The following is a 288,358-nucleotide window of genomic DNA, read 5'->3' as shown; positions in this document are numbered from 1 at the left end:
GGTTTCACCATATTGGCCAAGCTGATCTCTAACTCCTGACATCAGATGATCCACCCTCCCTCGCCTCCCAAAGTGCTGGGATGACAGATGGGAGCCACTGTATCTGACCTGACAATGCTTTCTGACAATTCTTCCTCTATGGTTTTTATACCAAATAAGCCAAATGTCATTTATGTACTTTAGGGGATATAATATCTAAAAGATATGTATGTAAGAAAAACAAGTAATTTATAATTTGATTTTTACAAGTTTGTCAGATATCAAATCCCAGGTTATCTTAAGTCACTCATTAACCAAAGTGATAACTCAAAAATTGTAAAAAGGCAAAAAACTTTACTCATTAATAGAGGGATGACTTCACTTTCCAAATAATATATATTTTTCCCTTTCCTGTTGTTCCAGTTTATTCAAAAGGTCAGACAAAAATCTTTCATTTTTAAAATAATACATGAAAATCTTGTTCACAGGGAAAAGCTAAATCTCACCTTTGTATTAGAGCATTATTGATATCAAACCTAATTCTTTTTTTTTTTTTTTTTGAGACAGAGTTTCACTCTTGTTACCCAGGCTGGAGTGCAAGGGCATGATCTCAGCTCACGGCAACCTCTGCCTCCTGGGTTCAGGCAATTCTCCTGCCTCAGCGTCCTGAGTAGCTGGGACCACAGGCATGTGCCACCATGCCCAGCTAATTTTTTCGTATTTTTAGTAGAGACGGGGTTTCACCATGCTGACCAGGATGGTCTTGATCTCTTGACCTCATGATCCACCTACCTCGGCCTCCCAAAGTACTGGGATTACAGGCTTGAGCCACCGCGCCCAGCCTCAAACCTAATTCTTAATAAAAACTTATTGAACCTCCTTCATGACAAGAAACTGAAGCACTACAAAGAGGTTTTGAAACTTGGAGTGAATGACAGTACGTTTCAGTAACGCTTCATCTACCCAAGGGTAAACAATCAAATCTCTTCTCGACTGTTATCTAGAGAGGGCATCCAAGATGACCAATTAGGAGCAGCTCAGGATTGCAGCTCTCAGGAAAAGCATGGAGGGTGAGTGGATGCTGCATTTCCAGAGGTATTTTTATTGCCCACAGACCAGGAGATTCCCAAGCGGGGGAGCCCCATGGGTGGCCAGCATGCCTGTTTTGGCCCCCACAGTTGTTTTGGCCTGCATGGCTGTTTTTGCCAGTGCAACTGTTTTGCTGGTGCCCCAGCATGGCGGTTCTCCATACAAAATACACAGGTCCGGATGCCATTTTAGCTGGTGATTGGAGCTCTGGGAAGGCAAAGTCACCCATTCATCTGATTAAAAAGGGTACTGAAACAGGGAGCCAGACCAGGAGAGTCTCAGGCAAAAAAGCACCACGAATCTCAGTGCCGCGGTTTCAGCTGGCGCAGTGGGTCACCGCATGGGAAATCACACAGATCCCGGCGCCTTTTCAACAGGTGACTGGAACACCTGGGAGACAGTCTACCGTTAATGAAAGAAAAATAATTTATTTTAAGGGGCTCTGAGGCAGGGAGCCAGGTGATCAGTCTCAGCTGGTCCCACCTCCACAAAAAAAAAAAAAAAAAAGCAACCCGAAACACTCTGGATTGAGAGTTTCACAGCAAGCACAGCTGAACCTGGGAAGGTCCAGCTCTGTGGGGGAGGGGCATCTGCCATTACTGAGGCAGTCCACCACTACGGAGGTAGTTTGCCATTCCTGAGGCAGTCCACCATTACAGAGAGAGTCGGCCATTATAGAGGTGGGCCACCAATGCCAAGGAAGTTCTAACTACACCCATAGAAACAGGACTGCAGGGAAGTTCACACGGCAGCTGGGCAGAGCTCACAGCAGCTCAGCAAAGCCTCGGCAGGCAGACAGTGACAAGGCTGCCTCCTTCCTGAGTAGGGCAGCCCTGAAAAAAAGCCAGCAGCACAACAGAAACTCATAAATAAAGCCCTAACTGCTTGGGACAAAGAACCTGGGAAGAAAAAAAAAAGGGTGAGGTTTATGAGTTCTGCTTCAGCAGACTTAAATGTACCTGCCTAGCAGCTCTGAATGAACAGTGGAGCTCACAGCTCAGCATTTGAGTTTCTATAAAGGACAGACTGTCTCCTCAAGCAGCTCCCTGACCCCGGTATATGCCAAGAGTCACCTCACAAAGGAGAGATAAGACTGACATCTGGCAAGTATCCTTCTGGGACAAAGATAGCAGAAAAAGAAACTGGCAGCAACCCTTACTGTTCTGCAGCTGCTGAAGGTGACCCCCAGGCAAGCAGGGCCTGGAGTGGACCTCAGCAGTCCTACAGCAGAGAAGCCAGACTGTTAGAAGGAAAACTAAGAAACGGAAAGAAATAACTTCATTATCAACAAATGGGACATCCACTCAGAGACCGAATCTGAAAGTCAACAGCTACAAAGACAACAGGTGGATATATCCACAAAGATGGGAAGAAGCCAGTGCAAAAAGAATGAAAACACCCAAAACCAGAATGCCTCTCCTCCTTCAAAGGATCACAACTCCTCACCAGCAAGGGAACAAGGCTGGATGAGGAGAATACATATGATGAATTAACAGACTCAGGCTTCAGAAGGTGGGTAATTAGAAAGTTCTGTGAGCTAAAAGAACATGTTCTAACTCAATGCAAAGAAACTAAGAACTTTGAAAAAAGATTTGATGAAATGCTAACAAGAATAAACAACTTAGGAATATAAGTGAATAGATGGAGCTGAAAAACACAACAAGAGAATTTCATGAAGCATACACAAGTTTCAACAGCCGAATTGACCAAGCAGAAGAAAGGATATCAGATGTCGAAGATCAACTCAAAGAAATAAAATGAGAAGACAAGATTAGAGAAAAAAGGGTAGAAAGGAATGAACAAAGTCTCCAAAAAATATGGGACTATGTGAAAAGGCCTAATCTACATTTGATAGGTGTACCTGAATGTGATGGAGAGAATGAATCCAAGCTGGAAAATACTCTTCAGGATATTATCCAGGAAAACTTCCCCAACCTAGCAAGGCAGGCCAATATCCAAATCCAGGAAACATAGAACACCACAAAGATATTCCTCAAGAAGAGCAACCCCAAGGCACATAATCATCAGATTCACAAGGGCTGAAATGAAGGAGAAAATGCTAAGAGCAGCCAGAGAGAAAGGTCGGGTTTCCCACAAAGGGAAGCCCATCAAATTCACAGCAGATCTCTCAGCAGAAACCCTACAAGCCAGAAAAGAGTGGGGGCCAATATTCAACATCCTTAAAGAAAAGAACTTTCAACCCAGAATTTCATATCCAGCCAAACTAAGCTTCATAAGTGAAGAAAAAATAAAATCCTTTGTGAACAAGCAAGTACTCAGAGATTTCATCACCACCAGGCCTGCTTTACAAGAGGTCCTGAAGGAGGCACTGAACATAGAAAAGAACAACCAGTACCAGCCACTCCAAAAACATACCAAAGAGTAAAGAGCATCAACACAATAAAGAATCTGCATCAACTAACAGGCAAAACAGCCAGCTAGCATCAAAATGGCAGGATCAAATTCACACATAATAATATTAACCCTAAATGTAAATGGGCTAAATGCTCCAATCAAAAGACACAGACTGGTAAACCGGATAACAAGACAAAACCCATTGGTGTGCTGTATCCAGGAAACCAATCTCACATGTAATGATACACAAAGTCTCAAAATAAAGGGACAGCAGAATATTTACCAAGCAAATGGAGAGCAAAAAAAAAAGAGCAGGAGTTGCAATTCTCATCTCTGATAAAATAGGTTTTAAACCAACAAAAATCAAAAGAGACAAAGAAGGACATTACATAATGGTAAAAGGATCAATGCAACAAGAAGAGCTAGTGATCCTAAATATATATGCGCCCAATACAGGAGCACCCAGATACATAAGGCAAGTTGTTAAAGACTTACAAAGAGACTTAGACTTCCACACTATAATAGTGGGAGACTTTAAGACCCCATTGTCAATATTAGACAGATCAACGAGACAGAAAATTAATAAGGATATCCAGGACTTGAACTCAGACCTGGACCAAGCAAACCTAATAGACATTTACAGAATGCTCCACCCCAAATCAAAAAAATATACATTCTTCTCAGCACCACATTGCACCTACTCTAAAATTGACCAAATATTCGGAAGTAAATCACCCTCAGCAAATGCAAAAGAACGGAAATCATAACAAACAGTCTCTCAGATCACAGAGCAATCAAGTTAGAACCCAGAATGCAGAAACTAACAGAACCACACAGCTTCATGGAAACTGAACAACTGGCTCTTGAATGTTGACTGGATAAACAATGAAATGAAGGTAGAAATAAAGATGTTCTTTGAAACCAATGAGAACAAAGACACAACATACCAGAATCTCTGGGACACATTTAAAGCAGTCTCTAGAGGAAAATATATAGCAATAAGTGCCCATATGAGAAGCAAGGAGAGATCTAAAATTGACATCCTATAGTCAAAATTGAAAAAGCTAGAGGAGTGAGCTCAAAGAAAACCTCAAAACCTAGCAGAAGACAAGAAATGACTAAGATCAGAGCAGAACCGGAGATAGAGACACAAAAAACCTTTCATAAAATCAACAAATCTAGGAGTTGGTTTCTCGAAAACATCAGCAAAATAGACCACTAGCCAGATTAATAAAAAAGAAAAGAGAGAATAATCAAATAAATTCAATAACAAATGATAAAGGGGATATTATCACAGATTCCACAGAAATACAAGCCATCATCAGAGATTATTACAAACAACTCTATGCACAAAAACTAGTAAACCTGGAAGAAATGGATAAATTCCTGGACACTTGCATCCTCCCAAGCCTAAAGCAGGAATAAATCAAAACCCTGAAGAGACCAATAACAAGATCTGAAGTTGAAGCAGCAATTAAGAGCCTACAACCCAAAAAAAGTCCAGGTCCAGATGGATTCACAGATGAATTCTATCAGACATACAAAGAGGAGCTGGTATCATTCCTTCTGAAACTATTCCAAGCTATGCAAAAAGAGGGAATCCTTCCCAAATCGTTTTATGAGACCAACATCATCCTGATACCAAAACCCAGGAGAGACTCAGCAAGAAAAGAAAACTTCATGTAATTCCAGCACTTTGGGAGGCCGAGGCGGGTAGATCACAAGGTCAAGAGATCAAGACCATCCTGGTCAACATGGTGAAACCCCGTCTCTACTAAAAATACAAAAAATTAGCTGGGCATGGTGGCACATGCCTGTAATCCCAGCTACTCAGGAGGCTGAAGCAGGAGAATTGCCTAAACCCAGGAGGCAGAGGTTGCGGTGAGCCGAGATCATGCCATTGCACTCCAGCCTGGGTAACAAGAGCGAAACTCCGTCTCAAAAAAAAGAAAGAAAAGAAAGAAAACTTCAGGTCAATATCCATGATGAACATAGATGCAAAAATCTTCAATAAAATACTGGCAAACCAATTGCAACAGCACATCAAAAAGCTTATCCACCATGATCAAGTAGTATTCATCCTGGGGATGCAAGGCTGATTCAATATATGCAAGTCTATAAACATAATTTACCACATAAACAGAACCAAGACAAAAACCACGATTATCTCAATTGATGCAGAAAAAGCCTTTTAACAAAATTCAACAGGACTTTATGCTAAAAACTCTGAATAAACTAGGTATTGATGGAATGTATCTCAAAATAATAAAAGCTATTGATGACAAACCAACAGCCAATATCATACCAAATGGGCAAAAACTGGAAGCATTCCCTTTGAAATTTGGCACTAGACAAGGATGCCCTCTCTCACCACTCCTATTCAATATAGTATTGGAAGTTCTAGCCAGAGCAATCAGGCAAGAAAAAGAAATAAAGCGTGTTCAAATAGGAAAGGAGGAAGTCAAATTGTCTCTATTTGCAGACGACATGATTGTATATCTAGAAGACCCCATCGTCTCAGCCCAAAATCTCCTGAAACTGATAAGCAACTTCAGCAAAATCTCAGGAAACAAAATCAATGAGCATAAATCACAAGCATTCCTATACACCAATAACAGACTGAAAGAGAGCCAAATCAAGAACGAACTGCCACTGGGCGCGGTGGCTCAAGCCTGTAATCCCAGCACTTTGGGAGGCCGAGGCGGGTGGATCACGAGGTCGAGAGATAGAGACCATCCTGGTCAACGTGGTCCGTCTATACTAATAATACAAAAAACTAGCTGTGTGTGGTGGCGCGTGCCTGTAATCCCAGCTACTTAGGAGGCTGAGGCAGGAGAATTGCCTGAGCCCAGGAGACGGAGGTTGCGGTGAACCGAGATTGCGCCATTGCACTCCAGCCTGGGTAACAAGAGCAAAACTCCGTCTCATTAAAAAAATAAAAAATAAAAAAAAGAACAAACTGCCATTCACAATTGCTACAAAGAGAATAAAATACCTAGGAATATAACTAACGAGGAACATAAAGGACCTCTTCAAGGAGAACTACAAGCCACTGCTCAATGAAATAAGAGAGGACACAAACAGATGGAGAAACATTCCATATTCATGGTTAGGAAGAATCAACATCGTGAAAATGGCCATACTGCCCAAAGTAATTTATAGATTCAGTGCTATCCCCATCAAGCTACCAGTGACTCTCTTCATAGAACTGGAAAAAACCACCTTAAACTTCATATGGAACCAAAAGAGAGCCCGCATAGCCAAGTCAATTCTAAGCAAAAAGAACAAAGCAGGAGGCATCACAGTACCGGACTTCAAACTATACTACGAGGCTATAGTAATCAAAACAGCATGGTACTGGTACCAAAACAGAGATATAGACCAATGGAACAGAACAGAGGCCTCAGAGGCAACACAACATATCTACAACCATCCAATCTTTGACAAACCTGACAAAAACAAGCAATGGGGAAAAGATTCCCTGTTTAATAAATGGTATTGGGAAAACTAGCTAGCCATGTGCAGAAAGCCGAAACTGGAACCCTTTCTGACACCTTACACTAATATTAACTCCAGATGGATTAAAGACTTAAACAGAAGACCTCATACCATAAAAACCGTGGAAGAAAATCTAGGCAAAACCATCCAGGACATAGGCGTAGGCAAGGACTTCATGACAAAAACACCAAAAGCATTTGCAACAAAAGCCAAAACAGATAAATGGGACCCAATCAAACTCCACAGCTTCTGCACGGCAGAAGAAACAGTCTTTAGAGTGAATCGGCAACCAACAGAATGGGAAAAAATTTTTGCAATCTACCCATCTGACAAAGGGCTAATATCCAGAATCTACAAAGAACTAAAACAGATTCACAAGAAAAAAACAAGCCCATTCAAAAGTGGGTGAATGATATGAACAGACTCTTTTCAAAAGAAGACAAACAGGAGGCCAACAAAAAGATGAAAAAATGCTCATCATCACTGGTCATTAGAGAAATGCAAATCAAAACTACATTGAGATACCATCTCACGCCAGTTAGAATGGCGATCATTAAAAAATCTGGAGACAACAGATGCTGGAGAGGATGTTGAGAAATAGGAACACTTTTACACTGATGGTGGGAGTGTAAACTAGTTCAACCACTGTGGAAGACAGTGTGGCGATTCCTCAAGGACCTAGACATAGAAATTCCATTTGACCCAGCAATCCCATTGCTGGGTATATAGCGAAAGGATTATACATCATTCTACTATAAGGACACATGCACATGAATGTTCATTGCAGCACTGTTTACAATAGCAAAGACCTGGAACCAACCCAAATGCCCATCAATGATAGACTGGACAGGAAAAATATGGCACATATACACCATGGAATATTATGCAACCATCAAAAACGATGAGTTTGTGTCCTTTGTAGGGACATGGATGAACCTGGAAACCATCGTTCTCAGCAAACTGACACAAGAGCAGAAAGTCAAACACCGCAAGTTCTCACTCATAGGCAGGTGTTGAACAATGAGAACACATGGACACAGGGAGGGGAGCATTACACACTGGGGTCTGTTGGGGGGAAAAGGGGAGGGACAGCATGGGGTGGGGAATTGGGGAGAGATAGCATGGGGAGAAATGCCAGATATAGGTGATAGGGAGGAAGGCAGCAAATCACACTCCCACGTGTGTACCTATGCAACAATATTGCATGTTCTTCACATGTACCCCAAAACCTAAAATGTAATAAAAATTTTTTAAAAATCTGGAGACTACAGATGCTGGACAGGATGTGGAGAAATAGGAACACTTTTACACTGTTGGTGGGAGTGTCAATTAGTTCAACCATTGTGGAAGACAGTGTGGTGATTCCTCAAGGACCTAGAAATAGAAATTTCATTTCATTCAGCAATCCCATTACCAGGTATATATCCAAAGGATTATAAATCGTTCTACTATAAGAACACATGCACACCGATGTTCATTGCAGCACTGTTTACAATAACAAAGACCTGGAACCAACCCAAACACCCATCGATGATAAACTGAACAAAGAAAATGTGGCACATATACACCATGGAATACTATGCAGCCATTAAAAATGATGAGTTCGTGTCCTTTGCAGGGACATGGATGAACCTGGAAAACATAATTCTCAGCAAGCTGACACAAGAACAAAAAATCAAACACCACCTGTTCTCATTCATAGGCAGGTGTTGAACAATGAGAACACATGGACACAGGGAGGGAAGCATCACATATTGGGGTCTGTCAGCACAAATAGAGGAGGAACAGTGGGGATTGGGGAGTTGGGAGGGATAGCATGGGGAGAAATGCCAGATATAGGTGATGGGGAGGAAGGCAGCAAATCACACTGCCATGTGTGTACCTATGCAACAATATTGCATGTTCTTCACATGTACCCCAAAACATAAAATGCAATAAAAAAAAGGAAAAAATTTTTCTCTAAAAGTCCTACTAATAATAATGTCTAGTTTGTGGAGTTTATCAAAAAGGAAGACTAAAACATTGGATTCTCATCCACCTTAGAACAGAAGAGAACTTCTTCAACCTAATAAAGGGCATCTCAAAAAACCCTATATCAAACATCATATTTAATGATAAAAAAATCAAATGCTTTTCTCTTAATGCCAGAAACAAGACAGGCATTTCCACTGTCACCAGAATTTATAATTATACTGAAGAACTGAAGGTTCCACCTTGTATAATGAGGTCAATCATTCAATAAATAATCTTGGAAATGAAGAAATAAAACATTCTCTTCATAGATGACATGATTTGTACTTGGAAAATACCAAAGACTCTGCAAAAAATGAATGAAACTATTTGGTGAGTTTAGCAAAGTTTTAGAATGCAAGGTCAATATACAAAAATTAATTACAGTTCTATATACTATACTATAAAATTCTGTTCTATAAAATTAATTGTAGCTTTATATACTATAAAATCTGATTTCCAATTGTTCATAATTAGTACATTCATAATTAGTATGAGCAATTGGAAATCAAATTTTAACATGAAGCACTATTTACAATAGCACCAAAATATGAAATGCTTAAGTATAAATCAATCAAAACATGTACAAAATCTGTATGCTGAAAACTGCAAAACATTATCAGAAAATATCACAGATAACTAAATAAACAGAAAGATATACTGTGTTCATGGATTGGTGAACTCAATATTCTTAAGATGTCGGTTCTCTCCAATCAATATCTGAGCAAAATTTTTGTAGAAATTTATCAGCTGATTCCAAAATTAGGTGGAAAGACAATAGATTAAAACTAGCCAAAAGAATTTCGAGAAAGAATAATAATAGCAATGTTGAAGAATTCACAATATCCAATTTCAATAGTACTGTATTTAAGACAGTGTACTGCTGATAAAAAAAAAATGCAGACAGATAAATCAGAGGCAGTCCAGATGTAGACCCCAAAATTTTAATATAATGAAATGGAGAAAGAATAGTTTTTTTACAAATACTGCTGGGATAATTGTAAATCCATATTTCTTTTGTTTGTTTGTTTTGTTTCGTTTTGTTTGAGACGGAGTTTCGCTCTTGTTACCCAGGCTGGAGTGCAATGGCGCGATCTCGGCTCACAGCAACCTCTGCCTCCTGGGCTCAGGCAATTCTCCTGCCTCAGCCTCCTGAGTAGCTGGGATTACAGGCATGCGCCACCACGCCCAGCTAGTTTTTTATAGTAAATCCATATTTTTAAAAAGCTAATCTTGATCCATATATCACACCATATAGAAAGTAATTTGACACTTTCTAATAGGCATATACTTACAGTAAAACACAGCAATCCAGGTAATTACCCAAACAAATGGAAGACTGTGACAAACACAAAAGACCATATACTGTATTATTTCACTAATACTACATTCTGGAAAAGGTAAAACCATATTGACTGAAACTAAATAGATGGCTGCCTAGAACTGGGAATTGGAGGAAGGCACTCACTGCAAAGGGCCATACGGAACTTCTGGCAATGATTTATATCTTGATTATGGTCATGGATACATGACTGTGTGTAAACTCCAAAGCTTACTAAATGTTACATTTAAAATAGGTAAATTTTATTGCATGGAAATTATTCCTCAATCAAACTAGGGAAAAGTGAATTGGCTAAATTATTCCTCAACCTTCCTTGAATTCAGTTTGACTTACTTGAGTCATTTTTTGACTGAGTCATCCATGTCCACCCTTCTTCATACAGTAGTTTCCTGTATCATCAACTGTTGTTCAGCCTTTATTAAAAGTGCATCACTATTTTCTCCAGAATTTTCTTCCATGCCTCTAACACCCATTCTACAAGTTTTGATGTAAATGTTCAAGCAATGATGATATTACTTTTGCTGCTTACCTGACTATAAGATGCTTTCTGACTTCAGATATATTAAAATGTGAAAAAAAATGTACATCTAAGAAGGAAAATGTGATAGAAGGAAACAAGGTTTAAATGCTGGTGAAATGAACTTTTTAATTATTATGTAATAATCTCTTTATCTTTAGTAATGCTTTTTGGTTGTCAGTGCTACCTGACATAAATATAACTAACATGACAGTCTTTTAATTTTGTTGGTATATCTTTTCCCCACCTTTTTGCTTTGAGAGATCAACCTTGCGTTTACAATTAACGGGCTCTAGAGAGCTAGTGCTGGTGTTGAGCAGTGTCTATGATGTCTGGTGGAGGTAGATATTTGACATAGCAGTAACAGTACCTTTAAGATAAGACTTATTTATAAGTAAACAAGATACACCTCCAGAGATCCCTAGAAAAACTTGAGAAACATTGTAAAAGTAGCTAATGTCATCTGCAAGCACGTGGAGCAAAAGCCACTGACATCTGAGTATTAATGTAATAATGATTCCTGTCTCTGTTCTCAATTGACTTTATTTAGAATACATATACAACATATAAAAATGTACTTAAAAGCCAGGAAAAATTCTACTAACACCTTAGCCTGGATGATCACAAATCAACAAATCTGTATGTTCTATTTCACTGCAAATAACACATATTACCTTTGGAATATTTATAACACCAAAAGTAAAATGAGAGAAATGTAAGATAACCCTTCCAAAATATAATTAAATGATTGGGCAATAGGAAGACTGAAAAAAAAGGTCTCTTAAATTTGGCAAGAAAGAAGTCACTGATAAGCTCAGGAAAGACATTTACAGTAAAGTACAAGGACTAGGAGCCATATTAAAGAGAAATGAGTGAAAATCAATTACTGTCAACAATATGTTTGAGGAATTTGGGGTCAAAGGGTAGTTGCATATTTCTTTTGAATCAGTCCATATCCAAAAATCTAAGGTTTAGGCCTTCCCAACTAAATTGCCTCATGCTGATTTCTTTCTGCATATCACTTTAAATTTTATCTTGTCATCTCTTTTTACCAGATTGTTTTCACAATCTGATAAAAGGTCAAGAGAGTCCTGTCACACAACATGGTTCAGATACTCACTTTGACACCCACTGACCATGTGGCCTTAACTGCTCTGACCATCCATTTTCCCTGTCCTGCCTCCTGCCACCTCTCCAGCAACCTCAAAATCCCACTCTGAGTTCTTCCAGGAACATCATTCAGGCTATTCACTCACTCATTCATTTTTTCAATCAGTGAATATAATGGAGCACCTGCTGTGAACTTGAGGTTGCAAAAACAGGTGGAAGTTGCAGTGAGCCAAGAGCATGCCATTGCACCCCAGCCTGGGTGACAGAACAAGACTGTTTCCAAAAAAAAAAAAAAAAAAAAAAAAACCAAAACTGTTCTCCCAGACACCTGCACGGCTCACTGTCTTTCCTTATGATCTCAGCTTGAATGCCAAGCGTTCCCTCACTAGGCATGCCATCGTGCTCCGTCCCCTTGCCCTGGATTCCTGTTTGGGCCTCACCTCTACCAGCACATCACCCCAAGAGAGCAGGGCCTTTGTCTGTTTCTTTCACCCAATCCCCAGTACCTAGAACAGAGCATGGCCCAGAGCTAGTGCTCCATCAATGAAGTGACTGAGTGACAGCCAATGCAAATACTGCCCAGGACATATTCTCTCCCTTCTTATGGAGTTTCAGGCCTGGCTGAGATTTTTTGGCCACAAAGACCAAGCCATGGAATCGGGGGCTGTAGATGATAATGATCTGGGACTGATATATGTGGCACAGAATTGAGCAAAGCCGATTAAGCAAATGCCATTGTCCCCATCTGCAGGAAGTGCAGGTCTATGCTGTCCAGGTCCCCACCTGCAGGAGGTACAGGAGCATCCTGGGAACCTTCCTGGCAGAGGCCCAGCCCAACCTAACCTACCCTCCCATCCCAGGCTGGAAACCTGCACCACCCCTCAGGTGGAAGTCAGCTGGAGCCCTACACAGCTTCTCCCTAAAAACATGAGGCTGGTTTCCATGGGTGTCATTCTGTACCTGTGGAGGCAGGGAGGGCTTTCCTGGAACCAGGCAGAGGTGGCACCGTGTATCATGATGCAATCCTTCCTGGCAGCTGCGGGGCACAAGAGGCCAGTTACAGGAGCCCTCTGACCTGGCCAGCCTCTGCATCGGGGAGGCCAGAGGCAGAAGCGGCAACAGGAAATCTCTCCTACTGAACAAACCGTCCTGCTGCTCGCTGGCTCCTGTGTGACCCTGCAGGGGTATGGCGCGTGTCTCACGCCTGTAATCTCAGCACTTTGGGAAGCTGAGGTGGGTGGATCACTTGAGGCCAGGAGTTTCAGACGAGCCTGGCCAACTTGGCAAAACCCCATCTCTACCAAAAAGTATGAAAAGTAGCCAGGTGTGTTGGTGGGTGCCTGTAATCACAGCTACTCAAGAAGCTAAGGCAGGAGAATTGCTTGAACCTGGGAGGTTGCAGTGAGCCAAGATTGCACCGCACTCCAGCCTGGAAGACAGAGCGAGACTCTGCACTCCAGCCTGGAAGACAGAGCGAGACTCCATCTCAAATAATAGCAAGTAGTTATTAGAATATATATTATAAGACGGGCGCGGTGGCTCAAGCCTGTAATCCCAGCACTTTGGGAGGCCGAGGTGGGTGGATCACAAGGTCGAGAGATCGAGACCAACCTGGTCAACATGGTGAAACCCCATCTCTACTAAAAATACAAAAAATTAGCTGGGCATGGTGGCGCGTGCCTGTAATCCCAGCTACAAAGAAGGCTGAGGCAGGAGAATTGCCTGAACCCAGGAGGCAGAGGTTGCGGTGAGCGGATATCGCGCCATTGCACTCTAGCCTGGGTAACAAGAGGGAAACTCCGTCTCAAAAAAAAAAAAAAAAAAAAAATATATATATTTTAAATTACATAACTACAATAATTATCATAACCAGTATAATCAGTAATAAATATTTCACTGTGACAAGAGTAATTAGATTAGTGGTTCTTGATCCTTAACAAATAGAATCTCCTGAAAGATTTTCTAAAAATCGAAGCTCTCATGGCTCAGCCCAGATCCATTAAATCCATTCTCACAACCAGCTGCTGTGATGATCAATATGCCCATTTTGCAGATGGAAACACAGAGGCTGAGAGAGATGATCTACTTGTCAGGATCAATCAGCTAGTCAGTGCTGGGGCTGGGATTTGGACCTGGGCAGTCCAATGCCATCGGCTAGGTTTTTACCACTAGGTGAGTGTTTTTCAGGTACACAGTTTGCCCAGGTTCTTCAGTACAACAAGGGGGAGGGTGGCTTGGTCTGTGGGGTGACAAAAGGATGGGTTGGAGGGGCAAGCCCAAGTAACTTGAGTTTGGAGAGTCTCATCATGCAATAAGGCTTGCAATGATGCTATTTTCTTTTCTCCTTTCTTTCTTTCTTTTTTTTTTTTTCTGAGATGGAATCTCACTCTGTAGCACAGGCTGGAGTGCAGTGGCATGGTCTTGGCTTACTGCAACCTGCGCCTCCCGGCTTCAAGTGATTATTCTGCCTCAGCCTCCTGAGTAGCTGGGATTATAGTGCACACTATCACACCTGGCTAATACTTGTATTTTAGTTTGGCCAGGCTGGTCTCAAACTCCTGACCTCATGATCCACCCACCTCGGCCTCCCAAAGTGCTGGGATGACAAGCATGAGTCACCGTGCTGAGCTTGCAGTGATACTTTTTTCTAGCTTGACCAAAATGTTGCCATGCTTATCATCTTGGACTTTCTGCGTGAGGACAAGACCTGGTCTGTTCAAGGAGGAGTCCCCCCAACCCCCAGCTCACAGACTGGTACCAGTCTGCAGCCTCAGGAACTGGACCATACAGCAGGAGGTGAGAGGAGGAAAGGCGAGCATTGTGTCACCTGTGTTCATATCCATTCCACATCACATGCATCCCCACTTGATCTCCGCCTCCTGACAGATCAGCAGTGGCATTAGATTCTCATAGAAGCATGAACCCTATTGTGAACTGCACATGTGGGATATCTGGGCTGCATGCTCCTTATGAGAATCTCATGTCTCATGATCTGTCACTGTCTTCCATCACCCCCAGATGGGACCGTCCAGTTGCAAGAAGACAATCTGAAATCATTCATTACATGTTACAGTGTAATAAATGTACAATAAACATAATGTGTTTGAATCATCCCAAATCCATGCACCCCACCCTGGGCCATAGAAAATCTGTCTTCCAGAAAACCAGTCCCTGGTGCCAAAAAGCTTGCAGACCACTGTGTTAGCATGTTCCCAACAGTGCCTTAGGTATTCTACTCAACCATCAGTACCTCTAACTTTCACAGAGATGGGAGAGAGGCTGAAATTTCAAATCTTCTAATGGCAAGGTTGGTTTCTTTGGCAACCAGCCCCACTGAGGCTGTCCAGGTGCCCCCAGCCATCAGTCATCTCATTAGCATACAAAAGACACATCATTTCATACATTACACTCAGGACACTGGGGCAGAGACCACACACAAACTCTTATGTTCCAGTAACCCACGGAATGGAAGAAAAAATCTGCACAGTAGATTCTTCATAAGCGTCTGTTATCCAGAATGTATAAATAACTTTTACAATTCAAAAACAAAGACAATCCAATCTAAAAACTAATGAAGCACTTTAATACACACTTCACCAGCAAGCACTTGAGAGATGCTTAACATCATTAGTCCTAATTCAAACCAGAAAGAGATACCCCTTAACTCACACTAAAATAGTCATACTAAAAAAAAAAAAAGTGTTGACAAAGATGTGCGGAAACGTGAACTATTTAACACTGCTTGTGACAATATGAAATGGTGCAGCATATGTGTCAAATAATTTGGAGTTTCTTCAAACATTTGCAAGTAGATTTGCCATACGACTCAGTGATTCCATTCCTAGCTATATACCCCAAAGACCTGAAAACGGGTGTTCAAAAACTCGTATGCTCTTTAAATGTGTCAAGATCATAAATACGCAGGAAAGTCTTGGGAACACTGACGGGAAAACTGTATCAAAATGAAAAAACACATTATACTCCCAAGCGGGGCAGGAGGTAAAAGTGAAATGAGTTTGTGAACTGAATTATCACGTAGGAACCATGCTGATTTCCTGATCTAGGGGTTATGTGGTGGTAACCTAGGAGAGTTTCCATGCTATGGATAAAGTATACCGGAGTATTTTGTGGGACGCTGCAAATCTGGTACAGCAGTAACTGCTGGGGACTCTAAGAAAAGAAACAGGTTATATTTTGCACTGCTTCTGGAAGTTTCCTAGAAGTATGACATTATTAAAAAGTAAGTTACTGCCCGGCGTGGTGGCTCAAGCCTGTAATCCCAGCACTTTGGGAGGCCAAGGCGGGTGGATCATGAGGTCAAGAGATCGAGACCACCCTGTGGTCAACATGGCAAAACCCCATCTCTACTAAAAATACAAAGAATTAGCTGGGCATGGTGGCATGTGCCTGTAATCCCAGCTACTCAGGAGGCTGAGGCAGGAGAATTGCCTCAACCCAGGAGGCAGAGGTTGCGGTGAGCCGAGATCGCGCCATTGCACTCCAGCCTGGGTAACAAGAGCAAAACTCCATCTCAAAAAAAAAAAAAAAAAGTAAATTACTTTTTAAAACAACCATATCAATACTACGCCAGAAAAGCAGAGACATCACCAAAATCCACTCTAGAGGCTATGCTTCATCCAAAGCTGTGAACCCTTATAAAAGCCTCAATGTCAACAGACTCCACTTAGTAGATATTATTATACTTATTAGTATTAGAGGCTACTGTGTGGATACATTAGTGTTACGGCACAGTGTGGATATTAGTGTTAGGACATGGTGTACATATTATATTGGTGTTGGAGAACAGTCAGATATTACATTAACATCAGGGAACCATGTGGATAGTATTACATTAGTTATTAGAAGCAATGGTGTGGATATCAGATTAGTGTTAGAATATGGTGTGAATATATTGGTTTTAGGGCACGGTATGGATATCATAGTAATGTTAGGGCATGCTGTGATTATTATATTAGAGGTCACTGTGAGAACATATCTTAGCAGCCACTGCATCTGGATATTGACAATGATATTAGGGTGTAGTCTTAATGATGCGATTTGGGGATTTCATTTTTCTAGATGAATTTCTTCCTTTGCTGAGTACTCTAAAGACTCTCTTCTCTGCATTCAGGACCATGGAAAGGAAGCATTTTACTCATCAATGAGCAAGACTAAGTTGACACAACCCTCGTGCTGCCCTGGCACCTCAGAGGGAAGTTGGTCAGGGGTGGGTTCACGCACCCTCTGGTGGCGCCAGAGTTCAGGACAGACACTCTTACTCAGTTTCTCAGCAGATGTTCACCCCTGCCTGGCTGTCCTGAAATACCTATAAAATTCAATATTCAGTTTATTCAATGTAATAATTTTGGAAACTCAAGCCAAAATGAAGCCCACTGTAGCCCTATCCTTCCCAAAAATAGTGATGGAAGACTTTGGAAGCCATGTAGAAAGAAATGAACATATACACACACACACAAAAAAAAACCAAAAACCTACTCAAAATAGTCCAGAGGTGGTAATATAAAATGCAAAACTATAAAAAATCTAAAAGAAAATCTAGATGACACTGGGTTTGGTGTTGAGTTTTAACACACAACATCAAATGCCAATTCATGAAAATATTGATTACAGACTTTATAAAGCTAAATATTCTACTGTGGAAAATTGTATTCAGAGAATAAAAAGACAAGACAGATGTGAGAAGATATTTACACAATACATAGGTGATTTTAAAACTGGTTAAATATCTGAACAGATACTCAACCACAGCAAATATACCGATAGTAGGCTGGGCATGGTGGATGCCCATCTCTACTAAAAATACAAAAATTACCCAGGCATGGTGGTGCATGCCTGTAATCCTAGCTGCTCGGGAGGCTGAGGCAAGACAATTGCTTAAACCTGGGAGGCGGAGGTTGTGGTGGGCCAAGATCACACCATTCCTCTGCCCTACTGTGTATGTAAAAATGCAGATTCACTGAACCAGACTAAATTGTATTCACTGGAAGGATGATCAAGGATTCAAAAGAATGCAACCTTTTGTTTTATCTACTTCTGACCTAGAAGCACCCCCACTTCCTACTTCCAGTTGTTCCTCCTCACTGAATCAAATGGCTGTACATGTTACGCATATTGATTGGTGTCTCCTGTCTCTCTAAAATGTATGAGCAAGCTCTACCCTGACCACCTTGGGCCCATGTTGTCAGGACCTCCTGAGGCTGTCATGGGCGTGTCCTTAACCTTGGCGAAATAAGCTTTCTACTTGACTGGGACCTGACTCAGATATTTTGGGATCACAATCCACAGTCACCATGGTGTGACAGTTGACTACAGCATTCAGTACAGAGACGTGCTATACAGGTTTGTAGCATGGGAGCAATAGGCTATACCATATAACTTATGTGTGGAGTGGGCTATACCATCTAGGATTTAAAAAGACACTCTATGGTGTTCAGACAAGGATGAAATCACCAAGGACAAATTTCTCAGAAAGAATTCACATCAATAGAAGATGCTTGAGTGTATTTTAAATGGTTAAAGCCTAGAAGAAAAAAAAAAGAAACTCAACTCCTGTTTTGGTTTAATAACAAAGCTTAATAGAGTTAACATATTTCATGTAATCTAAGATGCTAATAATTAACAAACATTATTTTATGCACCATCACAAATAGGTTGCCAATTAAACTGACTTTCTGAATAACAACAAAAATGTGAATTTACTGCTATTCATACCAGTAAAGTAAAATGAAAATGAATTACGGTTTTGACATGTTAAAGCAAAACAGGAGGAAGCCGTTAGCCTGAGGTCTTGCAAAGCAAATGGAAACCGAATTGGAGGCATTAAAACTGACTTTAAAACATGAGCAAACCAAGCAGTCAATGACAATAAACCCAGCTGCTAGTTGGCTTTATGACTATTGATGCTGAAGGAACCATCCCCACAACAGGCAGTCGCCTAGGTGGAGCCAAGGAGAAACCTCACTTAGCTGCCACCACTAACAGCTCAAAGCCCCAAGCCCTGTTTTCCATTCTGGTGCTTCAGGTGTGATTGACGAATCATTCCTTTGCTTAAATAAACAAAATTTATTTTGCCTAAAATTCTCTAACCCCTAAATCCTAACAACTAACCGGTAACCCTAAACTCTAACCCTAACCCGTAGCCCTGATCCTCACCCGTAGCCCTGATCCTCACCCAAAGCCCTGAGCATACATTGGTTTCTGCGTTTGCACTGATATGTCACTGTTGATGATTCAAACTGCTGTATGGCGGCCGCAGGAGCAGCGCGGACTTTAGAGTAAGGCCGCGGACGGAGGCCTTGCATCAGCATCACAGCTGTTTTCTACACGAGCACTGCAGGTGTCGTATTCACATTCCGGATGTCACAGCTGCCTTAGGAACGTGCCACTGTGTTCCGAGGCTGCGGTGTGCACCTCGCACTGCCGCCACGTGGCCTTGGCTCGGGAGAACCTCGGCGCGCAGGACTCCGAGGGGCTTTTGGTGTCCAGGTTTCCACACCGAGATCTTCCTACTAGCCTCTGACCCAAAGCAGTCAGGCTGCAAACAGGAAGGATGTTACTCACTGTGGACGCAGCCCAGAGTCGTCCCCAGGTGAGGCTGTGCCCGCTAGGTCTGTGCTGTGGAGAACGCAGCTCCGCCCTCACGGGGCCCCGCAGGTCTGCACTGAGGACGACGGAACTCCGCAGGCCGCCATGACGCAAGGTACATAGGGTCCATGACGCCGTCCGAAAAGGCGGCTCGGGCGCCCCCTGCTGGCGGCCGCCGGGCAGTGCGGGGCCCTCTCGCTCCCGGTGATGTGCCCGCGCCCTCTTCCGGTGACGAGGGCCACGGCAGGGCCCTCCCACAGTGAGACCTGAGCCCCAGGGTCTGTGCTGAGGAGGTCGCAGCTCCACCTCCAAGTGCCCCCAGGTCAATGCTGAGGAGAACGCAACTCTGCAGACCACGTGGGCGGCGATGATGCTCCTCGGGGGGCGGAGCCTTGGCACTCTGAAAAGGCGGGCTTGGGCACCCTCTCCTGGCGGCAGACCAGTGCAGGGCCCTCTTGCTCACACTGCAGTGGCAACATGCTCCCTGCTGGCAACTAGGGCAATGCAGGATCCTCAGGCTCACTGAGCTAGGGGGCTGTGCATATGTACACAATGTGCGCCTATATGTACATGCATACATACTGTACATCTGTATGTAATGTAAACATGTAAATATGCACATACTGTACCTCTCTACCTAATGTGCACATTATGTACACGTGTATATAGTACATATGCACATGTGTATATTATGTATACGTGAACATGTGTACATTACATATATGTGTACATATTGTACATCCTTACATAATGTGCACATTATGTAAACGTGTATATTTTGTACAGCTGTACACAATGTACGTAATGTGCACACATATGTACACATGTACATATAGTACATATGTACATTATGTACACAGTTACATATTGTAATACCAAAATAAATTAAAAGTACATAATGTGTACAATCTGTATATTTACCATATTACATATTGTATATATATAATTGTAATTACATATATCATTGTGATATTACAATAATGTATATATCATACACATGTGCATATAAATGTACATATTGTATGGATTATGTACATTTATTGTACATATGTATTGTGTACACATATGTACATCACAGTAAAGGTACATATGGTACATATTATATACATTTATTGTAATATCCCAATAAATGTACACATTATGAGTATATTCTTGGATATTATTTTTAGTATATTAGATAAAAATTATTCCTAATATCAGGGTGGGTATACACCCCATGTGTGTATATCTTGTGATATTATCCATCATATCCTAAGTAGGTATTACTCTCATTGTGAAAGCAAGTGTACACTCTGTGACTGTTCCATTATCACAGGCGGTGTACAACGCTTCTGTGATGTAGTTACTAATATCCTGGGGAGAGTACCCTGAATATTGCAGGAAGTGTACACCACCACTTAATATTGTTTCTAACACATCCAAAAACGGAGAGAATATTACTCCAAGTATCTCAGGAAGCGCACAAACCCCCAGTGATATTGTTCCTAATAACTAAGGGATTACAGATAATAATACTCACAAAGTGACTGGGGCTGTACACCCGTCCTGTGATGTTGTTCCTAATATCCAGGGAAGGAGAGGATGATGTTACTGCCCATAGGGAAATACTCTCAGTATGGCAAGAGGTGTACATCAAGCTCTCATATGGTCACTAATGTACACACACACAAAAAAAATTATATTGAATTAAACATTGCAAGGGGTGAAAACCCCCTGTGCTTTCAATCCTAATGTCAAGGAAGGTAAGGATGACATTTTTGTCAATATCAAAGACATGTAACTAGAACTAGTGTTATTGTGCTTAATATAAAAAAAAAAACAGAATAACATTATGATCGCCCTATGATATGGTTCTAAGTATCATATTACACAACATTTTCAAAACAGATGGTCCCTAGGAGCCAGGGTGGGCCGGGGGGCTGCTACGGGCCCTCTACTGGGGTCTGTCAGCACAGCCCCATAGCCAGGGGGTCCTAGCAGCCAGGGTGAGCTGGGGGGCTGCTATAGGCACTCTGGATGGGGTTGTGTGCACAGCCCCCTAGCCAGGAGGTCCCTAATAGCCAGGATGGGCCGGGGGCTCCTATGGGCCCTCTGGTGAGGGGTGTGGGCACAGCCTCCTAGCCAGGGGTCCCTAGTAGCCAGGGTGGGCCAGGGGCTGTGTGTGGGCACAGCCTCCTAGCCAAGGAGTCCCTAGCAGCCAGGGTGGCCTGGGGGGCTGCTACGGTTTTAGCTGTGTATTTTGAAAAAGTTGTCTTTAAGTGCTATAGCTGATGAAATTAGAATGAGTGATCTGTGTCTACTTGAGTTGAGCTTTCTTTTAGTAGTAAAGGATTAAGTTCTATTTGAATTCTTTAGAACTGACTCTCATTCTTGTCAATCAACTGTGAATTTTCTGTGTTAATTTCTAGCAGAGGTAATATAGTTAATCCAAAACCATAGGTGTATTAAAGTCCAGATTGACAAGTATACTCAACAAACCAGGCACTGAGCTGGAAGAGGGATCTTTTCCCAGTGGGCCTTAAGGCCCACATAAATCCCTGTGCAGAAATCGAGAAACAGAGACAGAAAGGGAGTCGCCTAAGGCTTGTCACTTGAAAGTGAGTGGCTGACTGACTGGCAGAGGGCTGGAAATCAAATCCAAATCTCCTGACCTCTAATTTCAAAGGGTGCACTGCCTCCCCAAGGCCCAGTTTCACAGGTAAATAGCTTAACAAGGGCTTTACTGGATTGAAGTCAACATTAAAAGACATTGGAACAGTCTTTGGCCCCTTGTCTCTAACGAGAATTTGCTCAGGTAATATTTTAACAGTGGGTCTAACCTGAGAGATCTGGACTTTCAGCCTGAAACTCCTGAAAAGGACTGATTAACTTAGGAGTTCCTGCTACAAAGTAAGAGTCAAGAACCATTTTCAGCAAAGGTGAGCTGACCTCAGTGGTCAATAGGAAATGATCTGGTTTCAATCACCACCCTCTCACTAATCATCAAGATAAAATTTCTTAAAACATACATGTATTGTGTTTTTCGGAAGGCTGGAGGTTATCCAAGATTCTGAGTAACATGCTACCACAGGAAGGAGATGCTGTTCACGCCTGAAGACAGACACACAGACACACAGACACACAGACACACACACACACACACACACACACACACACACAGAGAGACAAACAGTCTAAACACATAACTGGTAGTGTCCAGCCAGATACTTATCAGTATGAGGAGGGCTTTGAAGTCATCCATGCTCCAAAGGAAAAGACACCTTTCCCTAATTCACACGTCCATTCTCCCTCCTTATCCCCCAATGCTGCCTTCTCCTCAAGCCCACGCATTACTAAGAAGAACAAAATTAGGCAGGGCTATCAGGTTAAAGCATTGTCAATGATGCTCTCATTAAAAATAACAGCACAGTCAAATGGAGAGCATGCTTGCATATAAGATGTGATTAATTCTTTCAGACATGGCTCATGATGACTGGGATCATGCCTCCAGGGAGAAGCTCTGCTCTGCAGCCATCCAAGCTGTGTGCCTGGCCACCTCCCAAAGTGCTTCACACTCTCATTTTACCCTTAGAGGCAGACAAGAGGACTGCAAAGGACTCATGTGTCTCCTGTGCTCTCTGAAAAAGACTCCCATTTCTCCTGGGGACCAAAAGGAACAAAAGTTGCTTTTTCTTTGTAGAGCACACAACTTTTTCAAAATACACAGCTAAAACTGTCCTTGATTTAAGTGCTATAGCCCTAGCCCTAGCGCTAAACCTAACCCTAATGCCGAACCCGAACCCTAACCCTAACCCTATTTTGAAATTGACTTTTCTGGAATCAACTTGCCTAGCCTTTTCTCAAATTGACTTTTCTGCAAACAACTTGTTTGGCCTTGTCTGTAGTCGACTTTTCTGGAATCGACTTACCTTGCCTTTTCTCAAATCGACATTTCTGAAATTGACTTGCCTAGCCTTATCTCAAATTGACTTTTCTGGAATCAACTTATTTGGCCTTTTTTGAAATCGATTTTTCTGAAATCAATTTGGCCTTGCCTAAAACATATTTTCCTGGATTTGACTTGCCTTTCCTTTTTTGGAATCGACCTGCTTTGTCTGCAATCGATTTTTCTGGAATCAACTTGTCAGGTCTGAAATCAACTTTTTTGGAATCCACTTTACTTGCCTGAAATCTATTTTTCTGGAATCGACTTGCCAGGCCGTGCCTTAAATCTTTTTTCCTGGATTTGACTTGTCTTGCCTTTTTTTTTTTGGGAATTTACTTTTCTAGAATCGACTTCCCTTGTCTGAAATAAAATTTTGAAATGGACTTGCCAGGCCTGTTTTCAAATTGACTTTTCTGGTCTGAAATCAATTTTTCTGAAATCCACTTGCCTGGCATTGCCCAAATCTATTTTTCTGGAGTCGACTTGTTTGGCCTTGCCTGAAATCAATTCCTCTGGAATTGATGTGCCTTGTCTGAAATCGACTTTTCTGAAATCGATGTGCCTGGCCTTGCCTGAAATCCATTTTGCTAAATCACTTAAAGCGAGGACCATTTTACCTATTTTAGCTGTGTATTCTTTTTTTTTTTTTTTTTTTTTTTTTTTTTTAGATGGAGTTTCGCTCTTGTTACCCAGGCTGGAGTGCAATGGCGCGATCTCGGCTCACCGCAACCTCCGCCTCCTGGGTTCAGGCAATTCTCCTGCCTCAGCCTCCTGAGTAGCTGGGATCACAGGCATGCGCCACCATGCCCAGCTAATTTTTTGTATTTTTAGTAGAGACGGGGTTTCACCATGTTGACCAGGTTGGTCTCGATCTCTCGACCTCGTGATCCACCCACCTCGGCCTCCCAAAGTGCTGGGATTACAGGCTTGAGCCACCGCGCCCGGCCCTAGCTGTGTATTCTTAAAAACAGCCGGGCGCGGTGGCTCAAGCCTGTAATCCCAGCACTTTGGGAGGCCGAGGCGGGTGGATCACGAGGTCGAGAGATCGAGACCATCCTGGTCAACATGGTGAAACCCCGTCTCTACTAAAAACACAAAAAATTAGCTGGGCATGTTGGTGCGTGCCTGTGATCCCCGCTACTCAGGAGGCTGAGGCAGGAGAATTGCCTGAACCCAGGGGGCAGAGGTTGCGGTGAGCCGAGATCGCGCCATTGCACTCCAGCCTGGGTAACAAGAGCGAAACTCCGTCTCAAAAAAAAAAAAAAAAAACTTGTCTAGCACTTAAAGCACGGACAGTTTAAGCTGTGTATTTTCAAAAATTTGTCTCTAAGTGCCATAGCTCATGAAGTCAAAATGAGTGATTTGTGTCCCCTTGAGTTGAGCATTCTTTTAGTAATAAAGGATTCAGTTATATTCAATTTTTTTTTTTTTTTTTTTTTTTTGAGACGGAGTTTCACTCGTTACCCAGGCTGGAGTGCAATAGCGCAATCTCGGCTCACCGCAACCTCCGCCTCCTGGGTTCAGGCAATTCTGCTGCCTCAGCCTCCTGAGTAGCTGGGATTACAGGCACGCGCCACCATGCCCAGCTAATTTTTTGTATTTTTAGTAGAGACGGGGTTTCACCATGTTGACCAGGATGGTCTCGATTTCTCGACCCCGCGATCCACTCGCCTCAGAAGCTGAGGCAGACAGATCACATGAGGTTAGGAGTTCTAGACCAGCTTGGCCAATATGACAAAACCCCATCTCTACTAAAAATAAAAAAATTACCTGGGCCTGCTAGCATGCACATGGAATCCTAGCTACTTGGGAGGCTGAGGCAGGAGAACTGCTTGAATCCAAAAGGTGGAGGCTGCAGTAAGCTGATATCGAGCCACTGCACACCAGCCTGGCTGAAACGGCAAGATTCCATCTGGAAAAGAAAAAAAGAAAGAAAACCAAATGTCTGGGAGTGGCAGGGTGTAGTGGCTCACTCCTGTAATCCCAGCAATTTGGGAGGCTGAGGCGAGCAGAGCACCTGACGTTAGCAGTTCAAGACCAGCCTGACCAACATGAAGAACACCTGTCTCTGTGGAAAATACAAAAATTAGCTGGGCATAGTGGCATGTGCCTGTAATCCCAGCTCCTCAGCTGGATGAGGTAGGAAGATAACTTCAACCTGGGAGGTGAAGTTTGCAGGGAGCCGAGGTGGTGCTACTGCACTCCAGCCTGGGTGACAGAGAAAGACTCTGTCTCAAAAAAAAAAAAAAAAAAAAAAAATTCAAATAATTTCACACTAGAATAGTTATACTAAAAAACAAACAAACAAAAAAGAGTTGACAAAGATGTGCAGAAACTTGAACCCATAAACACTGCTTCTGACAGTATTAAACGGTCCAGCCTATGTGTAAAATCATTTGGTGTTTCTTCAAACACGTGCAAATAGATTTGCCATATGACTCAATTATTCCATTCCTCGGCGTATACTGTAAAGAACTGAAGACAGGTGTTCAAACAAAAACTTGTATGCTCTTTAAGTGTGTCAAGGTGATAAATATGCAGGAAAGTCTGGGGAACAGTGCCAGGAAAAGAAAACTGGATCAGAACAATGAAAAAACACATCATACTCCAAGGTGGTGCAGAAGGTAAAAGTGAAATGAGTTTGTAGACTGAATTATCATGTAGTAACCGTGCTGATTTCCTGATCTAGGGGTTATGTGGTGGTTACCTGGGAGAGTGTACTTTGGGCAAAATATACTGAAGTATTTTCTGGGACATTGTAAATCTGGTACAGCAACAACTGCTGCAAATCTAAGAGAAGAAAGAGGTTATACTTTGTACTGCTATTGGAAGATTCTTAGAAGTATGACATTATTGGAAACAAACTACTTTTTAGAACAACCATATCAATACCATGCCAGGAAAGCAAAGACCTCATCAAAATCCATTATAGAGGCTATAGTTCAACCAAAGCTGTGAAATCCTTATAAAAGTCTCCATGTCAACAGAGTTCACTTAGTAGATACTACTGTATTTACTAGTATTAGAAGCTACTGTGTGGATATATTAGTGTTATGGCATGATATGGATATTAGTGTTAGGACATGGTGTGAATATTATATTGGTGTTAGGGCACAGTGTGATTACTATATTACAGACCACTGTGAGAATACTTATTAGCAGCCGCTGTGTCTTGGACACTGACAAGATCAGAGTGTAGTCAAAACAGTGGATGTGAGGGTTTCCTTTGTCTAGCTGAATTCCTTCCTCTGCTGAGTACTCTCTAAAGACTCTCTCCTCTGCACTCAGGGCTTTGGACAGGAAGTATGTTACTCACCAATGAACAACACCAAGTTGACACGACCTTCATGCTGCCCTGAGGAAGATAAAAGCTCCTTGCCGCTTCTGGCACCTCAGAGGGAAGTTGGTCAGGGGTGGGTTCGTGCACCCTCTGCTGATGCCAGAGCTCAGCACAGACACTCTTGCTCAGTTTCTAGGTGGACGTGCAACCCCGCCTGGCTGTCCTGAAATACCTATAAAATTCAATATTGAGTTTATGCAATGTAATAATTTTAGAAATTCAAACCAAAATGAAGCCCACTGTAGCCATTCCTTCCCGAAGATGGTGATGGAAGACTTTGGAAGCCATGTAGAATAAAATGAATAAATACAGAAATTAAGAAAAACAAAAACCTACTCAAAATAGTCCAGAGACGGTAATTTTAAATGCAAAATTATAAAAAATCTAAAAGAAAATCTATATGACGTTGAGTTTGGTGTTGACTTGTAACACAAAACATCAAATGCTAATTCATGAAAATATTGATAACACAGACTTTATAAAACTAAGTATTCTACTGTGCAAAACTGTATGCAGAGAACAAAAAGAAAAGAGAGATGTGAGAAGATAATTACAAAATACACACGTGATTTTAAAACTGGGTAAATATCTGAACAGATACCTAACCAAAGCAAATATACTGATAGTAGGCTGGGCATGGTGGCTCATGTCTGTCATCCCACAACTTTCGAAGGCTTAAGACGGGTAAATAATCTAGGTCAGGAGTTCCAGACCAGCCTGGCCAACATGGCGAAACCCCATCTCTACTAAAAATACAAAAATCAGCCAAGCATGCTGGTGGGCACCTGTGATCCCAGCTACTTGGGAGGCTGAAGCAGGAGAACCACTTAAACATGGGAGGTAGAGGGTGCAATGAGCCAGTATCGTGCCATTGCACTCCAACCTAGGTTACAGAGCAAGAAAGACTCCATCTCAAAAAAAAAACAAATTGTTAATAACATATCTGACACATGTTGATATGTTAATACGAGGGGAAACTAGTTTGGGTCTACACAGGAAATCTGCATTTTCCTCCCAATTTCAGTGTGAATCTAAAACCAATTTAAAATAAAACCTTTATTTAAAAATTATAAATTTTTAAAAATATCTGCTTATTTGTACTAATAAGTAGTAATTGACACTACTACTTTTCAAAACAAGGGCATTCATTATGCTGCAAAGTAATTTATGCAAACATATATAATTTCAATGAAATGCCTATTTTACAAGATTTATGTTAAAATAACACATCCATGTAAACATATTTATCATATCTTTTTTCTTGTGGTGTGGTTCACTCTCTAGGAAATCTGGTCACCTTAGAACCAAGGAAAGAATTCAGATTTTGGAGACGATTTCAATTTACAGCGGGACATTTTCAAAAATATAACTTTTTTAAAAAAATTAAAATAGCAATTGATTGTGACTGAATCACTTATTATAATGAATGCTTGTCTTTGTTTTGTTTCCCAGCATTCCTTTTAGCTACAATACAACAAAAGCAAATATTTGCCATTGGAAAAAATATTCAAAGGAAGACTGTAAAGGGAATTTGTGACCACAATTATTCAATGTTTCATGACGATGCTTTCTAATACTGAAAAGTTTAAAGGGATAGTCAAAGTTATTCCCCCAAAGATGCTTTGAAGAAATCGATGAAACTAGAGAAACAAAAGTGGCAGGACAATCAATGCGACTTTAGATGTCACTGTGTCTTGTGAGAAAAAGTAATTTACCTTTAGAGGATCGCCAAGAATTACTGGAAGCCCAGACTCTGCAATGTATCTAAATTTAGTTGTCAGTATCACTAGCAATGAATGTGATAAAAAGGGATCTCTGTTTTATTTGTGTAATACAATACCAACGCAGTATTTAATGCTCCAAGGAAAACAAGTTATACCTGAAATACAGTTGACAATATCAGAATCAAAATAAGCTTCCTGACCAGGCATGGTGGCTCATGTCTGTAATCCCAAGACTTTGAGAGGCCAAAGCAGGCGGATCACCAGAGGTCAGGAGCTCAAGACCCACCTGACAAACACGGAGAAACCCCATCTCTACTAAAAATGCAAAAATTACCCAGGCTTGGTGGTGCATGCCTGTAATCCCAGCTACTGGGGAGGATGCGACAAGACAATGGCTTAAACCAGGGCAGAGGCGAGTGTGCTGGGCCAAGATCACACCATTCCTTTGCCCTACTGTCTATGTAAAAATGCACGCTCGGGCGCCCCCTGCTGGTGGCCAGGCGGTGGGGGCCCTCTTGCTCATGGTCCTGTGTCTGCACCCACCTGATGGCAGCTGGGGCCACCGCAAGCCCCTCTTGCAGTAAGAACCCCGCCCCAAGGTGTGTGCTGAGGAGGACGCAGTTCCACCCTCACAATGCCCCCCAGTTCTGTAAGGAGGAGAACGCAACTCTGCAGACCGCTGTGACTCAATGCACGCTGGTGGTGTGACAGGATGCACATCGGTGGAGGAGCCTCAAAAATCTGAAAGGTGGGTGTGGGGGCCCCTACTGGGGGCCTGCACTGCAGGGCCCTCTTGCTCACGATGCTGTGCCCACGCCCCCTTCTGGCTAGGTCCACTGCAGGGCCCTCTGACAGTGTGGTGACCGGCACCACCTGCTGGCAGCTGGAGCACTGCAGGGCCCTCTTGCTCAGTGTAGTGGCAATATGCCCGCTGCTGGCAAACAGGGCAGTGCTACATCCTCTTGCTCACAGTGTGGTGCCTGTGCTGCTGGGCACTCTTACTCTCGGTGGAGTGGGGTCACGCCCCCGGCTGGCCGCTGGGGCACTGCAAGACCCTCTTGCCCATAGCGTCCTGGCAACGCTCCCGTGATGGCAACTAGAGCACTGCAGGGTTCTCTTGCTCATGGTGTGGTATTCGCTGGGATTACAAGTGTGTGCCACCATGCCTGGCTAATTTTGTATTTTTAGTACAGACAGGATTTCTCCACGTTGTCCAGGCTGGTCTCGAACTCCCAACCTCAGGTAATCTGCCCGCCTCAGCCTCCCAAAGTGTGGGGATTATAGGCATGAGCCACCTAGCTCGGCCTAATTTTTTGATTTGTCGTAGAGACGGGGTTTTGCCATGTTACCTATGCTGCGGGGTTTCCTTCTGATGAGATGAAAATATTCTGGAATTAGGTAGAGGAGATGGCTGTACAGCATTGTGGATGTACTAAAAATGAACTGTACACATTAAAATGGAAGAAATGGTGACTTATACAAATTTTATTTTGATTTATTTATTTATTTATTTATTTATTCTAGTCCGACATTACCCTAGGCTTGTCAGTCAATATTTTGATTTTTTTAAAAAGGACAATGATGAGTTGAAACGTTTAAGGGCCTATCAGTAGAAATGGTAAGAAGACAGCCCATGGCTGGGTGCGGTGGCTCACGCCTATAATCCTAGCACTTTGGGAGGCCAAGGTGGGTGGATCACCTGCAGTCAGGAATTCAAGACCAGCCTGGCCACCATGGTGAAACCCTATCTTTAAAAAGAAAAAAGACAGTGCAGAAGAGGGCAGGGCTGAGACTCAAGGGAGTCAAGGGAGACAGCACGTTCCCCGCGGCCTCCTGCTGTCTGTGGGGCGCCTGGAGCCCTGAGGCCCCGCTCCTGCCTGATCCCCCGCCTGCTGGCTGCTAACCATCTGGCTTCTGCGGTTTCTTCAGCTCCCACTGCCCTCAGAGTGAAGGCTGCGCGTCCACACCCACCTGGCCTCGGTGATGTCAGCAGCTTTTCCCCTGCACACGCTCTCCAGCTGCACATAGACCGAGCAGTTCACCCAGCTCCACTCGGGGTCACAGATGGCCAGGAAGTTGGGGTGCAGGTGGCCGATCGTGTACTTGGCCAGGTCCGTCAGAGACTGGCTCACAGCCGCCCCGAAGAGGAAGGTCCCCAGCACCTTGTACATGGCAGCCACGTAATTATTGAAGTCAGAGCAGGAATAGAGCCTGTCTGTGGGCACCAGGTAGGCTTCTCCTGCTGAGACGTGCGTGTGGGGCAGCCGCGGTGACCAGAGGGGGTCCTGGTCAGCCCATGGGCCCTTAGTGGGCCTCAGTCCTCCCCACGGGCCTCCCCAAGGCTGCTGGAGAGCTGGAGACTCTAAAGGTGCCCTAGCTGGGCTTGGTGGCTCACGCCTGCCAGCCCAGCACTGTGGGGGGCTGAGGCGGGAAGATCACCTGAGGTCGGGCATTCAAGACCAGCCTGACCAACATGGTGAAACCTGTCTCTACTAAAAATACAAAAATTAACATGCCTGTAATCCCAGCTACTGGGGAGACTGAGGCAAGAGAATCACTTGAACCCAGGAGGTGGAGGTTACAGTGAGCGGAGATCCTGCCATTGCACTCCAGCCTGGGCAACAAGAGCAAAACTCCATCTCAAAAGACAAAAGGGGGTTCCTATTTTGTTGTTGTTGTTTTTTGTGTTTTTTTTTAATTTATTTTTATTTTTATTTTTTTTGAGAGGGAGTTTCGATCTTGTTACCCAGACTGGAGTGCAATGGCACGATCTCGGCTCACCGCAACCTCCGCCTCCTGGGTTGAGGCAATTCTCCTGCCTCAGCCTCCTGAGTAGCTGGGCTTACAGGCACGCACCAACATGCCCAGCTAATTTTTTGTGTTTTTAGTAGAGACGGGGTTTCACCATGTGGACCAGGATGGTCTCGATCTCTTGACCTCGTGATCCACCCGCCTCGGCCTCCCAAAGTGCTGGGATTACAGGCTTGAGCCACCGTGCCCGGCCAAAAGGGGGTTCCTATTACCCACAAGTACCACTCGGGGCAAGGCTGTGTCCCCCAGCCCCCCACAGACCTCCAGGCCACCCCCATCAGGAACCCAGGGTTAGGCTGTACCCCATCCCGCCCCCTCCCTGTCCCTCTGAATCCCTCCTGTCTTACAAGAATGACGGTGGCTGTGATGGTGACCCCGGCCATGAGCCCAAGGGTGATGGTGTCTGGACGATAGGGGTACCGGATGGAGTCATCCCCACAGTCAAATCCTCGGTTATACGGGGTGTTCACCAGCGACAGGACAGCGAAGGACAGGGAGGCTGGAGGGGGAGAAGGCCTGGGAGCTGTGAGGTTCTCAAACCAGCTGGGCCATGGGGCCCCCACACCCGCCTTGGCCTCGAGGCCTCCCACCAACAAGAGCTTTTCTCACAGCACATTGGAGGCCCAAGCGACACTCCTTTCCCATCACCCTCAGATGAGCACGAACTCCCCAGGCCCTCTCCCCCTCACACCCTCCCTCTGCTCCTTGAAAAACCAGGCAAGGACGGGCACGGCGGCTCAAGCCTGTAATCCCAGCACTTTGGGAGGCCGAGGCGGGTGGATCACGAGGTCAAGAGATCGAGACCATCCTGGTCAACACGGTGAAACCCCGTCTCTACTAAAAACACAAAAAAATCAGCTGGGCATGGTGGTGCGTGCCTGTAATCCCAGCTACTCTGCAGGCTGAGGCAGAAGAATTGCCTGAACCGAGGAGGCGGAGGTTACAGTGAGCGGAGACCCTGCCATTGCACTCCAGCCTGGGTATCAAGAGCAAAACTCCGGCCCCCAAAAAAAACAAACAAAAAAAAAACGGGCAAACACTCACCTCTGGGCCTTTGCACAGGGAATTCTCTCTGCCCAGAATATCTTATTTTTATTTTTAAAAGTAGAGACTGCGGTCTGATGCTGACCAGGCCCGTCACAAACTCCCAGGCTAGAGCGACCCCCCAGCCTCAGCCTCCCAAAGTGCCGAGATTACAGGTGTGAGACAACGTGCCGGGCACCAAAGTGACTCTCACTTCCGCTCAGTTTCATCTCCCCTCCCGGCTGTCCCCACCAGCATCCCTCTCACAAAAGGAAAGGTCTGTTTAGCCATGCGTGGTGGCGTGTGCCTGTAATTCATCTACTCGGGAGGCTGAGGTAGAAAAATTGCTTGAAACCGGAAAATGGAAGTTGCAGTGAGCTGGTCGTGCCACTACACTCCAGCGTGGCAACAGGGCAAGACTCTGTCTCAATTTATTAAAAGAAAATAAATAAATAAATAAAAATAAAAGGGAAGGTCTGCTCTTTCTCCCTATTGCCCATGTGGAATTACGCAGTCACCTGTGGGACACTGGACTTAATCTCCCCGCCTCCACCCGCCAGCACCAGGAGGGGCCTATTGTATTCAGGACAGAGACCCTGGAGGCTGCTGAGAGCCTGGCCAGGGCAGATGTTTAATAAACATCTGTTAAAACAGGCAGGACTTATTTCAACCTAAGAGCTGGCCAGAGAAGTCAGGAAAAGGCAAAAGCAGGGGCACAGCGGAGGTGCCTTCCTGCTCGCCCCTGCCCGCCACTGACCCTTGTGCCAGGGCACATGCCAGCCACATGGTAACTCAGGGATGAAAAGCACATTCTTGTCAATTCCACACTTTCGGAAGGTGTCACACAGCACTGGGGCTCCCGGGGCCCTGCTGGGCTCAGGGTGGCCAGGGAAGCCGGAATCAGCTACAGAGGGCAGGGCCCGGGGCAGCTCCCTGTTCCACACGGCAGGTGCACAACAAAAGCGCAGGGTGTCTACCCCAGAGAATAACGAAGGCAGGGCGTCTTTGGCCCAGCAGGGCAAGGACAAAAAAGCGTGGCTTTTCTGAATTCTGAGAGCCTGAGGAGGGACAGGGAGCCTCACACTCCTCCCTGCATGCCAGCTGCAAGGGTCCTAGGACACGGCACGCCTTCGATGCTGGCTGAGTCTGGGGAAATAAAGCAGTGAAGACAGCAGAGGTCTGCCTCACAGGGCAGAAAAGGCGGAGGGAATGCAGAACAGAACGGGCAGTGCAGGGGCCCAGAGCCTAGACAGTGCCTGGAGAGGCGAGCACTGGGGCAGAGCGGGATGCCTTGTAAGAGCCCAGCTTCTGCTGGGGCGCAAGGGCGGCTGGCGCTGCTGTGAGTGACGGCAGAGACCAAGGAGGAGGCTCCTGCAATTGCCCCGCGGTGGAAGGTCAGGGTCACAGGACACCAGCCCCTCCCAGGGGCTCTCAGCAGGCGGAACCTCACACCGGTTGGCCTCCGTTTCCGACCTCCCTGCCCCAGTAACTCCAGCTAGAGACTCAGACACCCCCATGACAACCGGCCCCGGGCTTCCCTCTGCCTGGAAAGCTCACTCTGGGGTCCCTGGAACAGGCACCTTCTCTTCCTTTGACCCCCGGGAGCCTTCCCGCCCTCACGCTGCCCCCACAGCCCCGTCTGGAACCTGTGGACTGCACTGTGACGGGCCGCAGCTTCCAGATAGAGGTGCGCTCGGCCTGGCCGCCACCCCTGGCACGCAGCAGCCACACCCAACCCCACCCCGGCAGCACCTCCCGGCTGTGCGGACTCCAGCAGGCGACTCCGCGTGGCTGCCCCTCCCTCACAGGCCATTTACGGAACCCTTTCGGTTATCTGCATGCTGCTGAGTGCCTGGCTGCCAGAAAGTGCCACACACGTTTACTGACAGCACAGCTGCTCAGGACATGGCGCCCAGGGCTGGCAGACACCCCACGGGACATGGCACCCAGGGCTGGCAGACACCCCACAGGACATGGCGCCCAGGGCTGGCAGACACCCCACAGGACATGGCACCCAGGGCTGGCAGACTCCCCACAGGACATGGTGCCCAGGGCTGGCAGACACCCCACAGGACATGGCGCCCAGGGCTGGCAGACACCCCACTGGACATGGCGCCCAGGGCTGGCAGACACCCCACTGGACATGGCGCCCAGGGCTGGCAGACACCCCACTGGACATGGCACCCAGGGCTGGCAGACACCCCACTGGACATGACACCCAGGGCTGGCAGATACCCCACAGGACATGGCACCCAGGGCTGGCAGACACCCCACTGGACATGGCACCCAGGGCTGGCAGACACCCCACGGGGACCTCGTGCTGCCCCCTGGTCCCCCCAACAAGGGTCTACTTCGGAGTTCAGAGTGCTTGGCCAGAGAACCAGGAAACGCGCTGGGGAGGAGAGCACCCCTGCCCCCCCCCCCCCCGCGGTGACAGATCCGCGACGCCACTGTCCCTTCAGCCACAGAGCAAACACTTGGCCTTTGTTTCCGGGACCCTGGCGGGAGGCCTCCGGGCACTGCTTCCCCAACAGGTTTCAGTCTCCCGAGGTCCCGAAGCCTGGGACTCAGCTTTTCTCTCCAAGTGTCTCCCCCACCTGAGGCGCAGGGGTTCGAATCCCACCGACGCGCAGGGCCTATGCCTATCTAATTACTATTATTATTTTTGAAACAGAGTTTACTTCTCGTTGTCCATGCTGGAGTGCAATCTCAGCTCACTGCAACCTCTGCTTCCCAGGTTGAAGCAATTCTTCTGCCTCAGCCTCCCAAGTAGCTGCGATTACAGGCACATGCCACCATGCTTGTCTAATCTTGTATTTTTAGTAGAGGTGGGGTTTCTGCATGTTGGTCAGGCTGGTCTTGAACTCCTGACCTCAGGTGATCCATTCAACTCGGCCTCCCAAAGTGCTGAGATTACAGGGATGAGCCACCACACCGGGTTTTGGTTTTTGTTTGTTTTTTGAGATGGAGTCTTGCTCTGTCTCCCAGGCTGGAGTGCAGTGGGATGATCTCAGCTCACTACAACCTCCACCTCCCAGGTTCAAGCAATTCTCCTGCCTCAGCTTCCCGAGTAGCTGAGATTGTAGGCACATGCCACCACACTGGGCTAATTTTTGTAGTTTTAGTGGAGTGAGCGTTTCACCATGTTGGCCAGGCTGGTCTTGAAGTCCTGACCTCAGGAGATCCACCCGCCTCAGCCTCCCAAAGTGCTGGGATTACAGGCATGAACCACCTCAGCTGGCCACTATGCCTATCTCATTGTATTTCTAAAAGGAGAGGGAAAAAAAAATAATTGTATTTCCATCCTCACAGTAACTCCATGAAGGAGATAACATTTACCTTTTACAAATGTGAAACAAAAGCTCCAGCTTTTTTTTTCTGAGAGTGTCTCACTTTGAAGCCCAAGCTTGAGTGCAGTGGCATGACCTTGGCTCACTGCAGTCTTGACCTCCGGGACTCAAGTGACTCTCCCACTTTAGCCTCCTGAGTAGCTGGGACTACAGGGGGACACTGCCACATCTGGAAAAATTTTTGAAATTTTTTGTAGAGATGGGGTCTTGCTATGTTGCCCAGGCTGCTCTCAAACTCCTGGGCTCAAGCAATCCTCCCACATCAACCTCCCAAGGTGCTGGGATTACAGGCATGGCCGCTCCAACTTTTTTTTTTCCCCCCAAGGCCACATTAAGTTGTTAGTGGCTGAGTCAAAAGAGTCCTGGGGTCTGCTGACTCCTACTTCAGTGTTTCTTCAGCTAGACTACAGCCACTGTCATTCCTGGAAGTTGTCTTGACAGTGGACTGAGATGGATTATTTGGGTGTGTAGCACAAACAGAGGAACATCTCTTAGGAGACCGAATCCTGAAGTTCTGATGGGGCCAGCATGTATTCTGGGGAAAGGTTCCATAGCTCCCATCCATGACCAGTGAATAGGAATTAGGTACCAGGCGTGGTGGCTCAAGCCTGGAATCCCAGCACTTTGGGAGGCTGAGGTGGGTGGATCACTAGATCAGTTCAAGACCAGCCTGGCCAATATGGCAAAACCCCATCTCTACTAAAAATACAAAAATTAGCTGGGCCTGGTGGTGGGTGCTTGTAATTCTAGCTACTCAGGAGAATGAGGCAACAGAATCGCTTCAACCCAGGAGGTGGAGATTGCAGTGAGCCAAGATTGCGCCACTGCACTCCAGCCTGGGTGACAAAACAACACTCAGTCTAAAAAAAGAAAATGCTGGGCATTGGCCAGGTACAGTGCGATGGCACACATCTGTAATCCCAGCACTTGGGGAGGCTGTGGCAGGCAGATCACTTGAGGTCAGGAGTTCCAGACCAGCCTGACCTACATGGTGAAAGCCCATCTCTACTAAAAATATGAATATTAGCTGGGTGTGGTGGCGGTTGCCTATAATTCCACCTACTCAGAGTGCTGAGGCAGGAGAATTGCATTAACCTGGGAGGCGGAGTTTGCAATAAGCTGAGATCATGCCACTGTACTCCAGCCTGGGCGACAGAGCAAGACTTCATCTCAAAAAAGAAAAAAAGTTAGGTGTGGTGGTGTGTGGTCTCAGCTACTTAGGAGGCTGCAGTGTGCAGACCACTTGAGCCCAGAAATTTGAGGCTTCAGGGAGCTATGTTAGAGTCACTGCACTCCAGACAGTGACAAAATGAGACCCCTATTTCTAAAAAACTCATTTAAAAAATTAACAAAATAAGAGAGACAATAGGATAGTATTCATCACCAATAAGAGATCAATCACATCACCCACTGAATCTTGCCAACACGATCAAACTCTAATCTAATGGGGTGAGCATAAATCCAGCTGCAAATACGCCACAAATACAAAAGACAGAAATGGGTTCACCTGCACCAGGGAAATCCAGACTTTGAGAAATGCTACAGGCCCAACAGTGTGGAGTCTTCCAAAATTCATAGAAAAGAAAAGGGATAGGCCATGCAAGGAGGCTCACGCCTGTAATCCCAGCACATTGGGAGGCCGAGGTGGGCAGATCACAAGGTCAGGAGTTTGAGACCAGCCAGACAACATGGAGAAACCCCATCTCTACCAAATATACCAAAATTAGCCTGGTGTGGTAGCACATGCCTGTAATTCCAGCTATTCAGGAGGCTGAAGCAAGAGAATCACTTGAACCTGGGAGTCGGAGGTTGCAGTGAACTGAGATTGTGCCATTGCACTCTGGCCTGGGTGACAGAGCAAGACTGTCTACAAAAAAAAAAAAGGAAAAGGAATAGAGGAGAAACTTGAGATTTTTTCTTTTTTAAAATTTTAGTTTTTGGCCAAGCATGGTTGTTCACACCTGTGATCCCAATCTTTGCACTTTGAGAGACTGAGGTGGGCAGATCACCTGAGGTCAGGAGTTTGAGGACAGCCAGGCCAACATGGTGAAACCCCGGCTCTATTAAAAGTACAAAAATTAGCTGGGCATGGTTCCATGTGCCTGTAATCTCAGTTACTTGGGAGGATGAAACAGAAGAATGACTTGAACCCAGGAGGCGAAGGTTGCAGTGAGGTGAGATCACACCACTGCACTGCAGCCTGGGTAGGGTTAAAAAAAAAAAGAAGAAAATTAGGTTTTGTAGAGACAGAAGTCTCCCTGTGTTGTCCAGGTTGGTTTCAAACCTCTGAACTTAAATGATCCTATCACATCAGGATTACAGGTGTGAGGACTCACCCAGCCAACAAACTTGGGAGATTGAAAGAGGCTTAAAAGACATAACAATGCTGGGGAACAGTTATGTGCTAGAGATGCATACTAGGATGGCTCTACTCTAAAGAAACACAAAGACGCCAGGTGTGGTGGCTCACACCTGTAATGCCAAACATTTTGGGAGGCCGAGAAGGGAGGATCGCTTGTGCCCAGGAGTTTGGGACCAGCCTGGCAACATAGTAAGACCCTGTCTCTACAGGAAAAAAAAAAAAAGGTTTTTTTAAAATTAACCAGGAATGGTGGTGCACGCCTATAGTCCCGGCTACTCAGGAGTCTGAGGGGAGACAACCACTTGAGCCCAAGAGGTCAAGGCTGCAGTGAGCCATGATCACACCACTGCACTCCAGCCTGGGTGACTGAGCAAGAACCTGACTCAAAAAAAAGACGAACAGAAAGAAGCAATTACTGTGAATGTCAGGGTTGTGGAACACTTCTGGATAGAAGGGAGGGGCTGGCATTGTGCCCATCTCCAGCCCCTTCTGGAAGTACAGAGTCTAGTGGGGAAGACAGCAGCACAAGCAGAGATTCAGGCCGCAGCACCAGTAAGTTCCCTTCCACCTTCCCGCCTCCTTGCCCTTTCCTTTGGGGAACGGGAGCATGATTTTCTTTCTTCTTTGCCTTTCTAACTAGATAGAGCTGATGGGAGAATTCATATACAGGATGTATAGCATCAACATCCACAGCCAGCTGGAATTGACAGCTTTTTTGATACCCCAGTCAGGCACATCCGGATTCCTCTGCTAAGTACATCTGGATGTTGCAGCTGTTCAGGATTCTCAGCCACATGCTCAGTGCCCACTCTCAGATCCCGGAAATCCCCTGACATTGCCCCCAACAGGAGAGACACTCACTCACAATTCTGCATAGAAATTGAATCTAGCCGGGCGCGGTGGCTCAAGCCTGTAATCCCAGCACTTTGGGAGGCTGAGGCGGGTGGATCACGAGGTCAAGAGATCGAGACCTTCCTGGTCAACATGGTGAAACCGTCTCTACTAAAAATACAAAAAATTAGCTGGGCGTGGTGGCACGTGCCTGTAATCCCAGCTACTCAGGAGGCTGAGGCAGAATTGCCTGAACCTAGGAGGCGGAGGTTGCGGTGAGCCGAGATTGCGCCATTGCACTCCAGCCTGGGTAACAAGAGGGAAACTCCGTCTCAAAAATAAATAAATAAATAAATAAAATAACCTTTTTATTAAAAAGTCATGCATTTGCTTTTTTACTGTGCTTTAACATATGCTACTTTTTTTCATTCTTAAAAGTTCTCTGTGATGTTAGCAGGCTGTGATTATTTCCATTTGAGAAATGATGAAACCAAGGCTCAGAAATGGAAATAAATTTTCTAAGGTCAAACAGCAAATAGGTGCAATGAACTGACGGCAAGTTTAGTATCCCAGACCCAGATCCCAAATATAACTGACCTCCTTAGTAGGCTCTCCAGCTACCAAAAAAAAAGAAAAGAGGAAAAGAAAAAAGATCACACCAAAGCCCACTAGATAAGGAACAAATCTCTCCACTAAAGAATTCAGATCAGTTTTTAAGAAATGTAAGACACACAATCCCATGGTATTTAAGATGTCCCAGACTGGATGGGAAAAAAAAAAAAATAGCACACTTAGAAATCCTTTCTTCATTAGCCTAAAATCAGTAACAAAACTTAAAAACCCCAGAAAACTGAAAACCAGATTCATTTGATTCATTTAAGAGTACTGATGATCCAGGAGTGGCCAACTTGGAAGAAAAAAAAAAAAAAGAAGTATTATTGATGAAATTCCTTTTTTAAAATAAAGAAACTCCTGGCCAGGCATGTGGCTATAATCCCAGCACTTTGGGAGACCTAGGTGGGTGGTCATTTGAGGTCAGGAGATGGGCCAACCTGGCCAACCTGGTGAAACCCCGCCTCTACTAAAAATACAAAAGTTAGCCAGGCATGGCGGCAGGCGCCTATAATCCCAAGTACTTGGGAGGCTGAGGCAAGAGAATCGCTTGAGGCCGGGCGTGGTGGCTCATGCCTGTCATCCAAACACTTTGGAGGCCAAGGCGGGCGGATCATCTGAGGTCAGGAGTTCAAGACCAGCCTGGCTATCGTGGTGAAACCCCACCTTTAAAAAAAAGGGGGTGGGGGGAACCAGATGAAGGAATTTAAATGCCTCTTTAACTTTGCCTAACAGGAGAAAACACTGGGAGACAAGAATGCTCTGAAGGTGGGGCAAAGGGTCACTGCCCTCCACCAGCTCCAGGAGGATGTGCCCCCGACGCTGCTCCATCCCTCCACCCTCTGGGAGGCCACAGAAAAACCTACCCGCGAGTTTCTTCCCCAGAGCCCACGAGAGCAGGGCTGCAGCCGGCAAGGAATCCAACGCAGGAAACTCAAGCGCTCGGGGAGCCCGGCGCGCCCACCCCGCCGGCACAACGAAAGTTGTGGAGGCCCCCGGCGCGCACACTGACCCAGCTGGACGCCGCGGGTCTCGGACTCACCGTTTCCCGGCTTGGCGCGGCGCTCCCACCTCGGAAACGCTGCGTGGACGTCCGGGTAAACCTTAACTCAGCGCGCCGCCGACGCGCCAGCCCGCGCCTACCGCGATGCTGACGCCCAGTCACGCCGACGCGCCGACCACGTCGCGGACGTCCCCGACACTCCGCAGATGCCGCGGAAGCCGACCGAGCCGCGGACCCCGCGGACGCCCCGACGCGCGAACCTCAACGCCAACGCCGCCGACCCGCTGAACGCGCTGCGGCCGCCCACGACGAGCCTACCACGCCACTGACATCACCGACGTGCCGACTGCGCCGCCGGCGCCATCCGCGCCAGGGACGCCGCCGAAGCGCCTCGGAAGCCGCCGTCGCGCCGCAGACGCCGCGGACGTTCCCAACACGCTGCAGACGGCCCCGACGCAGAGCGCGCCGCGGACGCCGTCAGCGCCTCGAACGCCTACGACGCGCCGACTGCGCCGCCGACGCCACTCACGGTGTCAGCGCCTGGGCCGCTGCCGAACCGCTAACCGCGCCACGGATATCCCCGACGAGCCTACCGCGCTACCTACACTCCTGACCTGCTGACCGCGCCGCCGATGCTATCCGCGGACGCCGCCGTCGCGCCGCTGACGTCACAGATCCTGTGGACGCAGCCGACGCCGAACACGCCGTGAACGCCCCCACCCCGCCCCCGACGCGCGGACCTCGCGGCCGACGCCACTGACGCTGTCAGTGCCTGGACGCTACCAACGCACTGACCGCACCGCGGTCACCGCCGACCGCGCTGCCGGTGCCATCCGCGCCTGGGACTCCGCCGTCGCGCTTGGGACGCCGCGGACGGGCCAGCCGCGCAGCGGACGTCCCCAACACGCCACAGACCCCGCGGACGCCCACGACGCTCCGACAGCGCCGCCGACGCCACTGAAGCTGTCAGCGCTTGGGACGCCGCCGTCGCGCCGCTGACGTCACTGACGCGCCGACTCCGCTCCGGACGCCACTGACCCTCTGGACGCGCGGACCACGCCGCTGACGCCCTCGACGCGCCGACGCCCCGGGATGCCGTCGAACCGCTGACCGCGCCGCCGACGCCCTCGAGGAGACTACCTCGCCGCCGACACTCCTGACGCGCAGACCGCGCCGCCGATGCCATCCGCGCCCGGGACGCCGCCTTCGCGCCGCCTACGGGCCGAGCGCGGCATGAAGGCCGCAAACCCTCCGGACGCCGCTGACGCCGACCGCGCCGCGACGACCCTGACGCGCTGACCGTGAGTAATCGGTTTGGCTAAGATTCTTTTCTTTTTCTACCTTAATGAAAATAATAAGCTTGGAGTTTCTCTGAAAGGCTGAAGAACTGCCCTTACCTTATGTTGCGTTGAGGTCATTGCTTGGCGGTCCCGATGTGGCCCAGAGAAGGTCCGTCCTTACTCTCCTCCTCGGACGGTCTGCGGGGATTCGGACATGCAGGAGGTCGTGGTTCGATCCTGCACGGCGGGCCACGTGCCAACAGCGCTTCCCGGTGCCTTTCCGGTCGGGGCCCCTCGCTGGGACGACGTCACCTGCGCGGACCGTCAGGAAGGGCGGCCGCGGGCGCACAGTGACTCGCCACGCCGGGCCCGTGCGGGGGGTGGGTTAGATCAGTCTCACGAGCAGTCATTCTCTAGTTTGGAAACTTTATACTAATCGAAGAGTAAAATAATGTGGGGTTTGTTTTATTCATTCTTTATGTGCCTTTTTTAAAAAGTACTTTTGTCTAAGTTTTGTATTTTGGAAGTTTCAAACCTACAGAAAAGGGGCAAGAATAGTATAGTGAAGACTCATATACATTTTTATTCAGACCAGTTATTAACATTCTGCCACATTTGCCTTATTTCTTTGTATGTACAGAAACATACGTGTGGATGTATTTTCTGAACCGTTGGAGAATTTCTTACAGAAATCATGACACTTTATGCTGCACACGTCGGTGTTTCCTAAGAACAAGGGCACTCTCCCACATAGCTACAATATAATTATCGTACTCAGAAAATTTAACTTCGATATAGGCTTAGTATCTACTATGCAGTCCACAGTCAGAGTTCCTGTTGTACCAATAACGTTCTGTATAGCTACTTTGATTTCCCCCAATCCAGGGCTTATGCATTGTGCTCAGTTGTCATGTCTCTTAGTCTCTAATCTAAAACAGTTGTTTAGCTTTTATTTCTTTTTCTTTTTTTCTTTTTCTTTCTTTCTTTTTTTTTTTTTTTTTGAGACAGAGTCTTGCTCTGTCACCAGGCTGGAGTGCAGTGGTGCAATCTCGGCTCACTGCAACCTTTGCCTCCTGGGTTCAAGCGATTCTTCCACTTCAGCCTCCCGAGTAGCTGGGACTAAAGGCGCGTGCCACCACACCGGCTAATTTTTGTATTTTTAGTAGAGACGGGGTTTCATCATAGTCAGGATGGTCTCGATCTCTTGACCTCGTGATCCGCCCACCTCGGCCTCCCAAAGTGCTGGGATTACAGGCTTGAGCGACCACGCCTGGCCTAGCTTTTTCTTTTTAGCGAGACTGGCATTTTTGAAGAATTCAGGACGAATATTACTTTTTTTTTTTTTTCTTTTCTTTTTGAGTCAGAATCTGTCATTGCCCAGTCTGGATTGCAGTGGCGCCATCTCAGCTCACTGCAGTCTCTGCTTCCCGGGTTCAAGCGATCTTCTCACCTCAGCCTCCCAAAGTGGAGCTAGAACTACAGGCATGCGTCACCATGCTTGGCTAGTTTGTTTGTTTTGTTTTGTTTTGTTTTTTTAGAGATGGGGTTTCACTGTGTTGGCCAGGCTGGTCTAGAGCTCCTAGCCTCAAATGACCCACCTGCCTCAGCCTCCCAAAGTGCTGGGATTACAGGTGTGAGCCTGGATGACGTCTTTCTTAGTGCATCACATCAGTGCATGATAATCAGTTTGTATCATCCTTGGTGATATGAAATTTAGTCATTTGGTTAAAGTTGTAGCTGCCAAATCTCTCCATTGTAAAAGGTTCATTTCTTCTTTATATGTAAGTCATCTGCTGGCTGAATTTGAGATGTTGACAGTTCTGTTTTCCAACAATCATTCACTCAGTGGCTGTAGTATCATTTGAGCCTTGCTTGAACCAACTCTTACATTGGTAGCTTAAAAATAGTGATTTTTTCAGGGCTGAGAATGGTGGCTCATGCCTTTAATGCCAGCACTTTGGGAGGCCCAGGAAAGTGGATCACTTGAGCTCAGGAGTTTGAGGCCAGCCCGGCCAGTATGATGAAACTCCATCTCTACTAAAAATACAAAAATTAGTCGGGTGTGCTGGCACATGCCTGTAATCCCACCTATACAGGAGGCTGAGGCAGGAGAACCGCTTGAATTCGGGAGGCAGAAAGATTGCTCCACTGCATACCAGCCTTGTCGACAGAATGAGACTCAGTCTCAAAAAAAAAAATTACAACTTTCTGTTTGTAAAATTTCTTCTTTATTTCTTTGTGGATATTATTTTATAAAGAAGAGCTGTCCTTTCCCTGTCTCTGTACTCCATTTGCTTTTATCAATATGGATTTTCAAAAATCATTATATTATTGATTTTGGTCATTATTTCCTTGACTCCTTAAATTAACCCAGATTCGGTCAGTGGGAACCTCATCGAGCTGTTTCTCTGACCCTTTGCCATATCCCCATCAGTTTTTTTTGGTTTCTTTATTTTTTGTCCTTTCATAGTTTCTGGCACAGTAAGATGTTCTATGATTACCTTTTACTTTACCTGCCTCAGTCCCAGGATCAGCCATTATCCTAAAGAGCTCCCTGGTTCCTTTTGGTGGGTAATGGCATTGACAAACTGTAATCTGGGCACAAGATGTCTTCATTGCCACATGAATACCTTTTGCTTCTAGGCCCTTTTAAGTGAACAGAGCTAGCAGTGAGTATTTTTAAGTATATATGTATGTACTTGCATACATGTGAAGATTTGATACTGACTTCTCTAATTCGAATTTAACAGTATAGGTTCTTTTTTCCTTCATTTCACATTCGTATCTTCTTGAGAGCCCTGGTTACTTATAACGTCACTATATTTCAAAATATTTACACGTTTGCGGAGCAGTATACTATGCAAAAGTAGTTTCAGAATTACTACATAAATACCACTATCAACAGTAAATGTATTCTGTAATGTTTACCTTTTTTTGTAAATCTTTTTATTCTTAAGGTAGTTTTGTGATTCTTTTTATCCTTAGGGTATTTTGCACTGACAATGTTCAGTTAGTGAGTTCAAAAATTATTTGGATTAATTTGTTTTATCTTCTGGGTGGCTTTATTATCTGTTTACCATATAGATTCATTTGTTGATATTAGGATTGAATTTAGGTTTTTTATGTCCCATTAATTGACAAGCTGACTTACATATTAGAAATTAAACGTTAACACAGTTCAAAACTCCAGTATATAAAATGATACACTCAGATGTCCCATCTCTTTCCCTATTCCCTCTCTCCTGTTTCCACTCATCTCCTGAAGGTAATCGGTTTCATTTCTGGGTTATTCTTCCTGTGTATCTTTTTGCAAAAATCGGCAAATGAATCATCTGTGTATATATGATGTATATGTGTATATTCTTATTCCTCCTTTTCCTAATATAAAACCTATTACCTTACATGTATTCTTGAGCATGTAGCTTGTTTTCCTTAACATAGTCTCACGATTTCTAAATCACTCCATATGTTGATAAAAGATTGTCCTTACTCCTTTTTTATATCAGTATATAGTTCCATCTGTGAATATGCTATACTTTATTCAATCTTTTCTTTATAGACTGCAGGATGACTGTGGTATTTAGCTCTTAGAAATAATGCTACAAAGAATAACCTGTGTATATGTTTTACTTTTTTCTAATTATTGGAATGTGTCCTCAGTAAATTCCTCAAAGAAGGCAGCTGATACCACATTATATTCATAGCAGTTAAAACTAACACTCTATTTTCATTTTAGGAGACTTGAATACAGAGGCACGGCTGGAAAAAGAACTGAGTAATGCCAAAGAGGAACTTGAACTCATGGCTAAAAAAGAGAAAGTCAGGTGAGTTTTCTAGTCAAGTCTTAATTTTTAAATCCCTATTATTTTTACTTTCAAAATAGTTTATGTTTAAAAGTGTATAATTCTCCAAGTAGAATATCTGAGTCCAAATGCCAGGTATGACTTTTTTCTTTTTTGGGAAAAATATGTTATTTTTTATATACATTATCTTAACAAGATGCTCCTGTTTTTGTATTGGGACCATTAAAACTTACTAAGTGCTGGAAAAACACAACTCTCACTCCCCATTGCTAATTGGGCTAAAACAACTGTAAAGGACGGGTGTGGTGGCTCGCGCCTGTAATCCTGGCACTTTGGGAGGCTGATGTGGGCTAATCACTTGAGGTCAGAATTTGGAGACCAGCCTGGCCAATAAGGCAAAACCCGTCTCTACTAAAAATACAAAAATTAGCCGGATATGGTGGTGGGTGCTTGTAATCCCAGCTACTCAGGAGGCTGAGGCAGGAGAATCACTTGAACCTGGGAGGCAGAGGTTGCAGTGAGCTGAGATCATGCCATCGGACTCCAGCCTAGGAAAGGAGCAAAACTCCTCCTCTAAAAATAATAATAATAGTAAATAACTAGTATAAATAGGAAGGATTGTGTGATTGCTGCTTAGAGTTATGACATTAGACCCATGAAATTAGTTTTAGAAACATGAAAGGAGAAACTTGAGTATAGTCAATGTTTATTGAGTATTCATATGCAATGTACCGTGCTGGGTATTTAAATTAGCACTAATGCTTACAACTCTACATGAAGTAAATGATGTCGGCCCCGTTATTACAGATGAAGAAGCTGAAACACTGATTTCGCTTATAGAATGAGAGTGGAGAATAGTCATGTAACTAATAAATGCCAAAGCTTTGATTCAAACTCCTGTCTTTTGTGACTTCACATAATTCCTAAGATTTATTTTTCCCATCTTATGCTTTAACTCTCTCGAGCATAGACTTTTCGTCAGTTATTTTAGAAAAGGCCTTTCAGCCTTAGAGATTCGCATCCTCCTACCTTTCCTATATATATTTTCTTTTTCTGTTCCTAGAACAGAAAAAGTCTGGTGTACCTACAGAGTCATGAGTGAGGAGTAAAATGGCTGATATGCAAGTTGGAAAAGCAGGCAGGAACCAGATCACTAGGTTTGTTAAAAGAATTAAATAGACAGGAAATATGTATTTCCTAAATGTCTACACAGCTGGTTGCATATTCATCTGTGATGTTGAGGAAATAGGACCACCGTGCAGAGTTACAGACTAAAACTAAAAGCTTGTTTGTTACTCTGGCATCTCTTTTAGAAGATCAGTCAGTGTTGTGGCTTCCTAAATTAACTTTAGCTAGCTAGTCTAAATAGCTCCTTAGATTTTTTTTCTACCTTTTGTCATAGTTAGATCTATAATATGGAATCTGTGTTTGTATTTGTGATGGGATTAATGTATTTTATCTTTTGATTTTATTACCATATTTCTACTTACAAATAGACTCATGTTTTTGCCTCAGTTAGTTTTTAGGATATGAGAATGTGTGGCATTTAAGAGATACCAGATTTTAAATTCCCCTAGTCTGTTTTCCTTTTTGTGGTTCTACCTTAGCCGTTATCTGATTATTCATGTCAGGTATTTTAGTTTCCACTTGCTATTCCTGTTTTTCTCACATATACCAAATCCAGAGTAATGTTACTTTTTGGTTCTGTCCTGTTTTCAGGATCATGAAATTCTAGTGCCTATGAATGGGTATTTTGAGGGGCTGATACTTAGCTATTGCTAACTAGCTTTAGAGGGTTTATTTAAAATAACTTGCCCTTACCATAAAGACAGTATGGATATGCAACATCTATTGAGAAGACGTGATAGCCTAGTGGCTCTGAGTCAGCTTCCCTGAGTTCATATTCTAGATTTACCACTCACTAGCTAGCCCTGTGATTTGTGTGTTTTTTTTTTTGAGACGGAGTTTCGCTCTTGTTACCCAGGCTGGAGTGCAATGGAGCGATCTCGGCTCACCGCAACCTCCGCCTCCTGGGTTCAGGCAATTCTCCTGCCTCAGCCTCCTGAGTAGCTGGGATTACAGGCACGCGCCACCATGCCCAGCTAATTTTTTGTATTTTTAGTAGAGACGGGGTTTCACTATGTTGACCAGGTTGGTCTTGATCTCTCGACCTCGTGATCCACCCGCCTCGGCCTCCCAAAGTGCTGGGATTACAGGCTTGAGCCACCGCGCCCGGCCCTTGTTTTGTTTTTTTTTAAAGATGGGGTTTCACCATGTTGGTCAGGCTGGTCTTGAAATGCCGACCTCAGGTGATCCACCTGCCTTGGCCTCCAAAGTGCTTGGATTACAGGCGTGAGTCACCATGCCTGGTCTTTTCTTTTCTTTTCTTTTCTTTTTTTTTTTCTTTTTTTTTTTTTTGGTAGTCCTGTGATTTTTGAACAAGTTTCTTAGTTTCTCTCAGTCTCAATCACCTTGTCTGTAAATTGAAGAGTAGAAGTCACCTTATGTATAAATCAAAAAGGAGTTACCTCAAAGGATTGTTGTGAGGATTCACTCCTTCATTCGTTAGCTATGTGGGAACCTTCTCTCAGCTTGGGCTCGTGTTGGGGACGAGGTAGTGAATGAAATCTGCAAAGTCGCTGGCTCTATGTAGTTAATTTCCACTAGGGAGATACAGACAATAAACAGTTATAATTATAGATGATAATAAGTGATAGGAGGGAAATGATAGAAAGTAGCATGGATGGAGACCATCTTAAATAAGGGGGCCAAAGAAGGCTTCTCTGAGCAGATGACACGTAAACTGAAACCTGAGAATCAGAGACAGCCCTGGGAAAGATATTTCAGGCAAAGGGAGTAGTAGTTGTAAAGCCTTGAGTTAAGAGAACATCTGGTGTTCCTAGGACAGAAAAAATCTAGTATACCTACAGAGTCATGTGTGAGAAGTAAAATGGCAGATACTAAAGTGGGAAAAGTAGGCAGGAACCAGAGCACTAGGTTTGTTAAAAGAATTAACTATATATAAAGCATTTGTTAGAGAGCCACTGACATAGTAAACATTAGCAGGTATGGTTATTTGATTTTTTTTTTTTTGAGACAGTCTTGCTCTGTCACCCAGGCTAGAGTGCAATGGCATGATCTCCACTCACTGCAACCTCCACCTCCCAGGTTCAAGCAGTTCTGCCTCAGCCTCCTGAGTAGCTGGGATTACTGGCATTCACCACCATGCCTGGCTAATCTTCGTATTTTTAGTAGAGATGGTGTTTTACCATTTGGGTCAGGCTGCTCTTGAACTCCTGACCTCATGATCCGCCCGCCTGGTCTTCCCAAAGTGCTAGGATTACAGGCGTGAGCCATGGCACCCAGGCTATGATAAGTTTTAATGAACTTTGTCATAACCACGTATTTGTCATTTTCTGTTGAGAACACTGAAAGTTCAGGGCATGTAGCACTAGCTTTTGGCAGGATTCCTTCAGAGGTGGTGGCATGTTCTTCCATCTGGAGGCATGTAATGTTTGGTGATCTCTTGTGATGTTAGCAGCTTTTGTGGTTTGATGCTTAATCCATTAATTCATTAAGGGTTGCAAAATGGAGATACCCTAATGCTATCATTTTTTCCTCTATTAGCTGAAGTACTTATATTAAAAACTTCATCTCTTCTTGCTTCTACTAATGGTCACCATTCTTTTTAAGTAACATAATAAGCATGTTAAACAAATTTGGTGTGTTTTATGGTGCCAGTTAAGGTGGAAGATATCATTAAAAAGAACTATTACATCTTCCCGTAAAACATCCTTTGTTACCATACTACATGAATTTTTTATTTGATCCTGTAGAGCCCTATTCTTGTCTCATTTTCTCTTGCATTACTGGCTGATAGTGATATGATATGCAAAAGCATTTGCCTCCGTGTTAAAATGTAAACATGCCAGATATTGTTTCCTTTATTCACAGTTGGAACTTTCTGCTCTACAGGCCATGATGGCTGTGCAAGAAGAAGAGCTGCAGGTGCAGGAAGAAGAGCCCCAGGTGCGAGAAGAGCCCCAGGTGTAGGAAGAGCTTCAGGTGTGGGAAGAAGAGCTTTAGATGCGGGAATTAGAGCTGCAGGTGTGAGAAGAAGAGCCCCAGGTACGGGAAGAAGGGCGCAGGTGTGGGAAGAAGAGCTGCAGGTGCAGGCTGCTGATACAGAGCCTCTGACCAGGAAAATACAGATTAAAGAAGACCTCATTAAGGTCCTTCAAAACTTTTTACAGATCACTGGAAATGTTCACATCTCAGATTACCTGTAGGGCATCTTCAGACACTGTGCACACGTTGAATCCCTTGCCCAGTGCTTATCAGTATCCGACTTGAAAGTACAGGCAGACTGTCCCAAGAACATTTGTTCCTCTGCTCCTCAACTGAATAATACTTTTATTACTATTTTCATGTTTACACTTACTTTTTGACTTCCAGGACCTGCAAATACAACTGGTTATCCTGAAGACATACCAGCTGTAGAACGCCTGACCAAAAAGTATTACTTCTTTGGCAAAAAGTTGCTTCAGTAGAATCCCAGGATCAAGAAATTTCAGGAAAACAAAGACAACAGGTAAGTCATTGGAATACAGACTCTCTCTCTCTCTCTCTCTCTCTCTGTCTGTCTCTCTCTCTCTCTCAATGTCTCTCTCTCTCTACACACACACACATGTGGAGTCTCACTGTGTCACCCAAGCTTGAGTGCAGTGGTACGACCATGGCTCACTGCAGCCTCAAACTCAGGCTCAAGGCATCTTCCTGCCTCAGCCTCCTGAGTAGCTGGAGCTGCAGGTGCATACCACCACACCCAGCACAAACCTTGTTTTTCTACTGTGAAATAAACCGTGGTATTGGTTTTTCATAAATGTTATTTCATCGGGAAGCCTCTAAAGTTTCCTACTTTGATCAGTAGCAGCTGTAGATGCCTCTTTCTGATGTGTGGTTCTGTAAAGAGCAGTAGTTCTTCTGGACACATACCAATGGTTATCCCTCACACTCATGCATAAGTCATCTCCCTCTCAGCTGAATCTTTCTCCTCTCTGCATTTTACCATGTTAAAATCTCTCCCAGTTAAAAAAAGAGAAAGAAGCCCCTGCCTTTGCCCCAACTTTCTTCGTAGCTCCAGCCCTGTTTATCCTTTCTTTTCCAACAGACTTACTTGTTTGTACTTCCTGTCTCCATTAGCATCTCTCTCACTAACTACTCACCCCTCTCCATTCTGGCTCTCAACTCTGCCTTAAACAACTCTGTTGATTATACATGATCATAGCTCGTTATCTTTATAGCACTGTTACACTCACAATGACACACGTCTATGATTAATGAGTGTCTTTTTCCTCCACTAGATAGTAGGCTTTCCCTTAGAACATGGAACAGAGTCTTTCCCATAGAAGGTGCTCAATAAATATTGATTGAATGAATGAAGAATACTGGTAACCCCTATTATGTATGTTTCCCTCCTGCCTGTCCCGTTTCCCTCTTACTCCTTTCTCTCAGCTGCTTTCCTGTGCTTCTAGCTTCTCTCTCCTTTGTGTCCTTTTTGCTCCCATGTTTGAATTCCACCTTACAGGGTTTTAAAGATTTAAAAAATAGTGAATATGATATTGATTTGAAAACTGTACAATACTGTCAAAAGCTTAAGTACTAAGATAGCGGGCTTTTTATGTCATGGTATGTGCTGATGCATTTTCTTGTTTCTCAGGATGAACTGTGGCTTCCCGTCTCACTGTGCCATTTTTGTATTGCTTCTTCTCTCTTCTTCTCTCAGTTGCTGCTGATGCTAGAAGGACTAGTAGATGAACACAGTCAGTTCAGTGAGGACTTAGAAGCAGGGAGACAGCTCTCTAGCAGTCTGGTGAAGTTCCATGCCCATCCAGAGAGGTAAGAGAATGGCTATTTTTCCTTTTATTCTTTGTTGAAATTTTTGTTTATTTTACTGTTGTATTCTTTTTATGCCTTTTCTTTTTTCTGAAGTGTAGATGCTTATAATACTGAACAGGTTATAAAAAACAGGGACAATTACTGGGGCTACCCACGTTGTCGTTTTTTTTTTTTTTTTTTTGAGACGGAGTTTCGCTCTTGTTACCCAGGCTGGAGTGCAATGGCGCGATCTCGGCTCACCTCAACCTCCGCCTCCTGGGTTCAGGCAATTCTCCTGCCTCAGCCTCCTAAGTAGCTGGGATTACAGGCACGCGCCACCATGCCCAGCTATTTTTTTGTATTTTTAGTAGAGACGGGGTTTCACCATGTTGACCAAGATGGTCTCGATCTCTTGACCTTGTGATCCACCCGCCTCGGCCTCCCAAAGTGCTGGGATTACAGGCTTGAGCCACCGCGCCCGGCCTTGTCGTTTGTTTTATAGATTGCTCTGAGCCTCAGTGTCAAAATAAGTCAGGAATAGTGCCTGTTTCACACAGCGATTGCAGAGATTAAATGAGAAGACAGCTTTGGTGTCTAAAACAATGTCTTGCATATAGTCAGCACTCAATGTATGTTCCTTTCCTTTTGTGATCCATTTCCTGTTAAAGGCTGTTCTATTTTAAAAGTAAGGTTACACCCTGTCTCTACTGAAAATACAAAATTTCGCAGGGCATGGTAGTGTGTGCCTGTAGTCCCAGCTACTCGGGAGCCTGAGGCAGGATAATTGTTTGAAACCGGGAGGCAGATGTTGCAGTGAGCCAAGATCCCGCCACTGCACTCCAACCTAGTGCCTGGTGACAGAGCAAGACTCTGTCTCAAACAAACAAACAAACAAACAAAATGAAAATGATACCCTAGGAGTATTTCTGGGAGCATTTAGGTTACACCTGTTGCTTTGGAACCTAGGAAGGGGGCTATGAAGCCAGAACCAAAAAAACAAAAACAAAAACAGCTGTAGAGATCTGACTTGTTCCTGTTGTGTTTTAATAAAATAGAGATGAGAGGATGTGTGTCCATGGGCTTTATGGGCTGCATTTGTAACCATTGTTTCTTGCTCTGATATTTAATGATTACTTTTCCCAGGAGACCAGTTTTTCCTGACTGTATCACAGCAAACATCTAAGCCTTGCTTTTTGATTGGTTAATATCTTTTGGGAATTGGGAATGCAAGAGTATTATCAGGTTTTGGCATTGTCTAAGATGAAAGATAACTGGTGAGACTCCCTCATGGTACTCTTTGACCATAGTTGTTTCTCTGAGACCGTCTCAGAATCTTCAGTCCCACACTCCATATGCCACACCCAGCAAAGCTTCCTGAGTTACTCACAGTCTTCAGCCACCAGGGGACTGACTTTTATTCTGTCTCCCTCCAGCTCCTCCTGAGGATTTCAGGAGCACCACTTCTGAGGATGATGACGAGGTAAGAACCCCTTTTTCTGTCCTGTAAAGAATGCCGTGTCAGGTGGGGATCGGGGAGGGAGAGCATCAGGATAAATAGCTAATGGATGCAGGGCTTAAACCTAGATGATGGGTTGATACATGCAGCAAAGCACCATAGCACATGTTCACCGATGTAATAAACCTGCACAGTCCTGCACATACATCCTGAGACTTAAACTTCAAAAGAAAACAAAATTAAAAAAGAATTGTTTCTTTCCTGATTCCTTTCCTTCTGTTAATTGTGATAGTCTGAGAAGGCACATTATGTACCACATGTCCAATTCTCTTTGTGGGAGTGGAATTCAGTGGGAGTGTCTTCCCATTGGATACGCGATGTATCTGAATGTTTTTAAATGACAGCACCATTATCAACTGTAATGCAGAGGAAGTTTCCTCAACACCAGTTTTCCTCTTCGGTTTAGGCATTGTGTATTTGCCAATGTAAATAAACTTCATAGATAAATTCTGTGGGAAAGGGTCTTGTCTTTTCCACAGGTGTCCTCTGTACTACCATTTTTGATTCTTGGCCTTTGACTCAACCATTGTCTTACAACTAGTTTTCTGAAGTCATCAAGAGACTAACAGATCTGGGCGGGGGGCGGGGGTGCGCAGAAGAATTAATTTGATCCTCATGGCGTCTTCTTTTGTCTAATTGCAGAGTTCATAACTCCCTGGTTATGGTATGTACCCTGAAGTAGCTCACTTGCTGAGGAACAAACTTGTTCGTTGTAATATATAGAAACCTGATTCTGGGTTCCGGTTAAAGAATATTGGGAGTCTGGTGAGAGTTAATAATTGTGCAAGTGTATAACTCTGATCAGAGGGGCTGTATGACTGCATGTGAACCCAGAGGACCAGCCAGGGGATGTGTGAGCCAATGTGGCTTCAGCTGGAGTAGAAGTGAGTGCACCTCTCTCTGACTTACTCTGATGTTGGTGGTTCTAAAGAGTGGATTCTGGAAAATCTCAACAGTGAAGAAGATGCCTTTCCAGGTAGGCAACAAGATTACAGGTGGAATCAATAAAGCAGGTGCCCAGGAGTCTTCAGCTTCTGCCTGCTGCTTGGGAGGCTTAGTGAACATGTAGAAAGAGAAGAAAAAGAACACATGGATGAAGTTTGTTCTTGTCAGAGATTAATGTCATAGTGGTGAGAAGTGCGAGTACCCTGTCTGTGATCACCTCTTCTTGCTTTATTATTTAAAGATGGTCTTTCTGAGGACACCTCTTTTCTGCCTCTGCTTCTGCCACTGCAAAATGTTAAAGCCTTTGGTTTGGGACACAGTTCTGTAGTTACTTAATCCTGGAGACAACAGTTCTTCCACAGTGTGCCCAGATGCTTGGGAGAAACTGATCCTCACCTTCTGAACTGTTAGGTTTCATGGCAGCACATTCATTTGTCTGTCCTTGCTGTTTACGCCTGATATCAAGGACTTTCTCTGGGCATGGGGGACAGGATGAAGATTCGCTCTGGGCTCATTGCAAAGCTCCAGTGTCTTGTAAATGGAGGAAGAAGCACAATCTTGAGCACACTGCTCAGTTTGTTTATTCAAATGAGGATATGCAGTTTTACCGTCATTTGTTAAAGAGGCCTTCCTTTTCCCATTTCTCGGCACCTTTGTGGAAGATCAGTTAACTGTGTATGTGTGCATTGGATTTTGGGCTCTCTATTCCGTATCTCTGATACTTACGGGTGCCCCCATGCTAGGACCCTGCTGTCTGAATTTCTCTGTCTTTTCCTCTTGTAGATTTCAATCTCATGAATGCGTATCTTCCAACGCTATTCTTTTTCAACATTATTATGATTATTTGAAACATATGAGAATTCATAAAAAAATTTGGGTTATCTTTTCCGTTTCTGCACAGATGGCTGTTACCAGTTTGATAGTAGTTGTTGTGCGTCTTTGGATCATTTTGTAGTATTGCGTATTAGGTTTTGTCTTCCTGTCTATGAATACAGGATGCCTTTTCATTTATTTGTACCTTCTCTACTTCTTTTCAGTCACATTCTGTTCTTACCAGGTTATGAGTATTTCATCTCATTGGTTAGATTTATTTCTAAGTATTCAATGGTTTCAGAGGTTATTATCCATGGAATTACATTTGTAATCTTACTATTGGATTATTTATATTGAATGCATATTAACACAACTGCCGTTTGAGTGAGTGTTAACCTTGTACTCTGCAATTTTGATGAATTTATTAGCATGAATAGTATTCTTGTAGACTATCTCTGATTTTCCATATGCAGAATGTTAAAGAAGTTCTCAGCTTCATACCTCTCTTCGCAAGTATATCGTTACTGTGAAGGCCTTTGAAATGTGAAGGAAAATGCACAAGAAAGAAACCTAATGTTGCTATTCCCATGGCTTCCCTCCTTTCATCAACCTAAATGTATGTTTAGTTCACAGTATTTGAGAGTGTGTTGCTTCTACTCATATCACAAGTTTTCCCAAATACCTAATAATAATATGTGTGTCTAGGCCAGTTTACCTACCAAAGCATAGATTTAAACATACTTTTGAGGATTATTCAAAATTCCCTATGTACAGAGATATGAATAATATGCTTTCACCCAACCTATTACCCACCCTCCTTGGAAGGAAAGAATGCACAAATCAGGTCTCCCGTGACACTATCCAGAGCACTTTTCCAAGGCTAAGCTACAGTCATCTCCATAACTTGGCAACAGCCTCAAGTTTGAGCCACTTTTCATTTAAGAGAAAGAAATCATACAGGATTTGATATCACATGCTTAGAACCTTCCATTATGGTAGATAATTCTCCTCCCCAAGTAAACTGGTTACTATAGTGAAGTCAGTTAACATATCTATCATCTCATAGTTACCCATTTTTATTTGTTTTTGTGGCAAGAGCAGCTAAAATCTACTTATTTTGCAGGAATCCCAAATATAGTATAGTTTTATTAATTATAGTTGTCATGTACATCAGATCTCTGGAGTTGTTTATCCTATGTATCTGCTACTGTATAACTTCTAACATACATGTCTCCATCTCTACCTTTCCCATGTCCATGTTAACTCCTGTTTTATTCTTTCTGTATATTTGACTCTCTCTCTCTCTCTCTCTCTCTCTGGATTCTACCTACAAGTGAAGTGATGCAGTATTTGTCTTATGATGCAGTATTTGTCTTTCTGTGTCTGGGTTGCTTCACTTAGCAACATGTGCTCCATGCTCCTCCATGTTGTGGCAAATGGCAGGATGTCTCTTTTTATAAAGATTGGATAATATTCTATTTATCCATTATTTCTCTGTTGACAGACACCCAAGTTGTTTCCATATCTTGGCTACTGTGAATAGTGCTGCAATACACATGGTAGCACAGATATATTTATGGCATGGTGATTATATGTCCTTTGGATGTGTGCCTAGAAGAGGGATTACTGGGGTACAGGTAGTTTTGTTTTTAATATCTTTTTTTAAATACGGAGATGGAGTCCCATTATGTTGCCCAGGCTGGTCTTGAACTCCCAGCCTCAAGCAGTCTTCCCACCTCAGCCTCCCAAAGTGCTAGAATTATAGATGCAAACCAACTCACCTGGCTTATTTTAAACTTTATTTAGAACCTCCATATTCTGTTCATAATGGCTACACCAATCTACATTCCCACTAAAAAATATATATATATTGTTTTGCAATATATTTTTGGAGCAGAATAATATCTGCTTTTTGTGGCTTTGGGGAAACACAGCTGTTTTCTTTTTATTTTGCTGATGTTATTTTCAGCAGTATTAGGAGAGCAGTCTAGTTTCATTAACTAGCATCAAGAGTAAAAAGCTCAGTAATTACCATTTGCCATCTGTTAATCTCCTTCACTGAAGCATCTGTTTAGAACTATTTCTCATGTGCAGTTGGGAATGTAGGGGGTTTTTGTTTATAGGTAAATGTTCTTTGTTGAATGTGGGTTTTATGAGTAGTGTTTTTTTCCTTGGCTTGGCTTGCCTTTTTGTGTCTTTTGAAGAGCAAAAGTTTTACATTTTTGTGATGTCCAATTTATTTATTTATTTTTCCTTTTACAGTTCAGACTTTTAGTGCCCCATTTAAGAAATCTTTGCCAAATCCAGGGTCATTAAAATTTCTTCTTATAGTTGCTTTGAGCAGTTTGGTGATTTGTTAGATTCATGATGTTGAGTTAATTTCTGTATGTACAGCAAAGTAAGTGTCAAGGTGTTTTTGTTTTATTTTGTTTTATTTGTAGATGACTATTCCATTGTTCCAGCACATTTCATAAAAAGATTATTCTTTTCCTCATTTAGGGGATTTGTCATTTCAGCATTGCAGTTTTGTTGAAAATCAGTTGATTCTATATCTGTTGTGGCCTCTTTCTGGACGCTTTATTCTTTTCCATTGATCTAGATGTGTATTTGTACCAATACCATCAATACTGTAGTTACTGTAGCTTTGTTAACAAACCTTGAAACCCAGGTATTGGATATCCTCCACCTTTTTCTTTTTTAAAGTTGTTTTAGCTATTCTAGGTCTATTACATTTCCATATACATTTTTAAATTACTATGTCAATTTCTAAAAGCCCTGCTAGAATTTTTATCATAATTGCATTGAGTGTATCCATCAGTTTTGTGAAAATTGACTTATTAGCAATATTGAATCTTCAAATCCAGGAATGCAGTATATCTCCCCATTTACTTCTTTAGTTCCTCTGTTTAGTTTCTCTCATTTCTTTACTGATATTTGGTGGCTTTCATCCTGTACATTTTTTTCTCAAATTTATCCCTATTTTTTGGTGCTATTATAAATAGTATTTTAAATTAAGTACGTGGAAAGATGTTCATCATTAGCCACTGGAAAAGGTAAATTAAAATCACAGTTAGATACCACTCCACTAAGGTTTCCCAGCTTCAGCACTGTTGACATTTTGAGCCTCACAATATTTCCTTGGTTGCAGGAAGGTGGGGGTTGGGGTGCTTGTCTTGTACATTGTAGGGTGTTTAGCTGCATCCTTGGTCTACCCATCAAATGGCAGTATTATTTCTTCCCTTACTCAAGTTGTAAAAACCAATATGTCTCCAGACATTGCAAAATGTGCCCTAGGAGGCACCCATTCACTGCAGTGGTTAAAATTTTAAAAACTATTGACAAGACTATGGAACAACTGAAACTCACACAAGCTGCTTATGAGAATGTAAAATAGTTTCAACTACTTTGAAAACAGCTTGGCAGTTTCTTTTTTTAATTTTGCTTTCAATTGACACTTAATTGTACACATGTATGGGGGTACTCTGTGATGTTTTTATACATGTATGCATTGTGCAATGATGAAATGGTATTTAAAATATCACCTCACTTATTTCTTTGTTGTAAGAATATTCAGAATTCTTTCTTCTAGTTATTTTGAAATATACATTGTGATGTTATTACTGATGTCTTCCTACTTTTGTGCTAATCAAAGCAGTTTGAAACTCAGCTCTATGCCCTTGAGCATGGCATTTAATTTTTCAGAGCTTTCTTTTACCCAAGGATAAAATAAGGATAATAACACCCACTGCACAGGGTCGTTGTGTGAGGATTAAACATGCATGTAAAAGTGTCTGTGTCAGGACTTGAACATGAGATAACCTCCGTCTAGGGGTCCTGATGTTCTCTGGTTCAGCCTCACCCTCGACTTACTCTCTGACCTTGAACAAGTGTCTGGGTCTCTCTAGGCCCTGTTTTCTCATCTGTAAAATGAATGAGGTTGGAATAAAGGATCCACAAGGTCCCTCTAGCCCTCTTGAGCTGTATGCTTTGAATCAGTCCCTTAAATGAAATGGACAGGTTGGGACTGGCAGGAGGGATAGGAGGATCTGATTGCTGAAAAGGAGCCCGGGGAGAAGGGAGGGCTTGCAGAGGTTCTGGCTGAGTCTGCTGTGTGCTTCACTGGAGAACATCCTCACATGTCAGGCAGCTCACACCTCAGCCATCTTAATGTTCCCTGCACCTCCAGGTTGATGTTGCCCCTGGCAACACCGACACAGTCTCTGTTCCCTTTGATGTGCTCACTCCCAGCATGGCTTAGTTGACAAGAAGTAGCAGGAGCGGCATTTTCCTGCACACAGTGATCCAGACGAAAGGGGGCCTTAAATCTATCATGAAGGTTAGGTTTGCAAGCCATGGGGCCCGTGAGGGACCTGAATGCCTGAGCTTTGAGAATCTTCCTATTTTGGCTGGAATTATGAGTTTAAACCTGCTGGAACTCAGGAGGTGCTGAGATGCCTGCAGAGGCCAGTATTCCTGGGAAGCACTGCCGTCCATGGACTAAAACATGGGGCACTTTTGTTCAGCAGAGAAGGGTTCAAGGGTCTATTGTGCCACTTGCTAATTTATGCCAATTTCTTAGTTTCTCTGAGACTCAGTTTATTTATTTATAAAAGGAAATCATAATACCTCCTGCAGTTGGCATTTGGGCTGCTTTGGTTCATCCAGCATCTCTTTCCCCCTCTGTTTTTGGCACCTATCACTCCTGTCTCCCTTCCTTTGGGAAAGTAAGCTTCCTGCACTCAGGCCCTGATAGTCTGACCAGATAGTCAGTGACTATCCCACCTCTCTCCTCAGAGAGAGGTATCAGCTTAGACTAAACCAATCACAGCAATCCATTCTCCCCAGGAAATAGTGATTGGTCCAAGAAGAACATGTGACCAAAATCAGCCTAATAGAATCCTTGACTGAAACTTTATCTATGGCTATAAGAGAGCGGTTCTCTCTTCCCTCTGGAGTCAGTAGATGGGATGAGCTAAGCTTGGAGCTGCCAGTAGTTATGATTTCCCTTCCAGCTTCCCTTTCTTGCCTCATGAGTAAATCTCATAGCAAAGAGAAAGATGCTCCTGCACAGAATCAAAATGTTGAGAAACATAAGGAGTATGAGCGATCCAGTGATATCATTGGAGCCTGTGAGTCCAACTGTGCCTGAGGCTATTCCCTGGTGACTCTCCCAGCTCTACAAGCAACTACATTCCGTCTTAGGTGAAAGCAGCTGGACTCTTTTGGTTGAAAGTCAAAGGCCCAGGGAATTTGGTAGCTTAGTAAATATTGCTTTTACTCTGGTGGCAGTCACTGCATACCCTTCCACAGCTCTTTTCTCCCTAATCTCAGTTTCCTAGGGGAGTATCTGTCCCTCCCATTTGACCGAGAGCTCCTTTGGGGTGGTACAGGGTCTGACATGCCCAGCATTTACTTCCATCTCAGTGCCTGGGGCATAGAAGGTATAGGAAGTGCCCAGGACAAAAGAATCACTTGAACCTGGGAGGCGGAGTTTGCGTGAGCCGAGATTGTGCCACTGCAGTCCAGCCTGGCAACAGAACGAGACTCCGTCTCAAAAAATAACAAAAGAAAGTGCCCAGAGAATGTCTGATGATTGAGGGAGGGAGGAAGTGACTGAGTGTTGACCCAGGTCTGCCCCTTCCCATCCTGCATTCTGCTCAGGCCTCTCCTCCATGACTTCTCCCTAAACCACCCCTGCACCCATAGGATGGTTTACTGAGGGTTTGCCGTCCTCCTCCAGTATCCTCCAGCAGCATCCTCCAGGTTTGGATCTCTGCATTTGTCCCATCATCCTTAACACAGTTATTTATTAAGCACCTAGAAGTGCCGATCTAGGAACTTGGAGTACACTTGTGATCAAGGTAGACTCCAGCCTACCTTCATGGAATTTGCAATGTGGCTGGGGATACCTATGAAGAACAAAGAAATAGACAATGCCAGGTCCTGAAGAGTCCTCTGCAAAAGCTAATGCAGGGGAAGGGGAGGGAGGGTGGCATGTTGGGGAGAAGCTGAGGAGTGAAGGAGACATCGCCTCCCCTTACCATGACTACATGCTCCTTGCATAAGCCTGCACCTGCGAACATGAAGTTGAATCCAGGAAAAAACAGGAGGAAATACCCTGACCTTCTCTCCTCCTGTCTTCTAGTCTCCTGGCAGCACCTCCCATTGGCTGAACCTAACAGAAGCCAGCTGTCACGAGAGTCCCTGACATAGTACACACAGGGCAGCCTCCTTGGTGCAGAGCTGGACAGGAGGAGATGGGGAATGAACTAGGGTGTGAAGAACAACCAGCCAGGGATGATTAGCAGAATATTTTCTCCAAAGCTAGTGGCATTGCTTCAGCATGCTCATTACAGTCGGTTCCTTTGTATTTTGGTATGAATTGAATGTTTCACAAACGGTGTGAATCATTTATTTTATGAAACTATTTTAAAAAATAATCAGATGGCCTGGTGCTCAGGGGCAGAAAAAAGGTGACCTTGACATCATGACCCCACCTGGAAATTGGGTCTCAAAGCCACATTTGAGGCTAAGCAGGTGCAAGCTCCAGTGAAAGAGCAGAATCCAGGCACCCAAACACCCGAGTTCACGTTCTGCTTCAGCCACTCACCTGCGAGGTGACCTAGAGAAAGTCCCTCCTCTCCCAACCTCAGTTTCCCCAGCATACTTTAGTGATCGCTCATGGGCTTCTCAGCTCTGATGGGCCAAGGGCCCTCTGAGAAGTGAGAAGACACTAATACTGTCAGAAGCCCAGCGTTCACTGATTGTGGAAGACAGATGACTGAACGTACTTATACGGAGGAAGAAATTCAAATAAATGGCTCCTGCAGAGCACTTCAGGAGCATTTCCAAGATGATTAAAAGGCGATGATGAGCACTCTTATCAATGCCTGCCGGGACATGAGGGAAAACCAAGGGCAGGTGCTGCCACAGCAGTTTGTAGGGGGAAGGAAGGATCCCGGGAGTGGCAGCAAGTTGGGGAGGTGAGAGAGACTCAGCTGGCAGCTGGGCTGTGATACCAGCTGTAACCTTACTTCAGGATGTGACCTTTTGGCAAGCCCCTTTGCCTCTTAGGGCCTCAGTTTTCCCAGCTGTAAAATGAAGGGGTTGAACATGTCACTGCTGTGGCCCCTTTCAGCCCTGTGCCCATATGGGCCAATGGATCCAGCAGTAGGCAAAATGCTGGGGAACTGAAGTTTCCAGGTCTTTAGCCAGAGGGAAAGCTCCCCACTGGGTGAGGAGCACAGGCCCCCACAGGCTGAGCTGAAGGCCAGGCCCACTCCACATTTTCTCCGTAACTTTGGGCAGGCTCCTTTCCTTCTCTGGGTCTTTGTTTCCTTCCCTGGAAAAGGAGATCATCATGGCGATATGATTGGGTTTGGATTTAGATCTCGTTGTACTTCTGTTTGTCCTATCTGTTATTTGTATACCTTTGTCCCTTTCTCTGCCTTCTTTTAGACTGAATATGATTTGTGATTCCACTTTGTCTTCTGTGTTGGCTTGTTAATTATAACTACGTTTTGCATTTCAGTGGTTGCTTGAGTGTTTATAGTAGACATTGTTAGCACAGTCTGCCCAGGAGACATTATACTGTTTCTCACTTTAAGAACATTTACAGCAGTGTAATTCCACTTCTCCTTTCCCACCTTTGTACTATTGTTATATGTTTTACTTCTACGTAATTTGTAAATATTACACAACATTATTAATTTTGTTCAACAGGTCAGTATTTTTGTGTGTGTGCATGTGTGTGAATAAAAACTTGTTACTCTATATAGCTGAGCAGTATTGTATTACATGGCTATATTACCATTTGTATTCACCTATTGAAAGACATCTTGGTAGTTTCCAGTTTGGGGCAATTATGCATGTAGCTGCTATAAATATTTGTGTACAGCTCCGACTTTCAAGATGGCCGCCTAAGAACAGCTCAGGACTTCAGCTCCCAGTGAAAGTGCAGAGGGTGAGTGGACGCCGCATTTCCAGACGAACTCTTATTGCCCACAGACCAGGAGATACCCAGGCAGAGGGGTCGCCAGCGTCGCAGTCCCAGCCGGTGCGGCTGTTTTGGCCCCCGAGGGGCTGATTCCGCCCCCGCGGCTGCTGTGACCACTCCTTGTTGCTGCGGTTCTCCGTACAAAAGCCACTGGTCTGGGAGCCCTCTTAGCTGGCGAGCAGAGCCCATTCATCTGAAATAGCGAGTCAGGCCAGGAGATTCCTAGGCAAAAAATCCGCCAGGAGCCGGCGCCGCGGTTCGAGCCGACTCCGTGAGTCGCAGCACGGGAGATCCCGGCGCCTTTTCAACAAGCAACCGGAACGCGGGGTCGTTCAACTTAAAAGAAAAGACTCTGAGTCAGGGAGCCAGGTGATCAGGCTCGGTTGGTCCCACCCTTCCACCCCCAACAACAACGGAAACAAAAACAGTAATTGGAAACCCTCTGGGTTGAGCCCTTCAAACCAAGCACAGCTGAACCAGGACGGTCCGGCTCCGTGGGGGAGGGGCTTCCGCCATTACTGAGACTCTCCACCGCTACGGAGGCAGGCTGCCGTTGCCGAGGCAACCCGCCGTTGCCGAGGCAACCTGCCACAACAGAGAGAGTCCGCCATAACAGAGGCGGGGCCACCGTTGCCCAGACAGTTCTAACTATGCCCATATAAAAAGGACTACAGGGAAGAGCTCAGGGCAGCTGGGCGGAGCCCACAGCAGCTCAGCAAAGCCCCTGCGGGCAGGCAGAGGCTAGGCGTGCTGCTAGCTGGGCGGGTCCGACCTGAAAAAAAAAAAATCAAAAAAGGCAGTAGTGCAACGGAAACTCATAAAGCTCCAACTCCCTGGGACAGAGACAGACAACAGGTGGATAAACCCACAAAAATGGGTAGAAACCAGCGTAAAAAGGATGAAAACTCCCGAAACCAGAACACCTCTCCTCCTAAAAGTGATCACAACTCCTCACCAGCAAGGGAACCAGACCGGATGGAGAAGGAGGGTGATGAAATGACAGAATCAGACTTCAGAAGATGGGTAGTAAGAAACTACAATGAGCTAAAAGAACATGTTCTAACCCATCGCAAAGAAAATAGGAACCTTGAAAAAAGATTGGACGAACTGCTGACGAGAATGGACAGCATAGAGAGGAGAATAAGTGAATTGATGGAGCTGAAAAACGCAACACGAGAACTTCGTGAAGCATGCACAAGCTTCAACAGCCGAATTGACCAAGCAGAAGAAAGGATATCAGAGGTCGAAGACCAACTCAATGAAATAAAAAGAGAAGGCAAGAACAGAGAAAAAAGCGCAAAAAGGAATGAACAAAATCTTCAAGAAATGTGGGACTATGTGAAAAGACCTAATCTACGTCTGATAGGTGTACCTGAATGTGATGAAGAGAATGAATCCAAGCTGGAAAATACTCTTCAGGATATTATCCAGGAAAACTTCCCCAACCTAGCAAGGCAGACCAATATTCAAATCCAGGAAATACAGAGAACACCACAGAGATATTCCTCAAGAAGAGCAACCCCAAGGCACATAATCGTCAGATTCACCAGGGTTGAAATGAAAGAGAAAATGCTAAGGGCAGCCAGAGAGAAAGGTCAGGTTACCCACAAAGGGAAGCCCATTAGACTCACAGCAGATCTCTCAGCAGAAACCCTACAAGCCAGAAGAGATTGGGGGCCAATATTCAACATCCTCAAAGAAAAGAACTTTCAACCCAGAATCTCCTATCCAGCCAAACTCAGCTTCATAAGTGAAGGAAAAATAAAATCCTTTGTGAACAAGCAAGTACTCAGAGATTTCATCACCACCAAACCTGCTCTACAAGAACTCCTGAAAGAGGCTCTACACATATAAAGGAACAACCAGTACCAGCCACTCCAAAAACACACCAAATGGTAAAAAAGCAGCAACACAATCAAGAATCTGCATCAACTAACCAACAAAACAGCCAGGTAGCATCAAAATGACAGCATCAAATTCACACATAACAATACTATCCCTAAATGTCAATGGACTAAATGCCCCAATCAAAAGACACAGACTGGCAAATTGGATAAAAAGCCAAAACCCATCAGTGTGCTGTATCCAGGAAACCCATCTTACATGCAAGGATACACAAAGGCTCAAAATAAAGGGATGGAGGAAGATCTACCAAGCAAATGGAGAGCAAAAAAAGGCAGGAGTTGCAATTCTCATCTCTGATAAAATAGACTTTAAAGCAACAAAGATCAAAAGAGACAAAGAAGGACATTACATAATGGTAAAAGGATCACTGCAACAGAAGAGCTAACGATCCTAAATATATATGCACCCAATACAGGAGCACCCAGATACATAAGGCAAGTTCTTAATGACTTACAAAGAGACTTAGACTCCCACACAATAATAGTGGGAGACTTTAACACCCCATTGTCAATATTAGACAGATCAACTAGACAGAAAATCAACAAGGATATCCAGGACCTGAACACAGACCTGGAACGAGCAAACCTAATAGACATTTACAGAACTCTCCACCCCAAATCCACAGAATATACATTCTTCTCAGCACCACATCACACCTACTCTAAAATTGACCACATAATTGGCAATAAATCACTCCTCAGCAAATGCAAAAGAACAGAAATCATAACAAACAGTCTCTCAGACCACAGTGCAATCGAGTTAGAACTCAGAATGCAGAAACTAACTCAGAACCGCACAGCTTCATGGAAACTGAACAACTTGCTCTTGAATGTTGACTGGATAAACAATGAAATGAAGGCAGAAATAAAGATGTTCTTTGAAACCAATGAGAACGAAGACACAACATACCAGAATCTCTGGGACACATTTAAAGCAGTCTCTAGAGGAAAATATATAGCAATGAGTGCCCACATGAGAAGAAAGGAGAGATCTAAAATTGACACCCTATCATCAAAATTGAAAGAGCTAGAGGAGCAAGATCAAAAAAACTCAAAACCTAGCAGAAGACAGGAAATAACTAAGATCAGAGCAGAACTGAAGGAAATAGAGACACAAAAAACTCTTCAAAAAATCAATAAATCCAGGAGCTGGTTTTTTGAAAAGATCAACAAAATAGACAGACCACTAGCCAGATTAATAAAAAAGAAAAGAGAGAATAACCAAATTGATGCAATAAAAAACGATAAAGGGGATATCACCACAGATTCCACAGAAATCCAAACCATCATCAGAGATTATTACAAACAACTCTATGCACATAAACTAGTAAACCTGGAAGAAATGGATAAATTCCTGGACACCTGCAACCTCCCAAGCCTAAACCTGGAAGAAGCCGAAACCCTGAATAGACCAATAACATGGTCTGAAGTCGAGGCAGCAATAAAGAGCCTACCACCCAAAAAAAGCCCAGGTCCAGATGGGTTCACAGCTGAATTCTACCAGACATACAAGGAGGAGCTGATACCATTCCTTCTGAAACTATTCCAGACAATCCAAAAAGAGGGAATCCTTCCCAAATCATTTTACGAGACAAACATCATCCTGATACCAAAACCCGGCAGAGACTCAACAAGAAAAGAAAATTTCAGGCCAATATCCATGATGAACATAGATGCAAAAATCTTCAATAAAATACTGGCAAACCGATTGCAACAGCATATCAAAAAGCTCATCCACCATGATCAAGTAGGATTCATCCCGGGGATGCAAGGCTGGTTCAACATACGCAAGTCCATAAACGTAATTCACCACATAAACAGAACCAAAGACAAAAACCACATGATTATCTCGATTGATGCAGAGAAGGCTTTTGACAAAATTCAACAACCCTTTATGCTAAAAACCCTCAATAAACTAGGTATTGACGGAACGTATCTCAAAACAATAAAAGCTATTTACGACAAACCAACAGCCAATATCATACTGAATGGGCAAAAACTGGAAGCATTCCCTTTGAAATCTGGCACTAGACAAGGATGCCCTCTCTCACCACTCCTATTCAATATAGTACTGGAAGTTCTAGCCAGAGCAATCAGGCAAGAAAAAGAAATAAAGGGTATCCAAATTGGAAAGGAGGAAATCAAATTGTCTCTATTTGCAGATGACATGATTGTATATCTGGAAGACCCCATCATCTCAGCCCAAAATCTCCTGAAACTGATAAACAACTTCAGCAAAGTCTCAGGATACAAAATCAACGTGCAAAAATCACAAGCATTCCTATACACCAGTAATAGACTTCAAGAGAGCCAAATCAAGAACGAACTGCCATTCACAATTGCTACAAAGAGAATAAAGTACCTAGGAATACAACTAGCAAGGAACGTAAAGGACCTCTTCAAGGAGAACTACAAGCCATTGCTCAACGAAATAAGAGAGGATACAAACAGATGGAGAAACATTCCATGTTCATGGTTAGGAAGAATCAACATTGTGAAAATGGCCATACTGCCCAAAGTAATTTACAGATTCAATGCTATTCCCATCAAGCTACCAATGACCTTCTTCACAGAACTGGAAAAAAACACTTTAAACTTCATATGGAACCAAAAGAGAGCCCGCATAGCCAAGTCAATTCTAAGCAAAAAGAACAAAGCGGGAGGCATCACACTACCGGACTTCAAACAATACTACAAGGCTACAGTAATCAAAACAGCATGGTACTGGTACCAAAACAGAGATATAGACCAATGGAACAGAACAGAGGCCTCACAGGAAATACAACATACCCACAACCATCTGATCTTCGACAAACCTGACAAAAACAAGCAATGGGGAAAGGACTCCCTGTTTAATAAATGGTGTTGGGAAAACTGGCTAGCCATGTGCAGAAAGCAGAAACAGGACCCCTTCCTGACACCTTACACCAAAATTAACTCCAGATGGATTAAAGACTTAAACATCAGACCTAATACCATAAAAACCTTAGAAGAAAATCTAGGCAAAACCATTCAGGACATAGGTGTAGGCAAGGACTTCATGACCAAAACGCCAAAAGCAATGGCAACAAAAGCCAAAATAGACAAATGGGACCTAATCAAACTCCACAGCTTCTGCACGGCAAAAGAAACAGTCAGTAGAGTGAATCGGCAACCAACAGAATGGGAAAAAAATTTTGCAGTCTACCCATCTGACAAGGGGCTGATATCCAGAATTTACAAAGAACTAAAGCAGATCTACAAGAAAAAAACAAACAAGCCCATTCAAAAATGGGCAAAGGATATGAACAGATACTTTACAAAAGAAGACATACAGGAGGCCAACAAACATATGAAAAAATGCTCATCATCACTGGTCATCAGAGAAATGCAAATCAAAACCACATTGAGATACCATCTCACACCAGTTAGAATGGCGATCATTAAAAAATCGGGAAACAACAGATGCTGGAGAGGATGTGGAGAAATAGGAACACTTTTACACTGTTGGTGGGAATGTAAATTAATTCAACCATTGTGGAAGACAGTGTGGCGATTCCTCAAGGACCTAAAAATAGAAATCCCATTTGACCCAGCAATCCCATTACTGGGTATATATCCAAAGGATTATAAATCATTCTACTACAAGGACACGTGCACACGAATGTTCATTGCAGCACTGTTTACAATAGCAAAGACCTGGAACCAACCCAAATGCCCAACGATGATAGACTGGATAGGGAAAATGTGGTACATATACACCATGGAATATTATGCAGCCATCAAAAACGATGAGTTCACGTCCTTTATAGGGACATGGATGAACCTGGAAACCATCATTCTCAGCAAACTGACACAAGAGCAGAAAATCAAACACCGTATATTCTCGCTCATAGGCGGGTGTTGAACAATGAGAACACATGGACACAGGGAGGGGAGCACTACACACTGGGGTCTGTTGGGGGGAAATGGGGGAGGGGCGGGGTGTGGGGAGGTGGGAAGAGATAGCATGGGGAGAAATGACAGATACAGGTGAGGGGACGGAAGGCAGCAAAGCACACTGCCATGTGTGTACCTATGCAACAATCTTGCATGTTCATCACATGTACCCCAAAACCTAAAATGCAATAAAAAAAATAAATAAATAAATAAATAAATATTTGTGTACATATTATTGTGTGAACAGAAGTATTCAATTTACTTGGGTAAATATCTATAAGGAGGATTTCTGGATTACATGGGAAATGTATGTTTAATTTTATAAGCAACTTGAAGACCCTCTTTTGCACACAGCCTTTACAGGATTTCAAATTTATGTATAGACTATGATAACTTTTAAAAGAGATGGCCAATTTTGCTAAAATTCAACACAGAATACAAGGATACCTTGACGTACTTTAACTGAATTTGATTTGGGATTTCAGGATATCTCCATGAAACAAGTGTTATCTATTAAAATGTGCAAATGGCTATATTTTTGATATATAAATACACCTTTTTGTGAATGAATGAATGACAGTGGGAATGGAATGGACATGGTAATGAAGTTGAAGGAATGGATGTGAATAAGAACTGAAATAGACACCTAAGGCTCTTGTATTAACTGAAGTAAGGAATATAGTGATAAAAGTAGAGTGGAGACTGTAACATGTGCCACCTGTGTAGTTACCTGAGCGTACTCTTGATTTCATGTGGATTCAAGTCACTGTTTAGGGTCATTTTGTTTCAGTTTAAAGGAATCCCATTTTACAGTAGATCTGCTAAGAATAGATTCTCTTCATTCTTGTGTATCTGGGAATGTCTTTGATTCCTCTTCATTTTTGAAGGTTAGTTTTCCTGGACATAGAATTCTTGATTAACCTTCCTCTTCTGTTCTTTGTATATGTCATCCTATGTCTCCTGAAATTTGTAGTTTTTTATGAGAAGTTAGCTACTAATCTTGTTGAGGATACTTTTGGCATGATAAATCATTTTTCTCTTGTTTTGAAGATTTCTTCTTTGTCTTTAAGCAGTTTGACTATGCTGTGTCTGTGTGTGTAGCTCTTTGAGTTTATCCTGCTTGGAATTTGTTGGGCTTTATTTGATGTGTAGATTAACATTTTAAAATCAGATTTGAGAAGTTTGGGCCATTATTTCCATATATGTGTATGTGTATGTGTGTATATATATATATAGAGAGAGAGAGAGAGAGAAAGAGAGAGAAATATGTATAAAGATATATATAAAGAAATATGTATAAAGATGTATATAAAAAGAAGTAAAGATATATATAATATAAAGAAATATAAATATATATGAAGATATATAAACAAATTTATTCTTTATATAATGTATATATTTAATATATATTTTAAATATGTATATTTATATATATAAACAAAGATTTATATAAATATACATTATATATATAAGTACATATTTATGTATGGTGAAACCCCATGTCTATATATAGTGAAACCCCATCTCTACTAAAATTATAAAGATTAGCTGGCCATAATGGCATGCACTGGTAATTCCAGCTATTTGGGAGGCTGAGACAGGAGAATTGCTTCAGCCCAGGAGGGGGAGGTTGCAGTGAGTCGAGCTCATGCCACTGCACTCCATCCTGGGTGACAGAGCGAAATTCTATCTCAAAAAAACAAAACAAAACAAAACAAAAACAAGACCAAAAAACCATGAGCCATCATTTAAGGTGCTTTGTTTTTTGTGGTGTGTTGTGCAGAGATTTCAGATGAACATTGAACCAGTCAAGGTTTTTGTGACTGCATTGTCCTAGCATGAAGACCAGAGGGCCAGAGCAGCCTGCTGACATGTGCTGAGTATTAGTTGATGAGCCTCTTTGAGGGGGCAGATTGTGCTGACACATGATGGCAAGAGTGGGTGAGAAGTGGGTTAGGCCATGCTCACACTTGGGAGCAGGACAGATATCAAGTGTTTTGTGAAAATGGAATGTCTACGAACTGGATTCTTGAAAAGTGAGCAGAGACAGGAGGGTACTTCCAAGTGTGGGGCATGCAGAACACAGGGACACCTACACAGTGTGTGGGCAGGGAGATGCCATGGGGGCAGCAGGAATGACTGAGTCCAGCTGCAGGATGGCCTTTGGCAAGCAGAGAAGAAACCCCTGCTCCTCAGAACCTGCTACTCTCACCTCAGTGTGATCCCACAGCCCCTGAGGCCAGGTCTGCACTGACAGATGACCCAGGATAATCAGCCCAACCTTCTGTCCAAGGCTGGCCTTGGACTTCTTGCTTTTTAGGTGTAAGGAATGAGGGTGGGGGAATCTGGGGCCACCCCTCTGTCAATCATCTGCCCTCAGAGACCCTTTCTGAGTCCCCTGACACACTGGTACCCCAACTTGTTCTCCATTCTTCTTTTCATTAAACTGCTAATCCGGACTCTTCACAGAGCCTGTTCTAGGCTTCCAGGAAAAGGAGGCAATTGGTATGGTCCTTGCCTTTCAGGTCCTCTGAGATCAATGCAGGAGCCTTTGCAGAAGCAGACGGGCATCCACAGTGTGGCGTGAGCAGCCCAGCACCAGAAAGACTCTGGAGCACTCGCAAAGTACTAGGCAGTGTTCGCTGTGTGCGCATTATTTCACAGAACCCTCACCACAACATAGGTGCATCACAGAGCTTCCTGGGCCCATCCTCATTTGTAAATCGAGGTTATTTTATTTCTCCACATGGCCAGACTTTTTATCTTATACCTGCATGAGAATGCACTTCATCCATGAGAATATGCTCACAATGCAATACTTGGCCAATGCAAAAGGAAAGAAAAAGTGAGTGTATTAATGGTGTCTTCGAGTCCTGATTGACCAAAGCTCTTTGATTCTGGACTTTTCAGCAGTGGACAAAGTTGGGTCTGGGTCTGGGGAGAAGTGAGGCTCCTGTGGATGGCCCTAGAGCACATCTATCCAAGGAAACTGGAAGTTGTCTCGCTGAATACATTGAGTAATTTAGCTTCCACTTTGGTCGTCACCCCTTACCCAGCTTACAGCAAGGCTTCTTGGCCCCGAGTGTGATACACAGAGGCTCATCTCACCTGGTCCACCATGCTGCAGGCTTACTGCCATTATTTGGGGCTTTTGTGAATCTTCATTCCAGGTCTTCTCCTTTGGCCAAGAATGTGCTTTACTTGTTAGTACAGTTTCAGTTCCAGGGATGAAAATCTAACCCCTACAGGTTTAAACAAAAAGGAGAAGGAATGAGGCATATATTGGCCTATTTAACTCTAACGTACAAGGGTTGATGACTTTCAGCACAGCTGAATCCAGTGGCTTGAGGGATATCATCTTATAACCTTGTCTTCCCATGTCTTGACCAGTGCTTGTATGTTGAGTTATCCTCAGCCATGCTCTCCCCTCTGGTGAGAAATGCCATCCTATGGAAACCCCCACATTTATGCCACACTGGCTTCACCTTTCTCTTTCCCGATAATTTTATCAAAAGTTCTTGGTATGTGATATGGTCTGAGTGTGTGTCCCTTCCAAATCTCATGTTGAAATGTGATCCCCAGTTTTGGAGATGGGGCCTGGAGGGACCATGGAGGTGAATCTTCATGAATCACTTAGCTCCATCCCCATTACTGTGAGAGCTGATTGTTAAAAAGTCTGGGACCTCCTCCTCTTTCTCTTGCTTCCTCTCTCCATGTGACATATCTGCTCCCTCTTCACCATCTGTCATGAGTCAGAGCTTCCTGAGGCCTCACCAGAAGATGAGTAGATCGTGGGGCCATGCTTGTACAGCTTGCAGAACTGTGAGTCAAATAAACCTCACTTCTTTGTAAATTACCCATTTGCATTGCTCTTCCTTTATAGCAATGCAAAACAGATGAACAGAGTATGACTGTCCTGGCTTGGATCTTCTGCCTACTTCTCCATCCTTGCATTAGGCAGGGTGGTGGAATCACCAATAGGATGGGCAGGGGTGGTGAGCCCACTCTGGAGTCACAGGGTTGCATCAGCTCCACCTGGATGGATTGAGATCGGGAGTCATTTGTTTCACAAAGGAACATGAGAGTGATGTTCTACAGAGAAGGAGAATATATTGAGGATGCAAACAAACAAATCAAAAACAAATGCCCAAGGCATCTATTCCTTCTTTCTTCTTGACATCTGGATAAACCCTCGGGTCTCAAGTAGCTTTTGTCACCATTCCTTCTGCCCCTGACTGACCATGAGTTGTGGGAATGGTGGCAGGCTGTTCACACAGGCAAGTGCTCAGAGAGGGTGATTCATTAGTATTTGTCCACCTCAAAGTGGCAGGGGAGGGGGTAAGGTGACCAGCCATCCCAGTTAGGTCATATCTGAAGGGTTCTCTGGGATATGAAACTCTCAGTGTTAAAACCTGGACAGGTGGCCATCCTAGTTGGGGTGGCAGTGTAGTAACCTGTCTGGTGACAGGGCATGACCTGTGGGTGATGATGTTACAGGATCCTTGGGGTGTTGCTTTTTTGGGTGGAAACCTCTGTGGCTGATGGCACCTTTTCCCAAGTTTTGCTCAGGCCAGATGGACTCATTCCATCCATTCGGCCTGGCAGGCTGCACTTGGCTTATGCTATCAGCCTGGATCCCATGCCTGCCATCCCACTTGTCCCAGATACCTGCCAAGGGTGAGCCAGATGTGGAGCAGTGAGGAGTGTGTGAGCAACTGAGCATGGGGTCCAGCCGCTGCACAGAGTCAGGCATGCCAGCTGCTACAGTGAGGTGGGTAGCTCTAGGTGCCAGCACAGGTGCCTGCTCTTTACGAGGCTACAGCTGGACCAGGTGCTCCACAAGCAACTTCTACAGTTGCCACTGGGGAACATGGTGCTGTCCAAAAGTGTGGAGACTCCAGGAATGTCAGGGCCCCAAAGAGGGAGTCATAGCCCTTGCTCAGGGAGCTCCCAGATCTGGGCTCCCAAAAGGGCCAGCAATATGACAAGCAAGGAGTGTGTTTCCACCTTGTTTCTGTTAATAGCTCTTTCAGCTCTGCCATTTGGCAGGTCCTGAGTTCTTGTCCTGTGTCCAGGAAGAATGAGGTATGTGGACAGGTAGAGGGCGAGCAAGGAGAGAGGAGCTTTATTGAGTGGCAAAACAGCTCAGAGGAGGCCCTGGAATGGGTAGTCCCTCTCTGCAGGCAGGGTGGTCCTCATGTGTGTTCAGCTCTCAGTAGAGAGGAGGCCCTGGAGTGGGTAGCTTCTCTCTGCAGCTGGTCATTCCAACGTCTGCTCATCTCCAGCTGAGCCTGGGGCTTTTATGGGCCTCAAAGGGGAGAAAAGGCATGCTGATTGATCCATGGGTGACCATGGGTGGGCCTGAAAAAGGGACCACAAGTTTTTTTTCCAATCCATGTGACTGGCAGCCCATCTCTCAGCCTTCATGCCCTCATTGGCCTGAAGGTAGATCCTCACCAGGGACCTGTCCCCTTCCACCCAGGAACCTGTATGCCTTCTGAAATTGGAGCCCAGGCTGTAGGTACCAGGGGATGCCCTCAGGACAGTGTGAAGCTGCCCTCAGCCCCTCTCAGCTTCCCTCTTATGCTCTTTAGTGCCCAGAGTCTGGAAGGGGCCTAGTTGGCAGGGGTCTGGTGTGTCAGCACTGCCCTAAGCATGTGCACACCCAGTCAGGCTGTGACAGTGCCCAGGCTCAGGTTTGAACTTGCTCTGAGGTCAGAGTGGATGCTCACAGCAGGGAGAAGCCAGGCAGCAGGAGCAGGCACTTCTCAGTCTGCAAGAGCAGGGGACCTTCCCAGGCCCCCAAGAATGCAGAGATACCTGGGTCTACAACTGCGGTTTTGACATGGGCTCCTGCCTGCTTCATTGAGGCTTGGGTCTGCAGCTCTGACTTGGGAGGCCAGCTGCACCCAGGAGGGTGGGGCCTCTGCCAGCTTCCAGCCCCCTAAGAGCACAGGGAGGCCCAGGTCTGCAGCCATGACTTGGGTGGCTGCAGCTACACCTGGGGAGCTCCCACCCCACCAACTGTGAAGGGGTGGGGCTCCCACTTGTCCCAGGCTCTTGCCAACTCCACAGAGTGTGAAACCCCAGCCATGCCTCTGCCTCAGCCTCCTGAGCATCTGGGGTTACAGGTGTGCATCATAACAGCTAGCTATTTTTTTTTTTTTTTTTTTTTTTTTTTGTATTTTGAGTAGAGATGGGGTTTTACCATGTTGACCAGGGTGGTATCAAACTCCTGACTTCAAGTGATCCTCCTGCCTCTGCCTCCCAAAGTGCTGGGATTACAGGCATGAGCCATTGTGCCTGGCCACTTGTCTCAAAACAAAACAAAAATACTTCCTGGGCTTTTCTTCAGGGAAGGCAGGAGAAAACTGTAAATTTTAGTTTTGCTATAATGTTCAGCTAATTTTAAAAATAAAATCATGGAGCTAAAAAGATTGTTTTTGATGAATGCTGGTACAAAGCGGAATTAACAGTGTTAAATGTTTGATTTTAAAATATTAAGAGGCAAATAACCACACATTCTATCATTCCATTTGTTTATTTGTTTATTTTTGAAGTGGAGTCTCATTCTGTCACCTATGCTGGGGCACAGTGGCATGATATCAGCTCACTGCAACATCCAATTCCTGGGTTCAAGCAATTCTGCCTCAGCCTCCCAAGTAGCTGGGATTACAGGTGCCTGCCACCATGCTTGGCAATTTCAAACTTTAAAAATTTGTTAAGACTCATTTTATGGCCCAATGTATGATCTGTGTTGGAGAAAGTTCTTGTGCTCTTGAGAAGAATGTATTCTGCTGTTGAGTGAAATAATGCCTATTGGGTCTATTTGATCTATAGTTGATTCACATCTACTGTTTCCCTACTTAATTTCTGTTTGGATGGACTATCTAGTGTTGAAAGTGTAATATAATAGTCCCCTGCTGTTCCTATACTGCGGTAAGTTTCTATCATCAGTTTTGTTAATATTTGCTTTATATATTAGGTTCTTCAATGTTGTCATATATTTTACAATTGTGATAACCTCTTCATGAATTGCTCTCTTTATTATTATATAGTGATCTTGTCTCTTATGACAAAATCTGACCAAAATCTAATTGTCTGCAATAGGTATACCTGCCCTGTCCTCTTTTGCCTATAATTTGTGTGGAATATCTTTTCTTTTTCCTTTTTTTTTTGAGACAGTCTTACTCTGTTGCCTAGGCTACAGTACAGTGGCACAATCTCGGCTTGCTGCAATCTCTGCCTCCTGAACTCAAAGAGATTTTCCTGCCTCAGCCTCCTGAGTAGCTGAGACTACAGGTACCTACCACCATACCTGGCTAATATTTTTTGTATTTTTAGTAGAGACAAGGTTTCAGTGTGTCGGCCAGACTGATCTTGAACTCCTGACCTCAAGTGATCTGCTTGCATCAGCTCTCCAAAGTGTTGGGATTACATGTGAGAGCCACCGCACCAGACTATCGTTTTCTATTATTTCATTTTTAGTCTAAGTATGTCTTTAAGGCAAAAGTGAGTCTCTTGTAAGCCACATATTGTTGAGAATTGTTTCTTTCTTTATTCTGTTATTTTGTGTCTTTCGATTAGTGGGTTTAATCTATTTCCTTTTCCTTTTTCTTTTCTTTTTTTTTTTTTTTTCTTTTTTGAGACAGAGTTTCACTCTTCTTGTCCAGGCTGGAGTGCAATGGCATGATCTTGGCTCACCACAACCTCTGCCTCTCAGGTTCAAGCGATTTTCCTGCCCCAGCCTCCCAAGTAGCTGGGCCTACAGACATGTGCCACCACGCCAAGCTAATTTTTTGTATTTTTAGTAAAGTCAGGTTTTCATCGTGTTCGACAGGATGGTCTCAATCTCTTGACCTTGTGATCACCTGCCTCGACCTCCCAAAGTGCTGGGATTACAGGCATGAGCCACCATGCCCAGCTTATTCTATTTACTTTTAAAGTAATTTTTATAGATAAAGACTTACTATTATAAGTTCATTAATTGTTTTCTGACTGTTTTGTAGTTTCTTTGTTCCTCTCTTTGTCTTCCTTCGTGATTTGTTAGTATTTTTGTAGCGGTATGCTTTGATTTTTTTCTTTTTTGAGTTTTGCTCTTGTCATCCCTGCTGGAGTTCAATGATGCAATCTCAGTTCACTGCAACCTCTGCCTCCCTGGTTCAAGCAGTTCTTCTGCCTCAACCTCCCAAATAGCTGGGATTGCAGGCATGTGCCACCACTCTCAGCTGATTTTTTATTTTTTTGAGATGGAGTCTTATTCTGTTGCTCAGGCTGGAGTGCTGTGGTGAAATCTCACCTCACTGCAACCTCCACCTCATGGGTTCAAGTGATTCTCCTGCCTTAGACCCCTGAGTCCCTGGGATTACAGGGACCTGCCATAACTCCCGGTTAATATTTGCATTTTTAGTAGAGATGAGGTTTCATCATGTTGGTCAGTCTGGTCTCAGACTCTATCCTCAGATAATCCACCTACCTTGGCCTCCTAAAGTGCTGGGATTACATGTGTGAGCCACTGTGCCTGGCCAAAAATCCCTTTAACTTGAAAAATAGAAAAGTCCCATCAATTTAGGAGGCTAAGGTGGGAGGATCTGTTGAGTCTAAGAGGTTGAGGCTGCAGTAAGCTTTGATCACTCCATTGCATTCCAGCGTGGGTGACAGTGAGATCGTGTCTCAAAAATAACAAGGCTGGGCATGGTGACTCATACATATAATCCCAGCACTTTGGGTGGTTGACGCGGGTAGATCATTTGAGGTCAGGAGTTGGAGACCAGCTTTGTCAACATGGTGAAACCCTGTCTCTACTAACAATGCAAAAATTAGCCAGGCATAGTGGCAGGCACCTGCAATCCCAGCTACTCAGGAGGCTGAAACAGAATTGCTTGAACTCGGGAGGTGGAGGTTGCAGTGAGCAGAGATCATACCATTGCACTCCAGCCTAGGCAAGAGTGAGACCCTGTCTCTAATATATAGAATGCTAGTCAGCCTTAAAAAGAAATTTTGTCACATTCTATAAGGATAAGCCTTGAGAATATTATGTTAACTGAAAGAAGTGAGTAACCAACTAATACATATTTTCAGTAGTGAAACACACAGAAACAGAAAGTGGAAGCGTGTTTGTCCAGGACTAGAAAGAAAATAAAATGGGCAAATGTTGATGTGCTTGAGTTTTAGATTTGAAATACGTAAGTCTGAAGGTCTTTTTTATAATAATGTAAATATGCATACCACTAGTGAAACATATAGTTAAAAAAATTAAGATGGCAAATTTTGTTTTCACTGCAATTTTTTTTTTGGGGGGACAAAGTTTTGCTGTCACCCAGTTTGTGGTACAGTGGTGCAAGCATGATTCACTGCAACCTCAGGCTGTAGTACGGTGGTTTAATCACAGCTCATTGCAGCCTTGACTCTGCAGGTTCAAGCAATCCTCCCACCTCAGCCTCTAGAGTAACTGGGACTAGGCACACACCACCACAACTGGTGGGTTTTTGTATTTTATCTACATAAGTGGGGTTTCGCCATGTTGCCCAGGTAGGTCTCAAACTCCTGAGCTCAAGTCATCTGCCCACCTCTGCCTCCCAAAGTGCTGGGATTACAAGTGCAAGCCACCGTGCCCAGCTTTCCTTTCTTGTTTTAAAGGCTGAAGCTGGGCGTGGTGGCTCACACTTGTAATCTCAGCACTTTGGGAAGCTGAGCTGGGTGAGCACAGGAATTTGGGGTCAGCCTGGCCAACATGGTGAAATTCCATCTCTGCTAAAAATACAAAAATTAGCCAGGCATGCTACTTGGGAGGCTGAGGCAGAGTTGCCTGCACCTAGGAGCTGGAGATTGCGGTGAGCAGAGCAGGCACCACTGCACTCCAGACTGGATGACAAGAGCCAAACTGCATCTCAAAAACAAAGAAACAAACAAACAGAGCTAACAAAAGCCTTACATTTCCAAGTAAAGGAAAAAATACCAATGTCATAAAATGAGACTCTATACAAAATATTTTGGAATAAATCATATTATCATTTTGATATATGATGAAGAAAGTTGATGAAATTCTCATGACACCTTTTTACCTGCAATAAACTTGAAGTTGGAAATGATTTTTTTTTTTACTTTGAGGAAATTTATATTTTATTTAAAAATTAAATTATGTTAACATGTAATGGGTTTATTATTATTTTAAAGGAGTGAATAAAGTTTTTTTAATGTCTCAGTTTCAATTGCTTTTTCAAAAAATTATACTTTTAAGTTATGGAGTGCATGTGCAGGTCATGCAGGATTGTTACATAGGCATACACATGGCATGGTGGTTTGCTGCATCTGTCCCCCCGTCACCTATATTAGGTATCTCTCATGATGTTATATCCCCAGTCCCCCCCATCACCTGCTTTCCCTCCTCTAGCCCTCTCCATGCCCAAACAAGCCCCAGTGTATGATGTTTCCCTCCCTGTGTCCATGTGTTCCCATTGTTCAATACCCACTTATGAGTGAGAACATGTGGTGTTTGGTTTTCTGTTCTTGTGTCAGTTTGCAGAGAATGATGGTTTCCAGCTTCATCCGTGTCACTAGAAAAGATATGCACTCATCCTTTTTTATTGCTGCATAGTATTCCATGGCGTACATGTGCCACATTTTCTTTATCCAGTTTATCATTGATGGGCATTTGGGTTGGTTCCAAGTCTTTGCTGTTGTAAACAGTGCCACAGTGAACATATGTGTGCCTATGTCTTTATAATAGGATGATTTATAATCCTTTGGGTATACGCCAGTAATGGGATTGCTGGGTCAAATGTTGTTTCTATTTCTAGATCCTTGAGGAATCACCACACTGTCTTCCACAATGGTTGATCCAATTTACACTCCCACCAACAGTGTAAAAGTGTTTCTATTTTTCCACATCTTCTCCAGTGTCTGTTGTCTCCAGTTTTTTTTTTTTAATGATCGCCATTCTAACTGGTGTGAGATGGTATCTCAATGTGGTTTTGATTTGAATTTCTAATGACAAGTGATGATGAGCATTTTTTCATATGTTTGTTTGCTATATAAATGTCCGCTTTTGAAAAGCGTCTGTTCATATCCTTCGCCCACTTTTTGTGGGGTTGTTTTTCTTGTAAATTTGTTTTAGTTCTTTGTAGATTTTGTATATTAGCCCTTTGTCAGATGGGTAGATTACAACAATTTTTTCCCATTCTGTTTGTTACTGGTTCATTCTAAGGATTGTTTCTTTTGCTTTGCAGAAGCTCTTCAGTTTAATTTGATCCCATTTGTCTATTTGGCTTTTGTTGCCAATGCTTTTGGTGTTTTAGTCATGAAGTCCTTGCTTATGCCTGTGTCCTGAATGGTATTGCCTAGGTTTTCTTCTAGGGTTTTTATGGGATTTTTAGATTAAAATTTCCAAAATAAGATGGTAGGGGGAAAGTGTTTAGTAGATATAGTCTCCCAACACTGTATTCAAGGCATTGGCAATCATCAGTGTCTACATTTTATTTATTTAATTTTTTTGAGACAGAGTCTTTCTCTGTTGCCCAGGCTGGAGTGCAGCAGCACAATCTTGGCTCGCTACAAACTCTGCCTCCCTGGTTCAAGCAATTCTCCTGCCTCAGCCTCCCAAGGAGCTGGGATTACAGGCGCCCACCACCGTCCTCAACTAATTTTTTTATATTTTTAGTAGAGATGTGGTTTCACCATGTTGGCTAAGCTGGTCTTGAACTCCTGGACTTCAGGTAATCCACCTATCTTGGCCTCCCAAAGTGCCAGGATTACAGGCATGAACTGCCGTGCCCAGCCTGGTGTCTACATTTTAAAACAAATCTTCTGATTATAAAAGAAATGTGTGCTCATTTGCAAAACTGTAAACTCACTCTTAATGCCAACACCTTTGGACAAGCATTGTTAACATTTTTGGTCCATTTATTCCCATTGTTCTTCTGTACCATGTTTTTAGGCAAAACTGAAATCATACTATGATTGCAGTTTTGTTTGTATCTGCACTTAACTGGTACATTAGAAGTCACCAAATTAAGGTCACCAAAGCATTTTTTATCTGTTACCCTTAAACACTACATTTTATTTTACACTCTGATGGATAAAGACTTACTTTATTATACCAAGGTAGTAAAGGCAGAATGGGAGTGGAGACAGCATGATCTTTAGAAAATGTAGACTAAGTCACATCACTCACCTGTTTAAAACCCTTCAGTGGCTTCTATTAAATTCAGTATCAAACCCAAACTCCGCAGGGTGGCCCGTATGAGGTAGGCCCCAGCTCTCTGAACTCATCTCCTGCCACACCAGCCTCCTTCCTTCTCCAGTGAGCCCAGTTCATTCTGCTTTGGGGCTTTTGCACTGGCTGTTCCCATGCCCTGGCAGTTTTTCCACAGGTATTTCTCCATCTTATCACTTCATGTCATTCTGGTTCAGCCTAAATATAGCTCATCAGTGAGATCTTTCTCTGTTGGGCATGGTGGCTCATGCCTGTAATTCCAGCAGTTTGAGAAGCCAAGGCAGGTGAGTCACTTGAAGTCAGGGATTCGAGACCAGCCTGGCGAACATGGTGAAGTCCCATCCCTATTAAAAATACAAAAATGAGGCCAGGCTCAGTGGCTCACACCTGTAATCCCAGCACTTTTGGAGGCCAAGGTGGGCAGATCATCTGAGGTCAAGAGTTCAAGACCGGCCTGGTCAACATGGTGAAACCGTCTCTACTAAAAATGCAAATATTAGCTGGGCGTGGTGGCAGGTGCCTGTAATCCCAGACCTTTCAGCCTTGCGGTTCTGTCACCACGCCCAGTTTAGGATTAATTCCTGGGCTCCAGGAACTGCATAACTGCTGGTTCCTCAGGCATTGGTGGGGTCCCTGACCAAAGCCCCAATGATGCCCTGGGCTGTGTGTCTGCAGTGGCCTGCCCTGGTGGAAGCCCAGTGGAGGGGCTCTGTTTCTTCAGTTCACTGCAGACCTGGGTGTTTCATGGTAGATAAAAATCACGACTCCACATTCTTCTTCCAACACTTCCTCCTACCCCACAAAAATGAAATGAAACTACGAACAAGCCAAGGAGAGCTGGAATCTGGCATCTATGAAAGACACACCTTGTTCTAGCCTCAAGACAGTTTCACACCAAATGGCTTTAAATTCCTTTCCAAAGCTCTGATGTCCAAATTGAAAAATAATTTTCCTTTTTCATCAAAAGCCAGCAGTTAAAGATGCAGAACCTGAAACTCCTAGGAGCTCATGAGTTCTCACATGTGTGCAAATGTTGCATGTGTCTGAACACACGCAGAGCAGAAATCTACCCATTATTTCTGGGAAGGTCATCTCAACTCTGTTGCAGAGGTTACTGTGGGTCACTTTAGAATGTAGTTATTACCACTAAACAGACTTCCAGCCACACACATCTGGCGCTAAGCTGCTGGTCTCTGAGCCCAAGAAAGGCTCCTTTTTTTGCAGAAAACCGGCTCAGGGCCTGAGGGCGGCTGGTGCCCCAGTCTTGGCACAGAGGGAACTGCAGGCACTGCTTCACCCAGGAGCTAAGGGCTTCGACCCAAATGGAACAAAGGCACCTTCCTCACACAAGCCTCATCCAAGAAAAAAGAGCAGTGGGAAATGATGGTGGGGTGGTGGCCCTGGCGCATGTGGACGAAGGCTAGGACACAAGCCCCTGCTCTCAGTGCCCTAGCCCATCAGGTTGGGAAGTCCCACGCTCTCCCTCGCTCTGAGGCCAGCCCAGAACTACCTTTTGCTGCTTAGGCGCCTTCCGACCAAGTCTCCGATTTGCTCTAGTCGTGGGAGACCGCACCCAGGCAAACCCAGACTGTCCAGCGAAGACGGAGCCCACCCCTGCCTGGGCGCCAGACTCATCAGCTGCTTGGAGCTCAGGGACTAGGTCCCAGCCGGACTGCAGAGGCCTGTCGAGTTACACCTTGCATCCCAGCGCCCCAGGACCCCGGGTGGGTGGCAGCAAGGAGCAGGTGCCCAGGTAGGCTAGCACTCCGCGCTGAGGCCGAGATGGACAGAACCCAGGACTACCGCATGGAGGGCAAGATGGTCGGGGCGGCCCCCAAGGTGCCTGGTGCTGGAGCCAACAGGTACCGGAGTCGTCTGCCGATTGCCCTCTTGAGTCCGAACACCAACACCGGGGCCCGCAACACCCGGAATTTCGGGCACCCTGGAGAGGGGCGAGGACCTAAGGAAGAGGAGAGGCGAGGGAACAGCGGTAAGCGGGTGAGCGGACGACCCTGCGGCGGCACTCACCTTTCGCTGGGCCGACACCCCGCAGCCCCGCGGTGAGGCGCCTCCGCACCGCTCGGGGGGCTTCCTCCTATGCCCGCAGGGAGGGGGCGGCTTAGAATGGAGGCGCGGAGCTGGCAGCCCTCAGCCTCTTGCTCACACCCTCAGCCGGCAGCCGCTTTCCCGTGGTGGCATCCTGGCTGCCACGGCGCCCCCGGGCCGCTCCCCACGCGCCCTCCGGTACCAGCACGAGACCCCTCGTCCACTCAGAGCGCGATCTGGGCTCGGCCTTCCTGTCCTCGTTCTCTGCTTCCGTCTGGGGACGTGTGCCCAGCACCACCTGCACCCCGCGCTCCTCTACCTCCCCTGATCCCGCTGGCCGTTGGGGCTCAGCCCTTGTGCGCGGCTGCCTCGCTGAGCCCCGGAGCCCAATGGCCGAGGCCCACCGGAGTTGCCTGCTTAGAAACTCCCTGCAGCTCTGGTCTCCTCCCTGCAGCTCTGGCCCCGGGACCTTGCGACCGCCGCAATACCGTCCCCGCTCTGCCTGCGCCCGAGTTCAGGAGCCGGGCTTCTGGGCTCACCTGGGCCGCCTGCGGTGGAGCCCCCACCACCACCCTCCGCCACTCCAAGGGCTCCTTAGGTTTCCAAGCTGCACAACCTGAGGAACGCCTTGGCCGTGCGCACACACACAAGCACGCACGCACGCCCTTGCACAGCACACACAGGCAGACACGCGGGGGCGAGCAGACGGTGCTCCTTCCTTCCCTTCCCAAAGGAGCTGCCTACATTAACTCCAGTAAACTGCTCCTTGGCAGAGGACGACTCAATCCAGCGCCTGCCGCCTTCACTGCTTCGTCCCAGGAGCCCACACCCTAGGGCTGCTCTCAGAACCTGAGCCCAGGAGGGAAAGTGGGGAGCCGAGGTGGAGGAGTCAATGGTCAAAACTTTGTGGGGGGGGGGGGAGGATTCTGCGTGACCGCCCCTGGCGACATCCAGGAGGCACGGCTGCCGCAGGGCATCGTCCACCCACCATGGATCCCATTCCCCCAGGACCTGAGAAGATGTGGCGGGGCCCCCACGGATGGGAGGGAGAGGGCTCTTGGGCACAGGTGTGAGCTACAAATTCGCAGACTGTCAACAGCCAGTCCTTGTGCTGACCTCTGCTGAGTCTGCCCTGACAGACCTCTCTCTCCCCTGCCCCAGGTCTCAAGAGCAACACATTTGCTTGGAGTCAGCAGTCACCTTTCCTAGTCCTCACCTGTCTGTCTCCCAGGAGCTGATGGAATACACAGTGCAACCAAGGTCTGTCTTGGGAAGAAAAAGAAGCAAGCAGCAAGGTGGGTCTCAGACTATTCCGTAGGCAGGTTAGACGCTTGCCAGTCTTTATCTGCTGCTCCCAAAAGTGTGCCAATAAAGAAGGAACAACAAACGTGGCTGAAGCAGGCTAGCTCTTCCTTACAGCACCCTCCTTTCCCGGGTCCCCAGTTTCTTGTCCCCTCTTGTGACAGAGAGACTGCTTACCAGCTCAGAGGCCTCCAATTCCCAGAAGCAGAGAAAAGATACATGCGAAAATTCTCGCAGCAATCAGGAACAAAAGCAGGCAATGCTGCTCAAAACCTCTTATCCAAACAGCTCAGCAATCACCTCTCCACTGTTTGGTTCAACTGCCAGGGAAATTTGGGCATTTTTTTTTTTGCAAGCCCACAGCACAATCAGGATCGTGTGTGTGTGTGTGTGTGTGTGTGTGTGTGTGTGTGCGCGCGCCTTTTGGCTTGACTTGTCGCCTGGGGGTAGTTTCACAGTCCCTGAAGCACTTGTGAGTGCCATGCCTTTGGCATTTAGCATTTGCTAACATATATTATCACCATCTTGTATGGACCCTACTTCCCTAGTAATCTTTTCAAATGTTTTTTATTTGTTATTTTTGTAGGTACATGGTAGGTGTACCTACTTGTGGGGTACATGAGATGTTTTGATACAGGCATAAATTTGTATAGTCATAAATATATGTATATATTCATATATAAATTATATGGTATTATAAATATTTATGAAAATAATATATAATAGGACATATTACATAATATATATTATATTCTATTATGGCACATGTATAATATAGGTTATAGTATATGTACTATTTTTTTTTTTTTTTTGAGACAGAGTTTCGCTCTTGTTACCCAGGCTGGAGTGCAATGGCGTGATCTCAGCTCACCGCAACCTCTGCCTCCTGGGCTCAGGTAATTCTCCTGCCTCAGCCTCCTAAGTAGCTGGGATTACAGGCACGTGCCACCACGCCCAGCTAGTTTTTTTGTATTTTTAGTAGAGACAGGGTTTCACCATGTTGACCAGGATGGTCTCGATCTCTGGACCTCGTGATCCACCCGCCTTGGCCTCCCAAAGTACTGGGATTACAGGCTTGAGCCACCGCGCCCGGCCTGTACTATTAATATATTTATACATAATATATGTAATATACCTATATTGTATAATTATTATGATTATATAATTCATGCAAACTAAGGAATCAGAGGGAAAGCTCTTATGAAATAAGCTCATCATGGAGAACAGGATATCTATCCCCTCAAGTGTTTATTCTCTGAGTTACAAACAATCCAATTACACTCTTTAAGTTATTGTAAAATATATGGGTTATTACTGACTATAGCCACCCTGTTGTGCTACCAAATAGTAGGTCTTATGCATTCTTTTTAACTTTTTTTAACCTATTAACCATTCCTAGCTACCCAAGATCCTTGTCCCCCACCATACCCCACCTCCACCCTTCCAGCTTCTGGTAACCATATGTATGTCCATGAGTTCAATTGTTTTGATTTTTACATCCCATGAAGTGAAAACATGTGATGTTTGTCTTTCTGTGCCTGGCTTATTTTACTTAACATAATGATCTCCACTTCCATCCATGTAGTTACAAATGACTGGATCTCATTCTTTTTTATAGCTGAATAGTGCTCCATTGTGTGCATATACCACATTTTCTTTATCCATTCATCTGTTGATGGACACCTGGGTTGCTTCCAAATCTTAACTATTGTAAACAGTGCTGCAAACAAACATCAGAGTGAGATGCCTCTTTGACATGCTAATGTCTTTTCTTTGGAGTGTACATCAGCAGTGGGATTGCTGGGTCATATGTTCCCTAGCAATATTGTAACTGAGATGTATCAGGCACCACTCTTAGGGACTTGCTGAGTGTCACTCCCCTACCCCAGCATGAAAACAGAAAAAATCTTGAGTTCCTTCAAAGAAATTCCAGGTACCTAGCTAGCCCTGAGAAGTAAACCAGCAACTTTGCAAACAATAAGGTCATTATAGCTTAAAACAATAGCCAAGGAAGTTAGAGTCAAGAAATGTTTTTGTTCCCTGTATCATTCTGTTCTCATGCTACTAATAAAGACATACCCAAGAGTGGGTAATTTAAAAGAAAAGAGGTTTAATGGACTCACAGTTCCACATGGCTGTGGAGGCCTCACAATCATGGCAGAAGGTAAATGGGAAGCAAAGTCACATCTTACATGACGTCAGGCAAGAGAGCTTGTGCAGGGGAACTCGCATTGATAAAACCATCAGATCTCGTAGGACTTATTCACTACCATTGGGGACACCTGATTCAATTAGTATGATTCAATTATCTCTCACCAGATCCCTCCCATGATACATGGGAATTATGGGAGCTACAAGTCAAGAAGAGATTTGGGTGGGGACACAGTCAACCCAAATCACTCCCTATAGAATCTAAACATAACATCTTAGTGTGTGTCCTTGAGTTGTTTTTCAGAAACCTAGACTCCCATTAAACCGATCAACTATCACATAGACCTCCGATAAAAAGGAAATGAGGACTAAACTGTGATTGGAGTTCTTGTTCTAAATTTCTTCCTGAGGGATCTGGAGGAAGCCACACTCACAGGCCAGAGTGAACGTTCTTTTCTGCAGACCCCATATTTTTAGACAAAGCTTCACCTCCTTAACTAATCACAAATCAGAAAATCTTTTAACTCACCTGTGACATTTGTAGAGATGGGATCTCCTTATGTTTCCCAGGCTGGTCGCAAACTCCTGGCCTCAAGAAATCCTCCCTCCCCCACCTTCCAAAGTATTGGGATTACTAGTCCTAATGTGAGCCTAAGTGGGCCTCTGCTTCCAGATGTCTGCTTTTTTAGGTCAAACCAAATGTAGAGGCTTCATGTATTGATTTATGGCTTTGCCTGTCGCCTCTGCCTCCCACCTTTAAAAATCTTTCCCTGTAAGCCAACTGGGTGGTTGGAACTTGAGCATGAGCTGCCTGATTCTCCTTGCTTGGTGCCCTGCAAATAAATGCCTTCCTTTCTCCTCCTGCAAAACCTTGATGTGGATAGCTGGTCTTACTGTGCTGGGTGGGCAGCCCCAGTTCCTCTGAACAATGTGACATGCTTGAGCCACTGGTTAAGTTTTATGTACCTAGTTCAGAGATGTGCATAGAAGGTGATATGGTTTGGCTCTGTGTCCCCTCCCAAATCACATCTTGACTTGTACTCCCATAATTACCACATGTTGTGGGAGGGACCTGGTGGGAGATAATTAAATCATGGGGGTAGTTTCTCCCATACTGTTTTCATGGTAGTGAATAAGTCTCATGAGACCTGATGGTTTTATAAGAGGAAATCCCTTTCACTTGGCTCTCTCACTCTGTCTCTTGTCTGCCGCCATGTGAGATGTACCTTTCACCTTCCACCATGATTGTGAGGCCTCCTAGCCATGTGGAACTGTGAGTTCCAGGGCCCCAATTCCGGCACCTGATTTAGAAGTGGCCAGCAACCTGGGGTGCTACTTGGTGGAGGGGAGCTGGGGCGACTGCAGCTGCATCTCTGTCTTCCAGTGCTGCCTCCAGATCTTCATGCCACAAACAGTGACCTGGGCCAAGTCACTTTCCTGAATGGTGTCTTTAGGAGGGCATGTTCCTGAACTGTGAGGGGTGGTTGTACGGCAACTCTCCACAAACTTTTCCTAGGAATAGGGTAGAGTGCATTGTGCCCTTTCTGGGTAGACGTAAGGCCCCAAGTGAGAATCCAGGCCTCAGTCAATATTCATGACCCAAGTGGAGACCTGGGTTCCAGGCAGACATCAGGTCTTAAGTGGACAGTCCTAGGTGAATGTTGGATATTAAACACCATGTTGACACTATGTCTTAGGTGTATGCCAGTTCCCAGGTGGATTCCAGTTTCCAAATGGACATCAGGCACAAGGTGGACATCAGGTTCCCAGTTGACAAATAGGTTCCAGGTGGACACCAGGCTCCAGTTGAACATCAGGCCCAGGTGGATGCTCATGCCCCATGCTCATACCTGGGCATCAGGTATACATGAGGCCCCAGGTGAATACTTGTGTTCCTCCTGGTAAACATTAGACCCCAAGTGGACACCCTGGCTCCAGGTGGATATATGGCCTCAGGTGGCCATCAGGTCTCAGGTGCACCCTGGACTTGAAATATACATCAGGCACCAGGGTTTATACCCAGGCCTCAGTTGGACAGAATGTCCCAGATGGACTCAGGCACAAGGAGGATACCAAGGCTTCAGGGGTATACCCAGGCCTCATGTGGCTATAAGGCCTTAGGTGAAAATCAGGCCCTAGTTGGGTACCTGGTCTTCAAGTGGACATACTAATGCCCCAGGCAGACCCCAGGCTTTGGATGGATACCAGGATCCAGGTGAACACGAAGGCTCCAGGTGAACACCAAGCCCCAGGTGAACCCCAGACCCCAGGTGGACATTAGGCCTCTGGTGGAGACCTATACTACAGGTTGACATCAAGCCTCAAGTGACCACCAGACCCCTGGTGGTTATGTAGGTCCCAGGTGGATATCAGGCATCAGATTGATTCTCAGGGCTCAGGTGAATACCAGGCCACAGAATAATAATAGTCTCAAGGTGGATATAACCTCCCAGTGAACACCATATCCCAGGTGGATACCCAGTCTGATGTCCACCTGCAGACCAGAGTTCATCTAGGGACTGATTTCTCTTTGGGGCCTGGGTATCTTTCTGGGACCTATAATCTGCCTGGGGTCTGGTGTTTACCTGGGGATGAGTATTTATCTTGGGTCTGATGTCTACCTGGGGCCTGATGTTCACCTGGGGCCTTCTGTTTACCTAGGGCCTGATTTCCATCTTGAGATTGGGTGTCTACCTGGGGCCTGTGTGACTTGGTGTCAACTGGGATATGGTGCCTGATGTACACCTTGAGTCTAGTGTTCCCTTGGGGCCTGATAGCTACCTTAAGCCTGTTGTTCACCTGGGGCCAGGTGTTGTGCTTGGCCCTAATGTCTGCTTGGAGCCTGGTTTACCGGGGGGTTTTGATTCCCACCTGGGGCCTGAGTCTGTAACCCTGCTGTGGCTTTGGATTCAATCTGCAGCCTGTTGTTCACCAGGCACCTAGGTACCACATGAGGCCTGGTGTCACCCTGGGGCCTGATGTTCATCTGGGGCCTGGTGTCGACCTGGGGTGTGGGTTTTTACCTGGAGCCTAATAATTTAGATGTGCCCCGGTGTTTACCGAGTTCCTAGGTGTCAATTTTTGTGTTAATTTCCACCACGAGCCTGGTGTCCACCTGAAGCCTGGGTGTCACCTTAGGGACTGAAGTCTACCTGGGGTCTTGTGCTTATCTGGGGACTAGATGTCCACTTGGAGCCTAGGTATCCATCTAGGTCTGAATTTCACTTGGGGTCTGATGTCCATTTGGAGTGAAGTGTCCACTTGAGTCCTCATGTAAACCTGGGGCCCAGGTGTCAGCCTTAAGACTGATGTTCACCTGGGGGCCTATATCCACAGTGGCACTGGCTATTCACCTGGTGCCTCATGTGCACATGGGGCCTGAGTGTTTACCTGTGGCCTGATACCTAGTTGGGGCTTGGGTATCCTCTTGGGGCCTGATGTGCCCCTATGACCTGGTGTGTAACTGGGACCTGGGTGTCAGCCTGGCACGTGAATTCAACATCCATTTGGGGCCTGGCATTTAGCTGGGCTTGATACCCACCTGAAGCCTGGGTGTTTAGGTGTGGCCTATTACCTTTCTGTGGCCTGGTGTTTATCTGGAGCCTGATGTTTACCAGACTACCTAGGTATCCACATGGGGTCAAATGTCTCTCTGGGTCTGATGTTAATTTGTTGTTTGGTGTTCACCAAGGGCTTGGGCATCCACCTGTTGACTGATGTTCAGCTGGGGCATAGATATTCACCTGAGACCCAAGGGTCCACCTGGGGCCTTGTGTCTACCTGAGGCCTAATAATTCCCATGGGGCCTGGTTTTTACTGGAGGCCTAGGTGTGAACCCATATCCTGTTCACCTTAGGTGTTAACCTGGAGCCTGGGTGTCAACCTGGGGCCAGACATCCTCCTGGGGCTCTGTATCCACTTGTAGATGGGATGTCCAGTTGAGTTCTGATGTCCACCTAAGGCCTGGTGGTGAAATGTAAAGGAGAGCCTGAAAAGCTATCAAGCCAAGTGAAACAAGGAGAGGAAGGTCATTCCATTCCGGCAATGAGAAGAATGTGAGCCCAGAGATGGAGCAGTGAACAGCTCAATATACATTGAAATCTGCAAGAGGGATGGAAGTTGTGCATGCACTGCAATACCAGACCAGGGACGGGAGGATGCATTTCAACCTGCCTTTCGCTTTCTCCTCTAACATCACAGGAAGTCAGACTTACTCTTTGTAGGTCAGAGTTGAGTGTTATGTAACATAAACACTTGCGGGAAATGAAGTGGAAACACTTTTCGTAGATAGAAGAAGCAGCACTTGCAAAATTTAGAAATGTGAGGGAACATAAATTGGGAATGATTTTGTCTTTAAAACAATTAGTTCGTAATACTTTAGTTTCTTTTTTATTTATTTATTTATTTATTTACTTTTGAGACAGAGTCTTGCTCTGTTGCCCAGGCTGGAGTGCAGTGGTGTGATCTTGGCTCACTGCAAACTTCACTTTCTGGGTTCAAGTGATTCTCCTGCCTAAGCCTCCTGAGTAGTTGGGATTACAGGCACAAGCCACCACACCCAACTAATTTTTGTATTTTTAGTGGAGACAGGGTTTCCCCACGTTGGTCAGGCCTTGTGATCACCTGCCTTGGCCTCCCAAAGTCCTACGATTACAGGCGTGAGCCACTGTTCCTGGCCAATACTTTAGTTTCATACTGTTTATTTTATGCTATGGTTTAGCTTTTCATGCATTTATTTAACAAACAGATTTAAAGGAACAGTTAATATTTTTTCAAGTCAGGGATTATAGATAATGAAGAAAACATTTGTGTTGGATAAATACTTACATTTTTGTCTGTGTTACAAACCAGTTTTCCTTTCTTTCTTTCTTTTTTCCTTTTTTTTTTTGAGACGGAGTCTTGCTCTGTCACCAGGGTGGAGTACAGTGGTGCAATCCCAGCTCACTGCAACCTCCGCTTCCTGGTTTCAAGCGATTCTTCCACCTCAGCCTCCCGAGTAGCTGGGACCACGGGCACATGACACCACACCTGGCTAATTTTTGTATTTTTAGTGGAGATGGGGTTTCACCATGTTGGCCAGGATGGTCTCGATTTCTTGACCTCCTGATCCACCCCCCTTAGCCTTCCAAAGTGCTGGGATTACAAGCGTGAGCCACCGCACCCAGCCCAGTTTTTCTTACTTTGTAATATTTTTTTTTTCAATTCTGTTTCAGACCACACATAAATTTCAGTGTTAGAACTAAGCGTGTCTGATGATGATGAAAAGTGTGCAGTATTTAGCAATTCCTGGAGATCTAAAAGACATACAGGTTTTTGTAAGCTGGTTGGTTATTACATGAGTACTTATATTTGATGTGTTTAGATGAAGTGATTCTGCTTATGGCATGAGAACCAAGATCTTGTAGGGATAGCATTTCCAGGTGTCTAGTTACAATATATATGTATTTTTTTGCTTGGAGAACTGTTGTGTTCAGCTTTATCCCAGATATCTTTTCTGGGTTTATACCCAAAAGCACTGTACTGGGGTCTACATTACTTCAACACATGCAAGTGACGTGGTAGGATATTTAATCTTTTTCATGTATGTTTACTAGAAGTCATTGAGTAGAGGAATTTTACCTCTCTGAATGGAAGGGGATTACAATATGAGCCGCCTTTAACTGTCCAGACTGGTGAGGATAACCACTTTCTGTTAACCACTTCATAGACTTCTGTTTCTTTCGTTCAGAGTACAATCTTAATTTGTAAATATATTTCAGTATATTTACTTTATTATGCCTGCTTACCCTACTAGATTGTGTAAGCTCCCTGAGATCAGGATCCATGCACATCTCTTGTCTCTCTTGTATCCCTGGCACAGTGCCTACCTCATAGTAAGCCCTTAATAAATACTTGTTGAATCAAACTCAAGTGATTACATAAACTACACACCCAATATGTGCCAAATATTTTATGAATGAAAGAGAAACATTGAGACAGCATTTTGTAATTGTATTGGTGTTTGAAGGAGTACTTGGTGAACACAGGTTTTGCTAGCACAACTTTCAGCACATACTGCATGAGTAAATCTGGGAGTATCTCTGTTTTCTCTCTCAGACATCCCCTAAAGCTATAGTGAAAATGTGCCTGTGGCAGAGATGCTAATTCCTCTTCCTGTGCTATTACTATTCCTCTCTTTCCCAGTACCTGCCTCAGTGGAATGTGTGTGCAGTTCAAGGTGTATGGGGCTGAGGAAGGTGGCACAACTTGTTCCATGCATGCAGTCTTCCAGCAGTCTCTATGCAGCCTGGGCTCCCTGAGGGGATTCCCTTCCTTTGTCCTGTTTGGTGTGATAGATGTGTATAGATGTGTATGTGTATTGTCTGAAAATTGTTTCAAACATTTTTATTACTTTTAGAGTTTGCTAAAACTAGACATAACTTAGAAGTACTCTAGTAGTTTCTGAAATCTGTATAGACATGTTGTTCATGGTCACACATTTCAATAAATCTGCTGTTGTGATAAGCTGCCTGTATAACAGATGAACTTGACCTAATGTGATTTTTGAACTCCAGAGCTACTCTCAAATTAAGTTATATAAAATTACTAACATCGTATTTTTGAAGTATGTTCCAGCCTGGGCAACATAGTGAGACCTTATCTCTACAGAAAAATTAAAAAACTGACCAGGTGTGGTTGGCATGTGCCTGTAGTCCCAGCTGCTTAAGAGTTGGAAGGAAGAAGATTGCTTGAGCCCAGGAGTTCAGGGGCTGCTGCAGTCAGCTGTGATTGCACCACTGCCTTCCAGCATGGGGATCAGAACAAGACCCTGTCTCTAAAAACAAGAAAGTAATGTATAGGCTCGATCTCAGAAATTTTAAATGATGTGATAATAGCTTATGATATGGCAGTCAGTGATGCTGAAAGTTTCTCATTTATGTTGTGTTGCACTTACCTGTTGAGGAGATCCTGGTATTAGACTGATTTTTCCTAATTGATCAGAGGCTCAAAGACATGATGCGTTCATAATTATACCAGCTAGGAAGTATTGAAACTGAATATGTGTAGTTGTTTTCATGTTTGAGCATACATGAGCATTCCAGGAAAGCAATGTGGGTACTCACGAGTACATCTGTCAAGGCTTTCTGTGAAGTCTGTGTACATACTTCTAACTTAAGTTTTATTTTTCCTTTTTAGTCATTACTTTTAGAGGATGATGACACAGACAATCCAGAGGACAGCATGTCCTACCATATGCAGTGTCCCTTTTGAATCTTCGATGGAAAGCAAGCTGCAGTGTAATGTGTCTGAGAACTTCTGGAAGGCATTTCACCTCATTACTCTTTAGATTTAAGGCTGCTGTATATTTTGAGTTTGGCTCCACTGTTTCCCTGGTGATAATCATTTTTGGTCTTTAACTCCAGACTAATTCCATCACCAAGAACCTATAAAAAGATTGTCTCTACCATTCTTCTTGAAATTGGTAGTCGGTTTCAAATGACTAGAATGTTGAGAACGGTCATTCATAATTCCTAGGGATTTGCTAATAGTAATTATTTTCAGTATTTTTTATGATTTTTTTAGCTCTTGGAAATATTTGTTCAGATCTTTCCTCTAAAAGAACATTATTTTTCAATGCTGCTTTACTGTGTTTCACACATTGAAGGATGACCTTATGTTTTATTTCATAGGTTGGTTAGTTTCTTTTTTTTTTTTTTTTTGAGACGGAGTTTCGCTCTTGTTACCCAGGCTGGAGTGCAATGGCGCGATCTCGGCTCACCGCAACCTCTGCCTCCTGGGTTCAGGCAATTCTCCTGCCTCAGCCTCCGGAGTAGCTGGGATTACAGGCGCGCGCCACGATGCCCAGCTAATTTTTTGCACCTTTAGTAGAGACGGGGTTTCACCATGTTGACCAGGATGGTCTCGATCTCTCGACCTCGTGATCCACCCGCCTCGGCCTCCCAAAGTGCTGGGATTACAGGCTTGAGCCACCGCGCCCGGCGCAGGTTGGTTAGTTTCTAAGAGAGAAACCCCGCATCTCATGGCCTTAGATCTCATGCTGTACCTACTTATGGTAAAGGGTCCAGGGAAAAGCACAGATGGCTGAATAGAAGTACATCTTGCTTCAGTAAAAGCTTTCACATCCTAATAGTGAACTTGGTTGTGAGAAGCATTTAAGTGCTCTTTCACATTACCTTTCTATTGCATTTGGGAATTATTACTTTTTGTTTGTTTGTTTTCTTTTTAAAGTGTTTGCAGTTATCCACTTCGGGCCCACTCCAGGCCTTCACAGCTGTTCTCATTAGGCCCAGCCCAGTTATTCATAGCTGTTTTCCTTGGGCCCAGACAAATTGTACACATCAATCCTTTTGGGATGGAAGAAGTACTTGACTGTAACTGGGTTCACTGCCTCAGTGTGAGATGTCTTTGGGACCCAAGCTTCAGTGTCCTGCCCTTTAGCCATGTAACTAGCTGGCAGGTGAACCCCTTAATCACAACAAAAAGAAGTCTTTCAGAAAACCAAGGTTTTAAGCTGAAAAAAGAAACCAGTCCACCCTGCTGTGCAACAGTGTAACCAGAAATCACATCTCTCATCTAGTTCTGATTTTGTACCCATTTGGAATCCTCCCACGCAGCCTCAGGTAGCCACCATTGAAGTTTCTGCATCTAGGAGATTGACCTTGTTACATCCCACATGCCATCTTTCTTTCTGTGCATGCTGATTTCATTCCACCTGGTGTCCTCCAGGGTTCTCCACCTTGCTGAAGAAGAAAACGAAACCTTCTACACTCTCTTTGAAAAGAAAAACACTAGAGAAGACACAGTGAAGAAACTCTATAGAAGCTCCCACCTCAGCAATCAGCACTGGGAACAGGAGCTGTTTCTTCCCCAGGATGCAACCCAAGTCACCTAAAAGCTTCCAGTGGCACCTGGTGGGTCCTAAGGGAAGGAGACTGTGAACACCTGAGCTGGACGTAAGAAGGAAAGCTATTTACACTTGGTCTGGGAACCTATAAGCATGTCAGTGAACAACTAGGCTGGCCCCGGTTTGGATGGCTATGAAAATCTTGGCTCAACCCAATTCAGACAGCTGTGAATATCTGGGCTCAGCCCAAGACGGAGAGCTATTGAGCCCTGCGCCGCATCCCCATAAGAAGGAACGTAAGTTCCTGGGCTGGCTCAGATGAGAATAGCTCTGAGCACCTGTGGGCTCCAATGAGGACAGCCGTGAACACCTGGGCTGTCCACTCTTAGACGGCTGTGAGCAACTGGACCGAGCCAGTGAGAACAGCTGTGAACCATGGGCTGTGCCAGCGCAGACAGGTTTGAAAACCTCATCTGCCCTGATGAGGACGTTGTGAACTCCTGGGCTCGGCCCCGTGAGTACAGCTGTGAACACTTGGACTGGCCTCAGTGAGGATGGCAAGGAAGACTTTTTGGAGACCTAGTAAGGACACCTGTGATCACCTGAGGTGGGCCTACTGAGGACAGCTGTGATCACTGGCTGACCCTGATTAGGAAGGCTGTGAACAGCAAGCCTGGGCCACAGTAGAACAGCTGTGAATATCTGGTTGTCCCTGTGAGGATGGCTGTGAACACCTTGACTGAGCACAGTGAGGACAGCAGTGAATGCCTCATCTGGAGCTGGTGGGATGGCCATGAACACCTGAGCATTCACACCTTCCCTTCCCGCTGTTAGGAGTGGATGCTAGGTGGTTGTTAATGCCAGTTTACCCTGCTGTGTGACAGTACAACCAGAATTCATGCCTCTCATTTAAGCGTGACTCTCCAGTGATTGGTAGCCCTCCCCCGCAGCCTCAGGTAGACACCATTGAAGTTGCTGATTCTGGGAGATGAACTTGTTTAGATTTGACATGCCTTGTTTGTCTTTCTCTGCCTGTCTCATTTTGTTTGACCCAGTGTCCTCGTTTCTCTGCCTTGCCAGAAGTGAGGTGATGTTCTGAAGTTCGATGACTGAAGGGTACCCCGTGTGCATACATCCTGCAGTTTCTGCCTCCCTCCACCTGGGGAATGAACAGGTAGGCTGACCCCATTCCTTGGCTCTTGTGAGCAAATGCTTCATGAAACAGAGGAAGGCAGACATCTCCTTAGGGACTGGTTTCCTTTTCTGTAAATTTCTACCCAGTGCTGAGGTGGCTAAATGAACTGGTATTTGTAGTTTCAACTTTGTGAGAAACCTCCTACTTTATTTTTCCACAGCATATATAATACTTTACACTGCCCACAAGAGTGAAGTAGAGTTTTTCTTTCTGCAAGTCTATCCTGGCCCCTGCCTTGAAAAACTTGCATTGCCTTTTGGGTAATACTTATTCTCAGTGAGGTTTGCCCTCAGTGGGGCATGTGAGTGTCGCTTTGATTTCTTGGGGGATGACTAGTGATGTGGAGAAAATTTTCTTTTCCGTGTGAGTCAGTTTTATGTCTTCTCTTCAGCAATGCCCCTACTGTTGCTTTGGGCACTTCTGACTTGTGGACTGGGTTTTATCTTGTGGCTCAGTATCCCTTGTTTCTTGTGTATGTTAGTTAAGGGTTCCTTTCAGAGACCTGATTTTTCATAATGTTCTCCCAGTCGGTAGGAGGCCTTCTCATTGGGTTTATTGTTTTGCCTCTTTTGCAGAGTCCCTAAAGTTGTCCTTAGTTTCAGGTGTTTATATTTTCTTTTTTTTTCCTCTTTCCTTTCTTCATTCACCATGTATCTGCTTTTTAAAGCGGTGATTTCTGGGTCCTGTGAGGGGAAAGAGGAAGATGGCGAGGCTGTTGAACTGTCTGTGGGTATATTTTTCATAATTTGTTTTTGTTGCAGCTTGGGTGCTCGCATTCAAGTTGCCCCCAACTAAATGCTCAGTGTGTTTTCCTTGGAGTTTTCTGGCCTCAGGATTTGACTTAAGTGTTCAGTTTATTGTGTGTTGATTTATTGGGTTCTGTGCAACACAAGGGTCCTGTTTCAGTTCTTTGCACATGAATACCCGTGTTTCTCAATGGTTGTGTCTTTGGTGTGCTTTTGAATAATGTGTTGACTGTCTGTTGTTTTGGGTGTGTGTTGTGGCTCCCTTATTTTTTCCATTTGGTTATGGCTCCACTGAGAATGGCTGTGAACACCTGGGCTAGGCCCAACATGAATGGTTCTGTACGGTTGTGTGATAAGGATGACTGTAAACTGTGACATTCACCCAGACCAGGATGGCTATCAACACATGGGCTGGCCCTGGTGAGGACAACTGTGAATACCTCTCTTGAGCCCAGTAAGAACAGCGATGACCACCTGGGCTAGGCCAAGTGAGGACAGCTGTTGATACCTGGACTAGCTGTAGTGAGGACCGCTGTGAAAACTTGAGCTGGAGGCTGGGCACGGTGGCTCATGCCTGTAATTCCAGCACTTTGGGAGGCAGAGGCAGGCAGATCACAAGGTCAGGAGTTCAAGACCAACCTGGCCAATATGGTGAAACCCTGTCTCTACTAAAAGTACAAAAATATAGCTTCGCATGGTGGCACATGCCTGTAATTCCAGCTACTCAGGAGGCTGAGGCAGGAGAATCACTTGAACCCGGGAGGCGGAGGTTGTAGTGACCTGAGATTGTACCACTGCACTCCAGCCTGGGTGACAGAGCGAGATTCAGTCTCAAAAAAAAAAAAAAAAGAAAGAAAACAAACAAACAAAAAAAAGAAAACCTGAGCTGGGCCCAAAGAAAACAGCTCTGAAAACCTGGATTGGACCTAACTGAGGATGGCTGTGAATACCTGAGCCTGCCCCAATGAGGACAGATGTGATCACCTGGGCCGTCCTCATGAGGGTAGCCCTAATATTATACCTTGGCTAGATTCAGAGAGCAAAAATGTGAATGTCTAAGGTGTCCCTGACAAGGTCTACTGTGAACGCCCAGGCTGGCTCCCGTAAGGATGGCTGTGAGTACTTGAGCAGGGCACAGTAAGATGGCTATGAACACTTGGACTTGCCCCGAAAAGGACCACTATAAACGCCTGGGCTGGGCCCAGCGAAAATGACTAGAAACCCTGGAATTGGGTCAGCTGAGGACGACTGTGAATGCTTAGGCTGGACCCAGTTAAGAGCTGGGAACTTCTGGCTTGGGAATAATGAGGATATCTATGAAAACCTGGACTTTGCCCAGAGAGGATGGTCATGAAAGCCTGGGCTGACCCCTAGCAGAAGGGCTTGGAACACATTGCATGGCCTCTGTGAGGGTGGCCAGTAATACCTTGGCTAGCCCCGATTACCACAGTTGTGAACAAATTGACTAGTTCTGATGAGGATGACTATGAATATCGAGGCTGCTGCCAATGTGGATGGCTGTGACCACGTAGGCTGGCCTTAATGAAGACCACTGTGAACACCTGTAAAGGCCCAGATGCGAACAGCTATGAACACCTGGGCTGCTCCCAATGAAGCTAGCTTTGAACAGCTGGGCTGGGCCAAGTGTAGACAGTAGTGGAAACCTGATTTGGCTCAGATGAAGATGGCTATGAGCACCTTGCCAGGCCCAGTGAGGGTGACTATATAATACCTTGGCTGGTACCAATTATGATTGTGAACACCTTGGCTGGCACCAGTGAGGACCTCTTTGAAAACTTAAACTTGATTCATTAAGGCCAGCTGGAAACACCTGGGCAGGTCCTCAGGTAAATGGGTCTGAACAGTTGGACTCTCCCCAGTGAGGACCACTATAAACAACTGTGCCAGGACTATTAAGGAAGACGATTAACACCTGAACTGGGAACAGATGATGGCAGTGAACACTTGTCCTGATGAGGACAGCTGTGGTGAGCACCGAGGCAAGGCACAATGAGAACAGCTGTTAACACCTGGTCTTGGAGCCTGTGAGCATGACAGTGAACACTTAGCCCTGGAGAGGATGGCTGTAATCGTCGAAGCTTGGCCCACTGAGGACAGCAGTCCGCGTTTAGGCTGGCCGCAGTGAAGACAGCTGTTAACGCCTGGGCTAGGTCCCCATGAGGAGGACTGTCAGTAGCTGGCCTGGCTCAGAGGAGGACGGCTGTGAGTAACTGGGCTGGCCCTGATTAGCACGGAGTGAAGACCTGGGCTGGGCCCAATGGGAACAGCATTGAACACCTGGGCTGACCTTGATGTGGTCGGCTGTGCACACCTTGGCTGGGTCCAGTGAGGATAGCTATTGACACCTAAGCAGGGCCTCAGTGAGGACAATGGTGAACACCTACATCAGGACAACTGAGGATAGCTGTGAACATCTGGGCTGAAGGCAATGTGGACAGCTTTTAACACCTGGGCTGGTCCCAGTGAAGATAACTTTGAACACCTGGGCTGGCCTCAGTGAGGATGGCCCTGATGAACACCTGGGCTGCCTCCCATGAAGATGGCTAGGATCACCCGGGTTGTGCCCTGGGCTTGTCTGACCCCTAGTCTGTGTTGGGCTGGAACCTTCTCTAGAGGCTCCCAGCTCTCTTCCCTTCACCTTCCACCCCAGCAGACCCTCAGGCCTTTTTTGTGCTCACTCCTTAAGCTCCCCTTGGACTCTGCTACAGAGGCTTGGCTTGGCTGCCTTGCAAAGGTGGAGACACATCTGATCCAGTCACTGCAGGGGGTGCCCCATGTGGCAACTGCTCCGCTGGGGCTGTTTGGGGCCCAGGACCCACAGAGCAGAAGACTGGGCTTGTGTGCAGAAGGCAGCCTTGGGGTGCTGACTCCCCCAGTGCCCAGTTTCTGACAAAACTTAGCCATGCCCTGACACCTACCCACCCATGTCAGAGGGTTCTGTGACTTCTAAGGGTGTCAGAGGCAGGTCCTGGTCATGGTTCCACCATGAATGTGAGAGGAGATTTCTGGGTCTCCATTTTTTGGCACAGAATGGGGAGAGGGATGTCTGTGTTCGCCAGTGGGTGACTCAGGTGGCGTCTTGGGGTAAGAAACCTCCAGGAAAAGAGGACTATGCAAAGATGGTGCCATCCAGGCCACCTGTCCTGGCTGGTGGCTCAGGAGGAGAGGTGACTGAAGAGTCCCTGCACCCCACATTGGTCCCCCCTGCTCTACATTTTGGGAAGAAGGAATTTGTCTGGGACTCACGCTGCACTGTCAAGATCATGACAGTTGTCCTCATTGGACACCAAGGAGGTAGCTGCCCTTGGCATTTATTAGAGTGTCCAGTGTATGCACTAGGCTGTCCACGCATCTTCAGAAGCCAGCGTTTTCTTGATGGTTTGACAGAGAGGTGCTTAAACTGAGGGCACTAAAAATGGGACAGGCTGTCAGATTTTCCAGATGGAGGGACTGACTTGTTAGTGAAGTTGGGCTGTGGGGCCATGAGTTGAGGCAGTCGGCTCTCCAAATGAGGCTCCTGTGGACCACTGAGTCCAGCCTGCCCTAGGCCTTTGCTCCTCACTGGCTCAGTGCTGGGTATCAGGCCATGACAGGATGGGCAATCTGATGCCTCGGTGTGCCCCTTTTCTTTCATGGTTTAGACACAACTGCGCTGTATGAATGCTCCAATAGACATCATAAGACTGACAGAATGGAAGCTTTGTGACATCAAGGTACCAAATTGTAAACACCAGGCAAGGGTTGAGTCCCACACCCCTAAACTTAAGGAATAAACTCTTCTGACTGCCACAGGGTTTTCTTTTTCTTTAGCAGCTAAATAAGCACTGTTAAAACCATGATAGCTCAGCACCAGACACTGACTAACTGGCCCCTAACCCGTGTTCTAGCAGCCATAACTACAGCTCTGATGGGACAGGAGATTGTTTTTAGTAACGTTCTTGTATGAAGAGACTACCCACCACGGACTGGCTGTGGCCAGTTGATAGAGGCTATGCACTTGTGTGCCTTGTGTCCCGAAAAGACCTTTTGAGGTAGAGAGCCTAATTGTAATACATTTAAACACTGTCTTTACCTCAAAGCGAACATGGGTCATATGTTACATGCATGTTTGGTCTGTACATGTGCATCAGGACCACTGTCATGAATATTCATAGCTCCTCCTGTAACCTGCCGAAAGTTTCTATTTAGCCAGATTATCCAGAGTAAAGCTCCTGCCCCGACTCCCTTCCATGTGCTGTGCCAGGCTCTTCCCTTGGTGGGAGACATGCTTCCCAGCCTGTGGGATGGCCCCTTTGTGGGCCGTATGTAACCTTTTATAAGAAATAAAGTTTCTTGCTGAGCAGAAGCTCTTTAGTTCAATTAGGTCCAATACCAAGCCTCAGCAACACATGATTTACCCACATAGCAAGCCTTCACTTAAACTTGTGAATCTAAAGTAGAGGGAAAAAGCCCCCTCTCCATTTCCAAATTCATACATCATGTGATTGTTTAAGTTAACAGAGTGGATGAAACGGTTTGTTCATAGAGCAACATTTCAGGTCTAAACTACCTTTTGTTACCTGTTATCCTGTAACACTGGTTAGTTTCCCTGAATGTTTGTATGTACTTGTCAGTCAACTTACAGTGGCTGTTGCAGAAGTAAAACCCACAGTTATCTTACCCTTGGCCTGTGCCATAAAATGACAGGCCCTTTTTCACATATTTGAGAGGTATTTTGGGATTTTTAAACTGGAATATGCATGTGGCTTTTAAAACATGTTTGCAGTTTTCATGCTATTCTCCTTTTGAGAAGTGGAGTCTGTGCTCTCACTCACTGGTTAACCAGACTTGACACTAGTGCATACTTTTCACTGGCAGATGATGTCGAAGTGATGTTGTGTAACTTCTAAAATTATGTTAAAAATGCCATGAGCATCTGCCTGCTTCACTTGGGACACGCGCCAGTGTCTGAATGTCCCGAGACTGCCTGCTGCTGGGAAGTCTGGTAAGTTCTCCAGCCAAGCCCAAGTTCCTCTGTGGACCTGAGCATGACGTCACGTCCAGATGATCAATCCCCTGTTGTGGATTCCATCCCAGTCCGTGAGACTTCTCTGCAGTCTCCAGGCATCAACATGCACCAATAAGCTATCTTTTCTGTGTCTTGCCTGAATTCCTGTCCCTGTGAAGCATTAGCAAATTGAAATGTTTGTTTTCTACCAGCATTTGGGGTATTAGTTTTTTGTTTAAAAAAAATCACAGTAAAGACATCAGGAATAACACACTTGCAGGTCATTCACTAGGTACAGAAGAATGCACACTGAAATCTGGACTTGTCTTTCCCTCTTCTGCAGCCTACCAGCTTCTGCGTCTGGAAGTAACAACAATGACGTTTCTGCACATCTTTCTAGATTTATTAATTGAACGATCATGTAGCACTGACACCAAGACAAAACTTTGTAAAAGGGCTTTGACTATCAATGTAAAAGACTCATTTATTTTCATATACTGTGAACACTCAGGTGGCAGCAGGAAGGAAAGCCTTATGCTCATTCTTCTGTATTCTTCCTAATATATTCTGTTTTTAAAAATTTCCTTCCCATTTTGGCATTAAGAGATCTAAATCTGTTGTCTAGATTTTTAATTAAGTTTTCTCTCTCACACACACAAAAGTGTATATTTATAGATGCACACCCCCACATTTTTCTATTCAGTTGTTGATAATTAAAATTCTCTATTTTCACAGGTATGTTCCTTCCCAAATCCTGTTAACCATCCTCTCAGTGAGATAATCTCTGAAAAAAAATTTCAGTATTGGCCGTGCATGGTGGCTCACACCTGTAATCCCAGCACTTTGGGAGGCTGAGGTGGGTAGATCATGAGGTCAGGAGTTCAAGACCAGCCTGACCAACATGGTGAAACCCCATCTCTACTAAAAATACAAAAATTAGCCAGATGTGGCGGCACACACCTGTAAACCCAGCTAATCAGGAAGCTGAGGCAGAAGAATCGCTTGAACCCAGGAGGTGGAGGTTGCAGTGAGCTGAGATCGCACCATTGCACTCTAGCCTGGGTGACAGAGTGAGACTCTATCTCAAAAAAAAAAAAAAAAAAAAGTATCTCAATGCAGGTTTTTTTTTTTTTAACCTAATCTATGACCCATTTGATTTAATAATTTTTAAAACCTATGATGAATCAACACTGATGGAAATTTATACTGCATTATTTTACATCTATTTTTTTTTCTTTGAGACAGTCTTGTACTGTTGCCCAGGCTGGAGTGCAGGGGCGGGATCTCTGTTCACAGAAACCTTCGCCTTCTGGGTTCAAGCTGTTCTCCTGCCTCAGCCTCTGAAATAGCTGGGATTACAGGTACTTGCCACCACACCCAGCTAAATTGTTTGTGTGTGTGTGTGTGTATGAGTGTGTGTATGTGTGTGTTTATTTTTAGTAGAGATGAGGTTTCCCAATGTTGGCCAGCCTGGTCTCGAACTCCCGACCTCAGGTGATCTGCCTGCCTTGGCCTTTCAAAGTTCTGGGATTACAGGTGTGAGCCACCATGCTTAGCCTCATTTCATATCATAATGGGTAGTATCTACCTTTTTTTAAAAAAATTACAATTCTCATTTTCCAAAAATTTTATTTCTATTATGTTTTGGGAGTTTTTCAGTTGCCTTCAAAGTGCTAATTCCCATGGCCAGAGCATAGGAATGTGTGTGATCAGGTGTTGACTGATGAACCAGAATGCATATTTGATCCTGGAGTTTGAGGTTATCAGAACTCTCCATTTAGAAAAGCATTCTTTATATATTTTCAAACAACCCATGCTGAACACACAGTGCCAATTTCTTATTCATCTGTCAATGAATATCCTGCCATATATATATACGTATATATACATATACGTATATATATGTATATATGTATGTATATGTCAGAGAAATCTCTAGATAAACTGGAGATTCAGAAATCAGTATGCAAACTTAGTTGCACACAGAGAAAAAAGAAGGTGTTATATACGTAGTAGAAAAGCTTTTATACAATTACTAAGAATTACATTATCAGAGATTAACTTTAAAACTGAACTTATACATTTTAAATTTAATTTGGAGCTAGTTTAAAATTGTTGAACCTAGGACTGTGGTGACTCAAGAATAGTAGAAATGGGTAGGAATGACATTTCATATCAAACACGGAATCTCCCCTTATTCTCAGTGAATTAGGTTTTCCTCTCTTCACCCTGAAATTTTCACCATCAAATATATATTGGGAGGCAGATCTTTTTTTTTCCTTTAATGTTTATTTCATACACACAGAATAATGTTGTGGGTCTGGGATTCAGTTTTGAAATGAAACATGCAGTCCAAGTGACCCCCCTGTCCATGTGAAAATGGTCTGGTCTAGATCAAGCAGTTGCGCCCCTTATTGTGACATGTATGTTTGCAAAAATTCTATGGTGACCTGTTGCTAAGGTGATCTGATGATGTAGGTCTTGCCTTTGATTTCAGGTGCTATTCTGGCAATCAAAGGTTGGCAGGTAAAAGCAACTTGGAAATTTTCTCTTGCTCGCAAGATGGGGAATGTTTCTAACTGTTGTCTCAGAGGTATGTATGTTCATTTCTGTCTCCTGACTGTAATTTATTCAGGTGGGCCAGTTTTCGTGTATGTTAAATGTCATTCTGATTTTTAAAAATTTCCCCAATTCCTATTTGTCTACAGGTTTATAAATATGTTTTAGAGTTTTATTACTCAGTTTATATTTTTGATTCTATCAAGATATTTTATGTATGTTTTTCTCTAGGAATAAGTACTGTTTCCCATGCCAATTTTTTTTTTTTTTGTACACATGCTTCCATAGAGTAGATAGAGAAGACACACAGTAACACCGCCTTCATCAGGATCTTGATACCAAATACAGTATGAGACATTCCATGAAACACCAAAGTCTTCTGAATACAGATGTCAAAATCTGAAAACAAATATTAGAGCAGTTTAAAATAGGAGATATTTAGAAAATAAAAATAAATTTCATAATGGGAAACACTTTTGCCTAATTTAGAAGTTTTGAGGAATTCTTTTAATTTAAAATTTTTTTAAAAGATAAATCCAATCAAAAGGACATAAAAAGTTAAGAAATAGGAAACATTATTAGAAGTCATGTAAGATTTATGAGAATTTTACCTTGCAGTGAAAACTGCCTGGCATTAGATAAATTGGTTCATAAGGTCTTATTAAAATTAGCTATAATATTAAAAATACACTAATGCAAAACTAAACTTTTGGTTAAAAAAACTATTCTTAAGACAATGATTTGTTCTCAATGAGATTACAAGAGGTAATAATTTTTCATTCTCAAATCTGTTTCTTTTTAAAACTTCTCAGATTTATGCCTCAGAATTTCAACTTGTACCACATCTCTTTATAGATGTTTTACAGGTCACATATCATTGCCTTCTGTTTCTCTTCCCCTTGAAAACCTCGATCTTTTTACTTGGCTAGGATAACTGTCTTCTTCAAAGTTTCAGCAGCAGCTTTAACTTCCTCCCTCCACCCCACAGCCTTTTTGATAACTATGAATTGTTTCCTATGAACAGAAAACATCTCATGCTGATAGTAAGAGCCATGTATCTTTCTGTTGAAGCTGCTAAATTTTCTGTTTACATTCCTCTAATGTCAACCCATGGCTGAACACTATGTCTAAATAAGTTTGAGTACTCTTTTCATCATGTGTGACTTCTACATTATTTCAATATATTTTCTTGAGACACTGCCTACTCTCAGGCAGTCCTTAGTCCAGGCTGCTCAGATTGTTGTGCAGAACAATAGCCAGTGAGACATTGGGGGTTAAATATTTAATTCACTAAATCACTGAAAAACCAACTTGGGTGGCCACATTTTCAGTTAATTCCCATTAACTACTTGTGCAAGGTTGGTTAGTTGAAAGGAAGTTGATTCTTGGCACAGCCATTAGGTGGCAATTGGTTTGGAATGTCCTGAGATCTGAACTAGCTTGAGAGCCAAGCAGAACTTGGTACCTTGGGGTGGTCAGTTGGTTATGGAGGGGTGCTCACTGCCAGGCAGCTGATGGTTCTGGGCCCTGGGTAGGATGAACAGACATTTAAATTTGTTCCTCAGAAAGGCTTTGTTTGCAGAAAAGTGCCATATTTTAGCCCAGGAGTTAAAACCTAGAGACAGGAGTTTTGTTTAACTACTTGAGCTCTTCTCTGGACTCAGCCACCTCTTCTAGGACATCAGCCTTGCTGAACAGTCCTTGGTGCAGAAGGACTGGGAAAGGGAGTGGAAAGAGCTCCAGGTTCAGGGTCCAGGCCATGATTTAGAGCCCTTAGTTGTTCAGGAATCTCTGTCCCGAGAAAACCAACCAAATACTTGTCCCAGATCTATCTTTCATCAGTGTCATGACTCTACACAGGTCGCTTCCAATCTCTTTATTTTACTTCCTTAAACTGTCAGCTCTGGGTGGCAGTTCCCCAAGTGCCTTCTCTGTATTTACCACTACCAAGGGCTTGGCTTATTCTTCCAGACATAAAATAGTTGAACACTTTATGGCACTTAGAAAGCACTCACCTTCTTAAGGCTTTATGTCCATGTCACTATTTTTACCCTTTTAGCATAACATAGGTCATTACCAAGATTTCCCCATGCAGACCAGGGAGTGGAGGCACAGAGGGGTCTATAGAATTTCCTCAGGTTTGAGTAGCTTCTCAAAAGGCCTTGAGCTCAGATCTTATGTACCAGACCCTACGCTCTTGGTCACTCCAATATACTACCTTTCTGTAATGTCTCATCTCAATACAGGTAATGCCTGTACAGTTATATGTACAGCTTCTCTGATCTTCTGCAGCAAGATATCAACAACTGTCTTCATTTTAATTCCTTTCTTAGCATGTTGCATCGAGGAACAGGGAATGGATCCTGGGTTCACCGGAAAATCCACTGTCTGCTGCCACAGCCCTAAGAAGAGAATCCTTCGTCACTGGCCTCCCATCCGTTTACGCCGTAGAGTTGCATCAATGGAAGGTATTGTGGAAATTCATTCAATTCATTCATGATATGATTTCTAGATTCTTCAGTGTCTCATGTTTAAGAAAATTATAAAATTGCTATGCTATATTCTTTATGTCATGTGTGCAAATTTAAATGTATTAAGACAATCACTAGGCTGGGCCCAGTGGCTCATGCTTATAATCCTAGCACTTTGGGAGGCTGAGGAGGGTGGATCATGAAGTCAGGAGTTCGAGACCAGCCTGGCTGATAAGGTGAAACCTTGTCTCTACTAAAAATACAAAAAAAAAAAAAAAATCTAGCTGGGTATGGTTGTGTATGCCTGTATTCCCAGCTGCTCGAAAGGCTTAGGCAGAAGAATCGCTTGAACCCGGGAAGCCTCTTCCCGAGTTCAGTGAGCCTAGATCATGCCACTGAACTGCAGGCTGGGCGACAAAGCAAGACTCAGTTTAAAAAAAAAAAAAAAAAGAAAAAAAAAGACACTTACTAGTACTACAGCTACAGGAATAAAGTGCATTTCCATTCCAGGACTGGATTTCCTTTTAATAGTAAAGCACATCTCAGTGCAACTTGTAGACATTTTGCTGATTGTTAAACATCAAGTAAAAAGGACCTTTTCCTGAGACAGTGTTGCCAGGTATTTTAATTGATGGATGTCAGTTCAAACTGTTTTGAATTAACCTAAAAATGAGAGAAGTAGTACAGGAAATTTCCATATACTCACCTTCCTCAGTTTTCTTTTGTGATCACATCTTAAGTGAATGTGATAACACTTGTTACAATGTTACAGCTGAACCAATAGTTATACATTCTTACTAACGGAACTCCAGAGTTAGCATCTACTTTCACTCTGTGTTGTCCTGTCTGTGGGTTTTGACAATCTCATGATGTCATTTATCTCCCTGAGAGAATAGTTTTATGTCCTAAACATGACCTGTGCTGCACCTATTAATGCCTGTCTTCTGAGGACTCCTGACAACCATGGATGCTAAGTTTCTGTTCTTAACCTATCTCCTTGACAGACACCAGCCCCCTGTCCCCAACACCCAAGGTTGCCTAAGGGATTTTTTTTGGTGGAACCAACATATGGACAGTCTGTGTTTCCTAGATCACTAGAGGAAAAGTTTGGTTTCTACCAGTATTTGGGGGTATTAGGGGTGTGTGTGTGTGTGTGTTTGAGATGGAGTCTCACTCTATCGCCCAGGCTGGAGTGCAGTGGTGTGATCTTGGCTCACTGCAACCTCCTCCTCCCAGGTTTAAGCAGTTATCTGTCTTAGCTTCCCGAGTAGCTGGGATTACAGGAGTGTGCCACCATGCCTGACTAATTTGTTGTTGTTGTTGTTTTGTTTTGTTTCATTTTGTTTTTGAGATGGAGTCTCTCTTTGTTGCCAGGCTGGAGTGCAGTGGCCCAATCTCGGCTCACTGCAACCTCTGCCTCCCAGGTTTAAACGATTCTCCTGCCTCACCCTCCTGAGTAGCTGGGACTACAGGATTCTGCCACCAAGCCCCACTAATTTTTGCATTTTTAATAGAGATGAAGTTTCACCATGTTGGCCAGGATGGCCTTGATCTCCCAACCTGGTGATCCGCCCACCTTGGCCTCCCAAAGTGCTGGGATTACAGGCATGAGCCACCACACCTGGCCTTTTTTTGTATTTTTGGTAGAGATGTGGTTTTACCATCTTGGCCAGGCTGGTCTTGAACTCTGACCTCATGATCCACCTGTCTTAGCCTCCCAAATTGCTCAGATTTCAGGCACCCACCACCACTCCTGGAAAACCTTTTGTATTTTGAGTAGAAACGGAGTTTAACTATATTGGCCAGGCTGGTCTCGATCTCCTGACATTGTGATCTACCAACCTTGGCCTCCCAAAGTGCTGGGATTACAGGCCTGAGCCACTGTGCCTGGCGTTTTTTTGTTTGTTTGTTTGTTTGTTTTTTTGTTTTTTTTTGACTTCCATAGACTAGATACTGAAGAAACCACTGAAACACCAACTTGGGTGCCACATTTTCAGTTAATTCCCATTAATTGCTTATTCAGTTGAAGGAAAGTTTATTCTTGGCACGGCCATCAGGTAGTATTTTGTTTGGAATATCCTAAGTTCTGAACTGGCTTGAGAGTCAAGCAGAACTCAGTCCCTTTGTGTGGTCAATTGATCATGGAGGGGTGCTCATTGCCAGACAGCTGATGGTTCTGGGGTCTGGATGAACAGACATTTGAATTTGTTCCCCAAAAAGGCTTTGTTTGTAGGACAGTGCCGTATTTTAGCCTAGGAGTTAAAACCAAGAAACAGGAGTTTTGCTTAAAGAGTTGAGCTCTTCTCTGGACTCAGCCACCTCTTCCAGGACATTAGCCTTCCTGAAGAGCCCTTTGTGCTGGAGAATTCAGAAAGGGTGTGGTAAATGCTCCAGGTTCAGGGTCCAGGTTGTGATTTAGAGGCCTCAGGTGTTCAGGGATCTCTGTCCCCAGAAAACAAACCAAATACTTGTCCAAAATCTATCATTCATCAGTGTCGTGACTCAAGGCAGGTTGCTTCAAATCTCTTTATTTCACTTTCTTGAACCGTCAACTCTGGGTGGCAGCTCCTGCTCTGCCCATCTCTCTGGGCTGATGTGGACATCACAGGAAAGAACATAAATTTTTCACAATTTCTAAAACATGGACCCATGTCAAGAATGAAGAGAATTTTACCCTCCACTGTCCTGGAGTCCCCCAGGTGCCTTCTCTGTGTTTACCACTATCAAGGGCTTGGCTTATTCTTCCAGACACAAAATAGTTGAGCACTTTATGGCACTTAGAAAGCACTCACCTTCTTAAGGCTTTATGTCAACGTCACTATTTTTACCCTTTTAACATAACATAGGCCATTATCAACATTTCCCCATGCAGACCAGGGAGTGGAGGCACAAAGGGGTCTATAGGACTTCCTCAGGTTTGAGCAGCTTCTCAAAAGGCCTTGAGCTCAGATCTTATGTACCAGACCCTATGCTCTTGGTCACTCCAATATACTACCTTTCTGTAATGTCTCATCTCAATACAGGTATTTGCCTGCAGTTATAAGTGAAACCCACAGTGCAAGTTCTTTCTGAAGCACAACTCAGATTCAGGGGGCTTTGCTCTGCAGAAGATGAACAATGGGATTAAACATTTAAGCTGTGAATAAGTAAATGCTCATTTATTTGATCTTCTGCAGCAAGATATCAACAGCTATCTTTATTTAAATTCATTTCCCAGCATGTTCCATCCACGATGGGAGAGTGGATCCAGGGATCAGTGAAGAATCCACTGTCTGTCACTGCAAGCCTAAGAAGGGAATTTTCTGTCGCTGGCTTCCCTGGTGTATGCGCCCTAGAGTTGCACCAATGGAAGGTATAATGGAAATTCAGTCACTCAGTTCATTCATGATACGATTTCTAGATTCTTCAGTGTCTCTCATTTCAGACAATTATAAAATTGCTACACTATATTCTTTATTTTATGTGTGCAAATTTACATGTATCAAGTCAATAACTAGTGCTACAACTACAGGAGTAAAGGTGTATTTTTTTTATTCCTGATTTGGGTTTACTTTTAATAATAAAGAACACCTGAGTTCAACTTGTAGACATTTTGCTGATTGTTAAACATTAAGTAAAAAGAATGTTTTTCTGAGACAATGTTGCCAGGTTTGTAAAATAATGGATATCGCTTGAAACTGTTTTGAATTAACCTAAAAATGGAGGAAGTGGTACATAAAATTTCCATATACTTACCTTCCTCAGGTTCCTTTTTGTGATGACATCTTATGTGAGTGTGATAACACTTGTGACAATGACTATACCAATAGTGATACATTCTTATTAGTAATAGTCTAGGATTAGCATCAAGGTTCGTTCTGTGTTGCCTGGTCTATGGGTTCTGACAAACTCACAATGTGCTTTGTTACCCTGGCAGAATAATTTCACATCCTAAGCATAACCAGTGCTGTACCTATTAATTCCTGTCTTTTTCCCTTATGATTCCTGAAAACCATGGATAATTTTACTGCCTGCATAGGTTTCCTTTTCCAGAATTTTATAGAGGTGGAATCATAGAGTATGTACCTCCTCATGACTAACTTACTTTACTTAGCAATATACATGTAAGATCTTGTGTATCTTTTTGAAACTTAACAGCTTAAAATTTGTTGTCAGTGAATAATATCTTATTGGGTTTGTCGAACAGTGTCAGTTGGTTCATTTACCTCCTGAAGACCATCTCAGCTGCTCCTTCCAATCTGGACAATTATGAATAAAGCTGCCCACATTCTTGGGCACATTTTATGATGAACATAATTTTTAAATTCAGCTGGGTAAATATGTAGAATTTTGATCACTTGCTGGTAAGACTATATTTTCCATTGTGAGAGTTAGGTAGAATTCAACCGTAAAATTGTATGGGCATGTTTTCTTAAAGTTATTACTTAGCGATTTAATTCTGTAATAAATCGAAGCCTACCCAGACTATCTATCTCTCCTTTGGGTGGTTATGGTAGTTGCTTCCTTTGAAGGCATTTGTCCATTTCATCTAAGCTAGAAAATCTGTGGGCATAGAGCAGGCATCCCCAAACTTTTTACACAGGGGGCCAGTTCACTGTCCCTCAGACCATTGGAGGGCCGCCACATACTGTGCTCCTCTCACTGACCACCAGTGAAAGAGGTGCCCCTTCCTGAAGTGCGGCGGGGGGGCCAGATAAATGGCCTCAGGGAGCCCCATGTGGCCCGCGGGCTGTAGTTTGGGGACGCCTGGCGAAGACACTTGAAACTCGCCAGTGGCCTGCTTGGTTCTCTTCCAAGGGTACTGCGCTTCCTGTCAATCCTTCTCTAAACGTTTTTAATAAAGTTTCACTCCTACACTAAAAAAAATTGCAGGCATAGATTTGTTGAACTTATTCTGTTGTTATTTTCTTAATGTTCATGGGATCATCAGGAATATTAGTTATATTATTTGTAAATTGTGTCTTCTGTCTTTTCTTTGTGATTAGCCTGGCTGGAGGTTTACCAATTATATTGATCTTTTCTAAGAAGCACCTTTTGGTTTTGTGTTCTTTTTAAATTAATTCTATTACATTGATTTCTGCAACTACTGCTATATTTTGGGGGAGGGGGGTTGCCTGGTTTACATTACACTACACTTTTTTCTCTAGTTTCCTAAGGTGGAAAGTCAGACATCTGGATATGGATTATTTTTAGTTTACTGCACAGAATTGTGAATGGCACTAATGCCACTGAAGTGTGCACTTGATTATCAAAATAATAAATATTATGTATTTTGGCCACAATAATGATTTTAAAGCCAATAAAATGGATGATAAGTGCAGGAGGAACATATGTAGATCCAGGAAAGATGAATGACATAACATTTCAAGAACAAAAAAAAAAATGGACATTTACCAGGCCTCAAAATGCACAGGGGGATGATGGACACTGTCCTGGAATCACCAGCGCATTTGTGTGCCGCCCTGTGTGAACACTGCCTACTTCACAGTGGTGAGGGGGCCAGAGAACCAGGCCCTGATCTGTGGCTTTCCTGATGGTCTTATTTGCCTTCCCTCTTCACCAGGAATGGTGTCCCAGTGGCAGCCAAGTTTCTGTTCTTAACCTACCTCCTTCACACACACCGGCCCCCTGTCCCCAGCACCCCAGGCTGCCTAAGGGAGTCCTTCAGTGGAACAGACATGCTGACAGTTACTCTGTGTTTCCTAGATCACAATAAGCAGGAGCCTTCATCTGAGGCTACCCCAGGCATTCACATGGTAAGTTCTTTTGTCTAAGATGGAAATTTTGTTACTCTTGCTTTTTAAAAATTTTATTTGATTTGACATATGAAAATCTTAACAAGTACATTATAGATGACTTACAGAATTTTTTGGTGGGAAAATGTGAGGGTTCATTACCAGGTAAGAAATGACCTCAGATGACATTCTTAGATAACACCTTCAGTTAGGAACTGTATGGCAGCAAGCATTTTTTTTAGGGGAAATCATTCTTCTTAAATAATTGTAACTGTACAACCAAAACAGTCTTGAAACTTGCCTAAAAATCTTGTGCCTTTCCAGTATTATGTTGTAGGCTTTAATTTGCAGTCATTGCCTCAACCACTGTCTCCCATATGCTTTTCTAATGCCAACAAGTAAAGAAAAGATCTATATGGTGAAACCCAATCTCTACTAAAAGTAGAGCAATTAGCCAGGCATGGTGACCAGCAGCTCTCATCTCAACTACTGGGGAGGCTGAGGCACAGCAGGTTCACTGGAGCCCAGGCGTCAGAGGTTTCAGTGAGCCGAGTTTCTGACACTGCACTCCAGCGTGGGTGATAGAGTGAGACTCCATCTCAAGAAAAGAAAAGAAAGAAAAACCCAATGCATACAGGACACAGCATGGTCTTAGCCTTATATTGTTTTTATTTATTCTCTAAATGCAGGTGGATACAGCCACACAGACAAGCAGTACGTATTCTGGGATCACCCTGATGCTAAGGAAAAATTCTAGTGTTGAGAAAGGTGACACTTCCTTGCCTCCTTTTTCTGGAGAGCCACTCTGTTTTGAATTTCCTGCCAGAAATGAGTTTCAAGCAGTTTTGCCTTAAAAATTGTAGAATCCAGTCAAGAAATGGGACCATCTACTCTAGTGCCTGGAAGGAACAGTGCATTTAGATAGAAGAGGGTGGTTGGTGTGCATCAGGGTTGGTAAGTATGGAGGATAGAGTCAATGCGGAGTGATTGTGACTGTCCCTGCGAGTTTGTGTGCTTTACCCAAGAAAACATGTTCTCATGTGCAAAGCACAACACAAAGATTAATATTCTAAAAACAAAACTTAATCACCACTCTATTTTTCCATAAATCAATCCATTCATTCTCCACCATAGCTGTAGCTGAAGGTGAGTTTAATATCCCCAGTCCTCATATGAAGATGATGTAGAGATGATTTTTTTTAAACTTTTGCTCACCTAAATGGAAATGGCAAAGATAAACTCGGGAATAGGTGGGAGATTGATGCTCTGGGCTGCTAGTTTGAAGTTATCACATGGCCCTGGTGTCACTTGTCAGAAGATCCTAGCATCTATGCGTGTTTGTGGAGGTATGTTGGCCTATAAAGATCTCAAGCACTGTGAATCACAGTAGAATGTTCTCAATGGTCAGGTGACCCAGAGTGTGAGTAGGTTCATTGTACAGTGGACTTTGGTGTGGTCACTAATATGAAACACACAGAGACAGCTGCCAGGTCATTGGTCTTAAGTGATGGGCTATTTCTTAGTTGCTGGTAAAAAAAGGAGAACACATAGGGACATATCCTGTTGTATTTAGTGACATCGTCATCATGAAAACTAGAAATGCTCTAATTCAATAGTACACATACCCAAGACACAGCACCCAAAAAGATCTCAAGGAGAACTTTGGCTGTTAGCCTGATGCCAACCTCCTCTGCTGGATTCTACTGCACAGCTAGGTTAGAGGGGATCAGCGCCCCACCTGCTGCCACTCGTGAAGGGCTGTCCCAGTCCTGGAACCAGTGTGAGCATCAGCAGCAATGGACCCCATATCACGCCCAAGTGGTGATGAAAATAAAGGGTAAAAACACAAATATCACCAGCTGAGTAGGGGTTATCTTTAAATGATAGGCTAATTGACTTACCAACGTTTGGCTTAACTTTTAAAACAAAGGGTTAATAAATACAATAGCAAATGTTCGCTAGAATTTGATATTCTATCTGAAACAAGGTAGTCCCTTATCAAGTACAAAATCTTTCAGATGGGGCAATAGCCAGAGTAGCACCATTTGTGGATTCTAGGAGAAAATGACCCTATAAGGGATGAAGAAGGGAGGGCAAAATAGCTTACGTCAGATTAGAAAGGAAGAGCCCTGAGAAGCTACAGGGAAGCACAGCCTACCATGTGTGCTGTTCTGTGGCTATTTAATACTGTGGTGGCCTGGAGCTACAAACCCAAAGGCCCAGATGCCCTTTCTTTCTGCTCCTGTCCTTTCCCTCCTTCACCAACATTATGGCAGGCCGCTGAATAGTTAATGAGCAACACCACCAAGGTGCTGATGGTCACTTTGCATCCTTCTAGGGACTGCTCTTCAGCAGGAAGACACTTCCGTGAACGCTGCAGAGGGCCAGGTAAAATGGGATATGCATGACCGGCCACAGGATGTGTCTGAGTGAAACAGTTGCTTTCTTGACTTTATCTTCTTGAATTAGAATCAGAGAATCTTATATAAGATGTGAGAATTTTACCGTATAAACTGTACGTGACTTACAGAATTTCCCTTGTTGGAGGAGTTTTGAGTGACAGTCCCTTCTTGACTGAGAATCGATTTAACAGTGGGAGAAAATGATAGCATCAACCACACACTGTGAGGTCGCAAGTTTTTGCTTTACCTCGTCTGTTTTCTTTTGCGACAAAAATCACTTAATGGCCAAGCAATGTTGTTGGAAGGAAACATCAGCCAAAAAAACCTTGTCCTTAGCATGAGTCGGTTTGCCCTGTTCTTTTTGGTTTCATTGGTTCAACACCGGTTTCCATCTTGTTTTTTAATGTCACCAAGTGCAGGAAAGTCAGGACACAGCATGGTCTGATGCTCACAGCAATTTATTTTCTGTCATTACAGGAAGCTGCAGGACTGCAGCAAGCAGGTAAGTATTGGGGAACCAACGTCATACTGATGAGTAATCCAGAAGATGAGGAATGTGGCAGTGTCTCACTGGCTTTCCTGTAGACAGGCAGCCTGAGTTGAGCTTCCTGTTGTAAATGAGGACTTAGACAGTGATGGGAGAAATGATTTTTCCAGATAAGACACAATGGCCACATTCTGCAGTCCCTGGGAGCAACTGCATTCTCTGAAGGTTGGGTGGGATCTTGTCCGTGGGGATGGCCCACATCTTTGTGAATTCATATGGTGCCATGGTCACTGTGTCTTGGAGTGTGTGTGTTGGTTTCTGTACATACACATCCCCAGATTTGCTAGTGTTCACATTCTCCACAGGGATTCTCATCACTGTTGCAGTCTTAGTATAGGTACAGGAAAAAATCAACTTGTAAGCTTATGATGTGTGCACTTGATTGCATGCAAAGGACACTTTAATTAACCTAAAAGAAATTCTGTCAACAACAAGGCTGATTCCAAAGGCATACCAAAAGAACAGAGCTGTGTCAGGATCTCTGCTAATTTTATTTTTTTCATTCACGATTCCCTAATCTATTTGGTTTTCAAATAAACCTCACCTGTTTACAGGCCTTCCTATTTCCTCCTGGCATTGCAGTGGCTCACTCTAGCCATTTCCATTCTTCACAGGCCTTTTATACCAAAGCCCTCAGATCAATCATCCGTGGCCCATCTTGAGCAGGGAGAGTGGGCTGGGACTCCTTTCTGTGCATTTAGACCCCAGTACAGCCTCATGCTATGGCCAGTTCTGTTGGGAAAGTGATAAGGCAGGAGCCTGAAGGCAGGGTTAGGTTGAAATCACAACAGCGTTCTTCACTGGGGCCTGATACTGCCCAGCAGCTAACATGGCCCAGAATAGATAGTGCCCAGGTCATGCAGAGTTTGGGCCTTTTTTCCCTCAGCCTAGTCATGGTTGCTGTGTGCTCAGCTCAGAAACACAGCAATGAGAAGAGAACAAAGGAGTCTTCCCAGGGGCATGGTGAGCAGAGTCACAGCCAGAGCACCACGACCTGTGGATTGCGGGTGGAAATGACTTTGAATGCGATGAAGAAGGGATGGCAAGATGGCTAAGGTCAGCTTAGAAAGGAGGAGACCTGAGAAGCTGCAGGGAAAAATAGCCTGCCCGGTGTCATGTGCTGTGTTTGAGATGGGCTATTTCATGTTGTGGTGGCCTGGAGCTACAGACCCAAAGGCCCTGATTCCCGTTTCTGCTCCTGTCCTTTTCCTGCCACCCTCCTCCTACCCCACATCATGGCATGCCCCTGAATTGCTAATGAGCAACAACATCAAGGTGCTGACGGTCACTTTTTATCCTCCTAGGGCCTGCTCTTCAGCAGGAAGACACTTCTGGGGATGCTGCAGAGGACCAGGTATAATGGGATATGAATGTTGGGCCAGATATTGTGTCTGAGTGAAACACTTGCTTGCTTGACTTTGTCTTCTTGAATTAGGATCAGAGAATCTTATATAAGATAGGAGGATTTTACCATATAAATTGTAGATGACTTACAGAATTTCCTTGGTTGGGGGAGTTTTGAGCGAGAGTCTCTTCTTGACTGAGACTTGATTTAAGAGAGTGGGAGAAAATTACAGCATCAACCACACACTGTGTGGTCTCAAGTTTTTTGCCTTAGCAAGTCTGTTTTCTTTTTGGGACAAAAATCACTTAATGGCCAAGAAACATGGTTGGAAGGAAACATCGTCCAAGAAAAACTTGTCTTTAGCATGAGTCGGTGTGCTCTGTTCTTATTTTGGATTTCTCTGATTGAACACTGGTTTCCCTCTAGTGTTTTAATGTCACCAAGTGCACGAAAGTCAGGACACAGCATGGTCTGATGCTCACAGCAATTTATTTTCTGTCATTACAGGAAGGTGTGGGACTGCAGCAAGCGGGTAAGTATCGGGGAACTAATGTCATAGTGATGAGTAATCCAGAAGATGAGGAATGTGGCAGTGTCTCACTGGTTTTCCTGTAGACAGGCAGACTGAGTTGAGCTTCCTGTTGTGAATGAGGAATTAGGCAGCGATGGGAGAATTGATTTTTCCAGATAAGGAACAACGGCCACATTCTGCAGTCCCTGGGAGCAACTGCATTCTCTGCAGGTGGAGTGGGATCCTGTGCACGGGGCTGGCCCAGGTTTTGAGAATTCATGCGGTGCCATGGTCACTGTGTCTCGGAGTGTGTGTGCTGGTTTCCATATATACATATCCCCAGATTTCCTAGTGTTCACATTCTCCACAGGGATTTTCATCACCATCGTAGTCTTACTATCAGCACAGGAAAAAACTTGTAAGCTTACAATGTATGCAATTGATTGCATGCAAAGGACACTTTAATTAACCCAAAAGAAGTTCCATCAACACCCAGGCCAATTCTCAAGGTGAGCCAAAAGAACAGAACTGTGTCAGGGTCTCTGCTAACTGTATTTTTTCATTTACTAATCCCTGCTGTGCTTGGTTTTCAAATAAACCTCACGTGTTTATAGGCCTTCCTATTTCCTCCTGGCATTGCAATGGCTCACTCTAGCCATTTCTGTTCTTCACAGTCCTTTTCTACCAAAGCCCTCAGAATTGATCATCCGTAGCTCATCTTGAGTAGGGAACATGGGCCAGGGCTCCTTTCTCTGCATTTAGACCCTGGTACAGCCTCATGCTATGGCCAGTTCTGGTGGGAAACTCAGAACAGAGGAGCCTGCAGTCAGGGTTAGGGTGAAATCACCCCAGCTTTCTTCATTGAGGCCTCATACTCCCCATCAGCTAACGTGGCCCAGAATAGATTGTGCCGAGGTCATGTGGAGTTCCGGCATTTTCTACCTCACCCGAGTTGTGGTTCCTGTGTTGTCAGCACAGAAACACAGCAGCGTGAAAGGAGAACCACGTGGTGTGCACAGGGTATGAGAGGCCGGGTGAGCACTTGCCATCCTAGTAAGATGAAGGCTGGGCATGCATTTCAGGTGGGGCAAAACAAATATGGCTGTGGAACTGCAGAGGCTCTGTGAGGTCCCCGTTGAACCCACTCTTGACAAAGGTTCTTGTTTACCTCTGAAGGCGCTTGGAAAAACCAGTCAAAGCAGTGGGTTTTCTTTAAATATGAATATCAACTGAGCCAAAGCATAGCTTGAGTTCTTTTCTTGGAGTATACATTTGGTGGAAACTTATTGTATATAAATCGACTTTGATGGTTGTATGGGTGTCAGTACCTATCCTACATTTTAAAACACTGAGGCTTCTGTGATTGTAAAATGTTTTACGTTAACCTCAGAAGCCATCTCCTCATAACCCAATTCCCCTAGTCCTCTTTAATCTCTAGAATATTCTTTGCTGGTTTTTTGTTGTTGTTGTTGTTATTGTTGTTGTTTGGTACACAGTGGGCTTTCTGCTGTGAGTGATTAAAGCTTGAGATCAGAGTTAGCAACATTATGGCTCTAAAAATTCATAGACAGCTGCGCAGGTTGCTCTATGAGAGAGAGAGCAGACTACGGCCTTGGCCTGGGTCTGCCAAGAAAAATGATTTAGAGAAATAGAAGGAAGGCGTGAGGGCAGCAAAGCCATGAAGGTGGAGGGGAAACAAAGGTGCAACATTAGGAGGGTGAGTTCTACACCATCACCTGAGCACAGCCGGAATGTTCAAACCTCATCTGAAGGCGGAGGTGAGATCTGACTTCATGGCGGGCCTGAATGGTGGGCATCTTCCTAAAAGCCTCAAAAGAGGAGCTACTTTGTTTCTTGTCTTCTCCATGTTTCTGTGTGTTGATGCAGGGGCACCACCAGAAATTACTGAGACAGTGAAATGGAGTGAGTTTATGAAATGTTCAACTTAGCCCAGAAATCAACGATCAGCAGGGGTGAACTTGAGGGTTAGGCCAGACACTTTAGGGTAGTTGCCCGGCTTGATCTCCCTGTGGTGACAAAGAATAACTTCTGGCAGTCACCTGACAGGTGGTCCTTGTGTAGCTAGATTCTTCTGCACAGCTGGGTTAGAGAGGATCAGTGTCCCACCTTCTGCCCCTCACGAAAGGCTGTCCTAGTCCTGGAACCAGTGTGAGTATGATCAGCAACGGACCTCATGTAACACACATGAGTTGATGGAAATAAAGAGTGGAAAGACAAATATTACATGCTAAGTAGGGGTTTTCTTCAAATGATAGGATCGTTGAATATTTTCATATTTTGTTTTAACTTTTTAATAAGGATTAATAAATATATCACTGTTAGCTCTTAAAAATTGTTAGAAAGTGTAAATAAATAAATAAATACCATAGCATTTGTTGGCCAGAATATAGTATTGCCTCTGAATCAAGGTTGTTCCTTATCAAGTACAAAACGTTAGAGATGGAGTCATAGCCAGAGTCACACTACTTGTGAATTGTGGGAGGAAATGACTTTGGAAGAAATGAATAGGGAGGGCAAGATGGCTCAGGTCAGATTAGAAAGGAGGAGCCCTGAGAAGCTGCTGGGAAACATCACCTGCCCTGGGTGGTGTGCCATGTTTGAGATGGACTATTTCACATTGTGGTGGCCTGGAGCTACAAACCCAAAGACTCTGATTCCCTTTCTTTTCTGCTCTTGTCCTTTCCCTGTGACCCTCCTTCTTCACCCACATCATGGCATGCCCCTGAATTGTTTTTTTTTTTTTTTTTTTTGAGACAGAGTTTCACTCTTGTTACCCAGGCTGGAGTGCAATGGCGCAATCTCGGCTCACCGCAACCTCTGCCTCCTGGGTTCAGTCAATTCTCCTTCCTCAGCCTCCTGAGTAGCTGGGATTACAGGCACACACCACCATGCCCAGCTAATTTTTTGTAGTTTTAGTAGAGACGGGGTTTCACCATGTTGACCAGGATGGTCTCGCTCTTGACCTCATGATCCACCTGCCTCGGCCTCCCAAAGTGCTGGGATAACAGGCTTGAGCCACCGCGCCCGGCCCCCTGAATTGTTAATGAGCAACACCACCAAGGAGCTGATGGTCACTTTGCATCCTTGTAGGGCCTGCTGTTCAGCAGGAAGAACCTTCTGGGGACTCTGCAGAGAACCAGGTAAAATGGGATATGAATCTAAGGGGTCTCAGTGAAACAGTTACTTTCTTGACTTTGTCTTCGAGAATTAGGATCAGAAAATCTTATATAAGATATGAGAATTTTGCCATATAAATTGCAGAAGATTTACAGAATTTCCTTGGTTAGGGGAGTTTTGAGCGACAGTCTCTTCTTGACAGAGACTCGATTTAAGACAGTGAGAGAAAATGACAGCATGAACCACACACTGTGTGGTCACAAGCTTTTTGCCTTAGCAAGTCCGTTTTCTTTTTGGGACAAAAATCACTTAATGGCCAAGCAATATTGTTGGAAAGAAACATCGTCCAAGAAACCTTGTCTTCAGCATGAGTCGGTGTGCTCTGTTCTTTTGGGTTTCTTTGACTGCAGAAAACTCAGGACACAGCATGGTCTGATGCTCATAACAATTAAGTTTCTGTCATTACAGGAAGCTGTGGCACTGCAGCAAGCCGGTAAGTGTTGGGGAACCCCTGTCATAGCGGTGAGTAATCCAGAAGATGAGGAATGTGGCACTGTGTCACTGGCTTTTCTGTAGACAGGCAGGCTGAGTTGAGCTTCCTTTTGTGAAAGCGGATGTAGGCAGCATTGGAAGAAATGATTTTATGAGATAAGGAACAACGGTCCCATTCTACAGTCCCTGGGTGCACCTGTGTTCTCTGAATGTGGGGTGGGATTCTGTGCATGGGACCGGCCCAGGTCTTTTGTGAATTCATGCAGAGCCATGGTCACTGTGTCTTGGAGTGTGTGTTTTGGTTTCCATACATATAGATCCCCAGATTTTCTGGTATTCATGTTCTTTACAGGGATTTTATCAGCACCGTATTCTTACTATAGTCACAGAAAAAGGTCAACTTGGGAGCTTATGATGTGTGCAGTTGATTGCATGCAAAAGACACTTTAATTAACCCTGAAAATGTTCTGTCCATGCCCAGGCCAATTCTCAAGGCATACGAAAAGAACAGAATGATGTGAGGATCTCCGCTCATTTTAATTTTTTCATTCCCAATTTCCTGCTGTGCTTGGTTTTCAAATAAACCTCATCCATTTACAGGCTTTTCTGTTTCCTCCTGTCACTGGAGTGGCTCACTCCAGCCATTTCCATTCTTCTCAAGCCTTTTCCACCAAAGCCCTCAGAATTGATTGATTGTCCACAGCCCATCTTGAGCAGGGAGAGTGGGCCGGGGCTCATTTCTGTGCAGTTAGACCATGGTACAGCCTCATGCTATGGCCAGTTCTGGTGAGAAATGGGGAAGAGTGGAGCCTGCAAGCAGGGTGAGGGTACAATCACCCCAACTTTCTTCATTGAGACCTTATACTGCCCATCGGCTAATGTGGCCAAGAATTGAGAGTGCCAGGGATATGTGGAGGTCCAGACTTTTCTCCCTCAACCTAGTCATGGTTGCTCTGCTCAGCTCAGGAACACAGGAAAGAGAGGTGACAGCCACGTGGTTTGCAGAGGGTCTGAGAGGCAGGGTGAGCACTTGCCTTCCTATCAGGATGGACGGTGGTCATGCCTTGCAGGTTTAGAAAAAGAAACATGGCTGTGGAACCGCAGAGGCTCCATGAGGTACCCATTGCACGCACTCTTGAGAAATGTTCGTGCTTTCCTCTGAAGGCCCTTGCAAACAACAAGGGGAAGCAGTGGGCTTTGGTTAAATATGAGTATCTGCAGAGCCAAAGTATAGCTTGAGTTTCTTCTAGGAATATGCATTTGGTGGAAACTTATTTTCTGTAAATTGGATTTGATAGCTGTGTAGGGATAAGTATTTACTCCACATTTTAAAACCCTGAGGCATTTGTGATTTTAAAATGTTTCTCACTAACCTCAGAAGCCATCTCCTCATTACCTCATTTCCCTATTCCTCTTTAATCCGTAGAAAATCCTTTGCTTTCGTTACATGTTGTTGTTGTTGTTGTTGTTGTTATTATGGATGTTGTTGTTTGACACCCAGTGGGCTTTCTGCTGTGAGTGATTCAAGGTTGAGATGAGCGTTAGCAACATTGAGGCTCTAAGAATTCATAGACAGCTGCCCAGCTTTCTCTGTGAGAAAGAGAGAGCAGGCTGTGGCCTTGGCCTGAGCCTGCCAGGAAACATGATTTAGAGGAATAGAAGGAAGGAGTGAGGGCAGCAAAGCCATGAAGGTGGAGGGGAGGCCAAGGTGCAACATCAGGAGAGTGAGTTCTACACCATCACCTGGACCCTGCTGGAATGTTCAATCCTCATCTGAAGGCGGAGATGGGCTCTGAGTTCGTGGCCAGTCTGAATTTCAGCCATCATTCTAAAAGCAGGGACAGAGGAGCAGCTTTGTGTCTTGTCTTCTCCATGTTTCTGTGTGTTGATGGCAGAGTCCCGGCCAATAATTAGTGAGACAGTGAACAGAAGTGTGTTCTTGAAATGGACAGCTTGGCCCAGAGACAACATGATCAGTAGGGACAAACTTGAGGGTCATGCCAGACACTTGAGGGTAGTTGCCTGGCTTGATCTCCCTGTGGTGGCACAAAGAGTAGCTTCTGGCGGTGACCTGACTGGTCATCCTTGTGTAGCTAGATTCTTCAGCACAGCTGGGTTAGAAGGGATCACTGTCTCACCTTGTGCCACTCAAGAAAGGTTCCAGTCCTGGAGCCTGTGTGCGAAAAGAACAGAATGATCAGCCACACACCCCATGGAACACCCATGAGCTGATGAAATAAAGAGTGGAAAGACAAATACCACATGCTGATTAGGGATATTCTTGAAGTGATAGGATCATTGAGCATTTTCATATTTCAGATTAACTTTTTACTTAGGATTAGTAAATACAATAGCACTATTATCTTATAAAATAAAATTGTTAGAAAGGAAATATAAATAAGTAAGTAAATGAATATATAAATACTGTACCATATGTTGGCCAGAATGTAATATTGTCTCTGAAGCAAGGTTGTTCCTTATCAAGTACACAATCTTGTAGGTGGGGTGATGGCCGGAGCAGCACCACTTGTGAATTGTGAGAGAAAATGACTTTGCAAGGGATGAAGAAGGGAGGGCAAGATGGCTCAGGTCAGATGGTCCTGAGAAGCTGCAGGAAAGCAGTGCCTGCCCTGGGTGGTATGCCATGTTTGAGATGGACTATTTTACATTGTGGTGGCCTAGAGCTACAAACCCAAAGGCCCTAATTTTCTTTCTTTTCTGCTCCTGTCATTTTTCTTCCACCCTCCTCCCTCACCCAAATCACGGCATGTCCCTGAATTGTCAATGAGCAATGCCACCAAGTTGCTGATGGTCACTTTGCATCCTTCTAGGGCCTGCTCTTCAGCAGGAAGACACTTCCGTGGATGCCGCGGAGGACGAGGTACAATGGGATGTGATTGTCAGGCCACAGGATGTGTCTGAGTGGAACAGTTGCTTTCTTGACTTTATCTTCTTGAATTTGGATTAGAGAATCTTATATAAGATATGAGAATTTTGCCATATAAACTGTAGATGACTTACAGAATTCCCTTGGTTGAGAGAGTTTTGAGTGAGAGTCTGTTCTTGACTGAGACTTGATTTAAGACGGTGGGAGAAAATGACAGCATCAACCACACACTGTGTGGTCACAAGCTTTTTGCCTTAGCAAGTCTGTTTTCTTTTTGGGACAAAAATCACTTAATGTCCATGCAACATTGTTGGAAAGAAACATCGTGCAAGAAACCTTGTCTTTAGCATGAGTCAGTATGCTCTGTTCTTCTTTTGGGTTTCTTTGAGTGCAGTAAAGTCAGAATACAGCATGGTCTGATGCTCATAACAATTTATTTTCTGTCATTACAGGAAGTTGTGGCACTGCAGCAAGCCGGTAAGTGTTGGGGAACCCCTGTCATAGCGGTGAGTAATCCAGAAGATGAGGAATGTGGCACTCTTGTCACTGGCTTTTCTGTAGACAGGCAGGCTGAGTTGAGCTTCCTGTTGTGAAAGCGGATGTAGGCAGCCATGGGAGAAATGATTTTACCAGATAAGGGACAATGGTCACATTCTGCAGTCTTACAGTGCACCTGCGTTCCCTGAACGTGGGGTGGGATCCTGTGCATGGGACTGGCCCAGGTCTTTTTGGAATTCATGCAGAGCCATGGTCACTGTGTCTTGGGATATGTGTTTTGGTTTCCATACATACAGATCCCCAGATTGTCTAGTATTCACCTTCTCCACAGGGATTTTATCTGCAGTCCATTCTTATTATAGGCACAGGAAAAAGTCAACTTGGGAACTTAACAATGTGTGCAGTCGACTGCATGCAAAAGACACTTTAATTAACCCAGAAAAATGTTCCGTCCATGCCCAGGCCAATTCTCAAGGCGTACCAAAAGAACAGAACTGTGTGAGGATCTCTGCTCATTTTATTTTTTTCATTGAAAATTCCCTGCTGTGCTTGGTTTTCAGGTAAACCTCATCCATTTACAGGCTTTCCTGTTTCCTCCTGTCACTGGAGTGGGTCACTATAGCCATTTTCATTCTTCACAAGCCTTTTCCACCAAAGCCCTCAGAATTGATCGTCCATAGCCTATCTTGAGCAGGGAGAGTGGGCCAGGGCTCTTTTCTGTGCATTTAGACCCTGGTACAGCCTCATGCTATGGCCAGTTCTAGTGGGAAACTGAGAAGAGAGAAGCCTTCAAGCAGTGATAGGGTGAAATCACACCAACTTTCTTCACTGAGGCCTTATACTGCCCATCGGCTAATGTGGCCAAGAATAGAGAGTGCCAGGGATATGTGGGGTTCCAGCCTTTTGTCCCTCAGCCTAGTCTTGGTTGCTGTGTGCTCGGCTCAGGAACACAGCAAAAAGACAGCTACGTAGTTTGCACATGGTCTGAGAGACAGGGGGAGCACTTGCCTTCCTAGCAGGATGGAGGTGGTCATCCCATGCAGGTTTAGAAAAAGAAGCATGGCTGTGGAACCGCAGAGGCTCCATGAGGTTCCCATTGAATCCAGTCTTGAGAAATGTTCTTGCTTTCCTCTGAAGGTCCATGCAGACAAGAGAAAGCAGTGGGTTTTGTTTAAATATGAATATCTGCTGAGCCAAATTATAAATTGTGTTTTTTCTTGGAACATGCAATTAGTGGAAACATATTGTATTTAAATCAAATTTGATAGCTATGTAGGTGTCAGTACTTACCTCACATTTTAAAACACTGAGGCATTTGTGATTTTAAAGTGTTTCTCATTAACCTCAGAAGCCATCTCCTCATTACCTCATTCCCCTATTCTTGTTTAATCCCTAGAAGATTCTCTGCTTCATTTTGTTGTTGTTTTTGATGATGTTGTTTGATACCCAGTGGGCTTTCTACTGTGAGTGATTCAAGGTTGAGATGAGCGTTAGCAACATTGAGGCTCTAAGAATTCATAGACAGCTGCCTAGCTTTCTCTGTGACAAAGAGAGAGAGCAGGCTGTGGCCTTGCCTGAGCCTGCCAGGAAAGATGATTTAGAAGAACAGAAGGAAGGAGTGAGGGCAGCAAGCCATGAAGGTGGAGGGGAAACCAAGGTGCAACATCAGGAGAGTGAGTTCTACACCATCATCTGGGCACTGCCAGAATGTTCCAGCCGCAGGTGAAGGCAGAGTTGAGCTCCGACTTCATGGCTGGCCTTAATGGTGGACATCTTCCTAAAAGCCTGGAAAAAGGAGTTGCTTTGTGTCTTTTCTTCTCCATGTTTCTGTGTGTTGATCTTAGGGGCACCAGTGGAAAGTAATGAGACAGTGAACAGGAGTGTGTTCCTGAAATGTTCAACTAGGCCCAGAGAGGACATGATCAGCAGGGATGAAGTTGAGGGTTAGGCCAGACACTTGAGGGTAGTTGCCGGGCTTGATCTCACTGTGGTGGCACAATGAATACCTTCTGGCGGTCATCTGACAGTGGTCCTTGTGTAGCTAGATTTCTCTGCACAGCTGGGTTAGAGCGGATCAGCATCCACCTTGTGCCACTCAAGAAGGGCTGTCCCAGTCCTGGAGCCTGTATGAGTATGATCAGCAACAGACCCCGTGTAACACACATGAAGTGATGAAAATAAAGACTGGAAAGACAAATATCACATGCTGATTCGGGATATTCTTGAAGTGATAGGATCATTGAGCATTTTCATATTTTGGCTTAATTTTTACTTAGGAGTAGTAAATATAATAGCACTATTATCTTATAAAATAAAGATTGTTAGAAAGGAAATATAAATAAATAAGTAAGTAAGTAAATTGTTAAATACCATAGCATATGTTGCCCAGAATGTAATATTCCTCTGAAAGAAAGGTTGTTACTTATCAAGTATACAATCTTGTAGGTGGGGTGATGGCCAGACCAGCACTACTTGTGAATTGTGACAGGAAATGACTTTGCAAGGGATGAAGAAGGGAGGGCAAGATGGCTCAGGTCAGATGGTCCTGAGAAGCTGCAGGGAAACATCGCCTGCCCTGGGTGGTGTGCCATGTTTGAGATGGACTGTTTTACATTGTGGTGGCCTGGAGCTAGAAACCCAAAGGCCCTGATTTTCTTTCTTTTCTGCTCCTGTAATTTTCCTGCCACCATCCTCCCTCACCCAAATCATGGCATGTCCCTGAATTGTCAACGAGCAATGCTGCCAAGTTGCTGATGGTCACTTTGCATCCTTCCAGGGCCTGCTCTTCAGCAGGAAGACACCTCCATGGACGCTGCAGAGGACCAGGTAAACTGGGATGTGATTGTCAGGCCACAGGATGTGTCTGAGTGGAACAGTTGCTTTCTTGACTTTATCTTCTTGAATTGGGATCAGAGAATTTTATATAAAATATATGAGAATTTTGCCATATAAACTGTAGGTGACTTACAGAATTCCCTTGGTCGAGAGAGTTTTAAGTGAGAGTTCCTTCTTGACTAAGACTCGATTTAAGACAGTGGAAGAAAATGACAGCATGGACCACACACTGTGTGGTCACAAGCTTTTTGCCTTAGCAAGTGTGCTTTGGGACAAAAATCACTTAATGTCCAAGTGACATTGTTGGAAAGAAACATCGTCCAAGAAACCTTGTCTTCAGCATGAGTCAGTGTGCTCTATTCTTTTGGGTTTCTTTGACTGCAGAAAACTCAGGACACAGCATGGTCTGATGCTCATAACAATTTATTTTCTGTCATTACAGGAAGCTGTGGCAGTGCAGCAAGCCGGTAAGTGTTGGGGAACCCCTGTCATAGCGGTGAGTAATCCAGAAGATGAGGAATGTGGCACTGTGTCGCTGGCTTTTCTGTAGACAGGCAGGCTGAGTTGAGCTTTCTGTTGTGAAAGCGGACGTAGGCAGCCATGGAAGAAATGATTTTATGAGATAAGGAACAACGGTCCCATTCTACAGTCCCTGGGTGCACCTGTGTTCTCTGAACGTGGGCTGGGATCCTGTGCATGGGACCGGCCCAGGTCTTCCGTGAATTCATGCAGAGCCATGGTCACTGTGTCTCGGGGGGTGTGTTTTGGTTTCCATACATATAGATCCCCAGATTTTCTAGTATTCACGTTCTCCACAGGGATTTTTTCAGCACTGTATTCTTACTATAGTTACAGGAAAAGATCAACTTGGGAGCTTACGATGTGTGCATTTGATTGCATGCAAAAGACACTTTAACCCAGAAAATGTTCTGTCCATGCCCAGGCCAATTATCAAGGCGTACCAAAAGAACAGAACTGTGTGAGGATCCCTGCTTATTTTAATTTTTTTCATTCCCAATTTCCTGCTTTGCTTGGTTTTCAAATAAACCTCATCCATTTACAGGTTTTCCTGTTTCCTCCTGTCACTGGAGTGGCTCACTCTAGCCATTTTCATTCTTCTCAATCCTTTTCCACCAAAGCCCTCAAAATTGATTAATTGTCCACAGCCCATCTTGAGCAGTGAGAGTGGGCTGGGCTCCTCACTGTGCATTTAGACTATGGTACAGCCTCATGCTATGGCCAGTTCTGGTGGGAAACTGAGAAGAGAGGGCCTGCAAGCAGGATTAGGGTGAAATCACCCCAACTTTCTTCATTGAGACCTCATACTGCCCATCGGCTAATGTGGCCAAGAATAGAGAGTGCACGGGATATGTGGAGTTCCAGCCTTTCCTCCCTCGGCCTAGTCCTGGTTGCTGTGTGCTCGGCTCAGGAACACAGCAAAGAGAAAAGACAGCCACGTGGTTTGTGCACGGTCTGAGAGGCAGGGTGAGTACTTGCCTTCCTTGCCAGATGGACGGTCGTCATATCTTGCAACTTTAGAAAAAGAAACATAACTGTGGAACCACAGAGTCTCCATGAGGTCTCCGTTACACCCACTCTCGAGAAATGTCCTTGCTTTCCTCTGAAGACCCTTACAAACAACAAGGGAAAGCAGTGGGCTTTGGTTAAATATGAGTATCTGCAGAGCCAAAGTATAGCTTGAGTTTCTTCTAGGAATATGCATTTGGTGGAAACTTATTTTATATAAATTGGATTTGATAGCTGTGTAGGGATAAGTATTTATCCCACATTTTAAAACCCTGAGGCATTTGTGATTTTAAAATGTTTCTCACTAACCTCAGAAACCATCTCCTCATTACCCAGTCCTCCTATTCCTCTTTAATCCCTAGAAAATTCTTTGCTTTTGTTACATTTTGTTGGTTGTTGTTGTTGTTTTTGATGTTGTTGTTTGGCACCCAGTAAGCTTTCTGCTGAGTGATTCAAGGTTGAGATCAGCGTTAGCAACATTGAGGCTCTAAGAATTCATAGACAGCTGCCCAGCTTTCTCTGTGAGAAAGAGAGAGAGCAGGCCTTGCCTCAGCCTGCCAGGAAACATGATTTAGGGGAATAGAAGGAAGAAGTGAGGGCAGCAAAGCCATGAAGGTGGAGGGGAAACCAAGGTGCAACATCAGGAGAGTTGAGTTCTACACCATCACATGGGCATGACTGGAATGTTCAAGCCTCATCTGAAGGCGGAGATGGGCTGTGACTTCATGGCTGGCCTGAATATTGGCCATCATTCCAAAAGCAGGGGCAGAGGAGCAGCTTTGTGTCTTGTCTTCTCCATGTTTCTGTGTGTTGATGGCAGGTTCCCCACCAACAATTAGTGAGACAGTGAACAGAGGTGTGTTCTTGAAATGCACAGCTTGGCCCAGAGACGACATGATCAGTAGGGACGAACTTGAGGGTCATGCCAGACACTTGAGGGTAGTTGCCTGGCTTGATCTCCCTGTGGTGGCACAAAGAGTAGCTTCTGGCAGTCAGCTGACAGGTGGTCCTTGTGTAGCTAGACTCTTCTGCACAGCTGGGTTAGTGAGGATCGGCATCCCACCTTGTGCTACTCAAGAAAGGCTGTCCCAGTCCTGGAGCCTTTTTGTGTATGATCAGCCACAGACCTTATGTAAAACACATGAAGCGATGAAAATAAAGAGTGGAAAGACAAATACCACATGCTGATTAGGGATATTCTTGAAATGATAGGATCTTTGAGCATTTTCATATTTTGGTTTAACTTTTTACTTAGGATAAGTAAATACTATAGCACTATTATCTTATAAAATAAAAATTCTTAGAAAGGAAATATAAATAAGTAACCAAAAAAATAAATAAATACCATAGCATATGTTGGCCTGATTATAATATTGTCTGTGAAGCAAGGTTGTTACTTATCAAGTACACAATCTTGTAGGTGGGTGATGGCCAGTGCAGCACCACTTGTGAGAGGACAGGACTTTGCAAGGGATGAAGAAGGGAGGGCAAGATGGCTCAGGTCAGATAGTCCTGAGAAGCTGCAGGGTAACATTGCCTGCCCTGGGTGGTGTGCCATGTTTGAAATGGACTGTTTTACCTTGTGGTGGCCTGGAGCTACAAACCCAAAGGCCCTGATTCCCTTTCTTTTCTGCTCCTGTAATTTACCTGCCACCCTCTTCCCTCACCCAAATCATGCATGTCTCTGAATTGTCAATGAGCAATTCCTCCAAGTTGCTGATGGTCACTTTGCATCCTTCTAGGGCCTGCTCTTCAGCAGGAAGACACCTCCATGGACGCTGCAGAGGACCAGGTAAACTGGGATGTGACTGTCAGGCCACAGGATGTGTCTGAGTGGAACAGTTGGGATTAGAGAATCTTATATAAGATATAATAATTTTGCCATATAAACTGTAGATGACTTACAAAATTCCCTTGGTTGAGGGTGATTTCAGTGAGAGTCCCTACTTGACTGAGACTCGATTTAATACAGTGGGAGAAAATGACAGCATCGACCACACACTGTGTGGTCACAAGCTTTTGCCTTAGCAAGTCTCTTTTCCTTTTGGGACACCAATCACTTAGTGTCCAAGCAATATTGTTGGAAAGAAACATCGTCCAAGAAACCTTGTCTTTAGCATGAGTCGGTGTGCTCTGTTCTTTGGGATTTTTTGAGTGCAGGAAAGTCAGGACACTGCATGGTCTGATGCTCATAACAATTTATTCTCTGTCATTACAGGAAGCTGTGGCACTGCAGCAAGCCAGTAAGTGTTGGGGAACCCCTGTCATAGCGGTGAGTAATCCAGATGAGGAATGTGGCACTCTGTCACTGGCTTTCCTGCAGACAGGCAGGCTGATTTGAGCTTCCTGTTGTGAAAGTGGACGTAGGCAGCCACGGGAGAAATGATTTTTACCAGATAATGGACAACAGTCACATTCTGCAGTCCCTGGGTGCACCTGCGTTCTCTGAACGTGGAGTGGGATCCTGTGCATGGGACCGGCCCAGGTCTTTTGTGAATTCATGCAGTGCCATGGGCAGTGTGTCTCGGGGTGTGTGTTTTGGTTTCCATACATAACAGATCCCCAGATTGTCTAGTATTCACATTCTCTACAGGGATTTTATCAGCACTGTATTCTTACTATAGTCACAGGAGAAGATCAACTTGGGAGCTTCCAATGTGTGTAGTTGATTGCATGCAAAAGACACTTTAATTAACCCAGAAAATGTTCTGTCCATGCCCAGGCCAATTCTCAAGGTGCGGTAAAAGAATAAAACGGTGTGAGGATCCCTGCTTATTTTAATTTTTTCATTCCCGATTTCCTGCTGTGCTTGGTTTTCAAATAAACCTCATCCATTTACAGGCTTTCCTGTTTCCTCCTGTCACTGGAGTGGATCACTCCAGCCATTTTCATTCTTCACAAGCCTTTTCCACCAAAGCCCTCAGAATTGATCATCCATAGCCCATCTTGAGCAGGGAGATTGGACGGGGCTCCACTCTGTGCATTTAGGCTATGGTACAGCCTCATGCTATGGCCAGTTCTGTTGGGAAACTGAGAAAGTGGAGCGTGCAAGCAGGGTTAGGGTGAAATCACCCCAACTTTCTTCACTGAGGCCTTATACTGCCCATCGGTTAATGTGGCCAAGAATAGAGAGTGTTAGGGATATGTGGAGATTCAGCCTTTTCTTTCTCAGCCTAGTCCTGGTTTCTCTGTGCTAGGCTCAAGAACATAGCAGAGAGAAAAGACAGCCACGTGGTTTGTGCACGGCCTGAGAGGCAGGGTGAGTACTTGCCTTTCTAGGAGGATGGACGGTGGTCATGCCTTGCAGGTTTAGAAAAAGATACATGGCTGGGGAACGGCAGAGGCTCCATGAGGTCCCCGTTGCACCCACTCTTGAGAAATGTCCTTGCTTTCCTCTGAAGGCCCTTGCAAACAACAAGGGAAAGCAGTGGGCTTTGGTTAAATATGAGTATCTGCAGAGCCAAAGTATAGCTTGAGTTTCTTCTAGGAATATGCATTTGTTGGAACCTAATTTACTATAAATTGGATTTGTTAGCTGTGTAGGGATGAGTGTTTATCCCACATTTTAAAACACTGAGGCATTTGTGATTTTAAAATGTTTCTCACTAACTTCAGAAACAATCTCCTCATTTTCCAGGCCTCCTATTCCTCTTTAATCCCTAGAAAATTCTTTGCTTTTGTTACATTTTGTTGTTTTTGTTGATGTTGTTGTTTGACACCCAGTGGGCTTTCTGCTGTGAGTGATTCAAGGTTGAGATCAGCGTTAGCAACATTGAGGCTCTAAGAATTCATAGACAGCTGCCCAGCTTTCTCTGTGAGAGAGAGAGCAGGCTGTGGCATTGCCTGAGCCTGCCAGGAAACATGATTTAGGGGAATAGAAGGAAGGAGTGAGGGCAGCAAAGCCATGAAGGTGGAGGGGAAACCAAGGTGCAACATCAGGAGAGTGAGTTCTGCACCATCACCTGGGCCCTGCCGGAACGTTCAATCCTCACCTGAAGGTGGAGATGGGCTCTGACTTCATGGCTGGTCTGAATATCGGCTATCAGTCTAAAAGCAGGGACAGAGGAGCAGCTTTGTTTCTTGTCTTCTCCATGTTTCTGTGTGTTGATGGCAGGTTCCCCACCAACAATTAGTGAGACAGTGAACAGAAGTGTGTTCTTGAAATGCTTCAGGTTGGCTGAGAGATGACATGATCAGTAGGGATGAACTTGAGGGTCAGACCAGACACTTATTGGTAGTTGTCCAGCTTGAGCTCCCTGTGGTGGCACAAAGAGTAGCTTCTGGTGGTCACCTGACAGGTGGTCCTGATGTAGCTAGATTCTTCTGCACAGCTGGGTAAGAGAGGGTCAGTGTCCCACCTTCTGCCACTCAAGAAAGGTTGTCCCAGTCCTGGAGCCTTTGTGAGTATGATCAGCAACAGACCCCATGGAACACCCATGAGGTGATGAAAATAAAGAGTGGAAAGACAGATACCACATACTGATTACGGATATTCTTAAAATGATAGGATCTTTGAGCACTTTCATATTTTGGTTTCACTTTTTACTTAGGATTAGTTAATACAATAGCACTATTATTTTATAAGACAAAAATTGTTAGAAAGGAAATATAAATAAGTAAATAAATGTATAAATAAATACCATAGCATATATTGGCCAGAATGTAATATTGTGTCTGAAGCAAGGTTCTTCGTTTTCAAGTACACAGTCTTGTAGTTGGGGTGATGGCCAGAACAGCACCACTTGTGAGAGGTAAGGACTTTGCAAGGGATGAAGAAGGGAGGGCAAGATTGCTCAGGTCAGATAGTCCTAAGAAGCTGCAGGGAAACATCGCCTGCCGTGGGTGGTGTGCCATGTTTCAGATGGACTGTTTTACCTTGTGGTGGCCTGGAGCTACAAACCCAAAGGCCCTGATTCCCTTTTTATTCTACTCCTGTCATTTTTCTGCCACCCACCTCCCTCACCCAAATCATCGCATGTCCATGAATTGTCAACAAGGAGCACCACCAAGTTGCTAATGGTCACTTTGCATCCTTCTAGGGCCTGCTCTCCAGCAGGAAGACACTTCCATGGACGCTGCAGAGGATGAGGTAAATTGGGATGTGATTGTCAGGCCACAGGATATGTCTGAGTGGAACAGTTGCTTTCTTGACACTATCTTCTTCAATTGGGATCCGAGAATCTTATATAAGATATGAGAATTTTGCCATATAAACTGTAGATGACTTACGGAATTCCCTTGATTGAGAGAGTTTTGAGTGAGAGTCCCTACTTGACTGAGACTCGATTTAAGACAGTGGGAGAAACTGACAGCATGAACCACACACTGTGTCGTCACAATCTTTTTGCCTTAGCAAGTCTGTTTTCTTTTGGGGACAAAAATCACTTAATGTCCAAGCAACATTGCTGGAAAGAAACATCGTCGAAGAAACCTTGTCTTTAGCATGAGTCGGTGTGCTCTGTTCTTCTTTTGTGTTTCTTTGAGTGCAGGAAAGTCAGGACACAGCATGGTCTGATGTTCATAACAATTTATTTTCTGTCATTACAGGAAGCTGTGGCACTGCAGCAAGCCGGTAAGTGTTGGGGAACCCCTGTCATACCGGTGAGTAATCCAGAAGATAAGGAATGTGGCACTCTTGTCACTGGCTTTTCTGTAGGCAGGCAGGCGGAGTTGAGCTTCCTGTTGTGAAAGCAGACGTAGGCCACCATGGGAGAAATGATTTTACCAGTTAAGAAACAACGGTCACCTTCTGCAGTCCCTTGGTGCACCTGTGTTCTCTGAACGTGGGGTGGGATCCTGTGCATGGGACCGACCCAGGTCTTTTGTGAATTCATGCAGTGCCATGGTCACTGTGCCTCGGGGTGTGTGTTTTGGTTTCCATACATATAGATCCCCAGATTTTCTAGTATTCACATTCTCCACAGGGATTTTATCAACACTGTATACTTAATATAGTCACAGGAAAAGGTCAACTTGGGAGCTTACGATGTGTGCAGTTGATTGCATGCAAAAGACACTTTACTTAACCCAGAAAATGTTCTGTCCATGCCCAGGCCAATTCTCAAGGTGCAGTAAAAGAATAAAACGGTGTGAGGATCCCTGCTTATTTTAATTTTTTCATTCCCAATTTCCTGCTTTGCTTGGTTTTCAAATAAACCTCATCCATTTACAGGCTTTCCTGTTTCCTCCTGTCAATGGAGTGGCTCACTATAGCCATTTCCATTCTTCACAAGCTTTTTCCATCAAAGCCCTCAGAATTGATGATCCACGGCCCATCTTGTGTGGGGAGAGTGGGCTGGGGCTCATTTCTGTGCAGTTAGACCATAGTACAGCCTCATGCTATGGCCAGTTATTGTGGGAAACTGAGAAGAGAGGGCCTGCAAGCAGGATTAGGGTGAAATCACCCCAACTTTCTTCATTGAGACTTTATACTGCCCATCGGCTAATGTGGCCAAGAAAACAGAGTGTTAGAGATATGTGGAGGTCCAGCCTTTCCTCTCTCAGCCTAGTCCTGGTTGCTGTGTGCTCGGGTCAGGAACACAGCAAAGAGAAAAGACAGCCATATGGTTTGCACAGGGTCTGAGAGGCAGGGTGAGTACTTGCCTTCCTTGCCAGATGGACGGTCGTCATATCTTGCAAGTTTAGAAAAAGAAACATGACTGTGGAACCACAGAGTCTCCATGAGGTCTCTGTTGCACCCACTCTTGAGAAATATTCTTGCTTTCCTCTGAAGACCCTTACAAACAACAAGGGAAAGCAGTGGGGTTTGGTTAAATATGAGTATCTGCAGAGCCAAAGTATAGCTTGAGTTTCTTCTAGGAATATGCATTTGGTGGAAACTTATTTTCAATAAATTGGATTTGATAGCAGTGTAGGGATAAGTATTTATCCCACATTTTAAAACCCTGAGGCATTTGTGATTTTAAAATGTTTCTCACTAACCTCAGAAACCATCTCCTCATTACCCAGTTCTCCTATTCCTCTTTAATCCCTAGAAAATTCTTTGCTTTTGTTACATTTTGTTGGTTGTTGTTGTTGTTTTTGATGTTGTTGTTTGGCACCCAGTAAGCTTTCTGCTGAGTGATTCAAGGTTGAGATTAGCGTTAGCGACATTGAGGCTCTAAGAATTCATAGACAGCTGCCCAGCTTTCTCTGTGAGAAAGAGAGAGAGCAGGCTGTGGCCTTGCCTGAGCCTGCAAGGAAACATGATTTAGGGGAATGGAAGGAAGGAGTGAGAGCAGCAAAGCCATGAAGGTGGAGGGGAAACCAAGGTGCAACATCAGGAGAGTTGAGTTCTACACCATCACATGGGCATGACTGGAATGTTCAAGCCTCATCTGAAGGCGGAGATGGGCTGTGACTTCATGGCTGGCCTAAATATCGGCCATCATTCTAAAAGCAGGGACAGAGGAACAGCTTTGTTTCTTGTCTTCTCCATGTTTCTGTGTGTTGATGGCAGGTTCCCCACCAACAATTAGTGAGACAGTGAACAGAGGTGTGTTCTTGAAATGGACAGCTTGGCCCAGAGACGACATGATCAGTTGGGATGAACTTGAGGGTCATGCCAGACACTTGAGGGTAGTTTCCTGGCTTGATCTCCCTGTGGTGGCACAAAGAGTAGCTTCTTGCAGTCAGCTGACAGGTGGTCCTTGTGTAGCTAGACTCTTCTGCACAGCTGGGTTAGTGAGGATCAGCATCCCACCTTGTGCTACTCAAGAAAGGCTGTCCCAGTCCTGGAGCCTTTGTGTGTATGATCAGCAACAGACCCCATGTAACACACATGACTTGATGAAAAAGAGTGGAAAGACAAATACCACATGCTGATTAGGGATATTCTTGAAATGATAGGATCATTGAGCATTTTCATATTTTGGTTTAACTTTTTACTTAGGATAAGTAAATACTATAGCACTATTATCTTATAAAATAAAAATTCTTAGAAAGGAAATATAAATAAGTAACCAAAAAAATAAATAAATACCATAGCATATGTTGGCCTGATTGTAATACTGTCTGTGAAGCAAGGTTGTTACTTATCAAGTACACAATCTTGTAGGTGGGTGATGGCCAGAGCAGCACCACCTGTGAGAGGACAGGACTTTGCAAGGGATGAAGAAGGGAGGGCAAGATGGCTCAGGTCAGATAGTCCTGAGAAGCTGCAGGGTAACATTGCCTGCCCTGGGTGGTGTGCCATGTTTGAAATGGACTGTTTCACCTTGTGGTGGCCTGGAGCTACAAACCCAAAGGCCCTGATTCCCTTTCTTTTCTGCTCCTGTAATTTGCCTGCCACCCTCTTCCCTCACCCAAATCATGCATGTCTCTGAATTGTCAACGAGCAATTCCTCCAAGTTGCTGATGGTCACTTTGCATCCTTCTAGGGCCTGCTCTTCAGCAGGAAGACACCTCCATGGACGCTGCAGAGGACCAGGTAAACTGGGATGTGACTGTCAGGCCACAGGATGTGTCTGAGTGAACAGTTGCTTTCTTGCCTTTACATTCTTGAATTTGGATTAGAAAATGTTATATAAAATATGAGAATTTTGCCATGTAAACTGTAGATGACTTACAGAATTCCCTTGGTTCAGGGAGATTTCAGTGAGAGTCCCTACTTGACTGAGACTCGATTTAAGACAGTGGGAGAAAATGACAGCATCGACCACACACTGTGTGGTCGCAAGCTTTTGCCTTAGCAAGTCTGTTTTCTTTTTGGGACACCAATCACTAGTGTCCAAGCAATATTGTTGGAAAGAAACATCGTCCAAGAAACCTTGTCTTTAGCATGAGTCGGTGTGTTCTGTTCTTTGGGATTTTTTGAGTGCAGGGAAGTCAGGACACTGCATGGTCTGATGCTCATAACAATTTATTTTCTGTCATTACAGGAAGCTGTGGCACTGCAGCCAGCCGGTAAGTGTTGGGGAACCCCTGTCATAGCGGTGAGTAATCCAGATGAGGAATGTGGCACTCTGTCACTGGCTTTCCTGCAGACAGGCAGGCTGATTTGAGCTTCCTGTTGTGAAAGTGGACGTAGGCAGCCATGGAAGAAATGATTTTTACCAGATAATGGACAACAGTCACATTCTGCAGTCCCTGGGTGCACCTGCGTTCTCTGAACGTGGAGTGGGATCCTGTGCATGGGACCAGCCCAGGTCTTTTGTGAATTCATGCAGTGCCATGGTCACTGTGTCTCGGGGTGTGTGTTTTGGTTTCCATACATAACAGATCCCCAGATTGTCTAGTATTCACATTCTCTACAGGGATTTTATCAGCACTGTATTCTTACTATAGTCACAGGAAAAGATCAACTTGGGAGCTTCCAATGTGTGTAGTTGATTGCATGCAAAAGACACTTTAATTAACCCAGAAAATGTTCTGTCCATGCCCAGGCCAATTCTCAAGGTGCAGTAAAAGAATAAAACGGTGTGAGGATCCCTGCTTATTTTAATTTTTTCATTCCCGATTTCCTGCTGTGCTTGGTTTTCAAATAAACCTCATCCATTTACAGGCTTTCCTGTTTCCTCCTGTCACTGGAGTGGATCACTCTAGCCATTTTCATTCTTCGCAAGCCTTTTCCACCAAAGCCCTCAGAATTGATCATCCATATCCCATCTTGAGCAGGGAGATTGGACGGGGCTCCACTCTGTGCATTTAGGCTATGGTACAGCCTCATGCTATGGCCAGTTCTGTTGGGAAACTGAGAAGAGTGGAGCGTGCAAGCAGGGTTAGGGTGAAATCACCCCAACTTTCTTCATTGAGGCCTTATACTGCCCATCGGTTAATGTGGCCAAGAATAGAGAGTGTTAGGGATATGTGGAGATTCAGCCTTTTCTTTCTCAGCCTAGTCCTGGTTGCTGTGTGCTTGGCTCAAGAACATAGCAAAGAGAAAAGACAGCCACGTGGTTTGTGCACGGCCTGAGAGGCAGGGTGAGTACTTGCCTTTCTAGGAGGATGGACGGTGGTCATGCCTTGCAGGTTTAGAAAAAGATACATGGCTGGGGAACGGCAGAGGCTCCATGAGGTCCCCGTTGCACCCACTCTTGAGAAATGTCCTTGCTTTCCTCTGAAGGCCCTTGCAAACAACAAGGGAAAGCAGTGGGCTTTGGTTATTATGAGTATCTGCAGAGCCAAAGTATAGCTTGAGTTTCTTCTAGGAATATGCATTTGGTGGAACCTAATTTACTATAAATTGGATTTGTTAGCTGTGTAGGGATGAGTATTTATCCCACATTTTAAAACACTGAGGCATTTGTGATTTTAAAATGTTTCTCACTAACTTCAGAAACAATCTCCTCATTATCCAGGCCTCCTATTCCTCTTTGATCCCTAGAAAATTCTTTGCTTTTGTTACATTTTGTTGTTTTTGTTGATGTTATTGTTTGACACCCAGTGGGCTTTCTGGTGTTAGTGATTCAAGGTTGAGATCAGCGTTAGCAACATTGAGGCTCTAGAATTCATAGACAGCTGCCCAGCTTTCTCTGTGAGAGAGAGAGCAGGCTGTGGCCTTGCCTGAGCCTGCCAGGAAACATGATTTAGGGGAATAGAAGGAAGGAGTGAGGGCAGCAAAGCCATGAAGGTGGAGGGGAAACCAAGGTGCAACATCAGGAGAGTGAGTTCTACACCATCACCTGGGCCCTGCCGGAATGTTCAATCCTCACGTGAAGGTGGAGATGGGCTCTGACTTCATGGCTCCTCTGAATATCGGCCATCATTCTAAAAGTAGGGACAGAGGAGCAGCTTTGTTTCTTGTCTTCTCCATGGTTCTGTGTGTTGATGGCAGGTTCCCCACCAACAATTAGTGAGACAGTGAACAGAAGTGTGTTCTTGAAATGCTTCAGGTTGGCTGAGAGATGACATGATCAGTAGGGACGAACTTGAGGGTCAGACCAGACACTTATTGGTAGTTGTCCAGCTTGAGCTTCCTGTGGTGGCACAAAGAGTAGCTTCTGGTGGTCACCTGACAGGTGGTCCTGATGTAGCTAGATTCTTCTGCACAGCTGGATAAGAGAGGGTCAGCGTCCTACCTTCTGCCACTCAAGAAAGGTTGTCCTAGTCCTGGAGCCTTTGTGAGTATGATCAGCAACAGACCCCATGGAACACCCATGAGGTGATGAAAATAAAGAGTGGAAAGACAAATACCACATACTGATTACGGATATTCTTAAAATGATAAGATCTTTGAGCATTTTTATATTTTGGTTTCACTTTTTACTTAGGATTAGTAAATACTATAGCACTATTATCTTATAAAAATTCTTGGAAAGGAAATATAAATAATCAAGTAAGCAAAAAAATAAATACCATAGCATATGTTGGCCTGATTATAATATTGTCTGTGAAGCAAGGTTGTTACTTATCAAGTACACAATCTTGTAGGTGGGTGATGGCCAGAGCAGCACCACTTGTGAGAGGACAGGACTTTGCAAGGGATGAAGAAGGGAGGGCAAGATGGCTCAGGTCAGATAGTCCTGAGAATCTGCAGGGTAACATTGCCTGCCCTGGGTGGTGTGCCGTGTTTGAGATGGACTGTTTTACCTTGTGGTGGCCTGGAGCTACAAACCCAAAGGCCCTGATTCCCTTTCTTTTCTGCTCCTGTAATTTGCCTGCCACCCTCTTCCCTCACCCAAATCATGCATGTCTCTGAATTGTCAACGAGCAATTCCTCCAAGTTGCTGATGGTCACTTTGCATCCTTCCAGGGCCTGCTCTTCAGCAGGAAGACACCTCCATGGATGCTGCAGAGGACCAGGTAAACTGGGATGTGACTGTCAGGCCACAGGATGTGTCTGAGTGAACAGTTGCTTTCTTGCCTTTACATTCTTGAATTTGGATTAGAAAATGTTATATAAGATATGAGAATTTTGCCATGTAAACTGTAGATGACTTACAGAATTCCCTTGGTTCAGGGAGATTTCAGTGAGAGTCCCTACTTGACTGAGACTCGATTTAAGACAGTGGGAGAAAATGACAGCATCGACCACACACTGTGTGGTCACAAGCTTTTTGCCTTAGCAAGTCTGTTTTCTTTTTGGGACACCAATCACTTAGTGTCCAAGCAATATTGTTGGAAAGAAACATCGTCCAAGAAACCTTGTCTTTAGCATGAGTCGGTGTGCTCTGTTCTTTGGGATTTTTTGAGTGCAGGAAAGTCAGGACACTGCATGGTCTGATGCTCATAACAATTTATTTTCTGTCATTACAGGAAGCTTTGGCACTGCAGCAAGCCAGTAAGTGTTGGGGAACCCCTGTCATAGCGGTGAGTAATCCAGATGAGGAATGTGGCACTCTGTAAATGGCTTTCCTATAGACAGTCAGGCTGATTTGAGCTTCCTGTTGTGAAAGTCAACATAGGCAGCCATGGAAGAAATGACTTTTACCAGATAATTGACAACGGTCACATTCTGCAGTCCCTGGGTACAACTGCGTTCTCTGAACGTGGGGTGGGATCCTGTGCATGGGACCGGCCCAGGTCTTTTGTGAATTCATGCAGTGCCATGGTCAGTGTGTCTCGGGGTGTCTGTTTTGGTTTCCATACATATAGATCCCCAGATTGTCTACTATTCACATTCTCCACAGGGATTTTATCAGCACCGTATTCTTACTATAGTCACAGGAAAAAGTCAACTTGGGAGCTTATGATGTGTGCAGTTGATTGCATGCAAAAGACACTTTAACCCAGAAAATGTTCTCTCCATGCCCAGGCCAATTCTCAAGGCATACCAAAAGAACAGAATGGTGTGAGGATCCCTGCTTATTTTAATTTTTTCATTCCCAATTTCCTGCTGTGCTTGGTTTTCAAATAAACCTCATCCATTTACAGGCTTTCCTGTTTCCTCCTGTCACTGGAGTGGCTCACTCCAGCCATTTCCATTTTTCTCAAGCCTTTTCCACCAAAGCTCTCAGAATGGATTATCTATGGCCCATCTCGAGCAGTGAGAGTGGGCCTGGCTCCTCTCTGTGTAGTTAGACTATGGTACAGCCTCATGCTATGGCCAGTTCTGGTGGGAATCTGAGAAGAGAGGGCCTGCAAGCAGGGTTAGGGTGAAATCACCCTAACTTTCTTCATTGAGGCCTTATACTGCCTATTGACGAATGTGGCCAAGAATAGAGAGTGTGCGGGATATGGGGAGGTTCAGCCTTTTGTCCCTCAGCCTAGTCCTGGTTGCTGTGTGCTCGGCTCAGGAACACAGCAAAGAGAAAAGACAGCCACGTGTTTTGTGCAGGGTCTGAGAGGCAGGGTGAGTACTTGCCTTCCTAGTAGGATGGACGGTGGTCATGACTTGCAGGTTTAGAAAAGAAACATGACTGTGGAACCGCAGAGTCTCCATGAGGTCTCCGTTGCACCCACTCTAGAGAAATATTCTTGCTTTCCTCTGAAGGCCCTTGCAAACAACAAGGGAAAGCAGTGGGGTTTGGTTAAATATGAGTATCTGCAGAGCCAAAGTATAGCTTGAGTTTCTTCTAGGAATATCCATTTGGTGGAAATTTATTTTCTATAAATTGGATTTGATAGCAGTGTAGGTATAAGTATTTATCCTACATTTTAAAACCCTGAGGCATTTGTGATTTTAAAATGTTTCTCACTAACATCAGAAACCGTCTCCTCATTACCCAGGTCTCCTATTCCTCTTTAATCCCTAGAAAATTCTTTGCTTTTGTTACATTTTGTTGTTTGTTGTTGTTGTTTTTGATGTTGTTGTTTGGCCCCCAGTAAGCTTTCTGCTGAGTGATTCAAGGTTGAGATTAGCGTTAGCAACATTGAGGCTCTAAGAATTCATAGACAGCTGCCCAGCTTTCTCTGTGAGAAAGAGAGAGAGCAGGCCTTGCCTCAGCCTGCCAGGAAACATGATTTAGGGGAATGGAAGGAAGGAGTGAGAGCAGCAAAGCCATGAAGGTGGAGGGGAAACCAAGGTGCAACATCAGGAGAGTGAGTTCTACACCATCACATGGGCATGACTGGAATGTTCAAGCCTCATCTGAAGGCGGAGATGGGCTGTGACATCATGGCTGGCCTGAATATCGGCCATCATTCTAAAAGCAGGGACAGAGGAACAGCTTTGTTTCTTGTCTTCTCCATGTTTCTGTGTGTTGATGGCAGGTTCCCCACCAACAATTAGTGAGACAGTGAACAGAGGTGTGTTCTTGAAATGCACAGCTTGGCCCAGAGACGACATGATCAGTAGGGACGAACTTGAGGGTCATGCCAGACACTTGAGGGTAGTTGCCTGGCTTGATCTCCCTGTGGTGGCACAAAGAGTAGCTTCTGGCAGTCAGCTGACAGGTGGTCCTTGTGTAGCTAGACTCTTCTGCACAGCTGGGTTAGTGACGATCAGCATCCCACCTTGTGCTACTCAAGAAAGGCTGTCCCAGTCCTGGAGCCTTTGTGTGTATGGTCAGCAACAGACCCCATGTAACACACATGACTTGATGAAAAATAGTCGAAAGAAAAATACCACATGCTGATTAGGGATATTCTTGAAATGATACGATCATTGAGCATTTTCATATTTTGGTTTAACTTTTTACTTAGGATAAGTAAATACTATAGCACTATTATCTTATAAAAATTCTTAGAAAGGAAATATAAATAAGTAACCAAAAAAATAAATAAATACCATAGCATATGTTGGCCTGATTGTAATACTGTCTGTGAAGCAAGGTTGTTACTTATCAAGTACACAATCTTGTAGGTGGGTGATGGCCAGAGCAGCACCACCTGTGAGAGGACAGGACTTTGCAAGGGATGAAGAAGGGAGGGCAAGATGGCTCAGGTCAGATAGTCCTGAGAAGCTGCAGGGTAACATTGCCTGCCCTGGGTGGTGTGCCATGTTTGAGATGGACTGTTTTACCTTGTGGTGGCCTGGAGCTACAAACCCAAAGGCCCTGATTCCCTTTCTTTTCTGCTCCTGTAATTTGCCTGCCACCCTCTTCCCTCACCCAAATCATGCATGTCTCTGAATTGTCAACGAGCAATTCCTCCAAGTTGCTGATGGTCACTTTGCATCCTTCTAGGGCCTGCTCTTCAGCAGGAAGACACCTCCATGGACGCTGCAGAGGACCAGGTAAACTGGGATGTGGCTGTCAGGCCACAGGATGTGTCTGAGTGAACAGTTGCTTTCTTGCCTTTACATTCTTGAATTTGGATTAGAAAATGTTATATAAGATATGAGAATTTTGCCATGTAAACTGTAGATGACTTACAGAATTCCCTTGGTTCAGGGAGATTTCAGTGAGAGTCCCTACTTGACTGAGACTCGATTTAATACAGTGGGAGAAAATGACAGCATCGACCACACGCTGTGTGGTCACAAGCTTTTGCCTTAGCAAGTCTGTTTTCTTTTTGGGACACCAATCACTTAGTGTCCAAGCAATATTGTTGGAAAGAAACATCGTCCAAGAAACCTTGTCTTTAGCATGAGTCGGTGTGCTCTGTTCTTTGGGATTTTTTGAGTGCAGGGAAGTCAGGACACTGCATGGTCTGATGCTCATAACAATTTATTTTCTGTCATTACAGGAAGCTGTGGCACTGCAGCCAGCCGGTAAGTGTTGGGGAACCCCTGTCATAGTCGTGAGTAATCCAGATGAGGAATGTGGCACTCTGTCACTGGCTTTCCTGCAGACAGGCAGGCTGATTTGAGCTTCCTGTTGTGAAAGTGGACGTAGGCAGCCACGGGAGAAATGATTTTTACCAGATAATGGACAACAGTCACATTCTGCAGTCCCTGGGTGCACCTGCGTTCTCTGAACGTGGAGTGGGATCCTGTGCATGGGACCGGCCCAGGTCTTTTGTGAATTCATGCAGTGCCATGGTCACTGTGTCTCGGGGTGTGTGTTTTGGTTTCCATACATAACAGATCCCCAGATTGTCTAGTATTCACATTCTCTACAGGGATTTTATCAGCACTATATTCTTACTATAGTCACAGGAAAAGATCAACTTGGGAGCTTCCAATGTGTGTAGTTGATTGCATGCAAAAGACACTTTAATTAACCCAGAAAATGTTCTGTCCATGCCCAGGCCAATTCTCAAGGTGCGGTAAAAGAATAAAACGGTGTGAGGATCCCTGCTTATTTTAATTTTTTCATTCCCAATTTCCTGCTGTGCTTGGTTTTCAAATAAACCTCATCCATTTACAGGCTTTCCTGTTTCCTCCTGTCACTGGAGTGGATCACTCTAGCCATTTTCATTCTTCGCAAGCCTTTTCCACCAAAGCCCTCAGAATTGATCATCCATAGCCCATCTTGAGCAGGGAGATTGGACAGGGCTCCACTCTGTGCATTTAGGCTATGGTACAGCCTCATGCTATGGCCAGTTCTGTTGGGAATCTGAGAAGAGAGGGCCTGCAAGCAGGGTTAGGGTGAAATCACCCTAATTTTCTTCATTGAGGCCTTATACTGCCTATTGACGAATGTGGCCAAGAATAGAGAGTGTGCGGGATATGGGGAGGTTCAGCCTTTTGTCCCTCAGCCTAGTCCTGGTTGCTGTGTGCTCGGCTCAGGAACACAGCAAAGAGAAAAGACAGCCACGTGTTTTGTGCAGGGTCTGAGAGGCAGGGTGAGTACTTGCCTTCCTAGTAGGATGGACGATGGTCATGCCTTGCAGGTTTAGAAAAGAAACATGACTGTGGAACCGCAGAGTCTCCATGAGGTCTCCGTTGCACCCACTCTAGAGAAATATTCTTGCTTTCCTCTGAAGGCCCTTGCAAACAACAAGGGAAAGCAGTGGTCTTTGGTTAAATATGAGTATCTGCAGAGCGAATGTATAGCTTGAGTTTCTTCTGGGAATATCCATTTGGTGGAAATTTATTTTCTATAAATTGGATTTGATAGCTGTGTAGGTATAAGTATTTATCCCACATTTTAAAACCCTTAGGCATTTGTGATTTTAAAATGTTTCTCACTAACATCAGAAACCATCTCCTCATTACCCAGTTCTCCTATTCCTCTTTAATCCCTAGAAAATTCTCTGCTTTTATTACATTTTGTTGTTGTTGTTTTTGATGTTGTTGTTTGACACCCAGTGGGCTTTCTGCTGAGTGATTCAAGGTTGAGATCAGCATTAGCAACATTGAGGCTCTAAGAATTCATAGACAGCTGCCCAGCTTTCTCTGTGAGAAAGAGAGAGAGCAGGCCTTGCCTGAGCCTGCCAGGAAACATGATTTAGGGGAATGGAAGGAAGGGGTGAGGGCAGCAAAGCCATGAAGGTGGAGGGGAAACCAAGGTGCAACATCAGCAGAGTTGAGTTCTACACCATCACATGGGCCCTGCCGAAATGTTCAAGCCTTATCTGAAGGCGGAGATGGGCTGTGACTTCATGGCTGGCCTGAATATCGGCCATCATTCTAAAAGCAGGGACAGAGGAGCAGCTTTGTTCCTTGTCTTCTGCATGTTTCTGTGTGTTGATGGCAGGGTCCCCACTAACAATTAGTGAGACAGTGAACAGAAATGTGTTCTTGAAATGTACAGCTTGGCCCCGAGACAACATGATCAGCTGGAATGAACTTGAGGGTCATGCCAGACACTTGAGGGTAGTTGCCTGGCTTGATCTCCCTGTGGTGGCACAAAGAGTAGCTTCTTGCAGTCAGCTGACAGGTGGTCCTTGTGTAGCTAGATCAGGCGTCCCCAAACTTTTTACACAGGGGGCCAGTTCACTGTCCCTCAGACCATTGGAGGGCCGCCACATACTGTGCTCCTCTCACTGACCACCAGTGAAAGAGGTGCCCCTTCTTGAAGTGTGGTGGGGGTCTGGATAAATGGCCTCAGGGGGCTGCATGCAGCCCGTGGGCTGTAGTTTGGGGACTCCTGAGCTAGATTCTTCTGCACAGCTGGGTTAGAGAGGATCAGCATCCCACTTTGTGCCACTCAAGAAAGGCTGTCCCAGTCCTGGATCCTGCATGAGTGTGATCAACCACAGACCTTATGTAACACACATGACGTGATGAAAATAAAGAGTAGAAAGACAAATACCACATGCTGATTAGGGATATTCTTGAAATGCTAGGATCATTGAGCATTTTCATATTTTGGTTTAACTTTTTACTTAGGATTAGTAAATACAATAGCACTATTATCTTATAAAAATTCTTAGGAAGTATAAATAAGTTAGTAAGTAAGTAAAAAATAAATAAATACCATAGCATATGTTGGCCAGAATGTATTATTGTCTGTGAAGCAAGGTTGTTCCTTATCAGTAGACAATCTTGTAAGTGGGGTGATGGCCAGAGCAGCACCACTTGTGAATTGTGACAGGAAATGACTTTGCAAGGGATGAAGAAGGGAGGGCAAGATGGCTCAGGTCAGATAGTCCTGAGAAGCTGCAGGGAAACATCGACTGCCCTGGGTGGTGTGCCATGTTTGAGATGGACTATTTCACATTGTGGTGGCCTGGAGCTAGAAACCCAAAGGCCCTGATTTTCTTTCTTTTCTGCTCCTGTAATTTTTCTTCCACCATCCTCCCTCACCCAAATCATGTCATGTCCCTTAATTGTCAATGAGCAATGCTGCCAAGTTGCTGATGGTCACTTTGCATCCTTCTAGGGTCTGCTCTTCAGCAGGAAGACACTTCCATGGACGCTGTAGAGGACGAGGTAAACTGGGATGTGATTGTCAGGCCACAGGATGTGTCTGAGTGGAACAGTTGCTTTCTTGACTTTATCTTCTTGAATTTGGATTAGAGAATCTTATATAAGATATGAGAACTTTGCCATATAAACTGTAGATGACTTACAGAATTCCCTTGGTTGAGGGAGTTTTGAGTGAGAGTCTCTTCTTGAGTGAGACTTGATTTAAGACAGTGGGAGAAAATGACAGCATCAACCACACACTGTGTGGTCACAAGCTTTTTGCCTTAGCAATTTTTTTGGGGGGTGGGGACCAAAAAACGCTTAATGTCCAAGCAACATTGTTGGAAAGAAACATCGTCCAAGAAACCTTGTCTTCAGCATGAGTGGTGTGCTCTGTTCTTCTTTTGGGTTTCTTTGAGTGCAGGAAAGTCAGGACACTGCATGGTCTGATGCTCATAACAATCTATTTTCTGTCATTACAGGAAACTGTGGCACTGCAGCAAGCCGGTAAGTGTTGGGGAACCCCTGTCATAGCAGTGAGTAATCCAGAAGATGAGGAATGTGGCACTCTTGTCACTGGCTTTTCTGTAGACAGGCAGGCTGAGTTGAGCTTCCTGTTGTGAAAGCAGACGTAGGCCACCATGGGAGAAATGATTTTATGAGATAAGGAACAATGGTCACATTCTGCAGTCTGTGGGTGCAACTGCATTCTCTGAACATGGGATGGGATCCTGTGCATGGGACCGGCCCAGGTCTTTTGTGAATTCATGCAGTGCCATAGTCACTGTGTCTCGGGGTGTGTGTTTTGGTTTCCATACATACAGATCCCCAGATTTTCTAGTATTCACGTTCTCCACAGGGATTTTATCAGCACTGTATTTTTGCTATAGTCACAGGAAAAGGTCAACTTGGGAGCTTACGATGTGTGCTGTCGATTGCATACAAAAAACACTTTAATTAATCCAGAAAATGTTCCATCCATGCCCAGGCCAATTCTCAAGGTGTACCAAAAAACAGAATTATGTGAGGATCTTTGCTCATTTTATTTTCTTCATTCCCAGTTTCCTGCTGTGCTTCGTTTTCAAATAAACCTCATCCATTTACAGGCTTTCCTGTTTCCTCCTGTCACTGGAGTGGATCACTGTAGCCATTTTCATTCTTCACAAGCCTTTTCCACCAAAGCCCTCATAATTGATCCTCCGCAGCCCATCTTGAGCAGGGAGAGTGGACCAGGCCTTTTTTCTGTGTATTTAGACACTGGTACATCCTGATGCTTTGGCCGGTTCTGGTGGGAAACGGAGGAGAGAGGAGCCTTGAAGCAGGGTAGGGTGAAATCACCCAAACTTTCTTCATTGAGGCCTTATACTACCCAACGACTAAAATGGCCCAGAGTAGATAGTGCCAAGGTTATATGCAGTTCTGGTCTTTTCCCCATCCACCTAGTCCTGGTTGCTGTATGCTCAGCTCTAAGCTACAGCAATGTGAAAAGAGAACCACCTGGTTTGCACAAGATCTGAGAGGCCATATAAACTCTTTTCCTCATAGCAGGTTGGAGGGTGGTCATGCATTGCAGTCTTTAGAAAAGGAACATGGCTGTGGAACCTCAGAGGCTCCATGAGGCCCCTGTTGGACCCAGTCTTGACTTTTGATTGCCCCTGAAGGCCCTTGCAAAAAACAAGTGAAAGCAGTAGGTTTTGGTTAAATATTAATATCAACTTAGCCAAGTATGACTTGAGTTTTTTTCTTGGAGTATGCATTTGGTGGAACCGTGGCATCAGTAGTTATTCCACGTTTTAAACACTGAGGCTTTTGTGATTGTAAAATGTTTCTTGTTAACCTCAGAAGCCATCTCCTCATAACCCAATTTCCCTATTCCTCTTTTATCTCTAGAATATCCTTTGCTTTTTTAAATTTTGTTTTATTGTTGTTGTTGTTGAGTTTTGGTACGCAATGGGCTTTCTGCTGTGAGTCATTAAAGGTTGACATGAGAGTTAGCAATATTGGGGCTCTAAGAATTCATTGAGAGCTGCCCAGTGGGCTCTATCAGAGCAGGCTGTGTCCTTGGCCTGGGCCTGCCAAGAAACATGATTTGGAGGAATAGAAGGAAGGATTGATGGCAGCAAAGCCATGAAGGTGGGGGGTGGGAAACCAAGGTGCAACATTAGGAGAGTGAGTTCTACACCGTCATCTGGGCGTGGCCGGAGTGTTCCAACCTCATCTGAAGGCCAGATTGAGCCCCGACTTCATGGCTGGCCTGAATGGTGGCCGTTTTCCTAAGAGCCTGTTAAGAGGAGCTACTTTTTTTCTTGTCTTCTCCATGTTTCTGTTTGTTGATGGCAGGGACACCACCAGAAATTAGTGAGAGACAGTGAACAGGAGTGAGTTCCTGAAATGTTCAACTTAGTCTAGAGAAGACATGATCAGCAGGGATGAACTTGAGGGTTAGGCCACACACTTGAGAGTAGTTGCCTGGTTTGATCTCCCTGTGGTGGCACAAAGAATAGTTTTTCGCAGTCACCTGACAGGTGGTCCTTGTGTAGCTAGGTTCTTTTGCACAGCTGAGTTAGAGAGGATCAGTGTCCCACCTTGTGCCACTCACGAAGGGCTGTCCCAGTCCTGGAGCCAGTGTGAGTATGATCAGCAATGGACCCCATGTGACACACATGAGGAGATGAAAGCAAAGAGTGGAAAGACAAATACCACATGCTAAGTAGGTGTTATCTTCAAATGATAGGATCACTGACTATTTTTGTATTTTGGTTTAACTTTTTACTAAGGGTTAAAAATACTATAGCACTGTTATCCTTTAAAATAAAAACTGTTAGAAAGGGAAAATACATACATACATACATACATACATACATACATACATACATACATTAGCTTATGTTTACCAGAATGCAATATTGTTTCTGAAGCAAGGTTGTTACTTATCAAGTACAAAATCTTGTGGATGGGGCCATGGCCAGAGCAGCACCACTTGTGAATTGTGGGAGGAAATGACTTCGCAATGAAGAAGGGAGGGCAAGATGGCTCAGGTCGGATTAGAAAGGTGGAGCACTGAGAGGCCGCTGGGAAACATCGCCTGCCCTGGGTGGTGTGCCATGTTTGAGATGGAATGTTTCACATTGTGGTGGCCTGGAGCTACAAACCCAAGGCCCTGATTCCCTTTCTTTTCTGCTCCTGTCATTTTCCTGCCACCTTCCTCCTTCACCCACATCATGACATGGCCCTGAATCGTTAATGAGCATTTGCTGATGGTCACTTTGCATCCTCTAGGGCCTGCTCTTCAGCAGGAAGACACTTCCATGGATGCTGCAGAGAACGAGGTACAATGGGATGTGATTGTCAGGCCACAGGATGTGTCTTGAGTGAGACAGTTGCTTTCTTGACTTTATCTTCTCGAATTAGGATCAGAGAGTCTTATATAAGATATGAGAATTTTACTATGTCAATTGCAGATGAGTTATGGAATTTTCTTGGTTCAGGGAGCTTTGGGCGAGAGTCTCTTCTTTACTGAGACTCGATTCAAGTCAGTGGGAGAAAATGACAGAATCAACCATGCACTGTGTGGTCACAGGTTTTTTGCCATAGCAGGTATGCTTTCCTTTTTGGACTAAAATCATTTAGTGGCCAAGCAAAATGGTTGGAAGGAAACATGGTCCAAGAAAACCTTGTCTTTAGCATGAGTCGGTGTGCTCTGTTCTTCCTTTGGTTTTGTATTATTGTACACTATTTTCCATTTTGATTTTCATTGTCACCAATTACAGGAAAGTAAGGACACAGCATGGTCTGATGCTTGTAGCAATTTATTTTCTATCATTACAGGAAGCTGCAGGACTGCCACAAGCTGGTAAGTATCGGGGAACCAGTGTCATACTGATGAGTCATCCAGAAGATGAGGAATGTGGCCGTGTCTCCCTGGCTTTCCTGAGTTGAGCTTCCTGTTGTGAATGAGAACTTGGGCAGTGGTGGGAGAAATGATTTTTCCAGATAAGAAACAGTGACCACATTCTGAAGTCCAGGGAGCAACTGCATTCTGTGAAAGTGGGGTGGAGTCCTGTGCATGGGGCTGGCCCAGGTCTTTTGTGAATTCATGTGGTGCCATGGTCACTGTGTCTTGGGTTGTGCGTGTTGGTTTTCATACATATATATTCCCAGATTTACTAGTGTTCACATTCTCCACAGGAATTTTCATCACCATTGCAGTCTTACTATAGGCACAAGAAAAAATCAACTTGTAAGCTTACAATGTGTGCAATTGATTGCATGCAAAGGACACTTTAACCTAAAAGAAGTTCTGTCAACACCCAGGCCAATTCTCAAAGTGTACCAAAAAGCAGAACTGTGCCAGGATATCTGCTCATTTTATTTTTTTTTTTCATTGTCAATTTCCTGCTTTACTTGGTTCTCAAATAAACCTCACCTGTTTACAGGCCTTCCTATTTCCTCCTGGCATTGCAGTGGCTCACTCTAGCCATTTCCATGCTTCACAAACCTTTTCTACCAAGTCCCTCAGAATTGATCATCCATGGCCCATCTTGAGCAGGGAGAGTGGGCCGGGGCTCCTTTCTGTGCATTTAGACCCTGGCACAGCCTCATGCTGTGGCCAGTTCTGGTGGGAAACTGAGAAGAGAGGAGCCTGCAAGCAGGGTTAGGGTGAAATCACCCCAACTTTATTTATTCAGGCATCGTAATGCCCATCAGCTAACATGTCTCAGAATAAATAGTGCCAGGTTATCTAGAGTTTCTGCCTTTTCTCCCTTAGCCTAGTTGTTGCTGTGTGTTCTGCTTAGAAACCCAGTAACAGGGAAAGGGAACCACATGGTTTACACAGGCTCTGAGAGGCCCGATGAGCACTTGCCTTCCTATCATGATGGAGGGTGGTCATGCATTGCAGGTGGTGAAAACAAACGCAGCTGTGAAACTCCAGAGGCTGCATTAGGTCCCCGTTGAACTCAATCTTCACAGTGGTTCTTGTTTGCCTCTCAAGGCCCTTGCAAAACACAAGGGAAAGCAGTGGGTTTTGGTTAAATGTGAATATCAACTGAGCCAAAGTACAGCTTGAGTTTTTTTCTTGGAGTATGCATTTTGTGGAAACTTACTGTGTATATATCGAATTTCATTGCTGTATAGGTATCAGTACTTATCCCACAATTAAAAACACTGAGGCTTTTGTGATTTTAAAATGTTTATTGTTAACCTCAGAAGCCATCTCCTCATAACCCAATTCCCCTGAGTCCTCTTTAATCCCTAGAATAGCCTTAGCTTTTGTTTTTTGTTGTTGTTTTGTTATTGTTGTTGTTGTTTGGTACCCGGCGGGCTTTCTGCTGTGAGTGATTAACGGTTGAGATCAGAGTTAGCAACATTGTGGATGTATAATTCATAGACAGCTGCCCAGTTTGCTCTGTGACAGAGAGAGCAGGCTGTGGCCTTGGCCTGGGCCTGCCAAGATACATGATTTAGAGCAGGCGTCCCCGAACTACAGCCCTCGGGCCGCATGCAGCCCCCTGAGGCCATTTATCCGGCTCCCCGCCGCACTTCAGGAAGGGGCACCTCTTTCATTGGTGGTCAGTGAGAGGAGCACAGTATGTGGCGGCCCTCCAATGGTCTGAGGGACAGTGAACTGGCCCCCTGTGTAAACAGTTTGGGGACGCGTGATTTAGAGGAATAGAAGGAAGTCGTGAGGGCAGCAAAGCCATGAAGGTGAAGGGGAAGCCAAGGTGTAACACCAGGAGAGTGAGTTCTACACTATTACCTCGGCATCTCTGGAATGTTCAAGCCTTATCTAAAGGCGTACTTGAGCCCCGACTTCATGGCTGGCCTGAATGGTGGCCGTTTTCCTAAGAACTTGTTAAGAGGAGCTACTTTGTTTCTTGTCCTCTCCATGTTTCTGTGTGTTGATGGCAGGGGCACCACCAGAAATTACTGAGAGACAGTGAACAGGAGTGAGTTCCTGAAATGTTCAGCTTAGCTCAGGGAGGACATGATCAGCAGGGATAAACTTGAGGGTTAGGGCAGACACTTGAGAGTAGTTGCCTGGCTTGATCTCCCTTTGCTGGCACAAAGAATAGCTTTTGGCAGCCGCCTGACAGGTGGTCCTTTTGTAGCTAGATTTTTCACATCTGGGTTAGAGAGGATCAGCGTCGCACCTTGTGCCACTCATGAAGGGCTGTCCCAGTGCTGGAGCCAGTGTATGATCAGCAATAGACCCCATTTAACACACATAAGGTGATGAAAATAAAGAGTAGAAAGGCAAATACCATACGCTATATAGGGGTTTTCTTCAAATGATAGGATCATTGAATATTTTCATATTTTGGTTTAAGTTTTTACTAAGGGTTAATAAATACAATAGCACTGTTATCTCTTAAAATAAAAATTGTTAGAAAGGCAAAATAAATAAATACAATAACCTATGTTCACCAGAATGTAATATTTTATCTGAATCAAGATTGTTCCTTATCATGTAGAACATCTTGTAGATGGGGTCATAGTCAGGGTAGCACTACTTGTGAATTGTGGGGGGAAATGACTTTGGAAGGGGTGAAGAAGGAAGGGCAAGATGGCCAAGGTCTGATTAGAAAGGAGGAGCCCTGAGAAGCTGCGGGGAAACATAGCCTGCCCTGTGTGGTGTGCCATGTTTGAGATGGACTATGCCAGGTGGCCTGGAGCTACAAACCCAAAGGCCCTGTTTTCCTTAGTTTTCTGTTCCTGTCATTTTCCTGCCACCTTCCTCCTTTACTCACATCGTAGCAGGCCGCTGAGTTGTTAATGAGCAACACCACCAGGTACTGACAGTCACTTTGCATCCTTCTAGGGCCTGCTCTTCAGCAGGAGGACCCTTCCGTGGATACTGCAGAGGACAAGGTACAATGGGATATAAATGGCAGGCCACAGAATGTGTCTGAGTTAAACAATTGCCTTCTTGACTTTATTTTCTTGAATTAGCTTCAGAAAATGTTACATAAGATATGGGAATTTTCCCATATAAATTGTAGATGACTTACAGAATTTCCTTGGTTGGGGGAGTTTTGAACGAGAGTCTTCTTGAGTGAGGCTCGATTCAAGACAGTGGGAGAAAATTACAGCATCAACCACACACTGTGTGGTCACAAGCTTTTTGCCTTAGCAGGTTTGTTTTCTTTTGGAGACTAAAATCACTTAATGGCCAAACAACCTGGTTGGAAGGAAACATCGTCCAAGAAAATCTTGTCTTTAGCATGAGTCAGTGTGCTCTGTTCTTCCTTTGTGTTTCATTGGTTCAACACTGGTTTCCATCTCGTTTTTTAATGTCACCAAGTGCAGGAAAGTCAGGGCACAGCATGGTATGATGCTCACAGCAATTTATTTTCTGTCATTACAGGAAGCTGCAGGACTGCAGCAAGCAGGTAAGTATTGTATCAATATGCTGGGATTACGGTCATTAGCCACCTTATCCTACCTTCTGTGTGTGTGTGTGTTTTAAGTTGTGAGATACATGTGTGGAAAGAGCCGGTTTATTACATAAGTATAAATGTGTCATGGTTGTTTGTTGTACCTATCAACCCATCATTGAGGTTTTAAGCCTCGCATGCACTAGGTATTTGTACTAATGATCTTTTCCCTCTTGCCTTCACTCCCAGGGATTACTTTTTTGCTAGGAAAATACCTTTGCTTTTCAGAATGATTACCCTTTTTACCCTGCTTTTGTTAGAGAATTTCTCTGGTTGAACCTCCTAACAGGAAACAGGTTTTAGGCAGTTTTGTATAAAAATCTCTGAGTTTGGTAAGGAATCATACCATCTTTCTGTAGTGTTTTCATGAAGATGCGTTGCTTACAGGAAAGAGGGTGGTGTGCATCAGGTTCGGGAGGTGTGGAGGAGAGAGTCTATGTGCAGTGACTGTGAATGTCCTTGGGAATTTTTATGCATGTTCAAAGTACAACACAAGTATTAATTTTTTAAATAGTTGATGTATGCACACTTTACGTACATCAACCCATTCATTCTCTACCACAGCTGTAGCTTAAGGTAAGTTTAATATATCCATTCCTCAGATACAGTTTGTACAGAGATAAATTTTCCAAACTCATGGCCTTCTCAATAGAGGAGGGAAGTGCAAAATCAGGAATAGATGGAAGGTTGATGCTATGGGCTACTATACTGCATTCATCATACAGCCCTTGCGTAACTCATCACCCTAGCAGTGACTTTGAGAACCTAGGTGTGCATGTGGAAGGACAATAGCCTATAGAAATTCTAAGCACTCTCTATCATTATGGGATGGTCTTAATGGTCACATAACCCAGGATTAGAATAGGTAAACTTTACAGTGGACTTTCCTGTGGTTAGAAATGTGAAACACACATGGAGAGGTTACAAGCTTTTGCTGCTGTGATTGGGTTAGTCCTCAGCTCCTGTTTAAAAGCAGAGAACAGGCTGGGTGTGGTGGCTCATGCCTGTAATCCTAGCACTTTGATAGGCTGAGGTGGGTTAATTACTTGAGGTCAGGTGTTTGAGACCAGCCTGGCTATCATGGTGAAACACCGTCTCTACTGAAAACACAAAAATTAACTGCGTGTGGTGGTGGGTGTCAGTAATCCCAGCTAGTTAGGGGACTGTGGCAGGAGAATCGCTTGATCCTGGGAGATGGAGGTTGCAGTGAGCCTAGGTCATGCCACTGCAGTCCAGCCTGAGCAACAGAGTGAGATGAGGAGGATGGGTCTACAGCTCCGTCTGCTGTAATTCACCTTCATCATAAGCCAGCCTCATGTCCACACCACCCAATACAACCCAAGGGATTTCCTCAGTAGAATACGTGTGGTGACACTTGCTCTATTGTCTCCTAGATCAACAAGAGTATCCTGCAGCAGCATGTCCCCGTAGGGAACAATTACAGAGATTCCTCTCGCTTGTCACAGTAAGTTCTTCATTTGTCTGAAAGGGGAATTTTATTTTCCTACGTTTCTTTTTATTTTACTTGAATAAAGATATGAGAATCTTACGACGTACATTATAGATGACTTAGTGAATTTCTAGGTAGGAAAATGTAAAATGAGAATTCATATAAACTATGTCAGCAAGCATTTTCCTCAGGAGAAAATCTTTCTTGAAAATTATGAATTTACACCCAAAATAAACTTTAAAATCCTGCCCAAAAAGCTGGTGTCTTTCTACAAGTGTTTTCTAGGCTTTATGTTTGGGGCTGTAGCTTCTACCACAATTTTCCATCTGGTTTTCTAATAGCACCTGTTAGGAACAGTTAGGAAAAAGACCTGTGTACACAGGACACAGCATCATCTTACCCTCAGTGTTTTTCTTTCTCTTAATACAGGAAGAGTCATTTTCACTTGGCAAGTGGAGCTGTACGTATTCTGGGATCACCGTTTTGCTTAGGAAAAACCTTAACGTTGAGAAAGGTGACACTTTCTTGCCTGTGTTTTCTGGAGAGGCACTGTCATTGGAGCTTCCTTTTGGAAAACAAGATTTGGGCAGAAATTGAGAATGTACTGATGAGTGGTGGCTCTCCTCCATAGTTCCTGTTAGCTGTAGTGTCATTTTTATGAAATAGAATGGGATGCCTCAAGATGGGGGTTATAAGGTGAGAGTCCGTGTATAGTGATTGTGAATGTCTTTGGGAGTGTGTATACATTTCTCCAGAAAGCATGTTTCCATGTGCAACACAAAGGTGAATGTTGTAAACAAAAATTTCATCACCACTGCACATCTTATGTAAATCAGCCCATTTATCCTCCACCACATCTGTAGCTGGAGGTAAGTTCAGTATCTCCAGTCATCAGATGGAGATGGTGCAGAGATGAGATTGCCAAGCTCTTTATCTCTTCAGTGGAAGAGGCAGAGGTGAATTCAGCAGTGGGTGGAAGGTTCATGCCATGGGCTACTACTACGAAGTAATCACATAGTTCTGATATAATTTGTCATTATGTGTGAGAGTTTTAGCACCTAGGTGTGCATATGGAAGTTTGATAGCCTTTAGAAATCCCAATCAGTGTAGGAATAGGTACATTTTACAGTGGACTTTGGTGTGGTCAAAAGTGGAAAACAGACATTGAGAGGTCAGGATTTTGGCTGCAGTGCTGGATTATTTTCTCAGCTCCTGGTCAAAAGCAGAAAATAGTCAGACATATTATGTTATATTTAATGAGATAATCACCACAAGCCCTACATATGCTGCAGTTCAGTACACACATCCACGACACAGCACCAAATAAGAACTGAAGGAAAGTCCAGGTGCAGTGGCTCACACCTGTAATCCTAGCACTTTGGGAGGCTGAGGCAGGTGGATCATGAGGTCAGGAGTTCGAGACCAGCCTGGCCAATATAGTGAAACCTGGTCTCTAAAAATAGAAAAAGTAGCCATGTGTGGTGGCATGTGCCTGTAGTCCCAATGACTCAGGGAGGCAGAGGTTGCAGGGAGCCGAGATTGCAACACTGCACTCCAGCCCAGGTGACAGAGCAAGACTCCATCTCAAAAAAGAATTGAAGGAAAAACTTGGGTGTTATCCTGGTACTCATCTCTGCTGGAATCTTCTGCACAGCTGGGTTGGAGAGGGTCAGAACTCCCACCTGCTGCCCCCCATGATGCACTGTCCCAGTGCTGGAGTCAGTGCCAGCAAGATCATGGTAGGATAATTGAGTATTTTCAAGTCTTGATCTAGTCTTCTTTAAAACAAAAGTTTAGTGAATACATAGAATATTTTGGCTGGAAATAAGTCTCCTCTTTGAAGAAAGGTTGCTTTTTATCTAGCATAAAATGATCTAAGAGGGACACAGCAGTAGCACATGTGGATCCTGAGGAGGAAATGACCTTGAGGGGATCACAAAGGGAGGGCAATTTAGCTCACGTCAGTTTAGGAAGGAAGAGCCCTGAAATGCTGCAGGGAAGCACGGCCTGCCCTGTGTGGTGTGCCCTGCTTGAGATGGGCTATCTCACTTTGAGGAGCTTGCTTTAGCTAGAGGACCAAGGCTTCATTGTCCACGGCTCTTCTCATGATCCAATTTGCCTGCCTTTACCACCAAGCAGGATGGGCCAGCAGCAGCTCAGCCTGTGCTGTTAACTCAGCTTCACCACACATGGCAGGCCATGCTTCCCTGCAGCACCCTCTTCACAGCACCCAAGGCCACCAGAGTGGCTCCTTCAGTGGAACCAATGTGTTGATTGTTACTCTGTTTTCTAGTTGCAGAATTATTTCCAACAGTAAGCCTTCCTGGGATAAACTCGGTAGAACAACTTGTAGCCATTTACAAGGTAAAGTCTTCTTTCTTTGAAATGGGTATTTTATTGTTCATTTTAATTAGAATATGGTAATCTTACACCATACATTATAGATGACTCTTTCTTGGTGGGATAATGCAAAGTGAGTTTTTTTCCAACTAAGTACTGATTAAAGATGGCATCCATAAGTTGACAGCTCCTTACAAACTGTGTGGCAGGAAGCATATTTTTTCAGGCAAAATACTTTTTATTTAAAAAAGTGAATTTGCATGAAAATAAGGTGGAAACATCATGGCATCATGGACAAAAACATTGTGCCTTTCCACAAACATCTCCTAGGCATTGGAGCTATTGTCTCCACCAATATTTCCTACCTGGTTTTCTAACGTCCCCAAGTGAAGACAAAACCTTTGCACACAAGACACAGCATGCCTGACCCTCAGAGTGTTTTGTTTTTGCTTTTTTCCTAAATACAGGGGAACTCATCTTTATCGGTTGATGGTATGTATTCTGGGGTCACCCCTTTGCTAAAGAAAAATCTTAGTGTTGACAAAGGTGGTACTTTCTAGTCTACATTTGCTGGAAAACAAATCTGGTTGGAGCTTCCTGCTGGAAATGAGATGTGAGCAGTTTGGTGTAAAAAAGATGGAGGGTCCATTAAAGAACTTGAGATGATCTCTAGTTTCTGGAAGCAGCAGCATCATTTAGATAGAATAGGATGGTGTGCATCACGGTTAGGAGATTTAAGGGAGAGGGTCTCCATGGAGTGATTGTGGATGTCTTCGAGAGTGTGTGTGCTTTTGCCCAGAAAACATGTGCAATGCACAACACAAAGATTAACGTTCTAAAAACAAATTTCATCACCACTGCACTTTTCATAAATGAGCCCCTTCATCCTCCACCACAGCTGAATGGGAAGAGTAGTTGTGTATTTCCATCCTCAGAGATGATGCAGTGGTGAACGATTTATGTTCTTATCTCCTCAATGGAACAGACAGTTGTGAACTCAGGAGTGGGGGAAAAGATGATGCTATGTTCTACTGCACTGGAATCATCATCATGCCCTGGTATTCTTTGTTACTATGCCAGGGAGTCCTAGCATCTCTGGGTGCACGTGAAAGCGTGAAAATGTATAGAAATCCCAAACACTGTCTATTGTTGTTAGATAGTCTCAATGGTTGTGTAACTCAGTGTTGGAGTAGGTATATTGTACAGTCAGCTGTGGTGTGCTTTAGCATAATTCCTCACTATGCCAAGTTGTTCCAGCACTTCTATCTGCGTGCAGAAGAATGCAAACCTATTCAGATCCCAGAAATGATCATTATTGGATGGTCTGAATGGTCAAGTTGCCCAGGGTTTGTTTGAGTAGGTACATTGTACAGTGGGCTTTAGTGTGATTGTCAATGTAAAACATACAGAGTTCGGAGGCTTTTGGCCTACAGTGGTGGAGTCATTCCTCAGCTCCTTTTCAAAATCTGAGAACAATTAGTGACATATTCTATCATATTTAAAGAGATAACAACTGCAAGCCTTAGAAATTCAGTAGAACCCAATCCCAAGACATAGTATATTTTAAAACCTTAAGGATCAAGTTGGGTGTTAGCCTGGTCCCATTTTCCTGGCTGGAATCACATGCAGAGCTGGGTTGGAGAGGATCAGTGCCCCTCCTCTGCACTGCTCACCTGACGGACTGTCTCAGTGCTGGAGTCAGTGTGAGCATGAGCAGCAGTGAACTCCATGATGCACACACATTGTGCTGAAAAGGAAAAGTGGAAGAACAAATATCACATGCTAAGTCGGGGTCATCTTTAAATGATAGGATAGTTGAGTGTTTTCGAGTCTTGTTTTAATTGCCTAATAACAAAAAGTTAGTTAATAAAATCTTGGCTAGAATTAAATCTCCTCTTTCAAGAAAGGTTGCTTCTTATTCAGTGCAAAATCTTCTAAAGGAGATGATATACAGAGCAGCAGCACTTACAGATTCTGAGGAGGAAATGACTTTGGCAGGAATCAATAAGAGGACGTGAGCTCAGGTGAGACTAGGAAAGAGGAGCCCTAAGAAGGGGCCAGGGACACAGCCTGCACTGTGTGGTGTGCTGATTGAGAGTGGCTAGTCCATGTTTACCAGGTGGCCTGGAGCTAGAAACCAAAGGCCCTGATTCTCTTTCTTCCCTATTTCTCTCCTGTGCCTGCTTCTCTTCTCCCACATCCACCTCTAGACACTGCTTTAAATGTGTCCCAGAGATTCTGGTATATTGTGTCTTTGTTCTTATTGGTTTCAAAGAACATCTTTATTTCTGCCTTCATTTCGTTATTTATCCAGTAGTCATTCAGAAGCAGGTTGTTTAGTTTCCATGATGTGTGGTTTTGAGTGAGTTTCTTAATCTTCCGTTCTAATTTGATTGCACTGTTGTCTGAGAGACTGTTTGTTATGATTTCCATTCTTATACATTGACTGAGGAGTGATTTATCTCCAAATACCTGGTGAATTTTAGAGTAGGTGTGATATGCTGCTGAGAAGAATGTATATTCTGTGGATTTGAGGTGGATAGTTCTGTAGATGTCTATTAGGTCTGCTTGGTCCAGATCTGAGTTCAAGTCCTGGATATCCTTGTTAATTTTCTGTCTTGTTGATCTGTTTAATATTGACAGTGGAGTGTTTAAGTCTCCCACTAGTATTGTGTGGGAGTCTAAGCTTCTTTGTAGGTCATTCAGAACTTGCTTTATGTGTATGGGTGCTCCTGTGTTGGATGTATATATATTTGGGATGGTTAGCTCTTCTTGTTGTGTTGATCCCTTTACCATTATGTAATGCCCTTCTTTGTCTCTTATAGTCTGTTTTATCAGAGACTAGGTTTGCAACCCCTGTTTTTATTTTCTTTTTAAATTTTGTTCTCCATTTGCTTGGTAAGTCTTCCTCCATCCCTCCATTTTGAGCCTATGTGTGATTTTGCATGTGAGATGGGTCTCCTGAATATAGCACAACAATGGGTCTTGATTCTTTATCCAATTTGCTAGTCTGTGTCTTTTGATTGGGGCATTTAGCCCATTTATGTTTAAGGTTAACATTGTTAACGTGTACATTTGATCCTGCCATTTTGATACTAGCTGATTTTTTTGCTCGTTAGTTGATGCGATTTTTTCCATTGTGTTGATGGTCTTTACCATTTGGTATGTTTTTGCAGTCACTGGCACTGTGTGTGCCAGTCACAGGAGTTCTTGTAAGGCAGTCCTGGTGGTCATGAAATATCTCAGCAGTTGCATAATGTGGTTGAATATATTTGTAATTTTTGCCTTTATCTGGATTATATGCATCAGTTCACCATCATCACCTGGGCACAACCGGGATGTTCATATTTTGACTTAGGGAGAACGAGTTGAACTTTGACTTCAAAGCTGGATTTAGCACTGTCTGGCAGTCTTCCTAAGACCCTGGACAGAGGTGCTGCATTCTTTTTTCTTGTCTTCTCTATTTTTCTTTATGTTGATGGCAATGGCACCACCAGAAATTAATGAAAGGCAGAGAACAGGAGTGAGTTCCTGAAATATCTGACTTGGCCCAGAGAGAATATGATCAGCAGGGTTGGACTTCATGGTCAGGCCAGACACAGAGTAGTTCCCAGGCCTGATCTCCCTGTGGCTGGGACAGAGAGCAGCTCTTACTTTTCACCTGCTTCTGGGAGTCACCTGACAGCCAGTCCCTGTGTAGTTGCTGTTGACCAAGTGTGGTTTGGCCCAGAATCATGTGTGACTGAACGGAGTGTTAGCTTTCAGGCAGGGAACCTGCCCACACTAGTTGCAGGGGAAGTGAGAAGGGACCCCGCTTCAGTGCAGGGTGAGCTCAGCAAAGGGAGAGATGCTGCTCCGGAGTCCAGATGGTCCTTGCAGCTCTCCTGTGTGACCTATAATATATCAGTTTGCCTGTTTCTCTGAGATAGCCTTGGAATTATTAGTCCCAAAATTTGTTTGGTTTTACTCATGTGTGGATGAATCCTGGCCATGACTAGTCACTGAGAGGGCAGGGACTATGTCCTCATCATGCCTTCTCATTCCAGAGCTCAGCCCTGGGCAGCCAATCTTGCCCTCCAGTAATGTTCCAATGCTTACAGCTCGTTTGCTGAGATCCAGCACAAGTGTGAAAAGGTGTCCTGTTCATATTCTGCAGTCTGTTCTTTCTCATGGTAATCAAGAAACCTGAGTGGGTTCTGATCCAAGGCTACAGGAGAATAGGGTTGTCTCTGAAGTCAACGAAGTATCCTCCTCATCTCTATTCTGGCTGCTTTGGTTCAGGTTTTCCCCTTGAAGAAGATGCCCTTTTTTCTGTTTATGAGTTCTCCTTTGGTGGACCAGGCTTTTTATTTTTGTTGTGGCCTCCCTGCGCTACACAGGGGTCCTGGAGCTTGTTCGTGTGCCCTTGAAGTACCCATCCATGAATGATCATATTAGAGCAGCAACCACTCTGCCAGGAATCACTGGGGGGAGAGTCCTGTCTTCCTCATCTTTGGGTTTAGACCTGTGCATTCCAGTGTGGTCCTCAGTGGCATATGTGCCCATTCATATTTAAATAAATGAAAAAAATTGTAATCTTCCCACAAGAGCCATGCTACAATGACTAGTTGCCAAATGTCTACTCTTAAGAGAGCATCGCCATTCTCCCACAATCATTTGGGAAGCAGCTGCTGTGAGTCTGACCCAGGATCTGTTCACTGCACTCACCTTACTCAGTGCCTGTGCATCAAGGCTGGAATCTCAGGGTTCTCAGATTGGAAGTAAGAGATGCTATGAGCCAGTGTCAGTGAACAGTTGAAAGAGATTATTTCATGTCCTGTGTCTCATCTGAAGGCTCACAAGTGTGAGCAGTGCCTTCATAAAGGCCCCCAAGTTCACAGAGCCCAGGGACAATCACAGTGGACAGAGCAGCAGTGCTGATGTTTGTGTGTCTGTACATGGGCTCATGAATCTATCCAGGAGGAAACAGACTGATCAGGGAGGGACCAACACTCCAGGGTTGAACAGTGAGAGAGAGTTCTTGGGGACAGTTGGGTTACACTTGTTTTGAAGCCTAGGATGGGATCTCTGAAGTCAATAAGCATAAAATGAAAATAGGCGGAGAATTCTGACTTAGTTTGTTTCGTATCTTAATGAGAAAGCCGTAGGAGTTTTGTTCTCATGCGCTTTGTGAATAGAGAACAGAAGATTAGTATGCAGGTGTAAAGTTGAGTGTGGGGTGGGACACAGCCCCTCGCAGGCGCTATGTGATTCTGAAGACAAAGTCCTTCATACATGTGCCAGGTGAAAGGAGTCTACTCTCTTTCTCTACATTCTCGGAACCTGCAACAACACCTTCCTGTACTGTCCTCACCATCTGCTCCTGCTCTAAGGGTGCTTCCTGGGTTGGATGGCAAAGAGAATCTTTCCTCTGGGATTCCTACGTGTGCCCCTGTGGTCCTGAGGGCAAAACACATGACTGAGCACATTTTTGGCTTCCACTCCTCACCCAGTCTTATCCAATTCCAAATCCTTGGGCTTTGAATGAAAACGGAATTGGTTTTCACTTGAGAGGCCTGAGGCCAGCTTTTGCTCAAGGCCCTCAGTGGCTGGCAGGAATCCTAGGGGCTTTGTGTGGAGGGGTTGCTGTGTTTCTGTAGACAGTGGCTCTCCGTCTCCCTGTAGCCTAGTCCCTGGACTAAACTGGGCTCAGGATGAAACTGCTGGGCAGCTGGCATAGGGGTCACTTGTCTTGTCACATTCTCCTCTCTGGCCCAACATTCTTGACCTGCTTCCCACACTCCAGTCAGACCCAGCTTGTTCTCTGTGTCAGGCCTGCCAGGTACCTTCCCTACTGGTCTTTGCATAGCTCAGGCAAACCCTGAGAGGGCCTCTCATTTATGTGCTGACAACTGCTGGCCTCACCTGCAGATTAAGGCAACTGGGCAAGAGGCTTTACCTCAAATTCTGGTCTATTGTTTCCAAGTGTTCAGAAGATACTGGGATTCTTTTGAGGGATGAATATTTTCCAAGTCTCTAAGGCCATTCCAGACATGGAACGGCCACTCTACCACTCTAACTGTGACATCAGACATCATCACCTTCCACAGGCCCCAGCACAACCCCAGGCCGATGGCAGGTGCTGCTGACCCAGGGTGCGATCCATAGGTTTATTGGAGGGCCTGACAATGCAGCCTTGACCTTTCATTCTGATGTCTTGTCTTGGAGAGCAGTAGGACTGGTGGAGGTTGACAGAGAGAAAGGCAATGGGATTGATGAGGAGAACAGAAACAGGCCCTACAGGCGGAGGAGGAGGGAATTCCACATTCTACACAACATTGTGAAGAGGGTGGCTGCCTCTTGGAGGAACAGAATGACATGGTTTCCCCTCCTTTTCCTCAGTTATGGAATGTGAGGGCTAGAAAAGTATGTGGGAAGTCAGTGGTCCCTCCCTCATAGCACAGAGGAAATGCAGGCTGTGGAGAAGGCTCTAGAAATGACCATGTCAGAACCTTTGGGGTTGGCTCCACAGCTCCAAGACAGTGGGGTCTCAGTGGTTCTCCCAACTCTAAGTCTCACATTTCCTTCTTATGGCTCCTCATCACTGCTGCTTCTCTGGACACTCTGATACTTGCTTCACAGAACTGATAGACTCCATTGCAGGCAGCCATCAGCAGGTAATTTCTCTCTTTTTTATATCTTCTTCCTCTCTTACCCTCTTTCTGACTCGTGACCTCCTTTTTTTTTTTTTTTTTTTTTTTTTTAGCTCTGGTCCTTTTCCTCTTTCCCTGTCATGTGATTGTTCTCCTGAAGGCCTTGGTTTGATCCACAGTTGAGGTCCTTGGGTCTTCAGTGTTGATAAAATCCCTCTCCACCCTCCTGCCCACTGCCTTGGCATTGTTCTGTTTACTGACCCCCACGTTGCAGCTTTGAACCTTGCTGAACAACCCTACAGGGTCCAGGGAGGGAGCCAGGCTGGGGATCAGAAGACCTGGACCCCACCCTGCTGGAGGACCCCCCCCCCCCCCAGTGACATCTGAATCTGCTCTGGACACTTCCTTCACAGTGTCCTGCACAGGTATCTGTGGACATGCACAATTGTTCTCTTTCTCCCAGGTGGGAGAAAGTTCTAAACCTGCAAGAAGAGCAACAATGAATCTGGAGGAAAATGAAAGTGGAGAGTTCAGCCTGCAGGATGATGAGGAGGAAGGAGACAAGTGCCTGTGTTTTTCATGGCCATGCTCACTTTCTTGTTTCATCGGGAAAACCAGGAAGCCCAGGAAGAACACCAGATCGTGTGCCCAGAACATTTTGGACATTTGTAAAATAAGTTAGAAACCTCTGAAGGCAAGTAAAGGATGCCCTGGGAACGTCCTCCAGGAACAGGTACCCACTCCATAGGGAACGTCCTCCAGGAAAGGTACCCACTCCATAGGGAACGTCCTCCAGGAACAGGTACCCACTCCATAGGGAACATCCTCCAGGAAAGGTACCCACTCCATAGGGAACATCCTCCAGGAAAGGTACCCACTCCATAGGGAACGTCCTCCAGGAACAGGTACCCACTCCATAGGAAACGTCCTCCAGGAACAGGTACCCACTCCACAGGGAACGTCCTCCAGGAACAGGTACCCACTCCATAGGGAACGTCCTCCAGGAACAGGTACCCACTCCATAGGGAACGTCCTCCAGGAAAGGTACCCACTCCATAGGGAACGTCCTCCAGGAACAGGTACCCACTCCATAGGGAACGTCCTCCAGGAAAGGTACCCACTCCATAGGGAACGTCCTCCAGGAACAGGTACCCACTCCATAGGGAACGTCCTCCAGGAAAGGTACCCACTCCATAGGGAACGTCCTCCAGGAACAGGTACCCACTCCATAGGGAACGTCCTCCAGGAACAGGTACCCACTCCATAGGGAACGTCCTCCAGGAACAGGTACCCACTCCATAGGGAACGTCCTCCAGGAACAGGTACCCACTCCATAGGGAACGTCCTCCAGGAACAGGTACCCACTCCATAGGGAACATCCTCCAGGAACAGGTACCCACTCCATAGGGAACGTCCTCCAGGAACAGGTACCCACTCCATAGGGAACATCCTCCAGGAACAGGTACCCACTCCATAGGGAACGTCCTCCAGGAACAGGTACCCACTCCATAGGGAACATCCTCCAGGAACAGATACCCACTCCATAGGGAACGTCCTCCAGGAAAGGTACCCACTCCATAGGGAACGTCCTCCAGGAACAGGTACCCACTCCATAGGGAACATCCTCCAGGAACAGATACCCACTCCATAGGGAACGTCCTCCAGGAAAGGTACCCACTCCATAGGGAACGTCCTCCAGGAACAGGTACCCACTCCACAGGGAACGTCCTCCAGGAACAGGTACCCACTCCATAGGGAACGTCCTCCAGGAACAGGTACCCACTCCATAGGGAACGTCCTCCAGGAACAGGTACCCACTCCATAGGGAACATCCTCCAGGAAAGGTACCCACTCCATAGCATCAGCCTGCTGGGCTTAGCCCTCCACAGGCTGCTTAGTGAGGGAGATGCTGAGGTGCTGGTGGGGCCACCATGTGTGGGATTCTGAGGGCTGTGCACTGTGTTGTCTGCAGTGACACTTAAACTCACCAGCATCTCATTTGGGGGGACCCAGCTCTGTCCTCGCAGCCCCTTGAAGCCAATAGGGAGCATCACTAGTTCATTCTGAGGAGATAGTAGGGTTGACCATGAATATCCCTGGTTCAGACCTCCTGGCAAAGGTGTGAGAGGAGTGGAGGCACTCCCAGGCTCCTTGTCACACAAGCAAGCAGCCCACCCAGCCCAGTATTGCAGGCCAGCAGGCACTCAGTAGGCCCTGGCATGAAGCAGTGAACATGGTAAAATCCAAGAGACATTGAGATATGATCAGTCCCAGGAGTCCTTCAGCTTCTGTGGAGCCCTAGGGGCCTGGGGTGACCTCATTGCTTTCTTTTTCAAGATGAGGTGGGAGGCTTCGATATGTAGAGAGCAGGGGTTTGAGCACTGACATTTCTGTATCTGTGTCAGATACCAGCAAAGCAAAGCCCTGAAGACATTTCAGGGCCATGCTCACTTGGGAGGGGTTGAGGGAGGGATTCAGGGAGCCTTTGTTTTTAAAATACATTTTCCAATCTTGAAATAAGGTACACATATGAATGTGTGTTTGTGTGTATATATATATATATACTGTTTTTTACTCTTTCAAATGGATGTCTTCTGTAACCCTTTTATGCTAGAATATGCTAAAGTGAGAAATTTATGTCTTAAAGTTATCACGATTTTAAAAATGACGATGCAGGCTGGGTGCGGTGGCTTACGCCTGTAATCCCAGCACTTTGGGAGGCTGAGACAAGCAAATCACAGGGTCAAGAGATCAAGGCCAGCCTGCCCAACATGGTGAACCTCAGAGGTGGAGGTGGTAGTGAGCCAAGATGATGCCACTGTACTCCAGCTTGGTCAGACCGAGACTGCCTCAAAAAAAAAATTACAATACAAAGACAGGTCTGCTGGGAATGTTAGAAAGACCAGGTCTTACTAGGCAGTAACAGTGATGTACTCCAGGAAGCTATGCATATTTGATGTGCAGCTCTTCCGTCTGGATGGCACAGAGGATCTGGGTGACAAGGCAGGGTGACCCCTCCACCCTGTGTCATGAGACCTGCTCCTTCTAGGGTTCAGAGGCATGAGACTCTGCATGTTGATCCTGGAGTCCTTGAAATTCCCCCATTTCTCTGTCTATTTTACTCTTTGGGGAACCAGCCCCCTGAAGGTGCCCATGTGAGTGCCCAAGTTCAGTTCTTCCTCCATGACACTTACAAACACTCTCTGTGGACAGGTAACCCCTCATAAGAGAGCAGCACAGAGGGCTCAGTGCCTTGGCATCTGAGTAGATCTGACTGTGGGGAGCTCAGGGGCCCAAGGTCACCTTGCAGGGCCTGAGAAGCTCTCTGAGACCTGCACAGCCATCCTAGGGAGCCCTTTCTCCCTCCACCTCTGTGCCTCCCCAGTAACCCTTGCATCTCTGTGTTGCAGATTCCTCGAACACCAGGAAGAGCCCTGATGAGATGTCAGCATCGTTCAGACTTGATGTGGATTCTGATCATTTGAAATCTGTTACTCTGAAAACTTTTATAATCTTTGCTTAGTTTGTTTTTAAATATTTTCCTGATCTTAACCTCTGTTTTTTTAGAAGGCATAAATTGTTCTTACGTTGTTTCTGTTTTACATTTTTTGACGAAGTCATTTTTCATCTTTCAGCCTTTCTGAAGTTTTGTTCATCCAGTTTTGAGTTTTTGTAATTTTGATAGATATTTTTGTGTGTGCTTTATTTCATTTTCTTAATGGCTTTTACCTCATTTTTAAAACAAATTCATGTTACGGTAAGTTACATAAAGATGAGTATGTTTATGTTTTGTAGTGGTTTATATTCTGTATGTATTTGACATATATAAGTGTTAATGGCCTGGTGCAGTGGTAACTGCCTGTAATCTCAGCAGTTTGGAAGACCAAGTCAGGAGAACTGCTTGATTCCAGGAGTTTAAGATCAGCCTGGGAAACATATTGAGATCTCATCTCTACAATAATAATTTGTTTTTTTAATTAGCTGGGTGTGGTGGCATCCATCTGCAGTCCCAGCTACTTGGGAGGCTGAGGGGTGAGGATTGCTTGAGCCCGGGAGGTCGAGGCTGCAGTAAGCCATGACTGCAGTACCATTGCATTCCAGGCTGGGTGACAGAGCAAGACCCTCTTTTAAAAAAAGTTTTAGAAAGCAAGGACATTAACCTAGTCTCAGAGGCCAAAATTCCCTTCAAATCCTCCTCCTGCAAAGCAGTTCTGTGCCAGTTGATGTATTCATCATGGGAATGAAGGAAAGTCTAATGGGATAATTGATACTTCCCAGAGGAAGCTAAATGATATGAATCTCTAATTTTGAGGAGGGATAAGGGGAAAAGAGATGAATGCATAGTCAAACTGGAAAAATGCCTGGAGATGACTGTAACAGAACTGATTGTAAAAACATCTGCCTGGAAAGTACTATTTAAAAAAAAATTAAAAATATAAATATAAAAACATCAAGCAGCAACACAAAAAAAGTATTTATTGATATCAGTTATAAATCTAGCTGTTCATTGAGGAACTAACCCAGTTTATAACAGAAATAAGTACTTGGAGGGAAATGTTGCATTTTCACTACAGGCCTTGAAGTCTTAGTTACCAGCTGTGGTCCTTTCAGCGTTCTGTGGTTCCTAGTTCCAGAGAAATCACTTGCTCCAGTGTAACGAGTGAAGAGTTCTTTAGGTGATGGCTGCTGGGCCCAGTTTGCTGTTCTCTTCACTTTCTTGTAAGCCTTGTGTTGATCAAGTTAAGTTGTGTATTAGTGTACTAACTGTGTTTTGAGCTTCTCCATGCATGTGCAGGCAATTTGAGAGGAGCTTCATGTGTGCAAGGAATTTGAGAGAAGCCTTTTAAGGATGTTTTATTGGGTGGGTCAGGTGAGCAAGATAACATGGGGGCAAGAAGAAAAGTTATTAATTAATGTAAAACCACCAGCGCTTCATCACCTAACTTATGATTTACAGACACTGAGCACATTGCAGGTTGAGAAGGTACTTGGTCCTTTTTGTAGCCTTGTGCTGTGCTCTTTGGAGCCATGAGTGTGTTGCTTTTTCTCACAATTTTGTTTCTTGATTGTTGTTCTTGATGCTGGAAAACATTTTGAAGACAAGACTCTAAACAGTGACCTATGCCACACTACTTTATTAGAAAATCAGAAACTTAACATTACTGAAAAGCTTGGAAGATTCTTCTGCTCGGCAGTGACCTGTGTTTCCCTGGTCTTTACCTTGCTACTCTGCTTTATTCTTTTTGTTGTTGTTGTTGCAGTAGTTAAAATGCCAACTTCTGGGACTTTCTTGTCCTCCACTTTTCTATCTACCAGCATTCAAATGGCCATCTCTATTAAGGGATGAAATTCAAGAACTTATTTCTATGCATTAATCCTGATATGATTTCACTCATTCCCTCAGTTTAACATTTAGAGTACAAAGTCATCACCTAGAGGTGCCACTCAGTATACAGCACTGTGTTTAGAAATTGGGGAAGCTGTGAAATATTTAGCTTCTGCTCTCTGAGACCTCAGCCAGGTGCAAAGAAGAGATGCAGAACTGCATTTCAGATTGTGTTATATACACCCAGGAGTACCAGAGTGTGCCTGGGAATCATGGGAGTCAGAAGTTATCAGAGTTATCTGAGGAAGGTATGGCTGAAGCTTTATGAAATGAGTTGGGGCCTGTGTAGGCCTTAGATGTGGGAGAAGCAGCATGTGTCAGGAAGCAGAAACAGTATCAGCAAAGGTGCTGCTGTGAGGCAGGTGGGCAGTGTTCGGGGAACAGCCAGGGGTTTTGTGTGACAGGTTTACAGCACCTGTGGGAGACTGTGTTGTTAAATAAGCCCAGAGAAGTAGGTTGGAGCCTACTTAAAAGTATGCATGGCTTTCAAGGCCAGCTGAGTGGTATAAATAGAAACTATAAATAGTAGCACATTTATTAAGGACAACTTTTGTTACCAAAGAGCTTTTAAACTTTTTTTTGATTGTGTAATAGGTGGATAAAGAATTACTGATCTGAATGTATTCAATCTCCGAGTGTTTTAGTATGCTAGATTATTGGAGGTGAAAGGGCTAAGTCAAAGGCAATGAGTGTTTTTGAGACTTTTAATGTTAATTGCAAAATGAACCTGTAAAAAGGCAGTGCCAGCTTAGACTGTGACTAAGAGTTCTTGTTTTATTTTGTCCTTGCTAAGCTGGGTGTTACAACATGGAAACCCTCTGCAGTGTCCCCTGCTCTCCCCCTTCCTCTCTTCCTTTTACTTCTCTTAGGATGGGGTCATCCATATGTTTCTGATAGAGGTAATCAATTGTCACACCATTTTCCGAAGGGCTACTCTCTTCCCATTTATTTGTGATGACACATTTATCCTACCCTAAGCTTTGATAACATGTTAGGATCTTTCTGTACTGTCGTATTAAAGAGGTTAAATTTTTTTTATGACTTATACCTGACAAGTTATAATAGTTTTCTCATGACAAATATAAAAACAAGCCAGGTGTGGTGGCTTATTCCTGTAATCCCAGCACTTTGGGAGGTCAAGGTAGGTAGATCGCTTGAGTCTAGGAGTTAGAGACCAGCCTGGACAACATGGTGAAACCCCATCTCTACAATAAAAACAAAAATTAGGCACAGTGGTGCATGCATATAGTCCCAGTTACTCAGGAGGCTGAAGTAAGAAGATGGCTTGAGCGTGGGAGGTAAAGATTGCAAGAGAGCTGAGATCACACCACTGCACTTCAGTCTGGGCAACAGAATGAAATTCTATCTCAAAAAAAAAAAAATGTATACGTTATTGAATCATTTATATATGATTGTTATTTTTGATTACAAATTGTTTAGTTCACTACTTTAAAGCCTGCTTTATTTTTTCTTAATTTTATTGACTTATTTGTGCCTTGGTCTGTTTCATTACAAATTATTTATTGTTTACTCACTACCTTAGAGCCTGCTTTCTTTTTTAAAAATTCTATTATACTTTAAGCTTTGGGGTACATGTGTAGATCTTGCAGGATTGTTGCCTGGGTACATACATGCCATGGTGGTTTGTTGCTTCCATGTCCCCATTACCTACATCAGGAATTTCTCTTAATGTTATACCTTCCCAACCTCTCCACCCCCCACTATCCCTTCCCTAGCCCCACACCCCCCAACAGACCCCAGTGTGTGATGTTCCCTTCTCTGTCCATGTGTTCTCATTCTTCAACACCTACTTATGACAGAACATGCAGTGTTTGGTTTTCTGTTCTTGTGTCAGTTTGCTGAGAATGATGGTTTCCAGATGCATCCATGTCCCTGCAAAGGACATGCACTCATCCTTTTTTATGGCTGCATAGTATCCCATGGTGTATATGTGCCACATATTCTTTATTCGGTCTATTATTAATGGGCATTTGGGTTGATTCCAAGTCTTTGCTATTGTAAACAGTGCTGCAATAAACATATGTGTGCATGTGTCTTTAACCTAGTCCTCTTGTGTAACTCCAGGTCCAGCTCCTGCCTGTGGTAGACACCTTTCCAGGCCGGCATTGGCTTTTTGGCATCCTCTTCCAGCTCAGAACATTTTCAAGTCAGCCTCTCCGGTCCCAGCTCTTCCTCCTGGCTGCATCTACAGGCCCAACTCCTTCCTCACAACAACCACATTTGGCCCAGCTCCTGCTCAGCTCCTGGCAGCCTGTGTAGGCCCCAGCCTTTCTCAAGTTGGGCTTTCCAGGCCCACCTTTGGCCTCCCAGTGGCCTGGACAGACTCACCTCCTGCCTGCCAACAGCCTCTCCAGGTCCAGCTCTTGCCCTCGATGTCGGCCTCCCCAGGCTGTTTCTGCCTGCCTGCCTGCCTCATGGAAGCCCGGAAAGGCACAGCTCCTGGCTCTCTGATGGCTTCTTTAGGCACATGTCATGCCTCACCATGGCTTCCCCAGGCTGACAGGGGCTCCTGCTTTTTGGCAGCCTCTGTAGGCCCAGCTCCTGCATTCTACTGACCTCTGTGGGCCCAGTTTGTTCTTCACTAGACCTTTCAGGCCTCCGGACCCACTTCTCGGAAGCTTTTGGTGGCCTTTCCAAGCCCAGCTCATAAGCTCATGTCTCTCATGGACTCTCCAGGCCCAGGTGCTGCCTTCTGGCATCCACTCTGGGCCAAGCTTTTCCACATGGCTGCATCTACAGGCCCCCCACCTACCTTGCAACAACGTCTGTGAACTCAGCTCCTTGTAGCATTTGTAGGCCCGAAAGGTACTTAAATCAAGCTCTCCAGGCTCACGCAGCTCATGCCTCACGATGGCCTCTCCAAGATCAGTTCCTGCCCTCCGAATGCATCTTGAGGACCCAAATATGTTCAAGTCAGCTTCTATTGGCCTGGCTCCGGCTTCCTCCTGGTGGCCTCAGAGGTCTACATATTCCTAAAGTTGGCCAATTTAGGCCCAGATCCTGCTATCCCGGTGCCCTCTCTGGTTGCAAAACATCCTCACGTTGGCCCCTCCAGGGTGAGCTCCTGTCTCCCAGTGACCTCATTGGGCCCAGCTCCTGCCCCCCGTTGGCCTCTGCAGCACAGCCTCTGCTTCCCTCATGGGGACCTCCCCAGGCCCAGCTCTTCTTCCTGGCCACGTCTGCAGGCCCAAGTCCTGCCTCATGACAGCCTCTTTTGGCTCCTCTGGGCTCCTGCCCAGCTCCTGGTGGTCTTTCCTTTGTAGGCCCGAAGCTTCCTCAAGTAGAGCTTTCCAGGCCTACTTTCTGCCTCCTGGTGGCCTTGAAAGACCCAGCCAGTGCCTGACAGTGTCCTCTCCAGGCCCAGCTCTGGCCTCTGCACAGCCTCCTTGGGAGCAGCTGTTGCCTGGCAGCGGCTTCCGCAGGCCAAGTTTCTGCCTGCCTCCTGCCTGCCTCCACAAGTCCAGCTCCTCCATCTCGCTGGCCCATTGAGGCCCAGCTCGTGCCTTTGGCAGCCTCTCTGGGTCCAGCTCTGGCCTCACGCTGGCCTCCAGTGTTGGTCCCGGTCCTCCCTCGCACTGGCCCAGCTGTCTAGGCCCAACTCATGCCTCTGATGGATTCTTCTGGGCTTGGTTCTGCCTCCCAGAAGCCTCTGCAGGCCCAAAACTGCCTCTCGGGCCTCTCCAGGCCCGGCTCCTGCCTGTGCCAGGCCCCTCCAGGCCCAGCCTCTACCACCCAGTGGACCCTCCAGGCCCAGCTCTCGGCCTCACCATGGCCTCCTCTCAGACCCAGCTCCTGCCTTTTGGGCAAGCTGTATCTCCCAGTGGCTTCTTTAGGCCAAGCTGGTGCCTCCCAGTGTTAGCTTTCTGGCATCCTCTCCAGGCCCAGGATGTCCTCAAGTGGACCTAGCTGGGTCCAGCTCTTCTTCCTGGCTGCATCTACAGGCCCAACTGCTGCCTTACAACAACCACATCCAGCCCAGCTCCTGGCAGCCTGTGTAGGCCCCAGCCTTCCTCAAGTTGGGCTTTCCAGGCCCAGCTTCGGCCTCCCTGCAGCCTGGACAGACACAGCTCCTGCCTGCCAACCGCCTCTCCAGGCCCAGCTCTTGCCTTGGACGTTGGCCTCCCCAGGCCCTTTCTGCCTGCCTGCCTGCCTGCCTGCCTGCCTCCCTGCCTGGTGGCAGTGTGGACAATCCCAGCTCCTGCCTTTCCGATGGCCTCTTTGGCACATCTCATGCCTTGCCTCAGCCTCCCCAGGCCAAGGGAGGTTCCTGCCTTTTGTCAGCCTCTGCTAGCCAAGCTCCTGTGTCCCAGTGGCCTCGACAGATCCAGCTCATTCCTCACAGCAGCCTTCCAGACCCACTTCTTCGAAGCGTTTTGGCAGCCTCTCCATGCCCAGCTCATGCCTCTCCAGGCCCAGGTGCTGCCTCCCAGCATCCTCTCTGGGCCCAGCTCTTCCTCCCAGCTGCGTCCACAGGCCCAGCTCCTTTCTCACAACAACCTCTGTGGACTCAGCTCCTGCCCAGCTCCTGGCGGCCTCTGTAGGCCTGAAAAGTCCTCACATCAAGCTCTCCAGGGCCACCCAGCTCATGCCTCACGTTGGCCTCTCCAGGCTCAGCTCCTGCTCTCTGATGGCATCCTCGAGCCCCAAACTTCCACAAGTTGGCTTCTGTCAGCCCAGCTTCGGCCTCCTCCTGGTGGCCTGGGCAGGCTCAAAGAGTCGTGAAGTTGGCCTCTCCAGGCCCAGCTCCTGCCATCCCAGTGGCATCTCCGGGCACAAAATATCCTCACATGGGCCCCTCCAGGGCCAGCTCCTGCCTCCCAGTGGCCTCCTTGGGCCCAGCTCCTGCATCCCATCGCCAAATCTAGGCTCAGCCTCTGCCTCCCTCATGGTGGCCTCCCCAGGCCTAGCTCTCCTTTCTGGCCACATATACAGGGCCAAGTCTGGCCTCACAGCAGCCTCTTTTGGCTTGGCTCCTGGCCAGCTCCTGGCTACCCTTTCTTTGCAGGCCCCAAGCTTCCTCAAGTGGAGCTTTCCAGTACTACCTTCTGCCTCCTGGTGGCCTTGACAAGCCCAGCTACTGCCTGACAGTGGCCTCTCTAGGCCAGCTCTGGCCTCTCTGCAGCCTTTCCAGGATCAGCTGCTGCCTGGTGGTGGCTTCCCCAGGCTGAACTCCTGCCTCCCTGCCTCCCAGCTGTGTCTACAGGCCCAGCTCCTCCCTTACACTGGCCCATTGAGGCCCAGCTCATGCCTCTCCAGGCCCAGCTCCGGCCTCATGTTAGCCTGTAGTCTAGGCCCAGGGCCTCCCTTGCATTTACCTTTCTAGGCCCAGCTCATGCCTCTGAAGGACTCTCCTGGGCCAGCTCCTGCCTCTCAGTGGCCTCTCTAGGCCCAGGGCCTCCACTTGTGGGCTTCTCCAGGCCTGGCTCCTGCCTGTGGTAGGCCCTTCCAGGCCCAGCCTCTGCCTCCCAGTGGACCTCTAGGCCCAGCTCTTGGCCTCAGCATGGCCTCCTCTCAGGCTCAGCTCCTATGTTTTTGGCAGCATGTATCTACAGGCCCAGTTCTGGCCTCCCAGTGGCCTCTTTAGGCCAAGCTGGTGCCTCCCTGGCGACCTTATCATGCTCAACGTTGGCTTTCTGGCATCCTCTCCTAGATCAGAATGTTCTCAATTGGACCTCTCCAGGCCCAGCTCTTCCTCCTGGCTGCATCTACAGGTCCAACTCATGCCTCACAACAATCACATTTTGCCCAGCTCCTGCCCAGCTCCTGGCAGCCTCTGTAGGCCTCAGCCTTCCTCAGGTCTGGCTTTTCTCACCCACCTTTGGCCTTCCAGTGGTCGAGACAGCTCCAGTTCCTGCCTGACAACAGCCTATGTTTTGCCTCACTGTCGCCTTTTCAGGATTATCTTCTGCCTCACGTTTGCCTCTCAAGATTCAGCTTCTTTTTCATGGTAGCCTTTGTTAGACCTTCTGCAGCCTCACCATGGCCTCTCCAGGCTTATCGTCTACTTTTAGTGACCACTCAAGGTCATCTCCTGCCTTATGGTTGCCTTTTCTGATGCTGTACTTGTCTCACAGTTGTCTCTTCTGGATTCAGCTTTTTAGGTCATTGATGGTTAATAGCAGTCAAAAGCTTAAAGCTTCCCTGGACTCTCATTCGTTTACTTCACAGCAGTGTGTGTTTGCAAAACGCCTGTCTCCACTTGTAACCTTGACAGTGCATTTCTGCCAGATTTGTAATAAATTCTGCCTTTGTTTTTCACAGCGGTGTCTGTTTTATTTATTGTCTCATGGTTTGTCTTGTCTTCTGGGGGTTCAGTGGGGAATGAGCCTCTGCTTGGCCTGTTAGTCTTTGCCCTGGATATAGCACCTTCTCATTTCATGTCTTCTGTTTTTATATTTTTTACAGTTGTTTTTTTTTTCTTAGCCTCTTGTTCTTTCAACCAGGCTGGAGTGTCATCGTGTGATCATGGCTCACTGTGGCCTTGGCCTTTTGGCTTCAATCGATCCTCCCAACTCAGCATCATGAGTAGCTAGAGACTACAGGCACATGCTAGCATCCCTGACTAATTTCCGACTTTGTTGGAGAGATTGGTTCTCACTCTGTGGCTGGCCTTAAACTTTTGGACACAAGGAATCCTCTTGCCTGGGCCTCTCAACATGCTGAGATTACAAACTTGAGCTGCTGTGGGCTCTGCCCAGCTGTCCTGTGAACTTCCCTGCAGTCCTGGTTATATGGGTGTAGTTAGAACTGTCTCAGCATTGGCGGCCCACCTCTGTAATGGTGGACTCTCACTGTAATGGCAGGTTGCCTTGGCAATGGCAGGCTGCCTCGGCAATGGTAGACACCCCTCCCTCACAGAGCTGTACAGTCCCAGGTTCAGCTGTGCTTGCTATGAAACTCTCAATCCAAAGAGTTCCCGATTGCTGTTCTTCTGTGGGGGTGGGACCATCCAAGCCTGATCATCTGACTCCCTGCTTCAGAGCCTTTTGCTCTCCAGTTGAATGGTCAGTCGACTCTCTCCCAGGTGTTCCTGTCACCTGTCAAAAAGGCGCTGGGGTCTATGTGATTTCCTCTGCGGTGACTCACTGCGCCAGCTGAAACAGCAGTGCTGAGATTCATGGGGCCTTTTTGTTTGTTTTTGCCCGGGAATCTCCTAGCCTGGCTCCCTGCCTCATACCCCCCTTTAGTCAGATGAATGGGTGACTGCACCTTCCCAGGGCTCCAATTGCTAGCCAAAAGGGCACCCAGACCAGTGTATTTTGTATGGAGAACTGCCATGCTGGGGCGCCGCAAACAGCCATGTGAGCCAAAACAGCCGCGGGGACCGAAACAGCCGCGCTGGCCAAAACAGTTGCACTGGCAACCCGTGGGACTTCTCCATCTGGGAATCTCCTGGTCTGTGGGCAATAAAAATCCATCTGGAAATGCGGCATCCACTCACGTTCTGCACTTTCACTGGGAGCTGCAATCCCGAGCTGTTCCTAAATGGCTATCTTGGATCCGGATCCCAAATACCCTTTATTTCTTTTTCTTGCCTGATTGATCTGGCTAGAGTGAATCGGCAACCAACGGAATGGGAAAAAAACTTTTGCAATCTACCCATCTCACAAAGGGCTGATATCCAGAATCTGCAAAGAACTAAAACAGATATACGAGAAAAAAACAAGCCCATTCAAAAGTGGGCAAAGGACATCAACAGACACTTTTCAAAAGAGGACATATATGAGGCCAAAAGACATATGAAAAAATTCTCATCATCAATGGTCATTAGAGAAATGCAAATCAAAAACACACTGAGATATCATATCAACTCATGCCAGTTAGAATGGCGATCATTAAAAAATCTGTGGAGACAACAGATGCTAGAGAGGATGTGGAGAAATAGGAACACTCTTACACAGTTGGTGGGAGTGTAAGTTAGTTCAACCATTGTGAAAGACAGTGTGGCGATTTCTCAAGGATCTAGAAATAGAAATTCCATTTGACCCCACAATCCCATTATTGGGCATATACCCAAAGAACTATAAATCATTCAACTATAAAGACACTTGCACACATATGTTCACTGCAGCCCTGTGTACAAGAGCAAAGACCTGGAACCAACCCAAATGCCCATCAGTGATAGACTGGACATAGAAAATGTGGTACATACACACCATGGAATACTACCCAGCCATAAAAAACAATGAGTTTGTGTCCATTGTAGGGACTTGGATGAATCTGGAAACCATCATTCTCAGCAAACTGACCCGAGAACAGAAAGCCAAGCACCGTATGTTCTCACTCATAGTTGGATGTTGAACAATGAGAACACGTGGACGCAGGGGAAGGAGCATCACACACAGGGGACAGTTGTTGGGGGGTAGAGAAAACAGGGGTGGAGAGGGAGAGGAGGGTGGGGACGGATAACATGGGGAGAAATGCCAGATATAGTATGCACCTAAAGTAAAATAAATTTTTAAGAAAAGAAAAAAATAGGATTCAGGTCACTTGAATCCAGAAAGACCCAAGGGAATCCAGAGGCAATTATGATAAAGGGTGGTGCTGTGCCCGTCACTGCCTATAGAATCTGAAAACACTTTAAGGGGCTTCCAACTTAAAAAAATACATACTTTCTTTTTCATTTGTTAATCAGGAAAAAGAAATCCAAAAATAATTTGAGATTACATGTAACAATGACAAAAGCAATTCTGTGACAGAATTGTTGTCTGATGGATGCCTGAGATTTCTGATTTCAGAACACAAATATTCATAGGCTGTGAGAACACATCTCACTACCACTGGTCAAGTCAATGTTTCTGACTTTTTATTATCAGTAAAGAGTGCTTTTTGTCATAGTTTTATTCATTTATTTGGTTCTCAAAATTGCCTCAGACAGGGATTAATGTCAGGAGCTTTCAAGGAGAGAAATTCATGAATGGGGGGCCCCAGGGTGCAGGTGACAAGAGTCACAGGTATGGGAGAAACCAGGAAGTCTGTATTTAGATGAGAATATCAGGCAGAAGCACATGTTACTTCTTGTGAGTCTTACTATTCCACAAAAGGTGCAAGCTTAAAAGCTAGAATGGGAATTAGACTTCAACAAATAATTTAGCCAACTTCAATATCCAAGAAAACTGTACAAATATATGCCACAGCGTTATTTCAAACAGAAAGGCAAGCCTTTGCTGATGGGACTTCCCACTTGATGAGGCTGACTGCTCTTTACCAGACAGGCCTTGGGTTCCTGAAATATGATACTTGAGAAAAACTGGACGAAATCTACTCAATATTGTATTAGAGATCAATTCCAGTAAGTTTGAGATATGTCCATTAAGTATTTTCTGTGATATTACTGCCTAAAAAACATAATTGCAACACTAAAAAACTCTTTACAAGGTTCGTAAATAAATCTGTTCACTTTAGGTGTAGTAAAAGAGTTAAACACGCTATACTAAAGATTTTGTTCTTAAAAAGCATTTACTTTCTTGGCTGACCATGTGCTTGTGAAGCTGGGAAAACATCTAGATAGATTCACCTGGGTGGAGAGAAGCTTCCTTGGCAAAAGCTGCTCACAAGGCCAGGCCACACACAGAAGACACTCACTAAGTTACCCATGTGGGTTGGGCTTTGAAGCTGGCTTTATACAGGGCCTCAACAACCACGCAGAGACTTTTGGGGTTTATTTACCTGCCAAATAATAAAGCAATAAAAAGAGATTTGGTTTTGTTTGCTTTTTTGACTTTCTAGTATATCTTTCATGCCAGGAGTAGGATTCTGAGAGTGGTTTTTCCTCCTTTGGCTGAACCATTCCCAGCATCACAGCAGCAACCACAGCATTCAGATGAGAAAGCCATCTCTTCGATGGATTTCTTTTAGGAGCACACTTGCTACTGTCCCAGAATCCCCTGAAAGCATCTCCCCATGTCTCTAGGCTTCATGAACCAATCACTACAGAAGGGGAGATGGGATTAAGTTTTACCCAGGAGTAAGGGGGAAAGTCACAGTACATATGGGAACAATTAGGAAAGAGTGAAGAAAAATGGATGTCGGGGCAACCAAACATGCCCTTACACCACAGACCTTAACCTGAAAAAATGTCCTCTCCTGACCCTAGGCAGATTCCTACTCTTAAACTCTCAACCTCCAGAGACATTCTCAGCTGTAAGTATCTTCAGTATACCATCTTCTCCTTTAACACCCAATGAGAGGTAAAACATTCTAATGGAGTCATATTTTAGGTATTTTGGAGCAATGGTTCTCAAAATGTAAAGGAAAGAATCACCTGGAGATTTATTAAAATGTAGATGCTGGTGTGCCACACCCAGAGGTTCCAATTCACTGCGTGTGTGTGTGTATGTGTGTGTGTGTGTGAGAGAGAGAAAGAGAGAGAGAGAGAGAGAGAGAGAGAGAGAGAGAGAGAGACAGACAGACAGAGGGAGAAAGATTGCCTGCAGGTGGAAAGGTTGTCATTTTAACAAGCAACTCAGATGATTTGGATGCAGGTGGTCATGGACTTTGCTGAGAAACATCCAATTTAGAACCTATAAAATATTAAAATTATGTGGCCAGAGAATTTGGAGTTTAAATCACAGCAATCTTTCTATTCATGAAGGTTTAAAAATAATTCATCACTCCAGGAAAAAGAAGAGCATGCATGTTTTAGATTTTCCACAGGTTGTTATAATTTTTCCACAATTCTCAAAGGTAATTAGGGTGAGTGGTATTATTCTGACCTTGCTGATTGGGAGATTAATGCAGGTAAAGTGATTTGCCAAAGGTTATATAACTGTTTGGGTCATAAACCCTGCTAGGTCTACCGACTTTTGTTCAGAGACCAAATAACATGTCATTCTCTCTACCACTACTAAAGTTAAAAGCATTGGGAAAAGCATGCAGAAAATATAAACACATTTCCTAATCTAATTTTGGATTAAGTTTTACCATCTCTCCAATTCTCCATCATCAGGCAACATCTTTTAGTATTTGCCTTCTGGACCCATTATGAGGAAACGTAAATCTCACAGATATGTTACTGGGGGAAAAAAACACATAGTCCTCTATGGAAAAACATTATCATGTATTTTCTATAGCTGAAGGCTTAGCTGGCATTGATCAGAATAGACACAGTCTGAGTTTTTAGCTTACTATAGAAACGAAATATAGCTTACTATAGAAGTTTTTAGCTTACTTAGACGAGACAAATAGAAAAGCAGGGTTTCTTTTAAAATCCCACAAATATGGCATATTTTCAAGACAGAAAGGATGCAGATGGCTTCTTTGATTTCAGAAACTTCAACTGCAACTCCCTAAAATGTTTTCTGATTGGGTTTCACATACCATATCATGAGGTTCTTTACAGAAGACAAAGACTCTTTGATAGTAATGAAAAATTCTAATTCTACAGTCCTTCCTTTCCTTTACCATCGAGGAAAAACCTGCATTTTCTCCCATGAGAATAACTCCAGGTATCATAAAAAAGATAAAGTATTTAATCAAGTTAGTAAAGGAAACCCCCATCAGAAACAATAAATGTTTTTGAAGGTTAGAGGTGTTATGGGCTGGGTGTGGTGGCTCCTGCCTGTAATCCCTGAACATTGGGAGGCCAAGGCTGGTGGATGTCTTGATGTCAGGAGTTTGAGAATAGCCTGGCCAACATGGTAAAACCCCATCTCTACTAAAAACACAAAAATTAGTGGGGCATTATGGTGGGTGCCCGTAATCCCAGCTACTTGGGAGGATAAGGCAGGAGAATCACTTGAACCTGGGAAACAGAGGTTACAGTGAGCCAAGATCATGCCATTGCACTCCAGCCTGGGCAACAAGAATGAAACTCTAGCTCAAAAAAACAAAAAACAAAAACAGGTATGAATAGAGAATATGTTTTGTGTGTCAAATCTCTCTGTCTTTGTGGTGAAAAATGCCATTTACTATTACATGGTAGTTTAATCCTAGAGTATTAAATAATCATGTTCATTTGCTAAAAACCAACTGTTTAGCGAACTACAAAAAATGGTTTATAAATTCACCAGAAGCTGGCCAGGTGCAGTAGTGCATGATTGTAATCCTAGCACTTTGGGAGTCTGAGGTACGGGATCACCTGAGGTCAGGAGTTGAGAGCAGCCTGACTAACATGGTGGAACACCATATGTATTAGATATCAAAAATAACCCAAGCATGGTGGTGCATGCCTATAATCCCAGCTACTTGAGAGACTGAGGCAGGAGAATCATTAGAACCCAAGAGGCGGAGGTTGCAGTAAGCAAAGATTGCACCATTGCACTCTAGCCTGGGCAACAAGAGCAAACTCATTCTCGGAAAAAAAAAAAAAAAATTACCAGAATCATTATTCAAATACCAATTTTAACAAGTCTTTGGCCTGGTGCAATGGCTCACACCTGAAATCCCAGAACTTTGGAAGGCCAAGGATGGTGGATCACCTGAGGTCAGGAGTTTGAGACCAGCCTGGCCAACATGGTGAAATGCCATCTCTACTGAAAATGAAAAATTAGCCAGGCGTGGCAGTGCACACTTGTAATCCCAGGTACTCCAGAGACTGAGGCAGGAGAATTGCTTAGAGGCTGGAAGGCAGAGGTTGCAGTGAGCCAAGACTGTGCCACTACAATCTACCCTGGGTGACAGAGGGAGCCACTGTCTCCAAAAAAAAAAAAAAAAAAAACCAACCAGTCTTTTAGATAGCAGAGTTGTGCAGCGGAAGCATGCTGGGCCTATAAAAAGCAATGTTTTAATAGAATACCCTTCATTTCTGAGGATTCACCAACCTAGAAACCTGGAGAAATGGTCTTTGTTTGCCAGTCACATACGAAGTGACCCATCCTGTCAGCTGTTACTGTCCTCTAATTTAGAAAATTGTCTGGTCAATCAGCTGTGGCCCTGTTTATTGTCCAGTAACAAAAAATGCCCCTGATAAAGCATTCATCATAGCAGATCAACCCTGAACCAGAAAGAAAAGAGCATAAAACATATTCTAAGCTCCAAGACCTGACCAAAGGGCTACTGTCTTGCACTGGACACTTTGTTTTGTGGGGCTCAATTACGCTGCTTTAAAACAAATTTACTTTCTTTAAACACACACAGTTTCTTTGTTGGAAATGCTCATTTTCCTACGTAATAATCCTCTGGGTTTATTCAATGCTCTCTAATTTCTTCTATTGCCAGAATTTGGAAAATAACTGAAAAGCACATTAGACATTTATCCTCTTTTCTTACAAAAAGCCAAAATGCATTAGAGGACATGCACACCCACTCCTGCAGGACAGGTCCATCCCACTCAGCACCCTCAGTGGAGGTCCTGTGCACCCTGGGGCTTAATCAGACAATTGAGCCACCAGGTGGAAAGGCAAGCAACTCTGCTCTGGGCTACCTCATGAGACACAGCTGCTGGACACAGTCTAGACTTGGGTCAACCCGGAGGGGGGTTGTCTACTTCTGCAGAGTAAGTGAGGCAGTGATAGACAGCTGTGCCATGCACAGACCTGCCCCTTAAATATGTATCCCTTGGTCACAAACATCAGTTGAATTCTGACCCACTGTTCTTCCCTTTCCACCTGGGTTCTGTGTCCCAGCATGAACGTCCTCTCTTAAACGTGGGTGGAAAACTCTACTCAGTGCACATCCCTTGCAAACAGCTGCCCCTTGGGCCCAGAATTGTGCACACTGGCCTAGATCTGTAAGGAGACCCAGGCAGGCCTGGGCAGTGGGCATTTGGGTATTTGAGAAAAAAGCTTAGGTTCCTGGGAGCCCAGAGAACAGATTAGAAGTGGGAAGACTGGCTGTGTACCTCATAGATTTTCACTCCGTGTGCAGGAACACACCCACGATGGGAGGACCAGGACAGAGGTCCTTAAGTACAGGGCCCAGCAGCCTGTTGTTGGGGTCTAACAACAAGAATGCTGTGGACCACCTCAGAGTGGAGTCTCTGGGATAAATCTGAAGACCTGAGATTGCACAGCTTCCTTGGTAAATTGAGGAGGTGTGGACCACAAGATTCCCAAGCTCCTTTCTATCCAAACTTGATACTTGGAGGTTCCATGATCCAGTTCGTCACTGTTGACGGCTCAGTCTCATGCCCTAGACAAAGGTAATATAAAAGAAAAAATAAAAAGACATTAAAATGAGTATACAAGTCTTTAATCTCAGCCCCTTCAGTTCAAAGAGATAAACAATGAGAGTAGAGCTGCTAGATTTAACTTCCACAGGTGACTCAGATGAGGAAAACAACTAATCAGAGCACAACATCAAAACTGTAACCAGTGTAATCACTGGATTAGGAACAACTCAAAATAGCTCTAGTTTCCAAAGGGCAACAAACTGTACATATCAGTAATGTTTGCAATTAACAAAAAATTTTTTTAAATATGTGGACGTGCCAGGTAAGAGGATTTAAGTTGACTTTTTATAATACTTCAAATTTAAAATGCCATTTATGTGGACTGGATGACATCTTCCAGGTGCTTTAATTTGGTTTACCTGCTGATAGATCCTGACAGAAACAGGTAGCACCAGCCTCTCCTAAACCTCATTGCAGTTGTAAAACACAGAGGGTGTGCTTGTCCACACATGGAGAAACACTGTTATCACAAGATACAGAAGGCAAACTCCCAATCAGGTGTATTACCTGTCCTATCATATTTTGGGCAATGAGAATGGTGGGCCAGATGGTTGAGTAGATGCCCAAAAACCACCAGTCAGGTCAGCATGCCTCCCCACACAGCTAGATGGCTGAACTGCAGAGGAAAATAGTCACTCAAACAGGGCTTTTTGGTTGGCACAGCAGATTCACCTGAACTCCATCTTCTGCACAACCCTTGATCCAAGCTACCTCTCCTTACGGAAAGATTCTCATGACTCATAACTCACTGGGAGTTCAATCTGCCTAATTCCCCTGTCAGAATTTTTAACAATGACTTCAAGTAATGAGTGTCCCCAAAGTACTCTGAAGATATACATGCTTTTGCTGTCATGGCTGGCTTTCCTCTAAGTTTTACCCCATAGTGACAGTAGGCCCCTCTCAGTTCATGGCAAGTATTTGTTAAAACCTAAGGTTGTATACAATCAGGATACATTAATCTGGTAAGATAATGGCTGAACAGACAAAACCCATAAGATCTTGTTTATTGAACATTTTGGGACTTCAATTGTTGTGTTCATTTTGCAAAGAGTTTTTTTTTTTTTTTAATTATTATTTGAGATGGATATTGCCTCTTAACAGAGTTCCCTTAAGCATCTACTGAGGTATTCATTTTTTTCTCCATTGTCCTCTTAATATGATGATCCTTGACTTCTTTCTTTCTTCCACAACCCACAATCTAATCCACGTGCAAGATCTGTTAGCTTTTAAAAAGATAAAATAAATCCAGACTCTGACCACTTCTCACTGCCTTCTTCTCTAATATCCCTGGCTAAGATATCATCACATTTAACCTGGATTAATTGCTACTGTCCCTTAGGGCAGGGGGCCCCAATTCTCAACGCAGCCCACGGACTGGTACCAGACCATGGCCTGTTAGGAACCAGGCCAGACAGTAGAAAGTGAGCAACATGTGAGCAAGCAAAGCTCTATCTGTATTTACAGCCATTCCCTATCACTGGCATTCCCACCTGAAGCTCTGCCTCCCGTCAGATCAGCAGTGGCATTAGATTATAGTAGGAGCATGAACCTTATTGAGAACATGCATGCAAAGAACCTAAGCTGCATGCTCCTTCTGAAAAGATAATGCCTGATGATCTCTCACTGTCTCCCATCACCCCTAGATGGGACTGTCTAGTTGCAGAAAAACAAGCTCAGGACTCCCACTGATTCTGCATTATGGTGAGTTGTATAGGATAGTTTTTCTCAGGGTGCTGTCTAATGATAGTACCCAAGATCACTACCAAAGACAGTTAATTTACCAAGTGCCAGAAAGTGAAATGTATTAGTAATTGTACATGACCATTTTGGTCTCAATTTTAATCTTCCAAACAATAGTTAAACTTGTTAGTATATCTACTTGGGAATATGCTGAAAAGCAATTTCATGACAATACTACTGTCTGAATTAAATGCTTCAAAAGTGATTAGCAGAAAGGCTAATAGATCAGGTTGACTAGATGTGAATATGAAGGGAAAAATAAGCTATGTAATACCAGTAAGTGAGGAAGGGACATAAACTCTCTTGGACAAACATTTTAAAGCTCAGTTCATTTACTAACATCATTTTTCCATAATTATTATTACCTAGTTAACTTTCACTTCCCACTAATGTTGTGAACCTGTCTCACTAAAAATTATACCTTTGAAGCAAATTAATGAGCTTAATACATTTTCTATAATTACATTTTGACTGATTTGTTTAGTTGATTTTACAACAAATTCCTAAATTTCATTCTTCTAGATAGAGGTCTTTATATTTTTCTAATTCTGTTTTATTAAAGTCTTCTACAGTTTTCATTTTCGAGAATTCAAATTCCAGGTCTTTAACTATGAGCTCCATCTTTTTTTTTCAGTTTATATCTGTATCTATATCTATCTATCTATATATAGATAATATATATAGATAGATATATAATAGATAGATAGATATAGATATATAATTGCACTTTAGGTTCTTGGGTACATGTGCAGGACATGCAGGATTGTTGCATAGGTACATACATGGCAATGTGGTTTGCTACTTCCATCCCCCCGTCACCTATATCTGGCATTTCTCTGCATGTTATCCCTCCCCAACCTCCCTATTCCCCACTGTCCCTCCCCTATTCACCCCCAACAGACCCCAGAGGGAGGTGCTCCCCTCCCTGTGTCCATGCATTCTCATTGTTCAACACCCACCTATAAATGAGAACACGTGGTGTTTGACTTTCTGTTTTTGTGTCAGTTTGCTGAGAATGATGATATTAAAACAACATCATACACTGTGACAAGTATAACATTGGGATCACCACCTGAGACCTCAATCACGTCAGAGTCACCACCTGAGATGTTGATCACCAGCTGCAGAGGTCTGTCCTGCAGACCCTGACTCAAGGACGGGATGAATGAATACACTCTCACATACTAGAATACAATAAATCTGAGTGGGCTGGGGATGGTGGTCAGATGTTTTCAGAGGACGATTGCAGCTAACTGACCCCTACTCCTTATCCTTCCTCACATTTATTCAGTGGTAGATTTAATAACAAAGGTTCTAAGTCAACACACCTGTGGATTATTAAAATGGTTAAAAGAGTGCTTTTACAAATCATAAAAGGTCTTGGTTCTGGGGGCCCAGAGTAAACACCATTAACAGGTAATTCCCCTTTGACATCCCCCTGAGAGACCCATCCAGCAAAAAGTTTACATGAGCAAACAAATTAGAGTAGAGACAAATAAATGTGGGGTAAACAGACTTATCTGGGGAAGTTTTATTATTCTAATCTTACCCTATGGCTTTAAATTCTGAGGTAAAGAACAGGCTGCCCCATCAAAAACGATGAGTTCGTGTCCTTTGTAGGGACATGGATGAACCTGGAAACCATCATTCTCAGCAAACTGACACAAGAGCAGAAAATCAAACACCGCATGTTCTCACTCATAGACGGGTGTTGAACAATGAGAACACATGGACACAGGGAGGGGAGCATCACACACTGGGGTCTGTTGGGGGCAAATAGGGGAGGGAGGGTGGGGGGTGGGGAGTTGGGGAGAGATAGCATGGGGAGAAATGCCAGATATAGGTGATGGGGAAGAAGGCAGCAAATCACACTGCCACGAGTGTATCTATGCAACAATCTTGCATGTTCTTCACATGTATCCCAAAACCTAAAATGCAATTAAAAAAAAAAAAAAAAAAGAACTGGCTGCCTTCAGCCCATTCCATTAAAACCTTTTGGCCTTCCAAAAAGTTTGAGACTACAGTCTTCTAACTTTCCCTAATATTTTGCCAGCCATCCTGAGTGAATCCCATCAATGCTTTCTTAAGTGCTATAGGCTTTCTTGAGTTTCTGCTTGTGTCTAAACAAATTAAAATACAGTAACAATTTAATTGTATATTTGAAAATAACTAAAAGAGTATAATTAAATTTTTTGTAACACATAGGATAAAAGCTTGAGGTGACAAATCCCATTTACCCTAATGTGGTTATTAGGTATCTTATACTTGTATTAAAATATCTCATGTAACCCATATATATATGTATATGTATATGTGTATATATATATACATACATACATACACACACACACACACACACACAATGTACCCACAGAAATTAAAAATAAAAATAAAAACAAATCAAAAGGTTACATTTTAAAGTAATTGTAACCTGCATAAATATTGTATATTTGTTTCCTTTTGTTTTAAGTCAGTGATTCAGAAAGAAATTTTAAATACATGAAAAGGAAGCCAAGGCTTGAAATACTTATCAGTAATATTTACTAAATTGATAATAGCTAATAACTAGATAGGAGGATGAATTTTGGTGTTCTGTGGCATTGTAGGGTGAATATAGTTAACTATAATTTATGGTATACTTCCAAAAAGATAGAAGAGAGGATTGGAAATGTTCCCAATAAAAAGAAATAATAGAAGTTTGAGGTGATTAATATACTAATTAACCTGATTTGAGCATTACATATTGTATACATATATGGAGGAGATATCACTCTTACTCTATATCCCATAAACATGTATGTACACGTCAACTGAAAACATAAAATGTTTGATCTCATTTTTAAAAAAAGAATATGAGCCAAACTTAGTGACTTACTGCTAATGAGTAGAATGTGGCCTGGCCATTTTCACTCAAAACAGGGGAAGAGGATACCAAGGGCAAGCAGTTTGAGATAGAGGGCCTAAGCTATTGCTGCAAATCCCATGGTGTAACTCTTAACTTCATTCCATAAATGGTGCCAGGAAAACTGGCTAGCCATCTGCAGAAAGCTGAAATTGGACCTCTTCCTTACACCCTACACTGAAAGTAACTCAAGATTTAAACATAAAACCTAGCACCATAAAAATCCTAAAAGAAACCCTAAGCAAAACCATTCAGGACATAGGTATAGGCAAGGACTTCATGACTAAAACACCAAAAGCAATTTCAACAAAAGCCAAAATAGACAAATGGGATCTAATTAAACTTAAGAGTTTCTGCATAGCAAAAGAAATAATCATTAGAGTGAACTGGCAACCAACAGAATGGGAAAAAAAAATTGCAATCTACTTATCTGACAAAGGCCTAAAATCCAGAATCTACAAAAAACTAATGCAGATTTACAAGAAAAAAAAGACCCATTCAAAAGTGAGTGAAAGATATGAACAGACACTTTTCAAAAGAAGACATTTATGAGTCCAACAAATATATGAAAATATGTTCCTCATCACTCATCATCAGAGAAATACAGATCAAAACCACATTGAGATACCATCTCACACTAGTTAGAATGGAGATCATTAAAAAATCAGGAGACAACAGATGCTGGAGAGGATGTGGAAAAAAAGGAACACTTTTACACTGTTGGTGGAAATGTAAATTAGTTCAACCATTGGGGAAGACGGTGTGGCTATTACTCAAGGATCTAGAAATAGAAATTCCATTTGACCTGTCAATCCCATTACTGGGTATATACCCAAAGGATTATAAATCGTTCCATTATAAAGACATACACACATGTATTCATTGCAGCACTGTTTATAGTAGCAAAGACCTGGAATCAACCCATCAGTGATAGATTGGATAAAGAAAATGTTGCACATATACCCCATGGAACACTATGCAGCCATAAAATGGATGGGTTCATGTTCTTTGTAGGGACATGGATGAATCTGGAAACCATCATTCTCAGCAAACTGACACAGGAACAGAAAACCAAATACCACATGTTATTGCTCTTAGGTGGTTGTTGAACAATGAGAACACATGAACACAGGGAGGGGAGCATCACACACTGGGGTCTGTTTGGGGTGCTAAGGGAGGGACAATGGGAGGTGGAGAGGTTGGGGAGGGACTACACAGGGAGAAATGCCAGATATAGGTGACGGGGGATGGAGGCAGCAAATCACCTTGCCGTGTATGTACCTATGCAACAATCCTGCATGATCTGCACATGTACCCCAGAACCTAAAGTACAAATTTCAAAAAGTGCATTATATGTTAGCTTATTCATCTGAATATCCATTTCAAGTATACTGGTTTTAAAATCTCCGTGGAAATTAAGCTCTTCATTTTAACATTCCTATAACTATTTTCTGTAATTTTTAAAAAGTTCTTATATCTGCATAAATGTACAGAATGATTAAAATGTTTCAGACTAATATTTAATAATTTCTTAAATAAACACATTCTAACCTGCAAAAGAAACCAATCAATAAATTATGATCCTCTCTCATTTGTTTCAAGGTAACATAGTTTGAAAACATTCAAATCAAATTTAGTTTTATGTAAGTAATATGAAGAAAATTTTACAACATATATGACAAAGGATTGATATTAAAACCATATATAGAGTTTTCATAAATAAACTATTAATATTCATTTTAGTATTTGGTTGGGGCAAAAGTCATGGTTTTTGAAACATGATGACTTATGCACCAACCTAATATGTTAATATAAAACACATATTAAATATGTTTTCACTCTGAGACCAGCATCAAAGGGGAAAAAGCATATTTATATATGAATGTTTGCAAAATACACAAAAATATATTTTGATACCTTTTGACCACAGCCTATAAGAAAAAAAGAGCACGCACACACACACACACACACACACACACACACACACACAACTATCAAGAAGATTATTCAAAGGAGAAAATTAGAAAAGAAAACAGTCTGAGTTAAGGAGGGACAAGGAAAGAGGCATAGCCTGGGCAACACAGAATCCATCTCTACCAAAAATCATTTCCTTTTTTTTTTTTTTTTGAGACAGAGTCTCGCTCTGTCAAACAGGATGGAGACATAGTTCTAGAAGAAAGGAAATCAGAAGAGAGATCATGTGAAGACTTAAAGACTGTTTAGAAAGGGTTCTAAAGATTTGCGCTAGGACCGTGTTAACAAAGGGAAAGGGATCCAAACCATGCAGAGAAAGATAATGAGAGCAAAATATTAATTGGAATCAGAGAACAAATTAAAGTTCTCAGCAAATAGAACAGTAGCCATGTTGGCGGTTTCAAAGCCACTGAGGAAAATTCCATTTTTAATTTGGGTGGTAGAAACAAAATTACTAATTTTACTGTTTTTAAAGTCATACTTATTTTTATCATAACATGCATATATACATATAATATATGTACATGTATACACATATGTGTGTATATCAAAAACAACAGTTTATTGATATATGTATCTCACATATGCATGGCAGGAACTGGTAGAAAATAAGTACATATCTATAATATTTTTAAAAACAAAAAAATCAAATAAAAAGTTAATCAAGATAATTTTTGATGGTGTTCAAAAATAACAAAGACAGATTTTTAGATATTAAAGGATAGCAGGTAAACACACTACCAAGAGGAAGATTACAAAATACAAACAAAAATATATTCAGAAACAAAAATTTAAAAGTAGACAATGAAGAGTGTAGTTGACATTATATGCCAAAGGTATTGTTCTTATTTTCAAAATTATTAAAGAATAAGTGTAATATTTAGGTATTTAAAAAATGTTTCAGGTTGTGCTGTGACTCTGAAAAAATTTTAAGTAGAATACCTTGTTTAATTATAAAAATGCAGATATAGGTCAAATGTCTATTTCAGTGTTAATAAATATATTGAAATTATAGTTAATAAATATTTTTAAAGTTCTAAAATGTTGAAATCTTATCCAGTTATTTCTTTTCCTAATTCATGTTTTTCTTTATTTTTTGATCCAAATTATGCTCTAAAGATTGCATTAACTTGAAACATTTGCTTAATTTCTCTTTTCTGTCTTCAGACTTTAAAAAATATTAAAGAAAATTCTTATTAAAAATCTAGAGACACTCTTCTTTCCTAAGAATATTATTTCTCTTGAGTTCATGAGTTGTATGTGTGTAAACTGTTTTATAACATGCAGTTTATACACTGTATTCCATTAATGACAGATTGAAAACATAACTTTTTTAAAAACAGCCCAATGATTTATACTTTCATTAGTTTTATTCGTAGAATTTAAACTGCCAAAATTTATTTGGTAAAAAAAGTTTTTAAACATAAAATGCTAAATGCTAATAATAAGTTAAAAATAATAGTTACATTTACATTTTTGTTTCCAAAGATGCCCTCAAAGCATTGTCATCAGTAGTTCACAATATTTCAGGTTTGTTCATTCATATCTAACTAAGATAATTTTTTGAAAACTCTCATTTGGTCCCCATAACATTTCTGATTCTCAACTAACTTCAGAAAGAGCTATGCTCATTCTCTGTAAGCATTCTTTTATAGTTTTTTGATTTTCCTTTTTCTATTAAACATTTTTCTTTAGATAAAGTTTATGTTTTCTATGTTTCTCATTCTCAATATTCTCAACTTATAATGGGTTTATCAAGATGCAACGCCACAGGAGAACCTGTACTGTTGGTTGAAAATCCCTATTCTAAAATCGGAAGATTCAAAATCAGAAACTTTTTAAATGCAGAAATAATTTTTCTCAATAGTCAAAAAAATATGAGTATGAATTAGAACCATTCTCTATTAGAGTGGTTTATGTTTTATATTTGTTAAAATATGTTTTAAATAAAACTTTATTTAATGTCAATGTCTAAAAACATAAATTATCAGTATAATGTACTTAATTGTGTTGTAACAAAAGGTACAATAGAATATTTTCAATCTACACAATAACAGGTAGCATGTATGGCAGATACTATTACCTGCTTAGGCAAATTTATAATAAGACAAGATTATGTCTCATGAGAAAATAAAGCAATGTAAAATTGAAAGTTAAATTGTTCTGTACTGACTAGAAAATGCGTCCTGAAGCATAAAGTCAATAAAAATTAGAACAGTCAGAGAAAGCTTCTTGGGAAGGAAAAATTTGTGCAGCAACTCTGAATAAATGAGGATAGATGAACAAAAACTGAAAATGCAAGAATAGCATGAGGAAGGCAGAGAGATAAGAAAGTTGGCCCAATTAACTAAATATAAAACTGAGTAGCAGAGAAGTAAAAACACAGGTCCACACAATAGCTTGTAAATGAATGCTCATAGCAGCACTATTCATAATAGACAATAGTAGAAACAACATAAAGTTCTATCAGCTGATGAATTAATAGCAGCTGTAATCATGCAATAGAATATTATTAAATAAAAATGAAGTACTGATATGTACTACCAAATAGATGAACCTTAAAAACATTATGCTAAGTGAGAGAAGTCACTCATAAAACACTACAAATTGTATGACTCCATTTCTATGAAATGTTCAGAACAGGCAGATCTATAAAGACAAAAATTAGATGATGGTTGCCTAGGACTAGGGAAGGTGAAGAAACATGGTGGGTGGCTGTGATGACTAAAAGATGTGACGTTTCTCTTTAGGGTGATGCAAATGTCCTGAAATTGTTTGTGGTGCTGGTTATACAATACTGTGAATGTATTAAGATACATTGAGTTGTACAATTTAAGCGGGTGAAGTGTATGATATGTGAATTTTATCCCAATAAACTTCTTTTTAAAACATCCAATGGCAGTATCAGAATAATTTCTTTTATTTTTCATTGTGAATATGCTTACTATATATGATCTAAATATCTGTATGTTCATACAATATATTTTAAAAAATTAAAATATTGCCTAGCTATTCAAATACTATGTATATTAACCTAAACATTTGCATTTTGGAGAACAGTATAATGTCCTTGGCATCCATTCACAAAGTGGAGCTAAGAAATAAGATAACTTTCTGGAATACTCCATTAAACATTCTTCTCTGATTAAATACAGCTTGCTTCACCATGGCAACACAAATCACTGAAAAATACTGTTTATCCCAAGAATAGTCTCTCAGTTTATGGGATAAATGATGTATAATTCTTAACCTTCTCAAGGGTAAATATTATGAGAAAAGAAATGTAATTATAAAAAAAATTGCAGAATGACAGCCAGTTTTAAAAATAAACACATTATAAAGATAAAATTATAATGAAACTAATTATAATGAACATAAAAGAATTCCCATGAAAATTAGTATCATAAAACAATTTATATTATTTAACCAGCTATAGATTCACTGTTGGCATGTTACATTTAATACATACTTGACTTTTGATTTCAAATAAATTCTTCATTGAATCCTGTATCTCATTTTGGAGATTCATGTGACAATGTGATGTAACCGCTAGTGAAGCCTCAGACACACACTGTTTATTGAGATCAGCCAATTTTTTTTGAAGTTGTCTTATAATGACCTAACAAGACATGTTTATTAATTTTATGAATTATCTTATCATATTAACAATATTTACCTTCAAAAATATCCCCAAATACATTGATTCACCTTATTTTCTTTATGCATACAGATTCCTGCTTATTACTAATCCACTTAAGGACACAGAAAGTATTATCTTCCTGCCAAACTGGTAATCTCTTTCTAGACACCAGATACATCCCACTAGTCATTTGTCCCTTAATGAATCTGTAATGCTTCACAACCTGCTGAAGTCTCAAAAAAATATGTGGGCAGGACTAGTGGAGGTAAATTCTACACAGTGGAATGCTTTCCTTCTTTTTATTAGAAGCACAAAATCAACATCAAAGTTCCTCACATATTCAATCACCTGCTGAAATTTTTCCAATAGATTTCTATCTCAGAATAAAAGTATTTTTATTTCAAAGGCTTTAGACGCCCTAGGTAACCTGCTCACCACATCCCTCCTGACCGCAGCTGCTATGTTTTTCTCCTCCAGTCACTTTTTTGTACTATACATGAACTCTACATGTATTGAAATACATGAATTGAAAATGGGGATCCAATGCAAAGCTAATAAATCACAGATAGTTACAATAATCTTTCCCTGGGACAAAGTTTTATCCACATGAGTCTTTAAGCCTTGAAATAGAAATTATGGGCAAATTATTTGTAACAATATTCAAACTAAATTATAAATACCAGTGGGATGATTAATTCAAATTTGATATTGCTAAAATTAATACTAAGATATTATTTAATAAAATGCAGATGCCTTTAAAAACTGAGTGGTCATAACAGTACATAATTTGAGACTCAAATATGTTCATATTTAAGTAAATACTTCATGAATGAAAATAAAATTCTACCAGCTAAAATATAGGAAAAGCTATTTAAAAAGTATTATTAAAAGATGCAGAAAGGTACACTTCAAAATTTACTTCAAGGCACTTTAGTTTCTCTGAAAATTTTAGAGTTAAGTCAAAGTAAATTGCTGAATTGAATCTTAATTTCAAAATACTCATTGCTGATATGGACATTCCCTTTTAACTGCTTCATTGTGTTCATAAAATGTGGCCTCAAAGAGACATTAAAACTTTTATTTCAGCAGTATAAGCCAATGTCATTAATCTATTAAAAATATTTAACTCAACATTTCGTAAGTGACACTATGTCTTACTCAAAGTAAAACATCTCTCAGCTTTAACTTTCATTTGGTAGAAGTAAGGTATGCTTCTAACCTGATAAAGTAAATACATTTATCACCTATCTACCTATCTAACCTACCTACCTACCTACCTATCCATCCATCCAACTAAACTCGGCATTTAGCCAAGGCCAAATATGGCTTTAAATTTTCTTTCAGGAATATTAAACAAATTTATATTTTTGATACTTACTTCTCTTTCTGCTTTTTCTTTTCATATTGATATATGCGTTCTTTTAAATGGTTACAGTCATTAAATATCTCTTCATTTTTCTCTTTTAGGACATGATATTGCTTTTTCCTCTCAGGAAACCTAATATTAATTGTTATATTGCTTCTGTTATTAGCTTTCTTATATGCATGAACTAATTGCTGTTGAAGCCACATATTTTTCCTTTCTAGTTGAAGTAATCTCTGCTCCAGAGACTCCTGCTGTTCAGTGTGTGTGTGCACATTATCTTCTTCATTTTCATACATGTATTCGGCTTTCTTTATTTGCCACTGTATTTCACTTAGGTCTCTTTGTGCATGTTCTAAAACCAATGTATTTTCTATTACAGCATCTCCTGCATAATTGGTCATTTTTGGGCTTTTGGATTTACTTTGAACTTCAGAAAGTGGTTCATGAGGCATCTCATTGTTATATTATATTATTCACATCAACATTCATTTTTTCTTGCAAATGAGCATCTCCTGAAGCATGGAAAGTAAGTTCTTGTTTTATGCTTGAAGTCACACTTTGATCATGGTCTTGTACAGCAGAAGCCAGTCTAGGATGATATGATTCAGTTTCTGTCTTCGGTATTTCTTTGTCTTGCTTTTCCTTCAGTTTAGAAGTGAGCATTGTGTTCTTTGCTGTCAGAATTTTAAGTTGCTCACAATATCCAGATGCCCTTTTTGTTAATGTTTTCTTTTTCTGTTTTAAGGTCATCTGAAGTTCAGCATTCTTTTCTTTTAAAATCTTCATGTCCTCAAAGTATTTATTTTCCTTCTCCTGGTTCAGATGTCTTAGTGTGTCTCTTTCCAGTTTTAGCGTGGCAATTTCCTTTTCAAACATGGAATTTTCAGGTAAGAGATCATTTTCATTTTCATGAGTGTGAGAGGCCTAAATAAAACAAAATAAACTTTTACTTAGCATCCCAAAAAATGGCATATCATGGTTCCTCTAAAATTAGAGAATAACTTGCACATTTATACAATGAAAGGGTTTCAATAAATAACTATTATTTGAAGAACCATTGAATCAAAACTTCACACGCTATATAGAGCATACATTCCCCAAAGTTCGAACATTTATTTGAAGACAATGTATTCATGAACGTAAAACAGAAATGACAAGATAATTTTTAAGAGCCTCAGAATTGAAAAAAACTTTCCCTGAATTACAACAAACTCAAAAGCATAAAATAAAAAAGATTAAATCAATGTGACTACTAAGAAATTGGATTTACACTCTGATGTCTAACCTATATAAAACCCCATACTAAGAGCATTAGTGCTGCATATATTTAGACAGAAAAAAATTCTTGAAGCTCTTTCAGTTCCTTTTTCCTGAGAATGCTCTATAGATATTCTATTTAAAAAACTACAGTTAATTTTAAAAATTATATTCATGAATGTTTGATAAGTTCAGATGTTGGTACCAAGCACTTTTACATACACACATCAATGAACCCATTTAGTTATCACAATTCTGAAATGGAAAGATTAAAATATAAACAAGTTGTAGGATTTTCTCCAGGTCTTCTGAGTCTACATCCAATACTTCTCCACCAAATGACATTTAATTCTACTGGATAAAGATATAAATATAAAAGAAGTCTTTTATTTCAAAACAGAAGTGGTAAAGAAGATAAAATTTAGAGAGCTCTACTTAGAAAACCATGAGCTTATTTACTATCGCAATCATTTCTGTTTCCTCTTGATAATGTTTGAGTCAGTATTAAATGTTAATTAGGAAAACTACACTAAACTATGTTGCTAGGAACAAAATACTTACAATAAATTACCACTAAGTATATGGTATGGATTATCATTGTTTTCAAAAGTTCTTTGTACTGAAATAAGATACCACTTCGATGCCATAATTTATAATAAATAACTATAGCTATAAATGTCATAGTTAATTTTATGACAACTTATTTTGTTAGATTTAGACCTAAATAATACATACTAAATCAGAGGGATATTAAAAGTAATATGGATGAAATAAAGTTAGAAATATAAATTTTTTGCCAGAGATTGATATACCTGATTGAAATTACTTCTTAGAGTCTTCAATTCCATATCTTGAATTCTGCGAGCCATTTCAATTTGTTGTTTCACTTCTAACTCTTTACTATGTTGCTCTTTTGATTCTTTCTAATTCTTCCTTAATGTTTTCATTTAACATATTGACATTTCTTCTCTTCTCTTCTTCTTGGTTTAAAGTAAACCTGCCATTAAACATTTTTATCTTAAAATTCATTTTGTTAGAAAATAGAATTCACTTTAAGGTTTACCTCTTCCTATATTGGTTTATTATTCCAATAAAATTCCTATACTCTTGAATATTTTTTTACTTTCAAGTTCTCAGGTATTTAATTTATTACTCTCTTTAATTTATTACTCTCTTCCAAATGACATATATACTTGAAAAATAGTGAGAAAAGAACATCTTCCAGTCAAAAAGGTTCTGTTACTGGTAACTTTAACAACTGTTATGGAAAAGAATATTATAAGCTATCCAGTAAATTTATAAGTTGAAAATTACTATTTAAATGTATCACACCGTCAAAATTAGTCCTCAATGAGGACAGATCATTTAGAGTTAACTGATTAAAATCACATTTTAAAAAATAAGAATGTTTACAGATTCATTCGACATTAATATTCTTCTTTATCAAATATGGCAAGAATCCCTAAAAATAATTTGAATATGAAATCTGAGATGATGCTAAAGAGTCTAATATCTATTATTCCATATATCTTTTGCTTCTTTTATGAGTAATACTTTAAATGTATCTTATTATATATTTTATCAACAAATTTTAAATCTTTTAGAATAAAACAGAAAATTATATTTAAACAATAAAAATATGTATTTTTAACACAGAACTCTGAATTAATTTTATTTATGTAAGCAATAAAGAGTTGTTGAATAAACTAATCAGAAATTACCCTATATTTTCCTTTATACTCCATGTATATTAAGGTTAAAAGTGTATAATTAAAGGAAAATGATTCCTGGAGGGCAAAGAATGGCTGATTCATACTCTATTTTTTGTAAATGAATATAAATTTTCTTGAGAACAATTTAGAAGCAATAAACAAAGAACTTCTTAAAAACCTATAATTTCACCAAATATTTTTATATTGAAGTCAATTTATTCCAAGTCAATATTTAGAAATTTAGAAAAATATTTACATGCAGTTATGCTTTGCAGCACTTATTATAATACAACAAATTAAAAATCAAAAAAATTAATTGGTTAAGTAAATAATGATAATGGCTTTCTATATAGCTATTAAAATTCTGATTTCAATACATATGCATTTAATTAGCAGTAGAAGTATTCACAGTGAAGAATTTTATTTGACACTCTATAAGGCAGAGATATTTTTCCCAGTTAAACCTCAGTCAGCTAGTACAAAAGGTATCCTACTTACTTTTAGTATAAACAGTGGAAATATTTATTTCAAAGTAGGATGTCATACCTCACACTGCAGAGCTCTTGCTGCCATTTAACTTTTTCGTTCTCTAACTGTAATTTTATTTCTTTTGTTTCTGATAGTTCCTCTTGTAGTTCATAAAACTTCTTTTTCATTTGTTTCATTTTTTCTGTAAGTTGTTTACGATGATATATTTTAAGTTCCCTTGCTCTTTTACAAGAAGGTACTGCATCCAAGATTTTTGATAGGTTAGGTGAATCTGTCTCAAGGAGGTGACAGAAATAAAATATACTAGTACTTTTGGGATACAAAGGTCTGCAAATTTTAACATTCACTAATTCATACACTGAAAAAATATATACTGATTGCCTACCATGTGGAAGGCATTATACTAAGATCTGCAGATTAAACAGAAAACAAAAATACCTTTGCTCTTGTTTAGCTTAAAATGTACTGAAAAACGAAGCCCAAGAAAAGTGAAAGTTATAAATTCAGATAGATACTGTAAGAAAACAGATTGCTATGAATTAAATTTATACTAGCCCCATGGAAAATTCCCCCAAGTTATGTATAGCTACACTGAAGAATGAAGATTGAAAGGGAAGCAGTTGAGCAAAGAAGGAAAGAAAGCATTTTAGCCAGTCTGTGGCATGTGCTGAAGCTCTAATGTAGTCTGCCTCTGGCCAAAAGAGAACAGGTACTTAGTTTTCTTCTTAGCTAAACCAACTAAAAGCAAAGCACACAAAATACATTAAATGATTTTTCAGATGGTGGACATTAGGAAAAGAAGACAAAAATCCCTGGGGAAAAACAAAACAAAACAAAAACAGAAAAAAGGAAAGCAAGCCTTATGAGTGTTTCAGCTTCCTGCCTTGACAGAGATACCAAGATATGACACAGGAAGAAAAACTGAGGTGGGATCTATCAGACTCTCCTGGTTACAGTGATGAAGCCTAGAGTCTGGTAAAACCAAAGCGGACAGACATTATGAAAGAGAACACTGAGTAGGAGAGGGAGATACAGAAGCAATAGCAAGAAACCCATTCAAACTCCCTCCCAGTATTTGGCAAAATAATGAAGATTGCATGTGAGCTAGAAACTACCTAAGACCAAGTGGTCGGGGGGACTTATAAAATAAGAGAAAATCACACCTGTTGCTCACACAGTGTCTAGAAGAGACAAATCTATTTTTATAGATTTGCATGGGAAGACTCAGACTTCACAATGCAAACTTCAGATTATTCACAGGAAAATGAATAATCAGAAAAGTCTTGCCTCGGGTGTGGGGAATTAGCTCATACCATATAAAGCAAAATGAAGAGGATCAAACTGTTTATTAATAATTCAACTCTATTTTACAATAAAAATCAAGAAGACAAGTAGAGCAATAGAAGATACTTTTAAAAACCAAACTGCACTTGTAGAGATAAAAGTTACAATGCTGGAGATGAAAGCTACACTGAGTAGACACAAACATAGACTGATTTGCCATCATGAAAGTAAATATTCACAAATTTGAGACATTAATGAACTATCAGCAAACTTCTAGCAGGTAATATATAAGTCCCCAAAGTGGTCGGAAGAGAGACAGAAACAAAAATTTGAGGACAAATTGGCTAAATGTGTTCTAAACTTAACAAAAGTTATAGTTTCACAGATCCAGGGTGGGATCTGGCTGGAAGAAATGAAAATATTCAATTCTAATTTCTCATACCATCTACAATTATGTTATAATATTGCTTGAAGGCAGGTTGTGATAAGGTAACTTCATATACCTTAAATCCTAAAGCAACCACTAAGACAGCAGACCACTAAATAACCAAACAAACTTATAACAAAAAAGATATGAGTAAATCATAAAGAAATACAAAGCTAGATCAATCACTAAAAATATTATATATATATATATATAAAAAACTAAATAATAAAATTTACTAAACTTGTCTGAAGGAAGCAGAAAAAAAAGACGCAAAGAAGATCTGGGACTAATAGAAATCAAACAGCGTGATAACAGACAACTCTTACCCTATCAATAATTACATTATAAATTAAACTGGTCTTAAAACCTCTGCTCAAAGGCAGATTGTCAGAATAGATAAAAGAGCAAGACCTACTTGTATACTGCCTATAAGAAATAAACTTTAAATATCAATTAAGAAATTGGTTAAAGGATGAAACAACACATACCACACTAACAAGTGATAAAAGAAGGCTGAGGAAGAGAGGTTGTATTAATACCAAAGGGCAATTCATAGCAAAAATATTACCAGCAATAAATAAGGTCATTGTGCAGTGACAAAGGGTTCAACTAACCAAGAAAATGTAAGAGTCATAAATACTTGTGTACATATTGATGTAAATGCTTCAAAATACATGGTACAAAAATAGATAAAACTGCAAGAGAAGTAGACAAATGCCCAACTATAGCCTGAAATTTCTAAAATTGTTACTAAATGGGTAGAATAAGGAGGCAGAAAATCAGCAAGACTATGGTAGACTTAAATAACACCATTCTTCAGAAGTACTCAAAGACTATACTCTAGATCACATCTTAATAAAAAGATTAAGAAGGATTTAAGTCACACAAAACATGTTCCCTGACCCAAAAGCTATCAACTTAAAAATGAATAACAAAAATGTATTTAAAAAACTCAACTATTGGAAATTAGCATACATCAAAATAACACTGGGATGATTAAAAAAATAAAAATAAAATTAGAAGTTATTTTGAACTAACTGAAAATGAAAACACATTAGAAATTGTAAAATGCATCTAACACAGTGCTTAAATAAAAGTTTTCAGTACTGAATGTCTACATTACAATGCTCTCAAATAAATCACTTTGACTTCTACCTTAAGAAATTAGAAAAAAAGAAAAGGAAATTCAAAGGAAGCAGAGGAGAGAAACAATAAACGTCTACATTGATTTGAAAGTTTGTGTTCTTCCAAATTTCATATGCTAGAATCAAATCACAGAGGTGATGTTATTAGGAGGTAGGAGTTTTGGGATGTGATTAGGTCATGAGGTCCAAGTGTTCATAAATGTATTAATGTTCTAGTAAAAGTAACCCCAGAGAGCCTCTTTACCCTTTCTTCCATGTAAGGACACAGGGAAAAAATAATGATATGAATCATGAATTGGTACATCTTCAGACATCAAATCTGATGATACCTGTATCTTAAATTGTGCTGCTTCCAAAATTATGAGAATCAATTTATAGTGCTGATAAGCTCCCAACTATGGATTTTTTAATAATATGCCAAGAGAACTAAAATAACAGAGATGGAACTAATGAAACACAAAAAGAGTATAAAACTTCAACAACATCAAACACTTTGAGGCGAATCAATAAAAGTAATCAACCTCTGCCTAGCCAAACTAGCTCATGAAAAGAAAAAGCTACAAATTAGTAACCTTGAAAATGAGTAATGTGACATTATTTCTGATTCCACAGATACTTACAAATACTAGGTAATATAAAATTTATGTGAATAAACATGACAACTTCGACAAAATTGACAAATTCCTTGAAATGTGAAAACTACCAAACCTCAAGAAAAAATGGGTAACCTGCATCGCCTTAAATCTATAAAAGAAAATTAAGTCATAGCTAAAAATCTTCATATGATGAAAACTCCAGGTCAAGAATCCTACACTGGTGGGTTCTACCAAATGTTTTAGGGAAAAAAAAAGAGACATAGAGAGAATTCTGCACAAATTCTCCCTCTAAAATAATAAAAAAATTGTGTAATTCCCAGTGTTGAAAGTAAAGATTGATTAGAGGTGAATGCATCACAAGGGAAGATTTATCACAAATAATTTAAAACCATGCCCTTGGTATGGTCCTCATAGTAGTGATTCTCATGAGAATTGGTCATTTAAATGTACATGGCACCTCCCACCTCTCTCTCTAGCTCCTGGCTCTTGCTATGTGATGTGCAAGCTCCTGCTTCACCTGCCTTCAAGATTGAAAGCTTCTGACAGAATGCTGGGAAGATGGCCACCTAAGAACAGCTGAGGACTTCAGCTCCCAGTGAAAGTGCGGAGGGTGAGTGGACGCTGTGTTTCGAGACGAATTTTTATTGCCCACAGACTAGGAGATACCTAGGCAGAGGGGTCGTCAGTGCCGCAGTTCCGGCCGGTGCGGGTGTTTTGGCCCCTGCGAGGCTGCTTTGACCACGCCCTGTTGCGGGGGTTCTCCGTACAAAAGCCACTGGTCTGGGAGCCCTCTTAGCTGGCGATAAGAGCCCTGAGACAGCAGAGTAGCCCATTCATCTGAAATAGCGAACCAGGCCAGGAGATTCTTAGGCAAGAAAACCTCCAGGAGCCGGAGCTGCTGTTTGAGCCAACTCAGTGAGTCGCAGCAAGGGAGATCCCAGTGCCTTTTAAACAAGTGACTGGAATGCTGGGTCATTCAACTTAAAAAAAAAAAAAAAAAAAAAAAGACTCTGAGTCAGGGAGCCAGGTGACCAGGCTCGGTTGGTCCCAAGCCCCAGCCCCAACAACAAGGAAAACAAAAACAGTGATTGAACATGCTCTGGGTTGAGCCTTTCACAGCAAGCACAGCTGAACCCGGGATGGTCCAGCTCGGAGTGGGAGGGGCGTCCGCCATTACTGAGACTCTCCACCACTAAGGAGGCAGGCCGCCATTGCCGAGGCAACCCGCCGTTGCTGAGGCAACCTGCCACAACAGAGAGAGTCCGCCATAAAAGAGGCAGGGCCACCATTGCTGAGGCAGTTCTAACTACGCCCATATAAACAGGACTGCAGGGAAGAGCACAGAGCAGCTGGGTGGAGCCCACAGCAGCTCAGCAAAGCCTCTGCAGGCAGAGGGTGGCCAGGTGGGCTGATAGCTGGGCGGGGCAGACCTGAAAGAAAAAACAAGGGCAGCAGCACAATGGAAACTCATAAAGCCCTAACTCTCTGGGACAGAGCACCTGGGAATAAAAAGTGCTTTATGAGTTCAGCTGCAGCAGACCTAAACGTACCTGCCCAGCAGCTCTGAATGAACAACGGAGCTCACAGCTTAGGACTGAAGCCCAAATAAAAGATGGACTGTCTCCTCAAGTAGCTCCCTGACCCCCATAGATCCAAAGACTCACCTCATAAAGGAGAGAACAGACTGACAGTTGGCAAGCATCCTTCTGGGACAAAGATAGCGGAAGAGGAAACTGGTAGCAACCCTTACTGTTCTGCAGTTGCTGCAGGTGATCCCCAGGCAAGCAGGGCCTGGAGAGAACCTCAGCAGTCCTACAGCAGAGGGGCTAGACTGTTAGAAGGAAAGCTTAAGCCAGGCACGGTGGCTCAAGCCTGTAATCCCAGCACTTTGGGAGGACGAGGCGGGTGGATCACGAGGTCGAGAGATTGAGACCATCCTGGTCAACATGGTGAAACCCCGTCTCTACTAAAAATACAAAAAATTAGCTGGGCATGGTGGTGCGTGTCTGTAATCCCAGCTACTCAGGAGGCTGAGGCAGGAGAATTGCCTGAACCCAGGAGGCAGAGGTTGCGGTGAGCCGAGATCGCGCCATTGCATTCCAGCCTGGGTAACAAGAGCGAAACTCCGTCTCATTTAAAAAAAAAAAAAAAAAAAAAAAAAAAAAGATGTAACTTCAGTATCCACGAACTAGAAGCTCACTCAGAGACCCAAGCTGAAAGACAGTAACTACAAAGACAACAGGTGGATAAACCCACAAAAATGGGAAGAAACCAGCGCTAAAGGATGAAAACTCCTGAAACCAGAACACCTCTCCTCCTAAAAGGGATCACAACTCCTCAACAGCAAGGGAACCAGACAAGATGAAGAAGGAGTGTGATGAAATGACCCACTCAGACATCAGAAGGTGGATAGTAAGAAACTACAGTGAGCTAAAAGAACATGTTCTAACCCAATGCAAAGAAACTAGGAACCTTGAAAAAAGGCTGGACAAAATGCTAACAGAATGGACAACATAGAGAGGAATATAAGTGAATTGATGGAGCTGAAAAACACAACACGAGAACGTCGCGAAGCATGCACAAGTTTCAACAGCCGAATTGACCAGGCAGAAGAAAGGATATCAGAGGTCGAAGGTCAACTCAATGAAATAAAAAGAGAAGGCAAGATCAGAGAAAAAAGTGCAAAAAGGAATGAACAAAATCTTCAAGAAATGTGGGACTATGTGAAAAGACCTAATCTACATCTGATAGGTGTACCTGAATGCGATGAAGAGAATGAATCCAAGCTGAAAAATACTCTTCAGGATAGTATCCAGGAAAACTTCCCCAACCTAGCAAGGCAGGCCAATATTCAAATCCAGGAAATACAGAGACCACCACAAAGATATTCCTCAAGAAGAGCAACCCCAAGGCACATAATCATCAGATTCACCAGGGTTGAAATGAAAGAGAAAATGCTAAGGGCAGCCAGAGAGAAAGGTCAGATTACCCACAAAGGGAAGCCCATTAGACTCACAGCAGATCTCTCAGCAGAAACCCTACAAGCCAGAAGAGATCAGGGGCCAATATTCAACATCCTTAAAGAAAAGAACTTTCAACCCAGAATCTCCTATCCAGCCAAACTAAGCTTCCTAAGTGAAGGAAAAATAAAATCCTTTGCGAACAAGCAAGTACTCAGAGATTTCATCACCACCAAACCTGCTCTACAAGAACTCCTGAAAGAGGCTCTACACATATAAAGGAACAACCAGTACCAGCCACTCCAAAAGCACACCAAATGGTAAAAGAGCATCAACACAATCAAGAATCTGCATCAACTAACCAACAAAACAGCCAGGTAGCATCAAAATGACAGTGTCAAATTTACACATAACAATACTATCCCTATATGTAAATGGACTAAATGCCCCAATCAAAAGACACAGACTGGCAAATTGGATACAAAGCCTAAACCCATCAGTGTGCTGTATCCAGGAAACCCATCTTACATGCAAGGATACACAAAGACTCAAAATAAAGGGATGGAGGAAGATCTACCAAGCATATGGAGAGCAAAAAAAAAAAAGCAGGAGTTGTAATTCTCATCTCTGATAAAATAGATGTTAAAGCAACAAAGATCAAAAGAGACAAAGAAGGACATTACATAATGGTAAAAGGATCACTGCACCAAGAAGAGCTAACGATCCTAAATATATAGGCACCCAATACAGGAGCACACCGATACATAGGGCAAGTTCTTAATGACTTACAAAGAGACTTAGATTCCCACACAATAATAGTGGGAGACTTTAAAACCCCATTGTCAATATTAGACAGATCAACCAGACAGAAAATTAACAAGGATATCCAGGACCTGAACTCAGACCTGGAACAAGCAAACCTAATAGACATTTACAGAACTCTCCACCCCAAATCCACAGAATATACATTCTTCTCAGCACCACATCACACCTACTCTAAAATTGACCACATAATTGGAAATAAATCACTCCTCAGCAAATGCAAAAGAACGGAAATCATAACAAAGAGACTCTCAGACCACAGTGCAATCGAGTTAGAGCTCAGAATGCAGAAACTAACTCAGAACCGCACAGCTTCATGGAAACTGAACAACTTGCTCTTGAATGTTGACTGGATAAACAATGATATGAAGGCAGAAATAAAGATGTTCTTCGAAACCAACAAGAACGAAGACACAACATACCAGAATCTCTGGGACACATTTAAAGCAGTCTCTAGAGGAAAATATATAGCAATGACTGCCCACATGAGAAAAAAGGAGAGATCTAAAATTGACACCCTAGCATCAAAATGGAAAGAGCTAGAGGAGCAAGATCAAAAAAACTCAAAACCTAGCAGAAGACAGGAAATAACTAAGAGCAGAGCAGAACTGAAGGAAATAGAGACACAAAAACCTCTTCAAAAATATCAATAAATCCAGGAGTTGGTTTTTCGAAAATATCGACCAAATAGACAGACCAATAGCCAGATCAATAAAAAAGAAAAGAGAGAATAACCAAATTGATGCAATAAAAAAATGATAAAGGGGATATCACCACAGATTCCACAGAAATCCAAACCTTAATCAGAGATTATTACAAACAACTCTATGCACATAAACTAGTAAACCTGGAAGAAATGGATAAAGTCCTGGACACCTGCATCCTCCCAAGCCTAAACCTGGAAGAAGCTGAAACCCTGAATAGACCAATAACAAGGTCTGAAGTCGAGGCAGCAATTAAGAGCCTACTACCCAAAAAAAGCCCAGGTCCAGATGGGTTCACACCCAAATTCTACCAGACATACAAAGAGGAGCTGCTACCATTCCTTCTGAAACTATTCCAGACAATCCAAAAAGAGGATATTCTTCCCAAATCATTTTATGAGACAAACATCATCCTGATACCAAAACCCCGCAGAGACTCAACAAGAAAAGAAAACTTCAGGCCAATATCCATGATGAACATAGATGCAAAAATCTTCAATAAAATACTGGCAAGCTGATTGCAACAGCATATCAAAAAGCTCATCCACCATGATCAAGTAGGATTAATCCCAGGAATGCAAGGCTGGTTCAACATATGCAAGTCAATAAACGTAATTCACCACATAAACAGAACCAAAGACAAAAACCACATGATTATCTCAATTGATGCAGAGAAGGCCTTTGACAAAATTCAACAGCCCTTTATGCTAAAAATCCTCAATAAACTAGGTATTGATGGAACCTATCTCAAAATAATAAAAGCTATTTACAACAAACCAACAGCAAATATCATACAGAATGGGCAAAAACTGGAAGCATTCCCTTTGAAATCTGGCACTAGACAAGGATGCCCTCTCTCACCACTCCTATTCAATATAGTATTGGAAGTTCTAGCGAGAGCAATCAGGCAAGAAAAAGAAATAAAGAGTATTCAAAGTGGAAAAGAGGAAATTAATTCTGTATTTGCAGATGACATGATTGTATATCTAGAAGACCCCATCGTCTCAGCCCAAAATCTCCTGAAACTGATAAACCACTTCAGCAAAGTCTCAGGATACAAAATCAATGTGCAAAAATCACAAGCATTCCTATACACCAATAGCAGACTTAAAGAGAGCCAAATCAAGAATGAACTCCCATTCACAATTGCCACAAAGAGAATAAAATACCTAGGAATACAACTAACAAGGAACGTAAAGGACCTCTTCAAGGAGAACTACAAGCCACTGCTCAGTGAAATAAGAGAGGACACAAACAGATGGAGAAACATTCCATGTTCATGGTTAGGAAGAATCAACATAGTGAAAATGGCCATACTGCCCAAAGTAATTTACAAATTCAATGCTATTCCCATCAAGCTACCAATGACCTTCTTCACAGAACTGGAAAAAAACACCTTAAACTTCATATGGAACCAAAAGAGAGGCCGCATAGCCAAGCCAATTCTAAGCAAAAAGAACAAAGCAGGAGGCATCACACTACCGGACTTCAAACTATACTACAAGGCTACAGTAATCAAAACAGCATGGTACTGGTACCAAAACAGAGATATAGACCAATGAAACAGAACAGAAGCCTCAGAGGAAATACAACATATCTACAAACATCTGATCTTCGACAAACCTGATAAAAACAAGCAATGGGGAAAGGATTCCCTGTTTAATAAATGGTGTTGGGAAAACTGGCTAGCCATGTGCAGAAAGCAGAAACAGGACCCCTTCCTGACACCTTACACCAAAATTAACTCCAGATGGATTAAAGACTTAAACATCAGACCTAACATCATAAAAACCCTAGAAGAAAATCTAGGCAAAACCATTCAGGACATAGGCGTAGGCAAGGACTTCATGACCAAAACGCCAAAAACAATGGCATCAGAAGCCCAAATAGACAAATGGGACCTAATCAAACTCCACAGCTTCTGCACGGCAAAAGGAACAGTCAGTAGAGTGAATTGGCAACCAACAGAATGGGAAAAAAATTTTGCAGTCTACCCATCTGACAAGAATTTACAAAGAATTAAAACAGATCTACAAGAAAAAAACAAGCCATTCAAAAATGGGCAAAGGATATGAACAGACACTTTACAAAAGAAGACATACAGGAGGCCAAGAAACATATGAAAAAATGCTCATCATCACTGGTCATCAGAGAAATGCAAATCAAAACCACGTTGAGATACCATCTCACACCAGTTAGAATGGTGATCATTAAAAAAATCAGGAGACAACAGATGCTGGAGAGGATGTGGAGAAATAGGAACACTTTTACACTGTTGGTGGGAGTGTAAATTAATTCAACCATTGTGGAAGACAATGTGGCAATTCCTCAATGACCTAAAAATAGAAATCCCATTTGATCCAGCAATCCCATTACTGGGTATATATCCAAAGGATTATAAATCATTCTACTATATGAATGTTCATTGCAGCACTGTTTACAATAGCAAAGACCTGGAACCAACCCAAATGCCCATCGATGATAGACTGGATAGGGAAAATGTGGCATATATACACCATGGAATATTACGCAGCCATCAAAAAGGATGAGTTTACGTCCTTTGTAGGAACATGGATGAACCTGGAAACCATCATTCTCAGCAAACTGACACAAGAGCAGAAAATCAAACACCGCATGTTCTCACTCATAGGCGGGTGTTGAGCAATGAGAACACATGGACACAGGGAGGGGAGCACTACATGTTGAGGTCCATTGGGGGGAAATGGGGGAGGGACGGGGAGGTGGGGAGGTGGGAGGAGATAGCATAGGGAGAAATGACATATACAGGTGAGGGGAAGGAAGGCAGCAAACCACACTGCCATGTGCGTACCTATGCAACAATCTTGCATATTCTTCACATGTACCCCAAAACCTAAAATGCAATTAAAAAAAAAGAAAAAAAAATTGAAAGCTTCTGCAGGTGTCCCCAGAAACAGAGGCCCATGTTATGCTTCCTGGAAAGCCTGTAGAACTGTGAGCCAATTAAAGTTATTTTCTCACAAATTACCCAATCTCAGATATTTCTTTATAGCAATGCACAAATAACCTAATGCAGAGTACATTTCAACTCATTGTATAATGCTAGAATTACCCCAGATCAAAACCAGAGTATATTCTTAGAAACAAGATAACTGCCTCATGACGATGTATGCAAAAATTCAACCAATTTGTAAAGCAATGGAGATATCCTCCAAAAAAATCAGTGCATAAACTGTGGTACAATCATACAATAGAATATTACTAAAGACTAAAAAGAGATGAACTATCAAGCTATGAAAAAACATGAAAGGACTTAAATGCATATTTATAATAATGAAATTATCAAGAAAACAAATTATGGATATAGGAAAAAAGATCAGTGTTTTCCAAAGAGTTGAGGAGCAAAGATACCCTGTGTTTTTACAATTTTCAGAAATTTTTGCTCATCTTCCTAATATGAAAAGAGTAACTTCTTCTATTTAAGTGTACTTTCACTTGGTTGAGAAATATTATCACCCTTGAGGGTGTATGCTGAGGAATACAATTTGCTTCTGAGTGATGTCAGGGGAGCCAGCCTCTGTATTATTCTTTTGGTTATATGTAAACTTAGTATGGTGCTTCCCCCAAATGCTAGTTATGGCAGCATACTGGGCATGTGAGAAGGCCCTCAACTTGCTGCAGAAATGAGAAAGTGGATGTTTCAAGGAGGCTACATCAGTCTCCACTTGAGTCAGCAAATTTTGTGATAAGGTGTGCAGTGCAACCTCCCAGCCAACAATTGGTGACCACAGGTTACAACATGCTGTGGCAGAAGCGGATAAGAATATGCTTTGTCCTTGTTTTACCGCTAGGAACTCTCTGTTGCTTCAGGATATCAGCAAATCTGTGTAATGCCCAGTGTCCTGAATTCTCTACTTAGCTCCAGAAAGAAGGATGTAGCTGGGCAAAACTACACTGAAAAGTTGGACTAGACTGACAAAACTGGCCTGACATTTGGATACCCTAAAGAGGAGCACAAATACCAGCCAAGACAAGGGCATCAGGGAAAGCTCTTAGTGAAAGCAGAGGCTCCCAAGGAAAGAGAAAATGCAGCATCAGTTCAATGTCCTGAGTGGTCATGAATCGTTCTGCTTCCTTATCACAACCCTGACCTAAGACTCATAAAAAGCTTGTATGACTTTTTTTTCTTCAAAAAAGGAGTTTCCTCTTTTCCTCTTCCCCCCAAAAAACACTATGTCTGATAGTAGCCATTAACCCAGATAAGTTTAATTAAATATCAATCCTCATTTTCTTTCAGGAATTAATATTTTACTATCAAATTCTTTCACTCAGCAAATTTTATGACATAGTTCATTTTACATGATAAATTATTCATCAATAAGATTTTTCAAAGATACATATACTTTTATATCAATGAAATTTATGTCTAATCATTTAAAGTTCAAAGATGAATAAAACTATTGTGTCAATGAATTATATAGGCATGGGCTTTAAAACATTTTATTGAATATATTTCCAAACAGCCAATCATAATAATACAGTCTTTTTCTAATGTACCCATACATTAAGAATTTACTTGTGAAATTTTGGAAAAATATATCAAAAACTTGTGTAATTATGAAGCCTGAAGGTAATAGAGAAGCGTAATGTGTCACTGTGGTAAATGTCAGATCTAGTAATTCCTCCTTTTTCTAGTACTCTCTAGAGCACCCATAGTTTAATCTGGAGTGCAAATATTCCAAGTGCATTTGAAGTGAGTTCACTCAATTTCCTTCTCAGAAATTTCAAAATTACATAGTTAGCTTCTTCCCACCCCCCACTCAACTTTCATGCCTCACAATTGCTATTAAGCAAAAATAATGTCGAGATCTGTGGTCCTGATTCTTTCCATTCAACACTTTTAAAAATAAAATTTCCTACCACTTTCTTCCTCTTGTTCAGAAGTAGTATTGTGCATCTATAATTTCTGGTTTTTATCATTCTCAGCAAATTGATAAAAGAACAGAAAACCAAACACTGCATGTTCTCACTCATAAATGAGTGTTGAACAATGAGAACACATAGACACAGGGAGGGGAAATCATACACTGGGGTCTGTTGTGGGGTGAGGGCTGGGGGAGGGACAGCAGGGTGTGGGGAGATTGGGGAGGGATAACATTAGGAGAAATACCTAGTGTAGGTGATGGAGGGATGGAGGCAGCAAACCACCATGACATGTGTATACCTATGTAACAATCCTGCAAGATCTACACATGTACCCCAGAACTTTAAGAAAAATTTAACAAAAAAGATATTTCCAAGATATGGAAAAAATTTTCTGTTTTTTTTTAAATCTCTTCTCCTCTGGCTAAAATCATACTCAGAAATAAAATCAAAATAATGCTTTCCCCTGACTCTCTTTATGTCTTGACATCCTATCCAATTGCTCTTCTTCTGAATTATTTCAATGAAAAGTCTATACCCTTGCTACTCAGTGCATGGTCCAAGAACCACCAGCATCAGTATAGTCAGAGAATTAAAAATGCCATATCCTAAGTCTGCTGAATCAGAATGTGCATCTATACTGAAAAAAATATACATGTGTGGCTGCCCACTTATGCTTATATTCACTATTAATAGGTAAAATACAGCTTCACATAGTCAGGTAATTCCATCCCTAAAGTTGTTCGCAAGTGAGTAAGACAGAGTGGAAAATTTTTGCTGTCATTCTTTTTTACTAGTTTTTGTATTGGAAGCTTGTATATATTCTTCCCACCTTTCTAACCATACTGTTCCTCTATCTAAAGAATTATTTTATTGTATCAACCTCCATTACATATACCTGCTTCTTTTTCCCTCATATACTCCTGTACTTTCTGTCTTCCTCATTATTTATTCCTTCCTTAATATATTCCCTGTGATACCTCACATTTTAGAGTATCTTGAATTTAAAGTTATAATTAAGATCCATTTTTGGCATTCTCAATATCTCTTTCTGACACCCGACAAGATATGTAACTTATCACCATTTTAATTCCTTTTTTTTATGCTATGCATTTAGTGGATAATGTTCTTAGGCTATTGCAGTATAGCAGTCCTCAAATTTTTAGATAAATATGCTGTCAAATGACTTTTAAATTAAAAATGATTCTTACTCTTCAGTATTCCATTTGTTGTCATGATTTCTTCTTGACATGTAGCTTCAGGTAAACATGTGTAATTCTGTGTAGCACTTTCAGAGACACTCTGTTCAAAGTCCTATCAATAATGAATTTCAATTTAAAAATAATAATGAGTGACATCAAGATTTCCTGAATAACGTATTTCAAAAAAAAAAAAAAACAACAACTCAGTTTCCTACTTTAAAGGCAATTTGATTTAAGGATAGAAACATATTGAAAACCAAAACATTTATATTAAGAACTTCACATATGATCTCTAAATTAAGCTTACCTTTCATCTTCATTTAGCTATTGAAACCATTACTAAGCATGAAAATCCAAAAATAAAAGCATATCCACAGAAAAAAATATTCACTCATGAATATTTAAACAAGAAATTTCCTTCAAAATATCTAAGTCTACTTTGTAGTTCCCAAGAAAAATGAGAGGGCATTTAAAACAAAATACAATCATCTGCCTCTTGCTATATAACAATGGCAGTATTAAACATTAAAAATATTCATAATTATAAATGTTTAGGGTTAAAATAAGACACTTAAAATAAGACATAAAAATTGTATAAAATAAAATTTGAAATAACAAATATTTTTGAGAAAATTTTTGATAACAGAAAATGCTTGAATAAAATTTAAAAGAAGAAAAACATTTCTATTATGTTTAAATGAAAGGAAATCAATATCAGGTAAATTATGCAACTTAATTCCAATTAAGACATAATTTCAGAAAAATATAGCAAGCCCTTCATAAAAATATAAAAACATTAATTCATAAAGCATTTAATATGTGCCAGGCACACATTTGCAATCTTTTTTTTTTTTTTTTGAGACGGAGTTTCACTCTTGTTACCCAGGCTGGAGTGCAATGGCGCGATCTTGGCTCACTGCAACCTCCGCCTCCTGGGTTCAGGCAATTCTCCTGTCTCAGCCTCCTGAGTAGCTGGGATTACAGGCACGCACCACCATGCCCAGCTAACTTTTTGTATTTTTAGTAGAGACGGGGTTTCACCATATTGACCAGGACGGTCTCGATCTTTTGACCTTGTGATCCACCCGCCTCGGCCTCCCAAAGTGCTGGGATTACAGGCTTGAGCCACTGCGCGCGGCCATTTGCAATCTTATTCTACACCTTACAATAATGAAAATGATGATAATGCTTCCTAGTCTTTCCAGGATGTTAACAGAAAAGTTATAAGCAAGTATGATCTGTTGTTTTTCTCTACTCCAAGTATCTTTCACCTAGGCCTTCACATGCTGTACTACCTCTCATGCTTTTTATGGGAGCTTGACGGAGTCTCAAAGAAATCTCTGACTACAGAATTTAACTGCCACTCCCATTCCCATCCTAACTGTCAATTTCTTCAATTCTCTCTAGCCTAACACTATCTGTCTTTAAATAGAAATCACTTATATTTAATGATCAGTGTTGTCGCCTTGTTTTTCTGTTCCTACCATTTTAACGTATGTCCTCATTCTGTGTGTTCAGATCTCACTGCCTAGCATGCATTTAGTATTCAGTAAGAACGTTACCATTAGTTAAAACATTTAAAATCTCAACAGAGAGGTCTAACTTACTAAATTCCTTACAAGTTTAGAAAATAGTAGTAGTAGCCTGTTGGTACTTAACATTTCCTTACACTAAACTAGAAATCCACATGTCTGTTGTTATTCCCCCAATATTTTTCTGACAATACTTTAGATTTGGAAAAAGTACCCTCAATATTTATTAAGCCACTGAATATCAGTCATCATTATCTTAACGTTTGTATACACATTTTTCAGTTTACAAAATATTTTCACTTTTATTACATTGTTCAATTAAACATACCTAAGAGGTAGATTTTAGCACTAATTCAATGAACAAGGCCACTGACATTTGACGACACTAAATAGTTTTCTCCAAGGTTACGTAGCTAGTAACAGAACCAGAATACTGACTTATTTTTTTGACTTCCACTCATGATTCTTATAAAGCAGCTACTTCTAACAAGTGGTGAGGCCCTTCCCATCTCTTTGCACAGCTGTGACCTCAGAATACATCATTATTGATATTTATGTGGCTGCTACAAAAATAACTCAAAGTGTTCTATTTGTGAAAATAATGTTTACCCTTTAAAACACTATTCAACCAAATTGTTTTTATTATAGTTTCTCAGGTTTCCTATTCTTCTTGCCTTTCCTTTGCCTGAAATATTCCTTAAGATCTACACTGTACAATTCAAATATAGCACTTTCAAGTCCCAAGCACTCTTTTCAAGTTTCAAGATGTACAAAACTATAGTTGTAATGTTTTCCCTTTGAATCCAGATATACCAGAGAATCATAAATTTGCCCGCAAGTGGACCCCGAATTGAAATTCTTCAGTGTTTAGACAAATGTAGATTCAGAACCCAAATAAATTCCTAGAATTTCTAAGCCTTATTTTTCCACTATACTACACTACCTTCTTAAATTAATCCTGCAAATTAGTGGAACTGCACTATGAAGCGGTAATCTACTTATCAAATGATAACTGTTCAATATGTTGTGAAAAATATGAGAAATTGCTTAAGGGCAATATACAGAGGTTAAACAAGAAAATCAAAATTCTATTTTCATGTTTCAACATCTCTCAGTATTTATATTTTAAAGAATAATGAAAACAAAATTGCACAATACCTCAGAACTCCAACGTGATTCTATGTATGTTTCTTGTCCTGATTTTAATGTAAACAGTTTATCTATAAAATATTAATCACAGATATATTCATGAGAACATTTATTACCATATATTTAAAAAGTATATACAAATCTATTTTTTTTCATGAATCTGTGGTTTTTCTTATTCAGCTTGTAAATCCTTTTTGCAGACTATTCCCACCACTTTTATGGTCAATCTAGTAGTGCTGCAAACTAAAATATCTGAAAGTAAACTTTTTATTCATTAGAATAGAAACAAATAGAAATTTGCCTAACTCATATAAACTATTTCTTCAAAAAAGCAACCAACCATGTTTTCTTCTTCCCAGAAACACAGTATGTCCTATGCTGGATATTAAATGAGATAATTTAATTATATGCCATCTTTCATTTTTTTTCTATTTATTTTGCATTACTCAGCATTATTGACTCAGCCATGTCTATTAAACAGAATTATTCAATTAAGAATATCAATAAATAAAACTTTTGAGATATAAAACATTTTTTACATTAACAAACTTTACATCTAACAGTTTTAAATTTCAACATGCATGACAGCATACTGTGTGTATGTGTAATAGAGAAATAAGCTTTAAAAACTTTTATTGCATATACTTTAAATTTAAATACTGCTTTAATTATTTTGAGATAGTCTTTCCTTAGTGCAATATTTTCAGAATCAACTTGTGATGCCTTAGAGAAACATTAGAAATCTATATAATTGTCTTAAGTAATCTAATGTTTCGATAAAAAAAAGAATTAAATCAATGCCTACCCAATAGTAAACTAATGTTTCCACATTTAATAGGATTAAATCAAAATCCACACAAGATCCAAGGAATACTGAAAGTCATGAGACAACAAATAAATTTTTAAAAAATCTGCATTTTCTTTATAAACAAAATTTTCAAATTTCAAGTATTTAAAACAGGTTGAAGAAAAAATTAAACATGCATAACAAAAGCTTTAAGGATGATTTCATTATTAAGGGTCAATTTATAATTTGACATTTATGAACTTTTAAAACTGGTCTTAAATTCTGATCGGAATCCTTGCAGTTTGTTTCATGCATGGAATCCAAGAAGTCAACTCATACTTTCGTTGTTGACAATATTCACTTACATTTATTTAGAAGTGCATACTAAAATGTTTAAGAGATAAATGTATTGTTAACACCACCATGGCTCTAATGATTTGTAAGTCATAGTTCTAACTGACATCAGAATGTATGACTAACTGACATCAGAATGTATGACTGTGCATTCATATATCTTAAATACTACAGTGGTAATTTCTAACATGTTAAAAACAAAATACAAAGCCAACTCAAAAGGCTTATCAAAATCTGCACTTGTTTTAATTTTTATTTATTTTATCAGAATAAAACAGTTTAATAAATTGTGGTAGTCATACAATAGAATGTGAAAATTTAGGAGGCATGAAACAGAAAACAAACATAACAGAAATAATGTCCAGTTTTCTTTGTAAACAAAATTTTCGAATATTAACTTTTAGCACAGTTTAAAGGGAAAAGCAGACATACACAACGGTAACTTTAAATACCACTTTAATATTAAGGGTACATTTATAAGTTGACATCCATGAACTATATATCTGATTTTCAAATATGCTAAAAGTTTAAGTTTCATGTAGAGAATCCAAAAACTCAAATGATCCATTTGTTATTGACCATTTTCCCTCTCAATTTTACAAGTGTATACTGCGCTGTTTCAGGGAAATAATGTGTTATAACACCATAGCTTTAATGGTCCACATATCGCAGTTTTTATTGTTATTAAAGTAGATGATTGAGCACAGTGATACTTGAAATATTTTAGTTTTAATTTCTAATACATCAAAAAGCAATAGATAAAACCAACTGAAATGAAGAATGAAATCTGTACTTGTTTTTATTTTCATACATTTACTTTTTGCATGGACAAAATTTAATGAGTTTTGGTGCAGTCATACAACATAATTCTATAAAGAACCTAATATAAACAAAACCAGAGCTAAATGTGCCCATTATGGATGGATCTAACAATATAATGCTGATCAAACAAAGACTGTTACAGAAAATTACACACAATGTGCAATTACTCACATAATAGAAGTTGAAAACAAATTCCACATATTATTTATGACCATGCCCATATATTGTAAAATGTTGAAACATGCATAGGAATAATAATTTTAAAAAATCTAGTTTAGGCAACTGTTTACCTCTAGGCAATGAAAAGACAGTAAGGTCAAATACTTCAGAATCACAGTTTTACAAAAATAATAATAAAGAAATGATTGCTTTTCCCATTTTTTAAAAATAAGTGTATCACATGCAAACACATACACATGCAAACAGGCATGAACGTACACCATACACACACACACACACACAGAGAGAGAGAGAGAGAGACAGAGACAGAGAGAGAGAGAGAGTAAGCTAATCAGAATAACTGTTTTCCTTAGGATACTTTAAATGACTACACTCACATGAGGTAATCAATGTTAAAACAAAATTGGCATGTCAACAAGTGAAGCTTTCCATGAAGTAAAAGGTAGAATTCCAATCAATTTTTGAAGAACTGAAGAAACATTAGTTTCAAAAATGAAGAGAAATCCAAGAAGTCAAATCATACTTTTGTTGTTGACCATGTTCACTTACATTTATTTAGAAGTGCATTTTGTCTCTGACAAAATGTGTTGTACCACCACCACAGCTCTAATAATTTGTAAGTCATAATTCTAATTGCCCTCAGAATGCATGATTGTGCATGCTTGAATTTTTAAGACATAAAGAAATTCCCAATACAAACCACTATAGTATCAAAACATAAAAGTAGAAACACTTGAAATTAAAGGTATGTTTTTAAAGAAAATTCACGTTCCTATAAATACCAGTTTTTCCAATGTAGATACCACCATTGACATTATTTAGCTCAAGTATTTTCATCAAATTTGAAAAATAAACACTGGGAGATGAGACTATTAACAGATCAAATATTGAAATATTCATTTACCTGCTCCCAATGTTTGTTCATTCTTCCATTCTAAGGCTTTATTTGAAACAAAGTTTTGCATTTCAATGGCAGGCTAAATGGGTTTGGAAGAAAAATGATTAATAATGAATGCATACTTCACAAAATACATCGTTAAAATAATATATATTCAATTACATATATATTAATTATAAAACTCAATACCTCAAAATCAGAAGGCTTCTTAGAAGGCTCTATAAAGCAAAAGAGATTTATCATCAATCATAGGTAAATATGACAAAACCAACCACAAATGAACGCAGTGCTAGTAACTTGAGTCTTTTTGCTAACTTTGAGAGTTGGGGGGTTTCTTTCGGTTTGTTTCTTTAGGGCACTCCCATGACAGAAATACACTGAAGAAGCTAAGAATCTAGGCTTCATAAGACATGCACTTAAGATTTCAAAAGGGATAATGTGTTGTGCATGCAAAATGTGTTGATTTTAATATGTATAAGCTGGGTGTTGAAAGGAGAAATGATCTTTGATCAAGGGAGCAAATCACGATCTGAAAAAAAATATGTCAAAGCTGAATATAGAATCCTACATCATATATTTAAGGAAATACATTAGAGTAATTTATATCATTACATTCATCATGCTCTTTAATTTGTTCTACAATTGAGACTGTATAATGGTTATCATGAGAGTTTAGCTGAATGCAGAACTGACATCTCATCACTGAAAGTTTTATAAATTGATCAACTTGAATATATACTTAGGAAATAATACTAAATATAAATATTTATTGTTTTCCATATCCATGTGGCATAATCATATGCTACATTTCTGAAACTTCTAGTGTATTTCTCAGAAATTTTCTTGATTAGCTCATGCAAAAATACATACAAAACTCACAAAAAATAATGTATAATGAGCTTTCAATATTGAGATGTTTATTTGAAAATGTATGGCAACAGGATTATTGCATATAAATAACATTTTATATTTCAAAATCAGGACAATATTCATTTTTAAAAGCAATTTTAGAATTTAAGTAATAAATTCAGTAATATTTTAGTTTCTAAAAGCTAGTCTGGTTTATTTGTCATGTTAAGTGTCTAATGGATTTTTATAGAACAAAAATTTTACCAAAATACTTTACTTCATTAAAAATAAAGCCAATGCTCTTACTTACAAATACCTCTCATTTGAATAGCTAATATCAACAAAATACATATCTTTTATGCCTCATAGTAACAGAGGAAAATAATGAGTCATGGTTGTTTACTCCAATTCCAGTAATGCTCCCGCTTCTGGTAATCCTGGAATACGCACAGTGTAAGCTTCTGGAGTACAAATATTCTAAATGATCTGAGGTGAGTTCACTCAAGTTTTCTTTTCAGAAACCCCAAAGTTGCCTAGTATCTTCTTTCTTGTCCCATTTCCTGCCTCACAATCTCTCTTCTTTAGCCAAAATAATGTCTAAATCTGTGGTTTTGATTCTTCCCTTTCAACATCTTATAAAATCAATTTTCCTACCACTTTCTTTCTCTTTGATTAGGGGTTGTATCTGACATCTTTAATTACTATTTCTTTACCTCTTTTTTTTTTTTAAAACCCCTCTGGACAGAAACATAACTCAGAAATAAAAGTAATATAGTGCTTTCCCTTTACCCTGTTATGTGTTGACCTTCTATCCAACTTCCCTTCTTCAAGATTTTTTCCAAAGGAAAGGCTATTTCCTTGTTACTTAAGAGTGAGGTCCAAGGACCACCAGCTTCACTATCACTTGAGAACTTATTAAAAATGCCAGAATCCCAAGTCTGTTGAATCACAGCACGCATTGTTAACAAGGTCTTCAGCTGATTTTCTAAAGTTTGAACTCTTATTGTCTATACTGAGTGTGCATGATAAATTATACACACACATGGCTGTGCAAATAAGCATATTTGCAAATTATACACACACATGACAAATTATACACATACATGGCTGTGCAAATATCCTATGGCAGATGAATCACAACTCTCCATGGTCAGGTGCTTCCATCTCTAATGCATTCCCACCATTGAGAAAAACAGGAGTGAAAACATGTTTGCTGTAGTTCTCAGAGAAATTTTAGTATGGAAGGTTGCCATATTCTCCCCAACTTTCTAACCATGCTCCATCTTTTTCTAAAGAATTATTTTATTTTATCATCTTCCATTATATAAACCTGCTTCTTTTTCCTTCATGTACTCCCTGTACTCTCTGTCTTCCTCAGTCTTCATTTCCTCTTTTACTTCTTTCCTCAGGTTTCTGAGTATCTTGAATTTAAACTAATAATTCGGCCCTGTTTTTTTGGCACTCTGAATATAATCTGTTGCCAACACCTGATAAGACATAAAACTTTCACTCCTTTTGTTCTTCCACACTATGCAACAGAAAATAATTTTCTTTGGCTATCAGAGTTTATGATTCCTCATGCATTTAGAAAAACATTTGGTCAAATGATATTTTAAATAAAAAATGTCCTGGATTTCCTTGTTAATTTTCTGTCTCATAGATCTGTTAAATATTGACAGTGAAGTATTAAAGTATCCCACTATTATTGTGTGAGAGTCTAAGTCTCTTTGTAGGTCATGAAGGACTTGCTTTATATATCTTGGTGCTCCTGTATTGGATGAATATATATTTAGAATAGTTAGCTCTTTTGTTGCATGATTCCTTTACCATTATGTAATGTTCTTCTTTGTCTCTTTTGATTTTGTCGGTTTAGAGTCTGTTTTATCAGAGACTATAATTACAACCCCTATTTTCCTTTGCTTTCCATTTGCTTGGTAAATCTTCCTCCTTCTCTTTATTTTGAGCGTATGTGTGTCTTTACACATGAGAGGGGTCTCCTAAATACAGCACACCAATGGTTTCTTGACTCTTTATCCAATTTGCCAGTCTGTGTCTTTTAATTGGGGCATTTAACCCACTTACATTTAAGGTTAACATTGTTATGTGTGAATTTGATCCTGCCATTTTGATGCTAGCTAGTTGTTTTGCCCATTAGTCCATGTGGATTCTTCATAGTGTTAATGGTTTGTATAATTTGGTATGCTTTCAGAGTGGCTGGTACTGGTTGTTCCTTTCCAAGTTTAGTGATTCCTACAGGAGCTGTTTTAAGGTTGGCCTGGTGGTGACTAAATCTCTCAACAGTTGCTTGTGTGTAAAGGATTTTATTTCTCCTTCACTTATGAAGCTTAGTTTGGCTGAATATGAAATTCTGGGTTGAAAATTCTTTTCTTAAAGGATGATGAATATTGGCCTCCACTCTGTTCTGATTTGTAGGGTTTCTACCAAGAGATCTGCTGTGAGTCTGATGGGCTTGTATTTGTGAGTAACCCGACCTTTCTCTCTGGCTGCCTTTAGTATTTTTTCCTTCATTTCAACCCTGGTGAGTATGACAATTATGCTCCTTGCGGTTGCTCTTCTTGAGGAATATGTTTGTCTTGTTCTCTATATTTCCTGAATTTGAATGTTAGCCTTCCTTGCTAGGTTAGGGATGTTCTCCTGGATACTATCCTAGAGAGTTTTCCAACTTAGTTTCACTCTCCTCATCACATTCAGGTACACCAAAATAAGGTAGATTTGGTCTTTTCACATTACCCCATATTTCTTCCTTTCCTTTCCTTTCCTTTTCTCCTCCTCATCCTCCTCCTCCCCCTTCTCCTCCTCCTCCTCCCCCTCCCCCTTCCCTCTCCTCCTCCTTCTCCTCCTCCTTCTTCTTGTTCTTTCTTCTTCTTCTTCTTCTTTTCTTCTTCTCTTCTTCTTTTTCTTTTTTTTTTTTTGAGGTTTTTTTTTTTTTTCACTCTTGTTACCCAGGCTGGAGTGCAATGGCATGATCTTGGCTCACCACAACCTCCGCCTCCTGGGTTCAAGCAATTCTCCTGCCACAGCCTCCCAAACAGCTGGGACTACAGGCACACACCACTGTACCCAGCAATTTTTGTATTTTTTTTTTTTTTTTTTTTTGAGACGGAGTTTTCGCTCGTTACCCAGGCTGGAGTGCAACGGCGCGATCTCGGCTCACCACAACCTCCGCCTCCCGGGTTCAGGCAATTCTCCTGCCTCAGCCTCCTGAGTAGCTGGGATTACAGGCATGCGCCACCATGCCCAGCTAATTTTTTGTATTTTTAGTAGAGACGGGGTTTCACCATGTTGACCAGGATGGTCTCGATCTCTCGACCTCGTGATCCACCCGCCTCGGCCTCCCAAAGTGTTGGGATTACAAGCTTGAGCCACCGCACCCGGCCTAATTTTTGTATTTTTAATAGAGACGGGGTTTCACCATATTGACCACGGTAGTCTCAATCTCTTGACCTTGTGGTCCACCCTCCTCAGCCTCCCAAAGTGCTAGGATTATAGGTGTGAGCCACTGCACCCAGCCATAACCCCATATTTCTTGGAGGATTTGTTCATTTCTTTTCACTCTTATTTCTCCAATCTTGCCTTCTCACTCTATTTCATTGAGTTGATCTTCAATCTGTTATCCTTTCTTCTGCTTGATCTCAGATCTGTACGAAGCAGACCTAATGAACATCCACAGACCTCTCCACTCCAAATCTACAGAATATACATTCTTCTCAGCACCACATCACACTTACTCTAAAGTTGACCACATAATTGGACGTAAATCACTCTTTAGGAAATGCAAAAGAATGGAAATCATAACAAACAGTTTCTCAGACCATAGTGCAATCAAATCAGAACTCAGGATTTAAAAAAATTACTCAAAACCACATTAACTACATGGAAACTGTACAAGCTGATCCTGAATGACTACTGGATAAATAATGAAATGAAGGCAGAAATAAAGATGTTCTTCGAAACCAATGAGAACAAAGACACAACATACCAGAATCTCTGGGACAGATTTAAAGCAGGTGTAGAGGGAAATTTACAGCACTAAATGCCCACATGAGAAGCAAGGAAAGATCTAAAATCAACATCATAACATCGTAATTAAATGAACTAGAGGAGCAAGATCAAACAAACTCAAAAGTTAGCAGAAGACAGGAAATAACTAAGATCAGAGCAGAACTGAAGGAGACAGAGACACAAAAGCACTTCAAAAAATCAATAAATCCAGGAGTTGGATTTATGAAAAGATCAACAAAATATATAGACCACTAGCCAGACTAATAAAAAAGAAGAGAGAGAAGAATCAAATAGATGCAACAAAAAATGATAAAGGGGATATCACCACCAATCCCACAGAAATATAAACTACCACCAGAAGTTATTACAGACAGCTCTATGCACATAAACCAGTAAATCAAGAAGAAATGGATAAATTCCTGGACACCCTCTCAAGGTTAAACCAGGAAGAAGTTGAATCCTTGAATAGACCAATAACAAGGTGTGAAATTGAGGAAGCAATTAATAGATTAACAACTAAAAAAAGTACAGGACCGGATGGGTTCACAGCTGAATTCTACCAGATGTACAAAGAGGAACTGGTGCCATTCCTCCTGAAACTATTCCAAACAATACAAAAAGAGGGAATCCTCCCTAACTCATTTTATGAGACCAACATCATCCTGATTCCAAAACTTGGCAGAGACACAACTATAAAAGGAAATCTCAGGCCAATATCCATGATGAACATTGATGCAAAAATCATCAATGAAATACTGGCAAACCAAATCTGGCAGCACATCAAAAAGCTTATCCAACACAATCAAGTCTGCTTCATCCCTGGGATGCAAGCCTGGTTTAACATATGCAAATCTATAAATGAAATCTACACATAAACAGAACCAAAGACAAAAACCATATAATAATCTCAATAGATGTAGAAAAGGACTTCAACAAAATTCAACAGCCCTTTATGCTAAAAACTCTTAACAAACTAGGTATCGATGAAACATCTCAAGATAATAAGCTATTTACAACAAACCCACAGCCAATATCATGCTGAATGGGCAAAAACTGGAAGCTTTCCCTTTGAAAACTGGTACAAGACAAGGATGTCCTCTCTCACCACTCCCATTCAACATAGTAACGGAAGTTCTGGTCAGGAGAATCAGGCAGGAAAAAGAAATAAAGGATATTCAATTAGGAAAAGAGGAAGTAAAATGTCTATTTGCAGATGACATGATTGTATATATCCAAAGGATTATAAATCATTCTACTACAAGGACACGTGCACACGAATGTTCATTGCAGCACTGTTTACAATAGCAAAGACCTGGAACCAACCCAAATGCCCAACGATGATAGACTGGATAGGGAAAATGTGGCACATATACACCATGGAATATTATGCAGCCATCAAAAACGATGAGTTCACGTCCTTTGTAGGGACATGGATGAACCTGGAAACCATCATTCTCAGCAAACTGACACAAGAGCAGAAAATCAAACACCGTATATTCTCGCTCATAGGCGGGTGTTGAACAATGAGAACACATGGACACAGGGAGGGGAGCACTACACACTGGGGTCCGTTGGGGGGAAATGGGGGAGGGGCGGGGTGGTGGGGAGGTGGGAAGAGATAGCATGGGGAGAAATGACAGATACAGGTGAGGGGACGGAAGGCAGCAAAGCACACTGCCATGTGTGTACCTATGCAACAATCTTGCATGTTCATCACATGTACCCCAAAACCTAAAATGCAATTAAAAGAAAAAATGGAAAAAAAAAAAGTAAAAAAAAAAAAAAGAAGACCCCATCGTCTCAGCCCAAAATCTCCTTAAGCTGATAAGCAAATTCAGCAAAGTCTCAAGACACAAAATCAACATGTAGAAATCAGAAGTATTCCTATACACCAAAACAGACAGAGAGCCAAATCATAAGTGAATTTGCATTCACAATTGCTACAAAAACAATAAAATACCTAGGAATATATCTAACAAGGGATAAGGAGGACCTCTTCAAGGAGAACTACAAAACAGTACTCAAGAAAATAAGAGAGGACACAAACAGATGAAAAAATATTCCATGCTCATGGTTAAGAAGAATCAATATCATGAAAATGACCATACGTCCCAAAGTAATCTATAGATTCAATGCTATCCCCATCAAGCTCCCTTTCTTCATAGAATTGAAAAAAGCCACCATAAACTTCATATGGAACCAAAAGGGAGCCCACATAGCGAAGCCAATCCTCAGCAAAAAAGACAAAAGTAAAAACAAAAAACAAAGCTGGAGGCATCACTCTTCCTGAATTTAAGCTAGAGACATCATGTTACCTGACTTGAAGCTATACTACAAACTGCAGTAACCAAAACAGCACAGTACTGGTACCAAAACAGAGATATAGACCAATGGAACAGAGCAGAGGCCTCAGAAGTAACATGACACATCTACAACCATCTGATCTTTGACAAATCTGACCAAAACAAGCAATGGGAAAAGAATTTCCTATTTAATAAATGGTTTTGGGAAAACTGGCTTGACATATGCAGAAAGGTGAAACTGGATCCTTTCCTTACATCTTATGCAAAAATTAACTCCAGATGGATTAAAAACTTAAACAGAAGACCTAACACTGTAAAAACCCTAGAAGAAAATCTAGGCAATACCATTTAGGATATAGGCATAGGCAAGAACTTTATAACTAAAACACCAAAAGCAATGGCAACAAAAGCCAAAATAGACCAATGGGATCTAAATAAACTTAAGAGCTTATGCACAGCAAAAGAAGCTATCATCATTACAGTGAACTGGCAACCAACAGAATAGGAAAAAATCTTTGCAAGCTACTCATCTGGCAAAGGGCTAATAACAAAAATCTACAAAGAATTTAAACAAATTTATAAGAGAAAACAACCCCATCAAATAGTGGACGGAGGAGATGAACAGACACCTTTCAAAAGAAGACATTTACGCAGCCAACAAACATAAGAAAAAAGCACATCATCAGGGTCATTAGAGAAATTCAAATCAAAACTATTGAGATACTATCTCATGCCAGTTAGAATGGTGATCATTAAAAAATCAGGAGACAACAGATGCAGAGGGGATGTGGAGAAATAGGGACACTTACATTGTTGGTGGGAGTGTAAATTAGTTCAACCATTGTGGAAGACAATATGGCAATTTCTCAAGGATCTGGAACTAGAAATACCATTGGACCCAGAAATCCCATTACTGGGTATATACCCAAAGGATTATAAAACAGTCAACTATAAAGACATATGGACATGTATGTTTATTGCAGCACTGTTCACAATAAAAAAGACTTGGAACCAACCCAAATGCTCATCAAAGATAGACCGGACAAGGAAAATGTGGCACATAGACACCATGGAATACCATGCAGTCATAAGAAAAAGGATGAGTTCATGTCCTTTGCAGGGATACGGATGAAGCTAGAAACCATCATTCTCAGCAAAGTGACACAAGAACAGAAAACCAAACACCACATGTTCTAACTCATAAGTGGGTGTTGAACAGTGAGAACACATGGACACAGGGAGGGGAACATCACACACTGGGGCCTGTCAGGGATTCAGGGGGTTAAGGGAGGGATAGTGGGAGGGATTGCGGAGGGCTAACATTAGGAGAAATACTTAATGTAGATGACAGGGGGATGGATGCAGCCAACCACCATGGCATGTGTATACATATGTAACAACCCTGCATGTTCTGCACATGTACCCCAGAACTTAAAGTATAATTTAAAAAATGGTTCTTACCTTCTATTTTCCCATTTATTGTCTTGATCACTTTTTGATATGTAGTCTGAGGTAAACACATATAATTCTGTGCAGCATGCTCAGAGTTAACCTATTAAATGCAATATCAATAATAATCTATTTAAAAACTTCTTTTTCTATAACAAAGTTTCCCAAGGTCAACCAGTAGCATGATCTTGGCCTACTGCAACCTCCCTCCCCTAGGTTCCAGAGATTCTCCTGCCTCAGCCTTCTGAGTAGCTGGGACTACAGGCAAGAGCCACCATGCTGGGCTAACTTTTGTATTTTGTGTAGAGACAAGCCAGGCTGGTCTTAAACTCCTGACCTCAAGTAATCCACCTGCCTTGGCCTCCCAAAGCACTGGGATTACAGATGTGACCCACTATGGCCTGCCTCAATAAATAATTTCAACTTCAAAATAATAATAATGACAATGATACATTTTTTTATTTAAAATCTTTTTTAAAACAATATTTTTATTTTTTACTTCAAAGGCAATTAGATTTAAGGCTGTTCACATATTGAAAACCAAAATATTTCAAGAGAAAACCTCACATATGCTCTGCAGATAATGCTTATCTTTTATCTTCATGTGGCTATTGACTAGGCTACTGAGCATTAAAAAAGGTCATATTTACAGAAAATTAACTTGTGGGCATATTTAAAAAAGAAATTAACTTCAAAGCATCTCCCTTACTCTTGTTATCACTAAATATAATGAGGCATTTTGAACAAAATATAATATGATTAAACATTTGATATATGCATAATTACAGAATTTTTGTTAAAAACTATGCATGGCATGGAGAATTCTCGGATGTCATGCAGAGTAAAAATAGAACTCTGTAGAAGCTGTTTAAAGGAAATAAACAGAAGCTATTTTTAAATGAAGACAAACAATTATTAGATAAACTACGCAATTAATTCTTAAGATATAACTTCAGAAAAGTAGAGCAAGCCTTCCCAAAAAGAGAAAATAAAAACATGTATTCAGTTGGGTGAAGTGGCTCACACCTGTAATCACAGGACTTTGGGAGGCAGAGGTGGGCAGATCACAAGGTAAAGAGATCAACACCATCCTGGCCAGCATGGTGAAACCCTGTCTCTACTAAACAAACAAAATTAGCTGGGCATGGTGCCACATGCCTGTTGTCCCAGCTACTCGGGAGACTGAGGCAGGAGAATGGCTTGAAGCCAGGAGGCAGAGGCTGTAGTGAGCAGAGATCGCGCCACTGCCCTTCAGCCTGGTGAGAGAGAGATACCCTGTCTCAAACAAACAAACAAACAAACAAACAAACAAACAAACAAAAAACCCGCTATTATTCATGAAACATCTAATGTGTTCCAGACACATATTTGTAGACTTTTCTTCACCTTAGAATAATGAGGATGATGATGGCTTTGATGGTTACCCCATTCTCTGCTTCCTAGTCATTCTAGGTTGTTAAGAACAAAATAATGAACAAATATAGAATGTCTTTCTCCTAGACTTTCACATGGCAGACTCCACATCTTTGAGATGGGAGATTAAATGGCAGGCTCAGAAAGATCTGCTCTGATCATAGAATTCCCCTGCCACTCCCATATCCATGCTAAATAGAAAGTTCTTCAATTTTTTCTATCCTAACATTCTCTGTTTTGATTTTAAGAAAAAGTTACAGTGACATATAAGTGTTTTGTATTTGTTATTCTCTTCCTACTACCATAGCAGAATCCCTCATCTTGGATATTCAGAGAGACACTGCCTAGTACACAGTTGGTACTTAGAAAGAAATTACTCCAGGCCAAAACAAAATCACCTCAGAAAAGTCTAACTTTTGAAACTGCTGTATTTCTCTGGAAAATCCGCAGTAGTAGCCTGCTGCAAGTTACCATCCCTTTACCACAAATTAGAAATCCGCATGCCTGTTCTTACTCCACATTTTTGTCCTAACAGTACTGCTTTCATTTAAATGCCACTTTGATCATTTTGTCTTATATTTGTATACAGACTTTCCAGTTTACAAGATGTTTTCACATTTGTTACTACATTATTCCATTGCACATACTGAAGAGGTAGATATGAGCACTATTTTTATAAACAAGGTTACTGGTATTTGATCAGGTTAAATAATTTTTTTCCCAGTTCCCATAGCTAGTAAGTGACAGAACCAAAATACAGACTTATCTTTGACATCCACTCATTGCTGTTACCACTACCCTGCTGATGCTTATATCTAAGTGGTGAGGTCTTTCCTATCTCTTCTACCTCCACAGTTGTGACCTTGGAATGCATCATAATTATTTGACACATATGGTGCTGCAAACGTGGCTGTCAAAGAGGAACTAAAAAGAGTTCTATTTGTGAAAAGAATGTCTACTTATTAAAATACTACTCAACCAAATTGGTGTTGTATATAGTTTTACAGATGCTCTATTTCTCATGTTTATCCAACTCCTGAAATGCTCCTTCAGATCTATACTAGAAAATGAAAATATACCAATACATTTAAGTCCCAGGCATGATCTTTCCAAGTTCCAAGTTGTACAAGACTAAGACTACAGTTTAACTATTTCTCTCTGAATCCATTTAGAGCTTTCTTACATCCAGATGTACACAGAATCATTTATCTGCCCATAGGTGAACATACATAAATTACATTTTAGACAAACAACTTCAGAACTCAAATAGGTTCCTAGTGACATCTTAGCCATATTTTCTTTTGCATTATTCTACACTGGCTTCCTGTATTAATCCTGAAAAGTAGCAGAATTGCACTATACAGCAGTTATCTACTTCACACATGATTGTAAAGTATGTTCTGATAAATGTCAGAAAATTATTTCTACGGACACATGGAGACGTAAGAAAATAATGTCAAATCATCTTTTTATATCCTAACATTACTCAATACTACATTTTAAAATAATAAAAACAACATCACCAATACACAGTACCTCAGGATCTGAAGGTGATTTCTTATCTTCTTTTTGTCCTGATTCTGATGTGGGCATCTTATCTACAAATTGTTGTTCACAGACAAATATATGAGAACATTTATTACTGTAAGTTGTGAAAACATATACAAATCTATTTCTATTTATGAATATTTCAATGAAATAAACATAATAGCAGAAATAGAATTTCAGGATTGAAGCAGGTTCAGAAAAAAGAATTGATAGTATAAAGACAGATAGCAAAAAGTATTTTTTAAGTAGACATTATAGTTCCATCTATAAAATTGTTTTCTAAGTACTAGCATTAAAGTATAGAAATATTCAGAGGTATTTACTAACAGTGCTTCATTATTTTGGTCTAAAAGTGAAAGCATCATTACTTGTTTGATCTTGAGGAGTTTGTTCAATAATGCAAATATCATTTTCTTCTTGTCCAATTACTGTCTTCAATGCTCTCCTCTATTACAAACAAAAAACAAAAAAACCAAAATTATAAACAACTTTAGAAAAAAATGTATTTATTCATTCACTCACTCTATTTGTCAGTAAGACAAAAAAAAAGTGCATTGTATCTATCAATCACAGGCATTATCTTGGGAGAAGCAGAAGATATACACGTAAGGTAGATTCTAGCCTGTATTTAAGAAATGGTAGAGACTTATGAAAACATATAAGAACAGATAAGTATAAGTCAGCAGTTCTACAATTTTAGTTAATAAAATATATGTGGGCACAAAGGAGAAAATCAGTTTTACCTGAAAAGCATAGAAGATGCTGCCATAATTTAGACATATTTGGAAGGACAGGCAAAATGCAGAGTCAAGATACAAAGACTCTAGAACTCTAGGTGCAATAACATGTGCAAAACAGTAAGGCATGAAATAACATGGCAAATTAAGGGTGCCAAAGTTACGTGGTAAAACTGGAAAACAATCAGAGGAAATGAGATGAAGAGGTAAAATGGGCCCAGACCATGTAAGACACTTGTCATGCTAGAATGTGAACTTATCCCTTTGTGTTGTGGGTATCCATTCAATGTGCAGATGAGTTACATCATTACAAATGTATTTTAGAAGGAGGACCCTTTCAGCAATGTAAAGATAGATGAACATGGGCAGATGGGGCAAAATGAGAAAGGAGTACTTCAAAATTATTGGTAGAGAGTTAATTATGGTAATAAAAGATGGAAAAATATAAGAAGGTAGAAACTACACAATTTGGTGTGTGACTGGATTGGTGATGGGAGGAGGACTGAAGTGTAGGATGTGGAGGAGACTTGAAGTGCAGGTTCAAGTGCTTGAGCCTTTCTCTGCTACTTCTTAGGTGTTATTTACTAGGATGGGAAAACCAGATGACAGGGTAGATTACAAAGGGTCAGAGATGAGTCAGGAAAATAATAAAAATGATGTTTTCAGTTTGAGACCCATAACATTTGAGGCATCCAAGGGGCTTGGAAGAAAGATCTGGATAAATACATTTGGAGTATGAGTTGATGACCTACATCAGAAAAATTGCATAGTGTTAAGAAGATAAATATTTATAAGATAGACTAAATGGGAAAAATTAAATAATGCAAACCTATGCAGAATGAGGAAGCTTTGAAAATGAAATCAAAGGAGGAGAAAAACATGTGACTAAGTTTCTCCATTATATATGTCCAAATTTGTTTTGAGAATATAATTGTATTTATATTGGTAAATATTACTGAAATATTATTGCAATATGCATAGTTGAATTGAATGTAACATTTAATTCTAAAACACCAGTTGAAGATTCTGAAAAGGACCTTTACAAAATTTAACCTTGAACCCATCTGGATTGGTTCACAGCTGAATTCCACCAGACATACAAAGAGGAGCTGTTACCATTCCTTCTGAAACTATTGCAAACAATACAAAAAAAGGGAATCCTTCCCAAATCATTTTATGAACCAACATCATCCTGATACCAAAATCTGGCAGAGACTCCACAATAAAAGAAAACTTTAGGCCAATATACATGATGAACATAGATGCAAATATCTTCAATAAAATAATGGCAAACCAATTGCAACAACACATCAAGAGGCTTACCCATCACGATTGAGTAGGCTTCTTTCCAGGGATGCAAGGCTGGTTCAACATATACAAGTCTATAAAGGTAATCTACCACATTAACAGAACCGAAGACAAAAACCACATAATTTTCTCAACAGATGCAGAGAAGGCCTTCCACAAAATTCAGCAGCCCTTTATGCTAAAAGCTCTCAATAAACTAGGCATCAAAGGAACATATCTCAAAACAATAAAAGCTATTTATGACAAACCTACAGCCAATATCATACTGAATGGGCAAAAACTGGAAGCATTCCCTTTGAAATCTGGCACTAGACAAGGATGCCCTCTCTCACCACTCCTATTCAATATAGTATTGGAAGTTCTAGCTGGAGCAATTAGGCAAGAAGAAAAAAAAAAAAGAGTATTCAATTAGGAAAAGAGGAAGTCAAATTGTCTCTACTTGCAGATGACATGATTGTAGATTTAGAAGACCCTATCATCTCAACCCCAAATCTCCTTAAACAGATAAGCAACTTCAGCAAAGTCTCAAGATACAAAATCAATGTGCAAAAAATCACAAGCATATCTATACACTAATAACAGACTAACAGAGAGCCAAATCATGAGCAAAATCCAATTCACAATTGCTACAAAGAGAATAAAATACCTAGGAATACAACTAACAAAGGATATAAAGGACCTCTTCAAGAGGAACTACAAATCACTGCTCAAGGAAATAAGAGAGGACACAAACAGATGGAGAAACATTCCATGATTATGGTTAGAAAGAACCAACATTGTGAAAATGGCCATACTGCCCAAAGTAATTTATAGATTCCATGCTATCCCCATCAAGCTACCAATGACTTTCTTCACAGGACTGAAAAAAACCACCTTAAACTTCATATAGAACCAAAAGACAGCCTGCATAGCCAAGATAATCCTAAGCAAAAAGAACAAAGCTGGGGGCATCACACTACCTGATTGCAAACTATACTACAAGCCTACAGTAATCAAAACAGCATGGTACTGGTACCAAAACAGAGATGTAGACCAATGGAAAGAACAGAGGCCTTGGGGGCAATGCCACATATCTACAACCATCTGATCTTTGACAAACCTGACAAAAACAAGCAATGGGGAAAGGATTCCCTGTTTAATAAATGGTGTTGGAAAAACTGGCTAGCAGTGTGCAGAAAACAGAAACTGGACCCCTGTCTGACACCTTACACTAAAATTAACTCCAGATGGATTAAAGACTTAAACATAAGACCTTACACCATAAAAACTCTAGAAGAAAACCTAGGCAAAACCATTCAGGACATAGGCATAGGCAAGGACTTCATGACTAAAACACAAAAAGCATTGGCAACAACAGCCAAAATAGAAAAATGGGACCTAATTAAACTCCAGAGATTCTGTACATCAAAAGAAAGAGTCATTAGAGTGAACCAGCAACCAGCAGAATGGGAAAAAAATTTTGCAATCTACCTATCTGACAAAGGGCTGATACCTAGAATTTACAAAGAACTAGAACAGACTTACAAGAAAAAAACAAACAAACCCATCCAAAAGTGGACAAAGGATATGAACAGACACTTTTCAAAAGAAGACATAAATAAGGCCAACACTTTTTATATGAAAAAGTGCTCATCATCACTGGTCATAAGAGAAATGCAAATCAAAACCATGTTGAGATACCACATCACGCCAGTTAGAACAGCGATCATTAAAAAATCTGGAGATGACAGATGCTGGAGAGGATGTGGAGAAATAGGAACACTTTTACACTGTTGGTGGGAGTGTAAACTAGTTCAACCATTGTGGAAGACAGCATGATGCTTCCTCAAGGACCTAGAAATAGAAATTCCACTTGGCCCAGCAATCCCATTACTGGGTATATACCCAAAGGATTATAAATCATTCTATTATAAAGACACATGCACACGTATGCTCATAGTGGCACTGCTTACAATAGCAAAGACCTGGATTCAACCCAAATGCTCATTGATGATAGACTGGACAAGGAAAATGTGGCATATATACACCATGGAATACTATGCAGCCATAAAAAACAATGATTTTGTGTCCTTTGTAGGGACATGGATGAATCTGGAAACCATCATTCTCAGCAAACTTACACAAGAACAGAAAATCAAACACTGCACGTTGTCACTCTTAGGTGGGTATTGAACAATGAGAACACATGGATACAGGGAGGGGAGCAGCACACACTGCAGTCTGTTGGGGCCTGCCGAGAGAGGGACAGCAGGTGGGTGGGGAGGTCAGGGAGAGTTAACATGCGGAGAAATGCCAGATGTAGGTGACGGGGGGTGGAGGCACCAAACCACATTGCCATGTGCGTACCAATGCAACAATCTTGCATGATCTGCACATGTACCCCAGAATGTAAAGTATAATTAAAATTAAAAATAAAAATAAATAAAATTTAACCTTGAAACTTTTAATTGTGCAAGAGAAATGCTTACCTAATAATAGACTTATGAGGCATTTTTAAGTACTACTATAATGTCAGATGGAAATGTGAAATGCTGTTATAAAATTCACATGCTTTTCTTATGTTCATGTAAGCAATATAGTACTAGCTCAAATTGCTTATTTACACCATAAAGGATAGTTTAAAATTGGGGAAAACTATCTCATATAAATCAAATTAAGTTATAATTATTCAAGTTGAAGATTTAATAGTTTTTACCTATTATCTTTGGTTGTCAAGCATTCTCCAGTATTCAAAGGAGAAGTGAAGAAAGAAACTAAAAAATTTCAAGTCCCAATATGCTTACTGTAAGTGATACTTTTTTTTTTTATTGCATTTTAGGTTTTGGGGTACATGTGATGAACATGCAAGATTGTTGCATAGGTACACAAGTGACAGTGTGATGTGCTGCCTTCCTCCCCTTCATCTATATCTGGCATTTCTCCCCATGCTATCTCTTCCCACCTCCCTACCCCCGAGTCCCTCCCCCATTTCTCCCCAACAGACCCCAGTGTGTAGTGTTCCCCTCCCAGTGTCCATGAGTTCATGTCCTTTGTAGGGACATGGAAGAATCTGTTAACCATCATTCTCAGCAAACTGACACAAGAGAATAAAATCAAACACCGCATGTTCTCACTCATAGATGGGTGTTGAACAATGATTTTTCTTTTTTAAGAGATCCAGACAAAAACCTTGTTCATATGAAAAGAATATATAATTTTAGTAATTTGATTAAACTGCTTGCTTTTTTATTTATACTCTGTCTATTAACAAAAATACTCAAAACAGCTACCAGGGTTATACCTAAGAGTAAGATTAATGAGGTAATTAACCTAAGAATAAGTCAAACACAGTTAGAAATCTTAAGAAACCAAAGAGTCAAAAATTAATAATTCACAATAAAGCTGACAAGGCCTAAAAAGGATCTCACTTTGCATTCTCCATTAATTATGACTAGATTAAATATAAAACAAATTTACTAATAGAAGTGAGAATTAATTTTTTTTCCTTTTTTATAATTTTTTAGTTGACACAATATAAAGGTACATGTTTGGGGTTACACATTATAACTTAATACATTTACATATCAACCAGAATAATCGGAATATTAATCACCTTAAATATTAATTTGTCCTTTATGCTAGAAACATTCAAATTATTCTCTACTAGCTATTTTAAAGAGTACAACAAATTACTTTTACCTGTAGTCATCTTTATATTTTCTTTCAGCTCTTTATTAAAATCAGCTATAAGTCACTCAAAAACATTTTAGCAGTATTTTATTACCTGGCTATCATTTCTTAATTTTTATCATATCTTTCATTCTGGAGAGTTCCTGCACTCATTTAAACCATTCCTTTCGCTGTGTATTATAATAATCTTTCTCACCCTGACTTTCTAATGCAGTCTCTGTTTATCTTACCCTTCTTCATTGAATTATTTCCTTTCATCCCATACATCTAATTAATTATTATACAAAACTAGTGGTATTCATTAGATTATTTTTTTAACCAAAATAACCTGGGACAAAAATTGACGCTTACATTGTTTATAGTATTGTGGAAATAATTAACTTAAAAATTTAAATAATATGTTATATGTTGAAATATAGCTTCGTGATTCAAAGTTGCATTAATTACCTCTTGTGTTGAAAAATGTCAGAGTTTAGTTTTTATAGTATTTTAATTAAATGGGTTTGCATTCAAATAGTATAGGTTGTTTCAATTCTGTGTGTCCAAAATCTAAATACAAATAATTGTATAAAATCAGCTTCCTCCATGAAACAGGAAAAAAAGAATAAATCATGTGGGGGAGGGCAATGATTGATAATTGAAAACCATATATAGCAATGAAATAGAAACCTCTAACTAAATATGCTGACAATAGAGACAGAGATGCCCTAAAAACCTGACACTGAAGAAATGTATTCTGTGAAAAAAAGTCTCAGGGGAGTCATTTTTAAAAAGATGGAAGAGGAGAAAGAAACAAACAACAGACATGACCAGTCAATCAAGTATGAGCTCCAGTCATGAAACAAGAGAAAAAACAACTGCTATAAGATAGGTGTGGAAATACATACAATAGAAACTTTGTTCATAATATATTCCAATAATGCTGATTACTATTTACACTACAATTAGTTATTTGGTTAATGACTGTGTAATACGTATTTTAATTTTCTTATTATATAATAAGGCATTAAATTGGTTAAACATGGTCTTCAGCTACTACCTACGAGATAGAACATTATTACTACAGAGAGAAAAAAAAATGAAAAAAAAGGAATGATTCATAAACTTTTCACCTGAAGAAACTATTTGTAATCAAAATCCTAAAGGGTAATGTATTGCTTGAAAAGATATGTTAAATAGAACATGAGTTGTGATAAAAATATATTAAATTTTTAAAATCTAAACTCTACTTAGAGGATGCTAGAAAATATAGTGTAAACTTCTTTCCTATTTACTTCATATCTCTGATTTACTGACTACTTACTTAAAAACGTTTTCTCAACATATCTTCCCTGAACTTATGCATTCTAATCATTAACAGAAAATATAAATTTAAACCTTATTTTAGATATGCATTAAATTTAATTATTAGATCTATTATTCATATAATCTTACTTGTAACATTCCATTATATAAAAAATCCTTTGTCTGCGTATTTAGTTACATTGAAAACCTCTTTAAATGCTCTTTATAGGCAAAACTGTATTCTGGGTATTCTAGGATGCACACAAGTATGTTTTCTAACCTCCAGCATCTCATAGTGATGCAAGAGCTTCAAAACAATTATTTAAACAATACAAAAGCTTCTGAAATTTAAAATTTTCAAATGTGATCAAAGATCTTTGAATTATATGTCTAAAAACTACAATTTAAAAATTCTGAAATTAAAATCTTACCACATGCTTATTAAGGGTCTCTGCTTACAGAACTGGTTATTTACTTAGGGTAAAACCAGCATTCTTCATTTAGATGAAGAGTTTAAAGTAAGCTTTTCATGAAATAACTTAGAAAATACACTGGCATCCCTTAGTAATACAGATTGTGAGAAAGAGAATTTACATTTCTAAATTTCTATATTGTTTTTCTAATTAGAGATTAGGTCTCCTTATGTCGCCCAAACTGATCTCAAACTCTTGGGCTCAAGCAATTTTCCTGCTTCAGCCTCCCTGGTAGCTGGAACTACAGGTATGCAACCACCATGCCCAGATAAATTTTCATGATTTCTAATATTATTTATGTGTATTCAGAGAACCAAGAGGAGAAACAGAAAAAGCCCTCTCCTAAAAATTACATGATATCAAAATAATAAGTGCCAAAAAACTCTTTATGTTATGTGGTACAGTATGGGAACTGAACAGTATCAGAGAGATTCCTTGATTACTATAAAGTAATTAGATTCACTAAAGATGCCTTTAAGCATGAATTTTTTAAAAATTATACTTTAAGTTCTGGGGTACATGTGCAGAATGTGCAGTTTTGCTTCATGGACATACATGTGCCATGGTGGTTTGCTGCATCCATCACTTTATCAACTATATTAGGTATTTCTTCTAATGTTATCCCTCCCCTATACTCCCACCTCCTGCTATCCCTCCCCTAGATTCCTCCACTACAGGCCCTGGTGTCTGTTGTTACCCTCCCTCTGTCCATGTCATTGTTCAACACCCACGTATGAGTGAACTTGTGGTATTTGGTTTTCTGTTCTTATGTCAGTCTGTTGAGAATGATGGTTTCCAGCTTTATCCCCACATGAGTGTTTTTTTGTTACATTAGAATAATTTAAAAAGTCACAGTAAGAATACTTATCCACAAACCTTTACCAATTTTTATATATAATCTATTGTGGAAAAGTTTCTTCTAATATAATGATCCTGTCACTACATATTCTCCAGCCCATTCCATTTTTTGCCCTTGAACCCCTCATAGTATTTACTAATCATTTGTTATTGACTGAAGTAAAAGTATAAATTTTTTAATTAACTAGTCATATTTCTATAAAATGCTTTTATCTGACCAATTTTATATTACCAACTTATAATAATGATACTTACACCACTACTAAACAGGAAAACTAAACACTACACAGAACTAGAATCCATCTGAGAAAATCGACTTCACAAGAGAACATTTTACCTTGGTAGCAAGATTGACGTCTTCCTCAACTTTTATAGACTGTAAATTTTCCATAGTCGGTTTGCTGAAAAGATTTTAAAGCATAAGATACAATAAAATGAACAAATTCATGTACTTAAAATCTTATCTTGGTGCTCACTTCAAAAATAACAAAAAAGAAAAACAAAATCTGGGGAAAGATCAGTCCTCTGTATATTATATCATGTTTCTGGGTATAATTTAAATAAGGCCTCTGTTTTAAAAAAAATTTTAGTTACCTATGTTTGACTCTACCTCCCCAAATTGTAACATGCAATGAAAACTCACTCTTAGTTCCATAACAAATAGTGACAGCCAATATGTTGGCATACCCGAGGTATAATTTGTCGTCAGAAACCCATCTGTCCTCAAGGATAAACTAAAAATCTACGTAATGGTTGACTTATTTGTTGTCTAAACTGGAACAAACTTGATAACCTAAAATGAGGTAGAAAGATACAGTTACCTTATCCCTTATCCGTTATCTATCTCTGATTCAAAGACCAATCTGTGTCACTGGAAAATGACATTTTTTGTTTTTCAGCATAAAAACCACTTAAGAAGGACCTGTTGCCTATCTTCACCCTAAAACACTACAGAGAGTACCCTAAAATATTTGAAATATTGAAAAGCTGAGCCTACAAATGTGAAAACACAAATGTATATTTGCTATTGGGAATATTTTTCTCAACAAAAATTGAAACATTAAAAATAATAAAATTGGATTTCTTATTCTATACTGATCCTTCCTTGCTTGGGTCTAGCAAAGCCTCAAAAATCTTCATAGGTACTTATACCTCAGGAGAGAGACTGCTAGAAAACTGAGACCTGGTGGTTGGATTTCTCTAAGTAATATATATACACAAAGAGAAAGACCTGGAAGTGGCAGACACTATATATAGTGAAAGAGTCTCCCGCTTCCAGATGTTTCTTCTGCAGGGCTTCATGTCAGTGTCCAACCTTTAAATATTCAGCTCATCAAAGCACAGATTACTGAAAAGATAAAATCTAATGATGAACCTTGAAGCTCTGCATTTACCTGTTCCTGGAAATCAACTAAATGGAGGCTCCATCATAAGCATGCTATCAAAAACCAAAATGAAGCTCCATGACTTACATGCCAGCCAATCTTACCCCTGCTTTACATGTACATGGGTAGGTCATCAGACACTTGGAAAAAGTGAGGCAAAGGGTAGGGGACACCTGCCCTGGGCCAAAGATCTGTTTAATTCAGCAACCTTCAGTCTCCTAGCTCTCAAGGGGCTCTAAGCCACTCCTGTGAAATCTGGGGTGAAAGAACATAATAGGACATTTCTATACCTCATAGAGACTCTTCCCAGTAGCTCATTTTTTTTTTTTTTTTTTTTTTGAGATGGAGTTTCGCTCTTGTTACCCAGGCTGGAGTGCAATGGCACGATCTCGGCTCACCGCAACCTCCGCCTCCTGGGTTCAGGCAATTCTCCTGCCTCAGCCTCCTGAGTAGCTGGGATTACAGGCACACGCCACCATGCCCAGCTAATTTTTAGTATTTTTAGTAGAGACGGGGTTTCACCATGTTGACCAGGATGGTCTCGATCTCTTGACCTCGTGATCCACCCGCCTCGGCCTCCCAAAGTGCTGGGATTACAGGCTTGAGCCACCGTGCCTGGCCCATGTTTTTTTTTAATCTTTCAACAGAAAGCTTGAAATGTGTTTCCTCCTCGAATTAAACAAAAAAGCAGCGACCTATTCAGGACTTTCTTTGAAACCTATTTTAATTTGCCTTTCTAGATAATTCCCAAAGTTTTTTTCTGTTTTTGTTCCTCTAATTTATCTCCATCAAACATGTCAGAATGCCCAATATTCTGATCTCTTTGACAAAATCCTTAGTCCTACCAACCCTGAGATTGTTTCTCTTCAAACTTGGACTTTCACCGCTAATTCTATTCTTAACTACTTACTAGGTTCTTCAGCTAATTCCGTTCTTATCCTTCCACATCAGTTTAATTAGACCCATTCCCTCTTCCTTTCTATTATTCAAACACTCACTTACATGATGACATAGAAACCAGAATAATGGGCTTTGAAATGAGTTCAAATGTTGCTTCTGCTACCTCCTATCTTTAAACAAGTCACTTTCAGTTTCAGATTCTCCACCTGAACCACCATTTTTACAGAATATTAAATACAGATTGAAATATGAAAGACCTTTGATTACTTTCCAAGATTATGTGAAATCGTAAATTTCCATGTGCTTTTCATTTTAGCTACAGGAAAATGGGGCTGGCAGAAAGGAATAAAATAACAGAAGAAAAGAAGGAAACACCAAGGAAACCAGAGAAGAAAGTAATCAGGAAAAGACTTTAAAAGTCATGGAAGAAAAAGAAAAACAGAGTGCATGCAACTAGGCAGTGTACTGCCTTTGAGAAAAACTAAGCTGGGAAATCTGTAAATAGAGAAACCTATAAGAAATAACCTCTAAATATACTTAACAACTTCTATATGTGATAATCTCTGCTAACAGGTAAAATAATGCATCTAAAAGATTTACTTGGTCCTGCTTATGAAACGAACACCTACGTCTTTTGGACGGAGCTAAGTAAGATCTGCTCTAGAAGTTTTGATGGTAAAAGCAAGATACTGGTTATCACTGCAACTGTCAAACACATTAGAACAAACTATTGGATTAACCAGTGTTCTAAGGGAAGATTCTGAAAAAAGTTGATAAATAACAAAATGTGACTTTGTGAATTGATCCCATGGGGACCTGTACCTTGATTCTACTGATGCACAGGTCTCTACCAATCTGTGCTGAGGGACAAGAGAATGGATTTGGGCTCAAGGTAGGCTGAGGGTGAACTCAAGGGTCAACTACTTTTTAGCTGTGAAATCATAGGCCAATTAATCATCCTCTCTGAACCAAAGTTGTCTGATTAATATAAAGTGGGTGATAGTAGCAGAGATACTTTGCAAAGCTGTGTGTTGACCATATGAGACAATAAATGTTAAGCACATAACACATCCACTCAACAGACAGTGGTTTCTTTTCTCTATATTTTCTCAGTTAACATAGAAGTTTTAAAAATCTGTAAAATCTTACCTCAGTAGAAACTCTACAGAACTCACATACTCTATTAATAAAAAAAGTAAAACACATTAAATCATCAAATTTAAATAAGAAATGAAGCATATTAAAACAGAAGAGGGCGCGATGGCTGCGCCTGTAATCACAACTACTCGGGAAGGCCAAGCAGGAGGATCGCGTGGGGGGTCCAGGCGTCTGAGAGCATCCTGGAGACGCAGCAACACTTCGACTTAATTTAAAAGCATCATGCACACTTCCCTGCATGTTTCAGATCTTGTTTTAGAATGTGCCAGGAGCTGTGGCTCACACCTGCATTCCCAGCACTTTGGGAGGCTGAGGCAGGTGGATCACGAGGTCAGGAGCTCAAGACCAGCCTGACCAATATGGTGAAGCCCTGTGGGTATTCAAAAATACAAAAAAGAAAAAGTAGCCCGGGGTGGTGATGCATGCCTGCATCCCAGCTACTTAGGAGTCTGCGACAGGAGAGTCCCTTGAACCTGGAAGACAGAGGTGGTAGTGAGCCGAGAATGTACCACTGCATTCCAGCTGGGGTGACAGAATGAGACACTGTCTCAAAAGTGAATGAAAAACTAAATAAATAACAAAATAAAAATCACAATACTTTGACACTTTGTTACAAAGACTCAGATGATTTGATGATTTCTTATAAAGTATTCCTTTGGGATCACACATTGAGACTATAGTAAAATTATTATTAAGTATACTATTGGTTGGCAATTAGTGCATTAAAAACTCTTTATTTCCCCTCCTTTGTAGTTCTCAAAGGCAAGGAAAAACAGAATTTATCACAATTTGATACATTGTACAATAGTCCTAATCCAAGCAGAACCATGTAAAACTGACAGAAAATTGTATCATTAGCAGAATAAGTGAATTGTGTCAACCTTAGAAAGTATAATTTCTAGACAAATGAACGAGAAGCAGTTAGAACAGAGTACATGCTAGTCACTCTTTATCTACTCTGCGTGTAGAAAGAAATACACACGTGGTTTCCCTATGCTCTCACACCACAACAATCATCAAAACAGAAGACTTCTGCAACCAGTTGTGTGGAGAATTTTCTCCATCACCAAGTGAGCAATCAATTCTGCAGCACAAACCAGCTGGTTGTTGATCTCTATTCAATTCCAACCCTATCTGGAAATAGTGCCAAATTCCACAGGCTGAAGTCAGTCTTAAAAGACCACCCTCCCACACCAGTTGCTAATCTGGGTCTCTGAAACTTCTAATCGGCTGTTGGAAGTTATAACAATGACTATGGCAATGACAACAAAAACGAATTCAGGCTGTTTTGTACCACTAGGCAATTAAATACAGTAGTATAAAATGATTCCAAGGCCCAATGCTTTAGAATCATTAAAGCAGATCCACATGAGGTAAAGTGTAATTTAAAAAAAAAAATCTCTAAATCTTATGCTTGTAAATGGCATTTTCTCAAACATAAATACTAACATTGGCATTATTTGTATCAAATTTTCCCGTCAAATTTTGAAGAAAAAAAAAAAAAACACTGGGAATAAAAAGGCTATCAATATTTCAACTATTTTAATAATATTATTTCCAGATTAAAATTAAAATTACAAAATTTACCTGCTTTGAATGATTGTATGTCCTTTAATTCTAATGCTTTATTTGGAATAGAATCTTTCATTCCACAGAAAGGCTAAATGGGTTTGGAAACAAAATAATTAATAATGAATACTTCACAAAATATGCAGTCAATATTCAATATAAAAATAGAAAATTATTACCTTCAGAAGAGTATGTTCATCAGGAGACTCTAAAAAAAGGGACATATATGTAATTGATTACATGCAAGCCTGACAAAATCTATCAAACATTCACAGAGTCTGAATATGAAGATGAATCCTCATGCTTGGCTTTAAAAGGGATTACATTAGGTTTTGGGGTATTTGGGGTTTTTGTATTAGTTAACATGCCAATATAACAGAATATACCTAAGATAATTTTAAAAACAGATTTCATAAAACATGCTGTGAAGATTTCAACAATGACAATATGTTTAGAGTGATGATAACTGAAGCAGAACACTCCCAGTACCAGTGGGAGTAAGCTGCCGTATAAAAAAATAAGTTATATTTAATAAGATGAACAAGTCAATACCCAAAGAAAATAAATCTCCAGGCTAATGGTAGAATGCTATTGCATATTGTTAAAGAAGCACATCAGAATCATTTATGTCATTATACTACAGGTAGCTATCATGTTCTTCAATTTGTCCTGAAATTTAGGAACTGCAAAGTTGTGATGAGAGTTCAAAGCCACAATTTACTTATCATTGAAGAGAATGTCCTAAATTTATCACCATAAATATCTACTTATGGAATAAAAGGTAATAAATATATTCATTATTTTTATCTATGTGAAATACTAGTAATTTCACTTTTATGGGGTTCTCTAGTTTAGCCCTCTTAAAATTTCCTGATCCACTTATACAGTGGTCAAAGCATACACATCAAAAAACTAATACAGGTCAGGTGCAGTCGCTCATGCCTGTAACTTCAGCACTTTGGAAGGCCAAGGAGGGCGGATCACTCCTGTTCAGGAGTTCCAATCCTGCCTGGCCAAAACAGCAAAACCTTGTCTCCACTAAAAATACAAAACTTAGCCAGGAATAGTGCTGCATGCCTGTAATCCCAGCTACTTGGCAGGAGAATCACTTGAACCCAGGAGACAGAGGTTGCATGAGCCAAGGTCATGCCACTACACTCCAGCATGGATGACAGATCAACATTTGCCTCAAAAAAAAAAAAAAGAAAAGAAAAAATCTAATATGAAAGTATCAGAAAATAGAAGTGTATTTCCAGAGATTTTTAAGTATCATTAACTTGTATATTTCAATGTTAGAATAATGTTTATTTTAAAAAACAGTTTTAGTGTTCAAGGAATGAATTCTAAAATTGTTTTGTTCCTAAAATTAATTATATTTGTTATATGGTGTGAGTTGTTAAACTACTCTTAAGAAAAGATCTTACAAAAAGCTTCCAGAAAAACAGACATTTCTTTTACATTGAAATATAGCTAATTTCATCAAATAACATTAATAAAACATGTTTATCTTCCTATTTATCTCTCCTTTTTTATTTTTCAGTACGACTTACTTTAATATATCTGAAATATCTACTATATATATTGTTTTCCATGAGAGATGATTGATTAATAAATAAGATACTTCATGATTATAAACTCTCTAAAACACACAGAATTTATGTCTAATCATTTTAAGGTTAAATTTACATGACCATATTGCATAAATGTGTTTTAGAAAAAAATACTTAAAATTGTATTCAATACACTTCAAATAAAAAACTGCTTTAATTACAATGAGAAGGTCATTCTCACTTCATTAATATCTTCAAAATTTACTTCTGAAGCACTGAAGAAACCTCAGAAATTCATATAAATACTAACACCATTAATTCATCTGCTCGGTTTATGTAAATCTATGATAAATGTATGTCTTCAATTAAGTGCAAAGAAAGCAGAGCGTCATGAGACAGAAAATGAATATATAACCAAATTATTTTCCTTTATAGAGAAAATAGTAGGCTTTAAAGTTTCTGAGAAAAGATAAAAGGAAAAAATAGGTTGAGAGGGAACCATTTTCACTTGGCATTTAAGAATCCTATGTATGGCAGAAAACTCTGGTTTTGCCAAACTATCATGGTATGTAAATACCTATGTAACAATCCTGCAAGATGCAGGATGTGTACATGTACCCCAGAGTCCAAAGTACAATAAAAAAAAAGAAAAGAAAACTCTGTTTCTAAATTGTGATCTGATCATCGCTAAAGGTCAAGATCCATGCAGAGGAAACCAGTAGAAAAATACTACTTAAGTTATTTTTTTATTACTTTAATTTTTACAACAGTGTACACTGGATTATTTAGAGTCATGACAGGTCACATGGCATAGTTCTAAAGATTAGTGAGCCCATCTGTAATGGCTATTGAAATGTATGGCTATACACCTTGTATTTTAAGTATTTCATTTTAATTTCTAATATAGCGTGAAGCAGCACACACACTTAAACCAAAGCTTGTTGACATTTGTAATAATATTTATGTTGATTTTCCTGTCACCATGAAGACAGTCAAATTAAATGTAGTGTAAAGATGGTGCACTATGAAATCTTAAAATAAAGGAAAACAAGCTAATTGCTGAACAAAAATATTTGTTGTAAAATGATAACTACATTGTATAACCATTTATATATGATCTTTGCAAAAAGTGTTAATACCTATATATATATATATATATATGTATATATATATATATATATATATATATATGCTGAGTGATTAGAAGAGAAGTCATCTTGAATCAGAGGAGCAAATGATGACACTGAGAAAGTACATGCCAAAACTGAATGTAGAATGCTATGTGATGTCTTTAATTACATATTACAATCATTTATATCATTACAGTACAGACTTTCATCATGTTCTTTAATATGCCCTATCATTGATAAGGTACACAGTTAGGATGAGAATTCAGCAGAATGTAGACTTGACATCTCATCTGTGAATGTGTTATGAATTCATCAGATTGGATATTATGATATAATAATAAATTAAAATATTCATTGTTTCCCATAACCATGTAGTATAATAGTGTGCTTACATTTTTGTATCTTCTAGCTTAGCCGTCTGAATATTTCTTGGTCCACTTATAGAGGAAGATGTATAAAACTCACCAGGAAAAGCATGTAGAATAAGCTTTCAACATTAATATATTTTTTAAAAAAATTAGTTGCAACAGACTTATTAAATATTAACTTTTTCTGTATTAAAATGGTACAATATTCTATTAATACTAACAATTTAAGTATTCAAACGATAGATTTAGAAATTTATGGTTTTTAAAGTTAGTCTGGTTTGGTGTATCATGTTATTCTCTAATGAATTTTTATAAAACACCAATTTTACCAACACAATTTGCTTCCTTAAAAATAAAACCAAGGCTCTTACATTCAAGTATATCTTATTCAAATTGCTAACATCAACAGAATTTACATATCTTTGATGCCTTATAGTAACAAAGAAAAGTAATGAATCACTGAGGTTTAATCCAATTATAGTAATTCTCCTGATTCCAGTAGTCCCTGAAGCATCCACACTCTAACATTCTGCAGTAAAAATATTCTAAATGCTTCTTAAGTGAGTTCACTGAATTTTCCTTCTTAGAAACTCCAAAATACTCTAGCTGGCTTCTCTCTTGTACCCTGCTTCCTGCCCTACAATCTCTCTTCCTTGGCAAAAAATAATCTCTAGATTGTGTTCTTGATTCTTCCCATTGAACACCTGTTAAAATTATTTTTCTCACTCTTTTCCTTGGTTTAGTGATAATATCTTCCATCTATAATTTCTAATGCATTGTCCCTTTCTCCTTCTCCTCTGGCTAAAAAACATACTCAAAAATAAGAGCAATATAATGCTTTCTCTTGACCCTGTTATGTCTTGACCTTCTATCAATTGCTCTTCTTCCACACTTTTCCAATGAAGGCTTCTACTTTTGCCACTCAAAGCAAGGTCCAAGGACCAGCAGCATCAGCATTGCATGAGAACTTACTGAAAATGCAGAATCCCAAGTCTGCTGAATCACAGTGTGAATTGTTAACAAGGTTTCCAGCTGATTTTCTTAAGTTTGAAAACTTCTGGTCTACGCAGATTGTATATGACAAATTATATACATGTGTGGCTGTAGTTATATGCTTATTTTCACCTACTGTAAATAGAACACAGTTCTCCATGGTATGGTGCTTCCATCCCTAATGGCATCCTACCAGTGAGAAAGGCAGGAAGAGACAGAATATTTATGCTGTGATTCTCTGGTACATTTTGGTACTAGAAGGTCACTTTATATTCTTCCTAAATTTCTAATCATACCCTATCTTTTTCTGAAGAATAATTTCAGTTACCATCCTTCATTACATAAACCTGCTTCCAGTTGCTTCATATACTTTGTCTTTCTCAGACTTTATTTCGTCTTTTACTACTTCCTTCTTTCTAATTTTCTGATTTTCCTCAGGTCTTGGAATATCTTGAATTCGAACTAATAATTCAGCTCCTTTTCAGCACTCTCAATACAGTCTGTTGCCAACACCTGATAGGACGTATCACTTATCACCATTTCACTTCTCTCTTTTCCATGCTGGGCATTTAGGAGGTACTTTTCTTTGGCTATTAGTGTGTATCCTTCCTCATGAGTTTAGAGAAATATGTGGTCAAAAGACCTGTTAAATAAAAAAAAATGATTCTTACCTTCTAATTTTCCATTTATTGTCTTGATTTCTTTTTGATATGTAGCCTCAGGTAAACACACATAGTTCTGTTGAACACTCTCAGGAAGACTCTGTTAAAAGTAATACCAATAAATAAGTTCAATTTAAAAATCCTAATAATTACGAGTATCAAAATTTCCTAATTAAAAGGCAATTTTTAAAGCAAAATTTCCTACTTTAAAGGCAATTTGATTTAAGGGCAGACATGTATTGAAAACCAAAACATTTTGGTGCAAAACTTCATACATGCTCTCTAGATCAAGCTTTTCTTTACCTTCATGTGGCTATTAACTTGGTTCCTGAGCAGGAAAAATCAATCACATTTCCAAAAAAAAATCACTCTTGTGTATTTCAAAAAGTAACTCACTTGAAAATATCTAACTTACGTTGCAGTTCTCATAAAAAATAAATATGGCACTTCGAACAAAATACAAAACACTTGCTACTTACCGTAACACATATTGCATTAAACATTTAAAATATTCATGACTATAGAATTGTTTAGTGTTAAAAATGATGCATGTCATGAAGACAGCTTTCAGAGTCTGTCATATAATGCCTGCACAGAAAATCCAAAATACTGCTTTATTTAGGTAAACAGGGGCAAAAAATAATCAGAACATTTCTGATAAAATTTATGATGGTTGAAACAGTGCTTGAATAAAGTGAAAATGTGATAAGAAAAAACATTGTGTCATCTCTAAATGAAAGCAAACAAGTCTTTGTGTCTAATGACAAATTAGATAAAATCTACTTGTCTATTAACTTCCAACCTTTGCTGTGACCACCATGCAGCAGCTTCTTGTTTCTAAGAGGTCAGATACCTTCTATGTCATTCCACAGCTGTGACCTTAAAATACGTCGCTATTGTTTGATGCTTACGCTGCTGCAGCTTGACTGCCACAAAGGGACTCAAAAGTTTATATTTGTGAACATAATTTCTATTTTTAAAAATACTACTCAACCAAACTGTTGTTATTATAGTCCCATGGCTTTCCTATTCCTCATGCTTTTCTTTCTCCTGAAATGTTCCCTCAGATCTATACTGAATAGTAAAATAATTCAATACTTCCATTTTCCAGGCATTATCTTTTCAGGTCCCAAGTTTTACAAAACTACAGTTTAAACTGTCTCTCCATGAATCCAGTTAGAACTTTTATACATATAGATATACCACATCATGCATTTGACCATAGCTGGACTCACTGTAATTCTTTAGTTTTTAGACAAACTTACTGCAGATTCCATGTGAATTCCTAGTGAGTTCTAAGCCTTATTTTTTACACTATACCTAAATGGCTTCTTAATTTAATCCTACAGATGAGCAGAATTTCACTATGAAGAAGTAATCTACTTAGCACATAGATTCTTTATACAGTACATTCTAAAATAATCAGAAAAAATAATTTTGGGGTGACATATGCAAAGGTGAGAAAATAAATCTAAGCCTCTGGTTTTACGTTGTCACATCATGCAAAACTAACATTAAAAAAATTCAGTAATACACAGTACCTCAGAATCCCAAGAATTTTTTTCATCTTTCCCTTCTTTAGATTCTGATGGGAACATCTGATCTGTAAAAGGTTAATCAAAGATGCATTCATGAGAACATTTCTCTACTATACATTTCAAAAACATATACAAACCTATTTTCATTCAAGAATATATTTTTCTTCTGTAGCCTGCATATTCTTTTGGTAGATTACAATAGCAAGTTCTATAGTTAATCCATTAAAATTGAAATCTTAACAATATAAAAATTAACTTTATGTCATTAGAATGCAGAAAACTAGAAATTTGACTCACTTGTATAAATTATTTCTTCACAAAGCAGTCATATCCTTTTTCACCCATGAAACACAGTACGTCCTATGTTTGCTATTCATTCAGACAACCTTTATTACTTTTCAGCTCTCATTTCTTTACAAATTTTTATTTTTTAGTATTAGTTTGATCGACTCAGCAATCTCTATCATGCAGTTCTTCAAAAAAGATTATTTATCAATCAACAAGATTTTTTAAGGATATTAACTTTTTGATGTTAGTTAAATATATGTCCAACCCTTTAAATTTTAATATACCATGGCAGTACATTGGGTGTGCTTTGGAAGTGTGTATGTTTTAGGAAGATAAGCTTAAAAAACTTTAATTTCATGTAAAGTAAGAACTGCTTTAATTACAATGACATAGCTCTCCCCAAATGCAGCAATATGTTCAGAGTCAGCTTGTGACACCTTGGAGAAACATCAGAAATATATAGGAAAAAAATAATTGCCTTAAGTAACCAATGTTCCCACGTTATAGGATTAAATCAAGGCCCACACAAGAATTGAAGTGTTTCAGTCCAATGAGACAGAAAATGAATTACTAACATATTAATATCCAGTCTTCCTTATCAACAAAAAGTATAAATTACAACTATTTAAATCAACTTAAAAGAAAGCAAACATGCATAACTAAAACTTAAATGATGATTTAATCCTTAAGGGTACCTTTATCATTTGACATCTAAGAAGTGTATATCTGGTTTTAAAAAGTAAATTTGCCGGGCGCGGTGGCTCAAGCCTGTAATCCCAGCACTTTGGGAGGCCGAGGCGGGTGGATCACGAGGTCGAGAGATCGAGACCATCCTGGTCAACAAGGTGAAACCCCGTCTCTACTAAAAATACAAAAAATTAGCTGGGCATGGCGGCTCGTGCCTGTAATCCCAGCTACTCAGGAGGCTGAGGCAGGAGAATTGCCTGAACCCAGGAGGCGGAGGTTGCGGTGAGCCGAGATCGCGCCATTGCACTCCAGCCTGGGTAACAAGAGCAAAACTCCGTCTCAAAAAAAAAAAAAAAAAAAAAAAAAAGATCTATTTTCCCACCACTTTCTTTCTCTTTGATGAGGGGCAGTATCTGACATCTGTAATTACTATTTCTTTACCTCCTTTTTCACCCCTCTGGACAGAAACATACTCAGAAATAAAAGCAATATAATGCTTTCCCTTGACCCTGTTATGTGTTGACCTTCTATCCAACTGCCCTTCTTTCAGATTTTTCCAAAGGAAAAGTTATTCCCTTGCTACTTAAGAGTGAGGTACAAGAAGCACCAGCATCACTATCACTTGAGAACTTATTAAAAATGTCAGAATCTCAAGTCTGTTGTATCACTTTGTGCACTGTTAACAAGCTCTTCCGCTGATTTTCTGAAGATTGAAAACTTCTGGTCTATACTGAGAGTGTATGACGAATTACATACATACATGGCTGTGCAAGTATGCTTATAGTCACCTATGGCAGATGAATCACAACTCTCCATGGTCACGTGTTTCCATCCCTAATGCCTTCCCACCAGTGAGAAAGACAGGAGTGACAACATGTTTGCTAAATTCTCTGGCAAGTTTTGGTAACAGAAGGTCACTATATTTTTTCCAACTTTTTAACCATGATCCAGCTTTTTCTATAGAATTATTTTATTTTACCAGCCTCCATTATATAACCCTCATGTACTCTCTGTCTTCCTCAGTCTTCATTTCCTCTTTTACTTCTTTTCTCAGATAACTTTGAGTATCTTGAATTTAAATGAATAATTCAGCTCTTTATTTTTGGCACCCTGAATATCATCTGTTGTCAACACCTGAGAAGACATGTAACTTTCATTCCTTTTGCTCTTCCATGCTATCCATTTAGAGAATAATTTTCTTTGGCTATAAGAGTTTATGAGTCCTCATGCATTTGACAAACATTTAGTTAAATGATATTTTAATTAAAAAATGATTCTTACCTTCTATTTTTCCATGTATTGTCTTGATTTCTTTTTCATATGTAGCCTCAGGTAAACATACATAATTCTGTGCAGCCCTCTCAGAGTTAACCTATTAAAAGTAATATCAATATATAACCTCTTTTTAAAATTTTTTTTTCTTTAACAAAGTCTCGCAGGGTTGCCCAGTGGTATGATCTCCTCCTACTGCAACCTCTGTCTCCTAGGTTCCAGCATTTCTCCTATCTCAGCCTTCTGAGTAGCCGGGACTACAGGTATGAGCCACCACCTCTGGCTAATTTTTTTGTATTTTTAGTACAGACAGGTTTCACCATGTTGGCCAGGTTGGTCTCAAACTCCTGATCTCAAGTGATCCTCCCGCCTCAGCCTCCCAAAGCACTGAGATTACAGGCTCACGTGAGCCACCATGGCCTGCCTCAATAAATAATTTCAATTTAAAAAATAATAATGACTACCATCAATATTTTCTATTTAAAATCTTTTGTAAAACACAATTTTTTTTTACATTAAAGATAATTAGATTTAAGGCTGTTCACATATTGAAAATCGAAACGTTTCAAGAGAAAACCTCATATATGTTCTGTGGATCATGCTTATCTTTTATCTTCATGTGGCTATTGACTAGGCTACTGAGCGTGGAAAATAAATCACATTCACAACGAAATTCACTAGTGGGCATATTTCAAAAAGGAATTAAGTACAAAGTATCTGCCTTACTGTGTAGTCATCACCAAATATAATAGGGCATTTCAAACAGAATACAATGCGATTAAACATTTGACATATGTATAATTACAAAATTTCTGTTAAAAACTATACATGGAATGAAGAGAATTCTCAGACTATGTCATGTGCAGTAGAAACAGAACTCTGTAGAAGCTGTTTCATTTAGGAAAACAAGGGCTTAAAATAATAAGAATAGTTTTGATAAGCATTTTGCTGATAAAGAAATGCTTGAATAAAATGAAAGATTTATAAGGAATATGTATATTTATGCTATTTTTATAGGAATGAAAACAATTATTAGATAAAGCACGCAATGAATTGTTAAGACATAACTTCAGAAAAGTAGAGCAAGCTTTCATAAAAAGCAAAGAATAAAACACATATTCATCTGGGCACAGTGGCTCACACCTATAATCCCAGGACTTTGGGAGGCCGAGGCAGTCACATCATGAGGTCAGGAGATCAACACCATCCTGGCCAGCATGGTGAACTCTGTCTCTACTGAAAAAACATTAGCTGGGCATGGTGGCACGTTTCTATAGTTCCAGCTACTCAGGAGACTGAAGTAGGATAATGGCTTGAAACCAGGAGGCAGAGGTTGCAGTGAGCTGAGCACTCCAGCCTGGTGACAGAATTAGACTCCATCTCAAAAAAAAAAAAAAAAGAAAAAGAAAAGAAAACAAAATAAAATAAAAACAAACAACAAACATCTATTCATGAAACATCTAATATGTGCCAGATACATATCTGCAGATTTTTCTTCACCTTAGAATAATGAGGATGATGAAGACATTGGTGGTTATGCCACTTTCTGCTTCCTAGTCATTCTAGGTTGTTAAGAACAAAATGAACAAAGATGATCTACTGTTCAATCTGCTCAGAATGTCTTCATCCTAGGCTTTCACACGGCATACTCCTCATCTTTGCGAAGGGAGATTAAATGGCAGTCTCAGAAAGTTCTACCCTGACCATAGAATTCCCCTGCCACTCTCATACCCATGCTAAATAGAAAGTTCTTCAATTCTCTATCCTAACATTCTTTGTTTTGATTTTAAGAAAGAGTTATAGTGACTTAGAAGTGTTTTGTATTTGTTATTCTCTTCGTACTACCATAGCATAATCCCTCATCTTGGACATTCAGAGACTCACTGCCTAGCACACAGTGGGTACTCAAAAAGAAATAGCTCCAGGCCAAAAAGTTTAAAATCTCCTCAGGAAAGTCTAACTTTCCAAACTGCTTTGTTTCTATGGAAAATCTGTAGTAGTAGTCTGCTGCAAGTTACCATCCCTTTACCACAAATTAGAAATCCGCAAACCTGTTCTTACTCCACGTTCTTGTCCTAACAGTACTGCTTTCATTTAAATGCCACTTTGATCATTTTGTCTTATATTTGTATAAAGACTTTTTCAGTTTACAAGATGTTTTCACACTTGTTACAATGTTATTTCATCACTCGTACCTAAGAGGTAGATATGAGCACTATTTTTATAAACAAGGTTACTGGTATTTCATCAGGTTAAATAATTTTTTTCTTAGTTCCCATAGCTAGTAAGTGACAGAACCAAAATACAGACTTATCTTTGACATCCACTCATTGCTGTTACCACTACAGTACTGCTGCTTTAGATAACTGGTGAGGCCTTTCCTGTCTCTTCCACCTTCACAGTTGTGACCTTAGAATACATCATAATTATTTGATATGTATGTGGTTGCAAACATGGCAGCCACAGAGGGACTCAAAGAGTTCTATTTGTGAAAAGAATGTCTACTTATTAAAACACTACTCAACCAAATTGGTGTTATATATAGTTTTACAGGTGTCCTATTTCTCATGTTTATCCAACTCCTGAAATGTTCCTTCAGATCTATACTGGAAAATGAAAGTATACCAATACATTCAAGTCTCAGGCATGATCTTTTCAAGTTCCAAGTTGTATAAGACTAAGACTACAGTTAAACTAATTCTCTCTGAATCCATTTAGAGCTTTCTTACGTCTAGATATACACAGAATCATTTATTTGCTCATAGGCGAACACAGAGAAATTATTTAGTTTTCAGACCAACTTAACTTCAGAACTCAAATAGATTCCTAGTGACTTCTAAGCCACATTTTCTTTTGCATTATTCTATACTGGCTTCTTATATTAATCCTGAAAAGGAGCATAATTGCTCTATGCAGCTGTTATCTGCTTCACACATGATTGTAAAGTATGTTCTGATAAATGTCAGAAAATTATTTCTTATGAACACATGCAGATGTGAGCAAATAATGTCAAATCACCTTTTTATATCCTAACATAACTCAACACACTGCCATAATTGGGCCATATTTGGAAAGAGAGACAAAGTGCCGAGTCAGGATACAAAGGCTCTAGGAGTCTAGGTGCAATAACATGTGCAAAACAGTAAGGCATGAAATAACACGGCAAATTAGGAGTGCCAAAGTGATGTGATAAAACTAGAATACAGTCAGAGGAAATGAGATGATGAGGTACAATGGGGCCAGACCATATAAGATACTTGTCATGCTAGAATGTGAACTTATCCCTTCGTGTTGTGGGTATTTACTCAATGTGCAGATGAGTTACATCATTACAAATACATTTTAGAAAGTGCACCCTTCCAGCAATGTAAAGATAGATGAACATGGGGATATGGGGCAAAGCTAAAAGTTCTTCAAAATTATAGGTAAAGAGTTAATTATGGCAATAAGGGATGGAAAAGTTTAAGAAGGTAGAAAATACAAAATTTGATGTGTGACTGGATTGGTGATGTGGAGGAGGGTTGACGTGTAGGTTGTGGGGGAGACTCGAAGCACAGGTTGAAGTGCTGGAGCGTTTCACTGCTACTTCCTAGGTGTTATTTACTAGGATGGGGAAACCAGAAGACAGGGTAGATTACAAAGAGTCAGAAAAGAGTCGGGAAAATAATAAAAATGACGTTTTCCGTTTGAGACCCATACAATTTGAGGCATCCAAGGAGCTTGGAAGAAAGATCTAGATAAATACATTTGGAGTCTGAGTAGATGACCTACATCAGGAAAATTACATAGTGTTAAGAAGATAAATATTTATAAGATAGACTAAATGGGAAGAATTAAATCACGTAAACCTACGCAGAATGCTGAAATTTTTAAAATGAAATCAAAGGAGACAGGAAAACATGGGATTAAGTTTCTCCATTATATATGTCCAAATTTGTTTTGAGAATATAATTGTATTTATATTGGTAAATATTTATTTCTGAAATATTACTGCAATATACATAGTAGAATTGAATGCAAACATTTAATTCTAAAACACCAATTGAAGGTTCTGCAAAAGGGCCTTTATAAAATTTTACCTTTAAAGTTTTAATTGTACAAGAGAAACCCTTGACTAATAATAGAATTATAAGGCATTTTTAAGTACTACTATAAGGTGAGATAGAAATGTGAAACCCTGTTTTAAAATTCACATACTTTTCTTATGTTCCTGTAAACAGTACAATGCTAGCTCAAATTGCCTACTTACATCATATAGGATGGTAGTTCAAAATTGGGAAAAAAAAGATTTCATATAAATCTAATTAAGCTATAATTATTCAAGTTGAAGATTTAATAGTTTTTACCTATATCTATGATTGTCAAGCATTCTCCCATATTCACAGGAGAAATGAAGAAACTAAAATATTCAAGTCACAATGTGCCCACTGCAAGATATGTTTTTAAGAGTAAAAAAAACTTCTAGTGATAATTTTGTATATTCTGTTAACAATCTTTCCATACATATAATTCTATGATACTAAGTACTTTACTTTTAAAAATTCACAAATATCAATCACATTCATTTGATGTGTGCATATAATACCATTACATATAGATGCTAAGAGCAAAAGATGTCAGAATATACCTTGAGATGATTAATTTCTATATTTAATTCTTTGAGAGTGTTGTAGCTTAAAAATGATTTTTGTTTTTTAAGAGATCCAGATAAAAACCTTGTTCATATGACCAGAATATTTAATTTTAGTAACAAGATTAAATAAAATGCTTGCTTATTATTTTAATCTCTATTAACAAAAATATTCAAAACTGCTATCCAGGTTATTCCAAAGAGTAAGATAAATGAGGTTAACAACCTAAGAATATTTCAAACATTAAATTAGAAATCTTAAACAAGAAAGCAAAGAGTCAAAAATTAATAACTCAATTAAGCTGACAAGTCTTAAAACAGATCTCACTTTGCATTCTCCATTAATATAAGTAAAAATAGATTAAATATAAAAAATAAATTTACTAAAAGAAGTGAGAATTAAATTTTCTTTTCTTTTTAATAATTTTTTTACTTGATATAATATAAACATACATGTTTTGGGGTTACACATTATAACTCAATACATTTATATATCAAATCAGAATAATTGAGATATTAATCACCTTAAGTATCAATCTGTCCTTTATGCTACAAATATTTAGATTATTCTCTTCTAGCTATTTTAAATAGTACAACAAATTACTCTTACCTGTAGTTGTCTTTATATTTTCTTTCAGTTTTTTGACAAAATCAGTTATAAGTCAATCAAAAACAACTGAGCAGTATTTTATTGCCTGGCTATCATTTCTTAATTTTTATTTTAAATAATTTATATCATATTTCATTCTAGAGAGTTCAGGCACTCATTTAAACCACCCTTTTGCTGTATTTTATAATAATCTGTCTCACCTTGACTCTTTTATGCAGTCTCTATGTTTATCTTACCCTTCTTCAATGAATTATTTCCTTTCATCCTCTTCATCTAATTGATTATTACGAAAAACTAGTTGTATCCATTAGAGTATTTTTTAAGCAAAATAACCTGGGACAAAAATTTATCCTTACATTGTTTATAATATTGTACACATAATTAACATCAAAAAGTTTAAATTATGTATTATATTATGTGATATCTCTTCATGATTTATAGTTGTATTAATTACTTCTTGTGTGGAAAAATGTGAGAGTTTAGTAATTATAGTACCTTAATTAAATGGGTTTACATTGAAATAGTATAGGTTGTTTCTATTCTGTATTTCAAAACCTAAATTTAAATAATTATATAATTTGGTTTCTTCCATGAAACAGAAAAAAGAGAAAAAGTCATGGGTAGGAAGGGCAATGACTGATAATTGAAAGCCATACATAATGACTAAGTAGAAATCTGTAACTTAAATATGTTGAGAATTGAGACAGAGATGCCCTAAAAACCAGACACTGAAGAAATGTATTCCGTGAAAAAGATGTCTCAGGTAAATCATTTTTGAAAAGGCAGAGGAGAAGGGAGAAACAAATAACAGACATGACCAGTCAATCAAGTACGAGCTCCAGTCATGAAACAAGAAAAAAAACAAAACAAAACAAAAAAAACTACTGTACAATATGTGATGAAATACATACAATAGCGACTTTTGTTTATAATATATTCCTATAATGCTGATCAGTATTTATACTACAATTAGTTATTGATAATACCTGTGTAATAATGATTTTAATTTTCTTATTATATAAGACATTCAATTGGTTAAAACATACATAGTCTTCAGCCGCTATCTATAAGCTAGAACATTCTTACTACAGAGAAAAAAAATTTTTTTAAAGGATAATTCATAATCTTTTCACCTGAAGAAACGATTGGTAATCAGAATCCTAAAGGGTAATGTATTGCTTGAAAAGAAATGTTTAATAGAACATGAGGTGTGACTAAAATATATTAAATTTTTAAAATCTAAACTCCACTTGGAGGATACTAGAAATACAGTGTAAACTGCTTTCCTATTTACTACATATCTCTAACTTACTGACTTCTTACTTAAGACTTATTTTTTCAATATATCTCCCCTGAACTTTTGTATTCTAACCATTAATAGAAAATATAAATTTAAGCCATATTTTCATATGCATTAAATTTAATTATTAGATATATTATTCATATGATCTTACTTGTAACATTCCATTATACAAAAATTCATTTGTCTACATATTTATTCACATTGAAAACCTCTAAAACACTTTTTAGACTGTATTCTGGGTACTCTAGTATGCACACAAGTATGTTTTCTAACCTCCAGTACTTCATAGTGATGCAAGAGCTTCAAAATGATTATTTAAACAACTAAATACAGAATCTTCTGAAATTTAAAAATTTCAAATGTGATCAAAGATCTTTGAATAATATGTTTAAAAACTACAATTTAAAAATTCTGAAATTAAAATCTTACCATATCCTTACTAAGAGTCTTTGCTTCCAGAACTGGTTGTTTACTTGGGGTAAAACCAGCATTCTTCATTTAGACAAAGACTTTAAAGTATATTTTTCATGAAATAACTTAAAATAACACACTGGCATCCCTTAGCAATACAGATTGTGAGAAAGAGAATTTACATTTCTAAATTTCTACATTGTTTTTCTAATTAGGGATAAGGTCTAGCTATGTTGCCCACTCTTGGGTTCAAGCAATTTTCCTGCTTCAGCCTCCCTGGTAGCTGGAACTACAGGCATGTACCACCATGCCCAAATAAATTTTCACAATTTCTAATATTATTTCCATGTAATCCAAGAACCAAGAAGGGAAACTGAGAAAAAGCTCTCTCCTAAAACCTACATGATATCAAAATAATAAATGCCAAAAAAAACCCATGTGGTACAGTTTAGGAATATAACACTATCAGAGAAATTCCTTGATTACTACAAGTAACTGAATCCATTAAAGATAAATTTAAGCAAGAGTTTCATTAAGTTACAACGGAATAATTTTAAAAGTCACAGTAAGAATACTTATGTAAACAAACATTTACGAAAATTTATATATTCTTTATAGTGGAAAATATTCTTGTAACCTGTCACTAGGTCATCTCCAGCCCATTCCATTTTTTTGCCTTCACCGTCTCAAAGTATTTACCAAATATTTATTATTTACTAAAGTAAAAAATAAATTTTTTAAATCAACTAGTCATATTTTTATAAAATGTTTTTATCTGACCAACTTTATATTACCAACATAAAATAGTGATAATTATAGCACTGCTAAACATGAAAAGTAAACACTATATGGAACTAGAGTACACCTGAGAAAATCAGTTAGTTCACAAGAGACCATTTTACCTTGTTAGTAAGACTGAAGTCTTCCTCAATTTTTGTAGACTGTAAATTTTCCATAGATGGTTTGCTGAAAAGATTTTAAAGCAAAAAGACAACAAAAATGAGCAAATTTGTGTATTTTAAAAAAAACTCTGCTAGCTCCTGTCTTGGTGCCCACTCTAAAAAAAGAAAACAAAAACAAAATCTGGGGGAAGATCAGTCCTTCTCTATATTATATTATGTTTCTGGGTATAATTATAATATGGCCTCTGTTTTAAAAAAATATTTTAGTTACGTATTTTAGACTCCGCCTCCCCAACATTTAACAACCAATGAAGACTCACTTTTAGTTCCATAACAAATAGTTACAGCCAATACAATGGCATACCCAAAGTATTATTTGTTCTCATAAACCATCTGTCCTCAAGGATAAACTGAAAATCTACTTAATGGTTGACATAACTTCTGCTATCTAAACTGGAACAAACTTGATAACCTAAAATGAGGTAGAAAGTTACAGTTTCCTTGTCCCTTGTCCATTATCTATCTCTGATTCAAAGACTAATCTGTGTCACTGGAAAATGACATTCTTTGTTTCTCAGCATAAAAACCACTTAGGAAGTCCCTGTTGCTTCCCTTCACCCTAAAACACTACAGAGAACGCCCTGAAATATTTGAAATGTTGAAAGGCTGAACCTACAAATGTCAAAATACAAATGTATATTTGCTATTGGGAGTATTTTTCTCAATAAAAATTGAAACTAAAAATAATAAAATTGGATTTCCTATTCTATACTGGTCCTTCCTTGTTCAGGTCTACATAAACTAGCAAAGCCTTAAAAATCTTCATACTCAAGGAGAGAGACTTCTAGAAGAACTGAGTCTTGGTGGTTGAATTTCTCTAAGTACTATACATACACAGAGAGAAAAACCTGGAACTGGGAGACACTGTATATACTGAAAGTGTCACCCGCTTCCAGATCTTTCTTCTGCATGGCTTCATGGCAGTCTCCAACCTTTAAATATTCAGATCATCAAAGCAGATTACTGAAAAGATAAACGCTAATCACCAACCTAGAAGCTCTGCATTTACCTGTTTCTGGAAATCACCAAAATGGAGACTCAATCAGGTATTCATTTCCAACATAAGCATGTTACCAAAAACCCAATTGAAGCTCCATGACTTATTTGCCAGCCAATCTTACCCCTGCTTTACATGTACATGGGTAGGTCATCAGACACTTGGAAAAAGTGAGGCAAAGGATAGGGGACACCTGCCCTGGGCCACAGATCTATGTATATCAGCGAACTTCAGCTCCCTAGCACTCAAGGCACTCTAAGCCACTCCTGTGAAATCTGGGGTGAAAGAACATAATAGGACATTTCTATATCTCATAGAGACTCTTCCCAATGGCTCATTTTTTTAAAAAAATCTTTCAATAGAAAGCTTGAAGTTTGTTCATTCCTCTAATTAAACAAACAAAAATGCAGTGACCTATTCAGGACTTCCTTTGAAACCTATTTTAATATGCCTTTCTGAATAACTCCCAATGTCTTTTGTATTTTTGTTCCTCTAATTTATCTTCATCAAACTTGTCAGAAGGCCAATATTCTGATCTTTTTGGTAAAATGCATACTCCTACCAACCCTGAAATTGTTTCTCTTCAAATTTAGCATTTCCCTGATAATTCCATTCTTACTTACTTCGACTGGGTTCTCTAGCTAATTTCATTCTTATCCTTTTCCATTGGTTTAATTAGACCCATTCCCTCTTCCTTTCTATTATTCAAACACTCACTTACATGATGATTCAGAAACCAGAGTAATGGGCTTTAAAATGAGTTCAAATGTTACTTCTGCTACCTCCTATACTTGAATAAGTTACTTTGAGTTTCAGATTCTCCACCTGAACAACCATTCTTCCAGGTATTAAATACCGGTTGAAATATGAATGTACTTTGGTTATCCTCTAAGAGTCCTTACAACCCTAAATTTCCATGTGCTTTTCATTTTAGGTATAGAAAAATGGGGCTGGCAGAAAGGAATAAAATAATAGAAGAAAAGAACACCAGGGAAACCAGAGAAGAAAGTAATCAGGAAAAGATTTTTAAAAGCCATGGAAGAAGAACAAAAAAACCAAAAGCAAAACAAAAAGAAAACCTCTAAAAATACTTAAAAACATTTAGATATATGTACATAATGTCACTAACAGGTAAAATAGACCAGGATTTACCTGATCTTGCTTATCAAACAAAAACGTATGTCTTGTGGCCACAGCTAAGTAAGATCTGCTCTAAAAACTTTCATGGTAAGAACAAGGTACTGGTTACCAGCTCATCTGTCACACACATTAGAACAAACTCTTGGATTAACCAGTATTCTAAGGGAAAACTCTAAAAAAAAAAGTTAACATATAACAAAATGTGACTTTGTGAATTTACCCCATCTGTACCTGTACCTTGATTCTACTGATGCACAGATTCTACCAAACTACGCTGAGTGCCAAAAGAGGGATTTGGGAGCAATGGCGAACTCAAGGGTCAACTACCTTTAATCTATGAAATCATAGGCCAATTAATCAACTTCTCTGAACCACAGTTGCCTGATTAATATAAAGTAGGTGATAGCAGCACAGATACTTTGCAAAGCTGTGTGACGACCATATGAGATGAAAAATGTTAAGCACATAATATATTGTCTAGCCCAGAGTAGAATACTCAACAGATAGTGGTTTCTTTTCTTTATGTTTTTAGTTAACATACAAGTTTTAAAACACTGTAAAATCTTACCTGAATATAGACTTTACATAATTCACATTCTCTATTAAAAAAAAAGGAAATACCTTAAATCAACAAATATATACAAAATATACAGAATATTAAAAACATAAGAGGGCATGATGGTACATGCCTGTAATCCCAGCTACTTGGGAATGTGAGGTAGGAGGATCACTTTTGGGAACTAGATGTCTGAGAGCATCCTGGGGCACACAGCAAGATTTCAACTTAATCCAAAAGAATCATGCACACTTTCATGCATGCTTCTGGTCTTCTTTAAAAAAGCATAATACTGGCTGGGCGTGGTGGCTCACATCTGTAATTCCAGCACTTTGGGAGGCTGAGGCAGGCGGATCATGATGTCAGGAGTTCAAGACCAGCCTGACCAATATGATGAAACCCTATCACTACTAAAAATACAGAAGAAAATTAGGCAGGTGTGATGGTGTGTGCCTGTAATACCACCTACTTAGGAGCCTGAGGCAGGAAAATCCTTTGAACCTAGGAGGCAGAAGTGGCAGTGAGCCAAGAACGCACCATTGCACTCCAGCCTGGGCAACAACGGGAGACTCCATCACAAAAAATAAAAAATAAAAGTATAATACTCTGACACTTTGTTACCAAGACTCAGATGATTTGATGACTTGTGACAAAGCATTGCTTTGGGACCATACATTGAGACCATAGTAAAATTATTAAATATACTATTGGTAGGCAACTAATGAACTGAGAACTATTATTTCCCCTCCTTAGTAGTTCTCACATGCAAGGAAGAATAGACTTTATCACAATTTAATATCTACAAGTGAACTACAGTATACAGTAGTCAAAATCCAAACAGAACCATTTAAGGCTGACAGAAAATTGTATCATTAGCAGAGTAAGTGGATAGTGTCAACCTTAGGAAGTACAATTTCTAGAGAAATGAACTAAGAGCAGTTAGAACAGAGTATACAGTAGTCACTCTTTATCTGCTCTATGGGTAGATATACACATACACAACATGATTTCCCTCTGCTCTTACACCACAATTATCAAAACAGAAGACTTCTGAAACCACGTGTGTGGAGGATTTTCTCCATCAACAAGTGAGCAATCATTTCTGTAGCACATACCAACTGGCTGTCCTCTATTCAATTCCAGCAATTTCTATCTATAAATAGTGTCAGATCCCAAGGCTCAGGTCTCAGTCTCACAAGACTGCCCTCCCACACCAGTTGCAAATCTGGGTCTCTAAAACTTCTAACCATCTTGTTTCAAGCTGGGGTTCCCATGACTCCCTCTTTGGGCTTGAGCAATATGCTAGAGTGCCGCAAAGACTAAAGGAAACACAATTACCAGTTTATTATAAAGGATATCACAAAGGAGACAGGTGAAGAGATGCATATGGCAAGCTATGGGAGAAGCAATATTGGGCTTCCACGCCCTCCCAGGGCACTTCAGCCTCCAAACACTTCCATATATTCAGCTATCTAGAAGGTCTCTGATCCCAGTCCTCTGGGTTCTTAAGAAAGCTTTATTAAATAGGCATGAATGAATAAATCTGTGGCCGCTGGTAATTGACCTAACCTTCAGCTCTACTCACTCCTAGGAGTTTGAGGGGTGGGTCTGAAAGTCTCAATACTGTAATCATGCCTTGTTCTTTTATTTGTGACAAGCTCCTATCCTGAAGCTAGGGACTACCAGCCCTCATTTAATTATTAGCATAGAAAAACACCATTTTGGAGATTTTAAACATTTTATGAGTTGTATGCCAGAAAACAGTGTTGAAGACCAAACATATATTTCACAATATAATATCCACGGTTTTGATTTCTGTGATTTCAGTTACTTATGGTCAACCATAGTGCAAAAATATTAAATGGGGAATTCCAGAAATATACCAGTCATACGTTCTAAATAATGTGTCATTCTAAGGAGTATGATAAAATATTAAGATATCTTGTTCCATCTCACCCAGGTCACATATCATCCCTTTGTATACACTGTCTGCCCATTATTCATCAAAATTGTCTGTTCCTGAATCTCAACCATCAACATTATCATAGCTCAATGATCCAGGGCCACATTAAGCAGATGATCCTCCTTCAGATGTATAGTCAATATCCAAAAATTAATAGTAGCCTAACACCATATGACAACACCTACCTCATTCACCTGACCTAATCTCATCACATAGGAATTATATCATCTCACAATCATCACACAAAAGAGAAAGGTGAGTACAATACAAAAGAGTTTGAGACACCACATTCACCTAACTTAGATTACAATATATTTTTATTGTTTTATTTTATGATGGGTTACTGTTAATCTCTTACTGTGCCTAATTTATAAGTTAAACTTTATCATAAATACTTACATATAGAAAAAATGTATATATAGGGTTCAATACTATCCACAGTTTCAGACATTTATTGGTGTCTTAGAAAATACCTACCACAGCTAATGATGAATGTACTTAACTTGTGTGTGTTTCCTCGCTAAACATGACCCCTTAACTTATGGCTTTCACAGGGAAAAAGAAACTGTACCAATCACTATTGTTATTTTTTAAGTTAAAAATATTCACTGAAACAAATCAAAATAAAATAATGGCATAGAAAGACCTAAATGTTCAAATATATCAATTGAGCTTCTGAACTTGATTCATTTTTTCCCTGATGGGTCAAACTTTCATAATAGATTGATACTAGGTGACAGACTGGTGACAAAAAAGACTATAGCATGAACTGCTATAAAAGCTTCCTTTGCCTTTAAATCTTATTATGTGATTACCCTCCAACTATTTTGTACATGAAGGGCCAGCAAACTATAGGCCACAGACTAAATTCAGCTTACCAAATGGTTTTACTTACAAAGTTTTATTGGAGTATAATCATGCCTATTTGTTCACACATTATCTGTGACTGCTTTCACTTTACAATGTCAGAGTTGAACAGCTGTGATAGAGACCTCATGGTCTAACATATTTCCTAAATGGCCCTTTACTGGAAAAGTTTGCCAATTTCTGCTTTATACCATGACTAGAATGCCCTGATACTCAAATCTAATCTTGTGATTCCCCTGCTCAAACTTTTCCAATGAATGCCTGCAGAAAATGTTTCTGGATTTCTATGCATAGCCGTTATTTATTCTTTCTTGCTGCAGAAACATAAGTTTACTTAAGATATTTATTATTCCATTGCCCCATCCCATCTCCAAAAAGACAAATCGTTATTGTAAGCTAATCACAGTAATTACATACACTTTCCTCATGACTGGTTTACACATGAGCATGTGGTATAATCCAGGCAATGAAATGTTACAGGAAGATTACAACAAGATTCCAAGTTTTCTTCCTATTTAAAAGAAGAATGTGAACAAAAGCAGCACTTCCAGCCTTCAGAGATTGCCTTGAGAAAGCATGTTCATTGTAGCTGTTGCTCATTAGCCAGCCATGAAAGGAGAACAAATAGGGCAGTGGGGAGGAGAGTGGGATACTAAGATATCCCTGTACCACCAAAACAAATTTGGTTCCTATGGTTTCAGCCTAGTTAGTTCATCTAGTATTTAGAGCTAGAAGTATTCTGAGAATTTCTCCAGGTCCTACAGAATAAGATCTACTCATTTCTATACTATTAAAAAGTGCTGCCTAAGCTTGCTTATCTGGATATTCAGGTCATTCCCAACCACTCCCACATCACACTATTTCCACTAGGGAACCTGAAGTGCCAATAAACCCTACAAAGTTCACTCAAGCATCTTACCATTTGTATTTGCTTTTGCAGATGTTTCTGCTGTGGAACATTCGCTCATCTTAGATATTGTTTCCACAACTTCAGTTTTATAAAATGTTACTCTTGCCAGGCGTTTAGTCCTTTTAGACTTTAGTTTTTCCGGCCATGCGATCTTCCTAGGTCTTCCTTGTGCTGTCCATGCAGATTTCTCGGATGTTTCTTTTACATGCTTCATAATTTTCCGAGGTGTTTCCTCTGCTGACTGTTCAATCTTTCCAGATGTCTCATTCCTCAAATACCAAATTTTGTCAGATGATCCTTCCGCCAAGGGTGCAGCCTTCTCAGGTGTTCTTTCCACCAAGCATTTAACCTCTTGAGATGTTTTTTCTGCCAAGCGTGCATCCTCATCAGGCATTCCCTCTGCCAAGCATGCAGCCTTGTCAGGCATGCCCTCCGTCAGGCGTGCGTCCGCGTCAGGTGTGTCCTCTGCCAAGCGTGCGTCCGCATCAGGTATTCCCTCCGCCAAGGGTGCAGCCTGGTCAGGTGTTTCTTCAGCTGTTCCTTCTGCCAAACACACAATCTGGTTAATTTTTTCCTTCTGCTAAATATTATTCTTCTGATTCTTTACCTGGCAAACTTCTCATTTTGCATGCTTTCCTTAAATACTACCTAACTTTTCTTTCTTTTTTTGTTGTTGTTTTTTGAGACAGAGTCTTGCTCTGTCGCCCAGGCTGGAGTGCAGTGGCGTGATCTCAGCTCACTGCAACCTCCGTCTCCCGGGTTCAAGCAATTGTACCTCAGCCTCCCAAGTAGCTGAGATTACAGTCGCACACCACCACGTCTGGCTAATTTTTCGTATTTAGCAGAGACGGGGTTTCACCATGTTAGTCGCGGTGGTCACAAACTCCTAAGCTCAAGCAATCCATCAGCCTTGACCTCCCAAAGTACTAGGATTACAGGAGTGAGCCATTGCGCCTTGACACCACCAAACTTTTTAAAGTTTTAATTCTTCACCTTGCATTTAAAATGTCTAACAAATAATGAATAAGGTAACGACATATGTGATAATTCTAAGCTCCCAAAGGGATTCTGGCACAAAATAAGCACTAAATAAAGTAGTAAATAATTTTTAAAAGATGATAATAAAAAGAAAAATGCTTAGTACCTAGTACCTTAATAAAGTAGTAAATAATTAAAAAGATGACAATGATAACGAGGAAGATGCTTAGTACTTTAAAGATACCTGACAGCTATTTGTTAAGTGGACAAGTGGATAAGTGAACAAAAAGCATTTTTTTGAAATTCTATTAAAAATGCATCAATTCAATAGGGACAGCTCTACATTGTTATGAGCACGTTAAGACCTAAATTATTTGTGTTCCATCTTTGTCTCCTGTAACTTGCAAAACCTAACTTATAAAAGTCCTTTGATATAATAAAGATGTGCTTATACAGTTTGTATTGTACAATGCATTGTGTCACATTTAGGTATCACAGTAGCATTTTTGATACTGTGAAATTTTGTGTACTTTTATTATAATTTGTTGAGCCTAGAGTTATCTATTTGAATATTTATAATGATAATATTTTGACTAGTAGGAACAGAGTATCTCGTAACAAAATTACTACTAACACACTAATCCAGAAGATAGAACAACTCATCTTGTTCTAATGAAGTAAATATACATGATTTGGTTTCAAGTTAGAGGGAATGAAGTTGATAATAGTGAAACCTTGTTGGTACAAGATTATGTAACATAACCTGCACTTCACAAAAAAAGAATTGCTTTTCTGACTTCTGCATTCAGTAGTAGGAGATTATTTTTCAAATATTTGTACTGATGCACCCTAAGGTTTGTAATTCTTTTTGACATTTGTTTATGGTGCCAGAAGAGTATTATTGAGTTCCAAATTCTAAAGATGGTTACTTTTTGGTGACACAAGTCGCTATGTCACACAGTTGATCCTTTCACTGTAGGAGCCCAGCAATAGACAGATTATTCTTTTTCTTGGCCACTGCAAAATAGCAAGACAAATCTCTCCTATGCCCCCTCCTTATCAGCCTGCTCAACATGAAGGCAATGATAATGAAGACATTTATGTATAATAATTCACTTCCAGTTAATAAATAGTGAATATATTTTTCCTCTTTGTAGCAGTTTATTTTCTCCAGCTCACTTTATTGTAAGAATACAGTATATAGTACATATAAAATATCAACTATGTGTTAATTGACTGTTTATGCTTTCAGTGAGGCTCCAGGTCAACCATAGACTATTAGTAGAGTTTTGGGGGAGTCAAAATCAACAGATTTTCATATAAAGCAGGTTTTCAGCTGTGTGAGGAATCAGCACCCTAACTCTCATGTTTCTTAAGACTCAACTGTAACTAATTCTCATTTACTAAATGCAACCATTTATTATAAAAATTAAATAGAGCTCAGAAGTTCAAGATACTCCTGGGCAACATAAGGAGACCCTTCTTTACAATAAATAAATAAATAATTAACAATCCATGTTTCTTCATAAGTTATAATATTCAAACGTTATAGTTTTCGGTTGTTATTCTATTAGTTCTATTATTCGTGGCTTATAATTCAGGGCATCGAAGCTATTTTATAATTTGGAATAAAATTTATTTATAATATTTTAATTCATTAAATTGGATATCCTGATTATCCCCTATTACCGAGTTCATCAGTCATACTGAGGGTTGTACATTTTATAACAACCCTAAGTTGTTATGACAATTGAGGAAACATACAATGTATGAACTTATAAATTCTTTTACTTATTTATACAAAAGTATTATATAGGATTTTAGGGCCCTTAAACAAATATTTTTTCAGATAATATTTCTTGAGATTATAAACTACCTACAACTGTATTCTTAACTAATTATGAATTATAAACTAAAAAATTAAACCAAAGCTCTATATATGCATATATGCATACACACACATATGTATGTATGTAAACACATGCTATTTACACATTTCTTTTTTAATTGCTCTTTTGTGATCAAAACTTCCATAATCATATGGTGGCACCACCAAGAGTAGTTTAATATCAGAAGTCTTACCTGGATTGCTATTTTGAGGATGTTCAGATGTCTTTTGTTTATATTCCAAAAGTTGTTGAAGAATGCTATGTATAAAAAATATAATACATAAAATTACAATTTTAACACTGATATTAAAAAACATTTACCACATTTATTAAGTTCTTAGAGTATTTCAGAAAATATCAGGGCTAACGTCAGAACATTACTTATTTTATAGACTTTAGGTTTGTAAGGTCTATGAACTTATTAAGCTTCTAATAAAAGAAGAAACAAAGATGAAATACTCAGGAATTGAGGGCAGCATAATTTAGTCAATTAACTAGAGTTAGCTTGGCATAATGGAAAATGTCCTTAACGCAGAATAGGTCCTAGTGCAATCACCAACAGGTATTTTTTCTTGAACAAGTTGCTTCTCTTAGGCTCAATGTCTTCTAAAAATGAGAATTTTAGAGCCTTTTTATACTAGGTTATTATAAAGATTTAACAAGATAACAGTTTTAAAATGCTCAAAGAAATAACGAAGCAATGAAATAATTTGTTCTTGAACCTTATTGCTGAAACTATTTTAAAATTCCCAGTAAAACCCAGTGTGTTGGCCTGGTGCAGTGGCTCATGCCTGTGATGCAAGCACTTTGGGATGCTGGGACAGGAGGACTCCTTGAGCCCAGAAGTTCAATACTAGCCTGGACAACATAGGAAGACCCCTGTCTCTACCAAAAATAATTTTTTAAAATAAAGAGTCTACATAGGTTATAACATCAAAATATTGCAGTTTTCTGTTATTAATTCCTACTTTTGATTATTAGATGTTCTATTTTTTGTGGCTTGTAATTCAGGACATCTAAGCTATTTTATAATTTATAATAAAATTTATTAATAAATATATTAATTCATTAATTGGATAACCTGATTTTCCTATATTACTGAGCTCATCAGTCACATCATGGGCAGAAAACTAATATATGTCAGCAACTGACTTGGACTACTACTACTCTTTATCTACTTCCTTAAACTCTGAAACAAAAATCTTTGTTAGAATGATGCTTGGTCACTATGCTCATTTCCAGCTGCTGTGGAAGACAAAATGCTACCTTTATTTTTTGTAACTTCCACAAAGAAGATGCAAGTTGGTAGTTTCTCATTTATGAGATGCCTACTAACCACATATTGCACAGAATTTCTTATGTATTACTCACCAATATCTCATTTTATAGATCACCTTACATAAATCTTTTTTGTATGAAAATCACCATTGCAATACTGGACATCACCCACTGTGCTTTGACTGACACCACTTCCTTGGAGCTAGTTAGAAAGTAGTCAAATGTCCTTTGGGGACTGCAAGAAATATGCAACACTGCACAGATTTGTGTGTCATCCTCATGCAGGGACCATGCTGATCTTCTCGATGTTGTTTCAGTTTTAGTATATGTACCAGTGAAGCCAGCACAAATCCTTAATTTTGTATGTGAAGACTGATCAGTCATGGATGAAGTAAGTTACATCTACGAAGATTTAAATCAATGAAGTTGGTTAAATCTAACCAACTTACTTGAGATTTATTGAATGGCTTCACAGTGATGCAGAATTTGAAAATATTTTAAAAGCTCAAGACAGAGATGCAAGTAGCGTGGGAGATTTTTCTTTCAGAAAAAAAAAGAATCACTTAAGGGGAAAACCGCAAGTTGGAACCCACTACAACTAGGGAAAGATGACATAGAATCTTCTAGAACAAGATGAGACCTTCCTCCACTACCTACGAAATGGTGCTACACAGGATCTAAAGGGCTAAGGATATGGATCTGTTAACATTAATTAAATGGACCTCTAATTTCTTCCTATATTTTAACCTGACTTACAGTTTCAAACTATCACAACTAGAAAAAAAGCCACTCAAAGGATTACTTACCATGAAGGTCTAGGCCAAGTCCAAGCTAAGATGTGGGTTTCACATCAGGTTTTGAGTGTGAGAAGAAGGGTCAATTTGATCACTATGTGTGTGGCTAAAGCTAAAAGTCCTGCTGCCAGAGCAGGGTGCTGGTACTTTGGAAACAGTGGCTGAGAATATGTATGTAAACATAAAAAAATGTAATAACTTTGAAGCCTATATGTGGGTCACCATGAAGACTGAGGAATCTGTATTAGTAAAGGCATCCTGGTCACAGAAGTCAATCATTTCCAGACTGCAGAAGCTGTTTCAATGACAGCAATGCAGCAACAGAACCAATGGAAACAACAAAATGAAGAAAATGGCAATTTCCCCCAAGTCCTTCTGACATGTACAAAAGGAATGTCTTCATTGGACTTAGGAAACCCCTTAAATTCTTTTAAAAAATTCAAGGGTGAAGGTATGAAAGACAGCCCCCAGGGGACACTATCAGGTGTTCTGCTAAAGTGGACATTTCAAGACCCAAATAACTAATTAGAAAAATCAAAACTGTGGCACTATGTTTATCTCCCGCATAAGGGTTTACTTCAAATCAGGCAGCCAGCATCAGGATCCCTGGGGATAAAGTTGTTGAAAATCCTAAAATAAAGAATCCTGGACCCATTACTCCTTCTAACTAGTCTAGCTTTTTGCCTACTTTCTGGCTGATGAAGTAAACTAACTCACTGTCATTCAAAAATTACTTGAAACAAACTATGAATGCTCACCTAGTCTTTAAATGTAAACACTTACTTATCAAATCCACAAGCAACAGCATAACGTTCTGCAGTCATTCCAAACATATCTGCAGCATAAATGTCAACATTTTGCTGAAGAAGCCTGCCAACTATCTCTGATGATCCATGACATACTGCAAGCATGAGGGCTGTGCTAAAATAACAAAGAAATAACTTCATTATTAGGAACAGAACTGTTTTAATATTTGTCTGTCAGTGTAGAATTAACCATTTACGTAATACTAACAAACATAAGTATCTTGAGTGCTCAAGTGTTTATCCTTGTAAATCCCCACCAAGACTAAAACGAAGGGGCAAAAAGACTCATGTTCCACTGGGAAATGGCATACTAGAAGTAGCTAACATAAAGTCCTTTGAGGGGCAAGAAAATATGCTCTGTTCACTAACCTAAAAGAGGCACAGATTTAAGTGAAAAAGTATCTATTTCTTCCTTAGACTGATATAGTATTTTGTACTTCAAAATCAGCTAGAAATTAGACAAGTGAGAGCCATCTGAAGGCTTAAAACAATAGTGGGAATAATGATCTTAGTTAAGTTTACTTAATGATGCTGATAAGAATGTATGAAACACTGAATTAAATGCTGTTGATATTTATTATGTTAATTCCACACAATCATTCTTAAAGGACATAGTATATTCTCCTTTTCATATAGAAAATCATACTTGATACTAAATAATGTCTGCAAGGTCACACCTATCAAGTGAGGAAGGTAGAAATTAAACCCAGTCTTGTGTGACTCAAAAGCCTATCTCTTTTTCTTTATCACTCACCAATGACTTATCTTCATTAACTAAAATGTTAATCCAGTTAAAAGTAACTTTCTTTCCTCTACCCATACAAATTAAATATAAATTAAAAATAAAAATACATTATGAATAAAAAAAGAAAAAATAAATTCACAGTATCTGGTGACAGCAATTTATAGTCATGAAGGGATAACCTAACATAACTATTCTTCAAAGAAAATAACTTAAAGCAATAGTCATCCTAAAGACAAAATGATTTTAAACTCCTATTTTTGACTACTATTGTTTGTTGTTGTTGTTGTTGTTGTTAGACAGTGTCTCGCTCTGTTTCCCAGGCTGGAATGCGGTAGCACAATCTCAGCTCACTGCAACCTTTGCCTCTCAGGTTCCAGCGATTCTCATGCCTCAGCCTACTGAGTAGCTGGGACTACAAGCATGTGCCACCATGCCCAGCTAACTTTTGTATTTTTACTAGAGATGGGTTTTCACCATGTTGGCTAGGCTGGTCTCAAACTCCTTGCCTTAAGTCAGGCGTCCCCAAACTACGGCCCGCGGGCCGCATGCGGCCCCCTGAGGCCATTTATCCGGCCCCCCGCCACACTTCAGGAAGGGGCACCTCTTTCATTGGTGGTCAGTGAGAGTAGCACAGTATGTGGCAGCCCTCCAACAGTCTGAGGGACAATGAACTGGCTCCCTGTGTAAAAAGTTTGGGGGACGCCTGACTTAAGTGGTTCACCCACCTTGGCCTCCCAAAGTGCTGGGATAACAGGCAAGAGCTACCGTACCCAGCAAATATTGCGATTTTTAAGTGTATAAAAATAGAGAAGTTAGAAAAATACTATAAAAATGTTAATCATTCAATATTGAATTATAAACTGAAAAAGTTCATACTTCTTAAAACTAACATAAAACCACTTTACCTAATAGAAGATAATGCAACCAAAAACATCAGATTACAAATCAGTCAATATAAAAAGAGAAGATAAATCTTACTGTATACTGTTCTTAGTATTGACCAGTCCAAATAATGGGTTTTCTTCCTAAATGATAATTTGTGTTGGTATTTTTCACTTAAGCTAATAATTTTAAATAAACTATCAATTTAATATTTCTGACTTGATTGTTATCACTCTAGAACACTACTCAAGTGTTTCTAATAAAAAAAACTACTATACCATGTACACTTATTAACTGCATTTGCATTTGCTTTTTTTGTCAGTAAAAAATCCACAATTTGCACATTTCTTCTAGTTACGGCCAGTAAAAGTGGTGTGAGGCCAGCCTGTAAAACAGCAAAAGCAATTTATGATTCATGAAATTACGTATTTCTCAGCTGAACTGAATACCTTATATAATATCCTATGAACTTAAACACATAAAATAGAAAGTAAATCAATAGCAGTCCCTTCTTTCTCCCTCTTCTGTGCTTTCCTATCCACTGCACCTTCCCTTGGAAACATTCAGACTCTGCATCACCATATTAACTCTGAATATCTCAAAAAAATCATTATATTGTAATGATTTGTTTCCCATCTAAACCAAGAGTTTCTTTCATCTCTATAGCCTTAAACACTAAGACATAGTAGTAAAGACTTTGTTTTTTAAAAAAATTAAATTAATAATCTGAATTATCACTTGTAGAGCAGTGTTTCTTAAACTATATTCCAAAGAATAATTATCTTACCAGAAGCACTGTACCCCAACAGATTTCACCATTACTTATGTTCAAGAAATATTATAAAACTGTGAGTTAAATGTCCATTATTCAAAAAATGACTTGAACTTTGCCTAATCCTTACTTGACAATGTATTTTTGTGGCAGACATTAACATTCGACAAATTAGAATTTCAGGGACATGGTTTTGAAAGCTTCCCAAGAGAAATTGAGGTTTCGTCTGGGTGATACAAACATGCTTGATTCTCTTCTATTAATGATCACAGGATCTGAGATGCCAATGTCAGGCACTCCTGCTCTAGATGGGTCAATAAGGAAGTGGGCTCCAAATTAAAAGAGATTAGTTTCAAATGAACTTTGCATGCTTATTTTTAAATGGTCCATGGGGTTTCTCCTATTACAAGTCAATAATCTTTTATCTCAGGTATTGGAAATTCAGTATAAAAGTTTATTCTCAATTATAATGATAATCCTAGGATCCTAATGCTTATCTACTTCTTAAATGCAATAATCCATTTTTATTCTGGTTTCTATAGTAATTGCTATTTATTTTTGGCAAAATATCAGAAATATGACTAAAATGGCTTATTAGTGAAAGTTCTAACTTACCTACATATATTAGCATAAAGAAGCCACTAAATCATTTGAATTTTAGCTAACAATTCTGAGGAGAAAGATATAATATTTTCTGCAATATGTATAACCTATTCAAATATAATCATGATTAATCTAAAAAGACTTAAAGTCATTCTAATAGAAGATAATTATTTATGGTTTATGTAAAGAAAAATCATTGTTTAAAAAAACCTTCTGAATTCTAGAAATCAATCCCATTATTAATGAATTAAGGTAAAATATAAACTGTATATTACAAACACCTATAAACTGTCTTCAATACCTTGAAATCTTTACCAAAATATACTATGAGAGAGAAATTGATAACTAAGAGATATTTACATAGGCAAAAGAGGTAACTTGAGTAAGTGATGTACCTAGCAGGGCACAGTAGCAAACTGGAAAACATATGCTTTGGGTAAACCTAGAACCTCTTCATAGAGTACCAAACAGTCAGATGGGCTCAAGAGATATCAGATTCTACCCTTTAAGAGGAAATCCAGATTTCTGCATGTCTCCTAAATTTAACATGTTGACAAAATTTATGCAGGCAAATTTTGCTTTCCTGTAGTTTTACACTAATTGGAAAGAAAAAAAAAACTTGGGTGGGAAAGAATATTTGAAAAAAATTTTACCATTAACAAATTCAAATAGTTAAATGCACAAAAAATCCATACTCTGTAATAATTCTTATAAAAATATTAATACTTATAGTAAAATTAAAGACAATTCAGTTTGTTCAAACTATTTTCATTCAAGCAATGTTTCAACTTTTAAATACAAAACACACGTTAATGTTAAAACAAGTGGATTACAAACATTTTGAAAATAACATTGGTTAACGTCTACCTTGTTTTTCACTTCAATGTCTGCACCACGGGACAGTAGTTTTGCCACCATTGACAAACTCTCACTATAAACAGCATAATGGAGAGCAGTGTTGCCATACACATCTATGATAGTTGGATCAGCACCAGAATCTATCAGAATATTTGCACAACCCTCCTTCTGGCATTGTAGAGCCTGTCAGTATTAAAGCAAGAAGTAAATTATAAATGATTGGAAATCAAAATAAATATTCCACAGGGTTCACAAACAAGTTGTATTTCAATAAGATAAATTCATTTTTTATTCTATCTATTTAAACCAAATCCATCTCCTGCTGCAAGCACTGGCTACTATTTACCTTCATCAGAGGTGTCCTGTTTTCGCCATCACAGACGTCAAGCTGGCATTTGTTGTCTACCAGTAAAGCTGTCACTTCCTCGTGGCCGTAGGCACAGGCTAAGTGTAGCGCGGTCCTATGAGAGTGAGAGGACTTTTTAGGAAATTTTGGTCCACTGTCTCAAAACATACAATGATTTATGTAATTGTAAACATTAAATATCATGCTCTTTATCTGCCTTCAAAACAAATATTCAATGTTCTGCTGAAGAAAATATCACTTCCATTTGCTCTTATTCCTCACTACATTAATGAAAGAGTGGCCTCTTTCAATAGAAAGAGCTTGGCCTTTGGATTCATTTCAACTTGGGCTTGGATATTATGTTAATATTATTGGATATTATTTCACTTACTAGATATGTAACCTTCCTGTGCCTCAATTTTCTCATCAATAAAGTGCAGATGAATATAGCAGGTATCTCATAGGACATAATTGTGATGTCTCAATGAGAATCTGTGCAAAGTATGTTGAAGAGTTCCTAGCACATGTAAAAGCTCAGTAATACTAGATATTGTAATTACTACTACTACTTAACAAAGACAACATTTTAAGTAAAATGGTGCAATTATGCCTACTTTGTGGTGTGTTTTAAAGGTTAGAGATAACATTGTATTTTAATGCTTCTAAGATGAACAATTTCTCATTATTTTAGCATCTCTGATATTGAATGCCACTTATAAGTCATTATTTATTACAACTGTATATTGTAGCAATTTAAACAATCTTTTATTGGTACATAAAATAAGGATGCATCACACAATTCACGGTGCCTTCCATGAAGTGGGATATGGTATATACAACAAGACAATGAAAGTCCAAGTCACAGGATTAACACTTAAAGAAATTTTAGCTTGTAAGAATACTATGCAAAAGCAGAGTTGAAATAAAAACAACAAATTGTTAAAACAATGTACTTCTTTAATATTTTAAAAACTTTAAGCCAAAGAACACTTGGGATTCAAATCAGTAACTATGGCACATTTTATTTTGTATTTAGATTTACAGAATGTATGCTAATTCATATTTAGATTTATAGGATGCCTGTAGATTAGGTATTTTCAATGATTAATATTACTATTTAAAACTGTTACAAATTTTCAAAATCGCAGTTGATAGTTATCTTTCACCAGTTTCTCACTTCAGAATTGTTTTTGTTTGAAAGACGAGAGGAAAAGGTTCAATTGAGGGTCAGTCCTAATACTCCAATTTTAAATGCCTCACTTTGCCCAGGCTGAGCAAGTAAATATGAAATGTTTAAGGGTGAAAGGGTCTCATAAGTTATTACAATGTGTCTTCCACATAATAGGCATTCAGCTTACATGTGATAAACTGATTAAAACAATGATAAATACAGTTGGGAAGTTCAATATCTTAAAGAACCCATTCCTCACATCCTTATACAAAAATTAACTCCAGATGGATTAAAGATTTAAATGTAAGAACACCATAAAAACCCTAGAAGAAAACCTAGGTGACATCATTCAAGACATAGGCATAGGCAAGGACTTCATGACTAAAACACCAAAAGCAATGGCAACAAAAGCCAAAATACACAAATGGGATCTAATTAAACAAGTTTCTGCACAGCAAAAGAAACAATCATTAGAGTGAACTGGCAACCAACAGAATGGGAAAAAAATTTTGCAAACCACCCATCTCACAAAGGCCTATTATCCAGAATCTACAAAGAACTACAGCAGATGTACAAGAAAAAACAAACAAAACCATTCGAAAGTGGACAAAGGATATGAACAGACACTTTTCAAAAGATGACATTTAGATGGCCAACAAACATATGAAAAAAATGCTCATCATCACTGGTCATTAGAGAGATGCAAATCAAAACCACATTGAGATACCATCTCACGCCAGTTCGAATGGTGATCATTAAAAAATCTGGAGACAACAGATGCTAGAGAAGATGTGGAGAAAAACGAAAACTTTTACACTGTTGGTGGGAGTGTAAATTAGTTCAACCATTATGGAAGAGAGGTGGCAATTCCTCAAGGATCTAGCAATAGAAATTCCATTTGACCCAGCAATCCCATTACTGGGTATATACCCAAAGGACTATAAATCATTCTATTTTAAAGACACATGTACATGTATGTTCCTTGTAGCGCTGTTTACAATAGCGAAGACCTGGAACCAACCCAAATGCCCATCAATGATAGACTGGACAAGGAAAAGTGGCACATATACACTATGGAATACAGTGCAGCCATAAAAGTCGATGAGTTCATGTCCTTTGTAGGGACATGGATGAATCTGGAAACCATCATTCTCAGCAAACTGACACAAGATAGAAAACCAAACACCACGTTTTCACTCACAGGCAAGTGATGAACAATGAGAACACGTGGGCACAGGGAGCAGAACACCTCACACTGGGGTAGATTAGGAGGTGGGGGCCAGGGGAGGGGAGGGACAGTGGGGGCGGGGTGGTTGGGGAGGGATAACACCAGAAGAAATGCTTGATGTAGGCAACTGGGGGACTAAGACAGCAAACCACCATGGCGTGTGTGTACCTATGCAACAATCCTGCAGGATGAGCACATGTACCCTAGAGCTTAAAGTGAAATAAAATAAAATAAAGGAAATTTTCTAAAAAAAAAAAAAAAATCCAGGATGCAGTTGATTTGGAGAAGGCACAGCAGGCCTTGGTTCAGAGGTTCAGAAGTGCCATTACCTTTTTGATGTGCAGAGGAATAACATTGCTATCGCTTTGGAGGTTACTTACCAGGAACAACTGCAGAGAGTATATAAGGAAGTAAAGAATCGCCTTGAGTATCTGTGCAGAACATGATGCATCCAAAGGAGTAAGAGCACATGATAAAGTGTGTGGAGAAGCACGTGGTGCAGAGCATCTCTGCACAGGAGAAAAAGGAGACAATTGCCAAGTGCATTACTGACCTAAAGCTGCTGGCAAAAAAGGCTCAGGCACAGCCAGTTACGTAAATGTAACTCCAATTGAGACTGCTAGAAACAGCTGACTGAGTAAATGAAACTAGTCTATTTCACACAACCTTTCTTATTGGTGTCTACTGAGGTTACGATTCACCTCTTCTAAAAATGACAAGTTTGTTTTAATCAGTGAGAGAACGAAATCTCCACGGGTCAGTCAGGTATTTCGGATCCTTCTTACGCTGCCTTTGGGTTGTTCCGTGATCACTTCTGTAGAAGCAGTTTGTCTTTGTAAAAACTTGCTGCCCGACTAAAGATTACCAGGGTGACAGTTTAAATTTGTACTTAATGCTACCATCTTGCAATAAAGTGACAATTGAATGAAAAAAAAAATTCCCTAGACAGAGCTCTGTGACAGGAAGTGGGAGTGAAGGGACAGCAGCTAAAGCCGGGGGCCGATTTCAAGGTGGCCCGGGCCCTCCGCCCCGCAGGGCGCCCTCAGCCCCGGCCCGGGGGACCCCCGCCAGGACGAAGGCCCCGACCCCAGGGCCGCCGCCCCCACGCCTCCAGCGGCCCCCCGGGCCCCAGGCCCCCAGCGCCGCACTCTGCAGGGCGACCCCCCGCGGCCGCCGCCGCCGCCCGGGCTCAGCCAGGGCCTGGTACCTCTTCTTCGCGTCTCTCCTGCTCAGGTTCATCGTCTTCCTCTTCCTCTTCTTGCTCATCGTCTTCTGCAGCCTCCAGTGTCGGCCCTGCCAGGCAGCTTTGTGGATCTTCCGGAGATCCCCATAGTGGATCTCGTAAGAGTCGTTGCTGGTGTAGACCAGCCGACTGAAGGCGCTCGGACGCGGCGGGCCCGACACGCCCGGGGCAGCGGCTGCTGAGAGCGTCTCCGTGGCTGCGGCCGCCCGCTAGTGAGAGCCCCGCCCCCGGCCGCCCTCCCCCGGCCCCAGCCGCTCGCCCCGCCCGTCCTCGGTCCCCGCACTAAACCCAACACCAGTTAAAGTCGCGGTCTGGCCAAGAGCTTGGACGGTCCGTCCTGTCAGGGAGCAGAGCCGTTAGGCAGCAGCGCATGCGCAGCTGAGGGGACGCGCGAGGGCGGGAAAACGCCGTGGCCGCGCTCGCCGGGCGTTAGGCAGCGGCGCATGCGCAGCTCAGCGGGCTGATGGGACGCACGAGGGCGGGAAAACGCCGTGGCCGCGCTCGCCAGGCGTCAAGCAGCGGCGCATGCGCAGCTCAGCGGGCTGAGGAGACGCTCTAGGCGGGAAAACGCCCCGCTCCGAAGGGCGCCGCCTGCAGGTGGCGCGTGCCGCCATGCCGCGCGGCCGAGGCTCCTGGAGCGGAACGTGGGGGACGCCCCGCCACACAGCCCGCTTGACAGAGCCGCCCCGGGCCCCTCCTCGACCCGCGATCCAGGAGCTGGGCCCTGCGCCGGGCACCCTGCAGCCTCCGGGGTGGCGCTGAGCGTCGGTTCCCGCCCCGCTGCAGCTGGCGACCCACCCCCTGACCTAGGCGCCGCGGAGGCTTTCGGCCCAAGGACCCGCGCTGTCGGTGGCGCCGGCAGGGTCGGGGTGGCAGCCCCTGGGTCGCCGCGTGGCGCACGCCCCCCACGCTAGGCCGGGCTCTTCCTTGGCTCGCGCCCGGAGAGCTGGGCTCCGGACGCCGTGCAGCCGCCGGGACGGCGATGAGCGGCGGTTCCCGCCCTGGTGCAGGCGGGGCGGACCCACGGACTTCGGCGCAGCAGGGGCGTCTCACCCCGGTCCACGCGGCTCAGGCCCAGAGGGTAAGTGGGGCGTTTGGGTTCCTCGGCCGTATTTGCCTGTGTGCCAAGTGCTGGTAGCAGCTACATCTCAGACAGGGGCACGGAGGGTGGGTCCCGTCTGGAGAGTTTCAAGGGTGCTGAGGGTGCCCACTGCCAGGCCTCGGAGTCCCTTCCTCCTTGACCTGCCTCTGGAGAATGGCGGTGGCGCCGGGTAACCTGCAGCCATCCTGGATGGGGCTGACGTTATCTCCCGTGGGCGGACAGGGAGACTTAGCCGAGTAGAGCAGATGAGGAAACAGTGACATTGAAATCGTCCTATTGAAGGACTTCCAGGCTGGGGGCAGTGCCTCGTGCCGGTACTTCCAGCACTTTGGGAGACTGAGATAGGAGGATCACTTGATCCCAGGACTCTGAGGCCGACTTAAACAAAGGGAGACCATCTCGACAAAATAAAACACATCAGCCAGGCATGTGGTGCATGCCTGTGGCCCCAGGAGATTGATTGAGGCAGGATCCCTTGGGCCCGGGAGTTCGTGGATACAGTGATCTGGGATTGTGCCACAAACAAGGAATGAGAAGCCCTGTCGCGCCACATCCTCGACAGCATTTGATGTTTTCTGTCTTCTGAATTTGGGTTATTGTTTGGTTATTTGTGCCCCTGCACTCCAAGCCTAGGCAACAGAGACTGTCTCATAAATAAATACTTCTAGTCACTATACCATTATCTATGCGGAATTCTTTACACACCAGGCTTGCAGAGTTAAAACCCACAGTGCTCACTAATTGTGTGATAGGCCGGACTATGTGATTAAAGGAGGTGACCATGTTCTTGCTTTTGGTCATTGTCCCGACCTGCAGGACAACAACAGGAGCCCGAAGGGAGGGAGTGGGGATGGATGGGCAGGAGACGCGAAGAATGGAGACAAGACAGGAGTCTGATCAAGTCTCGTTTATTGTTGCTGAGCTCACAGCTTAAATAGGCCAGGCAGGGAGGCGGGGCAAAGGAAGCTTGCAGTTGGGAAATTCCGGCCAGGTGTGCCAGGTGTCGCTACCAGCCTCGTGCCGTCCACGGGCTGGACCTGAATCATCAGGACTTGAGCCTCCCACAAGCGGCACCTGGGCTCTCAGGATTTGGCCTGTGCTGCTGCCCACAGGTCATCCCACTTGATGTGCAGTGTTAGCTCATTACTGCATTTTCTTAAGGATATATTATGTGGAGCGTCATTACATATGCTTATTTTTTTATTATTTGTATATTTTATTTGGTGAAATGCCCTTTACAGTCTTTAGTTCACTTTTTAATTGGGTTGTTTCTTATTATTCCGTTTTAAGACTATTGGTATATTCTCGGTAAAATTTGTCATTCAAATATGTTTATGCAAATATTTTCTTTCAGTCTACGGCTTGTCTTCACTTTCAGTGGCTTTAACACAAAAAATGTTACATTTTAATCAAGTGTAGCTTATATTATTTCTTTTATGTGCTGTAACTTTGGTGTTTCTTCTTTTTTTTCTAGAGATAATCAAACCCAAGAGGGTCTAAATTTTCTCCTTTTATTTACCAGAAATTTTATAGTTTTCTATTTGACATTTAGGCCTGTGATTTGTTTTGAGTTAATTTTGGTGAGAGGGTAAGATCTGACTCACTTTTTTTTTTTTTTTTTTTTTTAACGTGGTTATTCAGTTGTTCCGGCACCACTTTCTGAAGAACCCTATCTTTGTTTCATCATATTTCCTTTGCTTTTTCATCAAAGATTAATTAAATATATGGATGTGTGTTTATTTCTCAACTCTCATTATTCTGTCTCTATGTATTCTTTCACCAATATGACACTACTTTGATTATCATCGCTTTACTGTAAGTCTTGAAGTTGAGTTGTGCCTGTATTTCCTCCAATTTTGTTCTCCTTCAATATTATGTTAGCTATTCAAGGTCTTTTCTTCTTCATATAAACTATAGAATTCATTTTTCTATATCCATAAAATAATTTGCTTCCATTTTTATTAGAATTTAATAGACTACCTATGCCCTATTCTACTCCACGATTATTCTAGAACCTGTGAGAATTTTTAAAGTCCTCCCAGGTGATTGTTCTTAATCCTTACTCTTCCCTAGTTAAAAGTCCTAAAAAATGAGAATAACTGAGAAATACAACAGAGCTTCTCATACAAAATGTATATGTCAGTCAACTAAGAATTTTGGTAAAATGCAAATTTTACCTCAGCAAGTTTGGGATGGAGCCTGAGATTCTGTATACCTAGCAAACTTCCAAGCAGTGTTGCTGCTGCTGCTCCGTGGACCACTCTTTGAGTAGTAAGGATCTAGACTATTTGGAATTTGCTGCTAACCAGCCCTATTACCCAAATATCATCAACATAATGGACCAATATGATATTTGACAAAAATATTCAGATTTTTAGTTTTAATATTATATTCATCTGAGTTATTTAGTCATATAAGTGTTCTTGTAGCATTGTAAGAGAAACATTTTTAAAATCAGAACTATATTTTCTTGATCTTCTTGTATGCCTTTGCTCACTTAAATTTATTTTCTATGATAATTTTATTTTATCTATTTGTCTAGCTTAGATTTAAATAGAGAATGGTCTTAAAGGGTTGAATATAAATGACAATTGGTACTTCATTCATTGAAGCCACTGGTTTGTTCAGCCATGGGTTTGTCAGGAGAGGTACCCTTGCTTTTATTCTGGCTTTGCATCCTAGGATTACCAAATAACAAAAGACAATTATGAGCACAATTAGCAACAATCTTTTGCAGTTGAAGAGTGACTTCCAGGAGTGGGGTGTGTAAGATGATCTTACACACCTTTCTATATGGCTGTTTGTTGGCTGTATAGATCCATACTGTGAAGGGATTCGAGAATTTTAGTTTTAAGTTGCTTATATCTGCTGTTAAATTGTCTTGAAAGATTCCCCAGAAGTGTTGTTTCACCTCATCCCAATCATGCACTGATTGATTCCACGGTAGAGAACTGACACGAATATGTTTATGTTCCCAGTTACAGCTTAATTGCTGTGGGAAGGCTGTCGCATCCTGGCAGTTCCCCACATATTGCACAGCAGCCTCGAGGGCTGGCAGATGTGCAGGAATTTTTTGATCTATACCTTGCTGTAAATGCAGTTCATTTGACACATTCTTTGCCAGATTATCGACAAAGGCAGCCATTTGTACTGACTCACTCACAGTTACCAGGACAACTATGGCTGAAACTATAAAACTGTAAGTGTAACTACGAATCTTTTGCGTCTGACCTGGGACAGGGCGCGTTCTAAAGTGGCAAGGGTAGAGGAACCTTGCCAATTTCATGTTAAACTGACTGGTAGGAATGCTTCAGATTGTCTCCTTAATACCATGAAACTAGTGCTGTTTAAATTAGATATATTGTGATTAGTGATACCTGAGGCAAACCAAGCCTGTCCCTGCACCTGTGTCACAGACGTTGAGTCTAGGGGTGTAATGGAAATGTTAGTTCCCATGAGGAAGGCATATGGTTGGGTAGTGCAAATCAGGCAGGGATCAGTGTATTTATGAATAAAGGCTAAAGTGTAGTTGTGACTGGAATTATGACATGTCCTATGCCAGGTGTTAAGAGAGGTGCCGAGATGTCCTAGGCACCATAAGATGCCTTGGGGTGACATGGACTTTACTCGGGGTCTGGGATCTCCCAACCCCGAATGGCCCAAATTATAGAAGAATGAGCTGTGGCTATGAAACTGTGATTGATGCTATGATGGACGAAAACACTAGAAAGGCTGCTTTGCAGTTGGCCATGGGGTCTCCAGTCTAAGATTTTATAATTGCCTAACTGGAAGCTACGGGTGTTTACTGTGACGGACCTCCCAGTTAAAGTGAAATCCTTGACTTCCCGACTTAGTTCTTTTGCACAGGAGGGAATGTTTGGAATAGCAGCGTGGATTATATTGCCTGGTTTGAGGCTGCCTGCCACTAAGAATGTCAGGGTATCTCTTTTGCCATGATGTAGCCATACTTGCTTTAGGGCTGGCACACAGTAAGGTCTAGTACTTTTATAACTTATACACAGTTGGAGGACAGTGGAGTAATATGTAGTGCTATCTGGCACCTTAGTCCAATGTGTGCCATTATTGAGGGCGCCCACTGGGGGTAACTCTAACCCTCCAAGCCAAGCAGTCATATTATTATAGGCTGGGAATGGGGTGTCTGCCCAGGTAACAGGGCAAAAGAAAGGTGGGTCTAATATATGAGCCCGATAGAGTGTAGCAGATGCAGCTTGCAGACAAAGCAAAAGCAGAAAAAGGATTAATACCCTATGTGAGTTCCAATGCACAACAGAGAGCAGAGCAAGAAGTAATTTGCCTGGAGTAAATGGTGTTTGTGCCCAGAGTAGGACTTGTTCAGCCTCCTGAGTTGTCCTCTTTGACATCCCTCAAGGTGACAACTGGGGCCCGAGTCATTCATGGAAGCCACATTGTCCAGGGTGGTGGGTCCTGCAGAGTCATCTCCTGCATCTCTGGTATTGGGTTGGGTCCTAGCCATGCCGTGATATGGTTTGATGTGTCCTGCTGGAATATAAAACGGACCTGAGCTAACTGGAACACAAGCATACCCTCTACCCACATTAATAACTCATTTGGATCATGCCACTCATTCCTGCTTACATCTTTCCATAAAACCACAGGTTTTCTGTCTTGAGGGGTTTTAGCAAAGTGTTTTGCTACAGCCGATTGAAACTTGTCATCTAAATTTAGATAATTAGGGTAAATAAGGCTTGTGCCAATAGTGTTGCATGGTCTTTTCCAATATTCCCCCTTCTCTGTATTTTGAGCATATTTTTAAGGGTGAAGTGGTCCCGTTCTACTATTGCTTGATGTTGGGATTTATGTGGGATGCTGGTGGAATGTTGGATATTCTACATGTGTTGGGTACCAGCCCCAATCCTGTTTGTGGGTACCCCAATCCACAAAATCCACCTCAGTGGTGATGAGGGATTAAGAAAGTAAATAAAGACAAATACACAGAAATAGAGTTCAAAGAGTGGGTCCAGGGGACCAACGTAAGGTGCAAGGATCACCTTGGCCCTGGGTTCTGGTTTCCACAGGTTTTTATTAAGCGCACACCCTGAATATAGGGATGGAAAGCAGATGGTGGGTGGGTTATCAGGGGAGGCCTTGAAACTACTGTGGAAGACCTTGAAACTACCATGGTGGGGGCCTTGAAACTACTTTGGGGGGGGCTTGAAACTACTGTGGGGGGGCCTTGAAACTACTGTGGGTGAAGGGGAGGCCTTGAAACTACTGTGGGACAAGATAGCCAGGGAGAGCAGTATGTATCATTAGAATACAATGAAACAGGTGGTTCTTCTAAAAGAAGCTCACCTAGTACACCAAATTTTACCACTGATTATTCTTGCTATGCAGCTGGACCAGAACACAGGGTAGGGCGCCATCAGTTCTGAACACACACAGGCATCAAGGGGCTTTTATCGCCTGAGCACTGTGGACATAGGGCAACAGAGATTACCCCGTATTCTGAGAACATAGGCAGAGCGGGAGGTGTTCCACTATCTCTGCCCACAAGGCCTTCCTGTCTTGCCAGCTACCATCTGCAAAAAGCCTCCTGGATCTTGTGAGCAGAGTTCGCCGACCTTTCTCGGGCACTTACACAAGCCATCTTCACGGAACCCCTGTGCAGACCCCAAGGTGGAAAGAAGTTTGTGGGACCAAGCAGTGTTTTCCTACCTTGTAACCACACTACGGATGTGCCAGGGTTAATGGGGTGCTCTCAGACGGTCCAACTTTAGGCCTCCCATTACCGCATTTGCTCATACTTTTACAAGCTACAAGCTGTTCTCTGTTGTGCTGTACTTTGCATTCACTAGTGATTATTTCAGGGTGTAAACTTCAGTGTACCACGAACCCTATAAGCTAATAAGCAAATCAGACTTATATTTGTTTAAGTAGCAATAGTAGAGACAGCATATGTCTGTCCCCGGTCGTCTGGGCCCACACACTTGTGACAAAATTGTTGAAATTGTGAGCTGGTATAGGCTGAACCATTACTGGTTTTAATTTTTGTAGGCTGTCCCATAAATGGGAAAGTTAAAAGAAGACGTTTGTGACATATCGACTTGACTCTCCAGGCAGAGCATGTGCGCTAATGAAATGAGTGTTGGTG

The 288,358-nt window shown here is 41.5% G+C and overlaps 1 protein-coding gene, 1 long non-coding RNA gene, 1 other non-coding gene and 1 pseudogene across 3 annotated transcripts; 1 reads left to right on the top strand and 3 right to left on the bottom strand.

Annotated features, from left to right (window-relative positions):
• Positions 1–29,590: 29,590 nt before the first annotated feature.
• On the bottom strand, positions 29,591–30,867 carry LOC141585496 (phospholipid phosphatase 2 pseudogene; annotated as a pseudogene).
• An 84,790-nt stretch (positions 30,868–115,657) lies between these two features.
• LOC141585288 (uncharacterized) lies at positions 115,658–120,793 on the top strand. Its single transcript, XR_012518688.1, has 4 exons — positions 115,658–115,714; positions 117,064–117,113; positions 117,612–117,636; positions 120,727–120,793. It is a non-coding gene; the product is annotated as an uncharacterized LOC141585288 (long non-coding RNA).
• A 52,666-nt stretch (positions 120,794–173,459) lies between these two features.
• Positions 173,460–281,319, bottom strand: ANKRD30A (ankyrin repeat domain 30A). The gene is given in 30 exon segments (XM_074405305.1): positions 173,460–184,883; positions 195,009–195,158; positions 196,558–197,010; positions 197,012–197,469; positions 198,615–198,716; positions 198,718–198,799; positions 200,061–200,274; positions 214,055–214,157; positions 216,736–216,797; positions 219,774–219,846; positions 219,957–219,985; positions 228,404–228,494; positions 231,341–231,402; positions 231,721–231,799; positions 240,019–240,082; positions 243,116–243,146; positions 244,712–244,784; positions 244,873–244,901; positions 249,406–249,496; positions 250,938–250,999; positions 253,191–253,281; positions 261,038–261,101; positions 263,803–263,833; positions 267,540–268,073; positions 270,591–270,655; positions 273,253–273,390; positions 275,181–275,287; positions 277,145–277,318; positions 277,482–277,596; positions 281,088–281,319. Coding segments are annotated over 29 exon segments (3,546 nt in total). The 5' UTR covers positions 281,147–281,319; the 3' UTR covers positions 173,460–184,883; positions 195,009–195,148.
• Positions 271,916–272,022, bottom strand: LOC141585509 (U6 spliceosomal RNA). Its single transcript, XR_012519062.1, has one exon. It is a non-coding gene; the product is annotated as a U6 spliceosomal RNA (small nuclear RNA).
• Positions 281,320–288,358: the final 7,039 nt, after the last annotated feature.

Source organism: Saimiri boliviensis, chromosome 8 (genome assembly GCF_048565385.1).
Source record: "Saimiri boliviensis isolate mSaiBol1 chromosome 8, mSaiBol1.pri, whole genome shotgun sequence".
In the NCBI taxonomy this organism is placed as follows: domain Eukaryota; kingdom Metazoa; phylum Chordata; class Mammalia; order Primates; family Cebidae; genus Saimiri; species Saimiri boliviensis.
This window is presented reverse-complemented; position numbering and strand designations above follow the sequence as displayed.